This window comes from Oncorhynchus masou, chromosome 13 (genome assembly GCF_036934945.1).
Source record: "Oncorhynchus masou masou isolate Uvic2021 chromosome 13, UVic_Omas_1.1, whole genome shotgun sequence".
Classification (NCBI taxonomy): Eukaryota; Metazoa; Chordata; class Actinopteri; order Salmoniformes; family Salmonidae; genus Oncorhynchus; species Oncorhynchus masou.
The window spans coordinates 66,685,057-66,901,309 of NC_088224.1; the positions used below are offsets into that span (position 1 = coordinate 66,685,057).

Below are 216,253 nucleotides of genomic sequence, written 5' to 3' on the forward strand. Positions count from 1 at the left end.
AGGGGTATGGGGAAATTGAGGTGGATATGTACATATAGGTAAGGGTAAAATGACTAGGCAACAGGATAAATAATAGACAGTAGCAGCAGAGTATTGATGAATGTGTAAGTGTGTGTGTGGTGAATGTGTGCCTGTGTGCACGTGTTATGTGTGAGTGAGGGAGTGTGTGTTGGAGTGTCAATGTAAGTATGAGTGAGTGGGTAGAGTCCAGTGTGTGTGCACTGATTCAAAAAAGAGTGCAAAAAGGTTCAATGCAGATAGTGTGGGTAGCTATTTGGTTAACTATTTAGCCATCGTATGGTTTGGGGGTAGAAGCTGTTCAGGAGCCTTTTGGTCCCAGACTTAGCGCTCCAGTGCCGCTTGCTGTGCGGTAGCAGAGAGAACAGTGTATGACTTGGGTGGCTGGAGTCTTTGACAATTTGTAGGGCCTTCCCTCTGACACAGCCTTGTATAGAGGTCCTGGATGGCAGGGAGTTCGGCCCCAGTGATGTACACGGCCGTATGCACTACCCTCTGTAGCACCTTGCGGTCAGATGCCGAGCAGTTGTCATAGCAAGCGGTGATGCAGCCAGTCAAGATGCTCTCAATGGTGCAGCAGTAGAACTTTTTGAGGATCTGAGGGCCCATGACACATCTTTTCAGCATCCTGAGGGGGAAAAGGCATTGTTGTGCCCTCTGTGTTGGTGTGTTTGGACCACGAAAGTTCCTTAGCAATGTGACCCCCAAGGAACTTGAAGCTCTCGACCAGCTCCACTACAGCCTCGTCGAAGTGAATGGGGCATGTTCGGTCTTCCGTTTCATGTAGTTCACGATAAGCTCCTTTGTCTTGCCCACGTTGAGGGAGAGGTTGTTGCCCTGGCAACACAATGACAGGTCTCTGCTAGGTCACTGACCTCCTCCCTTTGAGCATGGTGAAGTTATTATTTACACTTGGATGGTGTATCAATACACCCAGTCGCTACAAAGATACAGGCATTCTTCCAAACTCAGTTGCCAGAGAGGAAGGAAACCTCTCGGGGATTTCACCAATGGTGATTTTAAAACAGTTACAGAGTTTAATGGCTGTGATAAGAGATAACTGAAGATGGATCAAAAACATTGTAGTTACTCCACAATACTAAGATAAATGACAGAGTGAAAAGAAGCCTGTACAGAATAAAAATATTCCAAAACATGCAATAAGAAACTAAAGTAATACTGCAAAATAATTTGCCAATGAAATTAACGTTTTGTCCTGAAAACAAAAGTGTTATGTTTGGGACAAATCCAACACAACATTTCACTGAGTACTACTCTTCATATTATTATGCAAGCTGGTGGCTGTATCATGTTATGGGTATGCTTTTTGGGGGATAAAAAAACAGAATAGACTCCCAGCAAAATCCTAGAGGAAAACTTGGTTCAGTCTGCTTTCCAACAGACACTGAGAGGGAAATTCACCTTTCAGCAGGACAAATATACACTAGAGTTTCTTTAAGACAACATCGAATGTTCCTAAGTCGCCCAGTGACAGTTTTCAATTAAATTGGCTTGAAAATCTATGGCAAGACTTGGAAATGGCTCTCCAGCAATAATCAACAACCAATTTGACAAGGCTTATAGATTATTTTAAGAATAATGGGTGAATATTGTGCAATCCAGGTGTGCAAAGCTCTTAGAGACTTACCCTGAAAGACTCACAGCTGTAGTTGCTGATAAAGGTGATTCTAGCATGTACAGTTGAAGTCTGAAGTTTACATACACCTTAGCCAATTACATTGAAACTCAGTTTTTCACAATTCCTGACATTTAATCCTAGTAAAAATTCCCTGTCTTAGGTCAGTTAGGATCACCACTTTATTTTAAGAATGTGAAATGTCAGAATAATAGTATAATAGAATACTAGACTAATAGAGGGAATTATTTATTTCAGCTTTATGTAACGATTGTCGTCAGGAGAAGGAGAAGAGGACCAAAGTGCAGCGTGGTACATATTCATAATAATTTTAATAAAGATGAATACTGAACAAAAACAACAAACCGACAAACAAACAGTTCTGTAAGGTGCAACAAAAACACTAAACAGAAAATAACTATCCACAACCCATAGTGGGAAAACAGGCTGCCTAAGTATGGTTCTCAATCAGAGACAACAGCTGCCTCTGATTGGGAATCATACCAGGCCAAACACATAGAAATAGAAAACATAGAACACAAAACATAGAATGCCCACCCCAACTCACGCCCTTATAAAACTAAAATAGAGACATAAAAAAAGGAACTAAGGTCAGGACGTGACAGTACCCCCCCAAAGGTGCAGACTCTGGCCGCATAACCTAAACCCATAGTGGAGGGTCTGGGTTGGCATCTGTCCGCGGTGGCGGCCCTGGCGTGGGACATGGACCCCACTCCACCTTATTCTTGGCCCACTTAGGTGGCGCCTTATGAGCGGCGACCCTCGCCGCCGACCTCGGACTGGGGACCCTTGCAGCGGGCCCCGAATAGACGGGAGACTCCGGCAGCGCCAGAGTGAAGGGCGGCTCCGGCAGCTCCTGACTGACGGGCGGCTCCGGCAGCTTCTGACTGACGGGTGGCTCTGGCGGCTCCGGACAGGAGGGAGACTCTGGAAGCGCCGGACAGGCGGGAGAACCTGGAGGGAGGAGACGGAGAGACAACCTGGTGCGTGGGGCTGCCACAGGACCCACCAGGCTGGGGAGACCTACAGGGACCTGGTGCATGGAGGAGGCACCGGATGGACCGGGCTGTGGGGGAGCACTGGAGCTCTGGTGCGCAGCCTTGGCACCACTCCTCCAGGCTGGATGACCCCTTTAGCCCGGACCCTCCAGAGTGCAGGCACAGGTTGAACCGGGCTGTGGGTGAGCACTGGAGATCTGGTGCATACCACTCGCACCTCTCCCTTAGGCTCAATGCCCGCAGTCGCCCGACACGGGCAAAGCGCAGGCATAGGGCGAACTGCACCCTCCCAGCGCCCCGGAAACACAGCACGCAGTGCCGGCGCAGGTTACCCTGGGCCGAAACGGCGTACCGGAGACCAAACACGCTGAGCTGGCACAACACGCCCTGGCTGGATGCCCACTCCTGCATGGCACTTGCGGGGGGCTGGCCTATAGCGCACCGGGCTACGAGTGCGTACTGGCGACACTGTGCGCTTAACCGCATAACACGGTGCCTGACCAGTACTGCGCTTCTTCCGGTAAGCACGGGGAGTTGGGTCAGGACTATCGCCTGACTCCGCCAATCTCCCCGTGTGCCCCTCCCAAATATTTTTGGGGGGCTGCCTATCGTGCCTGTTGCGCTGCCTTGTTTGTGTCGCCAACTCCATTCTCCGGTATCCCTCCTCGCACTGTTCTAGAGAATCCCAGGTGGGCTCCGGCACTCTCCCTGGGTCGACCGACCACCTCTCTATCTCCTCCCAGGTTGTCTCATACTCCAGATAGCACTGCTCACCTGTCCAGGAGTGCCTTTCACCACGCTGCTTGGTCCGTTTGTGATGGGTAGTTCTGTAACGATTGTAGTCGGGAGAAGAGGACCAAAGTGCAGCGTGGTACGTATTCATAATAATTTTAATAAAGAGGAATACTGAACAAAAACAACAAACCAACAAACCAACAGTTCTGTAAGGTACAACAAAAACACTAAACAGAAAATAACTACCCACAACCCATAGTGGGAAAACAGGCTGCCATAGTATGGTTCTCAATCAGAGACAACAATTGCCAGCTGCCTCTGATTGGGAACCATACCAGGCCAAACACATAGAAATAGAAAACATAGAACACAAAACATAGAATGCCCACCCCAACTCACGCCCTGAACCAAACTAAAATAGAGACATAAAAAAGGAACTAAGGTCAGGACGTAGCACTTTAATTTCTTTCATCACATTCCCAATGAGTCAGAAGTTTACATACACTCAATTAGTATTTGATAGTATTGCCTTTAAATTGCTTAACTTGGGTCAAACGTTTCGTGTAGACTTCCACAAGCTTCCCACAATAAGTTGGGTGAATTTTGGCCCATTCCCCCTGACAGAGCTGGTTTGTAGGACTCCTTGCTCGCACACGCTTTTTCCGTTCTGTCCACATATTTTCTACAGGATTGAGGTCAGGGCTTTGTGATGGCCACACCAATACCTTGACTTTGTCCTTAAGCCATTTTGCCACACTTTTGGAAGTATGCTTGGGGTCCTTGTACATGTGGAAGACTCATTTGCGACCAAGCTTTAACCTCTTGAAACTCCCCATCCCGGATCCGGGATTGTGACTAAGCCTCAGGCTCATTAGCATAACGCAACGTTAACGATTTCTGAAAATCGCAAATAAAATTAAAATAATGCGTTTGCTCTCAAGCTTAGCCTTTTCTTAACAACACTGTCATCTCAGATTTTCAAAATATGCTTTTGAACCATAGAAATTGACTAATTTGTGTAAGAGTATGCAAAGCTAGCATAGCATTTTGTGTAGCATGTAGCACGCAACATTTTCACAAAAGCCAGATAACCAAATAAATAAAATCATTTACCTTTGAAGAGCTTCTGATGTTTTCAATGAGGAGACTCCCAGCCACATACCAAATGCGCAGTGTTTCCTGAAAGCGTCTGTGTGTAGGAGAAATCGTTCCGTTTTCTACATTGCGCCTGGCTACCGAAACGAACCGAAAATGCAGTCACCTACAACGTGAAACTTTTTCCGGATTAACTACATAATATCGACCGAAACATGGCAAACGTTGTTTGGAATCAATCCTCAAGGTGTTTTTTCACATATCTCTTCATTGACATGCAGTTCGTGGAAGCTTGCTTCTCTCTCTGTGCCCCATGGAAAAATACTGGCAGGTGACTTTTGCGCACCAATTTCGGCGCAGGACACCGGGCGGACACGTGGTCTCTTATGGTCAATCTTCCAACGATCTGCCTACAAATACGTCACAATGCTGCAGACACCTTGGGGAAACGACAGAAAGGGCAGACTCATTCCTCTTGCGTTCACAGCCATATAAGGAGATCATGAAAGACAGAGCCTCAAAAATCCTTGTCATTTCCTGGATGCCAAGTCATCTTGGTTTTGCCTGAAGCTCACGTTAAAGGGCACGCACAGAGAAGATATTTGTATTTCTGGACACGTCAGAGTGTTTTCTTTCGAACAGTAGCAATTATATGCATAGTCGAGCATCTTTTTGTGACAAAATATCTTGTTTAAAACGGGAACGTTTTTCTTCCAAAAATGAAATAGCGCCACCATAAGTGTAAGAGGTTAACTTCCTGACTGATGTCTTGAGATGTTGCTTCAACATATTCACATAATTTTCAATCCTCATGATGCCATCTATTTTGTGAAGAGCACCAGTCCCTCCTGCAGCAAAGCACCTCCACAACATGATGCTGCCACCCCTGTGCTTCACGGTTGAGCTGGTGTTCTTCGGCTTGCAAGTCTCCCCCTTTTTCCTCCAAACATAACGATGGTCATTATGGCCAAACAGTTCTATTTTTGTTTCATCAGACCAGAGGACATTTCTCCAAAAAGTACAATCTTTGTCCCCATGTGCAGTTGCAAACCATAGCGTTTTTTTTTATTTGACCCCCTTTTTCTCCCCAATATCCAATTATTAGTAGTTACTATCTTGTCTCATCGCATAGTCTGTTTTTTTGATGACGGTTTTGGTGCAGCGGCTCCTTCCTTGCTGAGCGGCCTTTCGGGTTATGTCGATATAGCACTTGTTTTACTGTGGATATAGATACTTTTGTACCTGTTTCCTCCAGCATCTTCACAAGGTCCTTTGCTGTTGTTCTGGGACTGATTTCCACTTTTCGCACCAAAGTACGTTCATCTCTAGGTGACTGAACGCATCTCCTTCCTGAGCGGTATGACTGCTGCGTGGTCCAATGGTGTTTATACTTGCGTACTATTGTTTGTACAGATGAATGTGGTACCTTCAGGCGTTTGGAAATTGCTCCCAAGGATGAACCAGACTTGTGGAGGTCTACAATTTATTTTCTGAGGTCTTGGCTAATTTCTTTTGATTTTCCCATGATGTCAAGCAAAGAGGCACTGAGTTTGAAGGTAGGCCTTGAAATACATCCACAGGTACACCTCCAATTGACTCAAATTATGTCAATTAGCCTATCAGAAGCTTCTAAAGCCGTGACATCTTTTTCGGGATTTTTACAAGCTGTTTAAATTCACAGTCAACTTAGTGTATGTAAACTTCTGACCCACTGGAATTGTGATACAGTGAATTATAAGTGAAATAATCTGTCTGTAAACAATTGATGGAAAAATTACTTGTGGTTTGCACCAAAAAAAATGTCATAACCGATTTGCCAAAACATTAGTTTGTTAACAAGACATTTGTGGAGTGGTTGAAAAACTAGTTTTAATGACTCCAACCTAAGTGCATGTAAACTTCTGACTACAACTGTATTGACTCAGGGGTTGAATACTTATCTAATCAAGATATGAATGATTTATTTTCCATTGACATTACAGAGTATTTTGTGTAGATTGTTGACCATAAAATGACAAATAAATACATTTGAATCCCACTTTGTAACACAACATTTGGAAAAAGTCAAGGGGTGTGAATACTTTCTAAAGACACTACATACTCTGAACAAAAAAATTATGCAACATATAAAACACCAGTCTCAATGTCAACAGTGAAGAGGCGACTCCGGGATGCTGCCTTCTAGGCAGAGTTGCAAAGAAAAAGCCATATCTGAGACTGGCCAATAAAAATAAAAGATTAAGATGGGCAAAAGAACACAGACACTGGACAGAGGAACTCTGCCAGAAGGCCAGCATCCCGGCGTTGCCTCTTCACTGTTGACGTGAACTGTTGACTGGTGATTTGCGGATACTATTTAATGAAGCCGCCAGTTGAGGACTTGTGAGGCAGCTGTTTCTCAAACTAGACACTCTAATGTACTTGTCCTCTTTCTCAGTTGTGCACCGGGGCCTCCCACTCCTCTTTCTATTCTGGTTAGAGCCAGTTTGCGCTGTTCTGTGAAGGGAGCAGTACACAGCATTGTACGAGATCTTCAGTTTCTTGCCAATTTCTCACATGGAATAGCCTTCATTTCTCAGAACAAGAATAGACTGACGAGTTTCAGAAGAAAGTTCTTTGTTTCTGGCTATTTTGAGCCTGTAATCAAACCCACCAATGCTGATTCTCCAGATACTCAACTAGTCTAAAGAAGGCCAGTTTTATTGCTTCTTTAATCACACAAGAGTTTTCAGCTGTGTTAACATAATTGCAAAAAGGTTTTCTAATGATCAATTAGCCTTTTAACATGATAAACTTAGATTAGCTAACACAACGTGCGATTGGAACACAGGAGTGATGGTTGCTGATAATGGGCCTCTGTACTCCTATGGAGATATTCAATTAAAAATCAGCTGTTTCCAACTACAATTGCCATTTACAACATTGAATGTCTACACTGTATTTCTGATCAATTTTATGTTAATTTAATGGACAAAAAATGCTTTTCTTTCAAAAACAAGGACATTTCTATGTGACCCCAACATTTGAACGGTGGTGTATGCACATACATACATAAGTGTTTATAGACATCAACAACAACATTATCGGCAGTGTAGGTCAATATGGTAAATTTATTCAGTCCCAAATCCCTGGTTCACCAGCTTTGATATTGAGTGCCTGTACATTGACTCGGTACCCCCTGTACAGTCTCGTTATTGTTATTTTATTGTGTTACTCTTTTTTAAACTTTAGTTTATTTAGTAAATATTTTCTTAACTCTTATTTTTCTTAACTGAATGGTTGGTTAAGGGCTTGTAATTAAGCATTTCACAGTAAGGTATGTTGTATTCTGCGCATGTGACAAGTACAATTTGATTTGAGAAGTGTTGGACACCCCTATAGCCATATTAACCAAAGAATGATGTTATACAAAAAGTCAACATTTTCTAATACCAGTAATACAGAGCACCTGTCCAAAATAAAATCACAGTTTATCATTTTGTGATCCTATATGGGCACCTGTTAATAAAAAAACGGCACATTGCGCTTTCCGTAGCCAGACGTTTTGGGGGTGGGAACCAACGCAAAGGCAAAGGGGTCAGGAGGAGGAGAAACCACGTGTTTTCCATGTCCAGCTTTGACTGTCCTTCCTATGTAGACTTGTTTTTGTAAGATCGTACCCTCTGCATGTAACTGGCTAGCCCGTTAGCTAAGAAGAAGCATTTCACAGATTAACATAGCAATTTTGAGCAACAGATTTCTGTTGCCACCTTTAATCTAACTAGCTGCCACACTGACTGCCAAATAATGGTGAGCAAGACGGATGACATCCAGGCGTCAGTACCCAACTGTAATGTTAACACAGTTGATCTTGCAGAAGGAGAAACGCCAGACCACCTAGAGACCAAGGCACCAAACAAGGATCCTTGTGCGTGTGGTAAGTAACTAGCTAACGTTACGTAGTTATCTAACTTGCTAGTAGAGACTAACTACCATGCAAAATGTTTAAGTTGTATCGTAATGCTAGCGGCGTCGGTTGAAAGTTATGAAATTATGCACATAGCTAGTAACTAATTACCGCGTTAGCAAGCTAGCTACACACATGTACAGTTAATTCAAAGTAGTCATCTCATCTGTCAATGCGTTGATTAGTCTGTTAGCTAACTAGCTGAAAATGCAGTAATGGGCCTCAGTATTCAACCCAGTTTTCTATTACAACCAAGATGTGTCAATTCAACAATGACAGCTTGCTTGAGTTGTTGTATTTGCTAGCTAGTAGTTGTTGTGTTGGCTAAACTAACGTTAACATGTAGCTAAGTGGTTAGCTTAAGCCATATCAAGAGGGTTTAGCTAACAATTAAATGACTATTAGAATTATTTAGATAAGCTGTTCGACTAACTAGTTTGCTCACTGGCTGTATGCCAAACAAAGACACAACCATTGATACACACAACTAGCTAGCTAACTAGCTTCGAAATAGTTAGCCAAGCTTGTGGTGATGCTGACTTGTTGTAGAACAATGGCTGATATAAATGTGATTATAGAAAGTAATACAATTGTATCCACTATCTTAACAATGTGGTGCGAGCACCCCACGTTCAAACGCACATGGGACCACAGCTGTTCTGTACCTGCTTGAAAGAACGAATGGACTGAAGGTCACCTTCAGTGGAACTGCACATTTCGAGATAAGAGGGGTTCTAATCGATGTGAAGTAATTTCACACGCCGTTTTCTATTAATATAAACTATTTTTTTCCCCAGTTAGTCCATCAAATGCATGCTATTTTTGTGACCTAGTAATATCGAAGTGACTAGATCACCAATGTCCCCGTTAGTTGGCATGATACCTTCCCGATCCCCCCTCCCGTTCAGAACCGGAGAGGTTGGCTGTTCCTCGACCGGGAAGCGGAAGCTGACCCTTTGAGAAAAGTCATGGTGCATGCACGGAGAGAGAAGGTTATTCTTGAGACATTCTGAGTCATATAGCCGGTAAGTGTCGTTTAAAACAAACCGATTTTCATGGCTTGCCACCGATCGCTTGCGTCATATATATATATATATATAAGTATTGATGATCGAGACAGTCACATGACGCACTACTGGTATAGGTTTGGTGAATGTAAGGCCACTGTTGAAATTACACAACCTTATGCAGCCTTCACGACAATGCCACAGCTTTCGGTGTCACATTTGACAGGACCTTGAGTTGCATGCATAGACGCCTGTGTTGCCACGACTATAACGTTACACACAATATAGTTAGTTCAGCTGTCACACTTTGAATTGGCCTCATTGTCACAGTTATTGCACGACAACTGTACTGATTGTAATTGATTGTAGTGACTCATTGTGTCACAGCCAGTGACTGTAATGTGTAATAACATGTCATTTGTATCAGAATACAACTCTTAATTCCAGGTATTTGTAGGTTATTGTATGTTTCATCAATTATTTGCATTTGCAGCAAATGATTTTGAGACAAACAAAACGTTTATGTACCAATCAGTATTTGTTGGAAGATGAGAAGCATATTTTTAATGGCTAGCCTTCACCGAGACTAGAGCTTTGTATGTGCAGCACATATACCATCATACTTTTTTCTAGTGAATTTAAGTTTTTGTTTATGGACAAAGTGTTTGTCCGTCATAGAGCTTTAGTATGTTGGCAACCTTTGTCAGCTATTGACAAGATTCATTCACAACTCCATAGGTATTAAGTAATCAATACCAACAAAATAATTGACCCCTAAACCACTTTCCTATTATTGGCAATTCAAGATACGATCACCTCCTTGATTAGCTTTCTATTGCAATTCACCTCTCATTTAAGAGGCCTGCTGGACTAGACAAATGCCTTAGGCTGCATTTGAGCCTGTTGGTTAACTACCAAGACACTGAGTTGTGTATCCTGCAGTACTGACAGTATTGTGACAGACAGCACATGGCAGACTGATGGGTTAGCATGGGGGTTAGCAGGGGTGAGAGAGGTGGAGGAGGTTGAGGGTAACGGGGTGAGGGGGTCTGCTGGTGATTGTAACCGAAGGAGCTTAAATGCTCCTCAAGGGTGACCTTTGTAGTCCTCAGGGCACTGTCCAGACTCTCCACACCCCCCCTCTAGCCCCTTGTCATCTCTTGTAATGTTATACTAACATCAGGCCTTCATAATCACAACCCAGAAAGGTATACTACAAGGTAGTATCAATTGAGTTAGCCAGCAAACTTTGATAAGCAACCTGAAATAACTGTTGATTTGCTTGTTCTTTATTAGACCATGTCCATTTCAAGCTTATCTTTCTCAAAAATCGAAAGTTATTTCAGAATATTTAGGCAAGTTAACTCCTTGATCCTGCTTTGTCGTATACCCCACAGGTCTGAGGTCTAAAACAACAACCCATTCTAAAACACATCAACATGCTTTAGACAGAGGATTGATTTGACTGGTTATGAGACCTTCCTGCAAAGATATATGCATGACTCTGCAGGAAAGCTTTCCCTTCCTGCTCTATATCAATCTATCAAAAGAAGGTTGCCATCTTGTGGTGTAATAAATCTATCTATGTTGGACAAAAAAAAGACCTTGCTCTGTGCCCCCCCCCCTCCCCCAATGCTGTCTGTTTGGTTTCTTTTTGCCCTGGTCTGTAGGCCCATCATGTCAAGGTCCGCCATGTCAAGGGGATGGGGAATGAATTAATCTGTAGTCGAAAGCAAGAACAGCGCTCAGTCCGTGGTTAACCTTGATCAGAGATATAACAACAGACAGGGCAGCAGACAGGGCAGCATGGAGACTGGTAGCTCGCTCTCTGGATTAGTTGGCCTAGTGGTCTTTCACAATTTTGATTGAATAATGACGTTAGTAGCGATCAAGACATTCACACCTCGAGGAAATTGTGAAAATGATTGTTGATCTCTTGTAGCCCGCTTTCTATTATTTGCCTAATTGATTTCTTTCGTCTTCCTTTCCATACTATCGGGGACCTAACTCTTTGACCCACTGCCCTGAATGAGACATATCCTGGCGCAAGGATAAGTTTGGTTACTGTGCAACCTGAGGAGTGAGCTAAGATGCTAATGGTGGCACTGGATGGGGTGTGGAGGGGTTGTTTTGTCTAACTGGTTTAACTGAATGCTGGTCTGCCTCGTCCTTCTGCTTCCCCTCCCCCTCAATGATTTACCTGTTCAAGAGGATCAAAGCTCCTTGCTTGTGTAATAATCTACATTTTTCCTCCATTTTGTATGGTTAAGGTTGGTCTTGTGGTTGAATTTTTTATTTAACTAGGCAAGTCAGTTAAGAACAAATTCTTATTTACAATGACAGACTAGGAACAGTGGGTTAACTGCCTTGTTCAGAGGCAGAACGACAGATTTTTACCATGTCAGCTCGGGGATTCGATCTAGCAACCTTTCGGTTACTGGCCCAACACTCCAACCACTAGGCTACCTTAACACTATTAAGATAAATATTTCTTATTGAAATAAGCAAAGCCTTCAATTGGATAATCTGTATATGTAGGCCTAACTCACCCACCGAGGTCAGAATATGCATGCCAGTATGACAGAAGTACTGCAGCAGTTAGTGGATTCTGCTTTCCCTTCCCTCCACCTGCTGCCCTCTTCATCTGTGAATTGTCACCAACGACATGATTATCTCCTGTCTACACTACACACAGTGACATGAAGGCTCAACCTCCTTAAAAAACATGTTTAGTTGGTCTAAATGTTTTGAGTAATGCAGAAGGTTGTGTAATATTGGACCCCATTCCCCACCCTGTCACCTCACCCCTAGTGCTCTGTTCTGTTGCTGTAGGGCCAAGTGGGTCTGTTTTGCAATTATTAGGCTAGATGATTTTCATAGTGCTGTCTGACACTTTGTACTCTTGGTTCTGACACTTGTAGTCTTTCCTTCTCAGTACAGATTGAATAGCATTGGCAGCAAGTATTCATACACACCATTATTTGAAGGCTCTTCCCCTACCTCATCAATTCCACTTGAGAAACTTAAACTGTATACATTTTCATTAAATTGATGTGAGTCAAGTACCATGTTGAATTTTTGTGGGAGTTACAAAACTGAGCTGAAAAGTGAATCTTGCAGAAAGCAGAGGACCTTGAATGACCGAAGGGATTCTCACTGTCTGTTTGTGACAACTCTAAGAAAAATGCAATAGCTTGGGGCATTGATGGAGGGAGGAAAGAATTAATGGAGAGATGAAGAGTGACTTGGATCAGGCCAGAAATAGGACACCTAAGGAGAGAGACAGAGTAACTGCTGTAACTTATCAAATATATCTGCTTCTACAACAGGACAGGATGACCGGCCACTGTACCTTTTTCTAAAAACACAGTTGATCCCTTCCTTCACCTCCCTCCCTTCTGACCTACAGAAACATTATCCCTTGGCTCCTATCATATGTTCAAGTCTATTTTCCTTGTTCTTTTTTAGTAGTCTGTTTTCTCTTGCAGCATGGACCAGTTGTTGGCCAAGGCTGTTGTGTTTGGTATTCAGAGCGTGGTGAGTCTTTCTTTCTCACTCTTTCATTCCCTCCGCCCTCTCTCTCTCGCTCACCCTCTTACTCTAGTTTCCCCCAACCACCCCCTCTACGTGGTAACCCTGACACTGCGTTACCCTTGACGTTGAACAAGGGTGCGCCGGTTGCAGTTGTCTGGGAGAGAAAACAGCCCCTCCACACTGCAGGCCCCACTTGTTATTTATGTATGTAGCCTTTCCTCTTGGCAACTCAACCCACACCATTCAAAATAGTACAATATTTTGTGACACTTTTTTATTGTTTTATTTTTAGCTCTGGTAAATGGGAAACACCCCTGCGACACAGATGTGTCTCCACAGTTACAATGCCTTGTGCCAGTGAGGCCCCTTCGGAGGTCAAGGAGGTTGCACTCATTCTGGAAGTGAAGATGTATACACACACACAGAGGGGAGGATTTGTGTGGATGGCTCTATTTTCCTTTCACACTTTCCAGTATAATTCCTCTTCAGTGACCTTGGGAGTCTGGTGCCCAATGTGGAGAAGGCGAAAAGCACCAGGCAAACAAACCACCAACTTTTGTGTTCTGTACTAGAGTCTGATGGTTAAGAACTCCGGGTTGAGAGAAGCAGACCAAGGTAATCTGTATACTTCTGCCTCACATGGCAAAGGCTGGAGATCTTGTTTCCTGTGCTAATTGGATCCTATTCTCCTTGGATCCTATAAGTCGCCGATTTAGCACTGTAGACTATGCCCTTTTAGGAGTAATCTAATCTGACAACATGCACTACTTTGTTTGCTATCTGTAGGCTTATATCCCTATTAATTCAGTTATGTGTCACTCTGCCATGGCAATGCCCTCTCTACCCATCTGTCCAATCAGATGACGAGCTATGTTGAATGTATCTCCTTCTGTTCAATCACAGGGCACAGTGCAAGCACAGTGGTGATGAATGGGGGCGGGGCCCACTATCATTCGGAGGATGAGTCCAAGCAGGATGGGGGTGGTGACACGGACGATGTGGAGGATTCTAACGAACAGGAAGTGATTGTGATTCAGGATACAGGGTTCACTGTGAAGATCCAGGCACCCGGGACGGAGCCTTTTGACCTCCAGGTACAGTACATACTTAGACAGCCCAACAGCCGGTCCCAATTTGCCACTACCCCTTGACCCGCCTAATCCTTCAACGTCTGCTGATCTGTAAGGTGTAAGCAATATAGTGGATGGAAGCTCCACCAGCACACCGCTTATACCTATCCAGAGGCTTCAGATCTGCAAACATTGAAGGGTTAGGGCCAAGGTAGAGAGATGGGGATCAAATTGGGACTAGCTGTATGACCAGACATTATCAGTCTCTATTGCTATAAGATGTTAACCCCCGCACGCTCCCCCAGGTTTCACCCCAGGAGATGGTGCAGGAGATCCACCAGGTGTTGATGGACCGTGAGGACACCTGTCATCGTACCTGTTTCTCCCTGCAGCTGGACGGCAACGTGCTGGATAACTTTGCTGAGCTCAAATCCATTGAGGGCCTGCAGGAGGGCTCCCTTCTCAAAGTAGTGGAAGGTAGGACTTGGTGATATGTTCTGAAGTCAGCCACTAGCCCCTACCCCTAGACATTATTGATCTTAAAGCCTAAAAATTGTATATGTTTAAGATTGAAGGCAGAATCTCCTCCTAGTCCCCTTTCTAGAGAGTCAACAGTCCAGGAGACAGTCTGTAGATTGCATCGATAATAAAGTAATGACTGTCCTTTCTTTCTCCTCACCCCAGAGCCCTACACAGTGCGCGAGGCCCGTATCCATGTGCGTCATATCAGAGACCTGCTGAAAAGCCTGGACCCATCTGATGCCTACAATGGAGTGGACTGCAACTCTCTCTCCTTCCTCAGTGTCTTCACCGACGGGGACCTAGGAGGTGTGTGTGCGTGCACACGTGTTTGCGTACCCAATTGTTTATTTGCGTGTTTGGGTGGGTCTGTTCAGCGAGAATTGGGGTGAGAGAGATTTCAGTCAGCATTCTGAGGTATCCAGCCACCTTTATCCTACAAATGTGCATGTCTGTGTCCTAGGTAGCAGGCTATAAAAGTCTTTGGACTGGCTGCATTAGTCTGACCTGTGACCTTATCTCCTCTGCAGACAGTGGTAAGCGGAAGAAGAAGGGCAGTGATCTGGAGCAGATAGACTGTACCCCTCCAGAACACATCCTGCCTGGCAGTAAAGAACGCCCCCTGGTGCCCCTCCAGCCACAGAACAAGGACTGGAAGGTAATAATGACGGTAATTACGATGATTTTAACACATTTATCCAAAGAGGCTACAGTTCATAGTGACATATATTTCACATTTGCTGTAAAATTAAAACCCACAACCCCGGTGATGCCAGCAAGCTAATTATGATCATTCTAATGCCATCTCATTTACATAGATTTATGTGTGTCTCTGTGACATTATCTGACAGTTCAAAAAATGTGTTACATTCTTCAAGGAGTTTGTCCATTTGTAGTTTACTGGCTTCAGCTCCAACCTTTTGATCTGCTTGTAGCAGCCAATTTTATATAGCTCACAATGATTTGCTAGCTAAGTGCCAGGCTTACTCAAGCCTGGCACTAGTACACTTTTTTATTATTATAGAATAAGTAAACGTGGTTATAGAATAAAGGGTAAGATTAGTTAAAAGTTGAGTGTGCACTCAACAAAACCAGCATACATCAGCTGGCTGGTTTGTACTATATCCTGTACATCCTTACCACCATAAAGTTTTCCATTATCCACACTAGCACACCACAAGTCATAAGTCACATTCCAATGTCCATATCTGATTCCCCCTCTTGCTCTATAGCCCATGCAGTGCCTGAAGGTCCTGACTATGAGTGGCTGGAACCCCCCTCCTGGCAACAGGAAGATGCATGGTGATCTGATGTACCTGTATATGGTGACTGTTGAGGAGAGACATATCAGTATCACCGCCTCCACACGTGGCTTCTACCTCAACCAGTGAGTCTGGCTTTCCCTTTCTCCCATTAGACTTACCGCATGCTGTATTCACACTACTGCGCTGAGCCGAGCTGGATTGTGTTGGCCTGATTACACATCCACCACTTGCTGGAACTGTACTGGAAAGTGTGAAAGGGAAAATATCAGAGCCAGCACAGTATGGTTAGCTTTGACAAGATTGTGTGAAAAGTCAACTGGCAAAGGCTGAGAGTTGACCATAATGAGAGATGACCATGGTGTTGTTGTTCCAGGTCGACCACCTACACCTTCAACCCCAAGCCAGCCAATCCCAGCTTCCTGAGCCACTCGTTGGTTGAGCTGCTGAGCCAGATTAGCCCTGCCTTCAAAAAGAACTTCACTGTCCTGCAGAAGACAAGGTAAGTGGGCTACGCTAACCACAATGCACTGAGTTATTTATTACTTCTGTGTAATGTGGGGAAAAGAAATTAAGCATACAATTATTAGTCATTATCAGAAATGTGTATATATATATATTTTAAGAGCTAAATATATTAGCCAGACAGTAGTTGTTTTTTCTTGATCATTCAGGTAAGCCTTATCTGAGAAATATTCCCGCTGTGATACATGGATAATTTAGTTTCTGATTGACTGCAGGGTCCAGCGGCATCCGTTTGAAAGGATAGCCACACCCTTCCAGGTGTACAGTTGGACCGCCCCCCAGGTGGACCACACCATGGACTGTGTCAGAGCTGAGGACGCTTACACCTCCCGTCTAGGCTACGAGGAACACATACCTGGACAGGTACACACACCAAGCACCTCGCTCCTTGGCTACGAGGAACACATACCTGGACAGGTACACACACCATACACCTCGCTCCTTGGCTACGAGGAACACATACCTGGACAGGTACACACACCAAGCACCTCGCTACGAGGAACACATACCTGGACAGGTACACACACCAAGCACCTCGCTCCTCGGCTACGAGGAACACATACCTGGACAGGTACACACACCAAGCACCTCGCTCCTCGGCTACGAGGAACACATATCTGGACAGGTACACACACCATACACCTCGCTCCACGGCTACGAGGAACACATACCTGGACAGGTACACACACCAAGCACCTCGGCTACGAGGAACACATACCTGGACAGGTACACACTAGAGGTCGACCGATTATGATTTTTTCAATACCGATTAATCGGCCGATTTTAAAAATAAAAAGTATTTGTAATAATGACAATTACAACAATACTGATTGAACACTTATTTTAACTTAATATAATACATCAATAAAATTAATTTAGCCTCAAATAAATAATGAAACATGTTGAATTTGGTTTAAATAATGCAATAACAAAGTGTTGGAGAAGAAAGTAAAAGTACAATATGTGCCATGTATGAAAGCTAATGTTTAAGTTCCTTGCTCAGAACATGAGAACATATGAAAGCTGGCAGTTCCTTTTAACATGAGTCTTTAAATATTCCCAGGTAAGAAGTTTTGGGTTGTAGTTGGACTATTTCTCTCTCTACCATTTTGTATTTCATATACCTTTTGACTATTGGATGTTCTGTCGTGGAAATTTCCTCTATTTACCAAATCATGAGAGCAAACCACACACAAGTCAGAGTTAGTTATCACAAAGTCCATCTTTAATTATATGAGCTCTATCACAACCCTGTGACTCTCAGATCAATTCAGTGTCTATCAATGAATTCTTTGAGAGTCCCTTCTACATTGCAACTGAGATCCTTTAATAGCAAAAGACACACATGATGAGACAGCATAGGCATAATTTATCGTTCAGCTATGCTCTCTTCTCAAACTCAGAACCATAAACAAATCCTCCATATCAACAGGCATATATCAAATCCATCCTATCTTGACAAGATCACAGAGACACACTGACTGGCACACAGACATTGTGGAGCCAAGAGATACACGCTTGACCTCTCCCCTCTCTCCGGCCCAAGCAACTTAGTCTTGACATAGAACAGATACTGCAACCCCGCCACAGTATTATACAAAAATAACATTCTGATGAGAAGTAACTTACAAACATATGATGAATATAAAACATCTTACCTATGTTACCAACCAATTCTGATTATTCCCCAACAGTTCTTATAGGCACTTTAGTATTGCCAGTGTAACAGTATAGCTTCCGTCCCTCTCCTCGCTCCTACTTGGGCTCGAACCAGGAACACAATGACAACAGCCACCCTCGAAGCAGCGTTACCCATGCAGAGCAAGGGGAACAACTATTCTAAGTCTCAGAGCGAGTGACTTTTGAAACGCTATTAGCGCACACCCCGCTAACTAGCTAGCCATTTCACATTGGTTACACAAGCCTAATCTCGGGAGTTGATAGGCTTGAAGTCATAAACAGCTGCTGTCAAACGCACTAAAGTGCTGTTTGAATGAATGCTTAGGAGGCTGCTGGTGCCTACCATCGCTCAGTCAGACTGCTCTATCAAATAATAGACTTAATTATAACATAATAACACACAAAAATATGAGCCGAAGGTCATTAATATGGTCGAATCCGGATACTATCATCTCGAAAACAAGACGTTTATTCTTTCAGTGAAATACGGGAACCGTTCCGTATTTGATCTAACTGGTGACATCCCTAAGTCTAAATATTCCTGTTACATTGCACAACCTTCAATGTTATGTCATAATTACGTAACATTCTGGCAAATTAGGCGGCCCAAACTGTTGCATATACCCAGACTCTGCGTGCAATGAACGCAAGAGAAGTGACACAATTTCACCTGGTTAATATTGCCTGCTAACCTGGATTTCTTTTAGCTAAATATGCAGGTTTAAAAATATACTTCTGTGTATTGATTTTAAGAAAGGCATTGATGTTTATGGTTAGGTACACATTGGAGCAACGATACGCACCGCATCGATTATATGCAACGCAGGACACGCTAGATAAACTAGTAATATCAACCATGTGTAGTTAACTAGTGATTATGATTGATTGATTGTTTTTTATAAGATAAGTTTAATGCTCGCTAGCAACTTACCTTGGCTTCTTACTGCATTCGCCTAACAGGCAGTCTCCTCGTGGAGTGCAATGTAATCAGGTGGTTAGAGCATTGGACTAGTTAACTGTAAGGTTGCAAGATTGAATCCCCCGAGCGGACAAGGTCAAATCTGTCGTTCTGCCCCTGAACGAGGCAGTTAACCCACCTTTCCTAGGCCGTCATTGAAAATAAGAATGTGTTCTTTACTGACTTGCCTTGTTAAATAAAGATTAAATAAAGGTGTAAAAAAAAAAGAATCGGCCAAATCAGTGTCCAAAAATACAGATTTCCGATGGTTATGAAAACTTTAAATCGGCCCTAATTAATCGGTCGACCTCTAGTACACACACACTAAAAATAGTCTGTTTTTTAGAGTCAGTGTAACATGGGGTCTCTGTTATTTATTCAGACGCGAGACTGGAATGAGGAGTTGCAGACAACCAGAGAGCTGGCCCGGAAGAACCTGCCTGAACGCCTGCTGAGAGAGAGGGCCATCTTCAAGGTGAGCCAGCCTACAGCAGCAGTTGAAGCCCAACTCCTTTCCCCTCTTCTCTCCTGCACTCTTTCATGCTTATTTGCTTTCTCCAGTGAGCTTCGGTCATTGACTCTCTCTTGAAGCACTCTCCTTTTATGCTACTGTCTGTTTCCGTCTATAACCTGTAGTGTGCACAGACTACTCTTCGTTCAATCCTCTACATCCTTAAGCATTCACTTTCTAACTCTCCTCCCCTCTCCTTCTCTCCAGGTCCACAGTGACTTTGCGGCTGCTGCTACTCGGGGTTCCATGGCGGTGATCGACGGCAACGTCATGGCCATCAACCCTGGCGAGGAGACACGTATGCAGATGTTTATCTGGAACAACATCTTCTTCTCCCTGGGCTTCGACGTCCGTGACCACTACCGCGAGTTGGGCGGGGACGCTGCCGCGCACGCTGCTCCCACCAACGACCTCAATGGTGTCCGGGCTTACGGGGCCGTTGACGTGGAGGGGCTGTACACCCTGGGGACTGTGGTGGTGGACTATCGGGGTTACCGTGTCACGGCCCAGTCGATCATCCCTGGCATTCTGGAGAGAGAGCAGGAGCAGAGCGTTATCTACGGCTCTATCGACTTTGGGAAGACAGTGGTGTCTCATGGGAAGTACCTGGAACTTCTGGAGAGGACCAGTCGACCACTCAAGGTGAGGAAGAGGATATGATAATGCCAGTTTTATGGTTTATTTTTAAGTCTACTAATTGTTTGGGATTAATGTTTTTGTCAATACAGGGTAAGCCAACTTCAATATCTTTTGTCACTGCACCGGCCTACAGATGTTCAACGTATATTGACTGCTGCGTCTCTAACCTGCCATACTGTGGTTATCACATTCTCTCTGTCATAATGACTGACTCTCCCACCCCCAGGTCCAGAGACACAATGTGCTGAATGAGAAGGATGAGTCCGTGGAGCTGTGTTCCTCTGTTGAGTGTAAGGGCATAATTGGCAACGATGGACGCCACTACATCCTGGACCTTCTGAGGACCTTCCCCCCCGACCTGAACTTCTTGCCTGTGGAAGGGGAGGAGCTTTCCCCTGAGAGTGTGAGACAGGGTTTCCCCCGCCAGCACCGCCACCGTCTGGCCTGCCTCCGACAGGAGCTCATTGAGGCCTTCGTCGAGCACAGGTACTGTAGGGTGCCCTGGGTATGTCCCTCGAGGGTCATTTGATGTTCCCTTTAGTGTATGATTGTGTCTGCACATTTGAATGTTCACGTAACTGAATTGATGTCCTACTGCCTCGGATAATAAAGATTCTCTAATCTACTCCTCAGATACCTCCTCTTCATGAAGATGGCAGCACTCCAGCTGATGCAGCAGAAAGCCAACAAGGAGTGCAAGATGGCCACCCTGACAGAGAATAACAGCCACGAGGCAGCCGTTCCAGCCCTGCCCTCCACGGAGAACCCTGATGCTTCAGCCAAGTCCTCAGACACTTCCACAGAAACCCTCACTGACGGCAAGTCCGACACAGTCCAGATAGAGACCACCTCTACCTCTGATGCCCCTCAGCCAGCAGCAACAGAAGCCACCACCACAGAAGCAGCCCCCAAGGCAGAACAAACAACAGAAATGGACATTCCCTCTGCTGCAGTAACAACCATGACTGCCTCCCAGGCAACCCCTACAGAGGATAATGTGGTTCCCACGGTGACCACCAATGGGCCTTTGGTGCCCGTTGCCACAGCGATTCAGAACGGGGAGTGCGAGAGCCCTCTGGAGGGTAAGGCTGAGGATAGTATCCCGGGCTTAGCCCAGGCCAAAAAGCTGGCTGAGTCCTTAGCCGCAGAAGATGGATCCGGTATCGGTACGTCCAAACCATTGCAGGGTAGATAGAGACGGGGGATATCCAGTCGGTGGAGAAATGCTTTTAAAGAAGCGGTCTCTTTATTTGCTCCATAGACTTGCATTTAGAACGGGGTGTGTGTGAGTTGTTAGCAGTTGACATTATTCTTCAATAACACAGACCCCAAAACAAATCGGGGACAAAAATAGATTGATTTGAGAAGAATCATAGATGTTATGCTGGGAGGTAGATGTTCAGTCTCCCCTGTCCTCAGTTTTTCTCCACAGAACAAATAAACAGGATGTCATTTATAACCCCCCCCACCATAGCCTGGGGTTGATCAATCAGAAGTCCTTGCAGTACAACTGGGCCAGTGGCCCAATAAGTATCCTGCTCCAGACTCAATGAACAGACCAATGAAAACGTGGCACGTGTAGCTCTGATCCACAGATTATAAACAGCTGTAGAACTGAAAGCCAACTATTTCCATTGACAATTCCCTATTGACCATTGGTACTCTATTTAGTTTTTAATACTCTTGTCCTCTCATCCTCTGCGTTGTGTATTTATCTTAAAAATATTCTTATACTCCCCCTTAGTCCATTTTAAAGAGTGTATGTGTGGTTTTTCATCAGGATGTGAGAGGGTTTATCCATAGTATCGCTAAGAAGACTTAATGCTGGTGTCTTAGTTGCATCTCTCCACCTGGCTAGGTGTCCCTGTCCAGTTCTTAGCCTTCCATGGGGTGAGCATGGACCCCAGTAAAATCACTAACGGTGTGAGATATAGCAATCCAATAACCACATCTGTCAAGTTTATTTCTCATTGGCTGGTGTGACAATTAATCAAAGGGTTTGACGCTCCAGAAAGAAGGAAAGAATCCCTGGTTTAATGTGATCATTGCATGTGTGTGGGATAGCAGGAGGTGTCCCCTGGCCCTACTGTCTGCTTGACAATAGCGCGAATGACAATGTGTTTTTAATTAAAAAAATACAAAAAAAATAAGATCTGCAACAGTGTGTAGGTGGGGATTTTCAATACATGTCGGCATTGGACAAAAGATGATAGTGGTGCTTTTGGGGAACTTACCCCATATAATTTTGATTTGAGTTGCCCAGCTAACTTGGTATATTCATAAAACACCCCTCTACTCCTCCCCTGATCTCACCAACCCCACCCTGACCTGTCTCCATCAAGACCCTAAAAGCCGAGAGGTTGTCCTCAACGCCTGCAAGGCCGTGGGTTCCATCAGCAACACCTCCTTCGACATCCGCTTCAACCCAGACATCTTTTCTCCAGGTAGGATGATGGTAAATGTAGTGCTTCTAGGAGAGGTTTTGTGTGGCAGCTGGCTCTGCTGTACAGTACTCATTTCCTCCCCATGTCTCTCACCCAGGAGTGCGTTTCCCTGAGGACAGTGTGGATGACATTCAGAAACAGAAGCAGCTGTTGAAGGATGCTGCTGCCTTCCTGGTGTCCTGTCAGATCCCCTCTCTGGTAAGTTTCAGGGCAACAACATGGTACCACGCACAAGCAGTCATTGCCTTAACTATATTTCAACTATTTTCTTACATCACTCTATCACTAGCCTTTGTGTCTGTCTAGCTATTTGTGGGTTGGTGTTTCCTTGGTTATTTTTTCTTGTGTGTGGTAATTAATTTTTCTTATGCGTGTCTTTCCCTCCAGGTGAAGGACTGTCTGGACCACAGTGCTCTGCCTATGGATGGAGCCACGCTGACTGAGGCTCTGCACCAGAGGGGCATCAATGTGCGTTACCTAGGCAACGTGCTGGAGTTTGTGGACAAGACCCCAGCAAAGGCACAGTTGGAGCACTTCTATGTAAGCCTAAACCCCTGACCTCCATACTCTCTTGAGGACTGATTAAGGAGAAATATAATGAAGGGCAATGATAGCATAATTAGCATAATGATAACCTTCTCGACTGTTCTGTTTCTACTGCAGACATATTGCAGGACAGGGTGCAGGACAATACATAAAGATTCATCTGCATTAAGCTTGTTTTTTTTTTCCTGACGGTTTTGTATCTCTTCTGTTCTGAAGAGAATAGGTATCAGCGAGTTGATCACCAGATGTGCGAAACATATCTTCAAGACATACCTCCAGGTGATTGCTATTTTTAAGCAATGATTGTTAAACAATTATAATGCACTTAGGATGACACAGATCTTTGTACTTTTGCACCACGAAAATGAGTATCCCTACTTGCTTATCATAGAAAGTATTTATTTGTCTCCCTAAGAAATTGATTAAATATGAGAACAATAGACTATGTACTCCATCTCCCAGGGTGTGGAGTTGTCGGCCCTCTCAGCTGCTGTCAGCCACTTCCTCAACTGCTTCCTGTCCTCCTTCCCTGATGCCGTGGCACACCTGCCTGCCGACGAGCTCGTGTCGCGCCGCAAGAACCGTAAACGCCGTAACCGAGTTCCAGGGGGAGGGGACAACACGGCGTGGGCCAGCCTGACACCCAGTGAGCTGTGGAAGAACATAGTCTCTGAGGCCCAGAGCTACTACAACTTCACCCTGCACTGGTGGGTGGGAATTAGGATTGATCTTTGCACAATAGTAGGCTTGACGTTAGCACACTATTCTGGCAGCTACCATGTTGGCATGCACTGGAGTGTGCTTGGGTTAAAGTTGGCGTAGGTTTTCCTAAAAACATGCATCTTTCTACAGTGAGAATGCTGACCAGGTAGTGGAGAAATACGGCCTTCAGAAGATCACCCTGCTCAGAGAAATCTCCATCAAAGCTGGCATCCAGGTAACTCGCATCAATTCCTATTTAGACTAGGTGTGGTTTTCAACATATTGTATACATTTATTAAATACCTTCAGGTCTACAGAAATGCAGAGGGAGTAGGTGCCAGGGGTCAAATTGTAATTCAGAATGTGTATTTTAATGATGTCATGTTTTTAACCCTCCCCCTCCTAACAACCTTCCTGTGTCTCCTGCCTCCCTGTGTTTTCTAGATCCTGATAAAGGAGTATAACTTTGACAGTCGCCACAAGCCTGCCTTCACAGAGGAGGACATCCTTAACATCTTCCCTGTGGTGAAGCACGTCAACCCCAAGGCCTCCGATGCCTTTCACTTCTTCCAGAGTGGACAGGCCAAGGTCCAGCAAGGTGAGGCTAGCATGAAGCTACAAGACCTCAATCAGCATGGCCCGGAACGGCATGGATGCTCCTAGTGCTAGAGACATACAGTACTACTCACACTAATAATGCAGCACACACATGCGGACAGGCCAAGGTCCAGTGAGGTGGATACCAGTCCTGCTGGGCAGGATCAGAATGGGTTCTCCTAGGGCTGTGGCGGGTCACAATTTTGTGAGCTGGTGATTTGTCAACAAATAACTGTTGGTCTCACGGTAATTGACTGTTAATTTACAAAAACATTTAGCATCTCCTGGCTTCGACACACAGCCTACAAGCCATTATTTATTTTTCGACAGGTCTAAAGAAGCATGATATGAAGAAAATGTAGTCTATTTCAGAAGAAAAGAATAGCATACTCTGAGTTGTCCTGATGTGGCTGTGCCAAATGGCTGTGGGCTGCACTTTTTCATTTTACAGACAAGATTTGCTTATAATTCCGTGGCATTATTTTATAGTATGAAGAATACAATTGAACAAAGCTGAATAAAACAGAAATATTTTCTCCAAATGATATGAGGGAGTGCGCACGAGCGCTATTGTGTTGGGCAGTTAACAAAGAAATTGGTACTCATATATGCTTAATTTAGAGTTATTAATGTAACTTTAGTTGTTCTACAAACGTTGGGCTATATGTTTTAGATTTGTAATACATTGTAAGGCTGCATGATGAGAGACTAATAATGATTTGAGAAGAGCAGCTTGAAAGGCAGGAGCTCTGCTTTTGCACAGGCTGTACTCTCAATAGTCTCTCATTCCCAGTTTGACAAGCACTTGATAATGCCTCGAATTTCATGTCGCCATCCCCTTTGTGGCCGTAATGCACCCTAAAACAATCCATGCATTTTGCGGCCCGGAGTGCTGCGTTGTTCCCTTCGCCCTGAGTGTGCTGTGCAATCCGAAGCGCCTCTCCGTCACATGATCGGGTCTTTCTCACAGGCTACAAGTTAAGACAGACAGACACATCGGGGATGCAACTGCGTCCTTATCCAATTCCGAGGCGCATATTGAAGATCTTGGAAGAGCTGTCCACATTTACTTTTCGTCAGCCAACAAGATGAGTAGGCCTAACAAACATCAACTATCACCCATAGTACAAAGTCAACCTTTTCTGTGCAATAAATAAATATTCCACATATGGGACAGTTGTGGCATGCGATAGATTCCAAATTTAATACAAGCAATAAACACTTTTTTATGCAATGTGGCTGATGCAACAGATCAGAAAATGTAGCTTAAAATAAACTATTAGGCTATTTCTTCATTATAAGCACAGCGTTGTACACATGGTAGTAGGCTGTAAGCGTGAATTTTTCCATTAACGGAAAACACCATTATCAAAGTGACCGCAAATGCAATTATGCATCTAATGCTTTTATTATAAAGGTGCGTTTTTATGGTGACAATTATCTAACCCAAATGTGAAACTCGCACGCTGCTTATGTATGCCAGTTAGATCTACACCCCTTGTAAAGTGAATTAATGTGCTTAATTTTAATTATTTATTTGGCCAATTTAGTTGTGATACAAACCGTATTAAAATTGTAGGCCTATGTTTTAGGCAAATTTTAGGCCTATGGTTTAGGTGTGCGAATATGATTTGAAATTTGCAGTGATAGGCTAATATTGTCACCCATCAGAGTTTTTTTGATTTAATATTGTCTTTGTACTAAATAATATGTACTAAATAATATGTGTGAAATTTGTTTTGATTTCAAATGAACCATTATCAGGGGCCTCCCAAGTGGTGCAGTGGTCTAAGGTTGTGCCACTTGTGATTCTGGGTTTGAGTCTAGGCTCTGTTGCAGCCGGCTGCAACCAGGAAACCCATGGGGCGGCACACAATTGGCTCAGTGTCGTCCGAGTTAGAGGAGGGTTTGGCCGGCAGGGATGTCCTTGTCCCATCGCGCAATAGCGACTCTTGTGGCGGGCTGGGCGCAGTGCACGCTGACATGGTTGCCAGGTGTGCGGTGTTTCCTCCGACACATTGGTGTGGCTGGCTTCCAGGTTAAGTGGGCATTGTGTCGAGAAGCATTCGACCTTCGTGGCTCTCGACCTTTGCCTCTCCCGGGTTCGTACGGGATTTGCGGTGACAAGACTGTAACTACCAATTGGATACCATGAAATTGGGGAGAAAAAAGGGGTAAAAAAATAAATAACGGACCATCATCATGAACCTGTCTCTAAATGGGGACAGCAGGAAATGATACATGTAATCTATGCACTTAAATAGCGAATGGAGGAAGCTTTTCCTTTGGTTCATTTTCATGCCAGCCAGGTAGGCTGTACTCCGGTTGTAAAGATAAACAATGTGCTTAATATTAGGAAAGTTGAGAAATAAATATAGTAGGCCAAGCCTATAGAAAGCTGAGGGGATCCTCTTTTTATTAGCAGCCATCACTCTGTTTTCTCACTCAATTTCATAGCCTATAGAAATGTTGCCCAACATGAGCTCATGGGCTCTCATGAAGTGTTTGAGATTTTTGAATACATTAGCATTGATGGTAGCGTGATTAGGGGAAATGGAGTGCTGAATACCAGGCAGTTAGCATGTTTGGTAGGCTACTAACGACCATCAGAGCTTGGAATTTGACTGCCGTCATGACTCTTGACCGCCGGTGTGGCGGTAATACTGTCACCACAACAGCCCGAGGTCCTCCTAGTGCTAAACAGATATGCACATGAAGCTCTACTCACACATGCAACACACACACACGAAGGCTGAGAAATGTTTCCTTTCTCCCCATACAAACCATGCAGAAGCATTACTACATTCATTCAACAATGCAACTTACCTTAGTGTCCTCTCTGAACCCGTTCACGTGACTTTCTTTTGTGTTGTACAACAATTGTGGAAGCCTGAGTGTTTAACAAGGCCTCTGTCTGCAGGTTACCTTAAGGAGGGCTGTGAGTTAATCAACGAGGCTTTGAATCTGTTCAACAACGTGTACGGGGCCATGCACGTGGAGATCTGTGCCTGCCTGCGTCTGCTGGCTCGCCTTAACTACATCATGGGAGACCACCATGAGGTGTGCTGCTCTAGACATGATACACACACTTTTATATTCCTCTCACACATGAAAACAAAGGGCCACAGCAATTCCAGTGACAGTCCTGACATTCGTCTTCTCTGTCCACAGGCTCTCAGTAACCAACAGAAGGCTGTCTTGATGAGTGAGAGGGTGCTGGGCGTTGAGCACCCCAACACTATCCAGGAATATGTATGTATCCCTGAAAATGGCTATTTAAAAAAAGTTTGTTTCGTCATTAAAAAACAATGTCCATGTTAGCTGTTTCTAAGTGCCTGGTTGCTTTCTCTCCCCAGATGCACTTGGCTCTGTACTGCTTTGCCAACGGTCAGCTGTCCACTGCCCTGAAGCTGCTGTACCGTGCCCGCTACCTCATGCTGATGGTGTGTGGAGAGGACCACCCTGAGATGGCGCTGCTAGATGTGAGTGGACCACAGTATTTAATGTATTTTCTTTTGATTGAAACCATCCTGTAAGTGGACGTGTTACCACGTTAACTCTGAAGTTATGTACCAATTTTGTGGAAGCCTTTGAGGTGTGTTTTGTGTGTGACCTTTATCAAATCAGTTCTCCTTACACTTGTCCTCCCTGTGGTCCCGGGTCTCCTCCTATAGAGTAACATTGGCCTGGTGCTGCATGGAGTAATGGAGTACGACCTGTCTCTGAGATTCCTGGAGAACGCCTTGGCCATCAACTCCAAATACCACGGACCCCGCTCCCTCAAAGTAGCCCTCAGGTAAGGACAAGGGAGAGTTATTCCTTGAGTGACTGAACATAATTTTCAGTATATTAACTGACTTCCTGTTCTAAACTCAAGTTTGTGTTTATCTTCAATTGATTTAATGCAATTATTATTATTATTTTTATATATAATTCTGCAGTCATCATCTGGTTGCGAGGGTTTACGAGAGCAAGGCGGAGTTCCGCTCTGCGCTCCAGCACGAAAAGGAGGGCTACACCATCTACAAAAACCAGGTAAGACGTACAGCTGCAGTACACAAAGCTCTACATGTCCTCTCCTCAGAAGTGGCTTAAGAACAATTGCTGAAATAAGAATATGTGCTAGATAGCCTCCCGAGGTGTGCTGCGGTCTAAGGCACTGCATCGCAGTGCTTGAGGTGTCACTACTTTCCCGGGTTCGATCTCAGGCTGTGTCACAACTGGCCAAGACCGGTAGACCCATGAGGCGGCGCACAATTGGGCCAGTGTCGTCCGGGTAAGGGGAGGGTTTGGCCGGCCAGGATTTCCTTGTCCCATCGCGCTCTAGTGACTCGTTGTGGCAGGCCTGCAAGCTGACTTTGGTCGCCAGCTGAACGGTTTTTCCTCCAACACATTGGTGTGACTGGCTTCCGAGTTAAATGAGCAGTGTGTCAAGAAGCAGGTTCGTGTTTCGGCTTGGCAGGGTCGTGTTTTGGAGGATGCGTGGCTCTTGACTTTCGCCTCTGCGAAGTCCGTAGGGGAGTTGCAGCGATGGGACAAGACTGTAATTACCACTTGGATATCACGAAAAAGCTGTAAAAAGTACTAAAAAATTACAAAAAAAGTGGATTATGTGCTAGATTACCAACAACTGATATTAGTTGAGGTCAATCTGTTTTTAAGCTTTCTTTATCACTTTCTTCCCCTATGTCCCCTCTCAGGTGGGAGAGGCCCACGAGAAGACTAAAGAGAGCTCGGAGTACCTGAAGTACCTCACACAGCAGGCTGTGGCTTTGCAGAGAACCATGAACGAGATCTACAAGAACGGCTCCAACGCCAGCATCATGCCACTCAAGGCACGTGGCTTAAGGCGTAGCTATGGTTTCATGGTTTTTATCCATAAGACAAAATCAAAGGGCCTTGTATTGCACCCAGATGATGGCATAATCTACAGACCAATGTTCCCTCTAAACTGCGCGTACAGTAGCCCGAGACTGCCACCCAAAAATATCAGCCCACAGAGAGAAGATTGAGATTGAAGTTCACTCAACTTTCTAGCGAGTGGTCACCAACCGGGAGATCGACTGGTTAATCTCAAAGGCATTCCTACTCGATTGCCAAACATTTCTGTTAAAAAAAACAACCGATAAATCCTTGTGTTCCTATTTTTATTTTTTTGGCTCGGGCTGTTGGCGGTAGGTGCACCTGATTCAGCTGACCTGTGTGCCGGGTAGGCGAACTGTTGCCATTTTGAACCATTTCCTGTGTCTGAAGGTACAAACTGCTTTCTGGCCAATTGGATGGCTCAGATACTGTCTGCAGTAATATAGCAGGCATAAAACAAAGCTACAGTGAAGTTGATACTGTGAGATTTCAAAACGTTTAAAACCATGACAAGAGAGACTGTCAATGAATACAGAAAAGAGCTGCTGTTTTTACGAGTGAGTTATAGTTCGTACTCAGCACTGTCAACACTTATACGCCACAAAATATGCCTTCTTCCTATTTCCACTCAGCGCTACAACAAGCAGTGCAGCAGTAATGAATGAGTAGGAAACTATCTATAGGCTTGTGTTGTTATTATTAGTGGCTCGGGTCTTTTAATATCGAGGACTATTTCACTTTCTCTGTTTATAGGAGTAACAACATGAATTTGTGCATGAGGCAGAAATAATGCGGTGCGCCTCGAGTTTCGCCATCAGCTGGAAGACGGTGTCCCGTTTTGGACAGTGTCAGTGGAGGAAAGGGAGAGTGAAGGGATGTTGAGGGGGACCCTCATTCTCCTCTATTCCCTCTGCTGCAACTGACCATCAGATGCAGGCACCATCAGCCCAGTAAAATAAAAATGATTTAAATGTATGCTCACTCAGCTGTCCCTCACAAGTAATACAGCAACGGATCTATTACCGGTGAGATCATATAGCCTACCTCAAATGTTGAAATATAATTTATAAAAATGGCCTGAACAGCAAAGCCAATATGTGGTGGTAATGTATTAGGCCTATAGTTTACTGCACAAACCTCATTGCAACAGTACTGTTTTTAATTGGTTTATGTTGCATAGGCTTACGTTTTTTAAGTCATGTTAAAAGAACTTGGCTTGCATTTCGACTCAGTGATCTTGACTCAGAAAAGGTTGGTGACCACTGTTCTAGAGATTTCCCTGATAACACTATCAACGTTTCCCTTTACTGTGGCAATTGTGATAGAATCAACACAATATTAGCCAATTTCAATGTAACATACTGAAACAAAACAAACTGCAAGAGATTGTTGTAGGCAGAATGTTTCGGAGTATGATTCCATTTCATTGACACACTACTCAGCCCGAACTCTACACAGACCCGTGAGGCATAAACAATCAGACCATTGCCATATATGGATCTGTACCACTTACTTTGAACTGGACTGTATTTACAGCATGAGTGGTTGTGAGTAGATGCACTTGTTTTGTGATCAAAGCGAGAGCTGCATTTTGTTCATATCCTCTGCTTGTTAGTGAGTTATTAGCCCAGTTATAGATGATTTGTAGTCAGCAATAGGTGAATCATTGCTTCCTACAAGAGCACATAACGTGTACATTTCTAGACCTCTTTGAAAAGCAAGTCAGGTAAGGAGCTTTTTTTTTGTCTTAAAGGGGCAGATTTGTATTTTGAGGCAGGCTTGAATAAACTAAGTAGCCAATCGACAGAGGGTAGCATAGTTTGTCTGATTCTATGTAATAATGGCATGGCAATATTAATACATTTTTATTCTATAAAGTGGTTTCTTGGGTCAAACAACACAACAACCATTTTCAGCCACCTTGTCTGAAGGGGAAGTGGATAAACAGGTTAATGTCAAGCCCTGCATGTTTATTTCAAAAGGCTCATGGACTGTAGGCCTACATTGAAAACCACACATTGGCTTCTACTGTAGGCTGAAGGATAGAACGGCTATTTCCATGTTAAAATGTTATGGGATGTATTTTCTCCATTGTTTTTGATGGTAGGCCACTGGTAGGCCTACATTATGATCAAATAGCCACAGTAGCCTACATGGCCACTGTTAAAACTGTAACTTAAAGTGGGTATAGCCTCTGTGTTCACAGTAAACGCGTGCTGGAAGTTGCACAGAATGTTCACAACGTTCAAGTTTGGACTCAGCAGACCTGAAATTTGCTCAGTGCCTACAGTAATTTGAGGGACCATTGCTACAGACACAAGTTTCTTTTCAAATGTGTTGTTGGTGTTAGTTTCATAACAACAAAATGACACACTGTTCTTTCTGACACTTTTTCCAGTTCACAGCACCCAGTATGGCCAGTGTTCTGGAACAGCTCAATATTATCAACGGCATCATCTTTATACCACTCAGGTAAAGTGAAGTAGTACATTTTTTAAATTTTTATTTTATTTTTTGAAAATGAAAACGTGCCAGGACCCAGTTCTGACCCCTGTGGAATTCCATCCACTCTTAAAAAATATAAATGTCGGCTCAACATTAACCCCTATGGTATCCCATTCCTTCTGCAGCCAAAGGGACTTGGAAAACCTGAAGGCGGAGGTTCAGCGGCGGCAGCAGCTTCAGGAGTCAGGAAAAAGCATGGAGGAGCTCACTGTGGACGGTCCACTACAGCTGGAGGACAAAATACCCATGGACGTTAATGTTGATTAATGTCAAACCCTCCATACCACACTACTTTCTACAAGGGAACAGATGTGATGCAACAGCCATCTCCTTGAATGAGCATGTGGACCTGAGAACTGAGCTGTCTAAAAATTAACATTGAAAACAGGGGTGAAGGGTTGTTTGGGGCAGTCAAAGAGAAACATCTATGTATACAGTGGGTGGGTAGAGTGTTTATAAGAGGAGCTTCAAGGAGTAACAGAGCAAGAGTTACAGTATATACAGGGGTAGGAGAATGTAATAAAAAGAGAATATAGAATCCATGTTCAATCTGAAAGCCCGTAGCCTCGAGCTTTGGTAAAGAAACAGAGGGAGTAAGTGTGTGGCTGTGTGTGAAAGCGACCAAGGACGACCATGACATTGTATTACCAGAGCCTTATCCACTGTTCATCCCACTCCACATCAACCAACTGTTCCCTTTACCCTCTTCAACTTTTAGCTGAAGGACCACGGTTTACCCCTGCAACACTTTCAATAATCCTAAGAGAGCCACCGAGGCAACTAGGGCTTCCGGTGTCACCATGGCCCCATGTTGCCTCGAAATAACAACTGACACCCTGTCCCAAAACTCGGGAATTTTGTAAAAATATTTTTACTGTGAACTAGATCAGACTAAGAAGCAGTAATTAAATTAACACTATATTCTCTCATGTTGGGCTTCAGATTGGAAGTTCTCTTCTCTTGCGTTTAGTATTGTTAAACCTCACCTCCAGTCATCCATTTACTCGCTAGTGTTCCCTACGGTCAGTCAAACTATTTGTATTTCTATTTATCCCAGGTGGGTGGCTACTTTGTCCTTTGGTTCTATCACAGCAATCAAACAGTGACACGTGTGTGCTCTCAAACAGTATTTTAGAATGATTTGTTATACATTTTTTCTGTAAAAATGTATCTTTTTGTAAAATCAAAATGAAAGGGGGAGAACAGATTTTTAGGTCTGTCAATTATCCATTCATTGAAAGGTAGAATCATTAATTTCTTCAACAGCTAAGAGCTTTGAAGCACGAGGCTAAACTCACCCACTGTTTTGGTCCCGTACCTACCACACACTAACAGCGTGACACGAACCCAAGCACATGCACTGATACTGTGTTGGCGCGAAGTCTTGGATCTCGCTCATCGCATTATCTGCGGTGCTGCGGACTCATTTCACTGAGTCTACCTTTAAGCCATTTTTTTTTTATAGAAAATATGAGTGGAAAATATGTATAAATAAATCTGTCTTTGGGGTTTAGACAGGTACTTGATCAATGTTGATGGAAATGCAGATATGAAACGTCCAACCATGGCTTGAGCAGTAGACTCTATAGGTCTCTTATATTAGAGGTGTCCAGTCTTCTATTTTTCCACTTTTAAAGAATGTGTGCATGTATGTTTGTGTAGTCTAAGGAATCAGATATGGCCATGGTTTGTAACACTTCTGCTACTTCATAGTGTAATGGCTAGGTTGGGTAAGCCACGACCTTCCAAATGTTTTATATTTTATACACAAAGGCTGTGTTGACACCGGAAGGCCAATTCAGGTATTTTGCCCAATTATTTGGTGGCACTGCATCTCACTGCAAGTCCCTGGTTCGAATCCAGACTGCTTCATATTCGGCCGTGGCCGGGGTAGGCTGTCATTGTACATAAGAATTTGTTCTCAACTGACTTGCCGAGTTAAATCAAATTTAAATTGACAAAAAGATCAGAATTGGCTGCCTGTGTAAACTCAGCCATCGTAAAATCATGGGACCGCTAATATTAACTTTTATGTAACATTCTTGGCCAGCGATGTTGTAAATCTGCTCATATGAAGTGATTGTTTGATAGATTAGACAGACTAAACACAGCACCACCAAAAGTGGGTTGAGTAAGGCTGCTTCAATATACCAAAAAGGACTGATAGCGGTGTGTACATGCAATGTGACCGACCCTCCCTTGCAAATTTCTTTCTAAAACATTTGCGCGGTCTAAATGTATGTGACTAAAGCAATATGGAAGATGCTGGAACTAATTATTTTGAAGTGCTGCACTTGTGTTGCTGCAAGACAAACAGCTGTCATTGTAAGTAAAAGGGTGTCACAAAGAGAGAGGGGAAAAAACACTTACTATAATTCATTTCTTGATTATTATGCTCCTGAAAAAATTGTGGTACAATAATACAACTTGGTATGTGATTTGTGCCTAATTTAGGCTTCGAAATGGAACCAGGGTGTAAATGGTTTTCTTGTCAGCCCTTCAAAGCTTGTTTTAAATGTTATATTTTATTTTGGTTTCTTTTCATTTGTATTTATGTTTGTCATAGGGCCATCACTGGTTTCCTTTTTGAAGTGTATCTGCATTTCCTTCCTCCCCTCAGGTTCAACTTCCTCCTTTATGAATGTCAGTCCTGTCTTGCAGTACCCTTAGTGGCCATGGGGCGGTGCACTAGAGTACTTCCTTTGGAACCATCAGAAACAAATGAAAAGGCTTTATTAATATGAAAATGTTTTTGTCCCATAAGGATGTTCAAATGCATATGTCCAGGCTAGTGTGTAACTTTCATATGTTTCTCATTCGATTGACTTTGAGGGAAGCAAAATAAACAAGTATTTGATGGAATTGATGATGACGTGAACCTGAAAGGCTGCTACTTGATGAACATTGGTGAACTTGTTGAAACCCTGAGATCTATTGTTTGAGACTTAGACATTTCTGATAGAATAAACTCGTTGAGAGTGATCAAAAATGCTTTTGTCTGCCTAGAGATCTAATTTTTCTTCCATGGATCATCAAATCATGGTGCTTCTATTCTATTTCATCACCAAGGCACGAATTCTTGTTGGTAAGCTGTAATTATGTTCTAATTGTGTAGTAATATACCTCTTGATACATTCAAGTAATTGCATGAGAAAATTATTTGACTGTTCTTTAGATTCATTCAGTAGGGAGTGACAGACCTCCAGATTATTTTATCAAAGCAAAGACCATGTATAATTTTCTCAATTTAACATGTTCAATTTCCAGATCATTCATATTACATATTGCTTCATCTTATGTAAACCCCTTGGTTTGTATGGATGGATGTCTTTATATTCGGAATGTTTCCAAATGTAGATTACAAAACTAAACCTGAATGTTGAGTGAAATGTTTGTGCAAAATTACATTTTGGGAGTTTATAAGGCCATAAGGCATTGGAGAAGTCACCTGAACACTCAAAGCTCTTCAAATTACTCCCAGCACTTCATCGATGTCAAACATAGGAGACTGTTATTATGTACATTTACACACATGCATTTTGTGTTCTCCCCAATTTTAAACAAAAATGTGTATTTGTCGAGATGACACATCTATTTACCAAAACGTCACACAAGAAGCCACCAATAGATCTGTCCATTTACTACTTATTTTTTGGGGGGGCTCTGACCAAGATTTCATACATCTACTAAGCTGGGTTGTCTGCCCTCTTGTCTAGTGGGGAGAAAAAGAGGTCCTATGGGACAAAGACAGTACATATCTGGTCTCTATCACCTCAGTGTAGATGGATGTCTAATGCACACTGATCATCTTGCATTGTCTCTGTGTGGAACTCAAAATGAGGGTTTGTTCTTCTGTTTTCTCTTTTCTTGAACTGACAAGATTTATTCTGCACATTCTAGTGTTAAAGTCTGCTTCCCTTGCTGTGTGGTACCTATCTGTTGCTCTTTACAAAATAACAATCTAATTATTTTTGGTCAGAGTATGCTTTTGTATTAAAGTTAATAAAGAAAACTAGTAAATAACACTTTGCTTGGATTTTTATTAACTACTTATTTACATATACGATTGAGAGGATGTTAGCTATCCAGCTTGTTGGACATGTAATTAGATGCAATGATATTATCATGCATTTCAAGTGTAAAGACTGGATGTTTATTTTTGGTATTCTACTAGTGGACCAGTCACACAAGTGTTGCAGTACATAGTTCTATGAATTTTGTCCCGTCATCAATAGAGATCAAGTTCTGATAACATTCTGGAATCTGAATATCCACTGTAAACATGCGTCAATGACACCATCGGCAGAGGCTGGGTAATGATGTGTAGTCAAAAATAGTGAATGTTCATAGCTACTTGTTAAGTAACATTAGAGTAGGTTATCAGTGGGTGTTTGCAATAATCTATTTTTTTAAGTCGGGCTGTGATCAAGGACGTGCGCGCGCGCGCCACTGTCAGTTTGTAAACGCAAGCGCGTCCCCGACTCTGAAGGCGAATGCGGCAGGAAAAAACAAGGATTGCGAGAGAAAAGTCGGCATACTCTAACCTCGAGATTATACGTCCCTTATTTTGGAACGAAAAACACGTCCTCTTGACTTGTATAACTGTCCGAACTAGCTAAGGATATTCAGGAAAAACTATAGGGTAAGTTGTTTTGTATCAGATATTGAGTATCGAAGAAACGCTAAGTGGGGAAAAGGACGATGTGGCTGTAATTTTTGCGCCTCCTTTCAATGTCTCAAAATGGCGGACAGGCCGCTTGGAGCAGCAGGTAGCTGGCCATCAGAGTTGTAAATGTCTATGCTAACCAACTAGTGGCTTCTAAGTAACTGTTGTTAACTTGATTTATGTTACTATTTGATGAGGACTTGCACCTATTTTTCAAGTGTTATTGATCCGATAATTTGATATCAACTTTCTAGCTTGTCAGCCAGCAGCTAACGTTCACCAGTGGAAATCATTTTGACGTTCGCTAGCTAGGCTAACCGGCTGGCTAGCGGGCTTGCCAAACTCATCAATTGTGTGTGTGGGTCGCGAGTTGCCTCACATCAAGTCTGTGCATAAACATTTATAGTTGTAAATATATATATATATAACTTTTTAAACGTTTATGTTGAGTGAATTGCCAATTGCTTCATTCAATTGAATCCGTTGCTTTTTCAACTCGCATTCGAATGGCTAGCTAGCGTTGCGATCATATGTAGGTCATGATTTGGGTGACAGTTATTTCACATACCAGCTACAAATGTATACCAGCTAATGTGTTGTCGAGCATATCTACTTGGTATACGGGTATCTGCTTGAACAAGCTAGATAACTTTAGCTAGGTAACGTTACCCACGATTTATAGAATGTTCAATAATGGAAAAGGGCGTATGCACTCAGTTGTATCATTATTTTGAAAGCTATTTAGGAGGTAGGCAGCTACGTGTAAATATATTATTTAGGTCGTATCGGCCGATTGTCATGTTAAACATTTGATGTGGTTTGATATTTTCACACCTTTGTTTAACTAGCTAGTTACCAAATTAGTTGTGTGTTTCCTGTAGCCACTGACTACGCTACTCCCTCCATCCATCACGTTACAGCCAGTGAGCTGGACAACTTCGATCGTTTTGTGATCTGTCATCAAGGCTCTAGACCGGTAACGTGAATAATTATCATTACAGTTGGCCCTGTTTTAAGAATGATCTAAGTTGAATGAATTCATGCAGTTTATAGAAATAAGTGTGGAACACATCGGTGGAAAAAACAAGTTGGAGGAGAACTACAATTTGCTTTGACCAATAGCTTTAGCTTGAAACCTATGTTATCTTAATATTTTTACATTTTATTTTGCGATTGAGGATCGACTATAGCTTCAGTTTGATCACGTGGGTTGAAAGGCAGCGGTATCCTCCATTCGGTTAGAAAAGACGCCACCCCTCCTACTGCAGAATGGATCCTTCAGCCTGCGTCTCTTTCCGCTGAAACTGACAAGTCACTCTCCTCCTCCCCGCCTCGTTGATGGTACCCCTATCGTGTTTGAAGCAGTATCCGTTGCTATGCAGTCCTCCCCGAATGTATAATTTCATCCTGGCCAGATCAGAGCTTGGCTACACCTGTAAGGATTGCTGCAGCAGCTGATGCAACCGAAATTATGGGATTGTTTTAGGAGTGGAGCTTCAATTGATAACTTGGTAGCTATATTTTTCTCCTTTACAGTTGTAGCTAATGTGATTCTATGTCACTTGATGTAAGCATTTAGATGTTGAATTTAAAAAAATGAATTGGTAGTTTTGGGATATTTTAATAGGTTACTTGTTTGTGGTTGCAGGCTTGACAAATTTCCAAACTCATTTAGAAAATAAAGCAGATTTAAAAAAAATCCTGAACATAAACACATGTGCGCCCTCATGTATCTATTGTTGTGCCAAATAGCTAATCGGTAATCATGGTGTTTGTGATTCTCATAATGGCCTCAATACACACCTTGTGATATTTGACTGTTATACAAGAGGTGGGACTATGTTAACCTGACTGATTTGTTTAGTATACCTTTCAGTGTTTTGAGTGGTACCTGACCCATGGCGACATTGAAAATATGTTTTCAGGTTCAAATTTTATTAGGCACATGCGCCGAATACAATAGGTGTAGACCTTACAGTGAACTGATTACTTAAGAGTCCCTAACCAGCAATGTAGTTTAAAAAATAAAAGTAACAAGTAATTAAAGAGCAGCAGTAAAACAACAATGGAGAGACTATATAGAGGGGGTACCGGTTAGTTGTGGTAATATGTACATGTCGGTAGAGTTATTAAAGTGACTATGCATAGATGCCAAAATAGCATCTATACACAGAGGATGATGTTTGATTCCTCTCTCTGAGGAGGGGGAGGGAGGATGAGAGCAAGAGAGGGTGTGTCTTTTTTGTGAATGCAGAGTGCCTCACTAACACAGTCAGCACCAGATGCCCATGTTACCCTGTTTTGAGCTCTAGCCCAGAGGTCACAGTAGGACAGTGGCTGACCTTCAGCACAGGAGGACTGGTCTAACACACACAATGCTAATAATGACATGCCAGCCCAGCAGCCCCCCTTCCTGTCTCTGGGTCTGCGATAGCCAGGTTGGGTTCACCTTCACATGAAAGCTTAGTGCCACTGCTCATTTAATGGGTTTTGGATTGGAAATCAACAATTCCCAGCATATTATGTGAGGACTTGGAAATCACTGCACTATTACTTATAAAACAGTCAAATTAACACAATATTATTGCACTGACCCATCACCGCTTTACAAAAAGAGGTACATTTCAACCAATCACTGCACATTTACCTCATATGGTTAAATCAAGCCACCTGTCACTCCAAAATCTCCCCTCAACAGTGCATTTTCGCTACAAATTGGACAAAATCATTGCATATTGCCATACAAAATGTCAGAATTGCTTCAGCAACATTTAGCAGTTTGCCTGCAAATATTAGACAAAATCCACACTAAATAATGGCGAGACTTGGAAATATGATGCCAGTATGCGTAATATTTATTCCGTCAGCTCATGCCATTGTGATATTTTAAACCGCTTGATTTCTGAATCCTGTCAAGGATCGAGACACTATCCATGATTTGCACAATGCACTGCATAGCCTACAAGGAGCATTTGAAAATATGCTGAAAACCCTTAATTTGATCTTTGTTCTGATCAGTTTAATGTTGGCCTATGTGCAGTCAACTTGGATTTGTTAAGTAGGCTTGTCTTATGTCTGTTTGTTGCTTTAAAGCGCCTTAAGATTCTTTATGTAATCAATAGAGCTATAAAAGTTTAATTAATCTTCTGTCAGTGGTTTAGCTAGCACTCAATGATATGTTGCCCTGGCCTGTAGCAGCTCTTCTCCTCTGACTCTCCCAGAGGCCTGTCTACCACAGACCTCCGTGTTGTTACTGAGCACTCCCTCAGCGTATGTGTATTCTGATCTGCTATTCATGACTCTTCTATCAGGGGACTCTGACTGCAGTGATGATGGCCAGACCCATGTTTTATTGGCCTCTCTTTGCTTCTCGGCAGCGGCGGTGCACATTGTCACTGCACTCAGTCATGGTTCCTGCCATCTGTCTCAATTGGCTTGCTTAAATATACATGGTAGGAGGAGGAGCCAAGATTGAATGGACTTCTTCCACCACTCTGTCTAGGATGTGGATAGTCAACAAAGCAAAGATATGTTCAGTTTGAATGTGTTAGGTTTAAGAATGAATGCTTTATGTGACTGAATAGCAGCAGCCGTCCATTTTATCCCTGGTTGCTTTAGGCTTCTCTCAGACCACATTGCTTGGATAACAGCAATTGCAGCCAGCACAGGTGATGACTTCTGGAAGACTGCAGTTTGTGCCAGATGTTCAATCCCCTGTCATTATCAATTAGTGATAAAGCTCTTCAAATAATTTCTGCAAGAGTGCCCTGCCTGTCTAGAAGAGACCTACTGTGCACAAGCTGGTCATTATTTATAGAATAACTAGCTCTGAAAATCCCATCTTTATTTATGTATGTAGCCTTTGTTAGAGGTTCTGGCTGTTCCAGCTGTTGTTTTAGAGATTTAATGCTGGTGTTGTGGCGTGGCCGCTTGCCTCTGTGTTTGTATGCGCCTGCATGCAGACCTGGAGAGTTTCAGTGTATTTTGGTTGCAGGCAGAGATGGGAGTGGTTAGTCAATGCTGAACTCTGTCTAACCAGAGCTCTGTGGTAAATCAGCATGCTAGCTGACCTAAAATAACTCCTCTCAATTGGTGGTTTGATGAGTGTTTTTCCAATGTGCAAGTGAACTGAGGACTGATGACCCTGAGCTACTAGCATAGTGTTGTGCCTGACATGAATTGTTAAATCAAATCAAATGTATTTATATAGCCCTTCGTACATCAGCTGATATCTCAAAGTGCTGTACAGAAACCCAGCCTAAAACTCCAAATAGCAAGCAATGCAGGTGTAGAAGCACGGTGGCTAGGAAAAACTCCCTAGAAAGGCCAACACCTAGGAAGAAACCTAGAGAGTAACCAGGCTATGTGGGGTGGCCAGTCCTCTTCTGGCTGTGCTGGGTGGAGATTATAACAGAACATGGCCAATATGTTCATAAATGACCAGCATGGTCAAATAATAATAATCACAGGCAGAACAGTTGAAACTGGAGCAGCAGCACGGCCAGGTGGACTGGGGACAGCAAGAAGTCATCATGTCAGGTTGTCCTGAGGCATGGTCCTAGGGCTCAGGTCCTCCAAGAGAGAAAGAAAGATAATTAGAGAGAGCACACTTAAATTCACACAGGACACCGAATAGGACAGAAGTACTCCAGATATAACAAACTGACCCTAGCCCCCCGACACATAAACTACTGCAGCATAAATACTGGAGGCTGAGATGTGACCACAGGAGCTGTAGGCATCTAGTCAGACCACGGTGTCCTGAAATGTACCGTGGAAACTGGTGATTGATTTCAAGTCTAAGTATTATTACCAGTTACACTTTTAAGCCTTGTTTTGATGTCAGTACCTGCTTTTGTCGGGTCCGTTAGGTAGTTGTAGTTATCAGGGACATGTTACATGTACATTATTGTCCGTAGCAGGGCTCTACGCTGACCTTTTTTTACAAGGAGCACGTAGACTTTTAATTTATTTAAACAACTTTTTTTAGGGGGGGAGCACACCAAAGCCCTATTCACACTGGACTAGTATTAGAATGTTGCTTATGTAATTAAAACCCTTGAATGTCCGTTATTCCAGAGGACGATTCAACAGGATTATTTATTATTTATTATTACGGAAGCCTGGAGGTATTTTTTTCTAGGCATGAAGATATTTCAACTCCAGGTGATAACCGGGCTACACTGATAACTCAAGCTTGGTTCCTAAGTTTCTAAACCATAGTCGCCATAATATTTGAATTGAGGAAGTGTGATCCGAAGTATGTTCTAAATGCCCCTCAGTCTTCAGATGTGAGCTAAACAGTGCACTTGCTCTTGATGTGTGTTAAGACTATGTATGAGGAAAAAGTGAACTTACCATTTCTAAACGTTTAGGTCAGTTGTATGCTGCTTTGCAATCTATTAACTGCAAGGGTTGCATTAAATAAGCTCAATATTTTTTACTGATGCATTTGGCAATATTAAATTAATAGGCACAAACTCATAAGCATTCACTGTGTGAGTGTGTACATGTAGGCCCTTCAAATATAGGCTATGCGCAGCACTTCATTCAATTTATCAAATCAGGTTTTTTTGCTCAAATCGTGAAATGTTGGTGCGCATTGAAAAATACATTAATTTTCAAAGCCATTTGGATTGATACAGGAGTCGATGATGACGTTGAGTGGTAAAGAACAACAAAGGAATCCTGCTGTTGTGATTTGGATTTGGGAATCTGGGAAAGGAAATGCAGTGATATTGGACTTCTAAATCCCTATTGCTGTATTTGTGTGACAGTCTGATAGTGCTGCAAAGTGTGTTATTCCATCCTTTGTTTTTATCATTCCATAGTAGTGTAGCACTAAAGCATTTACTATTCCTTTGTTCATGGCCTTATTCAGTCAGAATTCAGAAAGGCATTGACTAAAATACATTACTATTGTAAGGATTAAGATGTTTAAGAAATACAGGTTTAATATGTTTATGAAATACAGGTTATCTTTTGGGTTCTGTTAGCCTGTTGAATCATGCTTACCTCTCTATAGACTTTGATCTTTGATATGCTGATGTAGGCCTACAGCTAATCTACTTGGTTATTTTATTCTGCAAATTATAATCGAATGTGTCGACGAGCCTACTAGTCTTAGTTGATTGTAGATCAAGTTATTGTAAATTCACTTAACAGGCTATTAGAACTAGCTTCACAGACTGCATTTTTATAACATTTGCATGACAACACCCAGATGTTATCAAACTTTTTTTTCTTCCTGTTTTTGTTTCATGGTTCCAGTAGAGTGTTGACCTGTGAATTGATCCATTCTTAAAATATTGAGTCCTGCTTACTGTGCCATACCTCACAGGGCTCTATGCTGACTGAATTAAAAAATATTTGTGATATTAAAACTATAATCCCACATTTTCCTAGGTGCACTGGTACTCCTCAATAAAAATTCCAGGTTTCACATCAAAATATTTAGGCGCATTTGCAAGTGAAGTGGTCGCACTGTAGAGCCCTTCCTGACCACAGAGAAATATGGATAGTTGGAGAACTCTGACCACCGACACACACAATCTCATCACCTTGGGTATGATAATCAAGATTATTGGCATGGTCTGCTGCTGTTTCACAGTTGACCTTTCTCATTCAACTGATAAAATAGCATCCTTATGACTCAGAGCACCAGCCTTCAGGGCAGACTATGCCAACATTCAGAGCAGTCTATGCCAACTTGCCAACCCACAGGGCACAGCCATGCCAACTCTGGATAGCTGGTTTCCTTATTCAGTCGCCGCAGGTACACAAAGACTAGAGAATTAACAGAAATCTGTATTTTCAAAACACAGACACACTTTTTATTATCTGTTTTGTATTTTTGCTGTGTGTTGTTGCTTCCATAGTGATCAGTGGCGTGAGAAGTGCAACGCTATTTGGCTAGCAGACACACGTACTTTGGCTTACAATAAAAAAAAGCATGTTTTTTTTCTGGTCAAAAATATATTTCTTGTTATCATAGAATGTAGCCAAAAACATTTCCTAATGTTTTGCTTGAGGTTAATCTTGCATTTTACTAGAGTTAGACAGATTATGATTTTTATCGCCGATACCGATTATTGGAGGACCAATGAAAGCCGATACCGATTAATCAGCCGATTTTTGTGTGTGTGTAATAATGACAATTACAGCAATACTGAATGAACACTTATTTTAACCTAACGATACATAAATAAAATATATTTAGTCTCAAAATAAATTATGAAACATGTTCATTTTGGGTTAAATAATGCAACAAAAACAGTGTTGGAGAAGAAAGTAAAAGTGCCATGTAAAAAAGCTGAAGTTTAAGTTCCTTGCTCAGAACATGATACCATATGAAAGCTGGAACCATCCTTTTAACATGAGTCTTCAATATTCCCAGTTAAGAAGTTTTAGGTTGTAGTTATTATAGGACTATTTCTCTTTATACCATTTGTATTTTATATACATTTGACTATTGGATGTTCTTATAGACACTATAGTATTGCCAGCCTAATCTCGGGAGTTGATAGGCTTGAAGTCAGCGCCGTGCTTCAAGAATTGCGAAAAGCTGCTGGAAAACGCAGGAAAGTGCCAGCAGACGCAGGAAAGTGCGGTTTGAATGAATGCTTACGAGCCTGCTGCTGCCTACCACCGCTCAGTCAGACTGCTATATCAAATCATAGATTTAATTATAATACAATAAACACACAGAAATACGAGCCTTGGGTCATTAATATGGTCAAATCCGGGAAAATATCATTTTGGAAACACAACGTTTATTCTTTCAGTAAAATACGGAACCGTTCTGTATTTTATCGAACGGGTGACAACCCTAAGTCTAAATATTGCTGTTACATTGCACAGCCTTCAATGTTATGTCATAATTATGTAAAAATCTGGCAAATTAATTACGGTCTTTCTCAGGAAGAAATGGTCTTCACACAGTTCGCAGCGAGCCAGGTGACCCAAACTGCTGCATATACCCTGACTCTGCTGGCACTTAACATGAGAACTGACAATTTCAGGCACCGCATTGATTATGTGCAACGCAGGACAAGCTAGTTAAACTAGTAATATCATCAACTATGTGTAGTTAACTAGTGATTATGTTAAGATTGATTGTTTATTATCAGGTAAGTCTAATGCTAGCTAGCAATTTACCATGGCTCCTTGCTGCACTCGCATAACAGGCAGCTACGCAGTCTGCTCGTGGATTGCGATGAAATCGGCCATAATCGGCGTCCAAAAATGCTGATTACCGATTGTTATGAAAATGTGAAATCGGCCCCAATTAATCGGCAATGCTGATTAATCGGTCGACCTCTACAATTTACCAGAGAGAAGTAGCTACACATCAGTCAGAGCACTGTCTAATAGAAAGCTTCTTCGTGAATGCGGGAATGATGACGAGAGCAAAGATTCTCATCCGAGGGGAGAAGTGCAACTGAAGCACAACATTTTTCTGAAGCAAGCAAAAATGACAAAGCATTTTAGAAGATGCGTTTACAAAACGCAGGTAGATATTTCTTATGCATTTTTTTTTAGAGGTTGACCGATTTAATCGGAATGGCAGATTTTAATTAGGGCCGATTTCAAGTTTTCATAACAATCGGAAATCCATAATTTTGGACGCCGATTTTTAAGTTATATATATTTTTTAAACACCTTTAATCTTTATTTAACTAGGCAAGTCAGTTAAGAACACATTCTTACTTTCAATGACGGCCTAGGAACGGTGGGTTAACTGCCTTGTTCAGGGGCAGAACGACAGATTTTTACCTTGTCAGCTCAGGGATTCAATCTTGCAACTTTACGGTTAACTAGTCCAACGGTCTAACCACCTGCCTTTTATTGCACTCCACGAGGAGACTGCCTGTTACGCGAATGCAGTAAGCCAAGGTAAGTTGCTAGCTTGCATTAAAGTTATCTCATAAAAAAACAAATCAATCAATCATAATCACTAGTTATAACTACACATGGTTGATGATATTACTAGTTTATCTAGCGTGTCTTGCGTTGCATATTTTTTTTACATTTATTTAACCAGGAAGGGCTCATTGAGATTAAAATCTCTTTTTCAAGACCGCCCTGGCCAAGATAGGCAGCACCAAGTCATTACAAAAATATTAGACAGACAACATGAAAAACTACAAGTAATCTAGTAAAAACCATTGAATTCACCAGAGTATAAAACAGCAAATGAAAAGCATTGATAGGTCAGGGAATCAGCCTCAATCCTTCATTAGTGATTTAAAAACACCAATCGGGACAAGTTCTTCCAGTTTAAAAGTATTTTAACTATCAGAACATGAAAATTAATAATAATTTTTATAATGAATGCAGTGCGCATTCGCGAAAAAGGTCTGTCGTTGCTCCAACGTGTACCTAACTTTAAACACCAATGCCTTTCTTAAAATCAATGCCCAGAAGTTTATATTTTTAAACCTGCATATTTTGTTAAAATAAATCCAGGTTTGCAGGCAATATTAACCAGGTGAAATTGTGTCACTTCTCTTGCGTTCATTGCACGCAGAGTCAGGGTATATGCAACAGTTTGGGCCACCTGGCTCATTGCGAACCAATTTGTCAGAATTTTACGTAATTATGACATAACATTGAAGGTTGTGCAATGTAACAGGAATATTTAGATAAAATACGGAACGGTTCCGTATTTCACTGAAAGAATAAACGTCTTGTTTTCGAGATGATAGTTTCCGGATTCGACCATATTAATGACCTAAGGCTCACATTTCTGTGTGTTATAATTAAGTCTATGATTTGATAGAGCAGTCTGACTGAGCGATGGTAGGCACCAGCAGGCTCATAAGCATTCATTCAAACAGCACTTTATTGCGTTTTGCCAGCAGCTCTGCTGTTTATGACTTCAAGCCTAACAACTCCCGAGATTTGGCTGGTGTAACGATGTGATGTGAAATGGCTAGCTAATTAGCGGGGTGCGCGCTAATAGCGTTTCAAAAGTCACTCGCTCTGAGACTTGGAGTAGTTGTTCCCCTTGCTCTGCATGGGTAACGCTGCTTCCAGGGTGGCTGTTGTTGTATTCCTGGTTCGAGCGCAGGTAGGAGCGAGGAGAGGTACGGAAGCTATACTGGTGCACTGGCAATACTAAAGTGCCTATAAGAACGTCCAGTAGTCAAAGGTATATGAAATACAAATGGTAGAGTGACAAATAGTCCTATAATTCCTATAATAACTACAACTTAACTTCTTACCTGGGAATATTGAAGACTCATGTTAAAAGGAACCAAATCAAATTTTATTTGTCACATACACATGGTTAGCAGATGTTAAAACTACATCACCCTACAGGTGCCCCTAGGGGAACCACGCCCCCCCCCCCCCCCCCCACTCAACTCAAACCGTGGCGCACAGAATGCAAAAATATTCTTAGAAATATTTAACCTCCACACATTAACAAGTCCAATAGCTCAAATGAAAGATAAACACCTTGTTCATCTACCCAGCGAGTCAGATTTCTAAAATGTTTTATGGCGAAAACATAGCACATATGTATATCAAACCACCACAGACACACAGACGATATGCAGCCATTTTGTCAAACAAAAGAAGCAATCACAAACGCAGGATTAAAAGAAAAATAATTCACTAACCTTTTGAAAATCTTCATCAGATGACAGTAATAGGACATGTTACACAGTACATTTGTTTTTTTCAATAATATGCCATTTATATCCATAAATCTCCGTTTACATTGACACCATGTTCAAAAAATGCTACAAAAATGTCCTGAGAAATTATAGATAGCTCCGCCAGATAACGCCAGATAACAGCAATACACATCATACACTTTGCCTAAATATACATGTTCTACATATAGTTAGAAAGATACACTGCTTCTTAATGCAACCGCTGTGTTACATTTATTTTTAACTTGACCGAATTCGTTCACGAGGCAATAATCTGAGACGGCGCTCAGACATAAGCAATATTCCTCCGCTATGTTGGAGTCAACAGAAACACAAAATTACAACATAAATATTCCCTTACCTTTGATGGTCTTCGATCAGAATGTAGTGGAAGAAGTCATACTTAACATCGTTTGGTTTCAATTCGTGTGTCTTTGGATTAGCAATGCTACCAAAAATTACTTCTGGTCACGAACAGTTGCGCATCAAAACTTCAAAATTACATCTTATATGTCGACTAAACTGGTCAAACTAAGTGCAGAATCAAGCTTTAGGATGTTCTAAGCGTACAAAACAATTATCTAATCTATCGGACAACTTTGCTTGCTCTCATGCATTCTGGAACAAAAGGACCTCTCTCCAAATTCCGCGCTCTCCTGACTTGGTATATTCTCGTGACACTTCAGTATTTTGCCCGCCAACGGGTCAAAGCTCGCGGGATTTTCTCCATTACTCGCCCTATTGAAAGAACACATCACTCCGAAGACACGAACTGTTCCCAGATCCGTAGCTGGTTGGGAAGGGTGGGGGCGATGACGTCAATGTTGGCCTAACTTTCCTGATGAGAGAGTTTGGGAGAATGGCTGCCCTGTGAGTTCTGCTTTACATACATACATAATTCGAACGGTTTTAGAAGCTTTAGAGTGTTTTCTATTCAATAATAATTATTATATGCATATATTAGCAATTTTGGACAGGTTTTTTTTCTGTTTACTATGGGCACGCAATTCCTCCAAAGGGGGCAGTATTGTCCTGAGCCTTAACAGGATATTATTAATGCGAGTGTAGCGAAATGCTTGTGCTTCTAGTTCCGACAATGCAGTAATAACCAACGAGTAATCTAGCTAACAATTCCAAAACTACTACCTTATACACACAAGTGTAAAGGGATAAAGAATATGTACATAAAGATATATGAATGAGTGATGGTACAGAGCGGCATAGGCTAGATGCAGTAGATGGTATCGAGTACAGTATATACATATGAGATGAGTATGTAAACAAAGTGGCATAGTTAAAGTGGCTCGTGATACATGTATTACATAATGATGCAGTAGATGATATAGAGTACAGTATATACGTATACATATGAGATGAATAATGTAGGGTATGTAAACATTATATTAAGTAGCATTGTTTAAAGTGGCTAGTGATATATTTTACATCAATTCCTATTATTAAAGTGGCTGGAGTTGAGTCAGTGTGTTGGCAGCAGCCACTCAATGTTAGTGGTGGCTGTTTAACAGTCTGATGGCCTTGAGATAGAAGCAGTTTTTCAGTCTCTCTGTCCCAGCTTTGATGCACTTGTACTGACCTCGCCTTCTGGATGATAGCGGGGTGAACAGGCAGTGGCTCGGGTGGTTGTTGTCCTTGATGATCTTTATGGCCTTCCTGTGACATCGGGTGGTGTAGGTGTCCTGGAGGGCAGGTAGTTTGCCCCCGGTGATGCGTTGTGCAGACCTCACTACCCTCTGGAGAGCCTTACGGTTGTGGGCGGAGCAGTTGCCGTACCAGGCGGTGATACAGCCCGACAGGATGCTCTCGATTGTGCATCTGAAGAACCAACAGCTTTCATATGTTCTCAAGTTCTGAGCAAGGAATTGAAACGTTAGCTTTCTTACATGGCACATATTGCACTTTACTTTCTTCTCCAACACTTTATTTTCGCATTTTTTTAAACCAAATTGAACATGTTTCATAATTTGAGGCTAAATCGATTTTTATCGATGCATTATATTAAGTTAAAATAAGTGTTAATTCAGTATTGTTGTAATTGTCATTATTACAAATACATTTTTTAAAAAGCGGCCGATTAATCGGTATCTGCGTTGAAAATTCATAATCGGTTGACCTGTAATTTAAAAAAATATTTTTTTCTGTATTTAAAGCATAGATTTCTTCGTTCCTGTGACTCCTGTACCCACGCACACACTCTAACCATCAGGTAAATGGCTGCATCTTGTGGCAAGGCAATCACCTCTTAAATCGTGGTGTGATGTCATCACATTTTCTCCCAAACCAATTGCATTGATTGTGTTATTGTTCCAACAGTGTACTTACTACTGATGAAACATCGAAATTAGAAAGATAACACACAATGTCTAGCACGATCACAAATTACACACACAGAAACCTGCTATTAAGAGTAAAAAATATCTTGTATGGAAAATCAACATGTTATATTGCACTACAGTCATTTAGCAAAGGCTCTTATCCAGAGTAAATGTACAGCTTTCATGTTGCCAGCCATGAACTCTTTGCCCATGCCTGGAGTGTATGACAAATGGGAGCAACGAATGCAGTGTTTTATCTGCAACATTGTGAACGATTCACCTCACTGATTAAACCCTTGAGATCTTTCCCCTGCATCAGTGTATGACAGGGTGATTACTGCTTGCACGGTGTTGACATCAGTGTTCATAGGTCAGGTGGTGCCCAGGGCAATTCACATTCACAGCATAGTCCATGCCAAAGCCCCACGTCTCGTTCCTCTAGCTAGCTATCTGCTGCTGATAACCAGTTTCGACTGCTCTGCAACATAAGTGTCAAGTCCACCAACCGCTGATAAAGAACCACCGTTTCCGTTCATTACATTCCTTATTGGGTTTTGTGTAGAATCTATTGACTAGGCCACCTTTGCTTTTATCAACTTTTTTCTAGATTTGATGTTGGTTCTTCTCTTGCTGTGCTCTCATGGTTCCCTTTCTCTTGCAAAAAAAAAAATCAAGCCTACTTCTGTGTGCAAATGGCAACAGGTGGAAATTCGCCAGCCTTAGGATCACCTAGACTACATGTTGACTGATTTAAAGGAATTCATTGGCTGTTCCTCCAGTAGGTTACATCTTTTAGGGTGTGTTTCAGTTACCATGGTGCTCTATTCCTTTAGGTCACCCTTCCTGGGTGCTATGTTGAAGCGAAGGCTGGAATTGATCTTCTCTTCCAATGGTCTCCTCGCTTTCCTCTGTCGTTGTTGAGAAGGAGATGAGTAGCAGGGACATAAGGAGAAGACGCCCTGGAATCAACGAAAATATTGCCCCTTAGCTTTTAACAGCTGTGTTTTGTTTACTGGTCTGGGCGAGATGATGTGATCCTTCTCCCAGTAGACTAAGAGGCTTACCGTGGCTAATGGCAGTGGCTGGCAACTCAGGTTAATCCCAAGTACCATCAACTGGCTCCTGAGTGGACAGTATGTTTTCCTGTAGGATGATCCTTGAGAAGCACTCAAGCCCTCTTAAATTGATTTTGTATGAAGTGAGGTCGTAGATGAGATGTTTTGAAATCATGAGACCAAAAAGGCCACTGATTTGATTATTTTATTAATTCAATTATTTGAGCTCTGTTGTTTTGAAGCCCTCGTCATTCGATTTCATATGAATTGTTATCAGCCATTTCTGAGGGAACCGGGAGAAGTGAAATTAGTTTGGTCTGCCTGGAGATTTGACTGCACTGTCGGCCGTTACTCTGTCCTGCATTTTACTGTTCTGTTGGACAGGCGTTGGGAGGGGAACTGTGGGTTGCCGGAATCTGGGTTATCTCTCTACTCTACATGTGGTAGGAACTCCCTACAGGGGGATTTCTTTTTATTTTCTTATTTAACCTTTATTCAACCTTTATTTAACTAGCCAAGTCAGTTAAGAACAAAGGGTCTGATGCCTCTAGCGAGCAATGAAATGCAGGGCCTAAGACTGCTGACCAGGCTGCCTCATAGGGCTGGAGTAGTGGGGTGGTGGGAATGTAGAAGAGTGTTTACTGGGAGAGTTGAACAGGTGAAACACCTGATGAAAATGAGGATGGTTTTTAACTCTTGTTGGCTATCACATTATATAATTAAGCAATAAGGCCTGAGGGAAGTATGGTGTATATGGCCAATATATCACGGCTAATGGCTGTTCTTATGCACAAAGTAATGCGGAGTGCCTGGATACAGCCCTTAGCCGTGGTATATTGGCCAAATACCACAAACCCCCGAGGTGCCCTATTGCTATTATAAACTGCTTACCAACATAATTAGAGCAGTAAAAATAAATGTTTTTTCATACCCTTTTTATACGGTTTGATTTACTACGGCTGTCAGCCAATCAGCATTCAGGGCTTGAACCACCCAGTTTATAATATACCTGTAAGGCTTGTTGAAGAACAGGTCAATATATTCTATTGATGCAACAGTCAGCTGCATTATTGTGACCTATTCTTATCATTCTGGCTCTCAGTAGTGTTACAGGAAGAGCTGGCTTTAGACACAGCTGCTCTTTACTGTCATATTAATGTTCTCGTCCCTATCTGCCCTCTGCCTGTTCTTCTATCAGGTGTTTGTCATGCATACATAATACTGACCTCTCGCTCGGTCTCTCTGTCGCTCTACTTTCTCTCTCCCCTCGCTCATATTCTCCCCTCTCTCTCTCTCTTCCCAGATGCAGTTTAGAACTGACTGGTAACCCTTCTGCAGGCGTTCCTCTCGTCTCATATTTGGAGCCAGAGCTTTTGGGGGGCAGAGTCCTGCGTTAGTGGCAGAGCCTCCATCCCCCAGTTAGCCGGAGTCGTCATTGTACATCGGAACACCGTCGCTGTCGAAGTGTGTTGGTTGGATTGAACTGATCTGATCTTCTGACTGGGGAAACCGCAGCAGCTGCAAGCCAAGCCCTCTGCTTGACCACCCCTGGCCCCGCCTACACCTCCCTGCTGCCACCATGGTTCTGTCACAACGGCAACGAGATGAACTGTGAGTAACGCACACATACAACCCACAATTTTGTTGCAATAACTAGCTGAACTGCTGTTTCTTTGATATCCACCACCAGACATGATCTAGTCCAGTATAACACAGCCATGTGGCATCAGCATTACCTGTGACAGTCGGGGACTGTGGCTGGTGAATCTTAATTATGTGGGCAAGAAGCCACATGAGCTCAATACATGCATCTGTGTTCAGCAAAAGGGGTGAAAGCAGGTGACCACAGAAAATTGTGTTTCTTCCTAGCACCCCTGCAAATTGCAAAACTTGTTAACCATTCCATCCATTCCAGAGACACAAAGCAACATCTCTAGCTAGATATTACCATTGTTCTCGTTAGACAGACATGTATGCAGTAAGGAAAAATGCCCACTCTCTCACAGCACAAGATGTGCATTGATTATTTTAAACTGGCCGAATGGGGTGAATTATTATATTTTTTTAGGCCCATCTGGAAGAATCAATGATCTGTAGTTAGTTAGGGTCCCTGGGGGCCAGACACACTCCCATGAGGTCCCCATATATTGGTCTCCTCCTTCCTGTCTCCAGAATGTTATTGATCATTGTTCGGTTTGACCTCGAACTGTGACCCAAAAGATGGCATAAGGCAGAATCCTCACAAAGGGTGTGGATAACGACACAGCCTAATATTGCTAGTGCAGAGGTGATCTCTTTAACACGTGGCCAAAGAAATGGGCTGATGTTTACAATGGCTTTTGTACTATGTGGAAGTCCAGATAGTCCCATGTGTGTTGTCCACAAATAGTCAGAAGCATTGATTTGTTGAGTTATACACACATACATAATGTGTGCAGCTGTGCATTAAGTCAGGGATAATGCATAGCAGGGAAGACTCTGTTGTAGCCAGAGATGACAGGATAGGTGTGTGACTAACCCTGCGGTGTCTGTAGCCCTGCGGTGTCTATGAACCTGGAGGTTCTATGAAGCTGGTAATTAACCCCTGAAGCGGGGGATAAGAGGGTTAACACAGCCCTATGTCAGATCAGATACATGATGAGAAGTGTATGATAAAGGTTACAATATGTGGAGAAGGTTACAATATGTGGAGAAGGTTACAATATGTGGAGAAGGTTACAATATGTGGAGAAGGTTACAATCCAATTTGTAAGTCGCTCTGGATAAGAGCGTCTGCTAAATGACTTAAATGTAATGTAAATGTAATATGTGGAGAAGGTTACAATATGTGGAGAAGGTTACAATATGTGGAGAAGGTTACAATATGTGGAGAAGGTTACAATATGTGGAGAAGGTTACAATATGTGGAGAAGGTTACAATATGTGGAGAAGGTTACAATATGTGGAGAAGGTTACAATATGTGGAGAAGGTTACAATCCAATTTGTAAGTCGCTCTGGATAAGAGCGTCTGCTAAATGACTTAAATGTAATGTAAATGTAATATGTGGAGAAGGTTACAATATGTGGAGAAGGTTACAATATGTGGAGAAGGTTACAATATGTGGAGAAGGTTACAATATGTGGAGAAGGTTACAATATGTGGAGAAGGTTACAATATGTGGAGAAGGTTACAATATGTGGAGAAGGTTACAATATGTGGAGAAGGTTACAATATGTGGAGAAGGTTACAATATGTGGAGAAGGTTACAATATGTGGAGAAGGTTACAATATGTGGAGAAGGTTACAATATGTGGAGAAGGTTACAATATGTGGAGAAGGTTACAATATGTGGAGAAGGTTACAATATGTGGAGAAGGTTACAATATGTGGAGAAGGTTACAATATGTGGAGAAGGTTACAATATGTGGAGAAGGTTACAATATGTGGAGAAGGTTACAATATGTGGAGAAGGGTGTATCTGAGCTCTGTTTGGGGTAGGGGATTACACATCTATATGAGGGGAGAGATGTGTCAAAGGTTATGCGTTTAATTCACACACAGGAGTCTCAGGGGTTGTGTTAACGCAGAAGTCTGCATGGGAAAAAAATAACACATATAAAATGCTTATTGTAATAATAAGCAGTTGTTAAAATTCCTGCATTCACAAACCGGCAGTCTTTATTTTTCAACATGCTTTTTACATAATAATAGATTCTGAATTAGATAAACTTGTATTTTTCAGCAGGTACATATGCAGGATGCTACTCTCCCACAGCATGGCTTTCGCTACAGATCAAAACTCCAAACCTACAACCTAATTTTGACCAAAATTTACCAGAGAGATTACTTCTTGCAAGGTGTCCTTTTTCCAAGCTATATGGAGGGTGCTCTAGCAAGCAAACAGCAGAGACCTGAGGACACCATTCCAACCTGGAACTGACTGAGTAGTGTTTGGGCTGATGCTATTTTGAAAGCCAGGGGGGGTGGGGGGGGAAAGGTATATTACAATATATTTTACTTCATGGGGACTGAATGCTGAGTTAAGTCTGCCAGGCTTGCAAGGACAGACCAGATACAGATTCAAATAGCACCAAGGTGTGAAGTAAAAGTTCTTTGGGCCCAACAAGTGGCAGGAGTTATTGAAGCCCCCTCCTGCTGTTCAAAGACCATTCACTGGCACTTCTTTTGTCGAATGTGTAGTAGCAGTAATGTTTTTTTCTGTGAAGGAAAACTAATTCCACTAATGTTTTAAGTGTCACTCTATTGTCGCAAAAAAACACTAACCATTTCACCTGCGTTTTTAATTTAGCAATAAGGCCCAAGGAGGTGTGGTATATGGCCAATATCCCACGGAAAAGGGCTGTTCTTATCCGCAACGCGGAGTGCCTGGATTCAGCCCTTAGCTGTGGTATATTTGGCCATATATCACAAAACCCTGAGGTGCCTTATTGCTATTATAAACTGGTTACCAATGTAATTAGAGATGTAAAAATAACTTTTGTCATACATGTGGTATACTGTCTGACATACCAAGGCTGTCAGCCAATCAGCATTCAGGACTCCCAATTTAAGTAAAGACGCAGATTTTATGGTCTGCATTTTGAAAATGCCAATTTCTGAAACCTAAGGTGACCCCTGATTCTAATTAAGATATTGATGCGTTAGCAAGAGTTAGCCTAACCATGAATTTATTTGGATTGATGAACTAGGTTAGTGCTATTACCATATCTGTAATGAGATGGGTTGACTATAAATGTGGCGGCCCTTCACACTGCAGAACAAAACACTCGTCATTCTCTTGACAATGTGTTTCTGTATTTTAGTTTAGCCTAACAGACGCAGGGCCAGCGGAACTCTCAGTATCGCTATCGTGAGTTCCATTGGAATTCTAATCATCCTTATTCAGAACACTGCGTAGGCTTCTGACATTCTACTCTGTTATTTAATGCCTGGACACACACAAAATACAGGAAACCAGTATAGGACTATTGCGCCTTGTGAGCTGCCAGGCCGACGTAGAGTGGCTCCTGTTGCATCTATTGGGGAGTCCTTTGTCCCTAGTGTTTTAAGAGGAGGCTCTTTACAGTAAAACACCCACTCAGATCTGTGGGGCTGTGTCACAGACCTACTGCTGCTCCCGCTCTCTCTGTGTTCTGGGAAACCGGGCGGCCATCTTGAGTCCTAACAGCTTAAACAATGGACTGACCAGTTGACTGCCCCGGCCTCGTCAGTACTCTATGACCCCTTTCCCCTCCCTCACCACCTTCATGGTTTATTTGTTGTCAAGCCGTACGCATTGATCTTGTTCCCGTTCTATTGAAAACTTTCTCCCCCCTCCCAATGTTTTTGTGTCCGAACTCAACTGTCAGATTGAGCTGGAGAGAGATGCTTCTTCAGGGTAAGTGAAAGCTTCTTTAAATTGCTCATGCTTTTAGAAAGCAAAATTCTAGGAGAACAAGGATGTGTTTGGCTCACTGGTAATATGAGTCATGCCACCATAGAGATTGTTAGTTAAGTGAGAGAATGGGGAATACATTTGTCTGTGCTTGTTCTTATGGACTTTGTAGGCTTTTTAAACAAACTTTGTGCTTCTTGGAGGTACATTTGCAATAGCAACTGATTCCCTCACTGTTGTATGTAAATTATCTATCTGTCTCTGTCACCTTATTCTGAAAACAGCTATATTGTTTTAAGTGTCAAGCCTGTTTGTCAGCTGTCACGATTACGAAATAGAAAAATTCACAAGTTCTATTCTTATTTCCAGAACCAATGAAAAGCAAATTTTGTTTTTCCACGGAAATTAGATTCAAGCCCAGAGACCACGGCAGTAAAAATAGATGTGGTGAACCCCCCCCCAGACCTGCTGGCAGGAGGCAGACTTGTGCAGATGGGCCAAGTTCAAGCTTATTTATTTTTTTCCTGCTTCACAAAGAACTTCTCTTTAGTCTTTTCCAGGTATTTTAGTCAAATATGTTTCATGTGACTGTGTTTCTGCTCAGCTGCACCCACTAGCTGTGATTGTGCTGACGTAAGCACGATTATTAATAGTGAAAGTACATTGTACAGTCTGAGGCAAATGGTATAGAATAGCACTGAGAACAAAACAGAGTGACACACTCATACAGACCTTTGATCCGGTTTTATGTGACTGACTGGAAAAAGGAGGCCAATTTTAAATCAATGTATTTTTTCAGTCTTGATTGTTTCGTAACTCTTTGATTCATTCTGGGTCCTATTCCTTTTCTTTTTGGGGAAGCTAAGTTCATTATCTCATTGGGGAATTGTTTTAACTGGCTTTCCTGAATATGTTGAACATGGAGACATGTCATCAAATGTAGAACAATGAACACATTTTGTTGGCAGATACATTTCTGTAATGGTACAAGCTCAATCACTTCCTGTGCTCTGTATTGGGTGTGGCAGCTGGCTTCTATGGGAAATTGCTCACACGTGTCCATCTTGTCTATACACACACACACACACACACACACACACACTCCTGTGGCGTGATCATGGTGTACTGTGTATCGAGTGTGGCTGGGTAGCCGGCAGGATTCCATCAGCAATATGGATCTAATATCCAGCCAGACAGACAGATGGATTGTGTGGGGACACCACTGTTTTAACTTCACTGAAAATTGCTGGTGCTCAGACTGCCATCATAGCATACAATTCTCAGGGCATATTTCTTGAAACCTCTTCCTGTTGTTCTTACAGAGGATGTTAAGTCTGCTTGTTGAAGCATGAAACGTGGGATATGTGCTTTGTATGCATTACACAACCATGTAGTGTATTTTAGCAGGCTAATTTAACTGAACCTGACTTGTGGGTCTTGCTGCTAGTCCTCTTTGCTGCTGAATACATGAGTTGGTAATCTAAATCTTCCTGAATCCTGTTAGGTCAACTCTACTCTCCCTTGGCGGTCTCTCTCCCCTCACCCTTGTCTTTGTTTCTACCCCTCTCTTGCTCTCTCCTTTCCCCCATTTTCTCGCCCTCTCTTCCTCCTCCTCTCGTAGTCTTACTCAGGCTGAACAATGTGAAGGCCGGCTCGTTTAGTCTGTGCCCTTGACTCCTGAGAGGTGTGGCTCTGTTGAGCCCACCAAATCTCATTATGCCTGCTGCTAGTGGGAGCGGCCGTTTGTTGTATGAAGAATTAGCTCAGCAGCTAAAGCAGATTGTGTTCACCATGCATATTTTGTGTATTCTGTGTGTTTGCAGCTGACTCAACAGTACCAATCAAGAGAGACACACACACACACCTCACCTCCATGTGTTGTAGAGCTCACTGACTCTCCTCCAATTTGCATATTAGTAACATGTCATTGCCTCTGTATGTGGTGGGGAAACTGACTTGGCTGGTACTGGTAAATACTACGGTCAGAATTACCTTTATCACCTCCTTTCCCTGTGCATATTCACAGCTGTCTGGTGTGCTCTTCTACGCTGAGGGATGAACATACTGTTATCCTCTAATCTTATCCCAAACCAGTCAATTCCATTTTAACTGTAGTCTCCACTGCTAAAGGGGATGCATTAGCTTATTTGAGTATAGACTGTGACATACCCACCTATCTCAGACAGAGAATAAGTTAACTAGGTCTACTTTATGGTATTATCAAAAGAGTAGAGGCTAAATGAAAGGCATAAAACCATGACGTATCAATTTACCGTCTATTTTGAATTTTATTCAACCTTTCCGTAGTAAATGGGTTTGCGGATTAATTGGCTAGTTAAAGGCTGAATCGCTGCAGGTAAGAAGACTGTTAATTGGCACTGTCTAATGACCAAGACATGGGGCCAGTCTCAAATGGTTCCCTATATAGTGCACTACATTAGGCCAGAGCTTCTTATTCCCCATACCAGAGCTCTATGAGACACTGGTCAAAAGTAATACGGAATAGGGAGCTATTTTGGATGCAAGCCTGCAGTAGCCCAACACCACCAATCAGATACATTCAGCTGGACAAAATTCGTATGACTGACTGGTATTTTTTATGGACATTTGCCCAGCGACACAACCGTAATGGCCCAATCCTGTTATGATTGGTTCAAACCCCTGAAGGTTAGAGGCAACAAGTCCTCTCCTACATGTTGTCAGATAGATCCACACAATCCTTTGAAGAAATAATATTGATAAAAAAAAAAAATGTTTCCCATTATTTTTCTCCTTTCCTCCCTGCCCCTCAGTGGGCAGAGTAGTTCCTGTGTGCTACACTGGTGCTGCTCTTCCATGGCTTCCACTTGGCTGAACATGCTTTTGTGATCTTAACCGCCAGACAGACATTCTACTGCTCTACTAAGCCATGTGTGCCTCAGACACAGCCGGACACTGGCCACTATGAGCGGTATAGAGTCCCATTCTCTGTCCAAGGACAGCAGTGGAATAGAACTGAAGTAATGAAGAAGCCCACCTCTATTGTTTGTGTATTGCTTTTCTTCGATTTGTTTATTTATTGAATGTCTCCAGCTCTCTGTATTTGTCTTCCTCTGCCTGGCAGTCACAGTGGCCTTGTCTTTTTACAACTGTACTGAGCCCTGTTTGTTTGCACTGAGGTTATCAGTTCACAGGCCAGGGAGAGCAGCACCATAACACTGAGACAGAACAGGCCCAGGTTGTGATATAATGCTCTATATGCGGCAGCAGGCAGGCAGCACAGGGCATCTCATAAACTTTCAGCCTATTCAGAAGTAAACAAAAGTGGACTATATAGAAGCCTGAATACGCCAATACCACTCAAGGGTTGAAATGAGTGATGCACCGATATGACAATTTTGACAGATATGCAGTATTTTAATAATTAAAAATTGTATCTGCTTTTTTAAAGCATTCAAGTACAGTTAAATAGTTAACACACACACATGGACGCAGCAGTCTAAGGCACTGCATCTCAGTGCAAGAGGTGTAACTACAGTCCCTGGTTCAAATCCAGGCTGTATCACATACGGCCGTGATTGGAAGTCCCATAGGGAGGAGCACAATTGGCCCAGTGTCGTCCGGTCTGTCATTGTAAATAATTATTTGTTCTTAACTGCCTAGTTAAATAAAGGTTACACACACCACACTGACCAAAAAGTTATTTTGTTGGCATTTACGTATATCAAATGTATTTATATAGCCCTTCGTACATCAGCTGATATCTCAAAGTGCTGTACAGAAACCCAGCCTAAAACTCCAAATAGCAAGCAATGCAGGTGTAGAAGCACGGTGGCTAGGAAAAACTCCAGAGAAAGGCCGAAACCTAGAGAGGAACCAGGCTATGTGGGGTGGCCAGTCCTCTTCTGGCTGTGCCGGGTGGAGATCATAACAGAACATGGCCAAGATGTACAAATGTTCATAAATGACCAGCATGGTACAATAATAATAAGGCAGAACAGTTGAAACTGGAGCAGCAGCACGGACTGGGGACAGCAAGGAGTCATCATGTCAGGTAGTCCTGAGGCATGGTCCTAGGGCTCAGGTCCTCCAAGAGAGAAAGAAAGATAATTAGAGAGAGCACACTTAAATTCACACAGGACACCGAATAGGACAGAAGTACTCCAGATATAACAAACTGACCCTAGCCCCCCGACACATAAACTACTGCAGCATAAATACTGGAGGCTGAGACAGGACCTCCATCTTCTGCTAGCTTGCTACCCATGGCTCGGCTCGCTGTCTTAATCGCCGTGACCCCAACCAACCTCACTACTCACTGCACCCTTATGATCACTCGGCTAAGCATGCCTCTCCTCAATGTCAATATGCCTTGTCCATTGCTGTTCTGGTTAGTGTTTATTGGCTTATTTCACTGTAGAGCCTCTAGCCCTGCTCATTATACCTTATCCAACCCTTCAGCTCCACCACCCACACATGCGATGACATCACCTTTTTTCAATGATGTTTCTAGAGACAATATCTCTCTCATCACTCAATGCCTAGGTTTACCTCCACTGTATTCACATCCTACCATACCTTTGTCTGTACACTATACCTTGAATCTATTTTATCGCCCCCAGAAACCTGCTCCTTTTACTCTTTGTTCCGGACGTCCTAGACGTCCAATTCTCATGACTTTTAGCCGTACCCTTATCCTACTCCTCCTCTGTTCCTCTAGTGATGTAGAGGTGAATCCAGGCCCTGCAGTGCCTAGCTCCACTCCTATTCCACAGGCGCTCTCTTTTGATGACTTCTGTGACCGTAATAGCCTTGGTTTCATGCATGTTAACATTAGAAGCCTCCCCCCTAAGTTTGTTTTATTCACTGCTTTTAGCACACTCTACCAACCCGGATGTCTTAGCCGTGTCTGAATCCTGGCTTAGGAAGACCACCAATAACTCTGAACTTTTCATCCCAAACTACAACATTTTCAGACATGATAGAACTGCCAAAGTGGGCGGTGTTGCAATCTACTGCAGAGAGAGCCTGCAGAGTTTTGTCCTACTATCCAGGTCTGTACCCAAACAATTTGAACTTCTACTTTTAAAAATCCACCTCTCTAAAAACAAGTCTCTCACCGTTTCTGTCTGCAATAGACCACCTTCTGCCCCCAGCTGTGCCCTGGACACCATATGTGAATTGATTACCCCCCATCTATCTTCAGAGCTCGTGCTGCTAGGTGACCTAAACTGTGACATGCTTATTAAAACCCTGGCCATCCTACAATCTGAGCTTGATGCTGTTAATCTCACACAAATTATCAATGAACCTACCAGGTACAACCCCAAGCCGTAAACACGGGCACCCTCATAGATATCATCCAAACCAACTTGCCCTCTAAATTTTCCTCTGCTGTTTTCAACCAAGATCTCAGTGATCAATGCCTGCATCCGTAATGGGTCAGCTGTCAAACGACCTCCACTCATCACTATCAACCAAACGCTCCCTTAAACACTTTAGCGTGCAGGCCTTTCTCATCGACCTGGCCCGGGTATCCTGGAAGAATATCGACTTCATCCCGTCAGTAGAGGATGCCTGGTTATAAAAAAAAGCCTTCCTCACCATCTTAAATAAGCATGCCCCATTCAAGAAATTTAGAACCAGGAACAGATATAGCCCTTGGTTCTCTCCAGACCTGACTACCCTTAATTAACCAACACAAAAACATCCTGTGGCGTTCTGCATTAGCATCGAACAGCCCCTGTGAAATGCAACTTTTCAGGGAAGTTAGAAACCAATATAGACAGGCAGTTAGAAAAGCCAAGGCTAGCTTTTTAAAGCAGAAATTTGCTTCCTGCAACACTAACTCCATAAAGTTCTGGGACACTGTAAAGTCCATGGAGAATAAGAACACCTCATCCCAGCTGCCCACTGCACTGAGGCTAGGAAACACTGTCACCACCGATAAATCCACTATAATTGAGAAATTCAATAAGCATTTTTCTACAGCTGGCCATGCTTTCCACCTGGCCACCCCTACCCCGGTCATCAGCACTGCACCCCCCCCACAGCAACTCGCCCAAGCCTTCCCCATTTCTCCTTCTCCCAAATCCAGTCAGCTGATGTTCTGAAAGAGCTGCAAAATCTGGACCCCTACAAATCAGCCGGGCCAAACAATCTGGACCCTTTCCTTCTAAAATTATCTGCCGGAATTGTTGCAACCCCTATTACTAGCCTGTTCAACCTCTCTTTCGTGTCATATGAGATTCCCAAAGATTGGAAAGCAGCTGCGGTCATCCCCCTCTTCAAAGGTGGGGACACTCTTAACCCAAACTGCTACAGACCTATATCTATCCTACCCTGCCTTTCTAAGGTCTTCAAGAGCCAAGTTAACAAACAGATCACCGACCATTTTGAATCCCACTGTACCTTCTCCGATATGCAATCTGGTTTCACAGCTGGTCATGGGTGCACCTCAGCCACGTTCAAGGTCCTAAACGATATCTTAACCGCCATCGATAAGAAGCAATACTGTGCAGCCGTATTCATTGACCTGGCCAAGGCTTTCGACTCTGTCAATCACCACATCCTCGTCGGCAGACTCAACAGCCTTGGTTTCTCAAATGATTGCCTCGCCTGGATTACCAACTACTTCTCTGATAGAGTTCAGTCTGTCAAATCGGAGGGCCTGTTGTCCGGGCCTCTGGCAGACTCTATGGGGGTGCTACAGGGTTCAATTCTTGGGCCGACTCGCTTCTCTGTAAATATCAATGATGTCTCTACTGCTGCTGGTGAGTCTCTGATCCACCTCTATGCAGACAACACCATTCTGTATACTTCTGGCCCTTCTTTGGACACTGTGTTAACCTCCCTGCGCACGGAACCCGCTAGCGGGCTGAAATTCCACAACATACGGCGATCGCTACATAAATAGTCATATTAAACATTCATGAAAATACAAGTGTCTCACGTATCGAAAGCCGGGAATCTTGCTAATCCAACTGCATTGTCAGATTTAAAAAAGGATTTACTGCGAAAGAATACGATGCGATTATCTGAGCATAGAGCCCCATAATTTTTTTTTTTTAACCAGCACAGGCGTAACATATTCACAAACTGCATTAAAATAAATTGTTTACCTTTGACGATCTTCGTCTGTTTACAATTCCAATGCTCATTGTTACACAATGAATGATCTTTTTGTTTGATAAAATCCGTTTTTATAGCCTAACACGAAACATTTTGTGAACCGCTTGTCGTGAATTCCGTCTCATTCCATTTTCGGCGACACATTCCAGGTAAATAACCCACACAGAACGTGACTTTTCCAGTCATGTTTGGTTTCACTGCAATCAACTGGTTTGTTTGTAACACAATAAAACCTAATGGGCCATTTCGCGGGACGTGTTGACTGAAAGAAACCGATTTGAAGACAACAAGTCATGACATCATTGTGCACCAATGATTTGCCCGCTGTTTCGTTGATTGACTGTCTTTTAACCCAATGACCACTGATCGTCTTGAAATCTAGCTGGGTAGATGGCCTATTGCCGTTTAGCTCAGCTCATTGGCTATGTTTATGTGTTGCAAGACCAACCCATGTAGTAAGCTCCAGCGTAAAGTGAGTCATTCGCTATTGAAGTTTCATACCGGAAGGAGAAACGCATATTACGCACTGCATTTTTTTGGTAAACGCGCAGATTCAGCTGTTTATATATCAATCATTATGGCGACGAAGTCAGGGAAAGCTAACTCTAAGTCTAGATATACAGATGTACACACAATTTTAAAATAAATTGATTGGGAAGGTGAGACAGAGATTGTTGTAGGGCGATTCATTTAGCGATTGTGGAGGAATATTTTTTGAACGGGAGAGGACATCGTTTTGGACTGGTAAGTTCTTATCATGCTAATGCCCTTGTTTGAAATTAATAACATAAAATATTATTTGATTTTTAAAAAAACATTTTAGAAGCAATATATAAACATGTAATGTCATGAAATGTGAGATGCGTGTGTCTGCCGCCCCACCCCAACCCACATGAAATAGCCTATTTGGGGCTGTTGAGGGTAGGGCAGACCCACACAACAATGGCCAAAGTGAAATGGAGACAGTAGATACAGCTGGTCTGTTGTAATATAATAAAGACAGATCTAGCTGGTCTGTCATAATATAAAAGAGACAGATCCAGCAGGTCATAATAATATATTCAACCTTATGTTCCCTGTACTCTCTCTCTCTCTATATATATATATATATATATATATATATATATATATATATATATATATATATATATATATATATATATATATATATATATATATATATATATATATATATATATATATATATATATATATATATATATATCTGTTTATTATACCTGTTGATACAGCGCTCATATGTGAAACTATTCTAAATGAACATTATCTTTCAAAGTGACATTGAGTCTTATCTGGTGTCCTGTGTGAATTTAAGTATGCTCTCTCTAATTCTCTCTTTCTCTCTCCCGGAGGACCTGAGCCCGAGGACCATGCGTCAGGACTACCTGGCATGATAACTCCTTGCTGTCCCCAGTCCACCTGGCCTTGCCGCTGTTCCAGTTTCAACTGTTCTGCCTGCGGCTATGGAACCCTAAACTGTTCCTTTTTACTCTTGAGGTGCAGTCCTGTTGCACCCTCTACAACCACTGTGATCTCCACCCGGCACAGTCGGAAGAGGACTGGCCACCCCTCATAGCCTGGTTTCTTCCTAAGTTTTTGCCTTTTCTAGGGAGTTTATCCTAGCCACCGTGCTTCTACACCTGCATTGCTTGCTGTTTGGGGTTTTAGGCTGGGGCTATATAAATAGATTTGATTTGATAGAGGACTGAGTGTCTTCCAAATATTGAAAGTGTGTCAATAGTTACCCATGTTATTTTGTAAACGTGTGTGTATATATATTTTTTTCATATCTTTCTACATTTTATTGGGGGGGGGGGGTGTTAGAATACCATTTTGGTATTTTGTATATAGTTATTTGTTTCAAAATGTATACCTTCACCAATTTGGCCATTTGTGCTACTTGTGTGTGGGACACCTGGGTGACTTCATGATAAATGTCATGTAGCACACTCATTTTGGAAGTTATCATTCTGAAACTCTGCACAAGTACTGTTGCCCTCTTGTATTTTTCACTGAAATTGTCCCCATCATCCAATCTGAATGTTTGTTTAATCTTGTTCATTTTAATAGATGATACAACAATAAAAAGAAAAAAACGTATGTTTTCTTTCATTGTATTATCTAAACCAGATCTATTGTGTTATATTCTCCTACATTCATTTCACATTTACACAAACTTCAGAGTGTTTTCTTTCAAATGGTACCAAGAATATGCATATCCTTGGTTATGTGCCTGAGCTACAGGCTGTTAGATTTGGGTATGTCTTCAGGCGGAAATTGCACAAAGTAGGGGGGAGCTCTATTAAGCACCAGCTGTCAGAGCAGCTCACAGATCACTGCACCTGTACATAGCCCATCTTTATATAGCCCAAACAACTACCTCTTCCCCTACTGTATTTATTTATTTTGCTCCTTTGCACCCTAGTATTTCTTCTTTGCAGTCTCATTTACTGTCAAATCTACAATTCCAGTGTTTTAATTGCTATATTGTATTTACTTCACCACCGTGGCCTATTTATTGCCTTTACCTCCCCTGTCTCACCTCATTTGCTCACATTGTATATAGACTTTTTCTACTGTATTAATGACTGTATGTTTGTTTTTACTCCATGTGTAACTGTTATGTCGAACTGCTTTGCTTTATCTTGGCCAGGCCACAGTTGTAAATGAGAACTTGTTCTCAACCAGCCTACCTGGTTAAATAAAGGTTTTATAAAAAAAAAAATTAAAAATTGTGCTGCCCTCGTTGAAATAATATATTATCTTTCAAGCACTTTAGCTGCGCTTGATTGAGATTGCGATGGAGTAGTCCTAAAAGTGTAAATTCCACCCATCTGGCACTTCAGGCAGCTAAGAAAACAAATACTAGCGAGCTTATTTTAAAACCATGTCTGCAGGGCATAGCTACACCTAACAAGCATATACGATCAGACTTGACCTACATGTACATAGAATTTAATATCTATTTCTAAGGGAATATCATTCTATATGTGACAAGATTCAGACAGATCATTGAATGTCTTATAAGCGATGCCTATAGGCTATTGTTGAAATATTCTGCAGGTCTATACATCTTGCCGACTGCTGTGATCTAAAGTGTACCTGAGAAACCTTGTTACAGACAGATGCACCGCCGTAGGCTAGATGGTGTCCTGGCAGGCAAGTCAGAAAGTATGGTTTCATAGCCTAGATTGATTGACCAGTAATACAAAAGATAAGTAGCCCATTGCTTGGTAATGATTGGGACAGTCACAATTGAGCGAGTGTAGACTTTCTGAAATGTTGGCATGTCTTTTACTCTATGGGTTGCTGTAAGGTATAAGACTGGGCAGTATGTATCAAGTGTCTCGGAGTTGGAGTGCTGATCTAGGATCAGCTTCCCCCCCCCCCCCCTTTCCATGTTATATGGTTCATTATGATCTAAAAGGCAAAACTGAAACTAGATTAGAAATTCTACTGAGATGTTTGATATATGTCGCACCAGGTCTGAAGAGCTTTGTGGCAAAATTCATTTCATCGTGAATTAGGGATGGTGCAGTGTGAAAGCTGTGCAGTAGCAGAATGGCGGATCTGTGGTGGTGATCTTGAAGGAGATGTGTGGTGCGAAGCTAGCTCAACAGGAAGTGATGTCATCGACTTACAGGCTGGCTGGCTAGCTCTGTCTTAGAGGGATGAGGTAATGCAGCTGCTCGCTCTCCTCTCTCTCTCACGGTGTGATTTCTCTGTCTCTCTCTGTCATACTGAGCTACCACTCTGTTTGTGGTTTATTTTTCATGGAACAGCTCTTACTGTACTGTCTCATATCTGTGCCATTGGAGTACCAGCATTGCCCCCTCTGCTGCATTCATTCTATGTTTAGGGTTGTTATACGTTTTGTGGAACTTGTCTACTCTCCTATGGGTGCAATAGCTGGTGAAAGCCTCATTAGATTAAAAGTTTCTTGTGATCATGCGGTTTTTTTTTTATAGAAAGGGTGGGGTTGGGGATTGGCTGTCTTTTAGTAAGTAGCATGACATAGTCCATTTGCCAGTCACTGTTTAGATGGAGAGTTGATGTGTGTGACATCGGTCTGTGTTGAATTGGTCAACACTTGGTATGTACAGCATGCACTCTGAGCATGTCTTGTTGCCTATGGTGGCCCACTCACTGATACCAACCAACCACACTGCTTCCTCTCACTTTGTCTCACTGTGGGCTGCTAGCCATGAACCAGCCTGCTTGCTCTCTCTGTCCTATCTTCTCCTTTCTCACACACTTTTTCTCTTTCTCCCCTTTTATTTCTCTCCCCCTCTTTTGTCTTTCTTTTCTCTGTCCCTCTTTCTCCCTCTGTTCCTGCCGCATAGTGAATTTGGTATGTGTGTTTATTTATATAGTATCCCCCCAGAGGTTGAGCCAGGGTGAGGAGGGAATAGCTGGGCTCGGCAGCATCTTTTTGCTCTTATTGTTACTCCTGTTCCTATCTGAGGTAGAGTATTGAATTGGCTTCTCATTCCCCCCTGTCTACCCTTGTAGTTCACTATAAAAGTTGTTACTGGTCAGGGACCAGACGCCGATGTATGCTCATCCCCCATCAAGTTAGATCTGTGGTAGTAGGAAGTAGAGGTCGACGGATTGTGATTTTTCAACGCAGACAACAATTATTGGAGCACCAACAAAAGCAGATACTGATTAATCGGCCAATTTTTATTTATGTATTTGTAATAATGACAATTACAACAATACTGACTGAACACTTATTTTAACCTCTTGAAACTCTAGGGGCGCTATATCATTTTTGGATAAAAAGACGTGCCCGTTTTAAGCGCAATATTTTGTCACAAAAAGATGCTCGACTATGCATATAATTGGTAGCTTTGGAAAGAAAACTCTGACGTTTCAAAGATATTTTCTGTGCGTGCCCTAGAACGTGAGCTACAGGCAAAACCAAGATGAAACGGCATCCAGGAAATGAGCAGGATTTTTGAGGCTCCGTTTTCCATTGTCTCCTTATATGGCTATGAATGTGAGAGGAATGAGTCTGCCCTTTCTGTCGTTTCCCCAAGGTGTCTGCAGCATTGTGACGTATTTGTAGGCATATCATTGGAAGATTGACCATAAGAGACCACATTTGCCAGGTGTCCGCCCGGTGTCCTGCGCCGAAATTGGTGCGCAAACCTCAGCTGCAAGTATTTTTCCATGGAATTCAGAGAAGAAAGCAGGCTTCCACGAACGATATATCAATGAAGAGAGATGTGAAAAAACACCTTGAGGATTGATTCCAAACAACGTTTGCCATGTTTCGGTCGATATTATGGAGTTAATTCGGAAAAAGTTTGACGTTGTTGGTGACTGAATTTTCGGTTTGTTTCGGTAGCCAAATGTGATGTACAAAACGGAGCGATTTCTCCTACACAAAGATGCTTTCAGGAAAAACTGAACATTTGCTATGTAACTGAGAGTCTCCTCATTGAAAACATCTGAAGCTCTTCAAAGTTAAATGATTTTATTTATTTGGTTATCTGGTTTTTGTGAAAATGTTGCGTGCTAAATGCTACTCAAAATGCTAAGCTAGCTTAGCATACTCTTACACAAATTAGTGAATAGCGATGGTTCAAAAGCATATTTTGAAAATCTGAGATGACAGTGTTGTTAAGAAAAGGCTAAGCTTTAGAGCAGGCGCATTTATTTTCATTTTATTTGCGATTTTCAGAAATCGTTAACGTTACATTATGCTAATGAGCTTGAGGCTATAACTGTATACAGGTTTTTTTTCATAGCCAAACGTGAACAAAACGGAGCGATTTGTCCTACACAAATAATATTTTTTTGAAAAACTGAACATTTGCTATCTAACTGAGAGTCTCCTCATTGAAAACATCTGAAGTTCTTCAAAGGGAAATGATTTTATTTGAATTATTTTCTTGTTTTTGTGAAAATGTTGCTGGCTGAATTCTAGTCTTATAGCTATGTTAGCAACCAATACTCTTACACAAATGCTTGTTTAGCTATGGTTGAAAAGCATATTTTGAAAATCTGAGATGACAGTGTTGTTAACAAAAGTCTAAGCTTGAGAGCAAATATATTTATTTCATTTCATTTGCTATTTTCATGAATAGTTAACGTTGCGTTATGCTAATGAGCTTGAGGCTATAAATAGAATCCCGGATCCGGGATTGCGCGACGCAACAGGTTAACTTAATAGAATACACCAATAAAAATCAATTTAGCCTCAAATAAATAATGGAACATGTTCAATTTGGTTTAAATAATGCAAAAACAAAGTGTCGGGGAAGTAAAAGTGCAATATGTTCTATGTATAAAAGCTAACGTTTGAGTTGCTTGCTCAGAACATGAGAATGAAAGTTGGTGGTTCCTTTTAACATGAGACTTCAATATTCCTAGGTAAGAGGTTTTAGGTTGTAGTTAATATAGTATTTATAGGACTATTTCTCTCTATACCTTTTGTATTTCATATACCTTTGACTATTGGATGTTGCGTAGTATTGTGTCCCTCTCCTCGCTCCTCCCTGGGCTCGAACCAGGAACACATCGACAACAGCCACACTCGAAGCAGCGTTACCCATCGCTCCACAAAAGCCGTGGCCCTTGCAGAGCAAGGGGAACAACGACTCCAAGTCTCAGAGAGTGACGTTTGAAACTCTCTTAGCCCGCACCCTGCTGACTAGCTAGCCATTTCACATCAGTGACACCAGCCATTAGGCTGATAGACTTCAAGTCATAAACAGCGCTTTGCTTAAGAAGAGCTGCTGGCAAAACGCACGAAAGTGCTGTTTCAGTGAATGCTTACGAGCCTGCTGCTGCCTACCATCGCTCAGTCAGACTGCTCTATCAAATCATAGACTTAATTATAACATAACACTCAGAAATACGAGCCTTTGGCCATTAATATGGTCAAATCCGGAAACTATCATTTTGAAAACATAACGTTTATTATTTCAGTGATATACGGAACCGTTCGGTATTTTATCTAACGGGTGGCATCCCTAAGCCTAAATATTCTTGTTACATTGCACAACCTTCAATGTTATGTCATAATTATGTACAATTCTGGCAAATTAGTTCGCAATGACCCAGGCAGCCCAAACTGTTGCATATACCCTGACTCTGCGTGCAATGAACGCAAGAGAAGTGACAAAATTTCACCTGGTTAATATTGCCTGCTAACCTGGATTTCTTTTAGCTAAATATGCAGGTTTAAAAATATACTTCTTTGTATTGATTTTAAGAAAGGCATTGGAGTTTATGGTTAGGTACAGTCGTCCAACGATTGCGCTTTTTTCGCAAATGCGCATTTGTTAAATCATCCCCCAGCACCGCATCAATTATATGCAACGCAGGACACGCTAGATAAACTAGTAATATCATCAACCATGTGTAGTTATAACTAGTGATTATGATTGATTGATTTTTATAAGAAGTTTAATGCTAGCTAGCAACTTACCTTGGCTTACTGCTTTCGCGTAACAGGCAGTCTCCTCGTTGAGTGCAACGAGAGGCAGGTGGTTATAGCGTTGGACTAGTTAACCGTAAGGTTGCAAGATGGAATCCCTGAGCTGACAAGATAAAAATCTGTCGTTCTGCCCCTGAGTTAACCCACCGTTCCTAGGCCGTCATTGAAAATAAGAATGTGTTCTGAACTGACTTGCCTAGTTAAATAAAGGTATACAGTTTTTTAAAAATCGGCTCCCAAAAATGTCCTATTGTTATGAAAACTTGAAATCGGCCCTAAATTAATCGGCCATTCCGATTTATCGGTCGACCTCTAGTAGGAAGGTAAGTGGTGTGGTAGTGTAAGGGTTTAATGAATCTGAATCGAGATAGACAGCACCGCTATCTCTCTCTAGGCTCTGCTAGCCCTCGTGCAGGGTCTTGTGCTTATCTGGAGGAAAAGACAGAACAGGCTGTGGCAGGTTTGGGTTCTTTAATATCTCTGTGTAGATGACACTGAGGACCTTTTGTTTGCCCCGGCTCAACTGAGAGGCCCACAGAAAACCATTGTCTGCTATAGCAAGCAGCCCAGAGTCAGACTGACTTCTGTTGCAGCTCAGGATAACACTAGTACATACGAATGTCATGTCTTTGGCTATGCTGGATTAAGTGATATGACATGCTTTTCTATAAAATAATTTCTCTGTAATTAATATTACCTGATTGAGCTAATCGTGTAAATGTAATTAACTAGAGAGTCGGGGCACCACGAAAGAATATTTAAGACCTAGTAATATTTTACATCAATAGCAGTCAATATTAATCGTCACCTTAATTCAGTCTCATCTGAAAGTTGTAAATTCTTGGTTATCTGCACAAACCCTGCTAACAAGTTGAATCAGCAATACAAAATTGGGTTTAATTATTTATTTACTAAATACCTAACTAATCTCACAGAATTACACATACACATAATTAAATCATAACTTGATTACAAATGACGTCATAAGGGAAAATGTCCCTGGCGGGCGGAACAGATATGACAGCTGGTTACACAAAAGAAAGGGGTCTGGGTTTGGGTGAAAGTGGGAAGACTGAGGAACAAAGGGCGAAGCTGTGCTATCGTAAATACAGTATCTTTTGCATTCTAAATTACCGCCCATTTGGAAAAGGAAAATGCAATAAATATTTACTCTGAGCTGCGCTTCGGTAGGTTGGTGGTAGATGGAAGGCCGTATTGCCAAAACGAGTCCTTTGTCCTTTGAAGAATGTCTCTGTTGGTAAATTGGATACGTTGTAGTAACGTCGTTGAGTGGTAGACAGTATACTCTGTCTGTTCCTTCCTAACCGTAGTTTGCGGCTGCTGTTGCTAACTCAACGGCTAGGAGGTATCACTAATGTAGTGAATAAGAGTTCAAAGTTCATACCTTTCGCAAACAAAGCTCACGCTGATGTTGGCTTCGTTCTGTAGTTATTATCTGAACCATTCTGACATCGGACCGTCGTCCTCACATCCTCGGAACAGGAGGTTATATTGTCGTGAAGGCTTTATATAGGAAGGGAGAGGAGGACGTGTTTGAAAGGTTTTATAGCCCATGTCCCTTCACAGGGGCGGGCCACTGATTGAGCAGACTTTCCACTGTAGAGTTTGTCATCTTATCATTGATGAGAATGTCTCAGATGACAACCGAACTGACATCATATTCATTAAGTACCACCGCATATGTTCAATTGGTCGGATTACCAGAATATAGTTCATTTCCTCCCACCTTCTGATGTTCACAGAATCTATGTTAACCAAAGGGGTTTGCAAATGTAACATCAGTGGGGTAGAGAGGTATTTAGGACTGTCATAAACCTACCCCCAGGCCAACGTCATGACACGCACGACCAATGTGCTTTAAGGGTTTCTGTCTGCTGGACCTGGGTGACTCTAGGGAAACACGGTACACACCAGACACACACAGACGTGCAAAGACACTTCCTCGCTACTCATTTACACCAACCCCCAGACCTGCAGCAGGATGTCACATGAGCGATAACCTCCTGCTGACCTTCAGCTGTAATCACACTGCTTCTGTCATCTGAGAGGAGACGGGGATACAGGAGGAGACGGGGATACAGGAGGGATGGGTGGGAAAGGGCAGGGTGCAGTCAGGCTGCCAGGCCAGCTACATGCTCTGCTGACAGACTGTCAACCACACACGCACCTCTTTAAAGCCAGCCAGCCTCTGAGTCTCGGTGCCAAGCACAACACCTTTTTTATTCTTTCACGTCATTTTTCCGTCAGGTGAATAGCCTTTACCCAATGCCCACACGCCCAGACCCATCCAATGATGAGAGAGTAAACCCTCAAGCTTTGACACCTATTATCCATCTTAAACTCACATTTCCGTTCTCACTATAAATGAATTCCGTTCAGACCAGGGTTTCTGTTAGCAGGTAAGAGCCAGCTCTTGTCCGTTAATTGTCGGAGAGAAGAAAAATCCCAGTGCGAAATAATGCTTTTTAGCCTGTTCATTGATGGAATAATGCTTTTGGAAAGTGTTCAGACCCCTTGACTTTTTCCACATTTTGTTACGCTACAGCCTTATTACAAAGTGGTTTAAATAAATATTTTTCCTAATTAATCTACACACAATACCCAATAATGACAAAGCGAAAACTGTTTTTTAGAACTTCTTGCACATGTATTAAAAATAAAATAACATTATTTACAAAAGTTTTCAGACACTTTGCTATGAGACTCGAAATTGAGCTCAGGTGCATCCTGTTTCCATTGATCATCCTTGATGTTTCTACAACTGCATTGGAGTCCACGTGTGGTAAATCCAATTGATTGGACTTGATGAAAACCTGCTCCAGAGTGCTCAGTACCTCAGACTGGGACGAAGGTTCACTTTGCAACAGGACAAAGACCCTAAGCACACAGGCAAGCCCATGCAGGAGTGGCTTTGTGACAAGTCTCTGAATGTCCTTGAGTGGCCCAGCCAGAGCCCGGTATTGAACCCCATCGAACATCTCTGGAGAAAACTGATAATAGCTGTGCAGCGACGCTCCCCATCCAATCTGACAGAGCTTGAGAGGATGAGCAGACAAGAATGGGAGAAACTCCCCAAATACAGGTGTGCCAAGCTTGTAGTGTCATACCCATGAAGACTCGAGGCTGTAAGGTGCCAAAGGTGTTTCAACAAAGGACTGAGTAAAGGGTCTGAATTCTTTACAGGACCAGTCAAAAGTTTGGACTCCTACTCAAGAGTTTATTTTTATTGTTTTCTACGTTGTACAATAATAGTGAAGGCATCAAAACGAAATTACACATATTTTCATCATGTAGTAACAAAAATTGTTAAACAAATCAAAATTTAAACTCGGCAAAAAAAACAACCATACTGCTTGTTCTGTGCGTGATTTCCTGCAAGACAAGGAATGTCAGTGTTCTGCCATGGCCAGCAAAGAGTCTGGATCTCAATCCCATGTGAGCACGTCTGGGACCTGTTGAATCGGAGGATGAGCGCTAGGGCCATTCCCCCGAGAAATGTCCGGGAACTTGCAGGTGCCTTGGTGGAAGATTGGGGGAGCATCTCACAGCAAGAACTGGCAAATCTGGTGCAGACCATGAGGAGGAGATCCACTGCAGTTCTTAGTATCTGGTGTGGCCACCAGCTGCATTGTTACTTTTTTTATTCTGACCCCCACCCTTTTTTTTTGTTGTTGTTCAGGGACACATTATTCCATTTCTGTTAGTCACTTGTCTGTGGAACTAGTTCCGTTTGTCTCATTTGTTGAATCTTGTGATGTTCATACAAGTATTTACACATGTTAAGTTTGCTGAAAATAAACGCAGTTGACAGTGAGAGGATGTATCTTTTTTTGCTGAGTTCATTTTAGATTCTTCATTGCAGCCACCCTTTGCCTTGATGGCTTTGCACTCTCTTGGAATTCTCTAAACCAGTTTCATCTGGAATGCTTTTCCAACAGTCTTGAAGGAGTTATAATAATAATAATATATCCCATTTAGCAGACGCTTTTGTCCAAAGCGACTTACAAGTCGGCTGGGGCCACTACTTTTACATATGGGTGGCCCCAGCGGGAATCGAACCCACGACGCTTGGCGTTGCAAGCGCCATGCTCTACCGACTGAGCCACACAGGACCCACATATATGCTCAGTACTTGTCCTTCACTCTGCGGTTGTACTCATCCCGAATCATATCAATTGGGTTGAGGTCGGTTAATTGTGGAGGCCAGGTCATCTGATGGAGCACTCATCACACTTCTCTTTGGTCAAATAGCCCTTACTCAGCCTGGAGGTGTGTTGGGTCATTGTCCTGTTGAAAAATAAATTATAGTCCCACTAAGCTCAAACCAGATAGGATGGTGTATCATCATGGGTTTCTATGGCCGAGCAGCCTCATACAAACCTAATGTCACCATGGTCAATGCGAAGCATATGGTGTCGTGGCTGAATGACGACATGAATAGCAGGTTATAAACTATCGCAGGATATAACAGTAGCCTCTGGTAAGACCAGGGGTGGCAGTCTTTGTATATTTGTAAACAGCTGGTGCACGATATTTAAGGAAGTGTCAAGGTTTTACTCAACAGATGTAGAGTATGTCATGATAAGCTGTAGTCCACACTATTTGCCAAGAGTTTATCGATATTTTTCATAGCTGTCTATTTACCTCCTCAAACCGATGCTGGCCCTACGACCGCACTCAATGAGCTGTATACGGCCATAAGCAAACAGGAAAACGCTCATCCAGAGGCGGCGCTTCTAGTGGCCTGGAACTTTAATGCAGGGTAAGTTAAATGAGTTGTACCTCATTTCTACCAGCATGTTAAATGTGCAACCAGAGGGAATAAAACTCTAGACCACCTTTACTCCACACACACACAGATGTGTACAAAGCTCTCCCTCACCCTCCATTTGGCAAATTGACCATGATTCTATCCTCCTAAAGTAGGAAGCACCAGTGACTCGGTCAATAAAATAGTAATCAGATGAAGCAGATGCTAAGCCCCAGGACCATTTTGCTAGCACAGACTGGAATATGTTCCGGGATTCTTCCGATGGTGTTGAGGAGTACACATCAGTCACTGGCTTCACCAATAAGTGCATCGATGACATCGTCCCCACTGTGACTGTACATTCACCCCAACAAGAAGCCATGGATTACAGGCAACAACCACACTGAGCTAAAGGGTAGAGCTGCCGCTTTCAAGGAGCAGGACTCTAACCCGGAAGCTTATAAGAAATCCCGCTATGCCCTCCGGCGAACCATCAAAAAGGCAAATCGTCAATACAAGACTAAGATCAAATCATTCTACACCGGCTCTGATGCTCGTTGGATGTGGCAGGGCTTGCAAACTACTATACACTACAAAGGGAAGCACACCCACGATCTGCCCAATGATACGAGCCTACAAGACAAGCTAAATTACTTCTATGCTCGCTTCGTGGCAAGTATTACTGAAACATGCATGAGAGCATCAGCTGTTCCTGATAACTGTGTGATGACTCTCCCCGCAGCCGATGTAAGTAAGACCTTTAAAAAAAAAATAACGGTCAACATTCACAAGGCCGCAGGGCCAGACGGATTACCAGGACGTGTACTCCAATGATGCGCTGACCAACTGGCAAGTGCCAAGTGCATTTTCAACCCCGCCCTGTTTGGGTCTGTAATACATGTTTTAAGCAGACCACCATAGTCTCTGTGCCCAAGAACACAAAGGCAACCTGCCTAAATGGCTACTGACCCGTAGCACTCATGCCTGTGGCCATGGCTCACATCAACACCATTATCCCAGAAACCCTAGACCCACTCCAATTTGCATACCGCCCCACCAGATCCACAGATGATGCTCAACCTCTAAGCTCATCAATAAGCTAAGGGCCCAGCGCCTAAACATCTCCCTCGGCAACTGGACCCTGGACTTCCTGACGGGCAGCCCCCAGGTAGGAAGGGTAGGTAACAACCCATCCGCCACTCTGATCCTCCACACGGGAACGTCAGGGGTGTGTGCTCAATCCAGTCCTGTACTCCTTGTTCACTCATTACTGCATGGCCAGGCCTGACTCCAACACCATCATTTAAGATGGCTGATGACACCGCAGTAGCCTGATCACTGACAACGAGACGGCCAGGTCTCTGACCTCCTCCCTATAGGCTATGTGGTGTCAGGACAACAACCTCTCCCTCAATGTGATCAAGACAATGGAGGGGATTGTGGACTACAGGAAAAGGAGGACCGAGCATGCCCCCTATCTCATCGATGGGGCTGTAGTGTATCAGGTTGAGAGCTTCAATTTCCTTCATGTCCACATTACCAACAAACTATCATGGTCTAAGCACACCAAGACAGTTGTGAAGAGGGCACGACAAAGCCTATTTCCCCTTCAGGGGACTGAAATGATTTGGCACTGGGTACTCGGATCCTCAAAGTTCTACAGCCACACCATCGAGAGCACTGTTTGCGTCACTGCCTGGTAAGCAACTGCTCAGCCTCCGTCCGCAAGTCACTACAGAGGGTATTAACTGATAGATATGGGTCCGTTAAATTAAAATGTTACTGGTCAAATGTCCTGCGCTACATTTTCCTAACGGAAACCCTGGTTTAGACAACCGTTTCAGCTGAATGACTTTTGCCACTGAAATAACCTAGCCCATGGTGGGTTAATTTAGCCTGAGTTGTAGTCCTAGGGTTGATCTACAGCTCAGTTAAGCGTGTGTGTGCTTGTCCCTCTGAGCGTGTGTCTATTGTCCAAAACCTGAACAAAGAGAGGAAGAGGCAGGCAGTCATTTTACTGTGTTTGCTTCTGTCTGCCTGGTCTATTGTCATGTCTATCGCAACATCTCATCTCATACCTCTAGCTCGGCTTTCACTTGGCTCATGTCTGGTCTTCATGTGAAGGATTTTGTAGAAAAGCTGTGTGTCAGGAGAGCGTGTGCGTGTCTGTCTGCGGGTGTTTCTGTGGTGTACAGTAGTCTAGTTTTCATTTTCTCTACTCTGTGGGGAGTGATTCCTCCATTATCTGCCCAGAGCAACAAGAGCTCATTATCGACAGCAGACACATGTGCTATCTATCTGTGTCAAATTGGTCTGTGAGCGTGTGGCCGTGCGTGTTATTTTTCTATTTAACACATGTCAAGCAAAAGACCAATGCAATTTACTTGTTACTCAGACACACTTATTTTCTTTCTTTGTTTTACCTGTCGTCAAATCCCCGACTCAAGCTTTTTCTCCATTTTAAAGATAAATGTCTCATCTTCTTAACAAGAGAAACTCTAATCTCAACTGCTTTTAATAAGATAACTAATTGGTTTCTTTTGTCCTATTTCAGAAATCGAGCGATAGCTGATTACCTTCGTTCAAATGGATATGAAGAGGCATATTCAACTTTCAAGAAGGAGGCAGAATTAGACGTGGTGAGTAACGATGGAACATTACACACAAACGCACACAATAATACACGCTCACTATAAATCAAGCCTATTTACCCAAACAATACCACTTTTAATTTCCACTTTATTCCCCCTTTTAATTGACGCAGGCACAAGTCTGACTGAAGCCAATTGAGCCCAGTTAAGGGAATCTAGAGTCATTATTAGGTTGTCTGTAACACACACACACACACACGAGGGAGAAGCTGCAGTCAGGTAGTGGAACAGAAGCCGAAGATAACCTGTCTTCCTTACTTATCTCTATCAGAGCTAATGTAATGGCAGGTAGCTAGCAGAGAGGGGTTCAGTCCTTCATCCTCCCTAGTTAGTGGAAATAGCCTGAATAATATATTGCTATGGACAGAGAAGCTCCCTGACACATTTGACACCACACATACAGGCACACCTTGGCAGGACTGTGTTAAAAACTTGCCCTAATGATGCTGGCAATTCCAGCCTTCCATTGCCTTAATGTAGTTTATTTATTACCTGTTAAATGAGTAGGTTATACCAATGGAGAATGGAGGCATTTCCCCTAATGCTACATTTACACAGCCTTTGTCTTGGGTTTCTTTTAAGACCCCCTAAAATAATGTAATGCGGTATGTAGGTGAGCAGAGTGGTGTTGTAGTATACGAAACAGCATGCCACACCTCTCGTCTGGCACTGCCCGCACACACCCTGCTGATTAGACTGGCAGACCACAGTGATTAGGTGTGTGTGTGGGTCACTGACTGACTGTGTGTGTTAAGCTGTCGGCAGAGGGTCTTGGCAGATGGCAAATCAGATTTTTCTCTCCTCCCTCTCTACCGCTCTTCGTCTCTTCACGTACACAATGCCACAACTCCTTTCATCCCTCCATCCTGTGAACCTCTCCTCCCATTTTATCGCTCCAAACACTGAGCGAGGCAGCAACTGTACTCTTGGACACCTCTGATTTTCCATCAGAGCTATTTCTGCCTAGGAGCAGCAGTTCAGCTTCAGAACGCACACCTCCCCTCTGTGCCTATAGCAGTACTCCTCACTTCCACATTTTCTCTTTTGTTTCTCCCCCATTGAAAGAGTGGCTCGGCTGTCAATCTGAATTGTTGATGGTTTGTTTGATAGCTGAACTGATGCCAGTGACCTGCTATAGAACTGTACTGAATCACCAGAGAAGTTAAGTGTTGTGCTACCCCTATCCCTTCACCTCTCCCCCTCATGGCTCTTCCATCCTCTCCCATTAGTAACACCACATGAGGAGACAATGGAAATATGTACCAACTAGAGGTCGACCGATTATGATTTTTCAATGCCGATACAGATTATTGGAGGACCAAAAAAGCTGATACCGATTTAATCGGCCGATTTTTATTTATTTATTTGTAAAAAAGAAAATATAGATTTTTTTTCCACCTTTATTTAACCAGGTAGGCTAGTTGAGAACAAGTTCTCATTTGCAACTGCGACCTGGCCAAGATAAAGCATAGCAGTATAAACACACAACAGAGTTACACATGGAGTAAACAATTAACAAGTCAATAACATAGTAGAAAAAAAGGGAGTCTATATACATTGTGTGCAAAAGGCATGAGGAGGTAGGCGAATAATTACAATTTTGCAGATTAACACTGGAGTGATAAATGATCAGATGGTCATGTACAGGTAGAGATACTGGTGTGCAAAAGAGCAGAAAAGTAAATAAATAAAAACAGTATGGGGATGAGGTAGGTAAAAATGGGTGGGCTATTTACCGATAGACTATGTACAGCTGCAGCGATCGGTTAGCTGCTCAGATAGCAGATGTTTGAAGTTGGTGAGGGAGATGAGTCTCCAACTTCAGCGATTTTTGCAATTCGTTCCAGTCACAGGCAGCAGAGAACTGGAACGAAAGGCGGTGAGATACACCTGCTGGAGCGCGTGCTACGGGTGGGTGTTGCCATCGTGACCAGTGAACTGAGATAAGGCGGAGCTTTACCTAGCATGGACATGTAGATGACCTGGAGCCAGTGGGTCTGGCGACGAATATGTAGCGAGGGCCAGCCGACTAGAGCATACAAGTCGCAGTGGTGGGTGGTATAAGGTGCTTTAGTGACAAAACGGATGGCACTGTGATAAACTGCATCCAGTTTGCTGAGTAGAGTGTTAGAAGCAATTTTGTAGATGACGTCGCCGAAGTCGAGGATCGGTAGGATAGTAAGTTTGATGGCGTGAGTGAAGGAGGCTTTGTTGCGGAATAGAAAGCCGACTCTAGATTTGATTTTAGATTGGAGATGTTTGATATGAGTCTGGAAGGAGAGTTTACAGTCTTGCCAGACACCTAGGTACTTATAGATGTCCACATATTCAAGGTCGGAACCATCCAGGGTGGTGATGCTAGTCAGGCGTGCGTGTGGGTGCATGCAGCGAACGGTTGAAAAGCATGCATTTGGTTTTACTAGCGTTAAAGAGCAGTTTGAGGCCACGGAAGGAGAGTTGTATGGCATTGAAGCTCGTTTGGAGATTAGATAGCACAGTGTCCAAGGACGGGCCGGAAGTATATAGAATGGTGTCGTCTGCGTAGAGGTGGATCAGGGAATCGCCCGCAGCAAGAGCAACATCATTGATATATACAGAGAAAAGAGTCGGCCCGAGAATTGAACCCTGTGGCACCCCCATAGAGACTGGCAGAGGACCGGACAGCATGCCCTCCGATTTGACACACTGCACTCTGTCTGCAAAGTAGTTGGTGAACCAGGCAAGGCAGTCATCAGAAAAACAGAGGCTATTGAGTCTGCCGATAAGAATATGGTGATTGACAGAGTCGAAAGCCTTGGCAAGGTTGATGAAGACAGCTGCACAGTACTGTCTTTTATCGATGGCGGTTATGATATCGTTTAGTACCTTGAGCGTGGCTGAGGTGCACCTGTGACCGGCTCGGAAACCAGATTGCACAGCGGAGAAGGTACGGTGTGATTCGAGATGGTCAGTGACCTATTTGTTGACTTGGCTTGACAATTACAACAATACTGAATGAACAGTTATTTTAACTTAATATAATACATCAATAAAATCAATTTAGCCTCAAGTAAATAATGAAACATGTTCAATTTGGTTTAAATAATGCAAAAACAAAGTGTTGGAGAAGAAAGTAAAAGTGCAATATGTGCTATGTAAGAAAGCTAACGTTTCAGTTCCTTGCACGGAACATGAGAACATATGGTTCCTGGTGGTTCCTTTTAACACGAGTCTTCAATATTCCCAGGTAAGAAGTTTTAGGTTGTCGTTATTATAGGAATTATAGGACTATTTCTCTCTACCATTTGTATTTCATTAACCTTTGACTATGGATGTTCTTATAGGTACTTTAGTATTGCCAGTGTAACAGTAGAGCTTCCGTCCCTCTAGTTAGTTAGCGCGCGCTAACTAGCTAGCCATTTCACCTCGGTTACACCAGCCTCATCTCGGGAATTGATAGGCTTGAAGTCATAAACAGCGCAATGCTTGATGCACAAAGAAGAGCTGCTGGCAAATGCACGAAAGTGCTGTTTGAATGAATGTTTACGCGCCTGCTTCTGCCTACCACAGCACAGTCAGATACTCGTATGCTTGTATGCTCAGTCAGATTATATGCAACTCGCTAGATAATATCTAGTAATTTCATCAACCATGTGTAGTTAACCTCTAGCGACGAGCAATCCCGTATCCGGGAGCGTAATCATAGCCTCAAGCGCATTACCATAACGCAACGTTTCCTATTCATGAAAATCGCAAATGAAATGAAATAAATATATTCAAACACAAGCTTAGCCTTTTGTTAACAACACTGCCATCTCAGATTTTCAAAATATGCGTTACAGCCAATGCTAGACAAGCATTTGTGTAAGTTTAGCATGGCATAATGCTATGCTAGGCTGTGCTGGCAGCAGGCAACATTTTCCCAATAATAAGAAAAGCAACCAAATTAAATAATCTATCTTTGAAGAACTTCAAATGCTTTCACTCAGGAGACTCCCAGTTAGATAGCAAATGTTCCTTTTTTCCAAAAAATAATATTTTTGTAGGCGAAAAACGTCACGTTTGTTCATCCTGCTTGGCTGAGAAATCAACCAAAAATACTTCAACTTTAACGGCAAACAATTTTCAAAATTTGCTCCATAATATCGACAGAAACACGGCAAACGTTGTTTAGGATCCATCCTCACGGTGTTTTTAACATATGTATTCGATAATATATCCGTAGAGGCAGTTGGTTTCTCATAAGAAACGATTGGAAAAATGGCTACCTCAGTATTTTACGCAAGGTTTTCTCCGGGAGACACCATGCGTCCACTCGCCCTATATGGTCTCTTACAGCCATTCTCCAATGGAAATGCCTAAAAAGACGTCACAATGCTGCAGACACCTTGGGGAAAACGTAAGCTGACTCCGAGCTCCTTCACAGCCATATAAGGAGTCATTGGCATGAGGCGGTTTAAAAAAATGCGTCACTTCCTGATTGGATTTTTATCTGGGTTTCGCCTGTAACATCAGTTCTGTGGCACTCACAGACAATATCTTTGCAGTTTTGGAAACGTCAGTGTTTTCTTTCCAAAGCTATCAATTATAAGCATAGTCGAGCATCTTTTCATAACAAAATATCTTGTTTAAAACGGGAACGTTTTTCATCCAAAAATTAAAATAGCGCCCCCGATATCCAATAAGTTAAGTAGTGATTATGATTGATTGTTTTTTATAAGATAAGTTTAATGCTAGCCAGCAACTTACCTTGGCCTACTGCATTCGCATAACAGGCAGTCTCCTTGTGGAGTGCAACGAGAGGGAGGCAGGTCGTTATTCCGTTGGACTTGTTAACTGTAAGGTTGCAAGATTGAATCTCCCGAGCTGACAAGGTGAAAATCTGTCGTTTTGTCCCTGAACGAGGCAGTTAACCTCTTACATCTATGGGGGCGCTATTTCATTATTGGATAAAAAAAACGTGCCCGTTTTAAGCACAATATTTTGTCACTAAAAAGATGCTCGACTATGCATATAATTGACAGCTTTGGAAAGAGAACACTCTGACGTTTCCAAAATTGTCTGTGAGTGCCCCAGAACTGATGCTACAGGCGAAACCAAGATGAAACTTCAAACAGGAAATGAGCAGGATTTTTGAGGCTCTGTTTTTTTCATTGTCTCCTTATATGGCTGTGAATGCGCAAGGAATGAGCCTGCCCGATCTATCGTTTCCCCAAGGTGTCTGCAGCATTGTGACGTATTTGTAGGCATATCATTGGAAGATTGACCATAAGAGACTACATTTGCCAGGTGTCCGCCCGGTGTCCTCCGTCGAAATTGGTGCGTCATCTTCAACTGCACGTCTTTTTCCAAGCAATTCAGAGGAGAAAGTAGACATCCATGAACGATATATCAATGAAGAGATATGTGAAAAACACCTTGAGGATTGATTCTAAACAGCATTTGCCGTGTTTCAGTCAATATTATGGAGTTAATTTGGAAAACAGTTCGCCGTTTTGATGACTGAATTTTCTTTCTTTTTTTTGTAACCAAACGTGATGTACAAAACGGAGCGATTTCTCCTACACAAAGAATCTTTCAGGAAAAACTGAACATTTGCTATGTAACTGAGAGTTTCCTCATTGAAAACATCCGAAGTTCTTCAAAGGTAAATGATTTTATTTGAAACCCTTTTCTGGTTTTTGTGCAAATGTTGCCCGCTAAATGCTACGGTAGCTATCAATACTCTTACACAAATGCTTGTTTTGCTATGGTTCAAAAACATATTTTGAAAATCTGAGATGACAGTGTTGTTTAGAAAAGGCTAAGCTTGAGAGCTAGCACATTCATTTCATTTCATTTGCGATTTTCATAAATAGTTAACGTTACGTTATGCTAATGAGCTTGAGGCTATAACTGGATACAGGTTTTTTTCATAGCGAAACGTGAACAAAACGGAGCGATTTGTCCTACACAAATATTTTTTGAAAAACTGAACATTTGCTATCCAACTGAGAGTCTCCTCGTTGAAAACATCTGAAGTTCTTCAAAGGGAAATGATTTTATTTGAATTATTTTCTTGTTTTTGTGAAAATGTTGCTGGCTGAATTCTAGGCTTATAGCTATGCTAGCTATCAATACTCTTACACAAATGCTTGTTTAGCTATGGTTGAAAAGCATATTTTGAAAATCTGAGATGACAGTGTTGTTACCAAAAGTCTAAGCTTGAGAGCAAATATATTTATTTAATTTCATTTGCGATTTTCATGAATAGTTAACGTTGCGTTATGCTAATGAGCTTGAGGCTATAAATAGGATCCCGGATCCGGGATTGCTCGACGCAAGAAGTTAACCCACCATTCCTAGGCCGTCATTGAAAATAAGAATGTGTTCTTAACTGACTTGCCTAGTTAAATAAAGGTATAAAAAAATAAAAGAATCGGCAAATCGGCGCCCCAAAATACCGATTTCCGATTATGAACACTTGAAATCGGCCATTCCGATTCATCGGTCGACCTTGAGTACCAACTCTTCTCAGCAAACACTCCATCCCTTTCCCTTTTTTAGTGTTTATAAGCCACATAGCCAGTTGAGCTCCTCACACATATTTCAGACCGCAGAAATGGTGTCTGCAGCAGTTGTGTGTACCACACTGTCTGACTGCTTCCACCTTCATGTGTCTTGGGGAGTGCTGTTGTCTAGACTGTAACTTCTGTGGGAGGATGGATGAGAACCCACCTGGTGTGTGTAACCCTGCTCAGTTTGACTCTGCCTGATTAGCATGTTGTAGAGGCAGGTGTGGGGCTCAGCTGCAGGTAACTCAACATCCCCCTGGCTCATTGGCACCCACAACACGATCAAGAGCTAGGGGCTTCATATGCCACACACACACCAACCACTTTTCTTTGTCCCTTTCTGCCTTCCTTGAATAGAACATGTAGGCTCATTTCTAAGTGAATTGCTCGTCTTGATCTTTGTTACTACCCATAACAGATTTCACTTAAGTTTGTCTTAGTCCTTACCCGAGCAGCCTGTAAAAATGCACAAGAAGTCCCTCCCTCGCCCTTTAGTAAAATGGCCGCCATACCCCTGTTGCTAGCCTTTCCTCCAGGTGGAAGCCGCTCTCTGCCAGGCTCCAGGAAGTTAATGTCCATCCCCAGCAGACTGTGAGGGCGTAAGCCCTTGTCTGCAGGAGATTAGCCTGTGTGAGGGGGATTAAGAAGTGTGTGTGTGTGTCCGTAAGTATGTCTCCTTGTGTATGTGTGTTTACAATTAGACTCAAGTCTGACCCTCTATGGTGCGACCACTGTTTGGCTGTAGGGGTGTAAATCCCATTCCTTATTACGGTGTATACACACACACACACTCCTTATTACTGTACCCACAGACTGCATGCAACCTCCGCTGCCCCCTAGGCAGACCATAGGGCCCACTGATTAGGCCTAAGCTAAGCTCCGTGCTGAGATTGTGTGTCTGTGCATGCAGCGTTCTTTTCCTAGCTCCTTTCTTTCTTTTCATCCCCAACCAGAATGAAGAATTGGATAAGAAGTATGCCGGCCTTTTGGAAAAGAAATGGACCTCAGTCATCAGATTACAAAAGAAGGTTTGTTTCAGGGATGCTGGTGGGGATTCTGTCTGCTAGTCTCGGCCCATGACTGCGGTGGAACATCATCTGATCATAAATTCACCATACACGGCATATTAAAAAGGTTACAGTTCAAGGAATTTAATGTTTTAACCAAATGCCCTTATGATATGAGGAGATCGTTTGACATGGCTGGCTCTCATGTGGTTGCTTAGCAGTACACTGAAGCTGCCTGCAGAGATTTCCATGTATCAGCAAGCTTATATTAGCCATTTGTACTTGCGTAGTACAAAGTATACACTGTACTCTATTCCAAAGTGCTTTACATTGTAAGTGGTACATTTCCCAACTGATGAAAACAGCCAGTTTCCTTCTGTAGTAATGTAATACCACATATCTTACCGTGATGGTAACTGAGTCGCCATGTCTGTCGCCATGTCTGACCCCCCCCCCCCAGGTGATGGAGCTGGAGTCGAAGCTGAACGAGGCCAAGGAGGAGATCACCCTAGGTGGGCCTATAGCCCAGAAGCGTGACCCCAAAGAGTGGATCCCTCGCCCGCCGGAGAAGTACGCACTGAGCGGCCACCGCTCCCCTGTCACACGCGTCATCTTCCACCCAGTCTTCAGCGTCATGGTGTCCGCCTCCGAGGATGCCACAATAAAGGTCAGTAGAATATAATAATCATCATAAACAACAACAGTCTTTACTCTTTCTAAGTTTTTCTCCAGGTTGGTTGCCAAGGTCCCTGAAGACTGCCTAAACAGTGAAACAATGTACAAACAACGTGATCATCATAATAGGGGATGCCAGCAACCCACCCCATACAACTTCCCAACTTACTTCATCTACTTGACTTGTATGCGTGTTGACTGTGTATGTATAACTGTAACCAATAAGGCATAGTACAAGTGTGTAATGAGGCCACATTGATATTTTAATTTGGCATTTTGAGAAAATGACTTCAACATATGCATTTTGAAATACATTTCAGAATTAAATTGTTCTAAAGCATATAGTATTGTTATTAGACCTGTTCTACGACCAATTATAAACTGGGTGGTTCGCGCTCTGAATGCTGATTGGCTGACAGCCATGGTATATCAGACCGTATAACAAAATGTTTTTTTTTACGTTGATAACCAGTTTATAATACCAATTAGGCACATTGGGGGTTTGTGGTATATGGCAAATTTACAACGGCAATGGTCGATGCGTCATGCATAAGAACACCCTTAGCCGTGGTATATTTGCCATATACCACACCCCTCAGGCTTTATTGCTTAAATATGCCAAATATATGATTCCACTCATTGTCGTTTGTTAATCACAGCTGTTTCTGTATTGTACTATACTCTTTGGACACGTGCTTGTGAGAGAGGGAGAGAAAGAGGGAGAATGCTGTAGCAGGCCTCATTCTCCATCGACTTGCATTGGAGTTGCTTATGCTGTATAATATACTCTGTGAGTGTGTGGATTTCTTTAGATATTGTTTTCACAATAACAAAGGACAGATGCTCATAAAAGCACACTGTGTTTTGCTTTTAGCTGCATCCCCAAAGCGATAAGCTCTGCTTCCTTGTTATTCATTCATTCACCCTGATTCGTCCGCCATTGCTATTTTTACAGCCATCCAGGATTGGTCTGCTGCTCTACCACAGCCAGATACCTTCATGCCCCAGTTCCTCTGTTCCGTATAAATATTTGTGCTTTATATTTTATTCATGTGGAATCAGACTCCTGTTCTCTGTTTTGCCATGCTACCCTTCATTCTCTATTTGACTACACTACCACAAGGGGCCTCCTCTGGCACCACCTTCTTCGCCACCACCTCCTCCCAGCTACCCCTCTTCATTCCCAGCACCCCCCCTCCCCCTTATCTTCCGCTTGAGTGCTGGCCCCTCCGCCTCGACCACTATCCATCCAACCCGGAGCAGGCCCAATCAGGCCCCAAATCTCACAACCTGCCCCCTCCCTTCTTATGCCGCCTCTTCTTTCCTGGCCTGTCTCGCCTCACTCTGTCCCCAACTTTCCCTCCAAACCTTGCTGTTAAATCTTATACTGGGGAGCTGAACATAAGAGCTCTGCACACTCTGACATTCTCTCTTTCTCTCTTTCTCTGACATTCTCTCTTTGACATTCCGCTATGGCTGTGTTAGTTTGCCTGCAGTCAAACTAGTCTCTTTTTTTCCCTCCTCTTTGTTTAGTATGCAGGGAGTAATTGTCACGGGGCTTTGGTGCTCTGCGGACAAACTGCTTCCTCTCACTCCTTCCCTCTCTTACTCCCTCTCTTCCCTTGTCCACTGCCCTCCCTTCTGCTAACGTAGCAAATCTATACAATCCTTTTTTTTACTTGTTACCAGCCTTGAGCTCGCCGCCTTGGCAGTATTTAAATCAGCAGGTTTTGTGAGCAGTGAGCCTTCTCTATTTCACTCTCTCTTGCTCTCGGTTTCTCCCTTCGCTTTCTCTCGCTCTCGCTTCCCCCCACCTCCCTTTCTCTGCATCGTGATAAGAAATCCTGTCACACAAAACTAGACTGAACAGCTTGAGGTGAACTACTGCTTTTATGGCAAGAACGACATATGCCTTTAGCATATACTGGACCCCATTATTTTAGTGACTATTTTATAGTGTCTTTCTCTCACAAGTGGGCCTATATTAATTACTGCCTTGGTATTTTGGTTTTTCTTTAAATTGAATATAGGTTATCTTCAGTTGGTCAATGGAAATACTTAATCAATTTGTCTCTCGCTCTTAGAGCCACATTGTTACGAGTGGCTAACATAAACACTAAATTAATCTCATGCTGTTGTCAGTACATAAGCACAGTTAATTTTCAGGTTAGCTTTCTCTGACCTTATTACCTAATGACCTTTTGCAGTGCATCTAGACTGCACTTTTCTGAGCTAATATTCTACATGGGTCTGCAGACGAAAATGTCATAAAAGCTGGAATTGCACCACCATGTTTCACTACCCCGCCTCTTGCATAGGTAGTACAAGCTCAGCAGACCAAGTGATGGTATTGGTGGTACTGGCAGACTTAAGACCACGCTATACTGGGTGGATTCTGTGGTACACTAGACTTGAAACAGGAGGGGAGAGGAGTTGGCAGTGGAGAAAGCCCAAATGAGGCAGAAGGAGGGGGCTTCTGTCACTGTCTGCCAAAAACCAGCCCCCACCACCCTGCTTGCTCAGCGGTGGAGGAAAAGCTTATCCCCACAGTGCCCGTCTGCCTGGAAACAGGGTAATGTGATAGCCATTATGCTTGAGATGCAACCAAACTAGTGTTTTTGAACTTTTTATTTAAGACTTAAATCCCACTGTCAGTATAGACACTCATATTTATTCAACCACCATAGTCTTACTTTTGGATTATTTCCTTCTGACTCTCCCAATATGAGGATATTTGAATTGACACGCTTCACAGACTAATGTAGTCTTCTAGAAACAGTCATTTAATCAGACAAGGAAGATTTTGAACATTTTAATATGTATGGGGCGGCAGGGTAGCCTAGTGGTTAGAGCGTTGGACTAGTAACCGGAAGGTTGCAAGTTCAAATCCCCGAGCTGACAAGGTACAAATCTGTCATTCTGCCCCTGGCAGTTAACCCACTGTTCCTAGGCCGTCATTGAAAACAAGAATTTGTTCTTAACTGACTTGCCTAGTTAAATAAAGGTCAAATAAATAAAAATAAATAAAAAATGGGGTCTGTGTTTGCATGTTGAGACACCGTCTGGCTTGTAGGTTCATGATTCTGTGCTATTTGGAGCTCTGGAGACGAATCTCAGACAGTGAACTGTGATAGCTAATGCCTAGAGTTTGTCTGGCACCCCACCCAGGGTGTGTTGGGGCTCCTGTGATATGACATCAATATGATCTGCTATCCCCATCTCTCTCTGCCATTTTCAGCCTGGAGGCAGTGTCACAGGGTGCAGGCTAGACTAGACCGTGGTATTTGGTCTCTGTGGAGATTTTTATTTATTTTTGAGAGCAGCTAAGGTGTGCATTTCTGTTCAGGTGTTTGTGTTCATGTGTGATCAGCAGCTGAAGTTTAGAATTGTGTGTTCATGTGTGATCTTCTCTCTCATCTGAGGTGTGTTCTCATTTTCATGTGTGACATGTTTAGACAGAAGCTGAAATAGTGTTTTCTCTCCTCACCAGGTGTGGGACTATGAGACAGGAGACTTTGAGCGGACGCTGAAGGGCCACACTGACTCTGTCCAGGACATCTCCTTTGACCAGACTGGCAAGCTGCTGGCTTCCTGCTCTGCAGACATGACCATCAAGCTGTGGGACTTCCAGGGCTTTGAGTGCATCAGAACCATGCATGGTGAGGGGACAGGAGAGGATGGGTGGGACTGGTTGGAGGATATTATATGTCTTCGACTATGAGGAGGACCAGGGATGGTGAGGTATGTCTGTTTGGTTCAGGCAAAGCATGGATGAGCAATTCCCAATGTGTTTGGATGGTGCGTTGGGACACAGGTGCTACTGATGCTGTTCATTGTCACGTATGCTATGGCTCATCCTCACTGAAGTTCATGGCAATCTGTTCCAATTCACAGAAAACCCAGTGAAACAAAAGAGCTTCACACAACAACCAAATGATCTGTCACACAGGCTTTAATGTTAATGCCAGCCATTCCACACTTCTTAATATCCTACCCAATCTAACTCGTATAGGCGGTGGGGACTTGTTCTCTCACCATCTCTCCGTCTCTCTCAGGAATTCAGTCATTTGCACCGTTTAATATTAAGATTTGGAGGGCAGAATATGAGAAGCCTTTTTGTATTCACACACACACACGTACACCCTCAAGACAAGGTGCTATTTCTCATATCAGCACTCTAAATGTACCAGTCCTTAGGCAGTGTCACTGCCCCCTCCCCTCTTTTAAATCCTAATTGCTGCATAAATTGAAGCGGCATATCTTACGTGTGCCTTCAGGCCCCACTGAAACAGGAGGACACCACTGGAGTGGCTTTCCTATTCCATTGGAACTGTCGAGAGCTCCTAAAACATATCAAAACTTAATGTTTGACATCATATGCCCCTTAAAATCTCCGCCAAAATGTCTCAAATTGCCCGGACTGAGAAGTATACTACATGAATGAATATGAATGCTTAATGTAAATAAGCTGAAAATAAGCTCTTGACGAGGACTCAGTAATTTTTTAATCCATGTTTGACTTGTAAAGGTTTTCAGTGTGTGTGTGCGCGTGTGAGATATTAGCAGTCTCTCTCCAATCCGTTTTGGGTGTAATTTACACCGTGTCAGTTAGAGCTGGCATGTTGCCCCAAAACAGACAGGCTGTGTTCACACTGTGAAGAAACGAGAGCTCGGGGACCTCTTCTCTTTGTCTCCATCTCTCTCTCTGCGCCTGCCAGTTACACTGCGCCATCTTTCCTGTCATCCTCCCATCCCCTCATATTTTCATCCTTTCATTCTCCTTGAGTTCCTTTCATCCTCTAATTTTCCTTCTCCTTCCATTCTCCTTAACCAATTTCCCTTCTCCGTAATCAATTTCCCCTCTTTCCTCACCCTTTCTCATCAACACCTTTTTCTCTCCCCATCTTCCTCTCCCTCTCCTTCTCTCATCCTCTTCCCCTCCTTCCATGCATCCCTCCCCCTCCCACCAGGCTGGCTGATTTGGTAGTGAAGATTAGGAGAGATTTTGGACAGTCAGTTTAATTATCCTCTTCACTCAGCACCAGATAGCAGCTCTTTTGTGAGGCTTTCACCACCCATTATTATAACAGCCAGTACTGTGCTCCCCAACACATACACGCACACTTCTCATATTTTAAGCTTGCCTTTTAGAACCTACTTATCATTTCTGTATCTTTTTAGCAGATTAAAAATGGCTGCCCTGGTGACTAGGTAATTAGCTGCCTCTTCTCCAGGAACAAAGACACCCTGGGTGTAATTGGCTGTCTCACTACACATGTTAATTGGCTCATTTGGACAAAACCTATTTTATGGCATGTTTAGTTCCGGGGACTTTATCAAGGGGATGGTTAAGGACTTCTTGTCAAAGTGGGTGGCATTCAGAAATGGAAAGGTTTTGGCAGGAATTGCTGGCTAATGCTTTTAGCCCAACTTCGTACTGCCACTGTCTGAAGTACAGTACTTGAACATTTCACCAATAGATATTTCAGTCACCAAGGGAAAGGGGACACCTAGTCAGTGGCACAACTGAATGCGTTAAACCGAGACTTGTCTTCCATATTTAATCAGAGGTGCGGGGGCTGCCTTAAATTGACGTCATAGGTGCCTGGGTGAGCATTTGTTGTTGGGGGTTGCTCAAGGGCAGAATTGTTCTACCTTTTCTGCTTGACAATTCGAACCAGTAACCTTTTGGTTACTGGCTCAGCTACCTGCCGCCCAGTAAAGGTCTCATTGTATTGTCTTTTGTTTTCCAGGACACGATCACAATGTTTCATCCGTAGCCATCATGCCCAATGGAGATCATATAGTATCTGCCTCTAGGGACAAAACCATTAAAATGTGGGAGGTAGCCACTGGGTAAGTACACTGCATAATAGCAGTCAGTGCTCACCATGAGCCTAAATGTTCTTTGAAAAATTCCCTATGCTTCTGCAAAGCAAGCAACCATCTTTAACCCTTCTCCCCTCTTCCCACCCGTCAGTTACTGTGTGAAGACGTTCACGGGCCACAGGGAGTGGGTGAGGATGGTCCGGCCCAATCAGGATGGCACCCTGATCGCCAGCTGCTCCAATGACCAGACTGTGCGTGTGTGGGTGGTGGCGTCCAAAGAGTGCAAGGCCGAGCTGCGGGAGCACGAACACGTGGTGGAGTGCATCTCCTGGGCCCCTGAGAGCGCTCATCCCACCATCTTGGAAGCCACCGGCTCAGAGGTGAGAAGGTGCTCGACACGAAGATACTGATACACACACACTTCACGAAAGGCCTTGTCTCCTCCTTGGTCCACAAAAGCAGATTATGCAACCCCTTCGTCGTCAAAACACCCACTGCTGACTCTTCAAAAGCACCTTGCCCTTATGCCTTGTATTTGGATCTGTGCCAAAACCTGTATGTACATACAGTGGGGCAAAAAAGTATTTAGTCAGCCACCAATTGTGCAAGTTCTCCCACTTAAAAAGATGAGAGGCCTGTAATTTTCATCATAGGTACACTTCAACTATGACAGACAAAATGAGAAAAACAAATCCAGAAAATCACATTGTAGGATTTTTAATGAATTTATTTGCAAATTATGGTGGAAAACAAGTATTTGATCACCTACAAACAAGCAAAGATTTCTGGCTCTCACAGACCTGTAACTTCTTCTTTAAGAGGCTCCTCTGTCCTCCACTCGTTACCTGTATTAATGGCACCTGTTTGAACTTGTTGTCAGTATAAAAGACACCTGTCCACAACCTCAAACAGTCACACTCCAAACTCCACTATGGCCAAGACCAAAGAGCTGTCAAAGGACACCAGAAACAAAATTGTAGACCTGCACCAGGCTGGGAAGACTGAATCTGCAATAGGTAAGCAGCTTGGTTTGAAGAAATCAACTGTGGGAGCAATTATTAGGAGATGGAAGACATACAAGACCACTGATAATCTCCCTCAATCTGGGGCTCCACGCAAGATCTCACCCCGTGGGGTCAAAATGATCACAAGAACGGTGAGCAAAAATCCCAGAACCACACAAACCCAGTGAATGACCTGCAGAGAGCTGGGACCAAAGTAACAAAGCCTACCATCAGTAACACACTCTGCCGCCAGGTACTCAAATCCTGCAGTGCCAGACGTGTCCCCCTGCTTAAGCCAGTACATGTCCAGGCCCGTCTGAAGTTTGCTAGAGAGCATTTGGATGATCCAGAAGAAGATTGGGAGAATGTGATATGGTCAGATGAAACCAAAATATAACTTTTTGGTAAAAACTCAACTCGTCGTGTTTGGAGGACAAAGAATGCTGAGTTGCATCCAAAGAACACCATACCTACTGTGAAGCATGGGGGTGGAAACATCATGCTTTGGGGCTGTTTTTCTGCAAAGGGACCAGGACGACTGATCCGTGTAAAGGAAAGAATGAATGGGGCCATGTATCATGAGATTTTGAGTGAAAACCTTCCATCAGCAAGGGCATTGAAGATGAAACGTGGCTGGGTCTTTCAGCATGACAATGATCCCAAACACACCGCCCGGTCAACGAAGGAGTGGCTTCGTAAGAAGCATTTCAAGGTCCTGGAGTGGCCGAGCTAGTCTCCAGATCTCAACCCTATAGAAAATCTTTGGAGGGAGTTGAAAGTCCGTGTTGCCCAGCAACAGCCCCAAAACATCACTGCTCTAGAGGAGATCTGCATGGAGGAATGGGCCAAAATACCAGCAACAGTGTGTGAAAATTCATTAAAAATCCTACAATGTGATTTCTGGATTTTTTCTCTCATTTTGTCTGTCATAGTTGAAGTGTACCTAAGGTGAAAATTACAGGCCTCTCATATTTGTAAGTGGGAGAACTTGCACAATTGGTGGCTGACTAAATACTTCTTTGCCCCACTGCGTGCCCTAAGTAAAATGTATATGTGTGTGTGTCTATGTATTAGAGGTCAACCGATTATGATTTTTCAACGCCGATACCGATTATCTGCCGGTTTTTAAAATGTATTTGAAATAATGACAATTACAACAATACTGAATGAACAGTTATTTTAACTTAATATAATACATCAATAAAATCAATTTAGCCTCAAATAAATAATGAAACATGTTCAATTTGGTTTAAATAATGCAAAAACAAAGTGTTGAAGAAAGTAAAAGTGCAGTATGTGCCATGTTAGAAAGCTAACGTTTAAGTTCCTTGCTCAGAACATGAGAACATATGAAAGCTGGCGGTTCCTTTTAACATGAGTCTTCAATATTCCCAGGTAAGAAGTTTTAGGTTGTAGTTATTGTAGGAATTATAGGACTATTTCTCTCTCTACCACTTGTATTTCATATACCTTTGATTATTGGATGTTCTTATAGGCACTTTATTATTGCCAGTGTAACAGTATAGCTTCCGTCCCTCTCCTCGCTCCTACCTGGGCTCGAACCAGGAACACAATGACAACAGCCACCTTCGAAGCAGCGTTACCCATGCAGAGCAAGGGGAACAACTACTGCAAATCTCAGAGCGAGTGACTTATGAACCGCTATTAGCGCGCACCCCGCTAACTAGCTAGCCATTTCACATCACATCGTTACACCAGCCTAATCTCGGGAGTTGATAGGCTTGAAGTCATAAACAGCAGAGCTGCTGGCAAAATGCACGAATTGCTGTTTGAATGAATGCTTATGAGCCTGCTGGTGCCTACCATCGCTCAGTCAGACTGCTCTATCAAATCAGACTTAATTATAACATAATAACACACAGAAATGCGAGCCATGGGTCATTAATATGGTCGATCCGGAAGCTATCATCTCGAAAACAAGACGTTTATTCTTTCAGTGAAATACAGAACTGTTCCGTATTGTATCTAACGGGTGGCGTCCATCAGTCTAAATATTCCTGTTACATTGCACAACCTTCAATGTTATTTCATAATTACGTAAACTTCTGGCAAATTGGTTCGCAATGACCCAGGCGGCCCAAACTGTTGCATATACCATGACTCTGCGTGCAATGAACGCAAGAGAAGTGACACACTTTCACCTGGTTAATATTGCCTGCTAACCTGGATTTCTTTTAGCTAAATATGCAGGTTTAAAAAATATATACTTCTGTGTATTGATTTTGTTTTGCGTTGGAGCAACGACAATCCTTTTTCGCGAATGCGCACTGCATTGATTATATGCAACGCAGGACACGCTAGATAAACTAGTAATATCATAAGTCATGTGTAGTTATAACTAGTTATTATGATTGATTTTTTTTTATAAGATAAGTTTAATGCTAGCTAGCAACTTACCTTGGCTTACTGCAATCGTGTAACAAGCAGTCTCCTTCGTGGAGTGCAATGAGAGGCAGGTGGTTAGAGCGTTAGACGAGTTAACCGTGAAGGTTGCAAGATTGAATCCCTGTGCTGACAAGATAAAAATCTGTTGTTCTGCCCCTGAACAAGGCAGTTAACCCACCATTCCTAGGCCGTCATTGAAAATAAGAATGTGTTCTGAACTGACTTGCCTAGTTAAATAAAGGTAAAATATATTTTTTTAATTAAATAAATATTAAATAAAGGTGTTAAAAAAAATAATAATAATTGGAGTCCAAAATCACCAGACATGTTTGAATCAGACCATGAAATGAAAAGTACAGGAGGAACCCTGTCATTGCCCAGGGTCGGCCATCACCCTGAATGGTGCCCCTGTGAATATCCCGCTCTCCCCAGTTTTGTGATCATGCGTGTCCAATTTCAGCTACATCCGATTTAAAACATATACCCTAGCAGGCAGCTAGTGGCCCTGTCAAGAAATTTGCCTTCCTGTCTGCCTCGATGCCTGAGCACAATGGTACACAATGTCCCATCTTCAGATCTCACGGAAGGAGCCTCAGACAGTTTTTCCTCTTTTGCTCTCTGTTTCTGTGTTTACCCGTTTGAATGGTTGATGTGCTAAGTCGATGCAGTGATGGTATTGTTGAACTTGGCTCAGGCTCAAGCCAGAAGAGTAGACGCACACACGTGCACACACACACGTAAACATACATGTAAACATACATACCCCATTACCCTCGCCTAAAATCACTTTTTTTGAAGACTTAAAGAACTTGGGGCTTAGTAGCAGATTCGGTTCAGATAGGATTGTCCTGTCATCAATTATACTGTCACACTTTATGTTCTATGAACTGGGGGTGCTGAGATGAGCCTGCTCAGGGGACTGTTGCAGAACTCGGGGGCATGTAATGGCTTTTGTATCTCTGTGTGTATTATACCCCACCCACACATCTGGCCATGTTTTGTTTGCCTAGTGCCCAATAAATAATTAGTTGGTTCTGAAGACAAAATAAATGGTTACAGTTGAAGTCAGAAGTTTACATACACTTAGGTTGGAGTCATTAAAACTCGTTATTCAACACTTCACAAATTTCTTGTTAACAAACTATAGTTTTATCAAGTCGTTTAGGACATCTACGTTGTGCATAACACAAGTAATTTTTCCAACAATTGTTTACAGATTATTTCACTTATAATTCACTATCACAATTCCAGTGGGTCAGAAGTTTACATACACTAAGTTGACTGTGCCTTTAAACAGCTTGGAAAATTCCAGAAAAAGATGTCATGACTTTAGAAGCTTCTGATAGGCTAATTGACATACTTTGAGTCAATTGGAGGTGTACCTGTGGAGGTATTTCAAGGCCTACCTTCAAACTCAGTGCCTCTTTGCTTGACATCATGGGAAAATCAAAAGAAATCAGCCAAGACTGCAGAAAAAATATTGTAGACCTCCACAAGTCTGGTTCATCCTTGGGAGCAATTTCCAAACGCCTGAAGGTACTACATTCATCTGTACAAACAATAGTACGCAAGTATAAACACCATGGCACCACGCAGCCGTCATACCACTCAGGAAGGAGACGCGTTTTGTCTTCTAGAGATGAACATACTTTGGTGCGAAAAGTGCAAATCAATCCCAGAACAACAGCAAATGACCTTGTGAAGATGCTGGAGGAAACAGGTACAAATGTATCTATATCCACAGTAAAACAAGCCCTATATTGACATAACCTGAAAGGCCGCTCAGCAAGGAAGGAGCCACTGCTCCAAAACCGCCATAAAAAAGCCAGACTACGGTTTGCAACTGCACATGGGGACAAAGATCGTACTTTTCGGAGAAATGTTCTCTGGTCTGATGAAACAAAAATAGAACTGTTTGGCCATAATGACCATCGTTATGTTTGGAGGAAAAAGGGAGAGGCTTGCAAGCCGAAGAACACCATCTCAACCATGAAGCACGGGGGTGGCAGCATCATGTTATGGGGGTGCTTTGCTGCAGGAGGGACTGGTGTACTTCTCAAAATATATGGCATCATGATGAAGGAAAATTATGTGGATGTATTGAAGCAACATCTGAAGATATCAGTCAGGAAGTTGAAGCTTGGTCGCAAATGGGTCTTCCAAATGGACAAGCATACTTCCAAAGTTGTGGCAAAATGGCTTAAGAACAACAAAGTCAAGGTATTGGAGTGGCCATCACAAAGCCCTGACCTCAATCCTATAGAACATTTGTGGGCAGAACTGAAAAGGCATGTGCGATTTGATTTTAAAATAAGAGATGGATGGTAGTTTTGGTGAATATGGAAAAAATATGATTTATACTGCACCACAGAGCTTGTGGAAATGGAACAATTGAATTTTAAGTGCAAATTTGGTCTATCACATATTGCCCTCAGCTGTAAGGTCCCTCCAGTGCAAGTTTGCTCTACTCTGTGTTCAGATACACTCTTACAGTGCCTTCGGAAAGTATTCAGGCCCCTTGACTTTTTCCACATATTGTTAGGTTACAGCCTTATTCCAAAATGAATTAAATTGAAAAAAATAATCTACACACTACCCCATAATCACAAAGCAAAAACTATTTTTTAGAAGTGTTCACATTTTTTAAAATTTACAATACAAAACAAATATCACACATCAGTATTCAGACCCTTTACTCAGTACTTTGTTGAAGCACCTTTGGCAGCGATTACAGCCTTGTGTCTTCTTGGGTATGATGCTACAAGCTTGGCACACCTGTATTTGGAGAGTTTCTCCCATTGTTCTCTGCAGATCCTCAAGCTCTGTCAGGTTGGACAGCTATTTTCAGGTCTCTCCAGAGATGTTCGATGGCGTTCCTGTCCGGGCTCTGGCTGGGCCACTCGGACATTCTGAGACTTTTCCGGAAGCCACTCCTGCCTTGTCTTGGCTGTGTGCTTAGTGTCATTGTCCTGTTGGAAAGTGAACCTTTGCTTCATCTTGTCACTCTAGCATAAAGGCCTGATTGGTGGAGTGGTGGGCAGAGATGGGACAACCTTCCAGAAGGACAACCAACTCCACAGGGGAACTCAGGAGCTCTGTCAGTGACCATCTGTTTCTTGGTCACCTCCCTGACCAAGCCCTTCTGTCCTGATTGCTCAGTTTGGCTGGGCAGCCAGCTCTAGGAAGAGTCTTGATGGTTCTAAACTAATTCAATTTAAGAATGATTGGGTCCACTGTGTTTTTGGGGACCTTCCAATGCTACAGAAATGTTTTGGTACCCTTCCTCAGATCTGTGGCTCGATACAATCCTGTTTTGGATCTCTACGGGCATTTCCTTCGACCTCATGGCTTGGTTTTTTTCCCTGACAGGCACTTTCAACTGTGGGACTTTGTATATACAGGTGTGTGCCTTCCCAAATCATGTCCAATCAATTGAATTGACCACAGGTGGACTCCCAAGGATGATCAATGAAAAAAGGTTGTACTTGAGCTCAATTTCGAGTTGTTGCGAAGGGTCTGAATACTTATGTAGATAAGGTAGTTATGTTTGCAAATGTTAAATAAAAATAATTTCTAAAAGGCTGTTTTTACTTCATTGTTATGGGGTGTTGTGTGTAGATTGCTGAGGATTTGTATTTATTAATCCATTTTAGAATAAAGCTGTAACAAAATGTGGAATGTCAATGGGTCTGCATACTTTCCCGAAGGCACTGTATCTATGCAGAGTCTGTGTCCTGCTCTGGAGACGCATCCTCTGATAACTATTCCGTTTGTAGTCCATTTCCCCTGATGCTAAGGTGCTATTTATTTATCGAAGGCTGTGGTACAAAAATGCATTTATTTCAGAGGGCTGTTGGCAGCATATAGCCCTTATAACAAAATAATCATAGGGTTGATATCCACCAAGTGAACACTGCTAAAGGTTCTGTATTGGCAATTTACGGCGGCAATTGGAGCTCATCGTATTCTTTCTCTCCCTGTGTCCTTCCAGTCTAAGAAGAGTGGTAAGCCGGGCCCCTTCCTGCTGTCTGGCTCCAGAGACAAGACCATCAAGATGTGGGACGTCAGCATTGGGATGTGCCTTATGACACTGGTGAGTGGACCATTAATCATAGACATTCGATAATGGTCATTCTGATTCATGCAGTTTTTAATTGAAAATGTCCCCATTGGTGATGCCGACTCCATTCTTCACATAACATGACTTGAATTGTTATGTGATTGACCTTGTTGAATCCTAGTCTTAACTGAACACACTGTCTCCGGTTGACTGGTTTCCCAAAATAAGCATAGTTTGTTTTAGTCAAGGAGCAGTCTGGGAAACTGGCACTAGATTTTGTATTTGAAAATAAGAGGAGCTCCGATGCAAAAATGTAATTACCAACATTTCGACAGCCAAGCTGTCTTCAATCAGGGTTAGATTTTGTATTAATAATTCTAACCAAACACTATTGTCCCAGGTTGGCCATGATAACTGGGTGCGCGGGATGCTTGTCCACCCCGGAGGCAAGTTCATATTAAGCTGTGCTGACGACAAGACCTTAAGGATCTGGGACTACAAGAACAAGCGCTGCATGAAGACTCTGAGTGCCCATGAACACTTTGTTACCTCTCTGGGTAAGCCGCTCTCAATCTTCTCTTCTCCTACAGTCAGTCAGCGCCAGTTACTGCTGGGTCTTTTTTAGTAGGCACACAGTAACAAAATGTTTGCACTGAGCTATGAACTGAAAATTCTGTTATTTTTTGTTTTTTTTAAACAACTATTTGATCCGAGTTCTGTTCAATTATTTGAATTCAATTTAGCTTAATGCGCACATTGCACAGCTTCTCTAGAGATAAATCAGATCCAGTCTGAACTGTGTGACATAGTAGAGTTGTAGTTTCCAACAGGCCAATATTCTACATAGTTTAACACATAAAGCGGTGTAATAAACTACAATGACCATAATCCATTGCACATCTACTTGTCCAGTCTTTCTTTTATGCCTGCTAGGGAAGAGGGAGGAATTCACAATCGTGAGATGATATAGAAAGCAAGTGTTGCTTCGAGGTATCTCTAACTGAAAATACTTTAAATAAGTGATTGATAGTTGGTATTCAGTAGTCATAGTCAAAGTAAATATGCCTTATTTACTTTGAAGAACTACAAAATAGGGATTTTGTCAGACACCATATGCAGCAGCTCTGTAAAGATGAGATGATTACTAGTCATCAAATAAAACAAATGTAATATATACAACTGAAATATTTAAATTATGGTTAAAAAGTGATGAGCAGCAATAGGCAGTCACTATCATCATGTTACTTTTATTTAATGTTTTATTCTGTTACAGCATTCAATCCACAATGCATAGTGCATTTAATGTGTAAAAATATTATTGAAACTGAAATCATTTAAAAAAAAAAAATAATTATAATCAAACAGAACTAACCTCAAAAAGCACTTATCGCTCAGTACTACAAAACATTTTCCAACGTGAAACGAACGTTTGTTTTCATCTCAGTCGCTAAGTTCTGGGAGTACCGGCCTGTATCTCCATGTCCTTAGTGAACTCAACCCTGGTGTTTCCTGAGTTGTTAGTTCTTTGTTTGGTAGTTTATTGAGGTGTGAGCTCGGAGGCTCTGCATTAACCCCCTCGGGTGCATCATGCTATAGGCCCCAGAGTGAGAGGATCAGGCAGGGGTTAGACAAAGCTGTTTTGGACGTTGGTTGAATGGGGTTAGGGATAGATGGATAGGAGAGGGGTGGGGGTTGTAGAGTTATGATAAACTGGTCTTGCCTGGCTCAATATCTTGTGGGCTGCTAGCTGGCAGCTGGGGTCTAAGAGGTAGACAAATACTCCAGGATTTTCCCAATTTTCCTCAAATCTGATTCTTCTAAGCGGATCAAGGCTAGGGAACTCTCCGGAGAAGGAGACTCCAGCTATCCAGCCAGCTTTCCTGTCAGGCTAGTGCTGTTTGAAGCCTCAGCCTCTGAAATCTAGAGCCACACACACAGAGCACTGCTGTAAGCTATTGTTTGGATATTTTGGGGGAAGAAGACAAAAGCACCTTTTGTTGAGGTTGATGTGCTGTGCTTTTTTATGTGATGCACGTACCAAGAGGTAAAGAGCTTTGTCTAGTTAATGAAATGCCCCAATTCAACTATTGATAATAAAATAATGATATATTCAGGTCATACTGCTAAATGGAATATGCTTGATAAATGGCCTTTAATCTGGAAGTTAACTAATTATTCTACCATCTCTTCTGGATAGAACCCGATTCTCTCAATTAATTTCAATTAAATTCAAAGGGCTTTGTGAGCATGGGAAACATGTTCACATGGCCAAAGCAAGTGAAATAGACAAATTATCCACTCTTCCTTTGTACTGATGCCCTTTCTCCTCTTCTCCTCAGATTTCCACAAGAATGCGCCGTATGTTGTCACCGGGAGCGTAGATCAAACAGTAAAAGTGTGGGAGTGTCGCTGATCCGATCAGGCCTAAGAAGATCGGACCACCACCATCCCAATTACCACCCCACCTCCTCTCACCCCACCTTCTATAGACCTCATTTCACCACCCCACACCCCTACATCCCACCTAACACTATCTCTTTCATCACCTCTGATTACACTCACACACCATGGTTAATACCTTATCCTGTCATCACGCTCTCTGGTCCAATAACTCTGGTCCTTTTATGTACATTATTCTGGATGTAGATTGAGCTATTAAATGTTACACAGCAAAAAAAGTGTTCTTGCATGGTGATGATGAATCCAAAATTGTATACTGTAAATTTACATAAGGTTGTCTAGAAGTACCATAGGTTTAACATGGGTGGGGCTGGCTAAGTCTGTTGTCACATGCAGCCTTACCTACCTACTTATTGAAGGCAGATGTTTCTTTGTGTGTGTCACAAATGCCACCCTATTCCCTATATGTTGCAATACCTATGAACAGGGCCGATGTGCCCTGATCCAAGGTAGTACACTACAGGGAATAGGGTGCCTTTTGGGACACATTCTTTGACTGGGTGTAAAACGTAGGGCGCTAACACTGATAATTTAAAAAAAACGACTGTCGTTTCTTTTCGTGTCAGATTTATTATTTTTGTCACTTTTTTCCCCTGTTTATTTTATTTTAGTTATTTTCTCTCCTTTTCACTGTTGTAGTCTGTCAGTGACCTTTTTGAGGGGAAAAAGGAAAAGTATAATCCCTTGATGTCGGAGGATATGAGATTGTCTGTCTGTGGGGGTTTTGTTATTGGAATAATCTGTAGCTTTGTAACATCACTTCTGAAGTGTGCATACCATTTCTCTTCATGTGGAACTAGATAATATATTAATGGCTGCATATACGATTGTTTCAAACTGTTGTCTATCTTCGGTCATCTGGGGGTTGAGAAAACAAAACAGCTTTGTACTCTTGTCATGACGACGTGTCCTAAACTGAGTAGCAAAACCACACCTGATAGGCTTAGAATTATCCTATCCAATGACTGAATTATGTTTATTGAATTGGAACCTTTCTATATTGGCATCTGAATGAATTAACCTGGCTAGGCTGTACAGCTGGTGATCTTATTTCAGTGGGTTAGCATTTTGGCTAAAAACTCAGTGGACTGATTACTTTCAGGTTAGCATTTAGGCAATGTGAGCCGATATGGTGAGGTTACTCCTCCCTGAAACGCTGCCCCCTGTCTGTTCGGACTGGTACTGGACCTTATGGTTGGCCGCAACTGATCAGGCGACCGACCGCCTCAGCCTTTCTTTAGCACTTGGCCCTTTAGCAACTGACTTCAGGGATATCACCTCTTTTTAATCTCAAGCACTTGAAAAGAAAGACATTTAGGTGTCTCCCTCCCTCTGTAAGATGTCTCACTGTTGTCTCAAGTCGAACCTGAGTGATTTCCATTGGACTTAACTGAACCTTCTCCCTTTTTCTAACCATATGACGAATCAGGTGTCAGCTGGGTTTTATTGTCCCTTATACTACAGGAATCATGTAAGAGATGTGATGCTCAGTTGGCCATTGTCTTGTGCTGCTTGCTTCTATGGGCTGTGTAAATTAGGGAGGGTAAGCTTAAGCCTTAGCTCTGGATGAAATATGCAAGTTTCAAATGAGTCTGACAGTCAGAGAGATGTCGTCATAGCATGACAAGGAGTCAAAGTTGCCCCTGTGGTTTTGATGTGCAAAATATCTCCCTGGAAAAATACAAAGAATTGAGAGGTAAAAAGCTATTTCTGTGGGGGAGAAAGACATGTAAACTAAAGCTTTTTGCTGAGCTGTAGGTAAGTGTCCAAATCTGTGTTTCCACTGAACTGACTGGGTAACTTTCGGGGGGATTCATTCATTCAGTTGGTGATGAAATAAAATGCTAGCAGTAGACATGCTAATGAATGATTGTGTTCTCTGTACAGTAGAGGTCTGATGGTTGTAGTTCTTGTATAGGGATCTTCACCCCTAAGACTACATACAGCAAGCTCCCTTGCCACAGACCGACGTTGGTCTTGGGCTAGACCTACTAGGATCTGTTTGTGCACAGGAGAGTGCTTAGACACCATTCCTCGGGAAGAGCTCTTGGGTCAAAACTCTTCAGGACTGACTAACACATTGCAATAGTCTCCGGGGTGGCAAGCACATCTGTATCCCATTCTGTTCATCTTAATGAGCTAGAAGGCTGAAGAAATAATGAAAAATGACAATTGGTACTAATTCTAATCGAACCAAATCTATCTATGACAATGGAGACCAACCATAACCCCCAACAACAAAAAATAACATCTTGCTTCTTACTCTGCAGCAGGCGAGGAAGAATCCTATCTTGCACATCCCTGCTTTTCGTTAGCTCTTTGGTCCTTTGTCCAACTGGCGATCGAAGAGAAATTAAGACTCAATAAAATGCATAAACAAAATATCATTTTTTTAATCAGCCTTTTTGCATTATGATGCAATTCTGTAATAATAAAATACTCCACTTGCTTAACTGATTTTATTATTTTAAGCTTCTTTGCTGAATAACTTCCTGTTCCTCTTCCTGTGTGTATTTGATTGGATGTAGCTAGCTGCTGCTGTTGACCTCTGAACCCTCATAGTGGCTAGTGTGATGAACCCTTTGACCTGTCGACAATACCACTGCTGCATGTACCCCTGTTGTACCAGAGGCTGAGCCATCTGGTCTTGTGAGCCTTTCTGGTTCAAGTGCTATGATGTAAGCCACTGAACACTCAGGCCAAGTCTGAAATGGCACCCTATTCCCTAAAATTAGTGCACTTAAGACGCAGACTCAATCAGCCACAGGCCACTCCGCTAAGCTGTCAAAGGCTAGTCTGTCCACTTGACAAATTTATATACTGTAAAAAGAGCGAGAAGTAGGATAAGCGTCCTCTTATGAGAAGGGGTGGTACCCCTACTGTTGCTTGCCAGTAAGCAGGTGTATTGTCCCTGTGTATCTATGTATGTATACTGTGTATTTTGCATATTGACTTTTCAAAGACACCAGACAGGTTGGCTCAGGCTGGCTTGATGGCTGCAGACAGACCTCGCTGTACTTAATGTGGTTGTTTGTTGCTGCTGAAAGGAGGACAGATCTGTAAATGTATGAACTGGCTCCTTCATTCCTCTATATGCGATGGGATTGTGGCAGACTAAAGATGTTCTGAGAGAAAAGAAGCCTCCTTGAGAGAATACCACTTATGCCTCCTCTAGACTAGAGACCCCCATGTATTTAATCAGACTAGACAGGTCTTTCTCCAAGCTCCTTTCTCTGTCAGTCAGAGGGAGGGAGAGACTTTGATTGAAGAGTCGGCTTGAGTTCATTCCGTTACACCAACCATCGATAGGACAATTGGACATGGTGGTGCTGATGCACCATAAAAGGTGTTTTAGCTGAAACCCAAAAAATGTAACTAGAGTAAGACGACATGGTTTAGCTTCAGCATTCAGATGTCCTGATCTGTTCTGTTCTCAATCCTAGGCTGTTAGCTTCCTGATTTAAGCCGATTCTCTTTTAGATTGGCTTAATTCAGGATTACCATATCAGGTTCCTTGTGTGTAAATTCTAAACCAGGCCTGAAGTGAGCCTAAATGGATATTTGACTTGACTCGTATTGTTATTAAAAAAACTCAGCTTTCCTTTTCTTGGGTTAGACAAGAAAGGTCTATAAACAAATTGCCCAGAGGGAGAATGTGTGTCTCCCCTTGTAATATAGTTGTCATTGAATGAATGCTTTCCATAACTGTGCTATTGTACCTTCCCTGTGAAAAGAAATTACTTTTTGCCATTTGCAGCTCCCAAGCAATCCCTATGCTGCACTGGCTAGGTGGATCAGAGGGACTGGCAGACAAGCTTGCACTGTCTGTTGGTTCCCCCCCCCCCCAGTCTCAAGTCCATCTGTCTGCTATAATCTGCCTTGTGAATAGATTGAGGGCTTCAGACTTCTCACAGCTTGAACAGGATTTATAGTTTTGCTTTCAACGTCTTTCTCACTCTTCACACAGCAAAATTGCTAACAAAATATCTGGATGTCATTATTGTTTGCAACATAATTAAAGAAAAATATGTAAACGTTGTCCTTTTATTGGGTTGGAGGGGGGGTTCTCAACAAAGAACATGCACTGCTTGATATATTACATGTCTACCACAGATCAGTTCATTTAGGGATTTTCTGATTTTGAGCTAAAGGTTTTGGGGAAAGTGAGTTAACATTTCATGATTTTCTTCAGCGAATGGCATGTATTTTTTTCTTGGGTAGAAAATTATAGATCATTAAATGATCATAATTACATATTGCCAGTATACTGTGTGTGTGTGAAGTATTAATATAATGGTAGGGATTAATTTTTAATGTTCACAGCTGTTATGTATGCCAAGAGATGATGGAAACCATACTTGAAACAGAATGTGGTTGACAATTTACGTTAACAGACCCAAAAATCAAAATCTTACATTTCTAAGACCATGTTGGTGTCTTTATTTATTTTGCAATCTACCAGATAAGTGCATGGTTCCACCTGGCTGGCATGCTGCTATGTCTAATTGTCTGACTACACTAAAAATGTCTCATGATCTTGAAAAATATCGATGAAGTGTAAAATGCAGCTCTGGGAACAGATTAATTATGCTGAGCAGTTTAGGTTATGACTCAAATATACTTGCTCAAGCAATATTTTAATTCACTTGGATACATTTGTGCAAGTGTCAATCTGTTTTACTGTTGCCCCTTTGCAAATGTTTGACTGGGTGGGTAGGGTGTACAATTGCCATCATTTTTGCCGTCTGCTTCTGAATGAAGGATCATTTGTATGTGTAGAATAGATCAATCAACCACACACACTCAACATCAACTATAAATTGTTGTCGGAATACTACTGATGATATGTAGCCTCAACCTACCATGCTTCAAAATATCCATGCTGGCGGGATCCATACCTCAATTGAAGTAGGAATGTGAAATGGTTTGGTAAGAAATTATGGTTAAGGTTTAGAGTAGGGACTAACCAAAGATCCCGGATAGCCCTGACCCTTCATGTTGACTGTTTTGAATGCGCTCAATATCGACGTCAACCAATGTCTCGTCGCAGAATTGTGACTTCTTCCACCATCACAGAAGAAACACTTTATCGTTTATGCAAAAAAAAGTCAAACGTGAGTTCTCAGATCGTGTGTACAAGATAACTCTACATACGAATATATTCCCGAGCTAATATTTCAGGTATTCAAGTTACTACCATTATAACAAGAGGCTAGCTAACGCTAGGCATCTCATTTAGAGAGGTCTTATATAGCCATCTTGTTGGCATGGAGTTGAAATGTGCTTTCGCTAGTTGGCTTACTTGCAGTTTACTGATTTAATGCGTTTAGTTAGCTAACAAGCTAGATACGATCCCCATAGTTGTATCTTTTGTATGTATTATTTTACACGCATTTATGTCAGTTAGCTAACTTTTTAGCGTTCCAACCCTTTGAGTTAAAATGTACAATTGTGTATCATGTGTTCTTCCTCCACAGGGAAGTGAAAATGTCACGAAACAGGTCAATGGAACCGCTACAAAGACAAGCCTCCGGACTTGGCCTACTCGGCCTCCAAGTATCCAGACTTCGAACAGCATGTCCACACCAACCTGGGTGGCAGAGCAATGTGAGTACAGGGCGTATTCATTAAGCTACGGAAATCGTGTTAAGAACCAAACGTGAGCAAAACTATAAGTTGTATTGGACAAATTCTGGTAGTTAGGACCCTCTCCGTTTCGTTCCGGTTACTTCCACTGAGCGAAAGGGTTGCTTCCATTTAAGAAACGTTTTGCAACAGAATCGGTGCAATGAATACGCCCCAGTACATATGCTGTAGCCCAGTTGTTCCTAACTCAGGTCCTCGAATATCCCCAACAGTTCACATTTTTATTGTAGCCCTGGATAAGCACGGCGTATTCAACTTGTCAACTAATCATCAGGCACTCAATGAGTTGAATCTCAGGTATGTTTGTCCCGGGCTACAACCAAATGTGCTGTTGGGGGTACTTAGGACCGGAGTTGGGAGCCACTGCTGTTGACTATGACTTAGTGTCAATTTGTGCCACTATTTATTTGGTGTCACACCAGTAAAACCCATGTGTGTGGCAGAATTCGTTTTTTTTGTATTGAGTGTTGCCAACTCCCCAGCATGTTCTCTCATTACTGTAGTTTTCTCAGGTGTGTGTGTCCAGCTAGCAGGTGACAGGGAGAACTCACAGTAGGAGGGGCAGAGAGTTGGAAGGAGAGAGGCATCAAAGACAGTTTGATTATCTTCTTATCATACCATAAAAAAAATGTTTTTCTCCCTTCCTCTTTCGGAGGAAATGGGGGTTCCAGATTTTTTTGTATTTAGACAGGATGACGTTTTTTTATTTTTATTTTATTTAATTGAACCTTCATTTAACTACATTAACGCACATCATTGCTAACAACCATGATGATTAGTGACCTGGTCATGGTGCTATAGTTTGTTACAGACGTTACCCATAGACACTAGCTTCCCATATAACTATTAGAGCAGGGTTTAGACAAGTGCCTGTGGTTGCTTGTGATGTTCATCGGCTACAGAGGAAGAAAAAGTGATCACTGAAATTATTAATGCATGTGCTACAGACAGAATCTCAGCTCTGATGGGGAGGAGTGGAAAGTTGGAAACCAGGAGGAACCAGGGCTGGAGAGGGAATGGGAGGTGCAGAGTGGGGGGTTAGGGGGTCACACAGTCTGATGAGGGAGGGAGACCATCACAATTCTCCCTGACTGGAGGAAGGGTCTGCCTGCCAGTAATTGGGACACACACAGTGATGTGAAATATGCAGGGAGAGAAGAGGGGGTGATGGAGGGAGAGGGACAGAGCGTGAAGGATGGATAGAGAGAGACGGAGGGACCGAGAGGTAGAGAGTTTTGGGGCTGCTTTCTATCTCCGAGTGGCTTTTCAGATCACATCTCTACTGTCAAGATTGTCTTCACTTTTCCTCACAGAACAAAGGCTTGAGAGAGTTTTCTGTCACAGAACTGACAAGGGGAAAGATTGTGTGATTGTGACTGCCGAGTCCTGTCACATCACATCATGGTGTGCTTTTGTGTAATTTACTCCACTTCTGGTTGTGGGAAAAACAAACACGATGGCTGCTTAAGTCAGAGACAGTCAGTTTGTCAAATTTCTGCCCTGCTCGAGCTGCATCTGTCAAATGTAAGTGCTGTTATTGGGAAGTGGGAACGTCTAGGAGAAACAACGGCTCAGCCGCGAAGTGGTAGGCCACACAAGCACACAATGGAACAGCTGAAGCGCGTAGCGTGTAAAAAATAGTCTGTCTTTGGTTGCAACACTCAGTACTGAGCATCTAAATCGGGCGATTAAATCGGTATTGGCTTTTTTTGGTCCTCCAATATATTTGCAATAATGACAATTAAAACAATACTCAACTAACACTTATTTTAACTTAATATAATACTTAAATAAAATCTATTTAGTCTCAAATAATAATGAAACATCTTTGGTTAAAGTAATGCAAAAACAAAGTGTTGGAGAAGTAAGTAAGTATGTGCCATGTAAAAAAGCTGAAGTTTAAGTTCCTTGCTCAGAACATGATACCATATGAAAGCTGGAACCATCCTTTTAACATGAGTCTTCAATATTCCCAGTTAAGAAGTTTTAGGTTGTAGTTATTATAGGACTATTTCTCTTTATACCATTTGTATTTTATATACATTTAACTATTGGATGTTCTTATAGACACTATAGTATTGCCAGCCTAATCTCTGGAGTTGATAGGCTTGAAGTCAGCGCCGTGCTTCAAGAATTGCGAAAAGCTGCTGGAAAACACAGGAAAGTGCCAGCAGACGCAGGAAAGTGCGGTTTGAATGAATGCTTACGAGCCTGCTGCTGCCTACCAACGCTCAGTCAGACTGCTATATCAAATCATAGACTTAATTATAATACAATAAACACAGAAATACGAGCCTTGGGTCATTAATATGGTCAAATCCGGGAAAATATCATTTTGGGAAACAAAACGTTTATTCTTTCAGTAAAATACGGAACCGTTCTGTATTTTATCGAACGGGTGACAACCCTAAGTCTAAATATTGCTGTTACATTGCACAGCCTTCAATGTTATGTCATAATTATGTAAAAATGTGTCAAATTAATTACGGTCTTTCTCAGGAAGAAATGATCTTCACACAGTTTGCAACGAGCCAGGTGACCCGAACTGCTGCATATACCCTGACTCTGCTGGCACTTAACACAAGAGGACTGACACAATTTCAGGCACCTAGTGTCCTCTGCTGTATTCTTCACATTTTGGTGAATTTAGTATGATATCCAGGAACTTTTAGCATACTAACTACATACTCAATTTATATCACAAATAGTAGGGTTAGGTTAGTATGAATATTTGAACACAGCTTCTGCTGGTGAGGGGCAGGTTGTCTAAGTGCGCACACACACACTGGAAAAAGATTTTCAGCTGGCAGGCAGACACTCAAATAGGTTTCTGAGTGACAGAGTAATGGCTTTGCATAGGCACTTTGTTGGACTGGAGAAAAACTCCTTTAACGGAACGTTTAACCGGATCCCATGCTTTTAAAAGTTATGTTCTGGGACAGTATAGATCACCTTCGTTCCCGGTTCGGATTCTGTTCCTCAAAAAAACAAAACGTGGTGACTAATTTTCATTTGGAATAGACATGTGGGGGTCTATGAGAAATAAATTTCAAACATTTCATTTACAAGGTGAAATAAAGTCTTGCATGAAGAAGCTTAGAGGCTAGATTGAAAGCCCTCAGCAGTCCTGGTTGACCAGTATTGCCTCCGCCTGTGGCTGCAGGAGAGGTTATTATGGCTGGGTAGGCAGCCAGGTGCAATAGAGAGAAAGACCAGACATACAGACAGGCAGGAGAAGAAAGGGAGGCTATTGGGTTAATGTTGTTTTTGATGTCAACTCAACTGCGCAGTCATCACTGCACCTGGTGCTGGGCTGGAGCTGACGGCGCGTAATGGAGCACATCTCTCTTGCTCTTATTCTCTGCCTTGTGTACTTTCTATACCTCCATCTTGTCTCTGTCCTTTCCTTCTTCTCTGCATCCTCTTTCTGTCTTGCTCACGCTCTTCCTCTTCCCTCATTCCCCCTCTCCCTCTTCCCGCGGTCTCTGTTTGATGATAGAGGATGAAGAGTGTCCTGAGTTGCTAGCTTTTCTTTGATTCCTGCTCATGACGGACTGAAGTCTGTAAGTCGCTCTGGATAAGAGCGTCTGCTAAATGACTTAAATGTAAATGTAAGTCCCAAACCTCCCTAGCCGTGGTCTAGCCTGTCCAGCACTACTCCAATTACTAGAGGATACCCCCCCACCCCCACCCCCTATATATATGTGTGTTCTAGAGGTCGACCGATTATGATTTTCAAAGCCGATACCGATTAATCGGCGGATTTGTCATTTATTTTTTAATATATATTTTTTTACAATTTATTTGTAATAATGACAATTACAACAATATTGAATTAACACTTATTTTAACTTAATATAATACATCAATACAATCAATTTAGCCTCAAATAAATAATGAAACATGTTCAATTTGGTTTAAATAATGCTAAAACAATGTATTGGAGAAGAAAGTAAAAGTGCAATACAGTGGGGCACAATTGGTGGCTGGCTAAATACTTTTTTGCAAGTTCTCCCACTTAAAAATATGAGAGAGGACTGTAATTTTCATTATAGGTACACTTCAACTTTGACAGACAAAATGAGGAGGAAAAAATCCAGTAAATCACATTGTAGGATTTTAAATGAATTTATTTGCAAATTATGGTGGAAAATAAGTACCCAAATTTAACTGCCTGTAGCTCAGGCACAGGACCAAGGATATGCATATTATTCTTGGTACCATTTGAAAGAAAACACTCTGAAGTTTGTGTAAATGTGAATTGAATGTAGGAGAATATAACACAACAGATCTGGTTTAGATAATACAATGAAAGAAAAAACGTATGTTTTCTTTTTATTGTTGTATCATCTTTAAAATGAACAAGATTAAACAAACATTTAGATAGGATGATGGGGACAATTTCAGTGAAGAATATAAGAGGGCAACAGTACTTGTGCAAAGTTTCAGAATGATAACTTCCAAAATGAGTGTGCTACATGACATTTATCATGAAGTCACCCAGGTGTCCCGCACAAGTAGCCCAAATGTACCCAAGTGGCCAAATTGGTGAAGTTATACATTTTGAATGGAATAACTATATACAAAATACCAAAATGGTATTCTAACACAATATATATATATATATAAAAAAAATGTATACATTTACAAAATAACACTTTCAATATTTGGAAGACCCTCAGTCCTCTACACAATATTATGCTGCTGATGCCAGGTGTCATAGCACATCCATGCCTGCAAAAATAAATTTGGGCAGATGAACACCACTTGTGGCAGGAGCTGGATGAACCAGCTTCAGTGGGGGATGGACACCTTGGCACTGGGGGCTCCCATTCGGAGTCGGTGTCACTGTGAAAGAAAATTTTCCGTTAGAATAGTTTCACATATGAGCCCTGTATCAACAAGTATAATAAACAGATATATATAGAGTACAGGGAACATAAGGTTGAATATATTATTATAGACCTGCTAGATCTACTCATTTATATTATGACATTGCATCTAGATCTAATGTCTCTATTATATTATGACAGACCAGCTAGATCTACTGTCTTTATTATATTACAACAGACCAGCTGTATCTACTGTCTTCATTTCACTTTGGCCATTGTTGTGGGCCTGCCCTCCCCTCAACAGCCTCAAATAGGCTATTTCATTTCACAAATAATATTTTATATTATTAATTTCAAACAACGGCATTAGCATGAGAATAACTTACCAGTCCAAAACGATGTCCTCTCTGTTCAAAAAATATTCCTCCATTTGGGAATCGCTAAATTAATCGTCCTCGATCAATTTCTTCTAAAATTGTGTGTACATCTGTATATCTAGACTTAGATTTAGCTTTCCCTGACTTAGTCTCCATGCTGATTGATATATAAACAGCTGAATATGCGCTTTACCAAAACAATGCTGTGCGCAACATGTGTTGCTCCTTCCGGTATGAAACTTCAATGGCGAATGACCCTCTTTACGCTGGAGTTTACTACATGGGTTGGTCTTCCAACAAAAACATTACATATTGCCATTTACCTCCGCTCATTGGCTATCTACCCAGCTAGATTTCAAGACGATCAATGGTCATTGGGTTAAAATACAGTCGATCAAAGAAACAGCAGGCAAATCATTGGTGCACAATGATGTCATTACTTGTCTTCAAATCGGTTTCTTTCAGTCAATACGTCCCGCGAAATGACCCGTCAGGTTTGGTTGTATTACAAACAAACCAGTTGATTGCAATGAAACGAAACATGACTGGAAAAGTCACGTTTTGCGTGTGTATTTACCTCGAGTGTGTCGTCAAATGGAATGAGACAGAATTCACGACACAAGCGGTTCACAAAATGTTTCGTGCTAGGCTATAAAAATTGATTTTCGGCCATTCCGATTAATCGGTCGACCTCTAGTGTGTACACCCCTCTCATTCGTACTCCAGGAAATTATCTCAACCCCTATTACCAGCCTGTTCAACCTCTCTTTCATATCGTGTGAGATCCCCAAGGATTGGAAAGCTGCCGCAGTCATCCCCCTCTTCAAAGGGGGAGACACTCTGGACCCAAACTGTTACAGACCTATATCCATCCTGCCCTGCCTATCTAAGGTCTTCGAAAGCCAAGTCAACAAACAGGTCACTGACCATCTCGAATCCCACCGTACCTTCTCCGCTGTGCAATCTGGTTTCCGAGCCAGTCACGGGTGCACCTCAGCCACGCTCAAGGTACTAAACGATATCATAATCACCATCGATAAAAGACAGTACTGTGCAGCTGTCTTCATCGACCTTGCCAAGGCTTTCGACTCTGTCAATCACCATATTCTTATCGGCAGACTCAATAGCCTCTGTTTTTCTAATGACTGCCTTGCCTGGTTCACCAACTACTTTGCAGACGGAGTTCAGTGTGTCAAATCGGAGGGCATGCTGTCCGGTCCTCTGGCAGTCTCTATGGGGGTGATCCACCTCTACGCCGACGACACCATTCTGTATACTTCCGGCCCGTCCTTGGACACTGTGCTATCTAACCTCCAAACGAGCTTCAATACCATACAACACTCTTTCCGTGGCCTCAAACTGCTCTTAAACGCTAGTAAAACCAAATGCATGCTTTTCAACCGTTTGCTGCCTGCACCCACACGCCCGACTAGCATCACCACCCTGGATGGTTCCGACTTAGAATATGTGGACATCTATAAGTACCTAGGTGTCTGGCAAGACTGTAAACTCTCCTACCAGACAAACATCTCCAATCTAAAATCAAATCTAGAGTCGGCTTTCTATTCCGCAACAAAGCCTCCTTCACTCACCGCCGCCAAACTTACCCTAGTAAAACTGACTGTCCTACCGATCCTCGACTTCGGCGACGTCATCTACAAAATAGCTTCCAATACTCTACTCAGCAAACTGGATGCAGTTCATCACAGTGCCATCCGTTTTGTTACTAAAGCACCTTATACCACCCACCACTGCGACCTATATGTTCTCGTCGGCTGGCCCTCGCTACATATTCGTCACCAGACCCACTGGCTCCAGGTCATCTACAAGTCCATGCTAGGTAAAGATCCGCCTTATCTCAGTTCACTGGTCACGATGGCAACACCCACCCGTAGCACGCGCTCCAGCAGGTGTATCTCACCGCCTTTCGTTCCAGTTCTCTGCTGCCTGTGACTGGAACGAATTGCAAAAATCGCTGAAGTTGGAGACTCATCTCCCTCACCAACTTCAAACATCTGCTATCTGAGCAGCTAACCGATCGCTGCAGCTGTACATAGTCTATCGGTTAATAGCCCACCCAATTTTACCTACCTCATCCCCATACTGTTTATATTTATTTACTTTTCTGCTCTTTTGCACACCAATATCTCTACCTGTACATGACCATCTGATCATTTATCACAATTATTCGACCTACCTCCTCATGCCTTTTGCACACAATGTATATAGACACTTTTTTTCTACTGTGTTATTGACTTGTTAATTGTTTACTCCATGTGTAACTCTGTGTTGTCTGTTCACACTGCTATGCTTTATCTTGGCCAGGTCGCAGTTGCAAATGAGAACTTGTTCTCAACTAGCCTACCTGGTTAAATAAAGGTGAGAAAAAAATAAAATTATCCAGTCTCGTCTTTGTGGTGAAATTGCCAACGGTCTGTTCAGTGTGAAAATTACATTGTGTAAATGCAGATGATTGCAGACACATATGCCGATGTCACCACCAGGTGCAAGCATCTACTGTGTGAGTGAAAGCATATTGGCATGGGTTGTGGGTATTTTCATTGTGAATGTGCAGAGCGTGTGAGGTAGTTAGTTTATCAGTAATCTGGCTTGGCTGTTTTCATGAATATCTGGGTGAGCAGTGGGGCAGAGGAGAGCTGTTTTAAATGTGCTTGATGTCCATTTGCAACAGCCAGGTGTTGATTACAGAAAAGAGAATCATTACTATACAGTACATGACTCACTGACAAACTGACAGAAGGACAGACGGATAGAGATGACTCGCTGACAGAACTAAAGACACTGACAGACAGAAAGAGCTTCAATACCATACTGATGGACAAAACGACAGACCCGAGAGGGAGACGACAAACAACCTCTTTCTCTAGAGTTTGCTCACTACCAGACCCGCATGGGTTCAAATATTATTTGTTTTCTTTCAAATATTTTAGCTGTGCCTTTTTGAGCTGGCCTGGTGCAATGGAACAAATGTAACAGTCATAAAAGTGCAAGATCCTTCAACTGAAAAAAGACCTACCAGTGAGACAAGTCTTCATCCTGAACAGGGATGGGTGGGAGATGATTAAAAGAAGTTGGAAGGGGGATGTGGGGAGGGTGGGAGTGAGAACTTTGGAGAGAGGGATGCGAGAGAATTGGCCTTTAGAAGTGAAAGTAGATATACACTGCTCAAAAAAATAAAGGGAACACTGAAACAACACAATGTAACTCCAAGTCAATCACACTTCTGTGAAATCAAACTGTCCACTTAGGAAGCAACACTGATTGACAATAAATTTCACATGCTGTTGTGCAAATGGAATAGACAACAGGTGGAAATTATAGGAAATTAGCAAGACACCCCCAATAAAGGAGTGGTTCTGCAGGTGGTGACCACAGACCACTTCTCAGTTCCTATGCTTCCTGGCGGATGTTTTGGTCACTTTTGAATGCTGGTGGTGCTTTCACTCTAGTGGTAGCATGAGACGGAGTCTACAACCCACACAAGTGGCTCAGGTAGTGCAGCTCATCCAGTATGGCACATCAATGCAAGCTGTGGCAAGAAGGTTTGCTGTGTCTGTCAGCGTAGTGTCCAGAGCATGGAGGCGCTACCAGGAGACAGGCCAGTACATCAGGAGACGTGGAGGAGGCCGTAGGAGGGCAACAACCCAGCAGCAGGACCGCTACCTCCGCCTTTGTGCAAGGAGGAGCACTGCCAGAGCCCTGCAAAATGACCTCCAGCAGGCCACAAATGTGCATGTGTTTCTGACCGTTTGAGCAGACAGACTCCATGAGGGTGGTATGAGGGCCCGACGTCCACAGGTGGGGGTTATGCTTACAGCCCAACACCGTGCAGGACGTTTGGCATTTGCCAGAGAACACCAAGAATGGCAAATTCGCCACTGGCGCCCTGTGCTCTTCACAGATGAAAGCAGGTTCACACTGAGCACATGTGACAGTCTGGAGACGCCGTGGAGAACGTTCTGCTGCCTGCAACATCCTCCAGCATGAACATTTAGGAGGAACTCCGGCATTTCTTTGGGGGGCCGCACAGCCCTCCATGTGCTCGCCAGAGTTAGCCTGACTGCCATTAGGTACCGAGATGAGATTCTCAGACCCCTTGTGAGACCATATGCTGGTGCGGTTGGCCCTGGGTTCCTCCTAATGCAAGACAATGCTAGACCTCATGTGGCTGGAGTGTGTCAGCAGTTCCTGCAAGAGGAAGGCATTGATGCTATGGACTGGCCCGCCCGTTCCCCAGACCTGAATCCAATTGAGCACATCTGGGACATCATGTCTCGCTCCATCCAACAACGCCAAGTTGCACCACAGACTGTCCAGGAGTTGGCGGATGCTTTAGTCCAGGTCTGGGAGGAAATCCCTCAGGAGACCATCCGCCACCTCATCAGGAGCATGCTCAGGCGTTGTAGGGAGGTCAACCAGGCACGTGGAGGCCACACACACTACTGAGCCTCATTTTGACTTGTTTTAAGGACATTACATCAAAGTTGGATCAGCCTGTAGTGTGTTTTTCCACTTTAATTTTGAGTGTGACTCCAAATCCAGACCTCCCCATGGGTTGATAAATTTGATTTCCATTAATAATTTTTGCGTGATTTTGTTGTCAGCACATTCAACTATGTAAAGAAAAAAGTATTTAATAAGAATATTTCATTCAGATCTAGGATGTGTTATTTTCGTGTTCCCTTTATTTTTTGAGCAGTGTATTTTGGGGGTTCTCGTCAAGGAGAGGGAGGGAGGGAGAGCAATAGAAGATACATGGACAGTAAAAAGACCAAGACCAGAGAGCAAAATTAGTATGAATGGAGTGAATAGTAAAGAGGAGAGAGGGGTGAAGATGAGTACAGAGGAGATGGATAGATGGGACTCAGATGGCAGAGAGAAATGGGATTAGGAATCATGAACCAGAAAGATGACCCAGCCCAGGCGTTCCATCATGGCTGTCTCTGGCTGGCTGACGACCCTTGATGCCACGGCAGTAGGGGGAGGAGGGGGCATTAAAAATTCAACGCTCTCTGGGTGACATTTCATTTGGCTGTCATTCTTTTTTTTGGGGGGGTGGGGGCAGATATTACCAGCAGAGAAATCATCCATGGTGGGTCGAGGAGTTTTTCCCTTCCTTTAATAAATGGAGTAATTGAACTTTCCATCTCACAGTGGGTTCCTTCCTGGTGCTCTGCTTGCATTATTAACACAGTGGAAGGCAGGAGGAGGAGGTGAATTGAGAAATATGTATGGATCAGTCTGAAAACGAGCCCCTAGCTAGACCAAATACGGTACCTTCAGAAAGTATTCACACCCCTTTGCTTTCTCCATATTTTGTTGTTAATCAGAATTTAAATTTAAGGTTGTGTCACTAATCTATACACAATACCCCATAATGTCAAAGTGGAATTTTGTTAGTACATTTCTTAGATGAAATGTCTTGTCAATAAGTATTCAACCCCTTTTGTTATGGCAAGCCTAAATATGTTCAGGAGTAAAAAATGTGCTTAACAAATCTCAGAAGTTGTGGGGACTCATTCTGTGTTTAATAATAGTGGTTACATGGTTTTTGAATGACTACCCCATATCTGTACCCCACACAGAATTGTCTATATAGATCCCTCTATCGAGTAGTGAATTTCAAGCACAGGTTCAACCACAAAGACCAGGGAGGTATTTCAATGCCTCACAAATAAGGGCACTGATTGGTAGATGTGTTTAAAATAAAAAAGCAGACTCTTAATATCCCTTTGAGCATGGCGAAGTTATCAATTAGATTTTGGATGGTGTATCAATACACCCAGTCGTTAAAATATTCAGGAGTCCTTCCTACTGTAACTCAGTTGCCGGAGAGGAAGGAATGAGGGATTTTACCATGAGGCCAATACTGATTTTAAAAAGGTTATATGGTTGTGATAGGAGATTACTGAGGATGGATAAACAACAGTACATTAACAAACATAAATGAGTGAAAAGATGGAAGCCTGTACAGAATAAATATATTACAAACCATGTATCCTGCAAAAAATGTGGCAGATAAATTCACTTTTTGTCCCGAATACAACGTGTTTGGGGCTAATCCAACTCAACACATCACTGAGTACCACTCTTCATATTTTTAAGGAAGCTGATGGCTGCATTATGTTATGGGTATTGTCATTGGCCAGGATTAAGGATTTGTTTGTTGATTACAAATAAACATAATACAGCTGTGAGAACAGGGAAATCTTGTTCAATCTGCTTTCCAACAGACACCGGGAGACATTTGTCTTTCAGCAGGGCACTAACCTTAAACACATGGCCAAATCTACATTGGAGTTGCTTACCAAGGCGACATTGAATGTTCCAGTGGCCTAGTTACAGTTTTGACTGAAATTGGCTTAAATCTATGGCAATAGTTGAAAATGGCTGTCCATCAATGATCAACAATCAACTTGACAGACAGAGCATGAAGGATTTTTAAAAGAATAATGGGAAAAAAAATTCAATCCAGGTGTGCAAAGCTCTTAGAGACGTACCCCAAAAGACTCACAGCTGCTTCTAAAGTATTGACTCAGGTGTGTGAATATCTAAATTTGATATTTGTCCATTTAATTTTCAATAAATGTGCTAACATTTAAAAAAACATGTTTTAACTTTGTCATTATGAGGTATTGTGTGTAGATGGGTGGAAAATTATATATTTAATCCATTTTGAATTCACGCTGCAACATAACAAAATGTGGAATAAATCGAGGGGTATGAATACTTTCTGAAGGCACTGTACTAACCTTGCAGATTTGAAGGAACTGGATAGGTAGCTTATATGGTGGAAGTGCACTAAATCACCTCAACCTCCATGATTGGTCGACTGGGTTACTGATTACAGCCAACTGATTACCAGGACCTCTGATTGGTTCGCTCGTTAACCGATGATACCCCCTGATCCGCATGGATTTGGATTGGTAGAGCGCTTTACTGAAGATAAATGTGGCTTCTTTGAATGGCTTAATGAAGTGCCTTAATTTAAAGTGCAGTCTTGGCTACACCTCTGAATGAGGAACAGTCGATACAGTTTGTGTTCAGTGCACAACCTGAAGTGGGAAGAGGAGTTGCTAATCTGTAAAATAATTATACTGTGCATTCAGAATCAAAATGAGTTTGCCCTGAAGGTCACCTCTCCATCTCTCTGTGCTGATGGACTATGCTAGCGGAGGGTGGAGGCGTGGGGCTTACTTGCTGCTGGCTTCTTCAGCTGCGGCAGTTGGTTCCCTAGGTAGATATGGGTTTGTTCATCTCACTGCCCTAGGACTGTTCTAGTGCTCATCAGTTTCACTTCCCTCATATTTTTCTTCGACTCCCTCTGCTGTTATTTTGCTCTCTCTCACACTTTCTATCTCACACACACACACCATCCCACCCCCCTCCCTTCTAATTGATGTACTCCCCCTTTCTCTTTGTTACTGTCATCTGTTTCTCACAATCTGTATTTCCTAATGCAGAGAGAAATTGCTGAGTTTGCCTCTCTGCCAAGGCAGTTTGGAGTCCGTAGGGAGACCAGAACTCCCTGTCCACTCATCCACCACAGCCCACAACCTTCCGAAGATTTCAACCTACCTCCCTCGCACAAACTTTCTCTGTTTTCATTACGAAAAGTTCCCTTAGGCCTCCCTTATCATTTGCCATCCACCTCACTCATCTTATTCCTGTAACACCTGCACACCTACAAGATTAATTCTCTCATAAACATGTTTTACCGGGTTTGTCCCATGCCCCACACCGTCCATCGCCACCACCGTCTGGCGCACAAACATCCACCCTACAATGTGTGTCTCGATCTCGTGCACGCTCACGCTTCTTCCGGGATCAGCCATATTGCTCCAGCGTGGCTGGATTTACGTGAGCTGACTGCCTGTGTGTGCCGGTGGACCCGGGTGGTTGCCATGGAGACCTGCCGTTATAGTGCTCTGCAGTACATACGTGCACACACTCGTCACGGTCTAAAAATAGGGGGCTGGGCAGGCAGGCTCTGAACGGCCTCGTTCTCTGCATGTTGATCATTAGACTGAGGAGCGAAACTGTGAGACCTGAAGACACTCTGAGCTAGTGGATAGGCTTTAGCTCATCGGGCTAACACCGTCTTGAGGGACACGGGTTCGTTCCCCGGTCTGTCACATATGTACTATATAACTCCGGCTATGTGCCTTTGGGGGAAACTAACTCGTCCTCGCCCTGTAGTGCTGCTCGTCATAGTCTCTCTCCTCTCCGCCGTAGTTGTGGTGGATACACTCTCCTTCTTGTCCCCCAAACCCAGCAAGGAGGTGCCAGACGATCCTACCACCAGGAGGTGTCTAATTGCTGTCTGTGGAGGTGTGAATGCAGACAGACTGGTTAATTACACATCTGTCCCTTCTCTTTGTCTCTCAAACCCAAAACATGCTTTCCAGGCAGTGTCTCTGTCTGTGTGTTTCCCAAACCCAAAACGTGCTTTCCAGTCAGTGAAAATCATAGAAATGTAGAGAAGGAGGTGTGGGGGTCTGTTTGGTGGTGGTCTGGTTAATGCAGGAAAATATTATTTCTGTATCATTATTGAGGAAGTGTAAATTGATAAGCTCCTTATTTAATTTGTCATCGGGTTTCATTGTGGTGGTTGACGTGCGATGAGCAGTAATTAGGGGGGAATGGACGATATGGAGCACTGGGCTATGGGCGATGTGGGGCTATGGGCGATGTGGGGCTATGGGCGATGTGGGGCTTTGGACGATATGGAGCACTGGGCTATGGGCGATATGGGGCTATGGGCGATATGGAGCACTGGGCTATGGGCGATATGGAGCACTGGGATATGGGCGATATGGGGCTATGGGCGATATGGAGCACTGGGCTATGGGCGATATGGGGCTATGGGCGATATGGAGCACTGGGCTATGGGCGATATGGGCGATATGGAGCTATGGGCTATGGGCGATATGGGGCTATGGGCGATATGGGGCTATGGGCGATATGGGGCTATGGGCGATATTGGCAATATGAAGCAATGGGCTATATGGAGCACTGGGATATGGGCGCTATGGGCGATATGGGGCTATGGGCAATATGGGGCTATGGAGCTACGGGCGATATGGAGCACTGGGCTCTGAGTGATATGGAGCTATGAGTGATATGGAGCACTGAGCTATGAGTGATATGGAGCTATGGGTGATATGGAGCTATGGGGATATGGAGCACTGAGCTATAAGTGATATGGAGCTATGAGTGATATGGAGCACTGAGCTATGAGTGATATGGAGCACTGGGCTATGAGTGATATGGAGCTATGAGTGATATGGAGCTATGAGTGATATGGAGCTATGGGTGATATGGAGCACTGATCTATGAGTGATATGGAGCTATGGGTGATATGGAGCACTGGGCTATTGGGTGATATGGAGCTATGAGTGATATGGAGCTATGGGGATATGGAGCACTGGGCTATGAGTGATATGGAGCACTGGACTATGAGTGATATAGAGCTATGGGTGATATGGAGCTATGGGGATATGGAGCACTGAGCTATAAGTGATATGGAGCTATGAGTGATATGGGTGATATGGAGCACTGGACTATGAGTGATATGGGGCTATGGGTGATATGGAGCACTGGACTATGAGTGATATGGGTGATATGGAGCACTGGACTATGAGTGATATGGGGCTATGGGTGATATGGAGCACTGGACTATGAGTGATATGGGTGATATGGAGCACTGGACTATGAGTGATATAGAGCTATGGGTGATATGGAGCACTGGGCTATGAGTGATATGGGGCTATGGGTGATATGGAGCACTGGACTATGAGTGATATAGAGCTATGGGTGATATGGAGCACTGGGCTATGAGTGATATAGAGCTATGGGTGATATGGAGCACTGGACTATGAGTGATATAGAGCTATGGGTGATATGGAGCACTGGGCTATGAGTGATATAGAGCTATGGGTGATATGGAGCACTGGACTATGAGTGATATAGAGCTATGGGTGATATGGAGCACTGGGCTATGAGTGATATGGGGCTATGGGTGATATGGAGCACTGGACTATGAGTGATATAGAGCTATGGGTGATATGGAGCACTGGGCTATGAGTGATATAGAGCTATGGGTGATATGGAGCACTGGGCTATGAGTGATATAGAGCTATGGGTGATATGGAGGAAGGTGTGAATGCAGTCTATTGCTGCCTGGAAGATTGGTGGTTTTTGTGACATGGTGTCAGTGGAAGTCTGTAGGGTGGTCTTTAGGAGAAGCAGCAGTGGCAGGGTAGTCACTGTTGGGGTAGAATTGATTTGCCATTTCTATTTAGGGCTTGTGAATAGTAGCTCTTTGTGAGTTTCCAAAAAATGTGTTATGGATGGGTTTATAGGTGTAGTTACTTGTGGTTTTGGTTTATAGGGGTAGATACTTTAGCATTGTAACTGCCCCCCCCCCCCTCCTGCAGGCTGAACTTCAAGGAGCCAGAGGCGGTGCGAGCCCTGACCTGTACCCTGCTGAAGGAAGACTTTGGGCTGACCATAGACATCCCTCTGGAGCGTCTCATCCCCACTGTGCCGTTCAGACTCAACTACATCCACTGGGTGGAGGACCTGGTCGGAGGCCTGTAAATGTAAATGCATCGACCTCGGTAGAGTTATGACCTCCAATAACCACTATAAATATGGCCCCTCTGCTGATCCTGTTCTCTCTCCCTTGAAATGAACCCAAATGAAGCATCCATTTTGGTTCAACCATAATTGCGAGGATGCATAATTACCACCACTCCGATCCCATGTCCTGTTTCTGTAGAAGAATAGATGGCTTTTATATGGCCTGTCCCTTTAATCCCTCCACTGGTTCTTAGTTGTTACATCAGACGGCTGATTTCTCACCTGTCTATATAAAGAAAGTGCACAAATATCCTCAATGCTGAATGGGATGAATAAACTCATTAATTCCCATACAAACATCACATCAGTAATGAAGAGTGATAAAGGTATTTAATGTGTGATCGTGTTTGTTTGCTATATTCCTGCAGCAGTAATCTTTCTGAGTATGACTCATCGTGGTTGCATCCCAAATGGCACCCTATTCCCTACAATGTGCATTGACCAAAGCCCAATGGGTCCTGGTCAAAAGTAGTGTGCTGTATAGTGATTGGGGTGCCATTTGGGACATAGCCTATAAGGGCAGCTGCCTGACGATGCACTTTTCAGGCCGGCAGAGAGGTGCTGCCTGGCGCAGGTCTAGCCCAAGACACATATTTGAAGTCTTAGAGTAGTGCTGATATAAGATAGGTTTTGCCTGAGATCATAATAAGATTGATCCTAGATCTGTACGCCTACTCTGAGACATGTTTTTAATACAGGCTGACTCTAACTAGTCCCAGAGCAGCTGGCTGCCAGTTGGCATTACAGACTGGCAGAGAGGGGCTGCATGATTGTTGGCACTTCCACCTTCAGATCCCACATCTATTTCCTGTTGATCACTGGCCAAATCCCCATCCACATGTCATGGCTGGTTTCCTGCTCTATCAAAGACTGTGATGTGTGTCAGTTAGCTCATTAGAGAGAGAAACAGGTTAGTGATTGGTGACCCTGGTCCATTCTGTAAGCTGATTGGAGATGTCACTCTCCTGATGGATATCCACAGGGAATTACTCTCCCAAGCCTTAACCTGGCCGGGGGCCATCTCACCCATCTCTACTGCCCCAGGGGACCTCACTGTGGTCAGTTAGATTAGAGACCCTGGTCTCTGTTAGGCCTGGATGATCTGATCATGGCTGTCTGGCTCACCTCTTATTATTCTGTTATGGACAATAGGAGACAGCGGGAGTGGCATTAAAAAGACTGCCACAGACACAAACACTCAGACACACGTGTTATATCCCCAGGTACTGGAGCGTCCTGTATCTACCCCCTGCTGGGAGCCTCTATGAACGGCTGGCATTACCTGGCTACTGAGGTAGATGAAATCTGCTTTGATTACGCCACCAGGAACGTGGAGCAGAACAACCTCTCAGACCTCATCAAAGGTGAACTGTTTCATTATTTATTTATTTATTTATTTTATTTTACCTTTATTTAACTAGGCAAGTCAGTTAAGAACAAATTCTTATTTACAATGACGGCCTAGGAACAGTGAGTTAACTGTCTGTTCAGGGGCAGAACGACAGATTTGTACCTTGTCAGCTAGGGGGTTTGAACTTGCAACCTTCCGGTTACTAGGCTACCCTGCCGCCCCATTATGTAGTGCTATGAGAGGCTATAACTGATTTATAGCTTATAGACACTAGGAGCATAGAGCAGAACAACCTCTCGGACCTCATCAAAGGTCAACTGTTTAATTATGTAGTGCTATGAGAGGCTATAACTGATTTATAGCTTATAGACACTAGGAGCATAGAGCAGAACAACCTCTCGGACCTCATCAAAGGTCAACTGTTTAATTATGTAGTGCTATGAGAGGCTATAACTGATTTATAGCTTATAGACACTAGGAGCATAGAGCAGAACAACCTATATGACCTCATCAAAGGTCAGTGGCAAGTTGGCCATTGGTAGCATGTACTGTACTACTGAAAGGAAGATGGCTTGAAACCTTGTTGATAACGTGTCCTTGCCATGTCTCAAGTTCCCCAGAAGACCCTATTAATGGACGCTCTAAAGGAGGAATCAGCCATTGTCTATGACTTCTGCATTTGTAACCCTCCCCTCTTCGCCAACCAACTAGAGGCTAAGGAAGGCCTCTTTTAGATTGAAAGTGTTTGGAGTATCTGGAATAACTGCTTTATTCATCTCCTTTTCACAGATCATTTTGTTCTTATTTTCCTTCTCTTCCTTTATTTTCCTGTCACGTTTCCTCTTTCTCTTACCCTTTATTTCTCTCCCCATGCCCCTCTTTTTTCCCTCCCTTCTTCCTCCCCTCCCTTTCTGTCCTCCTCTCCCTTTCTGTCCTCCTCGCCCCAGGGGGTAAATTCCAGGAACTCTCGTCGTCCTCCCCCCAGCTCAGTGAACACAGGTGGGGTGACAGAGATCATGGCTGAGGGCGGAGAGCTGGAGTTTGTCAGGAGGATCATCCATGACAGCCTGCAACTCAAGACACGCCTGCGTGTCACGCAGCACGCACGCGCATATTGTGTTCACAAACACAACATTTTGGTCCCCATCAGTACACTGAGCATTCACAGAAAGTGGGGTAGCGTTCAAGATCGTTTCAGATTGCTCATGCTTCATATCTGCGCCACTTTCCTAAACCCCAAATATAATCTAGAACAAGCTGATGGTTATGTGTTGGTGTTGTTGGGTGTTTGTTCACTACCTTCTGTTACAAATGCACCTTTTCAATTTTGGATGAGAGGAAGTGAGAGAGAGATTGAAGAATGAGAGGACTACTGATGGAGGAGAGCAGGACAGATGGGATGCAGGGATGGAGCTGTCACCCAGAGTTTGTTTAATGAATTGGCACCAGGAGTAAACAGTCACCCACCCCCTGGCAGTATCCGCACGCCCACAGGGAACAGCTGTGTGTGGGGCGTGCAGATCTCTTCCACACACCACCACCACCATTACAAGGCCTGTCAGTGGTGCAGTGGAGTGAGACATGGATGCAGTGGGAGAGATACGCACTATTAGAGTTAATCAGACCGCACGCATGCGTGGTGACTGAGAGACAAGTGGCTGACATGAAAGGTGTGTGTCACTACCATATTTTTGTGTGGAAAGATGATTGTCAACCATGTGTGTGTGTGCGCGTCGGTGTGCACATATGTTTCAGTGGAAAGATGAGTGGCTCTCACAGGGGGAAAAGTGTCTGTCTCCCTCTGTCTGTTTGCCTGGCTGTGCATGTGTCTGTGTGTTCACACTTGGTGGTGCGCTTGGCTTGTGTAAAGACCATAGATGAGTGTCTGCCACAGGGGAAGGCGTGCCCGCCCTCGTCTCCCTCTCTTCCGACTTTTGTTCTTTCCTGTCCTCCCTCTCTCCTCTCCTGCCATGTGTGTAGTGTGTTTGGGGCCAAGGCAGCAGTAAGCAGGCTGTCACTCCACACACTGCATGCTGGGACAGCAGAGCTACTGCCAGGTGTCCACGGAAACCAAGCCAGTCCCTCTGATTGGTCCTCTGAGACCCACCATCCCCTCAACCAACCCCCCCCCCCCCTCCCTTTCAACAACACTGAGCTGTAATTACTCTCACCAGACTATCACACACAGATATCCACACACACCATCCACACACACACACACACACACACACACACACACACACACACACACACACACAGTCAAGCACACCCCAACCACCAGCCAGGAAAAGGAGCTGATTTCCCCCTTGTCAACGTGATGCCCTCTGCTAATTATTGTCTTTTATTGATATGATAATCACTCTTGGAAGGGTTTGCTTGAAAATAAATAAAAAAAGAAATATACAACTTTGCCAAGAATCTAAATGCTTTTGTCTGACCCCCATGAGAGTTTTGTTTTTGGGGGTGGGAAGATCTTTCTGGAGGAAGGAAGTGAGGAAGCTGTTTGTGTGTTAACATGAATGTTCAGCCCCTCCTCGCTGCATGACAAAGTGGGGAACATCTGGGGATATTACAGGTCCTCAATATTTCATAGTGCCACTTGAGGCGAGGCTTTTGCCCCCCAACCCTACGCAAAATCCTCTCACCCCCAACATTCCCACCCTTACCTCGATTCTGCTGCCGCTTCTCTGTGTGGGCTCTTCCCCAATCTTTCAAGGCTTTTAGTGAATGCCATCAAGCTCATCTGGCTTTTTTTGTTAGTTGATATTTATCTAGCCAGATTGGTTTTTGTGTTGTGTTGCCCTCAAACACAGTATACACTTTTCGGAGAGGGCTTATTTCCTGTTCCCATTCCCAAACCTTTCAGTGCTTTCAATGAATGGCATTTAGGTCACCAAATTCTTATTTAATTTAATTAAACCTTTATTCAAAACCTTGTTCAAATCTGGTTGGCTGTGTAAAGGTGTTCTCTCCCCTTTCAACCCTTTAAACTTGTGAGAATTGGCCTATATGGATAGGGCTACATTGAAATATTTTTTACAGAAGAAATATGAAAATAATATGCATAACTATGGTAGCAATTGATCAGGAGCAGTTTGAAGAGAATGTGTTAATTAATACACAACAGTTCACCTGACAAGACTGAATCCAAACATTACACTGATTAAATGTGCATTTCACAATTACTGTACTTTTTGCGAAATTTGTTGATAACAAAATAATCTGGATACCTTGAGTAACATAAGAATATTCCTGGTAAATTTGGGGTATTATAAGACTAAACAATGACAAGTGTTTTGAGTGAGAGGACTAACTGGTGTCTCCAAGTGGTCACACAGGGCTCACAGGACACAGTTTCTAAGGAATTGTAATCCACTTTTATGACTCAAAGAAGAGTCTCAACTATAAGGTGCTTTTTTGAGCTCTCCTAGCTGTGCAAACACACTTGTAGTTGTTTCATTTGGAACACAACACTATCCCCGCCATCACACAGTTACAGTTGTTAACGCAATCGAAAAACGGTCAATTATATTATCTGGGTGACTGGGCATGAAAAGGATTTGAAAGCTTTTTCTATTGCCAACATGACTAGCTAAGTTATAAAATATGTTCTTAGTGTTAAGCATTCACAAGGAAATTCAGAGAAACGGATCTTAATTTAGGTGAGCATTGAAAGGAGTCATGAGTGCATTCAGGTGTGTGCACCCCGGCGAATTCTCTTCTCAATAAACAAACAGCCTCATTCTGTTCAGGACAACTCAGGGTGTGACGACATGTCATCTTGTACATTAAACACCGTGATCAATTTTTCAAGACATTCTTTTTTTGTATACTTTTTGGCCAGTAGTTCTGAAAGTAGTGCTCTGCTCTGTGTGCATGATGTGTTGACACTTGACATTCACATAACAAACACTCCATCCTCACCATACATAGCATTGCTCATAGATATATAGTATCTAGGCCTAATTAATCTAGACAGGAAGGAAGGCAACCTAACCAGACAAGGTTTGTCATGCATTGTCAGTTTTCCTATCCAGATTGACTCCCTGCGAGGTTTGTCTCTGTCTCTTTCTCCTTGCTGGTTAATACTGAAGCTCCTTATGCTGTTGTATCGATTACAATAGACTCATCTCTTCATTGCAGAGGAGATATTGATCTGCTCTCCTGCTCAGGGCCAAGACATCAAAGCTCTGCTCCTCCATAGAGACTCATACTGGTCTCGTTGTTGTTCTAGCCCTCTCTCTTTCGCTCTTTCATTATATATATATATAAAATAAGAGGGAGAGCTAGAACAACAATGAGACCAGTATGAGTCTCTATGGAGGAGCAGAGCTTTGATGTCTAAAAGATATATATATATTAAAACTACAGTTCAAATCGTAGTTACTCACTCTGCCTCAGAACTACAAAAAACAGAAAGTCCGTTAGGATCTTTTTCCCATAGAGGGAGATCCAATATCTGCGGCTTGTTTGATCTTAGACAGGAGTTCATACCCAGGCCGCTGGACACACACTCTTAAGATTATTTTTCTTCCAGATGGTACAGTTGCATGTTGGGAAAGAAGTGCAGCCTGGCACCTTTGAAGGAGGAGTTGAGACACTTGTCAGAATGGGAGCTCCGACGAGACCACATTAGATGCTCATACATGGTCTTATACACACAGCTCATGCAAATGGGTACAACACACATATCCACTGTACCAAGCCCGGGTGTGAGTTAACATACTTGAATACCCCATACATACCCAATGACAAGGTGAGGTAATGGAGGGTTGAATGAGTTCCCTCCTACCTTCTAATACCTCTGAGACGGAAGAGGGATACCTTCTGAACTGTAACGGATCAAGCCTGGCTAATACGCTGGCTAAACAATGTCACAGCCCAGACCTGATTGAGCTGATTTCTATTAGTGTTGCATGACTGAAACGCATGGCAGGGCCCACACACACACAGTAGGTCTGCACCGCTAATGTTCATTAGCGCCATTATCCTAGCTATTAGCCCCTAGCGCATGACTGCTAACTGACTTGACTATCTGACTATAGAGGTTAGTCTCCAGCCTGTACCAGTCACTTACCTCAGATTATCAGACCCATTCAGTGGGGATGACTGGCAGCTGGCACCAGAATGGCATCACAGCAGCTCCCAAGGGTGTTAACCACACACACACCATGTCAATCACTGGGGGTGGACCATCCCACAATCCTCCAGAGGTGTCAGAGGGCTGTCGCTGCGTGTCACTGCTCATTAGTGTGAGTGCATCCTTGGCCAAAGTCCAGCGCAGGCAAGAGGGTGGGGGTGGAATAGGAGACCTAATTAATATGCTAATGATATTTGCACCTTATCTCTCTCGCGCACTTTTCTCTATCTTCCTCGTTCTCTCTTACTGCTTGGTTAATTTGGTGAGTGTTTAGGGGTCAACATGGCACACACATAGAGGGATGTGTCTTCTTTCCTCTGGGATTCATTTCCCTGACCTTTGACATGTATCTCTGGGGGCACTGAAACCCACCACATATTGATTGTGAGTGTGAAGGGAGGCGGTATCAAGTGGATAGTGAATACTATTGGGAGTCTTTTACACTGGTCCCCCCCCTCCCCCCACGTTCTTCATGCTTATTGGAGGCTCTTCACAGAAGTGCTCAGCTCTGGCACTGTGTGTAAATGTGTGCTGTTCACACCTTGAAGGACGTAGTGCAGCTCTGCATCACCTGGACATGCTGGAAATGCTGCCTCTGCAGAGCTACATGTGTGTATTGCTAACGCTTGTTGGTGTTGTTTTCTCTATTAGTGTTGTCTAATGTTCTGTATCGGTCTGTTTCTGTTCCCAGGTGTCCAAAGTGAACCACACAGAGTTCTGCAAGGGACGGACCATGCCCTGGGCTCTGGCCTGGAGTTTCTATGATGCCGTTACTGTTCTGGTAAGCTGGCTCTGGTGGGCGGTGTGGGCAGTACCCCTCGGGTCCTCCCCCAACCAGTTCATCTATAGTGGGAGAGTAGAAGAGGAAGGCATAATCATGGCATCTCGCTCTCTCTCGTGTTCTCGCTCTCTCTTCCCCAGTCATCTAGGGGCATGTCCTAACTATACCCCTGCTGCTTTTCCAGACGTTCCCAACCTCCACACACTTCCTTAATAATGCATTCGCGGCCCATCCCACTCCACTCTCCAGCCCATTCGCAGGCAGCACTCAACCCGCCCTCTGGGGAGATGTTTGTGTCCCTACCCTAATTTGCTGTATCCAGGCAACCATTGCTGGGGCAGGAGTGTGTGCACATGCACGCCATGCCATTAGGCTTTTGGGCCGCTGAAGGAGTGATAGAATGAGATGAGAGAGAGCATCATAGAGATCAATGTGAGAGTGTGAAAGCTGGTAATATTGGGAATAAGAGCGAGAGTTAAAGGGAGCGAGAGAGGCGTGGGGGTGGGAAGTGGAGTGTTACAGTATCTGAAGGACTTCTTTGGTCTTTGTGTAATCTCGTTTGCCTTTCACCACAAAGGCAGTTGAGCAGAAAGATTGGCCTACATTTTACTGCCCTCTCCTCTTCTCTCTTTACACAGTGGAGCACTGCATCATTACCAGGCAGACTGGGGCGGAGTGTGTGGATGACCCCACACCTGGGGGAGGGGGGTCTGTCTGTCTGTCTTTGTATGAATTGTGCATATGACTGGGTGTTGGTGAGTGTACATGTGTCTGTGGCCTACTTAACCCATGGATTACTAGAGCAGACACCTGTGTACTAGTAACTAGCTCCTCTGTGGCATCACAGCCTGTGTTTTTAACACATCCTGGTGATTCAATAAATAGCTCTGAGATCACACATCTGACTGATGTGTAATGCAGTAAGTTTGTCTCACCAGGCACATGGACAGAATCAGATCCCTTCACAACAGAGCGGGGGAGGGGGAGAGAGACAGATCGAGGATGATGGAGAGAGAGTGAATGAAGGTACAAAGACCATAAAAGGAAACTTGGGGAGAGAAATAGAGGGAACAAGACATGAGAGAATCAAAGAGAGAGCGTTAAGGGGAGGCCAGGCTATTTCATGGCCTTCTAGCTTCTGTTGTTGGTCTCTATTCTCTGACTGTCATGTGATACTGTGGGCCCAGTACAGGGGGTGTGTCTGGCATGCAGCCAGTCAGAAGATTTACAGCAGGGGTCAGAAGTCAACAGGAACAAGAGACCCTGGTATTGAGGTTCTGGTGGCCCCACAGGGAGAGGAAAAGTGGGGTGGGGCTATCCCTATCTAGGTTAAATGGTTAAATGGCCATCTCTCTTCTGCTGATCTGTCTGTTTGTGGTCAGTAATTGAATAATGGCCTATTATCTGGGGAGCCATGCTGAGGCTCTGTTCAGCTGATTTCCCAGGCCTAGTTGGACAAATGGGGCTGACTGGCTGCTAGATAGGGAGAAACAGACAGACTGGCTACGCTAGACGACTAGAGCGAGGTGTGGTCAAAACAGAATACAGAAAGCCACCTTTCTTGTGTGTGGACTGAGCACACATTTGAGTGGGAGTGGGTGAGTCAGATTAATAATAGAGAGAAAGACTGAAAGGGAGGGAGAGAAAGAGTAAAGATGAATCAATGGAGACCGAGAGTGGATTTAAAGCTGTACACGCATCAGACTAGATGAGGAGAGGTGTCCTTTCCTGTCTGTGCTTTCTGTTTATTTGCTTATGGGCATGTGTAAGTGTTTTCCTGTGTGTGCTTTTGTCTGGGAGTGTATGTTTATCTCTTTGTGTATAAATCTGTGTGTGTATGTGTATACGAGTGTGTGTACTGCGTTGGTGTGTGTGTATCTATGTCAACGATGTGCTGTACAGACAGGCTGCAATCCTTGATGGATTGTATAGATTTTTTTCCCCTTCCTTTGAGCTGCAGGGGCTTACTGAGCAGAGGGAGAAGGGCTGGGAAAGAATCAGAAACACATGAAGCAGCTATAACAAGGCCTGGCTGGTATAGACTCACTAGACAGACCTGGGGGGGGGGGGCTTGTAGTTTTGCGAATGTTCTGTTGGTTCCATTGATCCATGCAATCTTAATAGAGCCCAACTAAATTATTCAAAATTATTAAAATCATTTAAAAAAATTGTATTTGAACCCAGGTCTGAGTCTAGACTAGACACATTCCATTTTTTTCTCCTATTGACCAGTCTGCAACCTTTTTTCTATGGAAAGTGAATATGTGAATTAAACATGACTGTCTTCATTAGTCTTTAATACAGTAAGTATACCATCACACAAATGACATTATCTCATAGGATAACAGAGAACTGATCTAGGACCAGTCTGAAGGTCGTTGTCCAGTCCTCCATTCCGTGCAGGTCAGTTCGCCGTGTTGTCTGACTGATTACAATGTCACTGTTTCATTGCAGACCCAATCTGGCAATTGGGTGCATTTAAATAAAATGTTATGGACCAATAAGGTATGTTTGTATAAGGTAGAGCCCTGTGGCATCATTTTGTGTGGACTTGCTTAGATAAGGAATGCTTCCACCATAGCAGCATGGCACCAGTAGCAGCTCTGAGGCAAGGCACAGCAGGGCCAATGTCATTGCAGGGACGTAGGACTAAATCATGTGGAAGGAGCGCCCCTTTGTGGTGTATTTTGATATTGCATTTACAATTCAATGTGTTGACAATAAGATGAGCAGCAGATGAAAAAGAGCAGAGTCACGGGGAAGGACATAAGAGACCGAGAGAGAAAAGCAGTGAGAGAGGTATGCAGGCCATGACTCATCCGTGGCGTGAGCTGGTCTAAACAGACAGGAGTCGTCATAATGGTTCCAGGAATCCAAGACTCTCTCCCTCTCTCTTCACTTCCTCTGGCTCTCCATCAAGCCCCCTTTCATTCACTTATTGTCACACAGAATGAGTGAGCTGAAGTATTTTACTTCCTCTCTTTTCCTCCTCCCTCTGTTTTTCTCTCCTCACTTCATCATCATACCCCAGCCGTCCAGAGGGGTTTCCATGGTGACTAGGACAGTGAGACTTTACCAGCTCACGTTGTCGATGTCTAAGCTTGTTTGTGTGTGCGTGTTTGGTCAGAGTGAACTTGAGTGCCTCAGGTGTATAATGACGTGCAGTATGAGTGTGGAACTGGGACAAACTTGTCTTTTAGCACCTTCAGGTTCAGGAATGCTGTCCCAGTGAACTCGTTTATGACTAACATGCCTGTCTGAACAACATACTGTACGTGTGGGTATATGTGGGTATTGATATTGTGCATTTACCAGCAGTCTCCACACTGTCATCATGAATCACCCCTTATTAGTCTGGGCAGGTGGATTCACATTTTCCAAATAAGTGTTTTACATACTTCAATGTATGTGACTACATCTTCACCGGAAGAGAAGCATATTATGACAATGGTACCTGGGTAAATCCCACATACTCTGTCAATGGATATTTAATTATTTCCAGCTCCCTCATCTCAGTCTCCCCCCAGTAAGGAGAGGAAACTGGAGAAGTCTGGAGAAATCTCGTAAGCCACTGTCCTTCATGCTGCTGCAGTCCCAGGCCTCCTCTATAGGCTGACCCTCCAACCCCAGGCCCGAGGAGGCCATCACTGCCTGGCTAGAGAATACACTCAGTGACCTAAAAGGTAAACACACACAGGGTTGTTTCTGGATTAAAAAGAGGCTTAGGTGGTGGTCGTCCCATCCATGCATACCTGCGGGCAAGAATTTAAAGCACCAATCTTGGCAGGGGAGAGCAAATGTAGCTGGTTTTTAAAGCTAATTTTCTGCAGCTCAATACAGACTTTGCCATGGAGCTGAGAGAATTTTGCTGTTTTAAAATGATTTTCGTGCAATTCTATGCATTTTGCCCTGTGGCTTATTAGTGCTTTCTGAGGTCTGTTCCGGTTAATTATCTTGTTGTAAAAGTCACATTTTGGATTCGATTTTGTTTTAAAATTACATTAAATGCTATAACACAATAGAACCACGAATGAATGTCCCATAATGGTAGTGACTGCCCATTAACCATCAGTTACTCAAATGACTTTAATAAAATATTTCAGTTGTGTATACCTATAGTCCACACCCCCTTTAGCTTTTTTCACATTTTGTTGCATTAGTGGGATTAATGTACTATACACGTATGGACCCCTTCAAATTAGTGGATTCAGCCTTTTCAGCCACACTTGTTGCTGACAGGTGTATAAAATTGAGTGCACAGCCATGCAATCTCCATAGACAAACATTTGCAGGATGCCAACTTTCCAACAAGTCAGTTTGTTAAATGTCTGCCCTGCTAGAGCTGTCCTGGTCAACTGTAAGTGGTGTTATTGTGAAATGACAACGGCTCAGCCACGAAGTGGTAGGCCACACGAGCTTGTTCTCATGCTCAAACATTAAGGAAATGTCATTACGTTTTCAATGTTGATCTTATACAACAAATATAGGTCCCTTATCTATCTGGTTTTAGTCATTTCATATTTACGCTGAAAAACAATTTTCCACCCCCCCCAAAAAATGTTTTTGTTCACATTGCACTTTTATATTACTGTTTGGACTTAGTCCACCCGTAAAAACACTTAGGTGACCCGCCCAATACTTTTCTGTGCAGAAATAACCCTGACACATACAGCAAGCACCACACACACACTTAGGAGCCACACACAGACAACTAAGCATTTACATGTACACAACTCATTCATGGACATAATCTTTCTGCAAGCACACACACTAACCCAATTTCTCCAACAGAGGTAAACAAATCATAGAATGTAGACTCAAAATACACAGCAACTGTGTCATCTGTGTTCTGCAGGTGCTACACAAGCGTGTCCCTTGTGGGAGGAAGGAGCAGAGTCTGTTCCTGACAGCTGTGGAGAACACCTGGATCCACAGGAGACAGAGATGCAGAGACCAAGGCTGACACCTCAGCTGCCCAGAGCGCCCCCCAGTGGTACTTCCACCACTCTTTCCTCAGCCACAGCCCAGCACCCACAGAGCCTGCAGCACTCCACTACACACATCCCGTATAGCTCACACTCAGATTTACACTCCCACAGCAGCACAGGGGCCAGGCAGTGTTCCACAGTCCGGGACCAACAGGGCAGATGGAGCCAACTCTCAGGGGGTCAGCTGTGTCCCAATAGAGAACAGCGGAGGATGTCATCATGGAGTCTTCTCCTACCTCTACAACACCCAATATCACATTGGCACAGACAGCACTACCCACCACAACACAAACAGGAAACCACCCCACAGGAAGTACCTGCTGAAACACAGGAAGAGGAAGTCGGTACCACTGGATAGGAAGTGATGCAGTCACAGAGCCCCAGTGTTGTACAACACTTCCTGTTCAAGTGCTTGGTGAACGTGAAGGCTGAGGAGCAGGACGTTGCTGTGGAGATCCACTGGGTGGAAGGCCAAAACAAAGACATGCTGAACCAACTGTGGACCTACCTGAAGAACACTCTGCTTAGAGTGGTGGCCAAGCCACTGGGGATATAATGGAACATAGTTGACCTGCAGTACTGTGTCGCGTTTACTCAGCGAGAAAATAGAAAAACAGGCAGGGACTTTGAGAACATAATTTACCGGTATTGTTCTGTCGTGTCCAGTGTTTGTGTAAGATATACTTATTTGCAGGTCCAGTACAGTTTCACTGCAAGTCTCCTTATCAAGGTTGTAATGACTAGAGCTATGTTTTTGATAAATGTATGTTTTAGTACCATGTTATTTGTGTATTTCCATGTTCAGTCAGTGTTTTACACACAGGTAGTCTATCGCAGACGTTTGTCTAGGATGCAGCTTCCATAAGCAACCACAAGAGGGCAGTCCATAGCTGCAGCTCATCCACTTGTATCCTGTTGATGAAATATAGCTTTTCTGGGTAGCCACCTATTAGTGGCCTGTCTTAGTATCACAATTAGACGGTCGTATTGACTTGAGTCGGTAATGAATGATCTTTGCATACACACACTTTAGCTAAAAAAAAACCTAATGCAGGATGCCCAGTATTTTGTGTGCCTGTACACACAATTGTCACATGAGATCGCAGCCGAACAGACAAACTTCCTGAACGGGGATTTAGTGGTAAATACCAGGAAAAGTGGTCCAGCAGTGGACCCAAAGTTCATTTGCCACGTGCACAGGATACCACGGGTGTAATAAATGTAATCATTATAGCAGCAGCATAGGTGTGAGGGGGTGTGTGCGTGTGGCTGTAAGTGTATTGTGTCAGTTGGTAGAGTCCTGTGGATCACCTGAGGGAGAGCAGTAGTTAGCCATTTACCAGTCTTATGGCCAGGGGATAGAAGCTGTTTCGGAGTCTGTTGGTCTGAGCCTTGAAGAACCGATACTGCCGGTCTGACGTGAACATGGTAAACAGTCCATGTCTCTGGTGGCTGGAGTCCATGGCAATTTTTCTGGCCTCTCAGACACCGCCTGGCATGTACGTCCAAGGTGGCTGGGAACTCGCCCCTAGTGATGCGCTGGGCCGTCCGCACCACCATCTGTAGGGCCTTCCGGGCAGTTGCCATACCAGACAGGATGGGATGCATGCCAGCAAAGCCACTAAACAATACAATAATTGCACTATAATGGTGACAAACGGTGCCCACAAACTGTTAGGGCCTCCATAAAGCTGTCCCAACACCTTACTACTGCTACACCAGGCTTTCAGCGGAGCCTTGTCTCAAATCAAAGTTTATTTGTCACGTGCGCCGACTACAACAGGTGTTGACCTTACAGTGAAATGCTTACTTACAGGCTCTAACCAATAGTGCGGAGAAGAAGAAAAAACTGTAGGTAAGTAAAGAAATAAAACAACAGTAAAAAGACATTTGAAAAAAAGAGTAGCAAGGCTATAAACAGACATCGGTTAGTCAGGCTTATTGAGGTAGTATGTACATGTGGGTATGGTTAAAGTGACTATGCATATGATGAACAGAGAGTAGCAGTAGCGTAAAAAGAGGGGTTGGCGGGTGGTGGCACACAATGTAGATAGCCCTGTTAGCCAATGTGCGGGAGCACTGGTTGGTCGGGCCAATTGAGGTAGTTTGAACCTGAATGTATAGTTAAAGTGACTATGCATATAAAATAAACAGAGAGTAGCAGTAGTGTAAAAGAGTGGTTAGGGGGGCACACAATGCAAATAGTCTGGGTAACCATTTGGTTACCTGTTCAGGAGTCTTAAGGTTTGGTGGTAAAAACTGTTGAGAAGCCTTTTTGTCCTAGACTTGGCATTCCGGTACCGCTTGCCATGTGGTAGAAGAGAGAACAGTCTACGACTGGGGTGGCTGGGGTCTTTGACCATTTTCAGGATCTTCCTCTGACACATGCCTGGTGTAGAGGTCCTGGATGGCAGGCAGCTCTGCCCCAGTGATGTACTGGGCCGTAGTGCCTTGCGGTCGGAGGCCGAGCAATTGCCGTACCAGGCAGTGATGCAAACGGTCAGGATGCTCTCAATGTTGCTCTCAAGGTTGCAGGATCTCAGGACCCATGCCAAATCTTTTTAGTTTCCTGAGGGGGAATAGGCTTTGTCGTGCCCTCTTCACTACTGTCTTGGTGTGTTTGGACCATTCTAGTTTGTTGTTGATGTGGACACCAATGAATTTGAAGCTCTCAACCTGCTCCACTACAGCCCCGTCGATGAGAATGGGGACGTGCTCGGTGCTCCTTTTCCTGTAGTCCACAATCATCTCCGTAGTCTTGGTTATGTTGAGGGATAGGTTGTTATTCTGGCACCACCCGGCCAGGTCTCTGACCTCCTCCCTATAGGCTGCCTCATCGTTGTCAGTGATCAGGCCTACCACTGGCAGAGAAACAATTAATTCAGCCTTATTTACGGCCTTTAAAAAAACATGGCTGACTTGCTTAATCAAATGTGGTTTCTACTGACAATTGAGATGTACAAACTATGGCATAAGGGAACGACAAGCAGATGAGGCAATCTGTAATTTCAATTAAGACATTAATGAGCGAGCGATGATGGACAGTCATAACTATTTGTTCAACACTTTTACAACGACAGAATTCAGAACATGGGCCGTTCTTACAGTGTACTCCCTGTACAACAAGTCAGAACCGTAAGATAAGTAAAGGGGGCATATAAACATTGAAAGCTCTTACAATATTCAATGATTACATTTCTCTAAAACAGGTGAAATTAAGGTGAAAATAGACCATTTAGGGTGAGGCACATTGACATGCAAAGACCCAAATGGCGTTCAAAAAAGGTACATCGTAATAACATTTGATGCGTTAAATAATGTGTACTGAATTTGCACGCCTCCACTACTATCAGTAGCACTAAAAGCTGTACAAAAAAAGTTGGCAAACAAGCAGACACCGGCCACGAATGATGTTTACAATACCGCATTGGTGAAAATAGACAATTATTAGGCTAAGGCACATGGGCTACTAACATCTTACTACACAACATACACTTAGTATTACTTGCTTAGCTACAGTATACATATCTCCCTTGCATATTACATAATTTATGCAACAGCATACAGGTCATTTTTGGACTCGCCTTGTGAAGGTGGCGCGGTGGTCTTTTGTGGGCCATCAGTCTGGCAATCTCTGGATTTATTGTGGGAACTTGTGGGTGTGGGGGGGGGCAGGCTCACATTAGTAGTTACTTTACAATGCATGCAGTTAGCCACTGATTCCTTCCAGACGACTAATTGTTGAACTTGCAATTTCCAATTTGTTGTGTAATCTTTGACCGATGAGCAATATGGATATGTTTTATCTATCATTTCTCTTCATATAACAAGGATTTAAAAGGATTTGCCAGTAGATTATCGACTTGATTCATGATGACTGGTAGCTAAGACTTTGAAAGTAAGATGTTGACATGATCAGTACAATCAAAGCTGCTGTAGATATCAAATCAAGTTGTCATTTTATCTGTGGTCAATGACAATGAGCCTTCTTGGAATGGCACTTGTAATAATTATATGGCAGGACTCAAAGGGCTGAAATTTTGGATGTCTACCCTTACTAAGGACTAAAACTTGGTGATGAAGTACTGTCCCCATGAGTGACAGAACACTGAGCAAATCACGGTGCAATGCTCCCATTTTCTGCTGGCTCTCTACCACCACAGAAAGCACTGAGCTCGGCTGAAACACCTGCATTTTGGAGCTGCCTTACTCAAGAAAACAGTGTGTGTATGCAGCTTTATTAACAATTATATATATATTTTTTACATTGTTTGCAAACTGATGTGACATGTATTAATGCCAAAATAACATGCAAAACAGGCAAGCCCCCCAAAATGTGGTGTGTATGTGTAACAGTATAGCCTCTGTCTCTCTCCTCGCCTGGGCTCGATTTCACATCGGTTACATACATATAATTTTATTTTTTGCGCTACACATGTGGGGCTCAAAACAGGTGACCTGCCCTGAATGAGAGGTCACCACTGCATACACAGCAGGACTTTGACTTGATCAGTTCCTGTGTGTGAGAATCATGGGAGGTCAGTGATTTTCATGGGAGGTCAGTGATTTTTGTTACATCATGGTTGCTTCCATTCACAAGAGGTGCCACTTAAATGATTGGTTTGGATTTATGAAACCCTTGGTCTTGGAAAACAGTTGAAAATAGATGTCAATCCAGTAAAACCCACAAACAAGCATAAAGATACATGATTGTTAATTACCTAAGTGCAAGAGGTATGCTGTCCACAAAGTAACAGAGCAGTTACTGCTCAGAGTTAAACTGAGGGAAATTACTACTCACCCAACAGCCAGCCAGTTGGCCGAGTGTCCACGACCTTTTGCCATGTGGAGAGAAAAGCGTACCATCTCTTTATATAGCAAACGTTTTAATTGCTCTTGTTTCAAGCCACCCTGCCCAGTACCACCTTGTTTATTAATGAACCATTCCACCATGCCCTTTGTCTGACGACTTGTACCTTTATGATGGCAACTACAGCAAATGTTTGAAACACGGTCAATAAATTACATGTTTCCCTTTACATTACTTTAAACAGACATTTGTGATGACTAATACATGTATGGTGGTAAATATTTTGTATTTTATTAGGATCCCCATTAGCTGTTGCAAAAGCAGCAGCTACTCTTCCTGGAGTCCACACAAAACAGGAAACATTACATAATACAGAACATCATTAGACTAGAACAGCTGAAGGACAGAACTACAAAAAAACAATGGCACACGTAGCCTACATATCAATGCATACACACAAACTACCTCGGTCAATGATGGCTGGTTGCTAAGGCCACTGATCCAGAGACCGGATCATAATATGAGAATGACGGCTACTCTACTAGTTTGCAAGCTCAATACTTTGTTGTTCTCGGCTGGTGATTAGCTATTAGGCAATGATATGATAATAATATATAAACGTGTTGTCGTGAACGGACACAGACAAATCGTGGATTAGGAATCCATGGGAAAACGTGTAGTTTGTGATGAGAAAACGTGTAGTTTGTGTTGTAGCATTATGAAATTTAATGCCAGTATGTCAAGTCATTTCAATACTCCATGTCGGGTTTTATTTGTTATTTTAGTGTATGGGAGGGAATACATGTGTGGGCGGGCTTATATTGTATGCTTTTGGCCCTGATTTGTTACCTACTATACTCAGCGCCATCTTGTTGCAACTCCTCTACGTATGTGGAAGAGTTTCTACGAGGGGTATCCGATTACCTTTTTCTTCAATTTTGCTGACTGAAGTACTGGATCCTTACACTGAAAAATAAAGTGCATAGCCTGTAACATTCGCTTAATTTTTGCTTGTAACGTTTAGTTTCCAATACGTAGAAGAAATGAGCATCGAGACGCTTTTAGAAGCAGCCAAGTTTTTGGAATTGCAAGCCCAGCAACAACAGAAGGCACGTGGTATGTAAAGGTTACAATCAATTATCGTTTTTTTTTAGATGCTTTCAACGTTACGATTTAAAAGGATCAAACTAATTCGTTATTTAGATGTGTCAAATCTATAAGATTATTCTCCTGGGAAAAGATCATCTGCATGCATTTAACCTCAGTCATTTTTTTCTTCATAATTAAACATTTGGTTCATAATGTAAGATTAAGTGCACAGTTGATTTGTATTGCCTTTGTTTGCGTTGTCGGTCGTGACTAATCAGACGTCCTTGTCTCATATGTCTTGAGCAATTGGAGGTGTGATTTCAAATAGTAGCCTATTTCAGATTGGATCATTGTGCTAAGAAGTTCGCTACAAATATATCATTTGGATGTGTGACAGGACACAATGTAGCCATGTGAATTCTACTGCATTACAAACTCGTCGATCGACGCGCCTCTTATCAAATCTTGAAACGATCGTGTTTATTTGCAGCACTGTTTCCAACTATGAGCTTTCGGCCAAACCATGTAAGTTTAACATCTAGCGACGACTTTTAAGGTCGTATAGTAACCTTCTTCATTATTTTACATTAAAAAAACTCATCTCAGTAAAGGGCGGTGGCGACGCGAGTGCTGAAGACGTTTTTACATCATCTGACCTGACATATCAGGGGATCATATGACAGATTCAGGTTTCCCTCTCGGCTCCTGTGGCGCTCAATCTTTTGAATTCCTAAAATTGCTGTATGAATACACCATTACATGTATGTGATTTCGTACATGACACTATTTAAATTGAAATGTAGGCTAGATAGAACATGCCTAGTAAAGAAACCTTCGGCTAATCGCTGAATGTTTTTTTGCTTGTTGCTGGTGACGTGTCCAAGTTGACCACGCCCCATCTGCAACGGGGGCCGCCCCTTTCACCACGTGCATGCTTGGCACTCCTACACTCAGAGGCCCCCTCGTTCCCTCCCTGTTCTCTTCTCTCTAGTGCTGCTGTAGATCAGTGTGGAAGAAAGTAGGGCAGTGTTTCTCCCCTTCTACTGTACTCACTCCTCTGCTATGTGCTTTGGTTATATAAGCGGAACTACACATGTTTTTATCCCCAACCTATCAAGGCCATAGAGCTAAACACAACCAGACAACATTTCAATAGATCTTTAGTAGTAAGTCAAGCAAGCAGTGCAAACATTAATCAAGTTTTTCCTGTACTTTTGAAAGGGTGTATGTTATTAGATAAGAACACGTGGTAGGTAGTCTTGAGTCAACCAATTTACCAATGAAAATAGTGTTTTAAATGACACACTAATGCAGTAATGTTATACCAGACTTGACTCTCACCTGGATTCACAAAAGTATCTTTTATAAATGGCACGAGAACGAGGCTATCCTCAACTATGCCTCTGATCTTACTGGAAACCATGGAGTGGGCGTCATTCTCTCACACCTTAGGTCAATGCTTTCACATCTGATTACTCTTTGGTTGTGAACCAAAATGGTAAAAGAAACGACAACCCCTTCCTCTACCTCATCCACAGCTGTGTATTCACCAGTCATTCGTTTGCAGAGAGAGGACAGGAGTTATGACCTGTGTACATAGTCAAGTCATTAAAAACTGGTGACTTTAATGTTTCCATAGTGTTTTACCCACTTCATACTGTAACCAAGTCAAGGCTCATCCTATATAACTACTGTTGTACACACCATTTCTATTAATATGTCTATACACACCATCATATACACTGACCAGAAATATCAACGCCACATGCAACAATTTCAAAGATTTTACTGAGTTACAGTTAATTTAAGGAAATCAGTCAATTTAAATCAATTCATTAGGACCTTATCTATGGATTTCAAATGATTGGGAATACAGTTACCCCAGAGAGGGACGTGGATCAGAAAACCAGTCAGTATCTGGTGTGACCACAATTTGCCTCATGCAGCACGACACATCTCCTTCACATAGAGTTGATCAGGCTGTTGATTGTGTAATGTTGTCCCACTCCTCTTCAATGGCTGTGCGAAGTTACTGGATATTACTGGAACACACTGTCATACACGTTGATCCAGAGCAACCTAAACATGCTCAATGGGTGACATGTCTGAGTATGCAGGCCATGGAAGAACTGGGACATTGTAGCTAATGCATGTCCATACCATAACCCCACCACCACCATGGCGCACTCTGTTCACAACATTGAGATTGGCTAACTGCTCGCCTACACAATGCCATACATGCGGTCTGCCATTTGCAAAGTACAGTTGAAACCGGGATTCATCTGTAAAAGACCCTGGTGAGGATGACAAGCACGCAGATGAGCTTCCCTGATACGTTTTCTGACAGTTTGAGCAGAAATTCTTCGATTGTGCAAACTCACAGTTTCATCAGCGGGCAGTGTGGCTGGTCTCAGACAGATGTGGAGGTCCTGGGCTGGTGTGGTTTCACGTAGTCTGCGCTTGAGACCAGTTGGACGTACAGCCAGATTCTCTCAAATTAAGTTAGTGGAGAAATTGACATTCAATTCTCTGGCAACAGCTCTGGTGGACATTCCTGCAGTCAGCATGCCAATTGCACACTCCATCAGCTTGAGACTTCTGTGACCATTGTGTTGTGTGACACAACTGCACATTTTTATTGTTCCCTGCACAGGGTGCAATTGTGTAATGATCATGCTTCTTGATATGCCACACCTGTCAGGTGGATGGATTATCTTGGCAATGGAGACATGCTCACTAACAGGGATGTAAACAAATTTGTGCATACAATTTGAGAGAATATATTTGAGTTTTGTAAACTTCCTGGGCTCTTTTATTTTAGTTCATGAAACATTCGGGAGCAACACTTTTGCGTTTAAAAAAATATTTTTGTTCAGTGTATATTTATATTCTCAGACTCTGACATTTCTCGTTCTGATATGTGTGTATTGTTAGGTATCACTGCACTGTTGGAGCTAGGAACATAAACTTTTCGCTACACTCGTCATAACATCTGGAAAATATGCGACCGATACAGTTTGATTTAGGAGTTTTGACACCTCCACTGCCTGTTCAACAAATGACAAGCTCACAACACTCTGCACTTAAACGATGGTTTAAGTATGTCATGGGTTTTTAAAGGACCATCCTTCTCAGATGCATGTAGAGGAGGACTTATTCCTGGCTCTGTTGTTAACTAATACTGTGTTTGACCTTTGAATCCTACCCTGGGACTGTGACTGAGCAAGGACTAACCAATCCAGTCCTTCGGGGGGTTTGGCCTAACCAATCCAGTCCTTCGGGGGTTTGGCCTAGCCAATCCAGGCCTCCTGGGTTTTTATGGGTTCTTGAATGTGGGAGAAGATCACTTAATGGACTGAATCTTCTCAGGACTGCTGAACTTTGACTGCACTTTGTCACTATTGAGTGTACCAGATAGGCCTGAGGTAGAGGTTAAACACTGATGACGGTGTTTACACTGATGACAGTGCTACAGTGTGCACTAATGAATACAACCCCGGGTCTTGGACATTTACATTTCTACTAACTTAAGTAGATCTAGTTCAGGTCAGTATAAAGGCAAATTGTTTATTTCTAGATAAGGAACAAACATACAAAGACCTCTTCTGATCAACAATTTACTAGTGTTATAAAAGGCCAACCAAAATGTAGTTTCAGTTTGAGCCGCTCTGTTTAATCTTAGTAGGCAGTATGTAGAACATCATCAACTCTTCATATCTAAGACCGAGGAGGCTTTCAATGTCACCGTGACGATCTGGCCTCTGCTGTGCTGGGGAGAGTAGAGGTGTTGCTTGTTCCTATTGCCTGGCTCTGAGCAAAATATGACCAATGTCTGTGTTAACTGCAAAATCATGTTCCGTGCGTGCCTTGGCCTCTTTTGGAAGATGCACAGCCAAATGGCATTATTATGACAGACACACACATACACTGTTATTTATTCTTTGAGACTTTTCGCTTTTGTCAATATCTTCGACTACATGCAGCTTCACCCTCCCTGTAATCAGGTAAATTACCACAGCTTGGGCCCAATCCACACACTGTTGTATGTCCTCAATTTATCCCACGCTTCTGGGAAGTTTTTCTGAACAACCCAATTGAATCAAGTCTCCCACTGAATTGGATATTGTGGTCTAAGGAAAGGGAACATTGTGTAGCTAACGTGCTGTAATGGCCATGTTTAGCTCGGATCTGCTCAACCTCTTATCGATGTAAAGGGTGGCTGTAAAGCTCTCTTGTGTCTGACGGGTTCTAACACCACTGTTACCATAGCAACTGGACAACCCCCTTCCCCCGCCCCCATAGTATCTACACATTGAAACGCATGCTGTTGGTGATTCTCCAATCCGATTGGATGAAGAGAGGTAAGGTCGTTGCTAGAACTCAGGGATTCAACCCCCCCCCCCCCCTCTCTTCCTTTGTCTCTCTGGCTTGTCCAGGTTGTCGTCTTTTCTCCCCCACTCTAAGACGAGAATGTGTTGAAGGAGCTAGGAAAACGCAATTGGAGCTCATTCTCTAGGACCCCACGTGGACCTAATGTTAAGAGCATCAGTACTGAAACGTTCTAACAAGCAAGTTGCTTCCATAACAGACAAGTTCACGGAGCGTTTTGCACTTCAATTGTTCAATGTCTTCAATCTCAGTACTGCACTAACATCAACACAATGTGTTTGTTCAGTTTTCAGTCCCAACATTGGGTTAGAGGGCTGAATAAAAGCTTTGTCTAATTGATTTGCTGCCACAATACATTTTCTGATGTATTTCCAACCGCGTCCTGCAGCTCTCTCTCTGAGGGCTTTCAGTAGATGTGGAGATATCACACATGGAATTTTCTCAGAAAAAAAAACTATTCTGCTTCAGCTCAAAGTTACAAATACTTCATTACAGTATTTAGGTCTACACATATTACAGTCGTTGCATATGGGTCCCCAGTAAGAAGATTAGTTTGGGGAATTACGGAAGCTTGCAATGTCCCAACAGAACATATCCCTTTTTACATGCCAGTATGACCTGGATTGGGCAAGAGGCATAAAACCTGCTTTTACTTGAACACACTGACCTTGGAATATACCCCACTTCCTCTTCAAAAAAAAAATGTCTCACACTGAGCTCAGCCCAGCTTTTACCACACATGCACTGTCAGTCCTCCTGTCATACTGCGGACCTGTGTGTAAATCCACTCATAAAAAGAATAAACAGAATTTGAGTTTTGTCTTGTAGCCAGCCAGTGCCAACAAGAGCAACGTTGTATAAATATAGGACTTTGGCTGCCTCGGAAATTGCACCTATTCACTATATAGTGCACTACTTTTGACCAGGGCCCACAGGATTCCCTCAAAGACAAGCTGCTTTAATATGTCAATTCTTCTAACTAGTCTCAAGGTTCTGGCTGGCAAGGCATTGCGGCTGCATTATACGGCCCTTATAAGCTGGCAGAGGTCCAGGAGGCAGGATGAGGTCTGGCTGCAGGTCTGGTATGAATGTATGTCAGCATTGTAAAAGCCCTATTGAGGTGTCTGGCATCACATTTCAATTCAGAACATGCAACATAAGCTGTAAACATGGTGTGCTAGCTAGGTGAATGGATGGCAGAATGCTTCCTTCCAGCTACCCTAGTTTTCCTCCCCTGTTTTTGTTCATTGATTGTAGTATTCATTGGGAGTGAACCTGGCTGTCAAACTCACGAGATGGAGATTAGTCAAATGACGCTGGAAATGTTGTCAGACATGTTTCTGCTGGTACCTAACCTATGCTGCTTGACCTATTTGAAAACGATGTTCTCTGGTCATGTTAGAGGTCATTGCTGTCAACCCAGTGGGTGGTGGAAGTCTACATTACCAGAGCTAACCTAACTGCAGTCCCAGAGCTATGGAGGAGTTTTCTTTTTTTAGACGGTCAAGGTGGCGTATGGAGAAATATTTTTGCACTTTTCAGATGTTCCTTTGTTGACGAAGCTGGTACAATCAAAATATTTATTGATAAATTGAATGAAATGCTGGTAACATTCTTGGCTCTTACGGTTGCTAACGTGCTCTAGCCTGTAACCATGCCTTCTTTCTCTCCCCACAGAGGAGAATGAGCTGAGGGAGAAGCTTCGCCTCCAACAGCTGTCTGACCACACCCACAGGCGCAATGATGTCACTTCCTACTCCCCCATCCAGATGAACCATGTGACCCGAGCAGAAGAGCCCTGCCCCCATTCGGAGCGCCGCCCCGCCCCTGTCCCGCCCCCACTGCCACCCCCATCCATGCCCATTACTGTCATCCCTATCCCCATGATGACCTCCAACCACACAGGTCTGCCCCCCACTGTCCCAACCCCCTCCTCCACCACCCTGTCCCCCCAGGCCGGGGCAGCACCCTACCTGGCCTCCCCCAGGAGAGACCCTCACTCCCCAGGGCACGACCACCAAGGACAGGGTGCACTTTTGGCTCTCTCTCCTCAGGTGAAGACAGACCACTCCCACCACTTGCCTTTGACCCAATCTGGCAACCACAAGCAGAATCGCCACCACCATCACCTTCCGCAGATGGTTTCCCCCCAATCTGGCAACCATAAACTGCTGCAGCAGCAGTCGCCCCAGCTGGTGCAGCCCTACCTTGGCTCCATCGTCTCAGCCCCCCAGCTGCATGCCTTACTTCCCCAGCCAGGGCCCCCCCAGACACCCCGTGGGGCCCAGACCAGCCCTTTTGGGGGCCGTGGCAGCCCCCCTGACCTGGACGGGAAGAAGAGGCCTGGAGGGTAAGTGGCCAATTTTGTTATTTATAGGAGAGATGGTTTGCACTTTGGTTAGATTTCTTTTTTTTCCTTTTGCATCTTTAGTTTTCCTTTTTTTTGGGGGGGGGGGGGGGTATTTTGTAGCAAAGAGTGTGTGTAGATGTGATTGTAAGTCACATGTTGAGTGGTAAGGTAAAAACGGTATCAGAAATCACAAACCATGAAAAGTCACGACACTGAAGGATTTTTGGACTAAATAACTCTTGGATTATGTACTCTATAATGAGTGTCCTGATTGGTCAATTGAGTGGTAATCAGATCCAATTAGCTGCCTGTGCATATTATACAGTATATTGTTAAAGTAAAGTAACAGAGATGATGGAGTACTTTTATATTTGTTGGTTGATTTGATTCTTGTTCAGGGAGTCTCGTCGTCTTGCCCATTCTGGACACCCAATCTTATAATGTGCTCCGATCTGTGCTTTTACAGGGCAGGGACAAGAGAAGTACATAACAAGCTTGAGAAAAACAGGTGGGTGCATCTCTCTCCCATGGTCACCTTTTATTAAACAGTGGATTGAGCTCTTTGCACAGGGCAGTTTAAGGTTATGGTGAGATTAGGTGTACACTATTATTGCCCACGTCTTTTTTCAACCGACTTGCTTGCTTACTTCTCTGTCCTGTTCTAAGAGAGAAATTATACTCTCATTTATTCACTAATGTCTAATCTATAGATATGGCATTTGTCAGACAATAATTGGTCATATCTTGGACTTTCAATATTCTGATTGTACTTCCCTGTACTATAGTAGTAGGGTTATAATGGCCAAAAACAGGACCAAGCAGAGGAGTTGTTGCCTTACCCCTGCCTGTATCCTTTAACACAGACGTTTTACCACGAAAACAGAAACCTGTTCAATATGTCTCATGTTAGTAGTAATTATTTATTAGCCCTAAATGGGAAATTGGTTTGCAACATTTATTTCTTTAAAGAAGCTGAATGTGTGAAATCAGACCTCATCCTCCCTCTCACTAAGACTTCTCTCTCTACCCTTCTTTCATCCCTCCATCCCTTACTCAGACGGGCTCACCTGAAGGAGTGCTTTGATACCCTGAAGAAAAACATCCCCAATGCAGATGAGAAGAAGACCTCTAACCTCAGTGTCCTGAGGAGCGCCCTCCGATATATACAGGTAAGCAAGCTAAAATAACTGCATGGTTGAGCAAAGGACTACGATGGAATTGAGTTCGCTGTTGAATTAAGTGTAGATTTTCACTCTGCGTTTTCACCATTTGAATGTGTGGATTTTCCAGTTTTCTAATGTTACCTGTTTCCCTGTCATGGGAAGTAGTCAGTTTTGTGTCGTATCTCGTAGGCTTTGTTTGAAGAAAGTAGAGTGTAATTATTAGTAGTTTCGACTATTTCAGCCACACCCATTCCTGACAGGTGTATTAAATAGAGCACACAGCCATGCACTCTCCATAGACAAACATTGGCAGTAGAATGGCCGAACTTAAGAGCTCAGTGACTTTCAACGTGGCACCGTCATAGGATGCCACCTTTCCAACAAGTCAGTTTGTCAAATTTCTGCCCTGCTAGAGCTGCCCCGGTCAACTGTAAGTGCTGTTATTGTGAAGTGGAAATGCCAAGGAGCAACAACGGCTCAGCCCCGAAGTGGTAGGCCACACAAGCTCACAGAACGTGACCGTTGTCTCATTTACGTGTAAAAATCGCCTGTCCTCGGTTGCAACACTCACTACTGAGTTTCAAACTGCCTCTGGAAGCAACTGTAGCTTGGCTACTCAGGAACATTCACTGTCTTCTTGATAAGCAAATCCAGTGTAGATTTGGCTTTGTTGTAAGTTATTGTCCTGCTGAAAAGTGAATTCCTCTCCCAGTGTCTGGTGTAAAGCAGGTTTTCCTCTAGTGCTTAGCTCCATTCTGTTACTTTTCATCCTGTAAAGCTCCAGTCTTTGCTTATGTCAAGCATACACATACCATGAGGCAGTTGCTCATTGATCGGTTGTTGGCTTTGCATTTAGGCCAGGTTATTATTATTATTTTTACAGTATTACTTCAGTGCCTTTTGCACACGTTATTCTGTATATTTTTGTTCTTTTCACGCTGTCATTTAGGTCATTATTTTGGAGTCACTACAATGTTGTTGATCCATCCTCCGTGTTCTCCCATCACAGCCATTGAACTCAGTAGCTGTTTTAAAATCACCAATGGCCTCATGGTGACATCCCTGAGCAGTTTCCTTCCTGTCCTGCAGCTCAGTTCAAAAGGACGACTGCATATTTGATGTGTCTGGGTGGTTTAATACATCATCCAAAGCATAATTATTAACTTAACCTTGATAAAGATATATTTAATGTCCTTGATTTTGGAATGAGATATTCGACAAGCCGGTGTCCATGTCATGTAATGTGCCTTTTTTTAATGTGTGTGAATACTTGAACAGATTTACTAAATTAAACCCATTTTTAGCAGAATTCTTAGTGATATTTGTAACCTACTTTTATATCATTTTTCTTTTTCGGGTGCAAACTTTTTACACAAACTAACCCCCGCCAACAGGGACGGTTTTGTCCCTGTTGCTGACCCTTGGTTCACTGTCTGGTGGTGTTGCTAGGAACCATCTGAGCATTGAACTTTTCTGTTGCTTCTTCATTGTCAAGTGAAGATTGCCTAGCCCTTTGTCTCCTGCTGATTGTGTGTGAAGTACTGTATGCCTGATCCACCACTCCTACAGGCGGCGGCTTGTGTGGGAAACCTGTCTGGGACAAAATTGGTATAAACGGCAGTTCATTTCAGATTAACTAAGATGATGATAATTCTTATTTATTTTAGTGCCAGTAGGCTATTGGAGCTGCTTTGTATATCCGTAGCTCCTTGGTGTTCTTGGCAATGTCATTAGGTCTGGTTAGGTTATTGCAGTTGAGGACTGGGGAGGAAAGGGAGTTTCTAGTCTCTAGCAGAAGGCTAAACTGTTTGGATATGCACTTCTGCCTGGGGTATAGGCAGACCAGAGTATCCAAAATGTACCAAGAGTTCATTAAAACCCCTTTGAAAAGTATTAAAGTTAATTTTTTATATACACTTTTTATTTAGATTATTTTTACGTGATTAAAACCTTTTTAATAGACTTTTGTGGTTGAAAAGGAATGACTGTAAGTGGTTCAATGATGTGTGATACAGGCAGGTAGCATATCGAAAGCTATGTGCGAGCAGGGGACTGGTGTACAAAGGTCTTGAACAAACCTAATTTAACTTGGGAGTGATGTGATGGAGTTCCTGTTGCTATGTTCCCTGTGTGTGTGCTTGTTCAAAATATATGCAGTGCCAGTCAGAAGTTTGGACACAGCTACTCATTCAAGGCTTTTCTTTATTTGTAATAGTTTCTACATTGTAGAATAATAGTGAAGACATCAAAACTATGAAATAACACATGGAATCATGCACCAAAAAAGTGTTATACAAATCAAAATATATTTTAGATTCTTCAAAGCAACCAGCCTTTGCCTTGATGACAGCTTTGCACATTATTGGCATTCTCTCAACCAGCTTCACCTGGAATGCTTTTCCAACAGTCTTGAAGGATTTCCCACATGCTGAGCACTTGTTGGCTGCTTTTCCTTCACTCTGTGGTCCAACTCATCCCAAAGCATCTCAATTGGGTTGGGGTCTGGTGATGGTGGAGTCCAGGTCATCTGATGCAGCACTCATCACTCTCCTCCTTGGTCAAATAGCCCTTACACAGCCTGGAGGTGTAATGTGTCATTGTCCTGTTAAAAAACAAATGGTAGTCCCACTAAGTGCAAACCAGATGGAATGGCGTATCGCTGCAGGATGCTGTGGTAGCCATGCTGGTTAAGTGTGCCTTGAATTCTAAATAAATCAGACAGGATCACCAGCAACGCACCATCACACCACGACCTCATGCTTCACGGTAGGAACCACACGTGCAGGAGATCATCCATTCACCTGCTCCGCGTCTCACAAAGACACGGCGGTTGGAACCGAAAAATTGAATTTGTACTCGTCAGACCAAAGGACAGAGTTCCGTCGGTCTAATGTCCTTTGCTCGTGTTTCTTGGCCCAAGCAAGTCTCTTCTTATTATTGGTGTCCTTTAGTAGTGGTTTCTTTGTAGCAATTTGACATTGAATGCCTGATTCATGCAGTCTCGTCTGAACAGTTGATGTTGAGATGTCTGTTACTTGAACTCTGCAGCACAAATAAATGCTACAATCTGAATTTGGTAACTCTAATGAACTTATCCTTATGCAGCAGAGGTAACTCTGAGTCTTCCTTTCCTGTTGTGGAAAGCGCTTGATGGGTTTTGCGACTGCACTTGAAGAAACTTTCAAAGTTCTTAATTTTCTGCCATAATATGGACTTGGCCCTATTTGGTAAAATACCATCTTCTGTATACCACCCCTACCTTGATTGGCTCAAACGCATTAAGAAGCATAGAAATTCCACAAATTAACAATGCACACCTGTTTTAATTTAAATGCATTCCAGATGACTACCTCATGAAGCTGGTTGAGAGAATGCCAAGAGTGTGCAAAGCTTTCATCAAGGTAAAGGGTGTCTACATTGAAGAATCTCAAATATGAAATATTAACACAGCAAAAAAATAAATGTCCTTTTTTTCAGGACCCTGTCTTTCAAAGATAATTCATAAAAATCCAAATAACTTCACAGATCTTCATTGTAAAGGATTTAAACACGGTTTCACATGCTTAATTAATGAACATGCAGCTATGGAATGGTCGTTAAGACACTAACAGCTTACAGATGGTAGACAATGAAGGTCACAGTTATGAAAACTTAGGACACTAAAGAGGCCTTTCTACTGACTCTGAAAAACACCAAAAGAAAGATGCCCAGGGTCCCTGCTCATCTTCGTGAATGTGCCTTAGGCATGCTGCAAGGAGGCATGAGGCATGCTGCAAGGAGGCATGAGGACTGCAGATGTGGCCAGGGCAATAAATTGCAATGTCCGTACTGTGAGACGCCTAAGACAGCACTACAGGGAGACCGGATGAACAGCTGATCATCCTCACAGTGGCAGACCACGTGTAACAACACCTGCACAGGATCGGCACATCTGAACATGACACCTGCGGGACCGGTAAAGGATGGCAACAACAGCTGCCCGAGTTACAACAGGAACGCACAATCCCTCCATCAGTGCTCAGACTGTCTGCAATAGGCTGAGTGAGGCTGGACTGATGGCTTGTAGGCCTGTTGTAAGGCAGGTCCTCACCAGACATCACCAGCAACAACGTTGCCTATGGGCACAAACCCACCATCGCTGGACCAGACAAGACTTGCAAACATTGTTCTTCTCTGACGAGTCGCGTTTTTGTCTCACCAGGGGTGATGGTCGGATACGTGTTTTCTCGTCGAAGGAACAAGCGTTACACCGAGGCCTGTACTCTGGAGCTGGATCGAGGTGGAGGATTCGTTATGGTCTGGGCGGTGTGTCACAGCATCATCGGACTGCGCTTGTTGTCATTGCAGGCAATCTCAACGGTGTGCATTACAGGGCAGACATCCTCCTCCCTCATGTGGTATCCTTCCTGCAGGTTCATCCTGACATGACCCTCCAGCATGACAATGCCACCACGCACAAAATGAGCAGTATGGCTGATTTCCTGCAAGACAGGAATGTCAGCGTTCTGCCATGGCCAGCAAAGAGCCCGGATCTCAATCACATTGAGCACGTCTGGGATCTGTTGGATCGAAGGGTGAGGACTAGGGCCATTCTCCCCAGAAATGTCTGGGAACTTGCAGTTGTCTTGGTGGAAGAGTGGGGTAACATCTCACAGCAAGAACAGGGAAATGTGCTGCAGTCCATGAGGAGGAGATGCACTGCAGTAATTAATGCAGCTGGTGGCCACTGACTGTTACTTTAGATTTTTACCCCCCCCCCCCCCACACACACAATTTTATTGGTCACATACACGCGGTTAGCAGATGCGAGTGTAGCGAAATGCTTGTGCTTCTAGTTCTGACCGTGCAGTAATATCTAACAATTCCACAACAACTACCTTATACACACACAAGTGTAAAGGAATGAATATGTATATATGGATGAGCGATGGCTGTGCGGCGTAGGCAAGATGCAGTAGGTGGCATAGAGTACAGTGTATATACATATGAGATGAGTATGTAAAATATTATATAAAGTGTCATTGTTTAAAGTAACTAGTGATACGTTTATTACATCCAATTTTTTCATTATTAAAGTGACTAGAAATTTGAGTCTGTTGGCAGCAGCCACTCAATGATAGTGATGGCTGTTTACCAGTCTGATGGCCTTGAAAAACAGCTTCTATCTCAGTCTCTCGGTCCCATCTTTGATGCACCTGTACTGACCTCGCTTTCTGGATGATAGCGGGGTGAACATGCAGTGGCTCGGGTGGTTGTTGTCCTTGATTTATCTTTTTGGCCTTCCTGTGACATGGCGGAACAGTTGCGATACCAGGCGGTGATACAGCCCGACAGGACCATTTCAGTTTGTCTGTGTTGCGTACGCCGAGAAACCTTCCACCTTCTCCACTACTGTCCTGTGGATGGGGGGGTGCTCCCTTCTCCTTTGTTTTGTTGATGTTGAGTGTGAGGTTATTTTCCTGACACCACACTACGAGGGCCCTCACCTCCTCCCTGGAGACCTTCTCGTCATTGTTGGTAATCAAGCCTACCACTGTAGCATCGTCTGCTAACTTGATAATTGAGCTGGAAGCGTGCATGGCCAACGCGGTCATGGGTGAACAGGGAGTACAGGAGAGGGCTGAGAAGGCACCCTTCTCCACCAGTAGGGTGGAGATGTTGTTTCCTACCCTCGAAGTCCAGGACCCAGTTGCACAGGGTGGAACTTGTCTGTGGAACTTGTTCAGTTGGTTTCCATTGTTGAATCTTATGTTCATACAAATATTTACACGTTAAGTTTGCTGAAAATTAAATGCAGTTGGCAGAGGACGTTTTTCTTTTTTTGTTGAGTTTATTTGGATTTAACACTTTTTTGGTTATTACATGATTCCATATGTGTGATTTTCATACTTTTGATGTCTTCACTATTATTCTACAATTTTAGAATATAGTAAAAATAAAGAAAAACCATATGAGTAGGTGTGTCCAAACCTTTGACTGGTACTGTACACACACACACACACACACACACACACACACACACCTATCCTCTGCTGGTGAGAATCTGATCCTGTGTGTGACAGCGGTGGGCTTTTACTCCCTGGGAGGCAGGGTTAGGAGCGCGGGAAACTAGGGCAGTGTGGGTCCACAGAACTCATGTCACCCAATCTCCCTCCTCCCCCTGCCTCCCTCTCTAGTGTGTCGTGCTCGACTAGCAGACTGACCCAGCACCCCCACCCCTTCTCGACAGCCAAGCTGGATTTAGGGTGTATTTAAAGCACATGTACCGGCCGGGAAACAAACAACTACAGACATTTTCCACTCGTGATGTATTTGCACTCCATTTTGTCTCCATTTTTAGCCGTAGGAATTTAGCTTGAGCTTATTTAGTGAAGAGGGAAGTCAGAATTTGTTTTTTTGGATGGTGGAGATTGAGTTTATTTCCAGCTTAAATATTGCATGTTTGCTGGACCGAAATACTGGTTAAAATTTTTGAATTACTTTTGAAGTTCTAAGATTGTGACACAGGCCAAAATGTGTGTAGTTGCTTCATGTTTCCAGTGCTACAACACACCCACATTCTCTGGTCTTCCCTTTATTCATCAGTTTACTGTAAGTGGCTCCTTCTCAGTACTCATATCTATGGACGTCAGACTGAGACCAGGGTTTCCTGATAGACGAGCTGAGTACACACACTAGCCTATTGCGGGCCTCTCTTCTTGGTAACAATTGAGTTGTTCTCTTCCCTAATTGTTATTGGTTGAGCTCCAATAGTGGTGGGTTGGGGGAGAGCGAGCGAGGGAGGGGTGAGAAGAAAAAGGAGATGGATGGGTGTTTAAAAGTGCAGCGTGTGATCGCTGTCGTTCAGACATGGACAGTACGGTGCAGGACAGACACGATTCCCGACTGCACGCGCCTCTCTCCCCGCATGCTCCTTCCTGATCCCCTCTCTTCACCCTTTTTTGTTATTTAGGCTAGGGGCAGCATAGCGGCAGTGTAGTCTGCTAATGTGACCAATGAGGACCAGACCAGAGAGGTTGAATAAGAGGATTTGGGCAAAGGATTACTTTTTTGATTCATCTTTGGGCAGTGATGCTGGCAGCCCTGTGTGTCTGTCACCTTTTTGTTGAACAACATGGCCTCCTGGGTAGGAGTGCTGATCTAGGATCAGTTTAGCCTTTTGGATCATAATGAATGCCTTATTTTGGTCAGAAGGGACTTGATCCTAGATCAGCACTCCTACTAGGATACACTTTATGAATACAGACTCTTATCTTCAGGCCGGGTGTCTTATCAGAGCATGTCTCTTGTTTTGCACTGAGGTTAGTGTCACTGTGAGGCTCCTTCTCGCCAACAGCCACTCTGCTGAGAAGTCAAGTCACACTTCTGTTTAATTTCTTCCTCCTTTCATAGAAGTGACTGAGAGCGAGTAAGCTAGCGAGACCAAACCAAACGAGGAACTTGAATATAACGCTGCCTGCCTGCATCACGTGTTAGTGGGATTCTTGTGGTATCTAAACCAACACTGGTGTTTAATGTTTCAAAGATTCTGCTGCTTTAAGCATTACTTCCGTATGCTTCTCGGTTTGATGTTTTTCTCAATACTTTATCCTACAGTAGTTTGTTGTCCTATGTGTTACGCTATATTTTTAGATTTTACGACAGTCTAACGTGGGATGCGTTTCTCTATCTGACCTAATTGCTGCTGTCGTGTGTGTATGTGTGTGTGTGTGTGTGTGTGTGTGAGAGAGAGGGAGAGAGAGCGGCTTTGTACTCTCTGCTGCGCCATGGCTGGGACTCTTAAATGCGAACGTGCTCAGCACTGGGGCTCCTCTTCTTTCATCCCTCCCTCCATCCTGCCTCACTCTGCTCACAGGGCCACATGAGCAGAGAGCACATGGCTAGCCAGAGCTATATGATGTCACCCCGTGATGGGCCCTCCTCTTCGCCCCGCCCACAGCTACAGCCACAGCTCAGTGCTAGAGCTTGCTAGCTCCCCTCCTGGAAGTGCCTGGGAGGGAGGCTTAGCCACTAACTGAAGGGAAAGAGGGAGGGTGAAAAGGGAGAGAGGGGACACGCGTAGACACCAGGCTCGTTTTAACCAGCCTAGATTTCACTGGCGGCAGAACGACTCTGACGGAACCTGTTTGGGATGCAGAAGAGCTGTGTGTTGGAGGGCAAATGTGCTTTTCCATGTGGTGGGGAAGCTGCTCATGTCTGCTACAAATCATAAATTATAAATGTAATACAAAGTAATTGATTTAGCAAATCAAAGAGTAGCTCATATTTTGAGTTTGTCACAGGCAGAGATTTTAACCTCGTTAAAATCCAATTCTTTGACTCAACGATTTCAGTTGACATTTTTTCTAATTCATTCAGTCTAAAGGAGAAATAACTGTTCTATTTAGAGGAAATCACAGGATTTGAAGTGTTAGTGTTTTATTTGTAAGGATTTACGTCATCAAAAGTCTCTATAATACTGAAGTGGGTCACCTACTTGGTAATTTCTGATTCTGAAAGACACGTCCTTTTTAAAGCAGCACCAGATCCCATCACATATTATTGGGACGGTCAGACAGTGTGTTTTGGGGATTGTGTTTTTGGCTGAACTATTACTTCCACTGGTCTGTCCTCATTGGGGTTTGTTTGTTCCTTGGTCAGCTCCTATTCCATCTGTAAGTGGTTTAACACAGAGGGGAATTAACCCTGGCTGAACATTAATGCTATCTACTAGGACCTGGAGGAGCCTGGGAATGAACTCGGGGCACTTTGGAATTTTTTTGTTGGTGTTGATTTAGACTCCAATGAGGCTACTTGTTGAGGTAATGTAGGCAGGTACTCAAGGCAGACTTTGGTGTGCGTCCCAAATGACACCTTATTCTCTTTATAGTACACTACTTTTGACCAGAGCTACTATGGGACCTGGTCAAAAGTATTCCCTGGTAGTCCTGTGTGGCTCAGTTGGTAGCAAGGTGCTTGCAACGCCAAGGGTCGCGGGTTCGATTTCCCCCTGGGGTCACCCATACGAAAATGTATGCACACATGACTAAGTCACTTTGGATATAAGCGTCTTCTAAATGGCATATTCTATTAGTGCACTATATAGGAAATAGAGGGCCATTTGGGACTGAGCATTCAGTATCTTCTGTTTGAAGCATTCTTTTATTGCAGTTTTGAAACCACATCTTGGTCAGGTCTGAGCCATCAATTTTCAAGAGCAACAGAATTGGTCTGCTCTTTTCAGTTTTACGAAAAGGTACTGTTCCTTTACCCAAGCTGTCACAGCAATCTTACATGTTGTGTCCTTTCCTCCAGCTCTGTCTGTATAAAGTACATTTTGACTCACAGGTTGCATATAACGGATGTTAGAGAAGTGTTTCCAGTTCAGTTCCACACAGCCGGTAATAACCACTGCATCCCCTGCCAACTGCTGAGGAGGTGAGAAGAGGGCACAGTTGCTGTCTGTAATGTTTGTATTGTTCATGGTGCTCTCATTCTAGCAGAGTACAGTGCCAGTCAAAGATTGCTAAGGAGTTTGATAGTGGCCTTTCGTCCTCAGCATCTCTTCCTCATAGTGACTGACAACACTGCAGCAAGGTCTGGAACACTACGACTGTATAACTCATTACATGGCAAGAACTCTCAAATTAGGCCACTTACCACCCAGTTTGAACACAGATGCACGCACACAGCGCTTGCGCACACACACCCTAAAGTAGGTATTTTCCACTAAAAAGCGACTCCTTTGTTGTTTTTGCCTAGAGCCACTTGAAGTTTTCTATTCCAACTTGGGATCTAGAGAGAAGACAACACACAGGTTTACGGTTACTGATGATCACAACAAACGCTAGTGAAAAGACCGTTGTCCCCCAGGCTAATTACCAAGCGCCATGCACTGAAGGAGTAGTTTGTCTGCAATGTGGTTGGCTGCCTGCTGCTCACGCTATCTAGCTTAGGCTAGCCTAGCGCAATCTGTCTCCACTGTGCTGCAAAAGTGATTCAGTGAGTACAGCCTGGCTGCTCCCTCCTCCCCCGCTACTCTCCCTCCCCCTCGGTCTCCTCTCTCTGCGGGGCCATGTGCTCAGCACCCGCATTGCATGTCATGCCGCCTGAGCTGTGTTTATACACACACACACGCGCACACACACGGCACAGTGAAACCTGCTCTACTTTCTTTCACAAAAACAGATCTAAACGAGGCCCCACTACTCCTCGAAGGAAAGGCGGGGGGAAGGGAGGGAGTCATGTTTGTCACGTGCGAATGAAACAAAAGCTAATTGTAACCTCATCTCCCTTTCTCCCCCTCTTCCCTCGTCGTAGTGTGGACTGCCTTGTCATAGCTGCAGAGCTCTCTTTCAGTGTTTCTAAGGATGGTAGGGACTTAGTGCTTTCGGAAAGTATTCAGACCCCTTCTCTCTCACACACACAGTACCAGTCAAAAGTTTGGACACCTACTCATTCCAGGGTTTTTCTTTGTTTTGACTATTTTCTACATTGTTCTACAACTATGAAATAACACATATGGAATCATGTAGTGATCAAAAATGGGTTAAACAAACAACGATATATTTGAGATTTTTCAAAGTTGCCACCTTCTGTCTTGATGATAGCGTTGCATACGCTTGGCATTGTCTCAATCAGCTTCACCTGGAATGCGTTTCCAACAGTCACCAGCAAAGCAACCACACACCATCATACCTCCTCCTCCATGCTTCACGGTGGGAAACACACATGCAGAGATCATCCATTCACCTACTCTGTGTCTCAAAGACACGGCGGTTGGAACCAAAAATCTCAAATTTGGACTCCTCATACCAAAGGACAGATTTCCACCGGTCTAATGTCCTTTGCTCGTGTTTCTTGGCCCAAGCAAGTCTTCAGTCTGCGGCCCAACTCATCCCAAACCATCTCAATTGGTTTGAGTTTGGTTGATTGTGGAGGCCAGGTCATATGATCTTTCTCGGTCAAATAGCCCTTACACAGCCTGGAGGTGTGTTGGGTCATTGTCCTGTTGAAGGGTACCAAAAAAATTCTGCAGCATTGAATGTCCCCAAGAACACACTGGCCTCCATTATTCTTAATTGGAAGAAGTTTACCAAGACTCTTCCTAGAGCTCCCCGGTCAAACTGAGCAATCGGGGGAGAAGGGCCTTGGTAAGGTTGGTGAACAAGAACCTGATGGTCTCTCTGACAGAGCTCCAGAATTCCTATGTGGAGATGGGATAACCTTCTAGAAGGACAACTATCTCTGCAGCACTCCACCAATCAGGTCAGACGTAAAAGGCACATGACAGCCTGCTTGGAGTTTTCCAAAAGGCACCTAAAGGACTCTAACCACGAGAGACAAGATGCTCTTGTCTGATTTAACTTTTTGGCCTGAATACCAAACGTCATGTCTGGAGGAAACCAGGCACAACTCATCACCTGGCCAATACTAATGTTTTTCAGTGGTAGGGACTGGGACACTAGTCCAGATCGAGGGGAAAGATGAACGGAGCAAAGTACAGAGATACTGCTCCAGAGCGATGGTTCACCTTCCAACAGGACAACGACCCTAAGCACACAGCCAAGACAGCGCAGGAATGACTTCAGGACAAGTCTCAATGTACTTGAGTGGCCCAGCCAGAGCCTGGACTTGAACCCGATCAAACATCTCTGGGGAGACCTGACAATAGCTGTGCAGCAACGCTTCCCATCCAACCTGACAGAGCCTGAGAGGATCTGCAGAGAAGAATGGGAGAAACTCCCCAAATTAAGGTGTGCCAAGCTTGTAGTGTCATACCGAAACTGACTCAAGGCTGTAATCACTGCCAAAGCTGCTTCAATAGAGTACTGAGTAAAGGGTCTGAGTACTTATGTAAATGTGATATTTTTTTATATTTTTTTTATACACTTACAAAAATGTCTAATCCAGTTTTTTTGCTTTATGGTGTAGATTGAGGGGGGAAACATCTATTTAATCCATTTTAGAATAAGGCTGTAACGTAACAAAATTTGGAAAAAGTCTAAGTGGTCTGAATATTTTCCGAATGCACTGTAGTAGTATGTGGATCAGTACAGGCTGATGCTGAAGAGGTGCGTCATGCTTTCTTTGCTTTCTTGTCATGTGTTCTGTAGTATCCATCTGCTGTTCTTGGCCTGTTTCAGGTACACTTCTTAGCTTGTCTCACCCTAGCTGTTGCTGTGTGTTCTCTGTTCTTGAATGGGGGCTGGTGCAGATATCCTTGCTTGTGTCGACTACGGTTATAGGTGGTAGTGGTACAGCTTGCCTTGCAGAGTGTTTTGACTTTCTCCAAGGACCGTATTGAACAGCCAAGTGCATACGAATGGCAACTACAGCTAGTATAGCAAGCAGATGGAGGTGTATTAATGGCTAGAAGCAGCTAGCTACTAGATCGTGTAGTGACAGGGGTGGGGCCATAGTGGGTGTTGGTGTTTGTAGAGCAGTGAGTAGTACATACTGCATCTTTCTCGCGGGTGCTCACTGTCTCTCTGTCTGTATGAGTCATAGCACTAGGCCCAGAATTCCACCGTGTGTTCATGAGCATGCTTGCAAAAGACATGCCCCCACACTCGCATTCACATATGACTGTCTCCGTGTTACAGCGTTGGCTTTATGACTGCCTTCTACAACCGTTTTTTTTACCTTGTTATAGCATTGTTTATTTGGTCGCTGATGTATGTTTCTGATGCCTTTTTAATATTCTACCACTGTACAACTGACGCACTGGGACAATGTGCTGCTTATCACCCGACATGTTGCCATGGAAACAATGGCGGTTTTCAGCTGTTGCCATGACAACGGAACAAGGGGGGCGGTCTGATTGGAGCAGAGTGCTGTCATTATTCATACAGTTATGTTGGTGGTGAAGACCACCCAGACCGGCTGGGGTCTGTCTAGGACCATAGGTGACTCACCACCAGCCAATCAGGGGAGTCTGCAGCAGTACTCCTTCTACTGGACTGATAGAGCCTATAACAACACCAGACTGGCTGTCTTAATCGTTTTAACTCTACCCTAACATTTAAATCAAGACCGAATGAAAGATCTGGTCTTCTTTAGCTTTAGTCTGCACAACAGTCTCATCTCATATATATATATATATATATATATATATATATACACACACACACACACACACACACACACACACACACACACACACACACACACACACACACATCTCCTTTCTGCCTTCCAAGGTAAGGAGCGGTTCACATGTAGATTTAGACAGGCCATAGGGTTTGGGTTGTGTTTCAGTGTGAGGGGCCTGGGTTTGTGTGAGTGACAACACAGCAGAGCATCTTATCTGATCCTGGTTGAAGACTCGCAATTGGCCTTACATCTGTTTATACTTCCATACTGAAAAGCAATTGTACAAATGTATGTGTACCTAGTCTCTCACACACAGCTACATTATACACAGATACAGGAAGTCCAGGTCTATGAGCACCCAGCTTTATGGCTCTGAGTCAGATGAGTCCAGCCTTGTTAGCCTTGTCGTGATTCTAGTCTTAGTTTCGTCCTGATTGGCTAGTCGTGATTCCATGGTCTTCTGAACCTAGTCGATTGGGCAATACCCACTGGAGGAGGGAGAATGAAACTCAATGTCTTTGTCTCTCATAAAGTCAATGTAAAGGTTTCCTGTCCTGGCAGACTTCATGGTGTTCTTCCTAGTTGTTTTCTGTCTCCCAGGCAGACTGACAGTATAATCTCTCTGTCCCGGCTGCTCTCCCTCTGTACAGATATGGCCCGCCCACTACAGCCTGTTTTGTCAGGCCTTTGTCAGCTGACCAGGAAATGATAAACTGGGTCAGAGAGCCACTGCCCAGCACCTCCCTCTTTCTGTACTCCTTCCCTCTATCCAGGTCTCTCTGTCTGTTCTTCCTTTCACACAGTCATGCTGCCTGCCCAGTCATGGTGTAGGTTAATGTCTGTTGCTTCTGCTCGTCCAGTCAAAGGAAGCAACAGACGTGGAAATGGCTCTCCCAAGACTTTATTTTAGACTGCTGTCAGTCCTATGAAATGGTCTTGATTAATGCTTCCAGAGTAGTAAATGAGTGTCCATGTGGTTTAGAAAGAACATTTTGTGGGGACTAGCAAGGTGGGCAAAGAGGATAATGGGAGGGGCCCACATAAGGAGGCATACCCAAGCAGTCTCTAAGAGGATGTTGATGCTTGCGTCCAACAGTAGTACTACACTCAGAGTACTAGTTAGTGTTCCCAGAGGGGACTGTCCTTTGCTCCTCTGGAATCCTGCTCAGCCTACCCTGGAAGTGAAGTAGAGGCAGCAATGACCTTCTGAAGAAACATTATCTATCGGCTGTTTTAAACACTCAGGATGTGGCCGTGGTGTCGCTTTGATCGTAATGTAACATTTGACATGTTTCTGTACAGGGAGAGAGAAGGATCTCTTGGTCAGTGTGTGTGTGTGTGTGTGTGTAGCCCTGTCACTGTCTCAACATTGACAGATGAAGTAGAGACCATGGGGTCAGGACATCGTGTTGGTGTTATTGTTGGTTGTGTGATGTACTGTCACAGATAAGGAAGTGACCAGCATAACGGATACACTAAGGGATTAGAAGAGAGAAATGTTTTGTGCATGTGGTTCCGCGGCTGTTGCTAAAACAACACACGTCTGGATAGCAGCTTTTACTTTACATGAACAGTTAGAATCCAGCTATATATATTTATTTATTTATTTATTTATTTATTTATTTACTAGGCAAGTCCGTTAAGAACAAAATCTTATTTACAATGATGGCCTATTACTGGTTCTATTGAATAACTTGTGTGAAACTTCAGTTCAAAGTTTTATTATAATCAAATTGCAGAATGCAGGCGCTCTCTGAAATATATATTTTATTGCCCCATTTATAAATGGGTGTGTTCAAACTGTACTGAGCACTTTTCTCTCTCCCTCTGTGTCTTACAGACGTTGAAGCGCAAGGAGAAGGAGTACGAGCATGAGATGGAGAGACTGGCGCGGGAGAAAATTGCTACTCAGCAGCGATTGGCTGAGCTGAAGAACGAGCTGAGCCAATGGATGAATGTCATGGAGATAGACCGGGTTCTCAGACAGACGGTTCAACCAGAAGACGACCAGGCTTCTACCTCTACTGCCTCAGGTACGCTCAATCAATCGGTTTAACCAAGCAATCTATTTATAAGCAAAACGGTTTTCTTAATTAATTTGATCTATGGACACAGATCAAAATTGTTTGCATTGAACGAGAACCCTGATTCTCACCAACACAGGAGTAGGTCTCTTTTGCCTGTGTGAAGCAGGACGTGAATTCTGACACCACTTGAAGCTGGGGTGTCCCTAGTTTTTAATATGCTCTTCCGACTGTCCAGAAACTCCTTGCTGAACCCTACATCACAGCCACTAACAACGCATATGCCTGGAATCCTTACATCATAGTGCAGCAGGAGAGGGGGTTTTGTCGCAGTAGCGATCCGAGATCGATTTAGAGCCAGTAATCAAAAATAATTTTAAACAAATAGATTTCAAACAATTTTTGTCATATATGGACACGATTTTTAATATGAGATGAAAGTTGAGTTCAGGAAGCCAAACTAGAGCTCTGTGAAGTTCACAGTGATTGGGGCAGACGTTTTGCTCGAGACCGTTAGAAAATATGTATTTTTACAGTTAAGGTGAAATCTTATAGTTAGTCGTTTTTATAATTAGAATATACTATTTGTAGAAGGCATAAGACATTTCAAGCCTTATTCAAACCCAGCAACTAAAAAAAGTCCCTTTTTTAAGGACCCTGTCTTTCAAAGAAAATCCAAATAACTTCAGATCTTTATTGTAAAGGGTTTAAATACTGTTTCCCATGCTTGTTCAATGAACCATAAACAATGAATGGACATGCACCTATGGAACGGTCGTTAAGACACTAACAGCTTACAGACGGTAGGCAATTAAGGTCACGGTTATGAAAACGTAGGACGCTAAAGAGGCCTTTCTACTGACTCTGAAAAACATCAAAAGAAAGATTCACAGGGTCCCTGCTCATCTGCGTGAATGTGCCTTAGGCATGCTGCAAGGAGGCATAAGGACTGCAGATGTGGCCAGGGCAATAAATTGCAATGTCCGTACTGTGAGATGCCTGAGACAGGACGGACAGCTGATCGTCCTCGCAGTGGCAGACCACGTGTAACAACACCTGTACAGGATCGGTACAGCCGAACATGACACCTGCGGGATAGGTATAGGATGGTAACAACAACTGACCGAGTTACACCAGGAACGCACAATCCCTCCATCAGTGCTTAGACTGTCTGCAATAGGCTGAGAGAGGCTGGGCTGAGGGCTTGTAGGCCTGTTGTAAAGGCAGGTCCTCACCAGACATCACCGGCAACAACATCGCCTATGGGCACAAACCCACCTTCGCTGGACCAGTCAGGACTGGCAAAAAGTGCTCTTCATTGACAAGTCGCAGTTTTATCTGATGGTCGGATTCGTGTTTATCATTACATTTACATTACATTTACGTCATTTAGCAGACGCTCTTATCCAGAGCGACTTACAAATTGGTGAATTCACCTTCTGACATCCAGTGGAACAGCCACTTTACAATAGTGCATCTAAATCATTAAGGGGGGGGGTGGTGAGAAGGATTACTTATCCTATCCTAGGTATTCCTTGAAGAGGTGGGGTTTCAGGTGTCTCCGGAAGGTGGTGATTGACTCCGCTGTCCTGGCGTCGTGAGGGAGTTTGTTCCACCATTGGGGGGCCAGAGCAGCGAACAGTTTTGACTGGGCTGAGCGGGAACTGTACTTCCTCAATGGTAGGGAGGCGAGCAGGCCAGAGGTGGATGAACGCAGTGCCCTTGCTTGGGTGTAGGGCCTGATCAGAGCCTGGAGGTACTGCGGTGCCGTTCCCCTCACAGCTCCGTAGGCAAGCACCATGGTCTTGTAGCGGATGCGAGCTTCAACTGGAAGCCAGTGGAGAGAGCGGAGGAGCGGGGTGACGTGAGAGAACTTGGGAAGGTTGAACACCAGACGGGCTGCGGCGTTCTGGATGAGTTGTAGGGGTTTAATGGCACAGGCAGGGAGCCCAGCCAACAGCGAGTTGGAATGAGCGTTACACTTGAAGCGGGATCGAGGTGGAGGGTCCGTCATGGTCTGGGGCAGTGCGTCACAGCATCATCGGACTGAGCTTGTCATTGCAGACAATCTCAACGCAGGCTCATCCTGACATGACCCTCCAGCATGACAATGCCACCACGCACAGAATGAGCTGTATGGCTGATTTCCTGCAAGACAGGAATGTCAGTGTTCTGCCATGGCCAGTGAAGAGCCCGGATCTCAATCCCATGTGAGCACGCCTGGGACCCGTTGGATCGGAGGGTGAGGACTAGGGCCATTCCCCCCAGAAATGTCCGGGAACCTGCAGGTGCCTTGGTGGAAGTGGGGTAACATCTGACAGTAAGAACTGGCAAATGTGCTGCAGTCCATGAGGAGGAGATGCACTGCAGCACTTAATGCAGCTGGTGGCCACCAGATACTGACTGTTACTTTTGATTTTGACCCCCCCCCCCCCCCTCCTTGTTCAGGGACACATTATTCCATTTCTGTTAGTCACATGTCTGTGGAACTTGTTCAGTTTGTCTGTTGAATCTTATGTTCATACAAAATGTGTAATTTATAGGTTTGCTGAGAATAAACTCAGTTGACAGTGAGAGGATTTATCTTTTTCCTGAGTTTACATTTATTTTCATATTTCTCCTTAAACTTCTTCAAAAGTGATTATACCTCAGCAATTTATAAAAACAAGGTGAGATTTGAACCTTTCTTGGAGTCTGCAGCATTACTAGTTATTGTTTATGGCCCTCCTGATAAATAATTACCTTTGGGGATTATGTAGATCACATTTAACTGGTTTAAGATATAAGGGGGATCATAGCTATATAGTTCTATATTGGACCCTATAATAATAATCATTATAAAATTGTATACCATTTGAGGTTCTTGACAATTGCAATTAATTACTTGGGAAAAGTCCTTAAGTCCTTGAATTTGACTTGCCGGTGTCTGTATAAACCCTGTTTTAAAGGTTGTATAGTCCTAAACCTAGGTTGTTGTATAGGTGGAGTTATGGGCCAATTTGCACATATTCACTTTCATTCGTAAGTACACATGTAGAACTTCATGAAAATCCGTGTTATTTTTGTTTCAAACCATTTTGAAATGTTGATCCCAATGTCACACTATTTATAGAAAGACCAAACGACACTAGTTCCTACACAGTGTTTTAAGAATGTACAAAGCGGTCATATCTGTGACGTTATCAAGCGTAAAGTTAATGTGTTCTTTCTGTCTGTCACACAGAGGGTGAAGACATCATGGATGACGACATGGATGAGGAGAATGTTCCGGCAGCCTTACCCACCGTGCCTCAACAAGCCATGAAACCCGAGTTGTACAAGACTGTGACCACCACTCCCATAACCCCCACCACCTCCATCCTCACCCAACACATCTCCAGCCAACACAAGGCCCAAACGTACCCCCACCCGCTGTCACCCTTGGCTGTCTCGGCTACATTCTCCACCCCAGCATCCAACATCATCACCACCACCCCTATCCAGGCACTCCTATCGCCTCACACACACATCGTAACCTCCCCTAGCACCCTCTTCCCGGCTCACACACACATGGTGACTGCCCACGCTCATACTCACATGGTAAAGGCCCCCAGCCTCCAGCCCACAGTCATTGCCCACGCCTCGGCTTCCCACGCCTCTGTCATCCAGGCCGTCAACCACGTCATCCAGGCTTCATCTGGAGGAGCCAAGCACATCACCCATCTAGCTCCCTCCTCCTCAGCCCCCATGCAGCTGGCCCCAGGACACCACCACCAGCCCATCGGAGACATCCCTATCCACCCTGTTACCCACCTGGGCCAGCACCATCTACCCACCATCTACCCCCAGTCTGTGGCTGTCACCCAGCCAGCCATGGTGGGCCACATCACCCATACTCTCGCCCAGGTCAATGGTACTGCCCCCAGCCAGGGCACAACCACCATCATGGGAAAGCAGACGGCAGTTGGTGCCCAGGTGGTGACGCATCACCAACAGCTGCTGAACCCTGTAACTATGGTGACCTTGCCTTCATTCCCCGTTAGCACTCTGAAGCTAGCCTGATCTCTGAACCAGGCCAGAGCCATCCTGAAGCTAGCCTGAGAACCAAGCTACATGAACAGGCCACACCCACCCCGAGGTGGTCAGAGTCAGGCTGAAGTCGGAGACAGACCTCCAGATCTGGAGACCATCGGCCTCAGAGCAGACCAGCCGGACAGGAACCAGCCCAGACTCCGAGCCCAGGGCGACTGAAGCAGGCCCAGAGTGAGGCAGGCACCAGGACTACTGTACTGACAAACAAATGTAAAAGCCTTCATACTGGACGCAAATCCTCATATTCACTGATGATTCTCAAACTGCGTTAATAACTAACCTGATGCATTACAGCTGTCAATAAGAAGTAACTCAGAACATTCCAAAAAGAAACTATATAAATGTACCATTTTTTAAAATATATCTTCATAATGGTTATGAGAGGTGAAAGACAGCCAATGTTGTTGTTGGGCTGAGTATGATGTCCAGGATGGTAATGTTGATATTGTATAGGATGCAGTGGAGAGAATCACTTGGAGGCATTCTATGTCTGGCCCTCCTCTGTGTTCATATCTACAGTAGCTAATAGTGCGAGACATCCAATGTCCAAGGCAGTCAGACCTGCATATTTTCATTCAGGACCGGTTTTTATATTTCTGGTACAGGGTCACGTATTCCACAGCCAAGAGTATTTACAAACCACACTGCTAATGACTGTGATGGTGCCACTATTTGCTATTATGAAAGCACCAAGGTTTTAGATTTAACTGAAGTCTACCACAGAGTCCAGGGCCTGTATTCACAAATCACCTGAATAGTTGTGCTGATCTAGGATCTGCCCGTCTAATCTCATTCATTACGATTTTAGTCTAAACTGATACTAGATAAGCACTCCTACTCTGAGACACTTTGTGGATACGGGCCTTGATGTGACCAGAAGGCAAAGCATCCAATTTCAGACCGCTGAATCGGGGTCAGAGAGACTGGCTCTCTGGCTGTGTGATTGGTAGGTGTTGGCACGTCAGCGTCAGCATGGGATCAGCGTGTGTGTGTGTGTGTGTGTGCGTGCGCGCTAACAACTAAGCGCCATAAAGGAGCACATTGAGGACATAATTGCTGGGACCTCCCCTTCCCACTACCCAGGCACATGGCTGTGAAGTGAAACCTAAAACACGGCCTGGCCGTTCTTCTCCCACTGCAGCGCTGTCATATTACTGCATGTTCCACAGGCTTCCCCTGCTGGTGGTAAACCACAACGGCATGTAAAATGGTCATTGAGTGTACTAGTTTGTAATAACATATATTGTGTGTGTGTGTGTGTGTGGCCCAAGCAGGAATCAAACCCAAATGCTGGCATTACCAGTTCAACCATGCACATCTGAAGCAGGTGATGTAAGTATAACTGTGAGGACTTTTCACAAAACTGAACGACCACTCAGTTTAGCACAGGAGTAAAACTACAATACTCAAGTGGCTACATATTACCACGATTTATATATATTTTTTACTAATGGCAGAGCAGGAGCCATAGCAGGCACAATCACTGTAAATTGTTCCTGGAGTATCTATGTATGTGTAATGAAGTAGCTATATAGTGAGGCATATCTTGTTTGTGTTGCTACAGTGATCTTGTTTAAGGCCTTCGGCAGTGTCACGGTAGACCATTGAAGTGAATGTGGCAGTTTGGGGTTAAACGGCATGGTCAGGCAGTCACCTATGACATTTTATCCTCTTTTTCCACCAACCATATGAATTATCTGGTATATCAATTCTTATCTAGATTCTCGTGTTGGCCGTCCACTGCACTATTACACGACCTGTGTAGCTGAGATTCAACTTTTAACTTCTAGCACTTTGATATGCTACTTAATAACCCCAATTAAAGCAAAACTGGTTTACAACTGTACATAGCACTCGCAAAGACAGCACGTGACTGTGTCCCTCTTCACTTAATCTGAATGGTTTTGTCTGTCTTTGGGAGGAAGAATGGACATGGTTGTCATAACATTTAAAAATATATATTTGATCAATCTTTGTATGGAATGGAACAGTATGTATGTACACATTCAATAATGGTTTTAGTGTATTTTAAAGATTTGCCTGTTTTTGCATGTAGATTGATGATTTTGGTTCATATGTAGATTTTTATGCCAGCAGTTTTCTGAGACCATGTACAGTACTGTATACCGCGGGAGAGCTTTCAGAGCCCTTTCCACAGCGTTTGTTTTCCCTATGGAGAAAGTGGAAGTTCTATATTGCCTGTACATTTTGGGCTGCGTTTAGATTTAATTGTCCATTATGTAAAAAGAGAAATCATTTAAATGCATAAGTGGAAAATGCTTAAGATACTTAATAAATCTTATTACATTTATAACTTCTTGCTTTGGTCAATTTATTTGATCTACATTTTTAGGGTGTGTGTAGGCTCGCTTAGCAACACTATCGCAATACAAAGTAGTAGAAAATGGCTAGAATGGAGAGACAAGATGTTACTTCCTTTTATTGTATTACAATTCATTGCATCCTTTCTCTTCCTCAATGACTTTATAAAGTGCTGGATTCAATCCGAGCGAGCTTTGTCCACAATGCACTTTTTCAGAGCCCACATTCACGGTAAACGCTGCATATGTTGGCTCAATGGGAAAATGCGTTTATTGGAGCGTTGCCAATCTGCGCTCAGATTGAATCCTGGCCAAAGTTATTTATTACATACATGTATTCAGAAAAAGTAGTATGACAACATTCTTATGAAACAATCTTATTTCCTACTTTTGTTCTAGTGTGATTTTGGACTGGGTCTGTAGGTGAATCTCTAAGCTTTTGATGGATCAGGATAGAACAGGTACATGAACAATGTTGCTTACAAAGAGAATGTGAAATAAAAATATTTTATTCTGATTATTTCAAATCAATTTTTCTGGCACTCATACTAATAACCCAAACAAATGTATATTTTTGTCTCATGACTTGTTCCTTGTGAATAAACTGACATTTGCACCTGAGGAAAATAAATACATATGCACAACTATTCATCTTCATGAAAAAGTGTTAAGTCAAAATTATTGGAAGGAAACACCTAAATGATAAGTAATTATAATTTCTCTTGCGTTGAGTGCATAATATATCTACTATAATAAAATCATCCACTCATACATATCTACTTAATGTACTTCAAAATAGAGGGTGCATACTTACTGTCCACAAACATAATCAAGAAAAATATCACCCATGAATGAAGGCCTGCTACATCAGGCACCTCTATTACAGACACTATACCCACAAACAACCTTACTGAAGTGACCCTGTCATTCTCTAGCCCCCTGACCTCTGGCAGAATAAGGGCCTTGTCCTGTCTGCTTGGTCCCCAGGCCAGCATCTCTTGGCTGGCACATAGTTAGCTCAAGGCTTCTATTTTCTCCTCTTGGGTCATGTTCAGTGAAAAAAAAAAATAATATTAAACGTTAAATGGGGAGTTAATGCTGGAACTTGTCCATTTGAGCCAGGATTTAGTCAGTTCGCAGGTTTTGCAATGTTCTCTGCTTTCGCAGAGATCCCATCACAAACGCATATGTCAGCTTAATCTGAAATTGCCTTTAAAAGTCGCAACGTCTAATGGGATTGTATCTCAGTCTAAGAACTCATTTTCACTGCAAAACGTTTTACTACGACCTGAGGACGAACCTGCAAGTCAACAATATTCCAGCAAACTCTCAAACTATCATTAGATATCAGAACTGTAAGTAGTGGGTTTCCTTTAAGTAAAATACAAGAATGAACAACCCATGGTTGAGCATGCTGGAATTGGGAGCGTGAAGGACATTAGTTAGCCCTATTAACATACATTTGTCAAAAAAACACCCAGCAGTACTTCAGTAACATTTGTTGAAATTAAAAATAAAAATGTTGAAAAAGACTTATTCCACGCTATTCTGTGTAGCAATGCAAATAAAAGCAATAACAAGTGATAGATGCAACCCCGTAACAAAAACATTTACAAATGTAACATTGTAGTAAAAAAAAGTATCACATTTTTATCTGTATGACCATCTATAGTATTGACCTTTTAAGAAAAATGCTCTTGGGAAAAAATTGTGCATGACAAAACTGTTTTTGGGCAGGCCAACCTCCTTCCCAACAGACCTTGTCTAGGGTGGTTAAGACCACACAACTACATTTGTTATGAGACTTTCAAACACCTAGCAGAGGGACAGGACAACGCACTCCCTACAGTCTACCCCTTAACCAATGTCAGGGTTAGAGTTCACTAAGGAGAAACATCAAGGAACATTGAAGTGTTAGCAATGAACTGGAAGGCAAAAAGTTCTTGAGAACACCACAGGTAAACGATGAGTGGAAAGAGGGCAGGCAGGACCCGGCCGTAACCCTTTAAGGACAAGCAGGTGGTTAGGTCGGTGCTGTCCGGCCCGGTGTTGTGCTCCAGCAATGGCACTCGAAAGGAGTGCCTGTTGTTACTGTTAGAGTTTCCACAACAGGTGTGGAGACACAGGACTTCCATGTTGTTGGAAGAGAAGGCAAATTCTCTCCATGCCACCTCCTGTCTGAATACCTCATGCCTGGTCGTGGATCAGTCTCTGATAGTGAGGGTTATTGACTAAATGAGGAGTGGTGGCTGTTGGGGTTGGATGAGCTGGAGTTGACAATGTTTGTGGACTAGAGTAGAGTGGTTCTAGGGGTGCCCACCCTAGTAGTGGAAAGAGGGGGCCTGCATTTACAGAGGGGCAGGGGTTCTAGTAGTAGCCTGGGTTAATAGGCCTCCTTCTGCGTGTGCATCTGTTCCTGGATCTTTGTGAGCATCTCTTGCATTCGCCGCAACTGTGGAGAAAAGAGACGAGGCCACTGTCAGTCAGTCATGAAGCAAAACACAAAAACACAGAATGAAGTAGGGACAGGGGAGATGCTCACAGGCTTTAGGAACTCTCATACCAATAACCAAGCGCTATCCAATCACAACAAAGCCAGCTATGTGACAACAGATAAATAGGATTCCCCATACCAGTCTACTCTCACCAGACTATCAGATTATTAAGTCATATTGATGGATTCCTATAATGCTAAACACTACTTCTGCATTTGCAGAAATCTGACACAGATCTGATTGTCTCAGAACACTACACATGTGGAAGTAGTGATTGTCTACATTTCATGACTGCAATGTAGGTGGCCTGGAACGCAACCATTACTTCCACATGACTGCACCAATAACCAAGCCCTATCCAAATCACAACTAAGCCAGCAGTGCTGACAGACAACCGATCGATACCATTTGCCACCCCAGTCTATTCTGACTTTAGACCATGTGACCTGATGATGATGACGGATGCGTGTGTATTCAGTCATGTATACAGTTCTAGTCTAATGAGTGAAAGACAGGCTGAAGGTGGCCTGGAACATGACCATTACTTCTACATCACTGCACCAATGACCCTATCCAATGACTAACAAGCCAGCGGAGGACAACTGATTGATACAATTTGCCACCCCATTCTACTCTGTCTGGAGACCATGTGACTGGTGACTGTGTGTGTGTTCAGTCAGGTATACACATTAATTTCTATAATTGCTACACACAGAGCCTAATAATTCAATACTGTGATATGAAGTATAAGTGTGAAAGATATGGCACTTGCAGAAATACTATTATTTGCCCGTCATAGCATCCCCCCCAATCCCACAAACATATCAAAATAGGATGAAATTAAGGTGACAGTTTTGTGTTTCCAACGTTTTAATAATGGGAAGGGTTACATACCAAAAATGAGGAAATAGCAGAAAATAATGTAATGTTTTTAATGGCTCATGTCATTCAGGGGGGAACCTAGCTTGAGATGCACAAGCTTAACTTTATTTTTGAGTAAATTATGTATTGATATCAATGGAAGATCTGCACCAAAACTCAAGCTGCACAAGTGGGTTTCAGGGTAGGCTTCATGCATCAGATTTAAACCCCAGGTGAGGGTATATTGTTAAGGTTCTTTAAAGTTATCAGCTTGTAATCAGAAAATATATACAGTACCCGTCAAAAGTTTGGACAAGCCTACTCATTCAAGGGTTTTTCTTTATTTGTACTATTTCCTACATTTTAGAATAATAGTGAAGACATCAAAACTATTAAATAAAACATATGGAATCATGTAGTAACCAAAAACTATTAAACAAATCAAAATATGTAATATTTTAGATTCTTCAAAGCAGCCAGCCTTTGCCTTTGACAGCTTTGCACATTCTTGGCATTTTCTCAACCAGCTTCACCTGGAATGCTTTTCCAACAGTCTTGAAGGAGTTCCCACATATTCTAAGCACTTGTTCGGTGTTTTTCCTTCACTTTGCAGTCCAACTCATCCCAAACCATCTCAATTGGGTTAAGATCAGGTGATTGTGGAGGCCAGGTCATCTGATGCAGCACTACATATGTGTTATTTCATAGTTTTCATGTCTTCACTATTATTCTACAATGTAGAAAATAGTAAAAATAAAAACCCTTGATTGAGACGGTGTCCAAACTTTTGACTGGTACTGTATATAAATAATATAAATAACTATATGAAATTGGCACGATGGTGCTTTTGGACAGGGACAGACTCAAACAGGGAGAAGAGAACCACACGAGAACTTCTTTCCATTTACGACACTACTCTACCCAGGCAGCGTGACCTGGCATATTATATTCTACTGCCAGACCTGGGTTCAAATAGTTTTTGAATATAAAACATTATTTGTACCCAGATCTAATCATCTCTTACAGGTCATGTGCACCTCATGGCTGGGTGCTGTTTTAGGGGTGCTGCTGTAGGGACCAACTGTCACCCTTCACCCTTCCTCAGACCAGAATTAGCACAACTGACTGGGGTCCTCAGGGGCACCTGCATGTAATAATGGAATGTATATAAAATATGATTGACAGCCTGGAGGACTCAAGAGGCCTCAGGTTCAGGCCCTGGGTCTAGGCCTGGGTCAGAGTGGGGTTCTAGGGGTCGGTCTGAGTGCTCATCGTGACTGTGCTCTTGCTCTGGTTCATGCTCCGAGTGTCCTCGTTGTACCTCTTCATCTTTCTCTCGGATCAGCTTCTCCGTCTCGGTGTCTGTGGTACTTGGTATCACAGGGATGGGGAAGTCTGTGCCGCTCTCCCTGGTCAGTTTACTACGGGAGTAGAGTGGAGAAAGACAATATGGTTGACAGTATGTGGGTGTATATTTTGTTAGAGTTTGTGACTATACAGTACCAGTCAAAAGTTAGAACACCTACTCATTCAAGTGTTTTTCTTTATATTACAGAATAATAGTGAAGACAACAAAACTATGGAATAACACATATGGAATTATGTAGTAACCAAAAAAGCACTAAACAAATCAAAATATATTTTAGATTCTTCAAAGTAGCCACCCTTTACCTTGACAGCTTTGCACATTCTTGGCATTCTCTCAACCAGCTTCACCTGGAATGCTTTTCCAACAGTCTTAAAGGAGATCCTTTAAGTGCTGAGCACTTGTTGGCTGCTTTTCCTTCACTCCACGTTTAACTCATCCCAAACCATCTCAATTGGGTTGAGGTCGGGTGATTGTGGAGGCCAGGTCATCTGATTCAGCACTACATCACTCTCCTTCTTGGTCAAATAGCCCTTACACAGACTGAAGTTGTGTTGAGTTATTGTTCTGTTTAAAAGCACCAAGCACAAACCACATGGGATGGCGTATTGCTGCAGAATGCTGTGGTAGCCATGCTGGTCAAGTGTGCCTTGAATTCTAAATAAATCCATCACAGACCGTGTCACCAGCAAAGCACCCCCACACCTCCTCCTCCATGCTTCATGGTGGGAACCACACATGCGGAGATCATCCGTTCACTTACTCTGCGTCTCACAAAGACACGGCGGTTGGAACCAAAAATCTCACATTTAGACTCATCAGACCAAAGGACAGATTTCCACCGGTCTAATGTCCTTTGCTGGTGTATTTCTTGGCCTAAGCGAGTCTCTCCCTCTTATTGGTGTCCTTTAGTAGTGGTTTATTTGAAGCAATTTGACCATGAAGGCCTGATTCACAGAGTCTCCTCTAAACAGTTGATGTTGCGATGGGTCTGTTACTTGAACTCTGTGAAGCATTTATTTGGGCTGTAATTTCTGAGGCTGGTAACTCTAACAAACGTATCCTCTGCAGCAGAGGTAACTGGGTCTTCCTTTCTTGTGGTGGTCCTCATGAAAGTCAGTTTCATCACAGCGCTTGATGGTTTTTGTGACTGCACTTGAAGAAACTTTCGAAGTTCTTGAAATTTTCCGCACTGACTGAGCTTCAGGTCTTAAAGCCATCATGGACTGTCATTTCTCTTTGCTTATTTGAGCTGTTCTTGCCATAATATAGACTTAGCCCTATTTGGTAAAAGACTATCTTCTCTACACCTCCCTACCTTGTCACAACACAACTGATTGACTTTTAAGGAGGAAAGAAATTCCAAATGAACTTTTAACAAGGCACACCTGTTAATTGAAATGCATTCCAGGTGACTACCTCATGAAGCTGGTTGAGAGAATGCCAAGAGTGTGCAAAGCTGTCATCACGGCAAAGTGTGACTACTTTGAAGAATCTCAAAAGTGTTTGTTTAACACTTTTTTGGTTACTACATGATTCCATATGTGTTATTTCATAGTTTTGATGTCTTCACTATTATTCTACAATGTAGAAAATAGTAAAAAATAAAGAAAACCCTGGAATGAGTATGTGTCCAAACTTTTGACTGGTAATGTATGTTACTGTGAATTGTAGTTGAGCTACATTATGTTTGTATATGATGAGTAACAATACATGCAGTATTAAGATACCTGATCCAAGCTATAAACAACACGAGCTACAGTGAGTGAGATACTGGTCTGTGTGTGTGTCCATACTTGCGGTTGCGTTCTTTCACCACCATGCGGGTCATGCTCTGGATGCAGTGAGCCCTGTAGTTCTCATAGTGGGTCTCCCGTGTCACATCCTTCAGGTCCTGCATGTGTGTCCTCACCAACATGTTCCTCAGCTTCACAAAGTCACAGTGTGCCGAGTTCTCCACTGTCAAAAGTAACAGTGTGTGCGTTGTTAGGACAGTGGTTTTTCCTAAACCTTTCATGGCCACATCCCGGATTCAAACCCAACCCTAACCTGAACCTCAACCACAACCCTAACCCTAGCTTCATGTCCACATCCCAGTACAACCCTAACCCCAGCTTCATGTCCACATTCCAGTACAACCCTAACCCTAGCTTCATGTCCACATCCCAGTACAACCCTAACCCCAGCTTCATGTCCACATCCCAGTACAACCCTAACCCCAGCTTCATGTCCACATTCCAGTACAACCCTAAACCTAGCTTCATGTCCACATCCCAGTACAACCCTAACCCCAGCTTCATGTCCACATCCCAGTACAACCCTAACCCTAGCTTCATGTCCACAGCCCAGTACAACCCTAACCCTAGCTTCATGTCCACATCCCAGTACAACCCTAACCCTAGCTTCATGTCCACATCCCAGTACAACCCTAACCCTAGCTTCATGTCCACAGCCCAGTACAACCCTAACCCTAGCTTCATGTTCACATCCCAGTACAACCCTAACCCCAGCTTCATGTCCACATCCCAGTACAACCCTAACCCCAGCTTCATGTCCACATCCCATTACAACCCTAGCTTCATGTCCACATCCCCGTACAACCCTAACCCCAGCTTCATGTCCACATCCCATTACAACCCTAGCTTCATGTTCACATCCCAGTACAACCCTAGCTTCATGTCCACATCCCAGTACAACCCTAACCCCAGCTTCATGTCCACATCCCATTACAACCCTAACCCCAGCTTCATGTTCACATCCCAGTACAACCCCAGCTTCATGTCCACATCCCAGTACAACCCTAACCCCAGCTTCATGTCCACATCCCATTACAACCCTAGCTTCATGTTCACATCCCAGTACAACCCCAGCTTCATGTCCACATCCCAGTACAACCCTAGCTTCATGTCCACATCCCAGTACAACCCTAACCCTAGCTTCATGTCCACATCCCAGTACAACCCTAACCCTAGCTTCATGTCCACATCCCAGTACAACCCTAACCCCAGCTTCATGTTCACATCCCAGTACAACCCTAACCCCAGCTTCATGTCCACATCCCAGTACGACCCTAACCCCAGCTTCATGTTCACATCCCAGTACAACCCTTGCTTCATGTCCACATCCCAGTACAACCCTAACCCCAGCTTCACATCCACATCCCAGTACAACCCTAGCTTCATGTCCACATCCCAAAACAACCCCAGCTTCATGTCCACATCCCAGTACAACCCTAACCCTAGCTTCATGTCCACATCCCAGTACAACCCTAACCCCAGCTTCATGTTCACATCCCAGTACAACCCTAACCCTAACTTCATGTCCACAGCCCAGTACAACCCTAACCCTAGCTTCATGTTCACATCCCAGTACAACCCTAACCCTAGCTTCATGTCCACAGCCCAGTACAACCCCAGCTTCACGTCCACATCCCAGTACAACCCTAGCTTCATGTCCACATCCCAGTACAACCCCAGCTTCATGTCCACATCCCAGTACAACCCTAACCCTAGCTTCATGTCCACATCCCAGTACAACCCTAACCCTAGCTTCATGTCCACATCCCAGTACGACCCTAACCCCAGCTTCATGTCCACATCCCAGTACAACCCTAACCCCAGCTTCATGTTCACATCCCAGTACAACCCCAGCTTCATGTCCACATCCCAGTACAACCCTAGCTTCATGTCCACATCCCAGTACAACCCTAACCCCAGCTTCATGTCCACATCCCAGTACAACCCTAACCATAGCTTCATGTCCACATCCCAGTACGACCCTAACCCTAGCTTCACGTCCACAGCCCAGTACAACCCTAACCCTAGCTTCATGTCCACATCCCAGTACAACCCTAACCCCAGCTTCATGTCCACATCCCAGTACAACCCTAACCCCAGCTTCATGTCCACATCCCAGTACAACCCTAACCCTAGCTTCATGTCCACATCCCAGTACGACCCTAACCCCAGCTTCATGTCCACATCCCAGTACAACCCTAACCCCAGCTTCATGTCCACAGCCCAGTACAACCCTAACCCCAGCTTCATGTCCACATCCCAGTACAACCCTAACCCCAGCTTCATGTCCACAGCCCAGTACAACCCTAACCCTAGCTTCATGTCCACAGCCCAGTACAACCCTAACCCTAGCTTCATGTCCACATCCCAGTACAACCCTAACCCTAGCTTCATGTCCACATCCCAGTACGACCCTAACCCTAGCTTCATGTCCACATCCCAGTACAACCCTAACCCTAGCTTCATGTCCACATCCCAGTACAACCCTAACCCTAGCTTCATGTCCACATTCCAGTACAACCCTAACCCCAGCTTCATGTCCACATCCCAGTGCAACCCTAACCCCAGCTTCATGTCCACATCCCAGTACAACCCGAACCCTAGCTTCATGTCCACATCCCAGTACAACCCTAACCCTAGCTTCATGTCCACATCCCAGTACAACCCTAACCCTACCTTCATGTCCACATCCCAGTACAACCCTAACCCCAGCTTCATGTCCACATCCCAGTACAACCCTAACCGCAGCTTCATGTCCACATCCCAGTACAACCCTAACCCTAGCTTCACGTCCACATCCCAGTACAACCCTAACCCCAGCTTCATGTCCACATCCCAGTACAACCCTAGCTTCATGTCCACATCCCAGTACAACCCTAGCTTCATGTCCACATCCCAGTACAACCCTAGCTTCATGTCCACATCCCAGTACAACCCTAACCCCAGCTTCATGTCCACATCCCAGTACAACCCTAACCCTAGCTTCATGTCCACATCCCAGTACAACCCTAACCCTAGCTTCATGTCCACATCCCAGTACAACCCTAACCCTAGCTTCATGTCCACATCCCAGTACAACCCTAACCCCAGCTTCATGTTCACATCCCAGTACAACCCTAGCTTCATGTCCACATCCCAGTACAACCCTAACCCCAGCTTCATGTTCACATCCCAGTACAACCCTAGCTTCATGTCCACAGCCCAGTACAACCCTAACCCCAGCTTCATGTCCACATCCCAGTACAACCCTAACCCTAGCTTCATGTCCACATCCCAGTACAACCCTAACCCCAGCTTCATGTCCACAGCCCAGTACAACCCTAACCCCAGCTTCATGTCCACATCCCAGTACAACCCTAACCCTAGCTTCATGTCCACATCCCAGTACAACCCTAACCCCAGCTTCACGTCCACATCCCAGTACAACCCTAACCCCAGCTTCATGTCCACATCCCAGTACAACCCCAGCTTCATGTCCACATCCCAGTACAACCCTAACCCTAGCTTCATGTCCACATCCCAGTACAACCCTAACCCCAGCTTCACGTCCACATCCCAGTACAACCCTAACCCCAGCTTCATGTCCACATCCCAGTACAACCCCAGCTTCATGTCCACATCCCAGTACAACCCCAGCTTCATGTCCACATCCCAGTACAACCCTAACCCTAGCTTCATGTCCACAGCCCAGTACAACCCTAACCCCAGCTTCATGTCCACATCCCAGTACAACCCTAACCCTAGCTTCATGTCCACATCCCAGTACAACCCTAACCCCAGCTTCATGTCCACAGCCCAGTACAACCCTAACCCCAGCTTCATGTCCACATCCCAGTACAACCCTAACCCTAGCTTCATGTCCACATCCCAGTACAACCCTAACCCCAGCTTCACGTCCACATCCCAGTACAACCCTAACCCCAGCTTCATGTCCACATCCCAGTACAACCGCAGCTTCATGTCCACATCCCAGTACAACCCCAGCTTCATGTCCACATCCCAGTACAACCCTAACCCTAGCTTCATGTCCACATCCCAGTACAACCCTAACCCCAGCTTCATGTCCACATTCCAGTACAACCCTAACCCTAGCTTCATGTCCACATCCCAGTACAACCCTAACCCCAGCTTCATGTCCACATCCCAGTACAACCCTAACCCCAGCTTCATGTCCACATTCCAGTACAACCCTAAACCTAGCTTCATGTCCACATCCCAGTACAACCCTAACCCCAGCTTCATGTCCACATCCCAGTACAACCCTAACCCTAGCTTCATGTCCACAGCCCAGTACAACCCTAACCCTAGCTTCATGTCCACATCCCAGTACAACCCTAACCCTAGCTTCATGTCCACATCCCAGTACAACCCTAACCCTAGCTTCATGTCCACAGCCCAGTACAACCCTAACCCTAGCTTCATGTTCACATCCCAGTACAACCCTAAACCCAGCTTCATGTCCACATCCCAGTACAACCCTAACCCCAGCTTCATGTCCACATCCCATTACAACCCTAGCTTCATGTCCACATCCCAGTACAACCCTAACCCCAGCTTCATGTCCACATCCCAGTACAACCCTAGCTTCATGTTCACATCCCAGTACAACCCTAGCTTCATGTTCACATCCCAGTACAACCCTAACCCCAGCTTCATGTCCACATCCCATTACAACCCTAACCCCAGCTTCATGTTCACATCCCAGTACAACCCCAGCTTCATGTCCACATCCCAGAACAACCCTAACCCCAGCTTCATGTCCACATCCCATTACAACCCTAGCTTCATGTTCACATCCCAGTACAACCCCAGCTTCATGTCCACATCCCAGTACAACCCTAACCCTAGCTTCATGTCCACATCCCAGTACAACCCTAACCCCAGCTTCATGTTCACATCCCAGTACAACCCTAACCCCAGCTTCATGTCCACATCCCAGTACGACCCTAACCCCAGCTTCATGTTCACATCCCAGTACAACCCTTGCTTCATGTCCACATCCCAGTACAACCCTAACCCCAGCTTCACATCCACATCCCAGTACAACCCTAGCTTCATGTCCACATCCCAAAACAACCCCAGCTTCATGTCCACATCCCAGTACAACCCTAACCCTAGCTTCATGTCCACATCCCAGTACAACCCTAACCCCAGCTTCATGTTCACATCCCAGTACAACCCTAACCCTAGCTTCATGTCCACAGCCCAGTACAACCCAAACCCTAGCTTCATGTTCACATCCCAGTACAACCCTAACCCTAGCTTCATGTCCACAGCCCAGTACAACCCCAACCCTAGCTTCATGTCCACATCCCAGTACAACCCTAACCCCAGCTTCATGTTCACATCCCAGTACAACCCCAGCTTCACGTCCACATCCCAGTACAACCCCAGCTTCATGTCCACATCCCAGTACAACCCTAACCCTAGCTTCATGTCCACATCCCAGTACAACCCTAACCCTAGCTTCATGTCCACATCCCAGTACGACCCTAACCCCAGCTTCATGTCCACATCCCAGTACAACCCTAACCCCAGCTTCATGTTCACATCCCAGTACAACCCCAGCTTCATGTCCACATCCCAGTACAACCCTAGCTTCATGTCCACATCCCAGTACAACCCTAACCCCAGCTTCATGTCCACATCCCAGTACAACCCTAACCCTAGCTTCATGTCCACATCCCAGTACGACCCTAACCCTAGCTTCACGTCCACAGCCCAGTACAACCCTAACCCTAGCTTCATGTCCACATCCCAGTACAACCCTAACCCCAGCTTCATGTCCACATCCCAGTACAACCCTAACCCCAGCTTCATGTCCACATCCCAGTACAACCCTAACCCTAGCTTCATGTCCACATCCCAGTACGACCCTAACCCCAGCTTCATGTCCACATCCCAGTACAACCCTAACCCCAGCTTCATGTCCACAGCCCAGTACAACCCTAACCCCAGCTTCATGTCCACATCCCAGTACAACCCTAACCCCAGCTTCATGTCCACAGCCCAGTACAACCCTAACCCTAGCTTCATGTCCACAGCCCAGTACAACCCTAACCCTAGCTTCATGTCCACATCCCAGTACAACCCTAACCCTAGCTTCATGTCCACATCCCAGTACGACCCTAACCCTAGCTTCATGTCCACAGCCCAGTACAACCCTAACCCTAGCTTCATGTCCACATCCCAGTGCAACCCTAACCCCAGCTTCATGTCCACATCCCAGTACAACCCGAACCCTAGCTTCATGTCCACATCCCAGTACAACACTAACCCTAGCTTCATGTCCACATCCCAGTACAACCCTAACCCCAGCTTCATGTCCACATCCCAGTACAACCCTAACCCTAGCTTCATGTCCACATCCCAGTACAACCCTAACCCCAGCTTCATGTCCACATCCCAGTACAACCCTAACCGCAGCTTCATGTCCACATCCCAGTACAACCCTAACCCTAGCTTCATGTCCACATCCCAGTACAACCCTAACCCCAGCTTCATGTCCACATCCCAGTACAACCCTAGCTTCATGTCCACATCCCAGTACAACCCTAGCTTCATGTCCACATCCCAGTACAACCCTAGCTTCATGTCCACATCCCAGTACAACCCTAACCCCAGCTTCATGTCCACATCCCAGTACAACCCTAACCCTAGCTTCATGTCCACATCCCAGTACAACCCTAACCCTAGCTTCATGTCCACATCCCAGTACAACCCTAACCCTAGCTTCATGTCCACATCCCAGTACAACCCTAACCCCAGCTTCATGTTCACATCCCAGTACAACCCTAGCTTCATGTCCACATCCCAGTACAACCCTAACCCCAGCTTCATGTTCACATCCCAGTACAACCCTAGCTTCATGTCCACAGCCCAGTACAACCCTAACCCCAGCTTCATGTCCACATCCCAGTACAACCCTAACCCTAGCTTCATGTCCACATCCCAGTACAACCCTAACCCCAGCTTCATGTCCACAGCCCAGTACAACCCTAACCCCAGCTTCATGTCCACATCCCAGTACAACCCTAACCCTAGCTTCATTTCCACATCCCAGTACAACCCTAACCCCAGCTTCACGTCCACATCCCAGTACAACCCTAACCCCAGCTTCATGTCCACATCCCAGTACAACCCCAGCTTCATGTCCACATCCCAGTACAACCCCAGCTTCATGTCCACATCCCAGTACAACCCTAACCCTAGCTTCATGTCCACATCCCAGTACAACCCTAACCCCAGCTTCATGTCCACATCCCAGTACAACCCTAACCCCAGCTTCATGTTCACATCCCAGTACAACCCTAACCCCAGCTTCATGTCCACATCCCAGTACAACCCTAACCCTAGCTTCATGTCCACATCCCAGTACAACTCTAACCCCAGCTTCATGTCCACATCCCAGTGCAACCCTAACCCCAGCTTCATGTCCACATCCCAGTACAACCCTAGCTTCATATCCACATCCCAGTACAACCCTAACCCTAGCTTCATGTCCACATCCCAGTACAACCCTAACCCTAGCTTCATGTCCACATCCCAGTACGACCCTAACCCTAGCTTCATGTCCACATCCCAGTACAACCCTAACCCTAGCTTCATGTCCACATCCCAGTACAACCCTAACCCTAGCTAACCCTAGCTTAATGTCCACATCCCAGTACGACCCTAACCCTAGCTTCATGTCCACATCCCAGTACGACCCTAACCCTAGCTTCATGTCCACATCCCAGTACAACCCTAACCCCAGCTTCATGTCCACATCCCAGTACAACCCCAGCTTCATGTCCACATCCCAGTACAACCCTAACCCTAGCTTCATGTCCACATCCCAGTACAACCCCAGCTTCATGTCCACATCCCAGTACAACCCTAAACCTAGCTTCATGTCCACATCCCAGTACAACCCTAACCCCAGCTTCATGTCCACATCCCAGTACAACCCCAGCTTCATGTCCACATCCCAGTACAACCCTAAACCTAGCTTCATGTCCACATCCCAGTACGACCCTAACCCTAGCTGCATGTCCACATCCCAGTACAACCCCAGCTTCATGTCCACATCCCAGTATGACCCTAAACCTAGCTTCATGTCCACATCCCAGTACAACCCTAACCCCAGCTTCATGTCCACATCCCAGTACAGCCCTAACCCCAGCTTCATGTCCACATCCCAGTACGACCCTAACCCCAGCTTCATGTCCACATCCCAGTACAACCCTAACCCCAGCTTCATGTCCACATCCCAGTACAACCCTAACCCTAGCTTCATGTCCACATCCCAGTACAACCCTAACCCCTAGCTTCATGTCCACATCCCAGTACAACCCTAACCCCAGCTTCATGTCCACATCCCAGTACAACCCTAACCCCAGCTTCATGTTCACATCCCAGTACAACCCTAGCTTCATGTTCATGTCCACATCCCAGTACAACCCTAACCCCAGCTTCATGTCCACATCCCAGTACAACCCTAACCCCAGCTTCATGTTCACATCCCAGTACAACCCTAACCCCAGCTTCATGTCCACATCCCAGTACAACCCTAGCTTCATGTCCACATCCCAGTACAAACCTAACCCCAGCTTCATGTCCACATTCCAGTACAACCCTAACCCTAGCTTCATGTCCACATCCCATTACAACCCTAACCCTAGCTTCATGTCCACATCCCAGTACAACCCTAGCTTCATGTCCACATCCCAGTACAACCCTAACCCCAGCTTCATGTCCACATCCCAGTACAACCCTAACCCCAGCTTCATGTCCACATCCCAGTACAACCCTAACCCTAGCTTCATGTCCACATCCCAGTACAACCCTAACCCCAGCTTCACGTCCACATCCCAGTACAACGCTAACCCTAGCTTCATGTCCACATCCCAGTACAAGCCTAACCCCAGCTTCATGTCCACATCCCAGTACAACCCTAACCCCAGCTTCATGTCCACATCCCAGTACAACCCTAACCCCAGCTTCATGTTCACATCCCAGTACAACCCTAGCTTCATGTCCACATCCCAGTACAACCCTAACCCTAGCTTCATGTCCACATCCCAGTACAACCCTAACCCTAGCTTCATGTCCACATCCCAGTACGACCCTAACCCTAGCTTCATGTCCACATCCCAGTACAACCCTAACCCTAGCTTCATGTCCACATCCCAGTACAACCCTAACCCTAGCTTCATGTCCACATCCCAGTACAACCATAACCCTAGCTTCATGTCCACATCCCAGTACAACCCTAACCCTAGCTTCATGTCCACATCCCAGTACAACCCTAACCCTAGCTTCATGTCCACATCCCAGTACAACCCTAACCCCAGCTTCATGTCCACATCCCAGTACAACCCTAACCCCAGCTTCATGTCCACATCCCAGTACAACCCTAACCCTAGCCATGTCCACATCCCAGCTTCATGTCCACATCCCAGTACAACCCTAACCCCAGCTTCATGTCCACATCCCAGTACAACCCTAACCCTAGCTTCATGTCCACATCCCAGTACAACCCTAGCTTCATGTCCACATCCCAGTACAACCCTAGCTTCATGTCCCATCCCAGTACAACCCTAGCTTCATGTCCACATCCCAGTACAACCCTAACCCCAGCTTCATGTCCACATCCCAGTACAACCCTAACCCTAGCTTCATGTCCACATCCCAGTACAACCCTAACCCTAGCTTCATGTCCACATCCCAGTACAACCCTAACCCTAGCTTCATGTCCACATCCCAGTACAACCCTAACCCCAGCTTCATGTTCACATCCCAGTACAACCCTAGCTTCATGTCCACATCCCAGTACAACCCTAACCCCAGCTTCATGTTCACATCCCAGTACAACCCTAGCTTCATGTCCACAGCCCAGTACAACCCTAACCCCAGCTTCATGTCCACATCCCAGTACAACCCTAACCCTAGCTTCATGTCCACATCCCAGTACAACCCTAACCCCAGCTTCATGTCCACAGCCCAGTACAACCCTAACCCCAGCTTCATGTCCACATCCCAGTACAACCCTAACCCTAGCTTCATTTCCACATCCCAGTACAACCCTAACCCCAGCTTCACGTCCACATCCCAGTACAACCCCAGCTTCATGTCCACATCCCAGTACAACCCTAACCCTAGCTTCATGTCCACATCCCAGTACAACCCTAACCCCAGCTTCATGTCCACATCCCAGTACAACCCTAACCCCAGCTTCATGTTCACATCCCAGTACAACCCTAACCCCAGCTTCATGTCCACATCCCAGTACAACCCTAACCCTAGCTTCATGTCCACATCCCAGTACAACTCTAACCCCAGCTTCATGTCCACATCCCAGTGCAACCCTAACCCCAGCTTCATGTCCACATCCCAGTACAACCCTAGCTTCATATCCACATCCCAGTACAACCCTAACCCTAGCTTCATGTCCACATCCCAGTACAACCCTAACCCTAGCTTCATGTCCACATCCCAGTACGACCCTAACCCTAGCTTCATGTCCACATCCCAGTACAACCCTAACCCTAGCTTCATGTCCACATCCCAGTACAACCCTAACCCTAGCTTCATGTCCACATCCCAGTACGACCCTAACCCTAGCTTCATGTCCACATCCCAGTACGACCCTAACCCTAGCTTCATGTCCACATCCCAGTACAACCCTAACCCCAGCTTCATGTCCACATCCCAGTACAACCCCAGCTTCATGTCCACATCCCAGTACAACCCTAACCCTAGCTTCATGTCCACATCCCAGTACAACCCCAGCTTCATGTCCACATCCCAGTACAACCCTAAACCTAGCTTCATGTCCACATCCCAGTACAACCCTAACCCCAGCTTCATGTCCACATCCCAGTACAACCCCAGCTTCATGTCCACATCCCAGTACAACCCTAAACCTAGCTTCATGTCCACATCCCAGTACGACCCTAACCCTAGCTGCATGTCCACATCCCAGTACAACCCCAGCTTCATGTCCACATCCCAGTATGACCCTAAACCTAGCTTCATGTCCACATCCCAGTACAACCCTAACCCCAGCTTCATGTCCACATCCCAGTACAGCCCTAACCCCAGCTTCATGTCCACATCCCAGTACGACCCTAACCCCAGCTTCATGTCCACATCCCAGTACAACCCTAACCCCAGCTTCATGTCCACATCCCAGTACAACCCTAACCCTAGCTTCATGTCCACATCCCAGTACAACCCTAACCCCAGCTTCATGTCCACATCCCAGTACAACCCTAACCCCAGCTTCATGTCCACATCCCAGTACAACCCTAACCCCAGCTTCATGTTCACATCCCAGTACAACCCTAGCTTCATGTCCACATCCCAGTACAACCCTAACCCCAGCTTCATGTCCACATCCCAGTACAACCCTAACCCCAGCTTCATGTTCACATCCCAGTACAACCCTAACCCCAGCTTCATGTCCACATCCCAGTACAACCCTAGCTTCATGTCCACATCCCAGTACAACCCTAACCCCAGCTTCATGTCCACATTCCAGTACAACCCTAACCCTAGCTTCATGTCCACATCCCATTACAACCCTAACCCTAGCTTCATGTCCACATCCCAGTACAACCCTAGCTTCATGTCCACATCCCAGTACAACCCTAACCCCAGCTTCATGTCCACATCCCAGTACAACCCTAACCCCAGCTTCATGTCCACATCCCAGTACAACCCTAACCCTAGCTTCATGTCCACATCCCAGTACAACCCTAACCCCAGCTTCACGTCCACATCCCAGTACAACGCTAACCCTAGCTTCATGTCCACATCCCAGTACAAGCCTAACCCCAGCTTCATGTCCACATCCCAGTACAACCCTAACCACAGCTTCATGTCCACATCCCAGTACAACCCTAACCCCAGCTTCATGTTCACATCCCAGTACAACCCTAGCTTCATGTCCACATCCCAGTACAACCCTAACCCTAGCTTCATGTCCACATCCCAGTACAACCCTAACCCCAGCTTCATGTTCACATCCCAGTACAACCCTAGCTTCATGTCCACATCCCAGTACAACCCTAACCCCAGCTTCATGTCCACATCCCAGTACAACCCTAACCCTAGCTTCATGTCCACATCCCATTACAACCCTAACCCTAGCTTCATGTCCACATCCCAGTACAACCCTAGCTTCATGTCCACATCCCAGTACAACCCTAACCCCAGCTTCATGTCCACATCCCAGTACAACCCTAACCCCAGCTTCATGTCCACATCCCAGTACAACCCTAACCCTAGCTTCATGTCCACATCCCAGTACAACCCTAACCCCAGCTTCACGTCCACATCCCAGTACAACTCTAACCCCAGCTTCATGTCCACATCCCAGTGCAACCCTAACCCCAGCTTCATGTCCACATCCCAGTACAACCCTAGCTTCATATCCACATCCCAGTACAACCCTAACCCTAGCTTCATGTCCACATCCCAGTACAACCCTAACCCTAGCTTCATGTCCACATCCCAGTACGACCTAACCCTAGCTTCATGTCCACATCCCAGTACAACCCTAACCCTAGCTTCATGTCCACATCCCAGTACAACCCTAACCCTAGCTTCATGTCCACATCCCAGTACGACCCTAACCCTAGCTTCATGTCCACATCCCAGTACGACCCTAACCCTAGCTTCATGTCCACATCCCAGTACAACCCTAACCCCAGCTTCATGTCCACATCCCAGTACAACCCCAGCTTCATGTCCACATCCCAGTACAACCCTAACCCTAGCTTCATGTCCACATCCCAGTACAACCCCAGCTTCATGTCCACATCCCAGTACAACCCTAAACCTAGCTTCATGTCCACATCCCAGTACAACCCTAACCCCAGCTTCATGTCCACATCCCAGTACAACCCCAGCTTCATGTCCACATCCCAGTACAACCCTAAACCTAGCTTCATGTCCACATCCCAGTACGACCCTAACCCTAGCTGCATGTCCACATCCCAGTACAACCCCAGCTTCATGTCCACATCCCAGTATGACCCTAAACCTAGCTTCATGTCCACATCCCAGTACAACCCTAACCCCAGCTTCATGTCCACATCCCAGTACAGCCCTAACCCCAGCTTCATGTCCACATCCCAGTACGACCCTAACCCCAGCTTCATGTCCACATCCCAGTACAACCCTAACCCCAGCTTCATGTCCACATCCCAGTACAACCCTAACCCTAGCTTCATGTCCACATCCCAGTACAACCCTAACCCCAGCTTCATGTCCACATCCCAGTACAACCCTAACCCCAGCTTCATGTCCACATCCCAGTACAACCCTAACCCCAGCTTCATGTTCACATCCCAGTACAACCCTAGCTTCATGTCCACATCCCAGTACAACCCTAACCCCAGCTTCATGTCCACATCCCAGTACAACCCTAACCCCAGCTTCATGTTCACATCCCAGTACAACCCTAACCCCAGCTTCATGTCCACATCCCAGTACAACCCTAGCTTCATGTCCACATCCCAGTACAACCCTAACCCCAGCTTCATGTCCACATTCCAGTACAACCCTAACCCTAGCTTCATGTCCACATCCCATTACAACCCTAACCCTAGCTTCATGTCCACATCCCAGTACAACCCTAGCTTCATGTCCACATCCCAGTACAACCCTAACCCCAGCTTCATGTCCACATCCCAGTACAACCCTAACCCCAGCTTCATGTCCACATCCCAGTACAACCCTAACCCTAGCTTCATGTCCACATCCCAGTACAACCCTAACCCCAGCTTCACGTCCACATCCCAGTACAACGCTAACCCTAGCTTCATGTCCACATCCCAGTACAAGCCTAACCCCAGCTTCATGTCCACATCCCAGTACAACCCTAACCCCAGCTTCATGCCCACATCCCAGTACAACCCTAACCCCAGCTTCATGTTCACATCCCAGTACAACCCTAGCTTCATGTCCACATCCCAGTACAACCCTAACCCTAGCTTCATGTCCACATCCCAGTACAACCCTAACCCCAGCTTCATGTTCACATCCCAGTACAACCCTAGCTTCATGTCCACATCCCAGTACAACCCTAACCCCAGCTTCATGTCCACATCCCAGTACAACCCTAACCCTAGCTTCATGTCCACATCCCATTACAACCCTAACCCTAGCTTCATGTCCACATCCCAGTACAACCCTAGCTTCATGTCCACATCCCAGTACAACCCTAACCCCAGCTTCATGTCCACATCCCAGTACAACCCTAACCCCAGCTTCATGTCCACATCCCAGTACAACCCTAACCCTAGCTTCATGTCCACATCCCAGTACAACCCTAACCCCAGCTTCACGTCCACATCCCAGTACAACGCTAACCCTAGCTTCATGTTCACATCCCAGTACAACCCTAACCCCAGCTTCATGTCCACATCCCAGTACAACCCTAACCCTAGCTTCATGTCCACATCCCAGTACAACCCTAACCCTAGCTTCATGTCCACATTCCAGTACAACCCTAATCCCAGCTTCATGTCCACATCCCAGTGCAACCCTAACCCCAGCTTCATGTCCACATCCCAGTACAACCCTAACCCCAGCTTCATGTTCACATCCCAGTACAACCCTAACCCCAGCTTCATGTCCACATCCCAGTACAACCCTAGCTTCATGTCCACATCCCAGTACAACCCTAACCCCAGCTTCATGTTCACATCCCAGTACAACCCTAACCCCAGCTTCATGTCCACATCCCAGTACGACCCTAACCCCAGCTTCATGTTCACATCCCAGTACAACCCTAACCCCAGCTTCATGTCCACATCCCAGTACAACCCTAACCCTAGCTTCATGTCCACATCCCAGTACAACCCTAACCCTAGCTTCATGTTCACATCCCAGTACAACCCTAACCCTAGCTTCATGTTCACATCCCAGTACAACCCTAACCCCAGCTTCATGTTCACATCCCAGTACAACCCTAGCTTCATGTCCACATCCCAGTACAACCCTAACTCCAGCTTCATGTCCACATCCCAGTACAACCCTAACCCCAGCTTCATGTTCACATCCCAGTACAACCCTAACCCTAGCTTCATGTCCACATCCCAGTACAACCCTAACCCTAGCTTCATGTCCACATCCCAGTACGACCCTAACCCCAGCTTCATGTCCACAGCCCAGTACAACCCTAACCCCAGCTTCATGTCCACATCCCAGTACAACCCTAACCCCAGCTTCATGTCCACATCCCAGTACAACCCTAACCCCAGCTTCATGTCCACATCCCAGTACAAGCCTAACCCCAGCTTCATGTCCACATCCCAGTACAACCCTAACCCCAGCTTCATGTCCACATCCCAGTACAACCCTAACCCCAGCTTCATGTCCACATCCCAGTACAACCCTAACCCCAGCTTCATGTCCACATCCCAGTACAACCCTAACCCCAGCTTCATGTCCACATCCCAGTACAACCCTAACCCCAGCTTCATGTCCACATCCCAGTACAACCCTAACCCCAGCTTCATGTCCACATCCCAGTACGACCCTAACCCCAGCTTCATGTCCACATCCCAGTACAACCCTAACCCTAGCTTCATGTTCACATCCCAGTACAACCCTAACCCCAGCTTCATGTCCACATCCCAGTACAACCCTAACCCTAGCTTCATGTTCACATCCCAGTACAACCCTAACCCTAGCTTCATGTCCACATTCCAGTACAACCCTAACATATTAAGACCCCCACACACAAAAGCTACATAACAATGGTGTAACAGGGTTACCTTCCACGATGCCCCAGGGGTAGAGACGACCCCGGACCCTCTTCCCTTTGGCCTCCACCACCGTGTTGCTGCCGATCACCGCAAATGGTATACTGTCCTGGAGGAGGGAGACCGGGGGAGGGAGAGAGAGCAAGAGAGGTGAATATGAATGACGTGAATAAAGTACAAAGTGGGGGGAATATATCTGTGGTTACGATGAGGTAATGCAGAGAGGGGAAAATGCTGCAATGCAGATCTACCCATTTCTCCATCTCTCTCTCTCTCTCTCAAATCAAATGTTATTTGTCACATGCAACGAATACAACAGGTGTAGACCTTACAGTGAAATGCTTACTTACAAGCCCTTAACAAACAATGCAGTTTTAAGACAAATACCAAACAATGATAATAAAAGTAACAAAAAATTAAAGAGCAAGGTTATATACAGGGGGTACCGGTTACAGAGTCAATGTGGAGGTTATATACAGGGGGTACCGGTTACAGAGTCAATGTGGAGGTTATATACAGGGGGTACCGGTTACAGAGTCAATGTGGAGGTTATATACAGGGGGTACCGGTTACAGAGTCAATGTGGAGGTTATATACAGGGGTACCGGTTACAGAGTCAATGTGGAGGTTATATACAGGGGGTACCGGTTACAGAGTCAATGTGGAGGTTATATACAGGGGGTACCGGTTACAGAGTCAATGTGGAGGTTATATACAGGGGGTACCGGTTACAGAGTCAATGTGGAGGTTATATACAGGGGGTACCAGTTACAGAGTCAATGTGGAGGTTATATACAGGGGGTACCGGTACAGAGTCAATGTGGAGGCTATATACAGGGGGTACCAGTACAGAGTCAATGTGGAGGCTATATACAGGGGGTACTGGTACAGAGTCAATGTGGAGGTTATATGCAGGGGGTACCGGTACAGAGTCAATGTGGAGGCTATATACAGGGGGTACCGGTACAGAGTCAATGTGGAGGCTATATACAGGGGGTACTGGTACAGAGTCAATGTGGAGGCTATATACAGGGGGTACCGGTACAGAGTCAATGTGGAGGCTATATACAGGGGGTACCGGTACAGAGTCAATGTGGAGGCTATATACAGGGGGCACCGGTACAGAGTCAATGTGGAGGCTATATACAGGGGGTACCGGTACAGAGTCAATGTGGAGGCTATATACAGGGGGTACCGGTACAGAGTCAATGTGTGGGGGCACCGGTTAGTCGAGGTAATATGTAGATGTAGATAACAAGCAGAATGTAGCAGCAGTGTAAAAGTGTGGTGGGGTGGACAATGCAAATAGTCTGGGTAGCCATTTCATTAGATGTTCTGGAGTCTTATGGTTTGGGGGTAGAAGCTGTTTTGAAGCCTCTTGGACCTAGACTTGGTGCTCCGGTACCGCTTGCCGTGTGGTAGCAGAGAGAACAGTCTATGACTCGGGTGGCTGGAGTCATTGACAATTGTTAGGCCTTCCTCTGACACCAACTGGTATAGAGGTCCTAGATTGCAGGAAGCTTGGCCATGGTGATGTACTGGGCCGTACGCAATACCCTCTGTAGTGACTTGCGGTCGGAGGCCCGAGGAGTTGCCATACCAGGCAGTGATGCAACCAGTCAGGATGCCCTTAATGGAGGATCTGAGGACCCATGCCAAATCTTTTCAGTCTCCTGAGGGGGAAAAGGTTTTGTCGTGCCCTCTTCACGACTGTCTTGGTGTGCTTGGACCATGTTAGTTTGTTGGTGATGTGGACACCAAGGAACTTGAAGCGCTCAACCTGCTCCACTACAGACCCGTTGATGAGAATGGGGACGTTCTCTGTCCTCCTCCTGTAGTCCACAATCATCTCCATTGTCTTGATCACGTTGAGGGAGAGGTTGTTGTGCTGACATGGCCAGGTCTCTGACCTCCTCCTTATAGTCTGTCTCGTCGTCGTCAGTGATCAGGCCTACTACTGTTGTGTCATCGGCAAACTTAACAATGGTGTTGGAGTCTACTTAGAAATTAACAGAGCACACTGTCAGGGCACATGAGGTCACAGACACGGTTCTATGAGGGGGAGTGACTGAGACACCATTTATCAACTAAAACACCATTCAGGCCTGGTCTGGATGCACAGCCACACCCTGCCCTCTAGTGCGCCAGTGCACACACACATCAATAGAATTCACAAACAGATAACTATTCAAGGCTGTGTGCTCAATAACAACACGGGTATGGACATTATCTCTAATCTAGGTTTCCTATCCCAGCATTTCTGTATTGCAGACAGGTTGCTTATGATGACCATTGTCCTTTATGTTGTCATACTTCCTCAACTAGTGATGTGAGGTTTGGATAAATGTGGTTCACCTTGAGCTCCTGATCCTGCTGTTTGAAGTCCTCATCCTCATCAGAGTCACAGTCTGGGAACTGGTAGATCTTAATCCCATACTGCTGGATCTCCTCTCGGATCTACAGGAAGTTGGAGGGAGGGACAGAGAGAAGCAGATGGAACGAGGGAGGGAGGGACAGAGAGAAGAAGATGGAACCAGGGAGGGACAGAGGGACAGAGAGAAGCAGATGGAACAAGGGATGGAGGCACAGAGAGAAAAAGATGGAAGCAGGGACAGAAAGATGAACATGGAGGGAGGGAAAGAGAGAAGAAGATGGAGGGAGAGACAGAGAGAAGAAGATGAGGTAGTGGCAGAGAGAAGAAGATGGAGGGAGGGACAGATAGAAGAATATGGAGGGAGGGACAGAGAGAAGAATATGGAGGGAGGGACAGAGAGAAGAATATGGAGGGAGGGACAGAGAGAAGAATATGGAGGGAGGGACAGAGAGAAGAATATGGAGGGAGGGACAGAGAGAAGAATATGGAGGGAGGGACAGAGAGAAGAATATGGAGGGAGGGACAGAGAGAAGAAGATGAGGTAGTGGCAGAGAGAAGAAGATGGAGGGAGGGACAGATAGAAGAATATGGAGGGAGGGACAGAGAGAAGAATATGGAGGGAGGGACAGAGAGAAGAAGATGAGGTAGTGGCAGAGAGAAGAAGATGGAGGGAGGGACAGATAGAAGAATATGGAGGGAGGGACAGAGAGAAGAATATGGAGGGAGGGACAGAGAGAAGAATATGGAGGGAGGGACAGAGAGAAGAATATGGAGGCAGGGACAGAGAGAAGAAGATGAGGTAATGGCAGAGAGAAGAAGATGGAGGGAGGGACAGAGAGAAGAATATGGAGGGAGGGACAGAGAGAAGAATATGGAGGGAGGGACAGAGAGAAGAGGAGAACAATAAACTACTGTTTGGAATCCTGTGATTGAGGATGGAGCAAAAGCAAATCCATCAAAACAGTCACCTAGAAATCAAAATTATTTTAGAAACCAATGAATCCTGTCCATTTCTTATTTGCACACACCCAAGGTATTCAGACAAGCAGACACAGACACAGATAGAAAAGTGAGTTAGAATGGGCTTGCCTTGAATTTCTTTTTCTTGACCTCGGTGGGTGTGAGTGTGTCTGCCTTGGCCAGGATGGGCACAATGTTGACCTTCTCATGAAGGGCCTTCATAAACTCCACATCCAGAGGCCTCAGACTGAGACAGATATAAGACAACAAGATATGACATATATTTTTTGTGATTTAGCAGACTAAATGACCAGAGCAACATACAATTAGGGACAACAACTCAACACTAAGAAAACAACCAAAACACACTGTACATGTGGAAACACTGACAAAACTTGGATATGGTTAAGAGCTAAAGGGATAATTACGGTAATCCAAATGAAGGTAATCCTCATTAACCCATATTTTCAAGGATAGTAGTAGTATCCAATAGTGGTCAGCAGAGGGAGCTATCTCCTTATTACAGGTTTGCAGCAGTGCTTCAATGCTACTAATGGTGCAACTTACACACTGGTGTGAAACAGACCGTAAACTCAGACAAAAGTACCGCATCAGCATTTACCCCAAAGATTGGAGAGAAAGTTTAGTATTGTAGCATCTGCCCTCAAAATGGATAGAACGTTGAACGTTTAGCACTGCACGAGATGCAGATTTCCCTGGAGGCAGCAGAGCAAGGTGGTTCTAGATTCCAGGGAAACCCAATGCATTTAGAATGCATGGGACATGGTGCAAACCAACATGGTGCATAGTCGAAACCCTATCAGTGGTAGTGAAGGAAAGAAGGTAGAAGGGGAAAGGAAACTAATCTAAGAGTATTGAGACACAGCCAATATGTTTATCTCAACAGAAGAAAGGACTCCATTTAAAGAGTATTGAGACAGAGAGGACATGTCGTAGCTGACGTACCCGTGTCCAAAGGGAGAGATGAAGTAGAGGCAGCAGTGGACTCTGTTGTCCTGGATGTTCTTCCTGTTCAGTCCACTCTCGTCCCTGAAGTACTGCTCAAACTGCTGGTCGATGTAGTCCGCCACTGACTTCCAGCTAGGGCGGTGGGGGAGACACAGAGACACACCAGCACTGAGGCAATACTGCAGAGACAGCCACCCTACAACCACTAACCATACCAACCCTAACCCACTGACTTCACGCTAGGGCGGTGGGGGAGACACAGAGACACACCAGCACTGAGGCAATACTGCAGAGACAGCCACCCTACAACCACTAACCATACCAACCCTAACCCACTGACTTCACGCTAGGGCGGTGGGGGAGACACAGAGACACACCAGCACTGAGGCAATACTGCAGAGACAGCCACCCTACAACCACTAACCATACCAACCCTAACCCACTGACTTCACGCTAGGGCGGTGGGGGAGACACAGAGACACACCAGCACTGAGGCAATACTGCAGAGACAGCCACCCTACAACCACTAACCATACCAACCCTAACCCACTGACTTCACGCTAGGGCGGTGGGGAGACACAGAGACACACCAGCACTGAGGCAATACTGCAGAGACAGCCACCCTACAACCACTAACCATACCAACCCTAACCCACTGACTTCCAGCTAGGGCGGTGGGGGAGACACAGAGACACACCAGCACTGAGGCAATACTGCAGAGACAGCCACCCTACAACCACTAACCATACCAACCCTAAGCCACTGACTTCACGCTAGGGCGGTGGGGGAGACACAGAGACACACCAGCACTGAGGCAATACTGCAGAGACAGCCACCCTACAACCACTAACCATACCAACCCTAACCCACTGACTTCACGCTAGGGCGGTGGGGGAGACACAGAGACACACCAGCACTGAGGCAATACTGCAGAGACAGCCACCCTACAACCACTAACCATACCAACCCTAACCCACTGACTTCACGCTAGGGCGGTGGGGAGACACAGAGACACACCAGCACTGAGGCAATACTGCAGAGACAGCCACCCTACAACCACTAACCATACCAACCCTAACCCACTGACTTCCAGCTAGGGCGGTGGGGGAGACACAGAGACACACCAGCACTGAGGCAATACTGCAGAGACAGCCACCCTACAACCACTAACCATACCAACCCTAAGCCACTGACTTCACGCTAGGGCGGTGGGGGAGACACAGAGACACACCAGCACTGAGGCAATACTGCAGAGACAGCCACCCTACAACCACTAACCATACCAACCCTAACCCACTGACTTCACGCTAGGGCGGTTGGGGAGACACAGAGACACACCAGCACTGAGGCAATACTGCAGAGACAGCCACCCTACAACCACTAACCATACCAACCCTAACCCACTGACTTCACGCTAGGGCGGTGGGGGAGACACAGAGACACACCAGCACTGAGGCAATACTGCAGAGACAACCACCCTACAACCACTAACCATACCAACCCTAAGCCACTGACTTCACGCTAGGGCGGTGGGGGAGACGCAGAGACACACCAGCACTGAGGTAATACTGCAGAGACAGCCACCCTACAACCACTAACCATACCAACCCTAACCCACTGACTTCACGCTAGGGCGGTGGGGGAGACACAGAGACACACCAGCACTGAGGCAATACTGCAGAGACAGCCACCCTACAACCACTAACCATACCAACCCTAAGCCACTGACTTCACGCTAGGGCGGTGGGGGAGACACAGAGACACACCAGCACTGAGGCAATACTGCAGAGACAGCCACTAACCATACCAACCCTAACCCACTGACTTCACGACAATACTGCAGAGACAGCCACCCTACAACCACTAACCATACCAACCCTAAGCCACTGACTTCCAGCTAGGGCGGTGGGGGAGACACAGAGACACACCAGCACTGAGGCAATACTGCAGAGACAGCCACCCTACAACCACTAACCATACCAACCCTAAGCCACTGACTTCACGCTAGGGCGGTGGGGGAGACACAGAGACACACCAGCACTGAGGCAATACTGCAGAGACAGCCATCCTACAACCACTAACCATACCAACCCTAAGCCACTGACTTCACGCTAGGGCGGTGGGGGAGACACAGAGACACACCAGCACTGAGGCAATACTGCAGAGACAGCCACCCTACAACCACTAACCATACCAACCCTAACCCACTGACTTCCAGCTAGGGCGGTGGGGGAGACACAGAGACACACCAGCACTGAGGCAATACTGCAGAGACAGCCACCCTACAACCACTAACCATACCAACCCTAAGCCACTGACTTCACGCTAGGGCGGTGGGGGAGACACAGAGACACACCAGCACTGAGGCAATACTGCAGAGACAGCCACCCTACAACCACTAACCATACCAACCCTAACCCACTGACTTCACGCTAGGGCGGTGGGGGAGACACAGAGACACACCAGCACTGAGGCAATACTGCAGAGACAGCCACCCTACAACCACTAACCATACCAACCCTAACCCACTGACTTCACGCTAGGGCGGTGGGGGAGACACAGAGACACACCAGCACTGAGGCAATACTGCAGAGACAGCCACCCTACAACCACTAACCATACCAACCCTAACCCACTGACTTCCAGCTAGGGCGGTGGGGGAGACACAGAGACACACCAGCACTGAGGCAATACTGCAGAGACAGCCACCCTACAACCACTAACCATACCAACCCTAAGCCACTGACTTCACGCTAGGGCGGTGGGGGAGACAGAGACATCAGTCATTCTCCTACTATATATTGAGCTATACTGCAACTGTACCTCAAACTGACATCAAAGAAGAGTCCTGTGGAGGAAGGATGTTTGACATATACCATTCAGTGTTATTGACAGCGTCTCCAAAGCCAGGGGTGTCTACGATGGTGAGCTTCAGCTTGACGCCCTTCTCCTCAATGTCCACTGTGTGTTTAGTGATCTCCACTGTCTGAGTGATCCGCTCTGGAGTTAAAACACACATTTCCTCAGCAGCTGGCCATTTAAAATCATGCATTCATTTATTCAGAAGATGAGACACCGTAATGGCCGCCTCACCCTCAGCGTTGAGTAGCTTCCTGTCCTTGTAGAGGTCTGTGAGGAAGAGGCTGTTGACCAGGGTGGACTTGCCCAGACCAGACTCCCCTGCTACCATCAGGGTGAAGTCAAAGCCCTTCTTGACAGACTTACGGTGCACCTGGTTTGGCAGTGTGGCAAATCCCACATATTCCTTGTCTTGGTCCTAAGAAAGCAGGAGAAACACAAAGAGGCGCCATTTTAAACAATCTGCTAAATTCTGGTGGCGGCACATTGCGAGTTACAGTAATCTTTCCAAATAAAAAGGTAACACCTACCACACATAAATACATGTCTTTCAAACTTAAAGCCATTTTACCAGATGTAGGGTATTGAATGAAGCCATTGTCAACACAACAGAACACACTACTGTCTTTGACCAACATCAATTTTCAAAGCGAAAGCCACAAACTGAGTCATCGGTCAGACACAATCAAAGTTCCCAAGTAAACATCACTGGAAATGGCCTGAACCTGATGCTAGTGCTCCTCTGAGGCTAAAGCACATACTACTTGGACTGGAGAGCTGATAACCCAACCCATGTTGCCCATAGTGTTGCCTCTGGTCTCTACACCCTAAACGGTCCCCCTGGCCTGAAGTTTACCTCTGGAAAGTCGTAGGGATCAAAGCGGCCCCAGGGGCTCTTGGGCCTGGTGGGACTGAGGGGAGACTGCATATCATAGTGATCCACCATTCCACCTCCACCTAGCTGCAGCCTCCCTACGCACTGGTTGTCTGACTGGGCCCTGCCACCTGCCGTGGGGGCGCAAAAACGGTGGAGTCCCAGAGGTGGGCGTCCCGGGGGTGTTCGGGGGGCTGTCGCCACCCTCCGCCTCCCTGTCCACCGGGTGGGGGTGCTCATGGTCGGGGCTGTGCTCATAGCTGGGAAGAGGCAGGTGGGGGTGTGGATGGCCCCCGTTGTGGTGGGGGTCTTGCTGCATAATGTTCTCCAACTCAGAGTCTTCAGAGTCGTCCTTGCAATGGCTTGAGTGCTAAGGGGGAGGGGGGCCAGGGAACGGTGCGGGTGGGTGTTTTCCGGGTGGGTGGGAGAGGTGATGCAGAGAAGAGTGGACAGAGGGGAGTAAAGGTTGACGCAGGAAGGAGGATAATATAGATCGGAAGGAAAACAAGGAGGAAGGTAACAGGGGCAACATAAGGATCAACAGAAAAGAAGAAAGTACAGAGTGGTTAGAATCACTGAATGTTTTGATGGAGAGAAGGTACGAGAAACAACCTAAGAAATCATTATTATAAGTGCAAGATAGGCCTAGTTCTCTAGGGGTTAGAGAAGATTTACACTAAGAGACAGTGAGGAAAGAAGATGTTGATTGACTGATTCACTAGAGAGACCACCAGAGAAGCTACAAGATTAACAACATAAGAGGGTAAATATTTGTGCTGATGGGAGGAATGCCGATGTCAAATGCCGGGGAAGAAGAGATCCGTGATGTCCATCAAACTGATAACAAGCACATGGTCCTCCACTAGAGTAGATAACTCCTATCATAATTGTAGTATTAGTATTTTAATAGGATCCCCATTAGCTATTGCTGAAGCAGCAGCTACTCTTCCCGGGGTCCACACAAACATGACATAACACAGAACATTAATAGGCGAGCACAGCTCAAGGACAGAACTACATAATTGACCTTCATGAACTTGTAGGAAATGGGAGGATATATCTTGTTTAAAGTGCAGTGTCGTGGCAGCTGGCTGGAAAGATTCTCACTGCTCAGCAGATTCAGACTTGGTGGCACCCTATTCCCTATGGACCCTGGTCAAAAGTAGTGCACTATATAATGAATAGGGTGCCATTTGGGACACAAGCTGGGACAACACAATTCAATAGAAGGTACGGTATTGTAGCCACATGGATGATAAAGAGTGGAGGGAACCGTTTAATGGGTTACATCAGAAGTTCCACCACAGCAGAAGGACAGGAGGCACTGCCAGACTGCACAGATCACAGAAACATGTCGTGACGCCACATCTGGGTGGCATTTGTGTGCACTTCGCTCTCCACAACCAAATATGGTTTCCATTGATAGAGTAGAGCTAAAGCAAATTAACCTCTAAACGATTACTGAACCCTCTTGATTACTAGATGACTACTCAAATGAACTGCTGTAATGTAGTGTGATACAACTTCAAACATTCATGAAAACACACTTTATTACATCAACAAGAACTTAACCTTGACATCATCTAATGGGTGTCTCTCTCAACATACTGGTATACAAAGGAAACCTGATAAAAACCTGTTGGTGTTAAACATGTCACCTCAAATGTAATTTCCACAATGACTGATCAATTTGTGGCCTCAAGTTGGTGATTAGTAACAGCACTCTCATTTTCAAATCTACCTAAACCTGTCAATCATAATTACACAGCTCTCACACATACATTACCACAGCTCTCCCTGTAGTTCCCAGACTAGAGACTGGTGCTCATGTTACCACAGCTCTCCCTGTAGTTCCCAGACTAGAGACTGGTGCTCATGTTACCACAGCTCTCCCTGTAGTTTCCAGACTAGAGACTGGTGCTCATGTTACCACAGCTCTCCCTGTAGTTCCCAGACTAGAGACTGGTGCTCATGTTACCACAGCTCTCCCTGTAGTTCCCAGACTAGAGACTGGTGCTCATGTTACCACAGCTCTCCCTGTAGTTTCCAGACTAGAGACTGGTGCTCATGTTACCACAGCTCTCCCTGTAGTTCCCAGACTAGAGACTGGTGCTCATGTTACCACAGCTCTCCCTGTAGTTCCCAGACTAGAGACTGGTGCTCATGTTACCACAGCTCTCCCTGTAGTTCCCAGACTAGAGACTGGTGCTCATGTTACCACAGCTCTCCCCGGAGTTCCCAGACTAGAGACTGGTGCTCATGTTACCACAGCTCTCCCCGGAGTTCCCAGACTAGAGACTGGTGCTCATGTTACCACAGCTCTCCCTGTAGTTCCCAGACTAGAGACTGGTGCTCATGTTACCACAGTTCTCCCCGGAGTTCCCAGACTAGAGACTGGTGCTCATGTTACCACAGCTCTCCCCGGAGTTCCCAGACTAGAGACTGGTGCTCATGTTACCACAGCTCTCCCTGTAGTTGCTAGAATAGAGACTGGTGCTCATGTTACCACAGCACTCCCCGGAGTTCCCAGACTAGAGACTGGTGCTCATGTTACCACAGCTCTCCCTGTAGTTCCCAGACTAGAGACTGGTGCTCATGTTACAACAGCTCTCCCCGTAGTTCCCAGACTAGACTGGTGCTCATGTTACCACAGCTCTCCCTGTAGTTCCCAGACTAGAGACTGGTGCTCATGTTACCACAGCTCTCCTTGTAGTTCCTAGACTAGACTGGTGCTCATGTTACCACAGCTCTCCCTGTAGTTCCCAGACTAGAGACTGGTGCTCATGTTACCACAGCTCTCCCCGGAGTTCCCAGACTAGAGACTGGTGCTCATGTTACCACAGCTCTCCCTGTAGTTCCCAGACTAGAGACTGGTGCTCATGTTACCACAGCTCTCCCCGGAGTTCCCAGACTAGAGACTGGTGCTCATGTTACCACAGCTCTCCCCGGAGTTCCCAGACTAGAGACTGGTGCTCATGTTACCACAGCTCTCCCCGGAGTTCCCAGACTAGAGACTGGTGCTCATGTTACCACAGCTCTCCTTGTAGTTCCTAGACTAGACTGGTGCTCATGTTACCACAGCTCTCCCTGTAGTTCCCAGACTAGAGACTGGTGCTCATGTTACCACAGCTCTCCCCGGACTTCCCAGACTAGAGACTGGTGCTCATGTTACCACAGCTCTCCCCGTAGTTCCCAAACTAGACTGGTGCTCATGTTACCACAGCTCTCCCTGTAGTTGCCAGACTAGAGACTGGTGCTCATGTTACCACAGCTCTCCCTGTAGTTGCCAGACTAGAGACTGGTGCTCATGTTACCACAGCTCTCCCTGTAGTTCCCAGACTAGAGACTGGTGCTCATGTTACGACAGCTCTCCCTGTAGTTCCCAGACTAGAGACTGGTGCTCATGTTACCACAGCTCTCCCTGTAGTTCCCAGACTAGAGACTGGTGCTCATGTTACGACAGCTCTCCCTGTAGTTCCCAGACTAGAGACTGGTGCTCCTGTTACCACAGCTCTCCCTGTAGTTCCCAGACTAGAGACTGGTGCTCATGTTACCACAGCTCTCCCTGTAGTTCCCAGACTAGAGACTGGTGCTCATGTTACGACAGCTCTCCCTGTAGTTCCCAGACTAGAGACTGGTGCTCATGTTACCACAGCTCTCCCTGTAGTTCCCAGACTAGAGACGGGTGCTCATGTTACCACAGCTCTCCCTGTAGTTCCCAGACTAGAGACTGGTGCTCCTGTTACCACAGCTCTCCCTGTAGTTCCCAGACTAGAGACTGGTGCTCATGTTACCACAGCTCTCCCTGTAGTTCCCAGACTAGAGATGGGTGCTCATGTTACCACAGCTCTCCTTGTAGTTCCTACACTAGACTGGTGCTCATGTTACCACAGCTCTCCCTGTAGTTTCCAGACTAGAGACTGGTGCTCATGTTACCACAGCTCTCCCTGTAGTTCCCAGACTAGAGACTGGTGCTCATGTTACCACAGCTCTCCCTGTAGTTCCCAGACTAGAGACTGGTGCTCATGTTACAACAGCTCTCCCCGTAGTTCCCAGACTAGACTGGTGCTCATGTTACCACAGCTCTCCCTGTAGTTCCCAGACTAGAGACGGGTGCTCATGTTACCACAGCTCTCCCTGTAGTTCCTAGACTATACTGGTGCTCATGTTACCACAGCTCTCCCTGTAGTTTCCAGACTAGAGACTGGTGCTCATGTTACCACAGCTCTCCCTGTAGTTGCCAGACTAGACTGGTGCTCATGTTACCACAGCTCTCCCTGTAGTTCCCAGACTAGAGACGGGTGCTCATGTTACCACAGTTCTCCTTGTAGTTCCTAGACTAGACTGGTGCTCATGTTACCACAGCTCTCCCTGTAGTTCCCAGACTAGAGACTGGTGCTCATGTTACCACAGCTCTCCCTGTAGTTCCCAGACTAGAGACTGGTGCTCATGTTACCACAGCTCTCCCTGTAGTTGCCAGACTAGAGACGGGTGCTCATGTTACCACATCTCTCCCTGTAGTTTCCAGACTAGAGACTGGTGCTCATGTTACCACAGCTCTCCCCGTAGTTCCCAAACTAGACTGGTGCTCATGTTACCACAGCTCTCCCTGTAGTTGCCAGACTAGAGACTGGTGCTCATGTTACCACAGCTCTCCCTGTAGTTGCCAGACTAGAGACTGGTGCTCATGTTACCACAGCTCTCCCTGTCGTTCCCAGACTAGAGACGGGTGCTCATGTTACCACAGCTCTCCCTGTAGTTCCCAGACTAGAGACTGGTGCTCATGTTACCACAGCTCTCCCTGTAGTTCCCAGACTAGAGACTGGTGCTCATGTTACCACAGCTCTCCCTGTCGTTCCCAGACTAGAGACGGGTGCTCATGTTACCACAGCTCTCCCTGTAGTTCCCAGACTAGAGACTGGTGCTCATGTTACCACAGCTCTCCCTGTAGTTGCCAGACTAGAGACTGGTGCTCATGTTACCACAGCTCTCCCTGTCGTTCCCAGACTAGAGACGGGTGCTCATGTTACCACAGCTCTCCCTGTAGTTTCCAGACTAGAGACTGGTGCTCATGTTACCACAGCTCTCCCTGTAGTTCCCAGACTAGAGACTGGTGCTCATGTTACCACAGCTCTCCCTGTAGTTGCCAGACTAGAGACTGGTGCTCATGTTACCACAGCTCTCCCTGTCGTTCCCAGACTAGAGACGGGTGCTCATGTTACCACAGCTCTCCCTGTAGTTGCCAGACTAGAGACTGGTGCTCATGTTACCACAGCTCTCCCTGTCGTTCCCAGACTAGAGACGGGTGCTCATGTTACCACAGCTCTCCCTGTAGTTGCCAGACTAGAGACGGGTGCTCATGTTACCACAGCTCTCCCTGTAGTTGCCAGACTAGAGACGGGTGCTCATGTTACCACAGCTCTCCCTGTAGTTCCCAGACTAGAGACGGGTGCTCATGTTACCACAGCTCTCTCTGCCATGCGCCAGCCTGTGTAAAGAATCACCAGCCTGCTCCACTATAAATAATACAGTGCTTTTGAAAGGGCTAGGAGGCTGTTTTAGTTCTAAGGGAACAATAGTAATGTGTAAACTGGAGTTATGGGACCATATCTCTGCTCAATAGTGATATTACGTTTTGAAAGCGGACATGGAGTCATGATGATACATTGCTGTTCTTCCAGCTTTTAGCTCTGTGAACAGACACACAGCCCATTGGGCCTCCTTTCTTTGGATCAATAGTAAAGCACTCTCAACTTTTTTGCACAAATATCTGGTTCAAACAGGAACTAGTAAACTAGGAAGTAAACTAGTGAACTACAAAGGGGTTCTAAAGCATGGGGACAATTAACTTAAACATTTTCATGTACGTGGTTGCCAGTCCTTGGTATGTATGAATCTTAGATTGTCCTTCCACATAGTTCTAAGGATAATAACAAGAGATTGTCCCAGCATGCCGACAGTGGGCTGATTGTGGTTCCATATTTTTTATTTAACTAGGCAAGTCAGTTAAGAACAAATTCTTATTTTCAATGATGGCCTAGGAACAGTGGGTTAACTGCCTTGTTCAGGGGCAGAACAGCAGATTTTTTACATTGTCAGCTCGGGAATTCGATCTTGCAACCTTTCAGTTACTAGTCCAACACTCAAACCACTAGGCTACCTGCGAGGCAGGTAACAGGGGCAACATAAGAGTGCAGTGGTATGAAACATCCTGCCACAACAACATCACTGTGTTGTGTATGACAATTAAGAGTGGATAGGGCTTAGGAGGGGGGCGATGGGGATTTCTGGGGACGTCACTGAGAGACCTATACAAATATGTAAAATAATTCAAAGTATTTTAGGTGCACTTGATTTAGCTGAGAATTTGGATCTTTTTGGACTATTCCATTTGTTCCATTCATTGTGCCAGTCCAACTAAATCAAGCACAGCAGCTCAAATATTTGGAAAGTACTTGGCATATTTCTTTGACCCATATCTGGTCTGATCACTGGTACCTGTTCGGTCTGATGGTGGTGGTCCCTGGTGTGGCCAGGGGATGGCGGGGCGGAGTCCTGGTCATCTGATGATGAGTGAGCCTCACGGTCACTGTCCTCCATTGCTACTGGGGCTACAGTGCACACTGCCATCTCCAACCAGGAGGGAACATGTATTTGGAGTGGAGAGGGGCGGAGCAAGGAGCAGGGAAGTAAGGATTGGAAGGACCAAACAGAACAAGGCATGGGGAATGGGGATGGAGGAAGTGGAAGGGTAGGTTGGCGTGACAACAGGATAGCGTTGCGTGATGGTGTTTTGTGTAGAACAGACCAGTACAAAAGGGTTGGAAAAAAAAAATGAAAAAAAATGAAATGATTAAATAAACTTGAATTAAATGAACAACGAGTGTGTAGTGAGACACAGACGTCTGTATCCAGCTGTAGAAAATGACATGGCTGTTGGATGCCAGAGTAAGCAACATGGCTGTCCGCTGGAGTAGCCCACAGGGTGATTGAGTTGTATTCAGAGTGGTGTGTGGAAAGCATTGTTTCAGCAATGTCCAGAAATAATGTTGGTATGGGCAGGGATCTATTCTGTCTGGTCATTCCACTCTAGCAGTACTCTCTGCCTAATGTTGTTTATTTGTCCAGCTGCACTTAGTTTAACTGATTCTGATTTCTTCCCATTCAGGGGGTCTCACAAAGCACTGTTACTGAAGCAGATGAAATGAACTGATCCGGCTGCAGTTGCATCAGGTAGAGTGGAAATGTCTTGACTGAAAATAAAAACTGAAATACACATGCATACTAACACTCAAAGTTCACAGCAAGGCCATGCAGGGTTTTCAAGACAAGGTTTTCCAAGTCATCCCAACAAGGTTTTCAAAGTCATCCCAACGAGGTTTTTCATGTCATCCCAACAAGGTTTTCCAAGTCATCCCAACAAGGTTTTCAAAGTCATCCCAACAAGGTTTTTCATGTCATCCCAACAAGATTTTCAAAGTCATCCCAACAAGGTTTTCAAAGTCATCCCAACAAGGTTTTCAAAGTCATCCCAACAAGGTTTTTCATGTCATCCCAACAAGGTTTTTCATGTCATCCCAACAAGGTTTTTCATGTCATCCCAACAAGGTTTTTCATGTCATCCCAACAAGGTTTTTCATGTCATCCCAACAAGGTTTTAATTACACAGGGATTGGGATTAGGAGCAGAGAGGACAGAGAGGAAAGGAAATTAATAGTCTCACAGATTAGAGGACAATTGACCTGTTTTCCTCTGGTCTGCTTTTCTCTGACCAAACCACATGGATCAATGTCCAATCTATTGCCCAACATGGATGACCCACTGTGTGACCCAGTTAACAGCATCCCAGGTCAATAACAACCAACACTATCAACTCTGGAGCAGAGATGTGTGTGGAATGGTTTTCAGATCAAACATTTCTAAATCTTTTACTTGCCACACAGAGAGGATAATTGTCAGATTCTGAACACTTCTCTGCTCTACCATTTAAAAACCTGAAGGACAAGTCTGATTGATGACATATATCTAAAGATAATGCAGTCTTTGTAATCAATCTTTAAACAATTAAACAACAATCCAAACTTACAAAAAGGTTTACTTTATAAGAAATGAACTAATCCTGGGTGTACTCCAACTAACCTACATTTTTATGATGTCCTTAACTATAAAAAAAACTCACCAGACTCAATTTAAAAAAAATCATCTTCAGAACAATAACTCACCTATTCTCCTGCAGTACCTCACCTGTGTTACCCTGTATGAGATGTAACAGCCTTGCTCTCTTGCCTCCTCTCAACCAGCTCTTCATGCCCTCACCGGGAAATGGTCCGGAGTGCCCAGCATCCCCTGCCTATATACCCCCCCTGAACCAGGACACTGTGTCCTTCAGCCCCATCGAGCTGCCTGGCTGTCCCACCGCCCTGGGGCTCCTAGTCCTATCAGCCACATAGACATTAAATCCATCCACGGCCCACGCACCCATCACGGTTCACAGGACCAGGCTGTCCAAACCACACCATCCCAATAACACCAACTTCCTAACATTTGAGGCCACTCATCTCTGGTTACACTGCCTGAAAAGCCCAGGTGTATCAGTTGGGCTGTCAGGCACTGGATTGTGTGATTATCTTTAGCATTAAAGTCTTAGGAGACCGCAGCCACAGCTGAAAGGATTTAAGGGATGATGATCAAGGAATTTCCCTGTAGATGGATGGAACTCACCTCTCTTTACCCGTCTGCATGGCTGGCTGCCTCGCTTCCAAAAAAACACTGTCTCATGAGGTCTTTATTCAACAGTTTGACATAAAGTGAGAAGAAAGGAGATGGCATATCAAGGGAGGGAAAGAGAGAAAACAGATAGAAACCAATAGTGAGAGGAAAGAGATAAAGGGAGAGATAACGAGGAGGAATCACAGATTATACTGAATATAAGAGCCTTAACACAGACAGCAAAACAATAGTGGTAGTGACGGTCAGGCAGCAGAGTTGGACTGGTGACATCACCCAGTCAGTCAGCCTGGGCAGCACGTCCATCAGGGGTACTTGGCATGCCTGGCACAGAGTAATCTGGAGTGGGTTAACCTTGGGATTACTGCCCCCCTTTCACCCTCTTGCATTGCTGCAGGATATGAGGATGGAGGGAGGAGAGAGGGCGAACAGGATCATTTATCCTGCTCTCTGTTAATGAACAGCTCAATCTAGAGGTAGGGTAGCATCAGTCGCAAATACAGTTCCAAGTGTTTCGTCACCCACGCATGCTTTCCTTCTGAGCCTTCATCTCCCTTCTCCCGATTCTCTACCCTGTCCCAAGTGTGTACACTTGCCTTCATGGGAGACACACATACACTAATGACTTTACAGAGTTATGCATTGAACTGCTGCAACCTCCCTAACATAACACTAGGCCTATTACGCAACTGTGTTTAGAATTATTCCATCCATTTATCTCATGTACGTACAGTGATTTGTTGGGAAAATACGTTGGACATTTATTTGTCATGGGACTTTCCATTAGATCACTTCAATGTGCTTATCATGGGTTCAACATAATAAGACAACCTCAAATCCTTAAGAAAGGAAGGGAGAGCAGACTACATACAGTCATACATACAGTCAGAGAGAATCAGTCAAACTGAATTCATCAAAACTAACAAGAATAGACAAAGAGGCTGTCATAATGAAAATGATAGTCACGTTGACCAAAATTTGTCTTGGTAAATTAAGTCACATAACTCTACAGTTTACATCTTCATTTAACTTCTTATTCCATTGCATTCCTTTTGATTTAGTCACACTATTCCTGAGAAAAGGAGAGGAGAAATCTAAAGCATACAGTCAGAAACAAATTAGGCTATATATCTGAACGCTCTCTTGACGTACACCTGAAACAACCCAGTCAGCCAACAGGGCTACAGCTGAGCATCTGAACTCAACATAGTTCCAGAGGCTGATACACCAATAAGCTTAGGAAAAAACACTGTCGACTAGCTATAAAACACCCAACCTATGGTGGAGCTGAGCCAGACCAACACAGAAATCACACCACAGGAAACTAATACAATGACACCTCCAGTAAGATTAGCGTGGTGGTCTCATATGCTGTTCTGAGGAGGTCTGAGTACCTGTCACTGCAATGCAGACAACATTATCAATGCCCTTATTCACCTGAGGCATGCAACTCAAACTATCTAGTCGTACAGTGCCTTCGGAAAGTATTCAGACCCCTTGACTTTTTCAAAATGTTTAGGTTACAGCCTTGTTCTAAAATGTATTAGATTGTTGTTGTTTTTTACCTCAATCTATACACAATACCCCATAATGACAAAGAAAAAATAGGTTTTTATAAATTGCTAAAAACAGAAATATCACATTTACATAAGTATTCAGACCATTTACTTGGCAGTGATTACAGTCTCAAGTCTTCTTGGGTATGACGCTACAAGCTTGGGACACTTGTATTTGGGGAGTTTCTCCCATTCTTCTCTGCAGATCCTCTCAAGCTCTGTCACGTTGGTAGGGGAGCGTTGGGGCACAGCGATTTTCAGGTCTCTCCAGAGATGGTTGATCGGTTCAAGTCAGGGCTCTGGCTGGGCCACTCAATGACATTGTCCCGAAGCCACTCAATGTTGTCGTTGTCCTGTTGGAAGGTGAGCACTCTGGAGCAGGTTTTCATCAAGGATCTCTCTGACTTTGCTCCGTTCATCTTTGCCTCGATCCCGACTAGTCTCCCAGGACCCTGCCAATGAAAAACCTCCCCACAGCATGATGCTGCCACCACCATGCTTCACCATAGGGATGGTGCCTTGTTTCCTCCAGACGTGACACTTGGCATTCAGGCCAAAGAGTTCAATATTGGTTTCATCAGACCAGAGAATCTTGTTTCTCATGGACAGAGTCTTCAGGTGTCTTTTGGCAAACTCCAAGCAGGCTGTAATGTGCCTTTTACTGAGGAGTGGCTTCCGTCTAGCCACTCTACCATAAAGGCCTGATTGGTAGAGTGCTGCAGAGATGGTTGTTCTTCCATCTCCACAGAGGAACCCTCCCTGACCAAGAACCTTCTCCCCCGATTGCGCAGTTAGGCGGGGCGGCCAGCTCTAGGAAGAGTCTTGGTGGTTCCAAACTTCTTCCATCGAAGAATGATTGAGGTCACAGTGTTCTTGGGGACCTTCAATGCTGCAGAAATGTTTTGGTACTCTTCCCAGATTTGTGCCTCGACACAATCCGGTCTCGGGGCTCTATGAACAATTCCTTCGACCTCGTGGCTTGGTTTTTGCTCTGACATGCACTGTCAACTGTGGGACCTTATATACTGGTGTGTGCCTTTCCAAATCATATCCAATCAATTGAATGTATCACAGGTGGACTCCAATCAAGTTGTAGAAACATCTCAAGGATGATCAATGGAAACAGAATGCACCGGAGCTAAACTTAGAGTCTCATAGCAAAGGGTCTGAATATTTATTTATAAGGTATTCAATTATTTTATTATTGGCTAAAATTTCTTAAAAACTGTTTTGGCTTTGTCATTATGGGGTATTGTGTGTAGATTGCTGAGGATTTTATTGTATATAATCCATTTTAGAATAAGGCTATAGTCAAGGGGTCTGAACACTTTCCGAATGCACTGTATATAGTGCAGTCAGTGCAAACCAACCAGATGAAACCAGAAAGTTTCTGGTTCAAGTCCAAGGTGGCATACTGCTGTGGTGGCCAGCCCCTTGAGCAATATCTAAGGCACTTAACTGCAAAATACTTCCACAGATGTTGTGGAAAACTCAACAGCTGCAGTCAGAAACGTGTAGTATGTCAGCTGCTTATGATTTGTATGAAGGTTTGTGATCTTGTGATCTTATCTTAAAAGTTTCATTCCACAGATTTCACAGAGCAGTCAGTCCAACACAACAAAATATTTCTCTGCTCTAAAGAAAATGTCATGGGTAAAAATCTCTACAGTACAGAATCAGACTTCTCAGCCAGGCAATGTCCTGTCACAATAACTACACGTGACAACAATTGGTGATCTCAAACTTTTCTATCTGTATAGTTCAGGTCATTACGAGTAACAACATGCCATAATGAAGCCATCATATAACAATTCCACTCTGGTCCGTAGCGGTGCACATGATGCATTTTACTCTGCACCCACTTTTGTGGAAGGTACTTAATAATCTTTAATGAGTTGTTATAAGCTCTTTTGAATGGCATGTTATGGGGTTCCTGCACATGCTTATTGAAGAAGCTAATGTTCACCTTTAGGAGGGTGCTTCAATCAACTCACTGTCTGTCTGCCCTCAAAGGGCCCATTGTCAACATACCACCAACTAAATCCAAAAAAGGGGAAGAAATGATGGGTTGTGGGAACAAACTTTTTTCCCCTGACTGATGGACTAAAAGGTGGATGGTTGGTTGGACTATATAATACAGTCTCAGAGAAACAATAAAAGGACATGAAACCAAATTGAACATAACAGTAGTTGTGGTTGGCAACAATACCCTGCTTTGTTACTGATGGAGCGAGGTAGAGGGTTTACCTACCACTGTGCTGACCTGCCACTGTGTTGACCTGCCACTGTGTTGACCTGCCACTGTGTTGACCTGCCACTGTGCTGACCTGCCACTGTGCTGACCTGCCATTGTGTTGACCTGCCACTGTGTTGACCTGCCACTGTGTTGACCTGCCACTGTGCTGACCTGCCACTGTGCTGACCTGCCACTGTGTTGACCTGCCACTGTGTTGACCTGCCACTGTGCTGACCTGCCACTGTGCTGACCTGCCACGGTGTTGACCTGCCACTGTGTTGACCTGCCACTGTGTTGACCTGCCACTGTGTTGACCTGCCACTGTGTTGACCTGCCACTGTGTTGACCTGCCACTGTGTTGCGAGATGAGGAGGAGTAGCATGTAGTGTTGCACTCAGGGGACCAGGCAGCTAAGTGTTTTACATAGGACATGGTGTGTTGAAGGTTAACGATTATTGTCGCAAGTCTTTTCCTGGAAACAGAACCGAGAAATTTCCCTTTAGATAGGCCAACTGCAAAGTCAAAATGGTCTATATCCTAAAAATGTATAGAAACAAAAATGTGCTTTTTGGTCTTAAAGGTTAGGGTTAGGCATTAGGGTGTGTGGTTACGGTTAAGATCAGATGTTATGACTTTGTGGCTGTGCCAGCTATTGACCACTCTGCAGAACTGCCTCTAGATTCATAACGAAAAACACCAACCTGTGTGTGTGCATACATGGGAATTGCTATCACAAGCCCCAGAGTGCCATAAAAAAACTGTACAGCATGTTGTTATTGACCTGGTGTGATGAAAACACATTTCCACTGCAGGAAATTCAAATGTCAGCCTAGTTATTTGTATCTACTAAAACTACAGTATGGTAATTATGGTGTTATCATTCAATGTCCGGTTGTGAAAACAACCTTATTAAGTGGGAGTATAGTCATAGACTGGGCATTTACTTCAGAACATGTTCATTTCCCCTCCTTCTGGAGGTCGCGCTTTATTTCCCAGTGTCTTAAGTGAAAGGAGAGGCTTCAATGCCCCTGTGAAATGCAAACTGTATTTTACTGGGATGTTCTGCAGACTAGACGGGTGGCCAATGGGGCATCTCCCAAGTCCTGTGAGTCTGTTGTGACACATTCAAACATACAGTAGACTCAGAACATCCAAACAACATCTAAATATAATGAGTTCTTGTTCTGTGGGATTCACCTATAAACACTCATTTTGGAACATAGGCTATTACCCCAATCTCATTTATGAGCGAATTCCCTTAATAATGTAATGTATAATGCACATTGTGGAGTGTTTGGTTTAATGTTTGTGTAGAACACTAGTGAGGTTCACCCTTGTGGCTCACCCAGGTGCAGGTGGTGATGCAGTGAGCATGTGTGCTTTTCTCTGCTCTATGTGAATGCTGTGGTTGTTCAGATCAGCACAGCAGGGCTCTGTGTGTCTGAGTGAGTCTGGGCTATTAACGAGACAGAATGGAGAGATGGAGAGAGCGAGAGAGGCAGGAAGGCAGAGAGATAGATGGGGGGGAGGAGAGGAGAGCTGCCAATACATACACACACACAGATCTGCCAGAACAGCCAAAGGGAAGTCAGGTGCTCATCTTAGTTGTCATACATACAGAGGGGGCCATGGAGTGTATAAAGTATTGTATTCAGTAACATAACTTTCGGATTACCTAAACTCAGTAACGTAATCTGATTATTTACATGTGTATTACTTTCCCTTTAAAAGGAATTAGAAGACAAAAACGATTCATCACAGTGATCTCTGAGACTTAAAACCTTTTTAAATGCAGAATTGAATGTTGAGAAAACAGAAAGGTGTCAACGTATTTTTTCAAACAACCTTCCTGAATTTAAAATAATCCAAGAAGCAATCAGCTAGTTTTGCAAAAGTATCTAATCTGATTACAATATTTCTGCTGGTAATGTTAAAAAAAAGAAAATTGTAAATCCGATTACATGTAATCAGTTACTCCCCAACCCTGGAAATACCCATATTGACTATAGTAAATCTACAGTAGACTGGTGCTCTAAGACTTGAGCAAAATGCCATTCAACTGACACTATCAGACAGGCAGAGAGCCCCAGTGCCCCAGTTAATAACATCTGCAGCATCAGCAGCAGGTAGGCTAACTCTCCAAATCCAATACACTCACAGTGCGTTCAGCTGTTACTACATCTAATCAACATTGACATCCCTATGGAAAACTGATGGTTCCCCTCTCACAACAGGCAACAAGCACCCAACAATAAGACATGGTAACAACAACCGACATGTGTTTACAGTAATAGGAAGCCATGTATATCAAACCAAACACTTCACAGTATAAAGCTGAGTTGAGAAGAAAATGATCAAGCCGAAATGCAGAATTATGTTCACACAGAGAACACACACAGACTGATATTTATACCAAACTGACTGAATGCAACTTGTAGTGTTGTGTTGCAGACTGTGTGATATAGTGGTGAACTT

At 44.2% G+C, this 216,253-nt stretch overlaps 3 protein-coding genes and 2 pseudogenes across 12 annotated transcripts; 4 read left to right on the plus strand and 1 right to left on the minus strand.

Annotated features, from left to right (window-relative positions):
* Positions 1-8,071: 8,071 nt before the first annotated feature.
* Positions 8,072-34,677, plus strand: LOC135552872 (clustered mitochondria protein homolog). Of its 9 annotated transcripts, XM_064984791.1 has the most exons (29): positions 9,439-9,474; positions 12,945-12,993; positions 13,283-13,605; positions 13,894-14,084; positions 14,366-14,537; positions 14,745-14,888; positions 15,110-15,249; positions 15,812-15,966; positions 16,218-16,343; positions 16,582-16,729; positions 19,387-19,479; positions 19,723-20,157; positions 20,381-20,640; positions 20,788-21,320; positions 22,497-22,598; positions 22,696-22,796; positions 22,986-23,138; positions 23,361-23,423; positions 23,586-23,851; positions 23,997-24,081; positions 24,291-24,444; positions 27,364-27,503; positions 27,615-27,695; positions 27,800-27,925; positions 28,118-28,239; positions 28,385-28,478; positions 29,144-29,278; positions 31,705-31,778; positions 31,937-34,677. In XM_064984791.1, exons 3-29 carry the CDS (start codon positions 13,569-13,571, stop codon positions 32,076-32,078), a joined length of 4,272 nt encoding a protein of 1,423 aa, XP_064840863.1. In that variant the 5' UTR covers positions 9,439-9,474; positions 12,945-12,993; positions 13,283-13,568; the 3' UTR covers positions 32,079-34,677. The 9 variants fall into 9 exon arrangements, with proteins under 9 accessions (XP_064840858.1, XP_064840860.1, XP_064840861.1 ...); XM_064984790.1 differs by lacking the exon at positions 12,945-12,993 and having other exon boundaries at positions 9,390-9,474; XM_064984792.1 differs by lacking the exons at positions 9,439-9,474; positions 12,945-12,993 and adding an exon at positions 13,079-13,194.
* A 1,487-nt stretch (positions 34,678-36,164) lies between these two features.
* On the plus strand, positions 36,165-105,910 carry LOC135552874 (lissencephaly-1 homolog A-like). Its single transcript, XM_064984796.1, has 11 exons — positions 36,165-36,453; positions 51,830-52,137; positions 77,806-77,890; positions 85,389-85,463; positions 85,903-86,109; positions 89,608-89,776; positions 91,871-91,973; positions 92,098-92,326; positions 99,348-99,449; positions 99,817-99,973; positions 101,756-105,910. The coding sequence occupies exons 2-11, from the start codon at positions 52,106-52,108 to the stop codon at positions 101,827-101,829; spliced, it is 1,233 nt and encodes a 410-aa protein (XP_064840868.1). The 5' UTR covers positions 36,165-36,453; positions 51,830-52,105; the 3' UTR covers positions 101,830-105,910.
* A 1,454-nt stretch (positions 105,911-107,364) lies between these two features.
* LOC135553401 (RNA N6-adenosine-methyltransferase mettl16-like) lies at positions 107,365-136,589 on the plus strand (annotated as a pseudogene).
* A 4,730-nt stretch (positions 136,590-141,319) lies between these two features.
* LOC135552875 (max-binding protein MNT-like) lies at positions 141,320-170,940 on the plus strand. 2 transcript variants are annotated; one of them, XM_064984797.1, is made up of 6 exons: positions 141,320-141,582; positions 147,622-148,294; positions 148,761-148,802; positions 149,352-149,463; positions 164,372-164,564; positions 167,779-170,940. In XM_064984797.1, the coding sequence occupies exons 1-6, from the start codon at positions 141,510-141,512 to the stop codon at positions 168,594-168,596; spliced, it is 1,911 nt and encodes a 636-aa protein (XP_064840869.1). In that variant the 5' UTR covers positions 141,320-141,509; the 3' UTR covers positions 168,597-170,940. The 2 variants fall into 2 exon arrangements, with proteins under 2 accessions (XP_064840869.1, XP_064840870.1); XM_064984798.1 differs by lacking the exon at positions 148,761-148,802.
* A 498-nt stretch (positions 170,941-171,438) lies between these two features.
* Positions 171,439-216,253, minus strand: part of LOC135552876 (septin-5-like) — a 45,313-nt pseudogene continuing 498 nt past the window's right edge.

Coding starts and splice junctions, on each gene's coding strand:
- LOC135552872 (XM_064984786.1), top strand. CDS start 8,290: ATGGTGAGCAAGACGGATGACATCCAGGCGTCAGTACCCAACTGTAAT. Junction 14,085..14,365: donor CGGAGCCTTTTGACCTCCAG/GTACAGTACATA, acceptor ACGCTCCCCCAG/GTTTCACCCCAGGAGATGGT. Junction 19,480..19,722: donor GAGAGAGGGCCATCTTCAAG/GTGAGCCAGCCT, acceptor CCTTCTCTCCAG/GTCCACAGTGACTTTGCGGC.
- LOC135552874 (XM_064984796.1), top strand. CDS start 52,106: ATGGTTCTGTCACAACGGCAACGAGATGAACT. Junction 92,327..99,347: donor TGGAAGCCACCGGCTCAGAG/GTGAGAAGGTGC, acceptor GTGTCCTTCCAG/TCTAAGAAGAGTGGTAAGCC. Junction 99,450..99,816: donor GGATGTGCCTTATGACACTG/GTGAGTGGACCA, acceptor CTATTGTCCCAG/GTTGGCCATGATAACTGGGT.
- LOC135552875 (XM_064984797.1), top strand. CDS start 141,510: ATGAGCATCGAGACGCTTTTAGAAGCAGCCAAGTTTTTGGAATTGCAA. Junction 141,583..147,621: donor GCAACAACAGAAGGCACGTG/GTATGTAAAGGT, acceptor CTCTCCCCACAG/AGGAGAATGAGCTGAGGGAG. Junction 149,464..164,371: donor GCGCCCTCCGATATATACAG/GTAAGCAAGCTA, acceptor TGTGTCTTACAG/ACGTTGAAGCGCAAGGAGAA.